The sequence below is a fragment of the Alligator mississippiensis genome, chromosome 13 (genome assembly GCF_030867095.1).
Source record: "Alligator mississippiensis isolate rAllMis1 chromosome 13, rAllMis1, whole genome shotgun sequence".
Lineage (NCBI taxonomy): Eukaryota > Metazoa > Chordata > Crocodylia > Alligatoridae > Alligator > Alligator mississippiensis.
In genome coordinates, this window is record NC_081836.1 from 36,333,801 (window position 1) to 36,622,158 (window position 288,358).

The 288,358-nt window shown below is 45.2% G+C and overlaps 3 protein-coding genes across 4 annotated transcripts; all 3 read left to right on the forward strand.

The window, feature by feature from the left end:
- Positions 1-4,673: 4,673 nt before the first annotated feature.
- Positions 4,674-30,549, forward strand: HAPSTR1 (HUWE1 associated protein modifying stress responses). Of its 2 annotated transcripts, XM_059716875.1 has the most exons (5): positions 4,674-4,755; positions 4,845-5,113; positions 5,717-5,797; positions 11,234-11,509; positions 27,322-30,549. In XM_059716875.1, exons 2-5 carry the CDS (start codon positions 4,894-4,896, stop codon positions 27,564-27,566), a joined length of 822 nt encoding a protein of 273 aa, XP_059572858.1. In that variant the 5' UTR covers positions 4,674-4,755; positions 4,845-4,893; the 3' UTR covers positions 27,567-30,549. The 2 variants fall into 2 exon arrangements, with proteins under 2 accessions (XP_059572858.1, XP_014466292.1); XM_014610806.3 differs by lacking the exon at positions 4,674-4,755 and having other exon boundaries at positions 4,767-5,113.
- Positions 30,550-39,631: 9,082 nt separating this feature from the next.
- Positions 39,632-64,080, forward strand: LOC109284898 (transmembrane protein 104). The gene is made up of 8 exons (XM_059716733.1): positions 39,632-39,754; positions 44,430-44,480; positions 51,289-51,410; positions 54,773-54,860; positions 56,045-56,125; positions 58,455-58,572; positions 63,155-63,254; positions 63,999-64,080. Exons 2-8 carry the CDS (start codon positions 44,448-44,450, stop codon positions 64,078-64,080), a joined length of 624 nt encoding a protein of 207 aa, XP_059572716.1. The 5' UTR covers positions 39,632-39,754; positions 44,430-44,447.
- A 15,541-nt stretch (positions 64,081-79,621) lies between these two features.
- LOC132244631 (transmembrane protein 104-like) lies at positions 79,622-135,859 on the forward strand. Its single transcript, XM_059716471.1, has 3 exons — positions 79,622-80,030; positions 80,153-80,246; positions 133,893-135,859. The coding sequence occupies exons 2-3, from the start codon at positions 80,234-80,236 to the stop codon at positions 134,645-134,647; spliced, it is 768 nt and encodes a 255-aa protein (XP_059572454.1). The 5' UTR covers positions 79,622-80,030; positions 80,153-80,233; the 3' UTR covers positions 134,648-135,859.
- Positions 135,860-288,358: the final 152,499 nt, after the last annotated feature.

Below are 288,358 nucleotides of genomic sequence, written 5' to 3' on the forward strand. Positions count from 1 at the left end.
AGAACTAGGACCAAAAGATCCTTTGTGCAGAGAGATGCCCAGTCTACTGCCATCATGGCCAGTTGCTTAGCTTATTTAGAAAAGAGCCCCGACATATATTATCTGTTTTTTCTTTGTGTTATGATGTGCAGAATTGGCCTTCAAGATCCCCTGTCATGGATTATTGTCTCTTGCATCCTGCTACCTTTCCTATCATAAAACACCTTCAATTTTCAGGTATCTCTCTGGGAAGTACAGTTGCTAGAATACCCTGAATATGGGATATGATTGGCAGGAATCCAGCCTGCCCTTAAAAAGAAAGAACCAATGTACAAATCCGTATGTACAGTATAGAGGACATATAAAAAGTAGAATATGGAAAGATAGGACAATGTACAAATCTATATGTACAGTAGAACCCAGATTATCCAGATCTGTGTGGTTCTAGATCTACTTAATTTACAGTGGGTTGCTGAGTTAAAGACAAGCCACTCAGCTGATGCCTCAGGCCTTTCCTTCAAAGGGTACCACTTCTCTGATCAGATGAAGCTCACTAGTGGTCCCATACAGCTGATCAGAGAAATGTACCCTTTGAAATAAGAGTTGCAGCAAACAGCTAAAGCACCTTTGGGGTTCTCACAGAGGTTTTTGCTGCAACTTTGTATACCATCCCAATTACTTTGTAGGGAGGGTAAAAACCTAACCCCACAAAATATCCAGGTTCTATATGAGAGAGAGAAAGCGAGCAAGCGAGCGAGAGAGAGATCATGTAGAAATCTCTATACCTGCTGCTATAAAGTGATGGTATTTTGGTGTCTCCCGGGTGACCTGCACATTTCTAATGCTTTCTAAAGCACATGGAAGATAATCATTGGTTTATGGATGTTAAGACTAGAGAAACAATATTATGACTGCTAAGCCTGACCCATTGCTTGAGGGGCCAGAACGTTTTACCTGATACTTCCTGCATATAAATACAATAAAATAATCATGAAGTACTTAGTTCTTGTATACTGTTTTCATTTATAGTTTCAAAGCTCTTTACTGAAGAAAACTGTTATCCTGTTTTGCAAATGGGGAAACTGAAGCAAAACAAACAGAGTCAAAATAACTAATAACCAGTATAATACCAGTAATACCAATACTACAACAACATTTCCCGCCCTCAAATTATTGCCCTCTTGGTATGTCAGCTCAAGAAAGCAGGGGACTTAATCAGGGGGAGCAGTAATGTCAAAATAGTAAGAAAAGATCATTTTCACAGCAGCATTTTGGACAAGTTATAGTCAAAGCAATAAAGGACTATAGTCAAGGCACAGGCCAGGGATGTAGTCAAAAGGATGGATAGGATGAATTTTAGAAGATTTATATACATGTGGAAAGTCAGGCCCATGCTGAACTACTGTAGCAAACGGGGGATCAATTTATCACTAACATAATAATATAATTAGTAATAATTAGATAGCATAAATGTGATGTTGTAGCTGTGATGGTCCAAAAATTATGGGAGGAGCAAGGATTTTTGGGAATGGCATCTCTTGTTGGACCAACTATGTAGCTTGGATATTAGCAAATAATAAATATTATTAGATAATAATAGTGTATTATTATCTAATAATAGATAAATACAAAGTTAAAAAAAAACAAAGAGGAGACACAAACTCAGTAATAACTGAGTTAACAGAACTGAGCACAGGTGAATGTAGTAATCAGTGATAATTTACAGAAGAATAGAAACAAACAAATCAAAACCAGAAAACTGATGGTTTTTGGGGGATAGCAGAAGGGAGGGGAATCCATTAAGGAATATGCTAAAATAATGGTTAGAATAGTGTGGAATAGAGGAAAAGCTCTTATTTTATCTATTGAGGATCTGATTTTGAGAAGCGCTGGGCTTGCAAATTCCAGTTAAAATCAACAGAAACTGCAGCTTTGTGTCTGCCTGGAGAAGCAGATAGCACCCACTTTTAATTGCATTACAAAAACACATCTGTTGTTTAATTTGAGAGACAAGATGTCTCATGTACTGGGCACTGTACTGGGAATTAAGAGGCTTAGATTCTATTCCCATGTTGCCAGTTACCTGTTGGATAATCTTGGGAAAATTACTTCTCTACTGTTTTCCTTCTGACCATTGATCTCATCTCATCTGTTACGTGGTAAATGTTTATGGGGAATGAATGATCTCTTACTGCATGTATATGGCTAGCTCAATCCACTGCTGATCTCATTCATGACCTTAGGCTGCTATCATATTTCATACACAGGCATATGCAATTACATGTAAACACATATTGAATGTAAGAAAGATTGCCTTTATTTTTTTAATTTAGGAATAAAAATTTATGAGCCGATAGCGTGCCCTTATTGTTAAGGTGGCTAACGGCATAGCGGGCTGCATTAGGAGGAGCATTGCCAGCAGATCAAGGGAAGTGATTATTTCCCTGTATTTGGCACTGGTGAAGCCACATCCGGAGTACTGTGTACAGTTTTGAGCCCCCACTACAGAAAGGATTTGGACATATTGGAGAGTGTCCAGAGGAGGGTAATAAGGGGCACGTGACTTCTGAGGAGACACTGAGGGACTAAGCTTATTTAGGTTGGAGAAGAGAAGACAGTGGAGGGATTTAATAGCAGCCTTCAACTACCTGAAGGGTGGTTCCAAAGAAAATGGATGCTGTCAGTGGTGGCAGATGAAAGAACAAGGAAAAAATAGTCTCAAGTTGCAGCAAGGGAAGTTAAGAGTAGGAAAATTTTCTCACTAAGAGGGTAGTAAAACACTGGAACAGGTTACCCAGAGAGGTGGTGGAAGCTCCATCCTTGGAGCTGTGTAAGATCAGGCTAGACAAAGCTTTGGCTGGGATGATCTAGTTGGGGATGGTCCTGCTTTGAGCAGGGGGTTGGACTAGATGACCTCCTGAGGTCCCTTCCAACCCTAATTTTCTATGATTCTATGAACATTGCTCTATGTATCAAATACACTATTTTTTATCCTAACAAAGGTAAGATTCCAGCATCTCCATGTTTCCATTCCAGTGCAGAAATCAGTCCCCACTTTTGGAGACACCTCCCAATTTTTAGTAGTCATTTATCATCCGTTATTTATGATGTAATATTTATACTGCACTAACTTAGACTGAACTTTTTAGTTTTGAACATCAACTAGATGGAGTCCTTCCTGGACTAGATGACTTTTAGTCTTTTCCTACAAACCGTAGGAAAAGACTATCAAACAAAGACTGAGAAGTTATAACTGGAAACAATGATTTTGGGTTCATGATTGTTCTTTGTAGTGAGACTGAATCTTGTAGCAAGGTAAGCTAGTGGGAACACAATCATAATTTTTATAATGTACTAGGTGCAGCCTGAATCAGGATGGAAACCCCAGGTTGTTAGGTGCTGTACCAGCATGCTGAAGGTATAGGACTCCTGCCTTTAGTAGCTTAGCAACCGCCTGTTTTAAGGAAGTCCTACAAAATTTGTGGGCAGGGACTATTTCCACAGAAAGAGGTGTGGACTTTAGTATCTTCTGTAGCTAAATTATAAGACAGACAGACTTTGTTTGGGTGTTAAATGGACTAGCAACATTTACATGGGCTCCCTTCATTTCTGAAAACTGCAGGCACAGAAACACACATCTGTTTAGAGACCTCTTTTGCATCCAAAATCATGAATTTGCACCTTAATCATTCTGAGCGTATCGCACACGTATCAGCACAACCTCCACAGCGTGACCCATTTCATCTGCAGGTACACACACACACACTTGGGCAACGCTCATTGCCAGAGCAACTTTTAGCAGCCATATTCATTTGAGTATGGCCACGAGGCAGTTTGCAATCTCGAGTTCGAAAATCAGGAGCCAGCCTCCAAAACAGGATGGATTGGGCTTAAAACTCATGAGATGAGTTGTTCTGAACTAATTCAAAGAGAGGGATTTTCTCTTCTAGCTTCCTAAGGGGAGTGAGGAGGAGCACTGGCCTCCGAGACACGAGAGCTTTTGAGTCAAAATCCAGCCCGGGGTATCCAGCACGGCAGGTGTTTTGCAGCATGCCTCGGGGCCAGAGATAAGACAGGCCTTGCTGTGGGAAGGCAGACTAAGGCGGGGGGCTGAGACTTTTCCAGGATCCTGACTGAGCGCTGCATGGAGCAAGGCCCGAGCCCACTTCAACGCCACTTGCTCTCCCCTGGCTCTGGAGACAGCCCCGCAGCAGCTGCCAGGGAGATCGCAGGCCGAGGCCGAGTCTCGGGGCCCACGCGGGGAGGCGGCGCCGCGGCCGCGAAACCGGGACTGCCCGTGACGGGAGTTCCTGGAAAGCAGCGGGCGGGCGGGCGGGCGGGCAGGCGGGTCACCCCCATCCCCCTGCTCCAGCCCCCGCCCGCACGGGGAGGAGCCGGTGGTGGCCCCACGGGGTGTGTGGGGGCGGGGGGGGGCCGAGGGTGGCGCCAGTTCACTGCGCTGCTCAGGGCGGTGCAAGGGAAGCAGCGCGCCTGCGCAGAAGCTAGTGGTGGTGTAACCAATCTTGTCCTTCTTCCCGCCCCCTTTGTGACATTGTCTGGGTGACGGACAGCCGCCTCGCCCAGTGCGGGCGCGCTCTGGCTCTCAAACCGGCGGGGGTGGGGGCAGAGCCGCCAGTAAGAGAGGGAAGGGGCGGGGCCTCTTTGACAGCACGTTCGACGCCAGGCTTCCCCCCTCCCCCGAGGCTTTACAGGCGCTGGGGCGGCGTCCGGCGCTCAGTGCGCTGGGAGCCGGCGAGGGGAGCGCAGCGGGGCGAGGTAGGGCATGGGGGTGAGGTAGGAGCGGCGCGGGCCCGCTGCCAGGCCGGGAGGGAGCGCGGCCGCGTAACGGGCTCTGTTCCGGCCAGGCCTGCCCTGCGCGAGGCGGCGGAGCGGGGGGAGCGGCGCGGCCGCAGCATGGAGGATAAGAAGGAGGAGGGCGAGGCCGAGATCCAGGAGCACGGGCCCGAGCACTGGTTCAGCAAGTGGGAGCGGCAGTGCCTGGCCGAGGCCGAGCAGGAGGAGGCGCTGGCGCCGGAGCTGCAGGACGAGGCGGCGGCGCAGCCCGAGCACAAGCAGCAGAAGCTGTGGCACCTCTTCCAGAACTCGGCCACCGCCGTGGCGCAGCTCTACAAGGGTGAGCGGGGCGGGCGGCGGGGCCGGGGCCGGGGCCGGGGGGGGGCCCGGCCGGGAGAGACCGACGCGAAAACAAGATGGCGCAAGGCGGCGCCGCCGCTGCCGGCCGCTCCCCTGCCCCCGGCCCGAGCGGGGCCGCGGCCGGGCAGCCCGTGGGGGTGGGGGGAGGCGGCGGCGCCGGCGGGCCGCAGCCGCCGGGGAGGGGAGGGGCGGCCGGGGTCTGGGGGGCTGCGGGGCGTGGGCCTGGGCGGGGGGGAGCGGGACGCCGGGGCGGGAGCGGGGCGCGGCGGCGGCGGGCGGGGGAGCGGGGCCGCCCGGCCCAGGGAAGAGGCACCGACAAAATGGCGAAGCGAGGGCCGGTCCCATTGTGCGTGGGGAGGGGGAGGGCGCGGGGCAGGGCCGGGCCGGGCCCGGTGCTTCCCCCGCCGGCGCGGGGGCCCGTCCGCGCTGCGGCCCCGGGGAGCAGGCGCGGGCGGCGCGGCCCCCGCTCGGCCCGACCCCGGGCTGCCTGCGGGAGGCGGAACAAAATGGCGAAAGCCAACATGGCCGTTCGGAGTTAGTGACTCCCAAATAAACAGCGGGTGTCCGGCGCTTCCCTCCGCAGACCGGGTGTGCCAGCAGCCGGGGCTGTCCCTGTGGGTCCCCTTCCAGAACGCCGCCACCGCTGTCACCAACCTCTACAAAGGTAAGGGGCCGCCCCGGCCTCCCCCAGCAGGGCTTCCCCTTGTGCCTGGTTGCTCGGATAAGGTTGCCCTGGCGCTTCCCCAGTCAGTCTCTCTAGCTCTCCCCCCTGCTGTAGCTCACAGTGCCTTTTCCTCCCTTAAGGGGGTCCATGGCAGTGATTGATCCTTCAAAAGTTTCTCCCTGTGCGTTTTGACACAGGAGATGGTGAGGTGTGGCTCTTCTGCATAAGTGCAGTGGGCATAGAGCAGGCCAAGGAGCAGTGCGTGAGGGTGGTGGCTTTGTATTGCTGAGTTCCTGGACAGTAGTAGTTACAAGGTGACAGACTTCACATCTGGCTTGTATTTCAATGAGGGTCCTCTGCATAATGGATACAGTAATGTAACTTACTGTGTTTGCATTGGCATCCATGGGATTTTATTAAGTCTTTTAGGGTTGTGTTAATGATCACTTAAGCTAAAGAGATTTTATCCATTGAAATCTTTTTGCTAAATTTCAACCATTGTTATACATCTTTGTCACCATGACAAATTTCAAGTATTACTTTGGACAACAGCAGATAAAAATCTATTGGGAAAGGTGTGTGATTTAACAGCTACTGAGTTGTCTTGTTCACATCGGAGTCGGATCATATTAAATTGCGTGATTTCAGTATTTTAAAATGTCCAGGATGTTTATAAGAAATTAACTTAAAAAACAACCCAACTCATAAAAACTTGCAAAAGAATAGATCTGCCAGTTGTTGATACACACAAATATAGTTACGTTTAGCTGTTAAATTGCATTTTTTTTTCATGTTTTCCAAAAATTCCATTTCTAAACTGCTGATAATTGGGTATTATGAGGCTTAATTTTTTTTCTTTTATAGAAAATAGTTGCTTGGAAAAATGTTGCTATTAGAAAACCCTTTTGTAAACTTACCCAAACTGGCTTTTGCACTGCTTAGTTCAGAAACGTCTTTCTTACTCCAGCTTGGTTATGAGTTCAGAAGAAGAGTTTAGAAAAAAGCCTTGGGTAAACAATTGTGTTCCTGATTCTTATTTTTGGAATGGTGCATTTGCTTCCTTCTCTGTCTAGAATTCTAAGGTGGTAGAGGATGTTATCATGCTTTTTGCCTCTGGCTTTGCATCTGGATGGCTTGTGAATTCATTAATTTATTTTAAATTATTTTAAATACTATGCTTATCAGCATAGTATTTCTGACTGCTGATCAGGCTTCTTATGAACAACAGATGGGTGGGGGAAACGATATCTAACCATTGTTGCACTGTACACTTGCTTCTACCACTGGTAAGTGCTTACAGTTTATCTTGATTTGCAAAATACAACATATCCTAGGTGAAGGGATGGAAAATTACAGGTGAGGCCACTCTGTAGTTCTTTGAATGGAATTCAGGCTTGAATGAATGGGTAAAGATGCTAGTCATTAGGCAAGGATATAGTAGCCAAAAAAGTTCTCATCCTGTTTCCTTGATGAGTCTAGCTACAACATCTTCCATTTTCTTGTATTACCACTTGACAAACAGGAACTGTTGTATAAATCACACCTGTACTTCAGCTAGAATAGCTATATGTTGAGGCAGTCAAGGTGTTTAACTTCTTATGACTTTTATCTATACTGTTTTTAAATAAGTTTCATATTACTCTTAAATGTAGCAAAAAATAATCATTAAATTTAATATGATCTTACTCAGATGTGAACAAGAGAAACTCAGTAGCTATTAAGTTGTGCATCTTCGGACAGCAGCAGGTAAAAACTAATACCTGAAATTTGTTACAGTGACAAAGATGTATAAAATGGTTGAAATTTGGCAAGAGGATTCCAGTGGACAAAATCACTTAACTTTTAAATTGTATACTAGAAGGGCTAAAGGGTAGACTCCTTTTTAAATACAAACAGTACTAAAGAAGGCACAAACCTTGTTTTCTTCTGTGCATAAGGAATGTGGCTGTTCAGTACTCTTTTGTTACTGTCAAGTGTGCGGGTGGTAAATGTGCTTTCTATGAAGCTGTCAAAATTATTAAAGAATCATTGGATGATTTAAAACTTTTTATCTTGAATTCTGTCAATTTTTATGTCCCTAATAGGTTTCCATTACTTATCCAGTCTGTTCAGTATTTTCCTAAATACTTCAAGTGGTCTGCATGCAGTTTTCAGTTGTAAACTTGATGTGAGCATTAAGTATTTGTCCTTTTATAGTTCTCTGGAAACACGTAGAGCTTGATGCATAGATACTTTTGTCTTTAGGTTCGCCAATAATCCAAACAGACTAAATCAGCAACAGGCTATTTTCTTTTTCTTCCACACCCTAGTTGATTGGCTCTGAAAATATTTTGGATGCTTCTATAGGTCAACTCCCCTCCCTCACCTTTTGTGTTCTTTAAATATCATTATAGAAAATGATAGAGACTTCTTGCTTTCTCAGAACCAAGTTCTTCCTCTTGTCCTTGCTTAGGAGAGACTGCTGACATGTTGTTAACACTTTAGCCAGCATCTATTGTTTTATTATTTAAAACAAGACAGTTGTGTAAATATATTAGTTGTTTGATTAAATACAGGAGCTGCAAATACAATAGATCATGGGAAGGGACAGAACTTGTGGTGAAATTGGGACAGTTGTAGTTGAAACCATGGGTGTGTCTTTTGTAGTGATGTTGAAGCCCTAAGCTTGGCATATCTAGTGACCTTGTATGACTGGAACTGTTGGTCAATTCCTCCAGTGTTAAATGTTCCTGGCAACAGCCTGTCTTTCCTAGTGTACATGACACCTTGAGTCTTAATGGCTTTTAAATGGACACTCTTGAACTCTTGTCTTGCAGTTTGTAGTAACTTTAATAGCTGAAAGTGCATAGGAGTTCTTGGAGCTTCTGTCATCTTAGTTGTTTTCTAGTCCTTAAAAACATTTTAGGCACATAGAAAAAACATAAATGTTTATGATGAGATGGAAGGCTGTGGTATGAACTTGGTAAAGCTAAGAGATTGTTTGTCAGTTTCTTAGGGTCCATATAGTTTGAGAATTAAACTGTTGTGTGCACTTTTAAATATTTTTAATTCTTAGGGTTTTAATAGTTACTAAACCGCCATAAAGGTTTACCTAGAAAAAGAATCTTTGTTAATGGCTAAATTATGCTAATTAGATTATCCATCCCCCATGGATAATGAAATGGTACCATTAAAAGTGGCTTGTCAGTAGGCTTTTGATTCTCTCTGTATTGTTGATCACTTTATCATTACTTATACTGTGTTTCTTTATGTTTTAAATACTTTGTAATTTCGTTTATAGGTAAACTTGGTAGAAAAGTGAGAGAGAGGGTCTCAAAACAGCTATTTTCAAGATTAGCCTTTCTGGAGAATGTGTTTAAATAGTTTAGGCATATTGCTTTTCTTTGAGGTTTTTTCCCCAATCAAAGGAAGAATATCAAACATGTAGAAAAGCTAGCAAATACTGCCAGATTTTTAAGTATGTTCTTTGAGATACCATTTCTCTGAAATTTAAAGGGAGTTTAAGTGGAATTTCCAACACTTATTTTCATGTGTTGCTTATGGAACAACAGCCAACCTGCTTGTCTTGTTCGTACACTGAAATCACTCTTGGCAAAGCTCTGAGAACAAATTACAGTGGTAGAAGCAGCAGAATGAGCACAGTTAATGAGTACAGAACACTTTATGTCCCACAAACTGTGACTGATTTCAGCAATATATTGATGTAATTATTCAATCCATTTTGAATCCCCAATAAGGTTTAGGTTGTCGATCAGTATCTATAAGGAACTTCTTGAGTGAGAACTTAGTATACTGAATAAAATGCACTTTCAGAGTATGTCCCACTAATACATTAGCTTCATCTTGAGTTAATTCTACTAAAACTTGCATTGGCTTTGCAAGAAAAACATGCTAACAGCTTTATATCCACCATGTCTTCATGGGCTATCAAATACCCAAGTTAGGGAATGACTCAAGACGCGTCGTATGAGATGTTCAAGAACAGGGAGCTCAAGCTTATAGTTACACACAGCGTATTTAGAATTAAGGAATACTATAAAAATTTGCATTTGTTTGATAATTATTTGCCATGGGGAAGTACAGAAGACGCACTAAAAATGTTTTTGAACAGTGTTCTTTCTTTTTAGGTAATTTCTTTTGAGTAGTCAGGCTTTAAATGATTTGGCAAGCTAAAACAGAGTGGTGGGGAAGGGTACTTAAGTGTATAATTCCTGAAGCTACTTCTTTTAAATTAGATTCCTTCCAGTTGATACTGTTTCATTCAAGTTCCATAGGTCATTGTTTACAGTGCTAGAATTAAAGCCCAAGCTTCATTTTAAAATACAAATTTCCAGCTAATCTTGTGTACCAAAATCACATTCTAGGTAATTCTCACTTTTTTGTGGTAAATGTTTTTATTATAGTACTGCAGTCAGGTTTGAGTTAGGATTACAAGTCTGTTGTGTTGGATACTGATTAAATAGAGAAAAGAGGTGTGATCCTTACCTTGAAATCTAGTAGTTCATCATACAACCAGGATATGAATTGTCCTGTGACTTGTCCATATGAGCTTACAAAGTGATTAAAGTTTGATCTTGGTTAAATGGTGTCTTGAAGATTTAAAAAAAAACAAACACTGCCCTGAATCTCAACATGAGCCTGCAATGCGATGCTGCGGCTAGTAAAGCGACCAAAACGCTGGCTTGCATCCATAGATGCTTCTCAAGCAAATCCCGGGACGTCATTCTCCCCCTGTACTCGGCCTTAGTGAGGCCGCAGCTGGAGTACTGCGTCCAGTTTTGGGCTCCACAATTCAAAAAGGATGTGGAGAAGCTTGAGAGAGTCCAGAGAAGAGCCACGCGCATGATCAGGGGTCAGGGAAGCAGACCCTACGATGACAGGCTGAGAGCCCTGGTGCTCTTTAGCCTGGAAAAGCGCAGGCTCAGGGGTGATCTGATGGCCACCTACAAGTTTATCAGGGGTGATCACCAGTATCTGGGGGAACGTTTGTTCACCAGAGCGCCCCAAGGGATGACGAGGACGAATGGTCACAAACTACTACAAGATCGTTTCAGGCTGGACATAAGGAAGAATTTCTTTACTGTCCGAGCCCCCAAGGTCTGGAACAGCCTGCCGCCGGAGGTTGTTCAAGCGCCTTCATTGAACACCTTCAAGATGAAACTGGATGCTTATCTTGCTGGGATCCTATGACCCCAGCTGACGTCCTGCCCTTTGGGCGGGGGGCTGGACTCGATGATCTTCCGAGGTCCCTTCCAGCCCTAATGTCTATGAAATCTATGAAATCATGACAGGTAATTTAGAATGGCAATGCAGTAAAAATCTTGTTTTCATCCATCCTTGTGGGAAGCTTTATTATGAATGAATGTCTCACTAATTTAAATTGCTTCAGCTGTTAAAGCTCTTACTAAAAACATTTTTGTCTTTTTTTTCCTGCAGAAAGTGTGGATGCCCATCAGCGAAGTTTTGATGTAGGAATTCAAATTGGCTATCAGCGTCGCAATAAGGATGTGTTAGCTTGGGTTAAAAAACGCAGAAGAACTATTCGTAGAGAAGACTTGATCAGCTTCCTATGTGGAAAAGTTCCTCCTCCAAGAAACTCTAGAGCTCCCCCAAGACTGACTGTAGTATCCCCTAACCGAGCTACTTCAACAGAAACTAGCTCATCTGTAGAGACTGATTTGCAGCCTTTCCGTGAAGCCATAGCTCTGCATGGTAACAGTCAAACTTTCTCAGTATTTCTTGAAATAAGAGTGGGTGGGCTCTTTATGTAAGCATGCCTTCTGTTAAGTTTGGGGGTTTATTTGGGCCTGTTTTCACTAATTATATAACCAGAGTGGCATTGCGTCTAACAGTCCAGAGGAAAGACATTTATTATATTTGCTCTGAAGGATCTGTGGCTTATTTGCCTGTGGGAGGGTTGTTAGTTACTTGTGTAAAAAGGTGCATTGGTTTTAAGTGAGAGCAGAAATTTTAAAGCGGTAAAGGAATTATTGAAGGTTATTTTGGAACTGGTATATCCTGTAGCATTAGTGTGCAATGCGAGTTTAGGATACAGTTTATGGCCTATTCTGCAGCATGAAAAGGGAACTTGTTGACTGGCACTCCTTAAAGCCCTATGTTTCCCAGTACAATGCTAGTAGAAATGATGTGGTTTCTAAAACATACTGTAGTAAAAGTTGTGTTAACTGGCATTTTACCAACTGGAATACTCTGTTAACTGGAACTTCCAATATCCCAATACAAATCCTCACGTTAGCAACTGGAATCTTTGAGTCTTATCTGGCATGTGCATCAAGTTTTTGCATTACAGGCATGGCACTGTCATCCATATAAATCTCAGATAACTGGAATTTTTAGATAATCGGCACCCCCTTTATCCCACTCATGCCAGATAAAGCTTTTACTGTATTAACCTTTCAACTGACTGTTGGAAGGGAAATCGGGCTTTTTGCAGGAGGAGAGCAGTTGGGGGAGAGGTGAAGGAATGACTCTTTCCCCCTTCCTCCCCCATTTCTGCTGCTTTGGAATTGCTGATTTTTTACTTTCTACTCGAATTATGGGGAGGATAGTGGTCTGGTCATTGCTTTGCTAGGTAATGTAGGAATGGATCATTGAGAGGGAGCAAAGTTATCACTTTCCCAGACTTACTGTTACTTTACCTAGCATCTTGACCAGTCTTGACATTGACTGTTCTTTAGTGAGACAGAATTGTCTGTATTCCTAAACAAATTGAAAATATGGTAATCTTCATTATTCTCTGTACTATGTTAAGGAAACACCGCTTAAAAGCAAGTATTGCTTTTTCTGAGAACCTTTTACGGGTGTTATACAACATTGTTTTTACTTCTGGATGATCTGGTTAAAATGTTGCAATGTGAAGAGTGATTACTGCTATGTTTTAGTCTCAGAGTTCTGGTACAGAACTTAGTTTTGTGCACTTCTGTTTGGTCAGCTAGCTCCTTGTGTGGTTTGAAAGCTAGTCTCTTGGGTTTTGGAAACATTTCCTAGTTCTCCGATAATCAGTTTTACATAGTTCTTAACAAGCTTTATATAACATAGATCTTAATCTGATTCATAAGTGAACTATTGCTAGCTTTCAAGAGTTTTCATGCCATTTTTAAGATGGAATGAATTGATCAGTTAGTGGGTAATTTATACATTCTTCATTTGTCATTTTTTTTTTTTTTCTTCAGAGTAAAATACTAGTTTACTTTAGGGTTGTGACTTCTGGTTTAGGCTTCTAAAATATGTAACTGCAACTGAGCAGAATCTCCAAAGTATAAAATGGTAGGCCATATAAAAATTATGTAGGGCCTAGTCCAGTTAACCTGTGTACTGGAAGAAATAGAAACTTGAGTTATGCTGGTGGCAGGAAGAAAGAGCAAGCAGAGTATTCAAGTGAAGAAGCTGAAAAAGTACAGTACTTTGGCATCCAGAAACACATTAAACAAAACATTTCAATAGTGAAATTGAAACTAGGAATGTAGGCAATATAAAGATCAACTGATGGGAGTGTATTTGCAACTAGTGCTTTTCTTTGGGTGCAAGCTCCCCCCCCCCCCTTTGCTCCCAATTTTAAAGGCAAAGATCTTTTATTACTTACACCAGAGTAGAATTTTGCACTTCTCTCAGAGCAGGCCCTAGCTTACAGTGCCATTCATGCTTACCCATCAGGTTTAACTGGGTGTTGCCATCTGTAGCACTTCTTTTAGAATCTAATCTGGTGTGTGAATGTGAGTGAGTGATCCAGGATGACTTTCTGCAGAAGAAACGAAGCATTTAGAGAAGATTTTGAAGCTGTCTCTGTGCTCATAGACTACTTTACTTTAGATAAAGGCTGACATCAGGGAGTAGTAATCTAGGCAGACATGACTTCAGGACCATGGCAGGTGCTTTCTCAATCTGGTTCCCTTTAAACAGTTTCCCCATCTTGAGTCCCTTCTAAACTTCTGTCATGATTTTAATCTGTGGTGTACTTTTTCCTGTCAAAATTTGCGTATAGAAAAGTGGTTTATCTTGAGGTGTTCTTCCTTCCTATCTTGTTTCTTCCCTCCCCCAACCTTACAGCCCCAACTGAAGTAATGTGTTCTGGAGACAACAACATGGTAAAAATACAATTTTCATGAATGGTTGTGTTGAATGTTGATTTGGAGGGTCATTTAATTTATGGAGATGCTTGAATTTTTAAGGCACTTAGAAGCAAGTAATTTTATTTTTATAAGAAACTGATGTATGAAGGGGTTCATTAGGTTTGAGTCTTCCCTTAATGCAGTTAAGCTATAGAATAATCTGGAAATGTCCTGCTTCCATTTTTCACCTGGCAGACAACCTCAGCTGTCTGTTCCCCTTGGATGAGTTCTTCCTGACACCAGTGTCAAATCTGTTCCTGAGATGCAGATGTATCCTGCAGTAGTCCTTTGATCAGGTTAATGTCTGGCTTGCTGTACTTTTTTTTTTTTTAAGGTTTCTCTAGGTGAAGTATGTATCTATAGGTGTAACTGTCATTAAAGTCTTCAGAAAAGTAAAGCTAATTCATGCTAGTATAGATCCGATTTAAATCAAATCGATTTATCCTATGATTTAAGTAATGATTTAAATTGGTGGTCAGGAAGCCTTGACTTGATCGTTGTTTTCTACAAGAAGTCCATTCTTGTTGTTAAGTGAAAAGCATATCAAACTTCCTGAAACTTTGCATTTCTAGAGAGGGGTAAGGACTTAACTCTGTACACAATCTTGTAGAACAACAACAGGGCTGATGGGTAGATAGTCAGGTCTGTTGTTTCTCATCTCCATATAATGCTGTTAACAAAAATATTGTCTCTGGAGAGAGACATCCAGTTTGAGAACTGAAACTAAGCACCACAGAGATGCTTAATGGGATCTTCTCTAGACTAGTGTTTCTCAACCTGTGGGTGGAAACCCAAAAGTGGGTCACAAGAATATTTCAAAGGGTCGTGAGCTGTGGCAGGGCAGAAGGGTGGCAGGAAGGCGCCTGCCCCTTCCAGCGGGGGAAGGGGATGGCAGAGAGCTGTGTGGCTTGGCTGGTGGCACCAGGGCTGGTGCCTGTGCTTGCAGGGCTGGGGTGGCTGGAAGATGCTGCTCTGGGGGCGGGAGGGCCCATGACTGGCTGCCTGGTGTGGTGCAGTAGCTCCCACCAAGGGCATGGAGGGTGCCACAGGCCTCTCCTCCTCCCTCCGTGCTGGGGCTGGACTTGCTCCACTGCTGCCCGCATGAGCTGGAGCCAATGTGCTATGGCCCGTGTGGGACAGGGGCAGCTGGGGGGTGGGGCAGGGGACTGTGGGTCAGGAGTGAGGGATACCAACCTGCATGGCCCAGTGCAGCAGGGATCTAGGGTTCAGGTTCAGTCTAGAACTGTTGTTTTTTTTCCTACTGGGACCCATTTGCAAAGATCCATGGCCTGTCCCGACCCACAACCCCTGACGCTGCCGGTGCCTGAACTTGAGTCTCTTGCCCCCCTGGGGCATGTTAGTTGGTGTCCCTCACTCGACCCACAGCCCCCTGTCCCCTCCCAGCCTAGCTGGAGGGGCCCCAGCTGCCTCTGCCCCACTCAGGCCATAGCATGTTGGCTCCAGCTTATGCAGGCAGCAGCAGCACAAGCCCAGCCCCTGGCACGGGCTGAAAGGGAGGAGAAGAGGCCTGTGGCACCCCCCTGCCTTTGGTGGAAGCTGTCACACCATGCCGGGCAGCGTGGTCATATAACCCATGGCCTGTTGTAACCTATTTATAAACCTTTTCTATAAAGGTTATATGAGTATATTGCCTCAAATAATATATAATTAGAAATTATAATCCCTATTCCATTATGATATTGGAACTTTAATGTATCTTAAATATAAACCTATATAAAGATAGTTATAATTTTTTTTAAAGTGTTTTAACAAAACAATTAAAAAAGACTAAATCAAAAATAATCTAAGTTTTGTTTTTTAAAAAATTTGATTTTTTTTCTTTTATCTTTTTAATGTTGATTTTTTTTTTTTAAATTCACTGATACAGACACCCTTCCTCCCCCACTCCTGCGCCTTCTGAATTGTTCCCTTTACTAGTTACTAAACTCTTTCCAAAACTTACATCTTTTCAATATTGACTGCTACACGTGATTATTTTTTTTTTAATTTTATTTAAAAAAAAAAAAGCCTCATTCTTATCAAGCTATATTTGCTCTCTGATGTATCTGCAAAGTTCATGTATGTCTAATTCTCTTGAATTGGACAAAGTAGTTAAGAGTGAAGTGTCTGGTTAATGCTTCCAAAACTTATCCTTACCTAGGCTAACCCACTAGTGTTATAGTTCTTTCTTGATAGGCTCAGTTGGGAGTTGCAGTTTCTTTTTAACCGTTCAGTATTCAGTTTTACAAAAATAAAGACCTATGAGAAACTACTGCTGTGCCTTAATTTCCCAGCTATTCTAATTTAACGTGGGTAAAGAATTACAGGGCTTCATCAGTCAAGTTAGCTGGCAGTCTTGTGAACTTAAAGGGTAGGGCTTTATTTTCTTTGACTTGTCCTCTTTATTTTTACTACGGTCTTCTAAATACTGGAACTGGAGCAGTCCTCAGCCTAATGTGTGTTCTTGCATAGAAAAATCTGGTTTGATATTAGAGGTAGTGCAGTAGCTACCCAGATAATGGCACATTCTTAAAAAGAAAAAAAAGTCTAGGACACAAAATATTTTTATGAAACTTCTTGCTTATCATGCCACATTATATTAAAACTTAAATATTATATGGGACCTTTTGGGCAGGCTTGCCACAAATTAGCCCTCACACTTTCGAGTACCAGTTCCCCTTCCGTTCCCATTGCTCAGTATGCTGCCCTGCTCAGTTTTCTGCTGCTTGCTTTGTGCTCCCTGTCCAATCTGCTGCTGTTTCTGCTGTATCTGCTATTGTCCTGATCTACCACGTGCCATGTGCAGAGGTTGCCTATGCCAGTTGTGGCATGTATGCCACAAGTTGGCTATCTCTGTCTGAATAGCAGCACATGTGTAAATGGAAAAGTAGAAACATACTGTGGTATCTCTGCTCCTTTATTTTGTGTTGTCCTGCTTCCTAATCCTTGTTTTATGCCCTAACCTTAGTTTCTCTTTTTCTTTGGCAGCTTTGGCATTAGTTTCTCTTGTGTAATAGTGGTGCTATTCTCTTTGTCGAACTGATTTTGTAGGCATCCATGTGTCTTGTAACAAACCGGGAAAGCTACAGAAGATGCAGGTTGCAAAGGAAGAAGGACCCTGCAAGTAATCCCTAGATTACATGGGTTCTTTTCTAGCCTTAATCACAGCACTGTGATTATATTCTAAGGAAGTAAAATGTATCCCCTACTGTAAGCAGGAATTACTTACTTTCTGTACTGTCTTTTATCTGCCACAGATCCTTTCCCATTTTGCTTTTCCTATCCATTTATTAGAATACTAGCCAATTGCCTGTTAAGGATTAAGGGGTGGGGGGATGGGGGAGTGGACCTGGGTCTGATGTGGGGGTGTGGGGGAGGGCCAGGCCCGAGGGTGGAAAGAAGCTGGCCTGCTGCGGCAGTGGGGTGAAGCAGCGGGCCTGGGCCGATGTGCACCCAGGAGGCAGGCGGAGAGGAGTGGGCCTGGACCTGAGCGGGGGGAGGAGTCCTGCTCCTCCTGTCCCCTCTGCCCATTGGGTCTCGACCCACTTCATCCCCTTGATGCCATGGTGCGCTGCTTCTCTTCCCCCCCCATTGGGCCCACTGCTACAGTGCGGGCTCAGCAGGCGGTGACAATGGAAAGGGTAGGGGCAGAAGAGGCCACTGGTGCTGGCCTCAGCTCACCCCGGCCCCGTTACCCCCCCTCCCCCCCCCCCACACACACACACATATGCCACCTCCAAGGAGCAAGGTGGGGGGGCAAGGCCAGCTCTGGTGGCCTTGCCCCTCCCCCCCTTCACTTTATCATTGCTGCCTGTTGGGGGGAGGGGTGAGGCCGGCTGTGCTAGTCTCATTTCATCCCCTGTGTCCCTACCATCATGGTGGCGCTCCGCCATGCTGCCACCTCCTGTCCCAATGCAGTATTCGCACTCTGATTGGCTGTTTAAGTTGGTCAGAGTGTAAATAAAGCGTTATGGACAAACAGACAGATTAAGACTTTTATAATATTAGAATTCAGAGGCTATAGGACAGGGAAGAATCTGCACATCATGCCATGCATGTTATTGGACAAACATAGCTGAAATGATTTGCTCCTGAGCCATGCTAGTAGCGTTGTTGCTCTGACTAACCGAATGCCTGATAGGTGGCTGTTGCATTCCTAAGAGCTTTGTTAGCAGTCTGTTCTACTCCATTCTGAGTGCCCTTGAGTATGAGAGTGGTGAGTGACTTTGGACACTTCAATGATCAGATTTCTTTCAGCTCTCCTGTTTTGTACTAAGTGCTGTAAGTGTCAGAAGAATGGGAATGAAGACTGGTTGGGGGGGGAGGAGGCTGAAAGATATCACAGGAAGATCAAAGTGGTTTTCCTTCATGAGTGAAATTTTCACCAAAACTTTCTGATAACTATTTTATAATAGTATGACCTTCTAATACTATAGGCAGCAAAATTAATCTTGTCATGTAGTGATGGTTTCTATTGCCATATCTTTTATTGGACCAGCTATATAGTTGAGAGAGGTGTTAGATGAGCTTAGGGACTCGAAATGCCCTTCCTCGGAACCGGGAGAGAAAAGACCTGAGGAAGGGTATTTTGTGCTCCAAAGCTTAACAATTGCTTAACCGATCAGTGCAGTGATAAATGGTTAGCTTACCAATTATCCTTTAGCCCTGGGCCCTTACAATTAGGTAGGGAAAGCGGGGGAAGGGAAGCCAACCTGTGCCCCAGGAACAGGAAGGCAGTGTGGCAGGAAGGAGGGGGACATAGCCTAAAAGGAAGACAGCAAGCAACCTAATGACTCATCAATTAAGCAATTAGCTGCACATTCTCTCCCTCACAGGGCCAGGGCTTCACGTGGACTGTTGTATGTATGGGCTTGCTTCCTCCTCCCAGTCGAAGGGCCCAGGGAGTGACCCTCAGCAGCAGCTGTGTCCAGCTGCTATGTTTATCGGTTAGTCATTTAACCGATATAATTAGAGAAGGTTGAGCCAATTTTTTTAAACTATATTTACATCCTGACTCCATCTATATAGTTGATATAATACGTAAGATTACAAAGGGGTCTCTTGCAATTCCTTGGACCATCCTGGATACAATAATACTGCTGCTTGGTTTTTATATGCTGTTGGTCCAATAAAAGATATCACCCATAAAAATCTTTACTACTTCATAATTCTTGGTCCACCACAGCTACATCAACACTCCCAAAGTATGGTTTATATTTATAAGCAAATACAAAAGTTTCCCTAACCTCTTTTATTATTTCACCATTTGAAAAGATCAAGTTACCCTAGGGGACAAGGTGCATGCTTCTTTTATCCTTAAAGATGTTAACTCCTCTCCTCTTTTTTACTTAAAGATCAGCTTTTAACTATATAGGATGTTTTTTGATAGAGGTATATATGGGGTTGATTGGAAGGCCATAGTTAAGGGTAGGTGCTGAATTGGCAAATGTGCAGTGTGCACTAGTGAAATGGTAGTTTGCATAGTAATATGGATTACAGGTGAATTGCCTGTCAAGAATGATGGGGGGGACAGAGTGCCACCATGCTGCTGCTGCCTCCAGTGCTGCTGGCTTCACCCCCCCCCCCCCCCCAGCCCTGCTCTATAGAGGTGGCAGAGCACTGCCATGATGGCAGGGATGGTGGGTGGGGGGTAGAAGGTTGCCAACCCTAGGCCCCTCCCCCACCCACTCCATCCCCTCTATCCCTGCCGTCAGTGTGGCGCTCTGCACTCTGGTTGTTTCACTAACCGGAGTGCTTCAAGAGTGTTACAGACAGACAGATGGACTAAGCCCTTGATTATATAAGAACTATCAAATTGCCTGTTAAGAATGGGGGGGGGGGGGTTGCTATCCCTAACTGCCTCTCCCGCGCCCGCCCCCCCATCGTGCTGCTGCCTCCAAGGAGCATGGCTGGGGGGAGGGGGGGGCAAGGCCAGCAGCGATGGCCTTATCCCTCCCCTATCCCTGCCCTTATGGCAGTGCTCCACCAAGCTGCTGCTGCCACCTCCTGTCTGTAATGCTCTTGAAACACTCGTTGTTTCAGTAACCAATTAGTGTTCCAAGAGCATTACAGACAGACAAACAGACAGACAGAACTAAGCCCTTTATTATACTAGAAAGGTACCTTAAATTGAAGGTGGCATTCAGCTGCATGTAATTGAGAGTGGAATACAGCTGCATGTAAACTTACTTATTTTCATAAACTTAAATCCAGTTCTAACTATATTAGAGGATTGCGATTTTTAACCTTTCTTTGTATGTTCCTCAAATTAAAAATGCTTAGTTCCAACAAGGCAAACATTGTCTGGAAAATGAGTAACCAGTTGGAATACTTTACTTGCTTCTTAAATTAAATTATCTTCGTGTCTTTTGCTTTTTCTCAATATTGGTGGTTCTCAAACTGTTTTAGACTTTGCCAGCTGTCTAAAATGAAAATAATTTGAGGAGAGAGTCCAAATCTCACTAGTTGGATGTTCTGTAGTGCAGTGGCTTTCAAACTTCCAAAAGTCATGGAACTCTTTCATAACACTTGTGCTGCAGATCTTTTACCAGACTACATGGGCTGTGCGAGCGGACAACCATGTGACCCAACCTGGCAGTGGCAGGCCACTGCCTCCTGACTCACTTTGCCATTGCCTGCAGTCTCTTTGCAGAATGCTTCAGGATCTGGCATTGAACCCTAGGGTTCAGTGGAACAGTTTGAAAACTGTTGCTCCAGTGGATAGCAGTATTAGCTTTTAGAAATTTTTTAAACTATTCCACCTATTGATGTCTAAATGATACTTGGGCATTTAAGTGCAATCTTGTTCCACCCTGCTCTAATTCCTGAAAACCAGTAACGTTCATTTCTACAACTACATCTTTAGGAGCATCATGGAATAGGCTTGCACTTAAATGCCATTATTATGTCTTTGATAGGGCATTACTTGTCCTTAGTACTTGGAGCTCTTCCTTAAAACTTATTTTCTGTTTAAGTATTTCAGTGTATCTAGTTTTAATGTTAAGATTTACAACTGGACCAAAATCAGGTTTTTATGTACTGCAGCTCTTTTTTTCTAACTTTTTTGTGCTTAAAACATGAAACTTTCTCATTTAATAAGATTAGGAAACTGCTGCTATGTTAGCAATTATGGATTGTTACTTCCTTGTCTCCACTGGAAGACAGTGGCAATAATTGAAGACTCTAAATAGTGATGTTGGGGTACAGTCTGTTCCCACAGTACTTTTCTTCCCAATAAATTGAGGGGGAAGAAAGGTACCTTGAGTGGGAATGCAGTTCGAGATTGTTACTTGAAGCCTTGAGATTGAAATTCAACATGTGATCATTCAAATGGAAGAAGCTTTCAGAAAGATTCCCTAGATGCAGTGTGCAGAGCCATTAAACAAATGCCTGCTTTGCAGTTACTAGTCTCTTCTTTGTACAGTTTAATTTCATTTAGTAGTACAGACTCTAGTTATTTTAAGTTTTAGATATAATGCTGAATTATACACCTAGAGAGTAGGGGTGCACCATTAGATTTTTGTGGCCGATACTGGTGGCCAATTTCTCAAGAGGCATGTTGGTCGATACCAGTCCGATTTCCAATACCTAGTCTGGCAGCATGGAGAGCTCCAGCTGGTAAGTCTGCTGTGGTGGAAGGGGGGGGGGGAGAGAAGGGGTTAGGGGGGCAGATCAAAGCCCCTGTGGTGAGACTGGGGCTGAGGCAAGTGCTGCCCAGCTGGGGTAGGGTGGGCACGACACACAGTTGTGGCTTGTTGGGGGGTGCACAGGGGCAGCTCATGCCACTGCACACCAGTCGGCCAGGAGCTGCTGGTCCAGTGACTCATCTGGTGGGTCCTGCTGCTGCTCCCACCACTCGTCTGGGAGGGCAGGGGTAGGGTGTGTGCCCCGGGATCTGCGTGGGGTGGGCTGGGACCAAGGCTGTGCCAAGCTCTTCCTGGCAGGGTGGGGCTGCACTGGGAAGGGGCTACAGGGGGACTGCAGCCACAGATTCTCTGTAGCCCATTCCCATTGTAGCCCTGCCCTGCCAGGAAGAGCTTGGCACAGCCCTGGCCCCAGCCTGCCCCGTGCAGATCCGGGGGCATACGCCACCCCCCTGCCCTCCTGAACGAGTGGTGGGAGCAGCAGCAGGAGCCGCCAGACAAGCCATTGAGCTAGCGGCTCCCAGCCAAGCAGCGCGCAGCGGTGGGAGCTATTCTCTGGATGAGCTGCAGCTCCATGCCGCACCCGCCCAGCCTTGGCTGGGCAGCGCTTGCCCCATACCCTCCCTCACTGCCAGGGCCTTGATCTTCCCCTTCCATCACACTAGACTCTCCATTCTGGGGGGCTGTGCTCCTCACTGCCTGCGTACTGCGGCTGCACGTGTGCCTGGGTCATTTTGTCGGCGAAATTATCAGCGTTATATGGTTGATTTCCAATATAGTAAATTTTCTTTATATTGGTGCTGTTCTAATATTGGACTGATGTATCCTCTACTAGAGACAGCTTAAACTCCAGTATTAGGTTATTTCTTGCTACCTGTTAGTATCTGTTTCTGTTCATCTTGTACTGCATGTCATTTCTTAAAGACATGGGGAGGGGGGAAACCCAGCACTTTACTTTCAGCTTAGTGCGCCCCTGCACCAAGTGCAGCACATGCCCGGTAGAGGCATTGTGTTAGATTGACCTGGCTTGCCCCACATCTGACAGTTCGAGTTTCAGTGGGGATTTTTGGCACTTCTTTATCTAATAGCTTTTTGATTTGGCGATTAGATAAAAGCACCAAAAAGCCCCACTGAGCGGTGAGAGCTGTACAGGCTGGGGAGCTGGGTCAACTGACATCATGCCTCTTTTGGTAAACCACTATTTTTGTTTTTGTTGTGTCCTGTAATGTGTCCCATCCTGTGTCCTGTTGTGTCCCCTTCCCCCCCCCCCCCCCCCCCCCCCCCCCCCAGTCAGCGCCCTTAGGCTTGGATAAAGTCTTTTGTAGGGGCATGCTGAAAGCTAGAACCTGAGACTGCACAGTAAGGAAGGTAAAATTAATCTCCTCAGATGGTATGAGGAAATATCAAGGGGGAGAAAAAAATCCTTATCTGCCTCTTGCTCTTGTATCGACTAGATGTTTCCTGTTACTATAAAGAGAATGCTTTCCTCGTGACATCCTCTTTCAAATCCAGTCTCTATAAAATGGCAATTTGTGTTCCAGTATCCTACATGAGAATGTACTTGTCTGTTATGTGACCATAACTTGGTTGATTATAAAATAGCTAAGTTGTAGCATAATGTTTTTTCTGGTGTCACTGTGTAAGAACAATGAACTCTGCTTACACTGGGTAAGAGGCTTGATGTCCAGTGCAGCCAGGTGCCTCTAGTAACCAACATAAAATTGTGAATTGTCAGCATGACCACTCCATCTAAATATGTCAATAAAAAGTAGTTAATTAAAAAAAATGCACAATAGTCTATGTAGCTGGTTATAAAGTGTGTTTTTAAACTACAGTTAAGGTATACCTTGTGAATCTTGTTCCTTGTGCCTTAATCTATAAGATGCATTTTACCCTGCCTTGTGCTCCTATGTATATTTTCTTATTGTGCAGTTTACTTCAGAATGAGTCTTTCAGTCCTGAATTTTCATGCTTGGAGTCTTAATACCTTTTCTGGTGTATCCTGGATATTACACATGCATCTAAAATACACATGCATGATTTGTTGGTTCTTGAAAGGAAAGTTATTGTGTGCATGCTTGAGGCAGCAAACCTTTATGATGGTGGTGGGGGGTGGAAGAGAGAGTGATTTTTAAATACTACAGCCGTTGTAATAAATGTACTCTTCAATTCTGAGCTCTGTCTGTTTTTAAAAAGTGCAGGTGTTGATTGTCACTTATGCAGAGCCTTTTTTTAAACAGTAGCTCTTTTTAAACATGACTTCATTTCATTTACCATTTCCATCCTCACAGAAATATGAAGTTAAAAAGCATTAGAACTTGTCAATATTTGGATCTAAAATGTTTTGTTTTTGTGTGAAGATGGGGAGAAGAGTCTTAACTTTTGTTCAAAATATTTAGCCTTTGTTTTTATCACTGCATATAATAGTAGAACTGTAAGCTTTATGTTATGTATAGGTTGAAATTCTCTCTAACATTTGTGTTCAGGGTGTGGCAGCTTAATATGGGCATTAAGCAGCTTTTGCAAACATTTGAATTTGTAATTTTTTTTCATCTTTAGAGTACATGTGGGTACTATGTTGAAAGAAACACTCCAAAAGTAACCATTTCTTGTAAAACTTAAGTTATGTGACCCGTTACTTAGAACTTTACAAGAAACTTATTCTGATCATTTTAAGAGCCATACAATCAATATTGCAACTTTAATAATCATTACAACCCATCCAGACTCTGCAAACTTCAAAAACAACAAATAAGTTGACATCAATTTGTGTTGTGAATTTTTGAGCAGTTACTTTTTTAGCATATGCAGTTTCAGCATATTGTTTAAGCCATCTTAAAGCGATGTCATCATCAGGGTGAAGCGCTTGAAGGCTACCAGGTAGCATTGTAAATGGACACGAGTCAGCAGTATGCCCATTTGAGAAGTTGGGCAGTGCCATCTATTTGGTTGCCCTGCTTTATTGATAGTTGAGTAAATGCTTGTTAACTTAGCTTTGTATTGTGGTAACCTTAGTATTAATAATGATTGAAAATAGAATACATACTTGTTCCCTATCGTCTTACTTAAATTTCAAAAAGAATATCTATTTTGCTTTATAATACAGTTATGCCAATGACTTTGTAAATGGAAGCATTATTTAATGTGATGTTGGTGCTTACTGAACCTCCATCAAGAGGGCCTCTTATTCTGTCTGTCTTCGGAAATATTGTTTTGGGAAAGCTATTAGTTATCAGGACCATGTCTACTAGCTGCTCTGCACAGTGCTCCTCTACCTTCAGTAGTGGCTGTGGGTGCACACATGCCTGGAGAGGAACTCGACTGGTGGTACAAGAGTCAAAACACTTAAATGTTCAACACAGACAAATAAATTGGCCTGTTCTGATGGGAGTTTTATCCATCATACAACAGCTTTTTTCACATCGCTGGTCTGGCCCCATCTTCCCAATGGGGTTCTAGCAGCCAGTCTAAAGTGTTGAACTTTTTCCTTTCTGTGCTGTTTTAATATTGCTGCTTTGACTGATTAAGTCCTCTGACCTAAAATAGGCCTTCTAGTGGAAACCTATGCTATCACTGTTAATGTTTGCTGTATGGGTAGCTTTGCTATTTTGCCTAAGTATGCACTCAATCCCATCATCCAGATCGTTAATGAATGTGTTGAACAATACTGGACCCAGGCCAGACCCCTGGGAAGCCCCAGTTGATTTCTTCTTTCAACTAGACATTGAGCCATTGAGGACTACTCCCTGAGTAAGATCATCAAGCCAGCTATGTATCTACCTTACAATACTTTTATGTAGTCCTGTATTTCCTTAGTTTAATGAGGATATCATGGGGAATGGTGTCAAAAGCCTTGCTAAAGTTGAGATATACCACATCCTCTCCTCTCTTCCCCTCATCCATAGTGCCTGTCACCTTTATCATAGAAGGATTGGCCAGGCTCTTGGTAAATCCATGGTAACTGTTTCTGAACACCTTGTTCTCCTCTATGTGCTTCACAGTGGATTTGCTGGAGTGGAAGTACCACCTGACTTCAAAGCGCACGCACGCACCTCTCCCTCCCCCCTTCTCTTGGTATGGTAATGTTGAGTCAAACTCCTATAAATGATGCAGTGTGCTCCTTTTGATCTTAGGGTAGAAACTTATGTTGCCTGATACCAAATTTCTGGCACTATAAAAACGTTTATGGTGGCACAAATGGAGAACATAGATATCCCTACCTGTGGTGTGACCAAGTAGCGTTAACTAGTGCCCATTTTATTGGAACAGATGTGTATTAGTTCTGTGGTGGGAGAGTGCAGGCAGCCCAGAAGTGCCAATGCCCTCCAGCTGCCCTGAGGTAGGTGCTCTGGGGACTTGAGGTGCCCTGATCCTGCACATTCTAGGAATTCCCTGGCAAGATCAGGCCCCTTAAGCCTCAGGAGCACCTGCCCAGCTTCCCCTGCTTACTGAGATGCACTCTAGGGAGTTTTGGGGTACCTCTGTATAAACGGTCCTGGAATGGAGGCCATAGGTAGGACTAGGAATTGGAACGTGGGACTTGTCCCACCACAGCTTGACCTGCTTCGTTTACTGACACCTATTTTTACCCTTACTTTTCTACTAGCTATTTTCTCTTTGTGCCTGTCTGACTTATTGTGTCCAGTGTGCCATAGGGCTGATCCAGGGATTTCTACATGGACTTTGATAGGAATATATTCTTTGGCATTCAAATGCAAGCTGTAAAAATGGTTGTAGTCATAAATCTTCTTGACTTGCATATGTTGAATGGGGTGGCTTTCTGAGCTCCCATATTCCTCATCACTTAAAATAGCCAGGGTATTGGTGGGTGGGTGTGGTGGGGATTTTCTTTTTTTTTGTTTGTTTTTTTGGGGGTTGTGGGAACAGAGCTGGTAGAGATACAAATTCACAAGTTAAGTTTAAATACTTTGCATTTCAACATTCTGCTTTTTTAAACTCTTACATCTTGCTATGATGTTTTAATATGCTTGTATAACAGGGCGAGTTTGTCCAACTCATCAGGAATATTAATGTTCCTGTAGTAACATGCCAAGTCGTAATACAAATATTAAGAATAGATTTTAGTCACAGAAAACATGCCCTTAGTAAAACGCTAGTGAGTTTTTAGTAGCTTTATTTGTCCTTGTCCAGGCTTTATCGGCTTTAAGTTGCTTAAGTGATATGTATGTCTTGAATAGATTTCAGCTAAACCTTTTGCTTTTACTTCTTTCAGAAACTTGTTTACTTCATCTTGCTGAAAACATGTTATAATTTATCACTTTTTTTTGTTAGGAGTTGTGTTGACTGACCAGGTAGTCTTGTTTCTTTTGGACTAATCTTGGCTCATTAATTCCGAGGGCTGGGACTGGGCATGTTGGATGTTCTTGCAACTTGCCAGTAGGAACCCTTTTAGAAGGCCCTACTTTTATTTTGAAAGCGTGCATGTATTTCAGGATAACTGTTTATAAACTGGCATCTGGAGTTGGAAAGGGGATCTGGCTCTCTACCTTCCTCCTCTTCCCTCCCGTTCCCCCCCCCCCTCCCCAAGCCTTGTGTCCATAGTTTTAGAGATTCTTTTATATCAATTAATGCTATAAGGGAAGTGCTTCCAGTAATTCTTTGGTGTTCCAAGTGCTGCGTGCTGCAGATAAACAGGCATATATGAAAGTACTTATAAAGGGCTGGAAATAAGCTAAGTTTTGCCTTTCATTACTGTCTCTTAATATTCTTTTATTTTTTTTTCCTCCCCCAGGTCTTAGTGGTGCAATGGCTAGTATCAGCGTTCGTTCGAGTACCCCAGGCTCTCCCACTCACGTAAGCAGTGGCTCCAACGCTAGTCGAAGGAGAAATGGACTCCATGATGTTGATTTGAACACTTTCATATCAGAAGAAATGGCACTCCACTTGGACAATGGTGGAACTAGAAAGCGTACCTCAGCCCAGTGTGGCGATGTCATTACAGACTCCCCAACTCATAAACGCAACAGAATGATCTAAACTGCAAAAATTTCAAACCCACCATGCTGCTTGAAAGCCACTTGATCCTCAGAGTACTATTGAAAAGGAAACATGAGGCCATCTTCCCATATTCACTGTTTAAGACAAGTGAATTCAATAATTGCCATAAAGGAAGTTTTAGGTATTACAGTAGATGCCTCTTGTAACTGCGGCTTTCTTAAACTATATTCTTAGCAGAGGACATCAGATATTGTGTAGTAGTTAGCAAGATCATCATAGGCGAACATGTATCCGTTCCAAGGCTAAAAGTGACCTTACTTGTATTCTTAAAGGGAAAGGAAATATCAGATGTTTATTTGGTTATAGAATGCTTTTTTGTCCTTTATTTCCTGCTGTGTTGAGTATTTTGCTTAAACAGTATTGCCAGTTTGACTGAAATTGTCTAAAACATGACTTGGCATCTTTGTCAAAACTGCAGGCTTCCATTTTCACAGCACTGTACCATGCACCTAGTTTCTATATAGTAACAGTGTGCAAGTTAAATATTGGACTGTACCCTTTTTAGTTTTAAAAGCAGTTTGATAATTCTGGTGATTGTGTGATGATGTAAAGAGGTGCTATGATGGTCATGCAATTAATACTTAACATTGAATCAATACAAGGATCTTTATTGGATTCACTTTGTGTGTTTTTAGTGCTCTGAAGTAGCAATATTAAACTTTTCCCCAATTAAATTCATAGGCTTTTAAATTTTCAGTTAAAAACATATATGTATTGGTATTATCCTTGTGGTAAACACAAACAGTGCAGACTACCAGGGCTGACCTACATTTAGAGAAAGATGTCCAGTAATTTGAGAGTAGGCTTTTTTTGTTCAGTATTAGTGAAGGGTAGATATTGTGTACAAACGTATCCCACTTTACATTTCTTGTGAAGTAAATGCCTGTATTCAGGGAAAGGTGGGAGGAGAGGGAATGGGGAACAGTTAGAAAAGGGTTGTGTTCGATCTGCTGACAAACCAGGCTTTTGGCCGCTCGTGGAAACTATCTGGACTCATTTTAAACCTTCTCTTGACACATCTTCGGAATGGGATGACACACCAAGCTCTCAGAAAACAATTTAACACTGGAAGTTTTAATTCTGAAAAAAAAATTCTGGATAAACATTATCATATGGATTAATTTGAAAGGGAAAAGGTGGCTTCCATATATGTTCAACTGAATCTACTGGTGAATACCTGCTGTAGTTCTAAGGAGACATGAACTTTAATCTCAACCAAGGCTGATTCTCTAAAAAATCTTACAGTTTAGTTCCGGGTGCAAATATTTATATTAAAGAACAGCTTCCGAGTCTATGCCTTTTCTACCATTAGAAACAGTTTGTCTTTTGAAGAACTGTTGTCTAGGTACTCAACTTCTGTTTGAGGCAGTGGGAGTGTTTTGAACTAGGTACCCCATGCACACTATTGTGAAACACAAACACTGTTCAAGTTTTTTGGGGTGTTTGGTTGCAACTAAATAGGTAAACTAGGTGGATGAAGCTGAAATATATGTTAGAACCATCATATTAAATTAATAGTAATAAAAAAAAACCCCTCAGTCTCCTGTCTAAGCTTTGGATAATCTTGAGATTCTTTCTTATATAGTTTGGCCATGGGTTATAACTGTACATCTTAGCCTTTTAAATAGTTTTTCAGGAAATCTGGCTTGTAGATTGTCTCCAGTTTCTCTTGTCCAATCAGCTGAGGCCTGAGTCAAGACTGTTTTCAACTTCCGATCACCATTTAGGTTCCATGGCATTAAAAGTTCTCCATCAAGGGCAAGGCAAGGTGAGGTTGTGCTATGCTAGATTCCTTCCCCCTCCCTCCGCAAAAAAACAAAACAAACTTCCCCCTTTCCCCAAAAAAATTTGAGGCTGTCCTCATATATGAAGGGACATGATTTCTTTGCTTTGTAGAGCTTCCATTTCATATTTCTAGTATCTAAAACTTCAGGAGTTTTCAAACCATTGCATCATAATATGGCTGGAAGTGTACAGTTAATGGGATAATTACAATTTTCAAAATGTTCATAAAACTTGTGTTGCATAGCCTAGAAAACATACCACCTAAAGACTGCCAATGTATGTACAATTAAGTTACTACTACTACTACTGTTGACCTAAAACTATAGGGCTTTGCGTGATATTTTGAAATTCTTAAGTAAGCATAGAAATAGCTTCCATTCTATGAGACTTTGCATTTTTCAAGCCAAACAGAGATGTAAGATAGGATCTATGAGATGTAAACATTTTTTAATTCTGTAAAATGATCTAATTTTAAAGATGCAAGCAGAGGGATTTCTGACTTGAGAAATGGAAATTGCAAGTGAGTGTCATGAAAAACCTTGAATGGACAATGTGCCACTTAGTGATGAAAACATTCTTCAGTCCCCTTCCACTTATTAGTTGAAATAGTTCATACTTGTACAAATAAACTAATTTAGGAGATCTTTTGTTTCTATAAATCTTTGATGCTGAACATTGGGATTTCTTGATGTGATACACTTACTACGTGTAGTAGTACTAATATCAGAGCTCCAAATCGCACTGTGGAAAGTACTGGGTTAAATGTGACTTACACTTAGACTCTATCACCATTATAACTACGTGCACAGAGCCTGATCTGTTTTCAATAAATGCCTCTGTTTTAAAATTAATGCTTTGAAGCTTTGCATTCAGTCTAGTACCATTTAAACTAAATTTGTCAAGCTCTTTGATTAATTTGTGCCATTATCTTTGGTAAGAGAAAGCAGACTTTAATATCTAACTGGTTGCATTAATGTTTTTGCTTGTGACTTAACACTTTTGGCAACTTAATTTTACCATTTTACATTTTGGTTTTTCATTTAGCCCCAAGTATTACTTGCTCTTTAAATGTTAATCCCTGCCAAAAATGACGTACAATGCATGTATTCATCTGATAAACGGAAGGAGAGCAAGATTGTCTCTTTAAAAAATAAATAAACAAACATGAAGTCCAGTACCCATGGCTTTGAAGACTCTCTTTCTTGTACCAGTGTAGGTAGATCAAATTGATTCATTACTTTCAGGCATTCTTCTGTTACCTTAAGCGATGGCTCTTGGAGCAAGAAGTAAGTATTTCTTACGCAGGAATTCAGAATGGTTTAGTTAGGACAAAATCATGTTTATTTTGCTTTTTTATCTGACTTCTTGTAGTTGACGTGTCTCATGTAAAATCAAACGTGGAAGTGGGGCAAAATTACATGCAGCACATCCTGCACACGAGCTACTGAGCTTAGCTTGCATATTACTAAAGGTGAAATTTTGTTTAATGTTAAATTGGAGTTATATTACAATAAAATAATGCAGAACTTTTTTCTTTAATTTTTATTTTTGGTGAAACTGAAGTCCTGCAGATAAACTCTTACACTCAAATGTGGCTTAGCCAACTGGAGTAATAGACACTTTAAGTCATAATAAACCTAATTTAAAAAAAATCTGGCTGCTTTTGAAGTTTTTTATTTTTTGTTAGCTTGCTGGAGTAGGTCACTCCATAAGTCTAGAATAGAGGAAGGTAATTTGAAGAAGCAAAATCTTTATAGCTTTCCCTTTAAGCTTATAGAGACTTCTTAAGCTAGAAAATGTGATTTATGGGGTACCTGCTCATGAGCTTGTACTTCCAGGTTGATTTCCTGTCTTTTCCTTTTATACTAAAGGTTTAACAAATGTTTACAGCTTTTGTGTAGACTTAAGTGCTGCATACAAGATGTTGGCTTACAGCATCATCAGGGTGAAATAATGTAAAGTCTTGATTCTTAGGATCATAGGAAAATAGGGTTGGAAAAGACATCAAGTCATCTCGTCCAGCCCTCTGTTCAAGACCAGGATCATTCCTGATTTAACCAAACCAATCAAATGTCTCTTCAACCTGATCGTCAAAAATTTCCAGGGACAGATTCCACGACTTCTCTACGTAGCCTGGTCCAATGCTTGACCACCCTCATAGTAAAAGTTCCTCCTAACTTCCAACCTACATTTCCGATGTTGCAGCTTTAGGTCCCTACAGCTACAGAGAGAAGCTCATCACCATCCTCTCCATAACTGACCGTCAGGTATTTGTTAACAGTCTTCAAGCTTTTCCTCATGAGTTGTGCTTTCCAAACCCGTAATCATTTTGTTGCTCTCTGCTGGACTCTTCCAAAACTGTCCACATCCTTGAAGCGTTGGGCCCAAAACTGGGCACAGTATTCCAGGTGAGGTCTTATCAGTGTTGAGTACAAGAATCACTTCCCTTGACTTGCAAGTGACTCTCCTGTTAATACAATCCAGGATGCTGTTGGATTAACCCCCCACCCCCTCCCCAAAAGCTTCATATTCATTTTATGGTCTACTGTAACCCTCAGGTCCTTCCCTGCAGTACTGCAGCTTAGTTTAGCCACTTGTTTCCTGGTCAGTGCTAGTAGCAGCTTGATCCTATAGAACTATGCATTTTCCTAAACATTTGGTTATTTAAGTAATCTTCAGAATGTTTTTAATTCTAAGCTCCCTAATCTTAACTTATTTACAAAAGTTTATCTTCAAGCCTAACAGAAATCATTTATCAGTCTTATTCAAGCATTGCATAGATATTATACTGTTTTTGAAAGAGTCTTGAGGCATGCATTTATCTGCAGTGCTATACCATGTACTTAGCAAGGGGTGTTCAGTTTTAAACTATTGGATTTGTGCTTAAGGAAACTTGCTTTGAATATGCACACATACATGATTATATCTTAGAAATTAAAATAAAAAGATGCTTATTCAATCTATTTCTTACAAAAGTTTTAATTGTGAAAGCTAAATTGGATTGCCTCAGCTGAGAAGTGCAAAAAAATTATTGAAATTTATTTCTATAACTTGAATTCCCTAACTCCCTTCATGAGCCCACTTCTGATTTGTCCAAAAACTGTTTGTAATAGAAATTTGAAAACGTTAGTGTTGAGCAGGTAATGATTAAAGAAACAGAGCATATCACTGCCTTACACAGTGAAGTTTGCTCCATTGGGGGGGTTGTATTGATTCCTTGACTAGTTAAGTTCTAGCTGTTTCTCACCCCCCTGCCATCTTCATTTAGTAAACTTCATGTCACTGATTCCACTATAAAGTTGTCTTTAAAAAAGCATGCATCTCTTTCCGGAATGAGCTGTGTTTAGATAAGAAATTGTTAAAATGAGAACTTGAGTACATTACAGTTATCAGTCCTGTGCTTGTTAACCCATTTTGTGGAAACTTGGTTTTGAGTATTTAGAGTAAAGCCTTCAGTTTAAAGTATCCAAGGCCACTTTTTAAATTTTGATCTGTATCTAAAATTCCCTTTGCAATTATTCCTCATCTTGTCTACTGTGGGCACAATAGTGTGTCACCATCCTCTTTTTATAACAACCTTTCAAATACTTGAAGACTTTGATATCCTTCTTCCTCTCCACCCCCACTTTCCAGACTAAGTAGTTCCGTCTTACTAGACTCTTTTTTTTTTTTTTCTTTGCACTCTTAAACTTTTTTGCATCTTTCTTGGAAGTGCAGTGCTCAAAATAGATGCAGTACTTCACATGAGACCTCACCAGTGTTGAAGAATCAGAAGTGGAAGAATTGCTCCCCGTGATTTACACAAAATACTGTTAATGCATCCTAGAATGCTATTGTCTTTTTTGCAGCATCCCACTGTGTGCTTTGATTTCATGGGATGGCAATTTTGGGTGCTCTAAAGAGGTAAGAAACATTTTTCACTATTTTGATTTCAATCTTGTTTTCACCTTTAGTATAATCACTTGGACTTTTGTTGTTGGCACTTTGACAGGGAGCTTATGGTGACCATGTCTCACTTGGGCTGGGAATATACTGTTTGAAATACCTGCCCCAGGTGTCCATGAGTTTCTTCAAATGAATGTTTGCAGACAGTCCTTGCAGGAGAGGTTTCTGTAACTTGGACAGAAGCAGTAATTTGAAAAAACTGATGGGATGGTCTGGACAGATGTCTTGCCAATCCCTACCCTTCCCCACAACACTCCAGCCATCAGCATATTCTGCTCTTTGATTCTTTTATGTATCTTAGCTCAATATCTCTCCCTTTTCCTCGACTTCCCTGTGCCAGCTACATCTGTTGCTCATGTGGAATGACATTATTAAAATATCAATGTATTGTAAGCTCTAGTGTGACTTTGTCACTTTGTTTACCCTGTCATCTGTTTTGGCCAGAATCAAGGACTGACCTATTGGCAGCTAACTCATGGCAGGCAGGCTGCTGCTGAATCATGGATACCAGTGTAGGAATCATGCTGGTCTACTGAAGCTAACGCTTCCTTTGTCAGCTGTGCACTCTGCCCCAGAAACTTGTGATTTGTCCTAGTGCTGCTACTCTGACTTTTTAAGAGCATTGCATCTCTTTGGCTTTAGAAACCAGTTTTTTTTTTCTTCCCTAGCACCCATCATTGATTTGGTTATTTTCCTAGGCTTTCAAAGAGATGTGAGAACCTCTTGCAAGCGCTTCCATTTTATTTTAATAGCTCCTTGCATAACACATTCACATGAATATTAAAGCTAGTATGTTAACAGCTCAAAACTTTGACGTTCCTAAATATTTTAATCATTATCCATGTCCTATGTGACTTTTTTTGTCCTCTTCAGCTTGATCTTGGTCATGCAAATTAGATAATTTAGCATCTTTCCTGTACATTTTTCATGTATTGCAGATGTAGATGCTAAGTTCATGATAACTGCATTCACTTTCACTAAACTAAGAAACTGCCACCATGTGGTGAACAATTGAAATGCCCCATTGACTAAAAGTTTAATAATTGGGGAATCTACTCAAGATAAACAGAGTATGTATTAAAAGCTCTAATAAGGCATGAATGATGGGCGTGGGGGCAAAGTGAATTTGTAACTTGAAGTAGATTTTGTGTCATGGGCATTTTACAGACTTTTACCTAGTTTTAATGCAGAACAACTACAGCTATCTGTAATTTGTTTTAATTCCACAAGCTTGTTAAAACCTAAAATTGTATTAACTTTCTTTTGTCTGAGCTCCTACTGATTAGTGCGAGGAGTAACTTTTCATGATTCTACTCTTCTAACTGATTCTGAAGTGGAATGTGTGGAGATCCTGCTCTAATTCTGCTGTCAGCATCAACATTGTGGAGATGTTCTGTGCTCATATGGCACTGTTAGTGTAAGGTCTGAAATTATTCATCTTTCTAAACCTGGATTTCAGAGTCCGTTAGATGGACTGCTATTGGATTGACCAGTGCATTCTTGCAAGTTTGTGCCAAGAGTGGTGGGACCGGCATTAAAGAGGAATGGGTTACTTGAGAGATCTGATCTTGAGTGTTATTACTTCTATTCTGAACTAATTAAACATTTCAGCCTTTTGAAGGTTGTAACTATCTCTGAATTTTTTGGCTGTTTGAAAATTGAAAAGCCAAGAGGCCAGTTGGGTTATTAATACTCCAATCTTTGATTTCTGCCATTAACTCTCCCTACTGTCTCATTGTCTATAATGTAGCTCTTGAGAGGTTTTCTTACTAGTCCAGAACAAGTATTTATTTGATATGATGGGGATTATGACAAAGCCTAATGCAGTAGAGAACTATAAAAGTTCAAACAAGTGTCAAAAACCCTCTAGCTAGTTCGACTTAACAGGCTGGACCAATGCAATGAGAGACAAACTTCTTTGTCAGTATAAATGGGCGGAGGTCCAATCAGTGACTCATTGATACCAGCAGACATGTGCTAGGGCTTTTCTTTGAGTGATTGTTCATACAGATTCTGCTTATGGTGTGCACATGCCCCATGTATGTGAGTTGACTCTCTCCTTCTTCCTCCCACTCTCTTCCCCACCACACTCCCAAAAGAGGTGTTTGTTGTGGCTGCACCTGTGCTCTGTACTGTCCAGGCTGGCATAACTGAGTTTTGCCATAACAGGGCAGCTGCAATCATTACTCGGTGCTGCCTTACTACCCATTATGCAAGATGGAACACTAGCAGAGATGATGCTTCTGTTCAGCTATGATGCCTCCAGATGAGGGTAGCCAGTTAAGAACTTCAAATAGAGTTTTATCTTATGAAACAGGCTTCTGGAGAAGAATAGAAGAAACTAGAGTCTCTTGTAATAGAACAGAAGCTTATGGCCATGACTCGATCTTATTAGCCACCCTCAGTAACACTAATACAGCTACAAGGACCATGTTTGCCAATACCATGGGATATTCACCCTGGCTTCATGCACTTGGCTTTCTTCAGAAAGTCAAACCTAGAGGACCTTTGGGAAGAACATCTGTTTCTCCCACTAACAATGTAGCCACTCCATTAAATATGTGTGACCCTTTGCTTCTTAAACCTTTGTTTCTTTATCTCAGAGGAAATGCTTGCAGACACACCATCAGAGGTGTGAATGCCACTTTCCCCATCTCACTAACAATAGCAGCTGATGCTGCCCACTTCTGAACCTGGTTATATGGAACCTTTTGTCTCTTGGGAATCCTCAACTCCTGTTTCTTTAGAGACCCCGCTGAACAAAGGCAAGAGTTTGATGCATTAATATAGCTAGAGAGACCCTCAGAATTCAAGGAAAAGGATTCGAACTCAATATTTCACAGTTCCAAGAAAGAAATGGAACTGGAAACTCAGCATCCATCACTGACATCTCAACATCCTTGTGTGTCATTTCAAATTCTGCATGGTCTCCCTAGGTATCATTTTTCTTTCACATTTCCATTTACACAGCCTCAGATTTCTAGTAGGCACTTGAAACTTCTAGAATAGATCTTTCAGCTTGCTGACAGCTTTATACATCCTTGCCAAACCCCTGGCAGTAAGAGCTACCCACTCACTCAGATTGGAGTATACATATATTCTATGTCGGGTAATCGATTCAGTGACTAGGGATTTTCTGCAACTCGAACCAGATGAGGTTTCATTTAATTTCCTTCCTAAGCCTAAAAATCAACAGACACAAGTCTTGCCTAACCCTAATGCAATTCATAAAATTCATTGGAATGTTTCTAGATTTCAGAGTGGCAAAAGAGTACCTGCCCTGTTGCTGCTTCTGGATGACAGTAGATACCTTTGTCTGAAGCTCAGCCTGCTCATAAGGACGTGCCTCAGACTCTATGCACATATATTCTGCCCATTCCAGACTTCACTAACAATCTTTAGGGATGGTTGAAATCTATTACCCAACAAGTACTCCACTGACACATGCATCAGAAATGCCTTTCTCTTCAGACCAATTGAATGGACCCAATTCAGGTTGGCATTCAGAATGGCCAATTCAGGCACTAGAGTCCTTCACATTCCTCATACCCACAACTCTGGTAATAGATACCTCACTTTTGGGATGGGGAGCTTAACCAATGCAAGATTCAGCGGTGGTGTTACACCTGTTAAGCTAAGCTGTGCAGAAACATCTTTGAGATCAGAACAATCTGCTTGGCAAGTAAGATTTGCTCATTGTTCTTTCTGAGGCCCTGGCTACATGTTGCACACATTACAGAATTAACTGGTTAGTTGTGCAATACATTTAGACCAGCCACATGTGCAAAGTAATTATCAAATGATAAGAAACAGCCAACCAGATATAAAGTTAGTGCTTGAAAATGTGTAACAACTCTAGAGTTGGTTTCTATCCAGCTTCAATTTGAACATGTACCAGAGCCCTGGGTCTTACTGATATAGGTCTCAAAAGTCTCTGTTGTTACAGGTAGAGGGCTGATATTTCTGATCTAGAAATGGCTTTGGTTGGCATGCATGTTGTAATGTCTAAATACATGCAGATCTGTAAACTGGTCAAGAAATCCAGAAATTAACTAGCTTTCATGTACAGCCCTACTGAACAGCAGCAGTTTCATGGCAATACCATGCTGATGCTGCCCTTCCTGATTTTTAATTTTAAGTTTTGTTTGTCAAGTAAGTGAGAGATTTAATGACTGGTGGCTTTGAATACATGCATCCTAATAGACGGTGTCATGTTGGGTATGGTGCATCTCCCTACAGAGAGACATACCATACTCAGCATGCTTCTGTTTGGTTGGGTTTTTTTAGTTCTGACTTCCATTGCATGTTCCAAATTGAATCAAATGAGTACCTGATATTGAACACTTGATATGTAGTGGCGATGTTAGCATACACAGAACTAGCAAACAAGTATCCACAGCAGGGATATGTTTTAGCCATTATATACTATATACTGTGCACTACATACTAATTCTCAGGGAGCTGGATTTCATATGACTGAGGTACAGTGGGGGAGGTACTCATGCAAATACTGCTTTCATTGAAGCTTTTCCCCTGTGTGAGGGAGTTTACTGAATGAAGTTGAATTACTGAAACCTGAAATAAGACTGCCTTTGTGTGCAGATTGCCTACCTTTGGATATTGTACGTCGCAATGTGCTCAGCATAGTCTATCACTTCAGGTCAGCAAGCTGCTTGCTTATATATAATGGTTATGTTATTTTGATGGGATGCTAGAGATCCTGGGTTCACATTCCATCCTGTGGCCTGTAAATTTGCCTGCTGTGCTGTTAGGCATGCATGCTCTGGACAGTTTTAAATCTGCATTATGCAGATGTAAGATTTGATGATTGTACCGGTCATTGAATCTAAAATCTGATTCTGAAGTCAATGAGTGCAATCGTAGTGCTGACTGCAGTGCGGGAGGGTTTCATGCTTTTGGAAGGCACTGGTGTTAAATTATGTCAAATGTGGTGGGATTAATATCTTGTCAAAAATGGTTTATAATCCATAAACAGTTTCAACTAGTCCAAAATGTTGATCTTTTGTTCAAAAATATGGAGGTCTGGCTCACTTTGAAAGTATAATTCCTGCTGTGAGTTAGAAGTGGAATGAAAGAATGTAAAGGCATTTCTTTCTAGGCATCATCCTGGCACTTAAGTGAGCAGAAACGGGCTTACATAGCATTCAAGAGTAATGTTTCATTCAGTGGTGCTGGTAATCTGAATGGAAGTGCTATTTCTCTGATGACTGTGTTCCTATCTGTTACGCCAGTCTTGTGCAATCAGTCAGAAATGTTTCAGTTTCTCTTAATAGCATGAGTTCCTCCTTTTTCCTTCCTTGTAGAACAGGCTCATTGTATTGAGTCATCGATTTCCATCTAGATTAATTTAATATAAAAAAAGACAGCAAATGAATAGATCAGATGGAATAGCAGTGTTCAAACTTCCATATATGTGTAAAAAAACCAAACAAACCAAAAACCCCCAAATCTGGATTTTTCCCTTATTTTGCATCTGGATCCCACTTTTCACATGGTTAAGGCGCATCATGAGCCTTTTGTAGTGATTTTGACTTCAACAGTACAGTCCAGCAATGCATCCCTCCGAACTATTGTGAGTGACCTACAACTGGGAAGTGGGATTTCAGGCTTGATGTTTATGTCCTTTTCTGTACACCTTTATATGTTGGGAACCTTTTCCACAAGAATAATAGGCAATTCCAACTGGTATCTGCATTCTTTACATGTCATCTTTAAGATGAGCCGAGCTTGGAGAGTAAGATTGTTGCTTACAATAAATTGAAGACATTAGCTGGCCCAATATATGTAAAAGTGTACAGCCTCAGCTGGTACAAATCAGTGTAGCAATTGGAGTCAGTGAAGTTATGCTGAATTTCATGAGTCTGAGGATCCATGAGAAGGGCCACCTCTGAAAGAGATGTCAAAGACCTTCCTTTTTCATGTCCTTGTAACAAAGTATGTATTTTGTCAGATTCTAGCAAATCTGCAAATTCTGCTAGGGCTGTGCCATGAGTGCTTCTGCTATGGCCTCAATTTTGTAACCTCTGGGCTGTCAACTGTGTGCCTTAGCACCCATGCCACCCCAGCCCCAAAAGACCCTCCTGTGTACACATGGAGCCTGACCATCCAACCTTCTGATATAATAGGAACCTAGATATTATCAATTGGTTCCTTGCCTTCTTCCAAGTGTCCATTTTAAAAGTTCATTGCGTGTTGCTGCCTAACGAAACACCTTAGAATTCAGAACCTAAGAAATCCCAGATTATGATGCTATTGTGATTGCATCATAATACATTTACTCAGCATCAGTTGGCAATAAGTATTTTAAGTATCCTTAACAGTGTTGTCAACTTTTTCTGAATCCTCAGCGGTGTAGTATACAGATGAGACAGAGTTGCTGCACGAGCATGTGAGGTTGGGGAACAGAATTTAGAGAGGTATGTTCATTCCCATTTTACACATATGGACTTGAATGCTTTAATCTTAACAGTCCTTGTGTTTTCCTACAGTATATTTTATAGGGTAAGTTTCTCTCTACTGTTAGGGGTCTTTCATCAAGCTGATTTCCAGTCCTTGGCTCCTTACCAAGAGGTATTTGAATCCATAATAGTGCTTTGTTTTTTGTTTTTCTGTTTGTGTTTTGTGGGGGGTGGGGCGGGGGTTGTATTAGGTATCTGTCCACTAAGGCCTGGACTGACATGACCAGCTGATCTTGATCAGTTAACAAAACAGTTACCAGATGTGATCAACTTCTGAAACCTCCATCTGTGCACAGGGTGTATTTGGAAACTTCCTTCAGCTACTTTGTATTTCATTGCAGCCTATATCTACAACTCTTCCTGAACAGGACACATCAGAATGCTAAAAGCAGATCCCAATCATTCTAGATGAATTGTGAGGTCCCTTCCAGCCCCACTTTTCTAAGGCCCCTGATGCATGTTACATCTATTGTGCAATTAACTGGTTAATTTCACAATAGACTTAGACATGCTACATGTGCAAAGTAATTGTGACAGTAAAAATGGCCAGCCATAAAAATGGCCAATGAGCTGTAAATCTTTTACTTGAAAAGGGAACTTTCATAGCTGGTTTCTATCAAGCTTTAATTTTTGAAGATGTGGCATGTCACACACAGGCTTATAGTGTTTGGCCAGGACCTTCAGTATCCCAAGATAGACTGATCTGTCTCTCCCCCTCTCTCTCTCTCTGTCTCTCTCACCTCCCCTTCCTGCAAGGGGTCTGATACCTAACTCTGCTTCCTCAAGTCTTAGTTGCAGGATATTTCATGGCTCGTTGCCACTCCTTTCTTCCTTCAACCAGCCTTCAATTTGCATGCTTGTCTTACATGAGGAGATGGGGGGGGGGGGGGGGTGGAATTTTTTACAGAAAACTGTGTGCAGGACAAGCACATGCACACAAGCATCTTGCAAGGAAGGTCCCTGGAGAGTTGAACCCTGCCACTCCTGCCCTCTCCTTCCCTCCTCCCCCCTGCCCTTCACAAGGACTCCCTGGATGTGTGCAAGGGCTTGGGGCGCAGGTCCTCCCCTGGGGAGTCCAGCTGGCATCTTGTTCCCATCACAGATGAAGAGGAATGACAGCCCCTGTCAGCAGCAGTCCAGCTCCCCTTTCTGTTGGAAACTTGCTGTGCTAGTGCTCAAGATGTTCCCCCCCCCCCACCGCCCTGTATAGCTTGCCCTTTGAATGTGAAGCATGTCACTTGGCATGACAGTTTCTATTGAGTGATATTGCCTGTTGCTTGATGGAAGTAACATCTGTCAGGGGCCCAAGAGTGCTACCACAGAAATGGTATTGACAGCATAGGATACTGGCTTCTGTGCAAGTGTAACCCAATGGTGAATGCAAGTGACAGGTCTCCCTTTGTGTAGACCCCTGGAAGTTAGTATTTGTGGTACCTACAGCTTCTTTAGGTAAAGTTTTAGTTTACGCTTTTAGTTCTGGGTATCTATGATTCAATCCTCAGTGTGTTGGCTATGAGGTGAGCCATAGCACATACTCTTTCCTACAATTCTGCCTACCTGTTCCAACAATGCTGCTGAGACAACACCGTTTCCCAGACAAAGACCATAACATGGGGGAGGGGGAAGGTACATGTTTGTAAAACTGCAGTGCTAATGTACTCTAACTATGCAATGTATTACTTGCTTGCTCTAGAATGTAATTCACAGATAATGAAGACTATGTCCCCACCCTGAAGAAATTATAATCTGTATTCCTGGTTGGAGTTTCTGATCAGAAAGGCTCTTGACTGCATTCTAATATCTCTTAATTATGGTACAGACCAGTTTGGCAGTGGGTTTTGGCAGAGGCTGCTATTCCTCATACAAAATTTTGGTAATCAAGATCATGTATATCTTATGTTTTGTCTTGATACTTCTACATTTTCAGTTTTAAAGAATCCCTGACTTACACTGAAGGAAAGAACTGGAAGTTATTTGCCATAAATTTCCTGCAGAAGTGACATGCAAGAATGTTAGACATCTGTTTCCAAATTGTTACGTGGGAAGTATATGCAGATGAAGTTTAAATTTATGTTTTCCAGAAGGTGAAGTTTGATACAGGGTATAACTAAATCCAGCTCTAGGAAGTGAACAAGGCATAGCTTACATAAGCAAGATTAAAAACCCTGTGCTTGCATCAGGTTCAATGAGAATTCTCCAGAACTCAAGCTTAGGGAGCTGAATAGTGTATGGCTGCACATGACAGTTGACAACAAGTGGAAAGATTGGAGTTAACACACCCTTGGGTGCTTTTACTTTTCATAATTGGTTCTTTTTCAAATAACTTTAAGGGCAGTGTAGTGGGAGAGAATGAATATCTCTCAAAAGAAGGTGGAAGGGCCAGCAGAGGTCATCTTGAATTTCTCCTTTCAAGTATTAACTCTAAATAAGGAATTATGTTGCCCCTCTCAAAGCAGCCTTGCTGGCACCCTCAGCTATACTCACTTGAACTACTTACTCCATTAATTACAGTAGTTGAAGATCTAGTTCAAAGAACTGGTGTAAGTGGAGCTGTTCCAATTTATATTGTGTGAAGGTCTGGCTTGGGCTAAAGGCTCTTCCACGTTGTGAAGTTTCACAGTTCACTGGAGATGAGGAACAGCCGGGGTGTGCAGAGTGATGTGATGGGTGTTTATGGGCACGGGGAGGGGGGAAGCTATAAAGGGAAGACTAATCTCATGTGTTACTGACCCTACATATGAGTGCAGAACGTACAATATTCCAGTGACCTTGTGCTAGTGCTCTCACCTAATGGTACTGTAGAGACCTAATTGTGAGCGTGCTATGCTCAGTGTTGGTGTAATGAGATCATACAGAAAATGCTTTAAAATACTGTTTGGCTATTGGTGACTTTTTTTTAGCTTCTTGTTTCTTTCTTATATGCTGCATAGAATGCATAAATAATACTGTGTTATTAAGATGCATTAGAGGATCCCATTTGACCACCTGGAGAAACAGGGATGATGCAGATAAGCTGGTTGGACCAGGGTGAAAGTCTGCTTGTAAGACCTGGAGGGAGGTGTTGGAGGTTATCAGTGATCTCAGGGGGACTGGATTTCATCTTGGGTATATTACTGTGCTCTGTGGCTTCTGGCAAGGTTTTGCTGCTACAGTAATGTATTGTACAGGCAGAACAGTTGGTATTTGTATAGTAAATTGTGCTAACATTCTAGTTAGCTTCCTAGAACCTTTACCTTTCAGTGCCTCAGTTTACCATTTAGTACAGAACATTCTCACTAGGGCATTGAGGCTTATGAGCTGATGAGTTCCAAAAGCACTGGATGAATGGTGCTATAGATGAGAGTATTATTGTGTTCAAGTTGCATGACTTGTGGAATGCTGAAATTCCTAAGCTAGAATGCAGCTGCACCTGCATGCATGCTAGTAGACAATTTCTAGTCTACACTCCTCTTTTAATTTGTAGGGGTAAAAATGTATGCTGTCTGTTTTAGCACGTGTCTTTCCTTTTCCATGATACAAGGACATCATTTCATTCCTTTTGGCACTGAAGTTGTTTGCTTTTCTTTCAGGCATGTTTTAATCTATATATTAAACTTTTGAAATTTGAGCTCATAGCTTACAGTTTGTCTCCCCCATAATGGTGGTTTTATTATACAAAATATCTGCTGGTGACTGGAGACTTGGTACATTTTATTTTTTGTTGAAATATGCTCCTATTGCCATTTTTGTCTGTAAAATTAATGACCAGCTTGTTGACTACCTGGTTCCAGGTGAGTTGGTGCCTCAAGGGAAAAAAACCTCTTGATTATTGCTTTAAGTTGATCCATATCTCTCAACCTCATTCTATTGACTTATACATTTCTCATGCATTTCAACTTCTACCTCCCCATGAATTTATTAATTGATTAGCTCTCTGGTACACACTATGAACCCCATTTTATCTATGGGGACCTGAAATACAGAAAGATTAAGTGACTAGGGCCCAGTTTACACACTATACTTGATTAACCAGCTAATTGCATATTGTTACCCGGCCACATGTTCAATCAATTAATGGTGTGATAAAAGAAGGAACAAGCCACCAAGTTATTCCACAAAAAATGTAGAGTAATTTGTGGCTCCTTACTATCATGCATTGTGATCCTGGGCTCCCCCTGCATTGTCAGTAAGGTGTGATGGGATCTAATTCACGATACCACAATCATGCTTGTGTGGTATGGCAGGAAGCTCAATTGTGTGAATCTCACATCAGGACCCTATTTCACCTTTACCTGCAAGTGTAGAGGGGTCCTAGTTGCACAAGATCTGTGGCAGACGAAAAAACCTGACTCGAATAAGTTCTTGGGTTCCAAGCTGGTGTCTGAGCAACATGAAGGTAATACAAGAGACACTGTATAAAGTGTAGTTTCCTTTTCTTAGTTCTCGTTCACTGTTCCCTCAGATTTCAAAGTGTTCCTGTAGCTACTATAGAAATTCCAGTAAGCCTCATCAGAGCACCGCTTAGCTTGGGGGTCTTGCTGGCGAACTTGATCTAGCTTTCCAGGGAGTAAGTAGGACTTCAATAGTCTTTGTATATTTAATGAGATGCTTGTCCCTGTTGCTTGATTTTTGTTTGTTTTGTTTTGTTTTACAGGACATGATCAAGCAGTGAATGATGGAAGAAGAAAGTCAATATTCACTCATGGTAAAATATTAATGTTCTTTCAAAATGCTTTATTTACACAACAAGGGGATGTTGTGTCTTGGTAATAGAGTTGCATAAGGAGGCATAAAGAGTTGGAATGGGAATGAGGATCTTGTCTATGTGTATGATGGTTAAGTTGCATCTAATTTGACCACGTGTTGTAGCACTGTTCTTTTAAAACTGCCCTGTCTTTACTTTGGTCATTTGTCAGTCCTGAGGTTAATATTAAGGTGAATAATTAGGACAGAACAGAGGGGTCAAGTGACAAATTTTGATGTACACTATTCAATTGAGAAAATTGCCAAGGCTTTAGGAAAAAGCTATGAAACTAAAGGAGTGGAAAGCAGATGACCTGAGGAACTTAGTTTAGTGAGGAAAAGGGTTTGGGGCAGGGACAGAACTTGATTGCAGTCTACTTTGGAATGAATTGTTGGGATTTTGTCTTCCTCTAGTGCAGGGGTGTCCAACCTTTTTGAATGTGGGGCCAGATCATGAACTTCTTTTCACCCAGTGGGCTGCCAGGAGCGGGCACTCGCGCGGCCTGTCCAGTCCGGCCGCAGCTTGGGGGCGCAGGGGTCAAGGGGTGCTGCCTGGCCCTGCCATGTCCTCCCTGCCACCTGGGCAGCCTCAAGGATGCTCCCACACCTGCGCACCTGGGGACATGTGGGGACTCTACAGGGGGGTGCGGAATATACAGGGACACCCCCCCCCCCCCGGGGCAGCCCGAGCCCATGCTGACACCCCTCTGCTCCCTCCCTTCCTGGGGCTTGCGACTCACCACCCCCAGCGCAATGTCTGCAGGCGCAGGGGGATGTGGGGAGGCGGGAGTGGTGCTGGCTTCCTGCCCTGACAGCCACAGCAGCAGCTTCTGCAGGCCCATCTGCAGCATCCCTTCGAGCCGGCATCCGTGCCCCCTGCGCCCGCCTGCCTGCTGCACTGTGACCTGCTCCAGCCTGCAGGGCCAGCACAGGGCGAGGCCGGCATGCAAATGAGGAAGGGAGGGGTGGGGCGAGGAAGGGATACCATGAAATGAGGGGAGGAGAGGAGCTGCACCTTGTCAGCAATGTCAAGCTGACGTGGTGTGTGGGGGAACCTTGTCCCTTCCCCAGCCCATCAGCAGCCATTAGGAAGGTGCTGAGGGGCTGGGGGAGGGACAAGGGGTGGGAACGAAAGTAAACAGCATTTACTTTCGTTTCCCGTTGCAGCACCATGGGCCACAGAAAATGGCTTGGCAGGCTGCATTGCGGCCCGCGGGCCGTATAGATTCATAGATGCTAGGGTCGGAAGGGACCTCAATAGATCATTGAGTCCGACCCCCTGCATAGGCAGGAAAGAGTGCTGGGTTCTGATGACCCCAGCTAGATGCTTATCCAACCTCCTCTTGAAGACCCCCAGGGTAGGGGAGAGCACCACCTCCCTTGGGAGCCCGTTCCAGACCTTGGCCACTCGAACTGTGAAGAAGTTCTTCCTAATGTCCAATCTAAATCTGCTCTCTGCTAGCTTGTGGCCATTATTTCTTGTAACCCCCGGGGTTGCCTTGGTGAATAAAACCTCCCTTCTGTGCCCCTGTGATGAACTTATAAGCAACCACAAGGTTGCCTCTCAATGTTCTCTTGCGGAGGCTGAAGAGGTCCAGGTGCCCCAGTCTCTCCTCATAGGGCTTGTCCTGCAAACCCTTAACCATATGAGTGGCCCTTCTCTGGACCCTCTCCAGGTGATCCGCATCCCTCTTGAAGCACGGCGCCCAAAACTGGACGCAGTATTCCAACTGCGGTCTGACCAGCGCCCGATAGAGGGGAAGTATCACCTCCGTGGATCTGTTCGTCACGCATCTGCTGATGCACGATAAAGTGCCATTGGCTTTTCTGATGGCTTCATCACACTGCTGACTCATGTTCATCTTGGAGTCCACTAGGACTCCAAGATCCCTTTCCGCTTCCATGCCACCCAGCAGGTCATTCCCTAGGCTGTAGGTGTGCTGGACATTTTTCCTCCCTAGGGGCAGCACTTTGCATTTCTCCTTGTTGAACTGCATTCTGTTCAATTTGTCCGGCAGGACAAATTATGCTGAGGGGGAACCAGAACGGGTTCGTAGCAGGTAGATCATGCCTGACTAATCTAGTCTCTTGTAACCTGGTCATAAAAAAAATGCCTGGACGCAGGGGTAGGGGTTGATGTCGTATACTTAGACTTCAGGAAGGCCTTCAGGAAGGTATCCCACGCTATACTGGTGAACAAGTTAAGAGGCTGTGACTTGGATGACTACACGGTCTGGTGGGTGGCAAATTGGCTAGAGGGTCGCACCCAGAGTGTCGTAGTGGATGGGTTGGTATCAACCTGGAAGGGTGTGGGCAGTGGGGTCCTGCAGGGCTCGGTCCTTGGACCGATACTCTTCAATATCTTCATCAGCGACTTGGACAAGGGAGTGAAGTATAGTCTGTCTAAGTTTGCGGATGACACAAAACTGTGGGGAGAAGTGGAGACACCGGAGGGCAGGAAACAACTACAAGCAGACCTGGACAGGTTGGACAAATGGGGGGAAAACGAGAGTTCAAATATTCCCACCAGTGGCTCTGCAATGATGTCGGCCAGTGCCTTCAGTACCCTCGGATGGAGCTCATCCGGGCCTGCCGACTTAAAGGCATCCAGTTCCTCCAAGTGACTCTGCACCATCTCAGGGTCTACGCATGGTAATCTGGTGCCTTGCTGCTGCCTCTGCAATCCCAGTGAGAGCCTTGTCTTGCCCCTCACTTAGGAACACTGAGGCAAAGAACTCGTTGAGGAGTTCAGCCTTGTCCCCCCTGTCTGTCACCAATTGCTTCTGCCCATTTAGTAGGGGTCCTATTCCTCCCTGGGCCTTCCTTTTGCTCCCTATATATCTAAAGAACAATTTTTTGTTATCCTTTACTTGGTATGCCATCCTCAGCTCCATGGTAGCTTTGGCCCGTCTAACTGCCTTCCTACAAGTGCGAGCAGAGGAGGTATACTCCTCTTTGGTAATCTCTCCCCGTTTCCACTTTTTATATGCTCCCCTTTTGGCCCTTAGGCTGCCCTGGATTTCTCTGGTCAGCCAAGGAAGCCTCCTGGCCCCTTTCCCTCTTTTTTCCTTGCATTGGGATCGTCTCCCTCTGTGCCCAAAGGATCATTTCCTTAAGTCACAGCCACCCTTCCTGGGCTCCCATCCCTTCAAAACTCCTACTCTGCAGTGCATCCTTGACTAATCGCCTGAGTTCATTGAAATCAGCTTTCCTAAAGTCTAGCACTTTCACCCTACTAGTTACCTTACCCACTCGACGTCTTATGGTGAATTCTATTATTTGATGATCACTGTCCCCCAGGTGACTACCAATCTGTAGGTCCCCTACCATATTATCCCATGTTGCCAATACCGGGTCAAGTAAGGCATTCCTCCAGTGGGACCGTGTACCTCCTGCATCAGGTGGAGGTCCTGTACGTAGGACAGGAACCTGCGTGAACGGTGGGACTTCGCTGTCTGTGTCTCCCAGCAGATGTCTGGGTAGTTTAGGTCCCCCATGACTACCGCCTCCTTAGTTTTTATTGTCTCCGAGAGCTGCCTCAGGAGCCCCAAATCTAGTTCTTCCCCTTGGTGTGGGGGTCTGTAGCAGACCCCTACCACCAAATCCCTTTCTCCTTGCCCCCCATGTAACTTAACCCACAATCCTTCTACTTTCTCCTTCGATTCCGTCTTGATGAGGGTCGAAGTATATCACTCATTGACATACATCGCAACCCCTCCCCCTTTCTTCCCCACCCTGTCCTTTCTGTACAGCCTATAACCCTCAATATGTACCGCCCAGTCGTGGGAAGAATCCCACCAGGTTTCAGATAGCCCTACTAAGTCATAGGTGTTTTCTAAAAGCAGGAGAGCTAGTTCATCCTGCTTGTTCCCCATGCTCCTTGCATTAGTATATAGGCACTTGAGCCCTGTGACTAGTGCCTCTTTTGCCCCCCAGCTCCGATTTCCCAAAGGGCCCCTTATTGCTTACCTGCTTACTGCTTACCTGTGCTGTATTGCTGGCCACCCCATGGATTGCAGGTTCCCAATGTTCTCCTTCTTCAGACTGGGCTGTCCTTGTGGGTGCCACATGGTTTGGTGGTCCATGGCTTCCCCCGCCCTCATCTTCCCCTCCCCCCGACGAGCCTAGTTTAAAGCCTGCCGGAGGAGATCTGCCAACCTAGAAGAGAACACGCTTACCTTTGGGGGACAGGTGAAGCCCATCCCAACTGAGCATGTCCCTCGTCGTGATGTGCGGGTCATTGTCCAGGAAGCTGAAGCCTGCCTCGAGACACCGTTGCTGAAGCCGCCAATTGGTCTCTCTAATGCAGTTCTCGTGTCGTCTTCCACGTCCGCTCACTGGTAGGACAGAAGAGAATACCACCTGTGCACCGATCTCCCTCAGCATGCTGCCCAGAGCATGGTAGTCCGTCATCAGATGATCGGGGCTTCTCCTGGCCGCATCATTAGTACCCAAATGGACTAGGACCATGGGGTAGTAATCGGTGGGCTTAATCCTGGCCTGAATTATTCCCATCACATCCTGAATCTTTGCTCCGGGCAGGCAGTAGACCTCTCGTGTTGAGGGGTCCTAGCGACAGATGGGTCCTTCCGTACCTCTCAGGATGGAATCGCCTATGACGATTACTCGATGCCTCCTCCTTTGGGTCTGCTTGGATCTCTTGACCTGTTCGGAGTGTGGAGAATTTGGCGTTGGTTCCTCCTCTCCTTCCATCTCCTGCAGGGTCACCAGGGCCTCCTACCTGTTCGCCGTTGGACAAGCCTGCTCTAGTGTGAAGCATGATTCTTCTAGGATCTCTGGAGCCTATAGTAACTAACTACTGACTGTTATCACAATGGCAGGACATAGGCAGTCCCCTTGCCTTCCCTGCTTTTTATCTGTGGCATGTTATTATGTGTTTCAGAGATTGTTTCCTGTAGTTGTGAGGGTTTGAAGTGGTGATTTGGGGAGTTTCTTGGGTTAAATATTTCTGGCAGATGCTGGAGACTGGACTTGATTGCCCAGGGAGGCCCCTTCCATTCCTATATTATAAGACTACAACCACAAGGTCTTGCAGGCAGCACTGTTAGTGCCAGGAAATCGCATACTTCACAGGAAAGGAGAGATGCCAGGTGGGAAGTGAAGCCTGTGTACAGGCAGCAGAGCAAAGGGGTGTCCTTGGTTTAAACTATGGCTCTGCTATGCATGAGATCAAATTAAATGGTCAAAATAGCACCTTCTGGCCTTGGTATCCAGAAAAGTACATAGAGGAAAGCTGAGAAGTCCAGCAGACTCCTCTGCAGTGGCATGTGTATAATTTAGCTGTTTAAAATCTTCTGATTTGAGTCTCTTGAGAGAACGTACATAGTAGATAGGGACATACAATCGCAAAGTTACTTTGGGTTTGGCTGTTCCTCAGTGCTTAATTTTGCAAACTGCATCTGCTTTTTATCCCCCTTTCTGGTGATGTAAGAAGCATAACATCCCAGCTGGAGTTTTGAAGACTGGTCTTCTGAATTAAGTCAGTGTGATACCTACAGCATCACTGAGATAAAGACCTGCAGTCATTTTTCGGGGCCATGCTTTTCAGAGGAATAATGGCTATGGAAATAGTGAGCTCACATATCAATTATGCTGAACTTTGCCTGGGCATGGGGGAATAGAGGAGCGAGATCTGGGAGTGAAACCGCACAATGTGACATGGCACATGACATTTCTGGAGCATGTTCTCAGATGAGGGAGAACAGTGGATGATCCAAGCAGTTTACTTTTCTGCTCAATCTGCCAAGGGGTCTACTTCAGCTGGAAATTAAAATCATGAAGCTACAAGTCATTCCTGTGTGACTAGACTTTTCAAGGTCTCTTTCTAACACTGAAATCAACACTTCTGTTAAGCCACTTCTGGTGGATCATTTGCTAACTAGAAAGGGGGTTGGTAGAGGTCAATAAGAGAACCATACTTTGGAGATAAAATACAGCTTGCATAGAGGCCTCTGACTAATGAAGTTCCACTTTCAGAGTTTACGCAGGAAACAAGTAGTGCAGGCCTTGTCACGGTTCCATGTGAAGGGTGAATTGTGCCATCTTTTCTTATTGGTATGGAATAGGAGGCACTTTAGCCATGTAGTAGTATTCTTTCCAGCCTGCCTCAGAAGCCATACCTCTCAGGAAATGAAGACTAGAACTATGGACTTGTGTGGAATGAGCAAGTAAATAATAATCCTGTTAGCATCATCTCAGTCATTTTTCCTTCCTGCTCCAAGATACCCTTTCAGCAGAAAGGACTGGGTTGAGGGTAGTGGAGAACCTCTAGCATGCTGTCATGGATGCAGTGGCAAAGGAGGATGGTACAGGCGAACTCTGAAGAGATACAGGTTCCCTGTGAAACCCCATGATTCATGGCTTTAGGTCTAGGGATAGACACTACACACAAACTGGCTTAAGTTTGTGTGCCTGCATGTGCCTGAATTTCCTCAGTCCAGGGGGAATATCTGTGCAGTTGCAAACAGGTTCAACTTTGCAGGTTAGACTAACCTGCAAAGATTGAATCAATTCAGGCTCAGGCTTTTTGAATGTCTGTCCCTGGCCCAGATGGTCAAGCTTCACAGAGGATGGGGGGATCCCTGAGCCAAACCACATGAGGGACTTTAGAGATTCCAGTCCCCAGTGTGGACTATTTCATGCTGGGGATAATTCACCCTAATATTTGGGTGCCTTACAATCACGTTCTTGCCTCCTGCTTTGGCCCACATGTGCTTTCTTTGTTTTCATTCATGTCTCTCTTGGTTTAGGTGGGCATGATGTACTTGTTTAATGCAATGTTTGGACTTGGAATCTTAGCCCTGCCAAAAGCCTTTGCTGATGCAGGCTGGCTGACCAGCAGTGTTATCTTGGCATTCGCCATGGTGATGAGGTACAGTATATGGAAACACTTTCTAAAGTCTGTCCTTATTTTAGAGTGCAGATACTTCCCATAATATTGAGCCCTGGGCTGATAAGATGTATACAAAGCATTCTGTAAGTGATCTGATACCTTTCTTAGATTATGAGTTTTTGAGGCTGGCATGATTGTCATTCTTCTGTACAGCATACAGTGTAATGTGGCAAAACCTTTACTGGGATTGCAGATTATTGCTTGTCAAAGAAGCATAAAATAATTTTTCTTTACCGATTTATTTTTTTTCATGGCCTCAGTACAGATGAGCAATGCGCACAACACAGTGAGTGCACCCGTTTGCACATGCATACAAGTGCTGGCACCTTCAAATCAGGTGCTGATGTGCCTGGGTTGTTGATTTTACATTCCCAAAAGCCTATTTAAGTGCCTTTGCAGAACATGTTGGCTCACTGTGGGGTTGTTTTGAAAGGATTCTGATCACATGGCACTAAAAGCATTCATATGTCCAATTTAAAAATTACTCCAGGGAAGGGAAGTAAAAACACTTTCAAGATGAAAATTCTTGCCTGTGCTGCACATGCTTGAGGAGGCAGAAGCTGGTCTGTTGTACAAGGAATAAGGCCCTAGTTTGGCACCCTGGACTAATATGGACTGATAACTGTCATTGGAAAAAGTATGGCTCTGTCTGGTCACCTGGTGAAGCAGTATGACTCTCCCTTCAGGATGGCCAAGGGCGTGACTACTCACTACTATCATCATCTGGCAGGGTCCTGTTGGGCTGCAGATATGACAGACATAGAACAGAGTTTGCAACTTTATTGCAATGAGCTCTCAATTATTCTGAGCATTTTGCAGTTTTTTTAATGCCTGTACTGTCACAATACCCCTGTGAGGCAGAGATGTTCTGTATAGCCTCATTTTGCAGTGAAAAACGGGTCCAGAGAGGATGAAGGCGCATATCTTTGAAGGTATGGTGTCAATGGGAATTTGATGTTTAAATGCCTCTGAGGATCTTGGCTCAAGTGACTTCACAAGGTCAGAAAAGATGTATGCGTGGCGGAGCTTAGAAATGAAACTTGAGTTGGGATGGGTCATCCCCTTTTGGCTGTGCAGCACATGTGCAATGAGCTTTATGAGTTCACTGGCTTGCTAGTGCAGCTGCTGCTGGAACCACTGCTTTGGCATGACTTCCGCCCTTCCCTTTGCCAAGTTTGGTGTGGGGTGATCTGTGGTGTTTACCCCTTGGATTGCAGAGCTACACCAAAGCAGCAGGTTTGGCAGGAGATAGAGAGGTTCATTTGTGTATGTGCTACAAAGTCAAAGCGGGGGTGTGACTGCACCCCTTCACCATGAATCTGCCCATGGACTGGGCCACTGGACCTTCATTCTTCTAGTGACCAAATCTTTGCAATGGGCCTGTTGTAATATGGCATTGTAATAGGATGGGGAGAAAAAGTTCTGTGGTACAGACCTTTTTTTTTTTAACGGGTGCAGGGAGCTCTGTTGAACCACATCAAAGCTAAAAGGAAGGCCATACTTTGGTCATTGTTCCAATGTTTTGTCCAGGCTTCCAGACTTTTAATTATTACATTAAGACCCTTGTTGGCTTTGAGTGGGGTTTTTTTTCCTTTTCCATGAGCATAATAAGCAACCCTAAGCACCTCCTTGTGTGCTGTATCTTGCAGGTAGAATTGCTCTCTTTCTTCCTTTAGATGAAAAGAGATGTAAATAGATATTTGACATCTGAGATCCAGAAATCTGGATTGGGAGCTTGTAAAAATGTCCTGTTCTCCTACACACCTGGTACCTACAGCATAAAAAAAATATTCCTTAAATCATACTGCCATCTAGAGGCATGTGTGTGAGAGAACCTTACAGACAGCAAACACTACACAACTTGAAATTTCCCTAGCTCAGTTATTCTCAACTGGGATGCCATGGCACCCTGGAGTGTTTTGATGTCCTGTGCATGGCACCTTCAGGCAGCCCTGAATGTTGGCACTATTAGGTGTGCAAACATGACTCACAAGATGAGATAAACCCAGAGATTTCAAATAGGAATCCATAGTGTTAAACACATTCTGGCCTGTTGTGGTCTGTCTTTGTTTTGTGCCACAGCCTTGCTATATAATTATCTGTAGTTAAAAATTGAGTGAAAATTAAGAGTTTAGTGAAGGGTGCCTGGAGACTAAGAAGGCTGAGGACCACTGCTGTAAAGTGTGTTTTACGTTGTGGATGGAATTTACAAAGTGCCCATTCCTTAGTGTCATTCCAGGTCTGCTGTCATACTCAGGGTACAAGAGCAGAATAGCACTTGACATTTAATCTTTTTCTGTCCTTGCTGCTGCTGCTTGAGGGAGACAGAGCTTCATACAGCCATAGTGTGTATTAATCTGGCTCTCCACAAGGGACTGTCCCATCTCTATTACAGTCCCCCTAGTACAGCCTGTGTAATGGGTATAGAGGACCAGGACTCTGTGATCAGTTTATAACTGCAAACTTTTAATGAGAGAAAGCTGAAAGATGTGAATGGGATGAGGTGTCCTGTGGATAAGGCACTGGAATGGGACTTGGGAGACCTGGAGTCAAGCCTGGGCTCTGATGACTTGTTTTGTAGATTTTTCTATTACTTGACTCAACCATTTCAACCGCAAACTCTTTAGGAAGCAGGGGTGCTCTGCCTTTGTTTGCAAAGCAGCTTGCACAGTGTGGCAAATCAGTCTCATATTTGTGTGTTTCTGCAAATAGGGACAAAACATGCTGCTCAACAGGGAAATATGCCTTGTGAACTCTATTGGACACAATTCTTTGTTCCACCGGCATGCTGAAGAGTTCTTTCCCCATGGATAAACAGTCTTGGTTTCAAATACCCACTTGGATTAAACACAAACTAAAACCAAAACCTCAAGTCTGATTCCCACCTGGGAAGATGGAGGCAGTTTCGGATTCAAGTCTGCCCTTGTGGATTTGCCTCTAGATCAGGGACATAACAACAAAAGGACAAGTCGGGTATTGCTGAAATCTCATTATCAAACAAAGCCAAACCCCTTGAAAGTTTTAAGTCTATCAGAAGTAACCCATGGTCATATTTCCCCATTCATTAACTTTTGGATTACATTCAGGATTCATTTAATTGAAGGCAATAGAATTAAAATGGTGTGAGTAAGGAAACATCGGGTCCTTAATCTTGCCAAGAATTAACCTGGATTTCTGGTTCAAAGTAAAATGAATTTAGAAAAAGATTTAAGCTTTAATTAACACATCTCTGTTAAAGATGAGTGAACATATAGATTGTTAGAGCTTTTTGCAGTCTGTTGTTGTAAGTGAACTAAATACTCAATATTCCAGAATCGATGCCTATCACATTTCTTCCCCAGCTACATTACTGTGACCTTCCTAATTGAAGTAATGGCCTCTGCCAATGCACGAGTAGTTTGGAACAGGAAAAGTGACAGCTACAAAGAGGTAGGACCCTTGGTTCCATACTGTCTTTCATGTATTATTTCTCAGGTTAAATTAGTGCCCCCCCGCCCTCTCTCTCAATGTGCACCAGAAGGCAGCAATAGTGTTCAAACCAGCAGCCTCCAACTCTCTGCAAGACATGTTTTTAGGCCTTGTTTTTTGACTCTTGATTTTGTTTCCTTGTTTTAGTATACATGGGCACCAAGGCCACTCCGATGAGCGTCTGAGCCGACTCAATTGACTCTTGGAGCGTGGCAATTGCCGCATTCCAGCAGCCTCCTGCGTCTTGCATATCAGCATCCCCACACTTAAAAATGGTGGCAGGGGTGCTTGAACTAAAGCTCGTCAAATGAGCTTTAGTTCAAGTGCCCCTGCTGCCAATTTTTAAGCCCTGGGATGTTGATATACGAGACGTGGCGGTGCCTTAGAGTGGCTCTCGTATCCGTTTGAAAGAACCCCCCAGTGTCCAAAATTGCTGAATTTCAGGTTCTATTGCAAATGTGATATTTTTTTTCCCCCCTTATTTTAATTTCAGTCCAAACTTATCTAAATTTTGCCCATTTTTTTGACCAGCTGTACCTAAGAGGGAGTCATAAAGGGGAGTGGTTAATAATTTAAGATTCAATTCAAGATTTTTTGGGCTCTTTCACAGACTGTGAGACTTCAGGTAAGTCACTTAATCACTTTGCCTCAGTTCCCCCACCTGTACAACAGCAATAAAATTTTTTCTCTTGGCCCATCTTCTCTATTTAAATCATACGCTCTTCTGGGCAGGAATTGTTACTGCATGTGTGCTGTCCTGTGGCTACCACAGTGGACACTACTCTCAGCGGGGGGTTGTAGGTTCCATTGTGATGCATGTAACCACAATCACAGTGAAATGTGATGGTCCCCACATTTTGACGGATAGGCCCTCCCACCAACACACATGAGACTTAAGTATAATATGTAAATTGCATACGGCCATGCCTCTCATAGCTAGCTACTTGCTTGTGTAGGTGACAAGAAGTAGGACTTGAGTAAGGGTTGAACTGAGCACTAGCTTTGGCAGAATGTGCCAGTAAAGTTGCAGTAAAGTGAACATTACAGAGCTACACAGATTTATACCAGCTGAGGATTTGGCTCTTACCTGATATATCTACTGCCTCTGCAAAATGCCACTGATCAGAATTTACCCTTCATTTTAGAATGAAATTAAATTGAAAGAAAATATCCTTGTGCCTGAGAAGAGAAGAGAAGAGCCTACACACCAGAAGACTTTTTACTCAGTAAGCTTCCTTCACTGAGAATTTCATTTTGGGTAGATTATGGCACTGCATGCATTATCCTTTATTACAGCTCTGAGGAATCTCTTTGTTATAACCATTTCAGAAGGCTCCCATCCTTTTAGCAGGAAGCACTCTGTAACATTCCCTTCAGAGCCTCTCGCTGCTGTTTCCTACCCGGTAAAGGAACAGTTCTGTTGCCTACCAAGACCAAAAACTGGTACTATGTTGCCCACTGATGAAGGACATGGTGAGCCCGCACCATTTTTGTGTATATTTCAGTCTTTGAATTCCAATTCAGCTGCAGGAGGGTCAGTTTAAGTTAGGTGAGCTCATATGCAAACATTGCAACAGATGTCATCCCAGATATAGATAATCTAAGGTCAGTGGTGTTTTGAAAAACATCTAACTGGTGATGCTGAATTATCTTGAATGTATGTACATTCTCAGCTTGATCTAAAGTCCATTCAGTTCTATGCAAAGAATCCCATTAATGTCAGTGTGCTTTGAACAGGGTTCTTTGCTTTTACCTGTTGATTGGATCTTTGAGAGTGAATTATTTAATTTAATTGCATGAAATCCATAGTTATCCAGGATTTAATTAAATACTTTTCATCTTAGATATTTTTTCTTATAGGGAATTAGTGATTCTACCTTGAATGACTTTTTGTGATCCATAGTATTTACAATGCGGGTATGGTATTTTATCATAACCAGGGATCCTGGCTTTCTCCATTTTAAAAATTTCAAATTCTCTCATAAAATCCAAAATTCTCTGATTTCCCATCCATGTTTTTCCATGATTAACATGAAATGCCACTATACATATCAGTATCAATTGAATACAATGTTTTATTGATATAGTAACAATTTTAAAGCAGTTTTGAAGCCTACCAGTGCCTCAATCATTATAATAAAATTATTTCTAAATACCTATATATTTTGGCATTTGATTTTGGTTTTTTATCATAGAAAATCAGAGCTCCCTGGACAAGCTGCCTGTGGCACTCTCTTGCTCTCCACCTGGGCCCTACAGCCATGCATTTGTGCATCATCCAAGCCCCACTCCCACCTTCAATGTGGGGGCCTCAATCTGCCCTCCCCTGCCCACCCCATAGAATTACCTGCAGGGAGCTGTGGGAGCTGCTCTCCACACTGTCTGGCCGCCATGTCCTTGTGTGCATGCGCACATGCATGCAGCATCCCTGATCACACTCCTTCCCCTCCCCTGAGCCCCAAGCAGCCCCTTGCAGGCTGGAACTCTGCCAGCCTGCAAGGGGGAACCTTCTGTTTCCCACAATTTCCCCCTTTAAAGGAGAAAATCTGCTTTTTTCCATGGTGAACTGAAAACCCAGATCCCTGATCATCATGTGCATATGAAAAATTGTGTATATTAATATTGCCACTTAAGATGAAACTCTTTGGCTAGTAATAAGGCAAAGTGAGGGTTTCACTGCAGAGGTCCCTGAATGGGAAATATGAAGTACAGAGTGGTCCCTTAAGTAATGATGTAGGATTGCCATCAAGCCACCTTCTCTGCTGCAATGTGAATCCCATTTAATTGTAGTAGTCTGTTGTCTCCAGCCACAGTGAAGATGCCCCAGCTGCACATCATCTGGAAGCAGACTCTCTGCAGATTGATCAAACAGCTGCTGCAGCTGGGTGGGAGAGTGCCAAGTCAGCAATCTTTTCAGGGTAAAAGCACTCCATTGTCCTACATAGCTTAGCTGTGCATAGAAATTTCACAGAAGGCCTTTTTGCTGGGACATGTTGGAGCCAGAACATGGGCTCTGTGAAGCCCATAACATCTCAGATCCCACAAAATAGAAACCTGCAGAGATGTCCCTTCACACAAATTTCAACAAGTCAGCTAACTTTGTCTGTATCCCTAAACAATCATCTTAGGAACTCCCTTGAAATCTTTCTAGCTTAGTGCAGAGTAGTGTGGTAACAGGAAACAGTTGTGTCTGGGGAACCACGGCAGCAAAAATCATTCTGCAGGCAGTCAAAAATGCTGTGAATTCAGTTTATACCTACAAGAATGACCATTACCAGTGATGACACGCACATTATGGGCTATTATTTAGTGAACATTCAATAGTTCCCTTCCTGATCTGTGGGAGCCTCCAGCCAGATTAGGACTTAGAGCCTCAACACTACAGAAGGTCCTACCACTTGAGCTGTCCAAGCTTCTACAATTCAAGATGAAAAAGCATCTCTTAAAATAGTAAGCTGTAGTGGATTGAAGATGAATACGACACCAACTCTGCCAGTGTGCTACATACAGTACATATGATCAGAAAACAGTTATATTCTCATGTTTCTCTTGAAGGAATTGTTATCAAAGTGCCTCTGCTGCTGTTACCTGCCAGACGATCCTAAACCAAGTGTGTTTGATATAAATGAGCTGCTCTCCCTGACTGATTTGACAAAGATGTACTTCAATACAGGTAGGGTTCTTGAATTTCTTTTTCATCCCATTTTACTTTGGAACTGGTCCTCTGAGAAACTTAATGTTGTTTTGCTCCTTGTTCATCTTAGAATGGATCAGGATAAGAATGTGGCAGCCTAGTTTGTTAATGGTTTCTTCAGTAGAGCACTCTTTCCGTTCTAATTACATTTGTAGTTAGGAAATAACTGTCTATAAAAGCTGCTTGTCAGTGAAGCACTACACAAACCAAACCACTTTCTGTAAGTGAAGTGCCTGCAGAATCCTATAATCTGTCTGGTGCAATGCCCCCCTTGTGAATTTTGTTGTTAGATATATGGCCATTGCTTCCCTCTCCTCATGAGGCTCTCAGCAAAATCCAGTTACATTTTATTGAAATGCTGGGGGGAAAGTACCTTTCATCCATCAGAATACTCTGATGTTTTGACACTTTGGATTGTTCAAAAATATTAAAACTTTTAATGGAGAGATGAGTTCTAGGAAACGTTGGAAATATTAAAACAGTCTGTTTTGGACCAACTGCCTGAGCTGTCTCTGCCTTGTAGAACTGTAGCTCTGAGTATCTTTGTGCTACGTTCTCTCCTATGGGTTTGCTCTTTGGCTGGACTGTGCATCACCTCCTGTGATGCACTGTAGTCTTTGTGTCTAAGTCGCCATGGGATTCGCATGGTGCACTGCCTTTCATAGCACTTTGAGCCTCTTCCGTAAAATGTCCTCAGCGTTCAGAGTAATGGGAAATCTACTCTGATACTTGCCATTGTAAATATTGTTAGTTCAGTGATTAGTAACATTTTTGGATGTAGCTTTGATACTCCATGAATGTTACTTTGAGCAGTTTTAAGCTCCATTAGAGATGATTCCCATGGCTATTGTAAGAAGACCTGCAGAAAGAAATGGACAGAAAACATGGCTGCTGATAGAGCATCTGTATTTATGATTTCCAAATGACAAAACAAAGCATTGTTGAATTGATGTAGAGGATAATATGACGTTAAAAGCAGGGAGGCAGCATCCAGAAATATTGCTTGCTACACAATGCTGAAAGACAGGGGTAATATTTCTGTCTAAGCTTAGGCTGACTTGATTAATCTTGCTTCAAACATCAGGAAATCTGAGCCATAGTATATTACATACAAGACATCTTGCATTGCTTCAGTGAGCTGTCTGCTTCCCAACTTCAGATGAAGGACTTTGCTGGTAGCAGTCAGAAAAAACACCCAAAATGCAAGGATGGCTGAGTAACATAGTATCACAGGCCTGTTATACCTACACTGGGAGAAGAAAAGCAAGTTTGGATTGAACAGTTTTGTTCTTCCTTTAGGTGTAGTGATCCTGGACCAGATCCTCAGCAGTTCAAACTGATGTAGGTCGAGTAATTGCAGTGCATGTAAATTGTTTCCTACTCATTGGGGCACTGATCCATGCATAAAATAGACACTTCTGCAAGGCACAGTATCTATAGGCCCCCAATGGGGGCAAGTTTTCAGTGTAGCTGAAGTGAACTCAAACTGCTATTTTTTACGCACAAGACATTAAAAGCAAGCAAAACTGAAAAATCTGCATTTAACATTTTATTACGTAGTTGATTTACCCATTGTGCTAATATCATCCCCATTGCTGTAATATCTGAGTGCTTCAACATTTTATGCAGATAAAAAATGCTCTTCAATCTCTGAGGTCAGGAAGTAGGATTGGGAGTCAAACCATGGAGAGACTAGGAGTTTGTCTACACTGTCGTGGGACAGCTCTGCAGCAGGGGCTGCCTGAGTATGCTCCCCTGTAGCCTTGCTGCTATGCTTGTGGGTCTGGAGCATGCTAGCAGGAGTAGGGGTAGAGGATGCTCAGGAATGCCCTGGGTGAGCTGCACTCCCACTGACACATCAACATGTGTACCCTAAGGGTGAAGGGCCAAGGTGAAGTTGTAGCAGAGCTGAAAACTGAACACGGGTCTCCTAAGCAAGTCCCTCAAAGGCCCATCTTTCCATCTTAATACACTTCAATACACCTTAGATTCATTCTGTTTTTTTGCCATCCTCAGAAATTAGCCAGAGCCTGGACTGCTCCCTGGGTTTAGCTTTAGGATTACAGACCCATTGGCTACAGTAGCCACCCCCCTGAGTGTCTGTGAAATGTCTGAAAAGCATCAGTATAAATAATGTGGCTAAATGGGACTGGGGACAGGATGGCTTTCAGTACAAGTTGCAGGTTTGCGCTTGGTGCCAGGCCGTGTTGATGAGACCAAGTGTTGCCTTCGGTCAGTCTGAGCGCTCCTCTGTTGGCATTTCACTTCATAGCCACTGCTTGCTTGGCCTCCTGGTCTTTGAGAGGGGCATGTTGAGGAATTGCCTTGCCCATGAAACTTCTCTCCAACTCTGCTTGTCTCCAATAGAGGGGTAGTAGGGATAGGAATTGGGGTGCAGGAGGGCAGAAAGTCAGGGGTAGGGCATTATGGGATTGTTGTTGGAGGACTGCTTGTAGTCGGGGTTGAAAGAGTTCTGGAAATGCTACAACACACAGGGCAGGCTGGGGCATGGCTTTCCCTTGGGTCTAGACTGCAGTGGAGAGGTGGGGGCTCAAAGCTCAAGGTTTATAGTGTACGTGGTTGGTGGGTTTGGGCTTGAGGGCATCAATGTAGCCACAGTCATAGTGGTGAGGAGGCTGCAGAACTGACTTAAGTCTTCACCTTGACTCTGTGGCCTTAGAGCAATATTCTGAGTCCGGGAGGGTGAAGGGCCAGGTGCTCAGCTGGCAGAAGGTAGAGCAGTGTATTCACCATGGTGAGATTCAGTCACATATGGTTTTACTCAGGCTGCTACCTTAGTTCCCTGGTGTATGAACTTCTGATTTATAGTTCTATACCCATATTTGCCTATAGCAGTTTGCTATAACAGTTTGAATATAAATGTGGCCCAACTCAATGCCCTCTCTAGAAATGTGGGAAAAAGTCCCTTTCATGTCCCAAATAGGCAATGCTTGCAAAAGAGAAGAAACACAGTGCTACTTTGGGAAAAGAAAACATAATGCATCAATAATATGCAAATACTAAGCATAACACTATCTTGGATGGCAGTCCTTTGCCTCAGTTTTCCCCACTTTCTGGTGTGACTAACCATTAGATAAATTTACCTTTGCCATTTTGCTTTTCCATCTGCCGTGCCCCGCTCATTGTGTTATCAGGAATTATTGAAGCCACGTGATCTGGGCATGTACAGAGGCAGGTTCACCGCTACCTGAGGGGACTGGGAGTGGAGTGTACTTTGGCTTCTATGAAGAGATGCACTGCTGCTGCTTCCATGCTGGCTCTCCACACAGCCTGATCTAGGCCCAAGGCACCACCACCATCTCACCTACCCATTAGTGATTACAGCTCTATTCTTAGGGTCGGCTGTGCCATGCTCCTGTATGGCTATATCTTATAACCCACTGTCTGCAGCTGTAATGTTGTGTCAAAGCTCAACTACCTGCCCTGGTACTTAGTGCAGTGGTTCTCTACCTTTTTAGGTTCAGGGCACCCTCAAGACCTTTATCTAATTTGGCATCATGTTGGTTGAGAATCACTGTTATATTGTTTCAGCTCTCCACAGTGGTTCTCAACTGGGGTGCAGCCGCAGCCAGGTGGAACTACCCTGTGCACTTTGTGCACAGCCAGGTGAGCCTGAAGCAGGTAGCTGTGCTCACTATTACTTCAGCCCTTCCTGGTCTGACCCCACACACTCCTGGAAGTGGGCATGTGGGATTAGGTGGAACCATTCTCCATGCCTCTGCTTCTGGAGGACTGGGAAGAGCTGCAGCAAGAGCAGGTGAGCCTTCCTGCTTACGTGGCTGTGCACTGAAGTGCACAGGGCAGTTCCACCTGGCTGGAGCAGGGGCAGTGCCTGTCCTGCTGCACCCCTGAAAGGGTCCTATGGCTCAGCTGAGAACCACTGACTTAGTGATTCCAGTTATCCATGAGTCCAGTGATAGAGAAAATCTGAGAACTGTTACCCTCCCCGCATTGTTTTTCATCACCACATACTCTGTCTCCTCAGCCAGCTCTTAGTGATTTCAGCTTTGGTGATAGCAGGGTGAGACAGGAGACAGACTCATCAGGTCTACTGTTGTTAAGTTCTGCTTCCCCAGCAAGAGGAAAAGTGACATGCGGGGCCCTTCAACAGAGTCGAAGTTACCAGGTGGATGCACCTGTTTTACCTCCCCACCCTGTGCTTTTTGCTCACTACCTTACGCTTTGAGACTGCCCTTGCCTTAGACTTATTCAGTACAGGTCTGCTGCCTTTTAGTTGCATTGGGTGGGTGGTCATTTATTGTAAGCCACTCTGAGCCTTTTGGATAGGACAGGATATAAATCTAAATAAGAATGATTTACCTCAGTACACACAACTAAAGTGAATTTTCATTCAAATAATCGAAATGTTTGCACTGGCATAAGGGTCGTTGCCCATACAGATGAGGGTCTGCTGATTTGATGTTTTTCCAGTTCCAGCAGATCAACAACAGATGACAGGAGAGAGTTCTTTCACTTCTGTTCCCCAGACCATAGGGCTACATCAAGAGAAACTTTCACGCTTTCTTATTTTATTTTGCAGTTGGAGACCTTTTGAGTCGGATTACATTGATGCTGGGTATTTATGGATCACTGGCCATGTTCCTGACCATGGCTCCCTTCAGTCTTGCAGAACTCTTCTGGTCAGTAAAAAAATCTTTTAACATTAGGAAAATGTTCTCCTTAGCAGCAGCTTCAGATGGCATCCATGTTAATAAGGCCCTGACTATCCTGCCTCTGTGCTGAGCTTGGGACTACCCCTGAGAAACAAGCCCTGTTCACTTTCTGCTAGGCCAGAAGTTAGGCAGCGTAGAGGGCAGAGAGGGCCTGAGCATGTGCTCTACACCGCGCACACGACTGACTTTCAACCTGTTGATAAAAGGTGTCTAATCCTACCTACAACATCAGCCATTCCAAAATCATGTTTCAGGCTCCCAAAGTCCTGAGCTTTTAAAGAAACAATAACTAATTCTTTTATTTATCTTCTGAACAGGAGTTGATGAGTTTAGCGATTTACAAGCAATCCGCAGCAATGAATACTGCAAATGTTTATTTTAATTACGTGGAAACTAAGGCTCATAAATCATGACATGGGTGCCATGAGATTGAAAAGGATCTTAAAGGTCATGTAGTCCAATCCCCAAAGCTATTTCCTGAAAGGAATTTGAACCCTGGACCCTCAGATAAAAAGTCGGATGTCCTACCAACTGAACTATTCAGGCTTACCTGAGTCTAAAATGAGGAGATCTGAGAAAAATTACTAAATGTTGTGGCTTGTGTAATAAATTGCAGGTTTTTTTCAGTCTAATCTATTTAATTTTGTTGCTCATGACACAACATCTGAATGCCTCAAAAAATGATACTGATTTCTCTCCTGTCCTTTTTAGCCAACAAGAGACAGGCCGTCACCAACAGGAATATTCCTTGGAAATTTTGGACAGTCTAGTTGAAAATGGACTTGTTTTGTAGCTTCATTATGACTTTTGCTCCCAAGATAAATGGGAATAAGTCTCTGCTTCTTTGCAACCTTAATTGATAGTGAATGTTAGAAAATGGGTCAGATATAATGCAAGCATAAACTTCTGCATTGATTTCAGACTTGTCAGTGATGGGTCTGGCTTCCAGCCCTTACTTAGTGATCTTATTCCAAGGGATTCAGGCAATGGCTTGTAACAGCCACAGTAAGAAAAAATTGTTAATGTTGTTGAAGGAATTCTAACAACAACAAAAAAAATCTAAGCTTGTGATACTTGGAGAGACGGTGGGCATGTCTACACATTATATTAATGCAAAACAATAAATTCTGGTGAAATTTTGTGCCGGAGTTAATTGCTCCTAGGTACAGTGTTTATACATGTGCCCAGGACCACAGCACATTGAGTTGGAGTGGCACAGCCCCATCTGGGTGGTGGTTTCTTGGCCCTAGATCAGGCTGCTCCCTTCCAGCTCAACGTGCTATGGAGGAGCTGGCTGGGGCATGAGGGTGTTAGTTTGGGGATAACTAGTGCCAGGGTGGGAATACATGTCTGTGGGGCCAGATATGGGGTGGGACAGAGCCACAGGCAACTTGTCTAGGGGTTGGTTGGTGGGCTGGCTCCCTGCTGCTGCTCGCAGTCCCGGGGAGGGGATCATTGGGGGTTGCAAATGCCCCTCTCCTCCAGATTTGTGTATGGGCTGGGGGCAGATGTGGGCTGTCCATTGAGGGCTTGGGGTTCCTTGACTTGCTGCCATCTCCATGGGATCCCTGTGCAGGCTTTGCTGCCATGGCAAGGCACCACTTGCCTGCCTGGCAGCAGCAGGGGTGGTAAGAGTGATGGTGCCACCCACTGCGGCTGGACAGGCAGCGGTTGCCGTGTCATGGCAGTGTGGCTGGTATGGGGCTCCCATAGGGAGGGCAGAAAGGCAAGAAGCCCTAAGCCTGCAGTGGTAGCCCACATCTGCCCTCACCCCCATGGGCTTCTCCTGGCTCTGCTCTGGCCATGCTGCTGTGGGGTAGGAGAGATGGACATGTGTTCTGCCTTTCCATTTTGAGAAGGTGGTTACTCTAGTTAGCCAGCAGGGAGCCCCCACATTGTAGCACGTGTTTTGCTGCACGTAACAATTTTGCTGTAGGATAGTACTTGTCAGCCAGTACTACCCTGCAGCAGAGTTAATTAGTTTATTGTGGCCTAATAGCACCACAGGTGTAGACAGGGGTGATTTACACTGGAGCTAATTAGTCAGCTCCTGCAGTAAAGCATCTTGTGTAGATGTACCCAATATCCATGTGTTTAATGCCTTCTCTCCTCTCCCAGTGCAAAGAATATTTTTCCTGAACTGCAATGCAGACAATTCAGTACATATTTGATCTCTATGCAGCATTTTCAGACATCCTTTCTTAATACAATCTTTCCAATCTGCAGCTGGGTGGGGGAGCTGTATGCTCCAAGCCAGCTCATTTCTGTAGTGCGGGCAGGTCATTAAATGAGCACGTTTATTCTTTGGGGAGTGAAATTAATAGGAAAAAGCTCTTAGACTGCAGACAATGTAGTTCAGGAGTGAATTCCAGGCCCTTTGGTGTAGTGTTTTGTGTGGCTCCTTATTTGCATTGTGAACAGCAGAGGGCAGTGGTGCTTTAGCAATAGTGTGTTTCTGCTCTTGGCTTCAGCTACAATTTTCAGAGACTATAAAACCTATCCCGCAAGGTGCTGAAGTGAGCAGATTAGAGCCTCAGAACCCTGCGTAAGGCACTCAGTGCTTTGCAGGATGAGACACTGACTCTGAACTAGCGTGGGTTTGCAGAAGGAGGGAGCGAGAGAGAGGGGAGTTCTCAAATCCTTCCTTGCACAGGCTCAGATGTAAGCTCTGCTACATTAATAGCACAGTATCCTACTACCCTTTGGGATAGCAATAGGCTGCTCAATTGGAATCAGACTTTTTCTCTGCAAGCCGACTCGTGCCAGGGAGTTCTGTAAAGGTCGGGCACACTGAATCCCTGGTGCACTAGTTTTCTGAACCACAGACTTTACAACAGAGGGAAGTACTTCAGTCTGATTCATCATACCCCAGTACCCAGCTTCTCACCTTATACTTTCATTATAAGACAGCATGGTAGTCTGAAAGAAGAGGGTGCAGAGACTTTGCAGGTATTGTGACTTTCTCTCTGAAACCTGCAGATCGAGGTTTTGTGTGAGGTTCTCAGTAAATATAGAGTTGGAAGAAAGAATTATATTAGTAGTCTTTTATGCGTTACAGAAGCTGAGGTTCTGCCCTTACTTCCAAGAGGACAGGAATGATATGGTCTGAGAGGCAGGTCAGCAGCTGGTCCATACTGGTATAGTTCCCATGATCACAATGCCTCACACCAGTGAAAGTTCTGGCTTTCTGTGTTACATTAAAGATATTGTAACCTCTTTGTATTAGTCACTCAGTACAGTAATTAAAGTACACTAACATCATCCACCAGCCCACCTTTCTGCGTAATTGCTATTCTGTCTCTGTCCAAATTATGTGGTGCCCATCACCATGGTATCTGAACACCCTTTCTTTATTTCTCTTTTTTTCCATTCTGCACAAACAACTGGGAAATAGCAGATGCTGCAAATTTCTTTGAAAGTATGCAGGCCACTAGATCATTGGCAATCCCTTGCAGTCAAGGGTGACTGTCTTCCATGATTGCCTTATCTGTGGGTCCAAAGATGACTGATGAGGGCAATCCAGGATCAACAGCTTCTACTGCATCTTGGCCATGTGTTTTTGTGTAGGTGGATGGCTCTGGATTCCTGGTTCAGTTCATGACACATTTTTTTCTGCTGCTCCCACTTTTCTGTTCCTGTTGTCATTGTGAGGTTTCTAATCTAACCTTTACTAATTGCTTCTAATTGTTCAAAGATGGAGCTGTTAGCTAGGTCCTGATCACTTTGTTGTAGATACCAGTACTGTTATCAGTGTCTGTTTTATGGAGGCCTCTTGTTAAAATATGTATAACAGCTATATGCTGTTTCATAGACCTGTTCGGCCAGTATAATTAATTATTTAGGGATAGTGATATTTGGAGCTGCTCCCTCAACTAGTTGGACATGCAAAAAAATACAAACCCAGTAAAGTTACTGTCCAAGAGTCATTAGGATGTAAATATCCTGGCATGTTCAGTTTTGTGTACCATGACTGATGGTCAAGTCATCACTCAGGTTTTGATGTAGAATTGCCTATTCCTCAGGGTTTTTTCCCACCAAACTGTAAGATCTAGTACAACTTCAGGAGGGGATCATTGCAGCCATAAATTTCTGAGCTGCTAAAACAGTGTAAAAATGTGAGATGCAGTTTGGATACTGTGGAGGAAATAGATTAAAAAGAGCAAAGAAGAAATAAAATAAGCCAGATTTCCTCAAAGAGCCAAGGTGTGTTAAACATGCATCCTACAGAAAATCAGTGGGAGAAGCATGCCCATTTGCACATCCACTCTAGATTTCAAGAGAAGTCCCATTAGGAATCCATGGTGAAACCTGCACAAGGATGAAGTGTGAATGACTATGACAAGGTACAAGTGTGAGAAATTTCTGGATATTCTCTAATTACTCTTGTCCACGGTTCCAAGGTGAGTTCTTTTGGGGAGTTGAGACCATTGCTAATTTTCTGCTCACATCTTGCTGGGGCTACTGGAGTCTGAAAAATGTTCATGCATAAATACTATCAGAGGCCCCTCTTCCATTCCTCTGGTCCCTCTTCCATTCCTCTGTAGGGATGTATTAATGAAGGCATTGGTAGCATTTTGTTCATCTTTTATACACAAGAAATCTAGGTCCTGTCTGCCTCCTTATTCATGGAATAGTTTTGGGACAACCTGAGAACTAGTATGCTTGTGCTAGTTAGAGAAATAATGCTACTTCAACTTCCTGAAGTGAAAAAAGGGGATTTTTCCTTCGGCGGCTTGGACATGATTCATATTCTCACTTCCTGCCTGTTGTGACAGTATAAAGGGGTCTTTGTGTGAATTAGAAGTAGGTCCTTTGGTTTTATTGGTCTTCTAACACTCACTCTAATTCCCACTGAGCAGTTGGGAGTAAAGATTCCCCAGCACACCTGCCATTGCATTTATGGGTTGATGCGGTTTAGATCCACAGCAAGGCCTCCTGTGAGCATTTCAGCAAAGTTGATCAGATATAACAATCCTTAGATGTTTCATAGATGAAAAACAAACAGAACAACAAATGTTTTGAAACCAAATCAAACCTTGCAGGCTTTCTTGGTCCATTGGAAAGCTGAAGAAAAACGCCAGAAGTCTAATTTGCTTTCTGATTTAAGTCACCTTTTAAAATCTGCTCCCGTCATGGCGTGAATGTTTGTGGAAGGCAAATGCACAGAAGGCATGAATGCAGCTGGAGGGAATTTGTTTAAAATGTGAAGAAATATTAATAGGAAATGTTTTTTGCTTTGTTCAGCTGGCTTTATTATTTATTACTTTTTCTTGCATGTTGTGCATCACTTTAAAACCCAAAGAAATTATTGTACTTATGAAAGGCAGCATTGTGCTGTGCAGTCTGTTTTTTAAATAAGTTCCCTTTATAGGATATATTGTGTGGCTATTTCATCGTTGCTTAGTTTGAAATGACTAATGTGTCAGGTTGGATTTTGACATTGGCCTAGGAGAAAAGAAATTCATATTCATGCTGCTTGCTCTCGCTGGAGCCCTGGCTTCACTTGAATTTCTTCTTAAACCTGAGGTTATCCTGCAATGAGGGGAATGTGTGGGAGCCAGGAGGGTGAGGTGAATGAGTAATGTGTTGCGAGTGTGGGCAGTGGGTTCTCACTGCTGGCTTTAATAAAAAAGATGAAGGAGACAGGATTCTATTAATCCCAAAGCTGGAGTTAATTTCACATCCCAAGCAAACGAGAGCCTTTGGAGGGCTATTTCTCCCTTCATTGCCTGAGTGTAATGCTTGCTAACACCACTGATGTAGAATTGGGTACAAGACCCTGGTTCTTGTACCCATACAGACCCTATTGTGTCGCACTTCAGCATCTCTAAGCCCCTGTTGATGGTGGTAGGGGTGGGAATTTTCATGCTGAATGAAAGAGTTGGAAGGAAGGAATATAGCTAGAAAAGCCTGCCTGGTGCCTGTTCTCTAACTTTTTTCCTGAAGGGGTCTAGGAGCTTGGGATATGTGTAGCAGAAGGGTTGTTAACTGATGGGGTAGATGAAAGAACCATGAGGCTATAGCAGACCTATTGATCCTGCAGTGCTGCTCTGCAGGGGTAAGCTACTGTGGTGGTGGGGGCAACCTTTTGTGCAGGTGTGCCACATTAGCTGTGCACTCGGCCTGAATGCCACTCGGATCCCCTTCCCTTGCCTGATGTGTTATAGTTTCATAGTTGGTAGCTCGGAAGGGACCTGAGCAGATCATCAAGTCCGACCCCCTGCCATGGCAGGAAAGAGCACTGGGGTCAAACGACCCCAGCAAGGTGTTCGTCTAACCTCCTCTTAAAGACCCCCAGGGTAGGAGCCAATGTCGCATTGCTTTCTACTCCCTGCTCTGTGCTCTCCACCCTACCTGTTGCTCTGCTTTCTGCCCTGTCTGCTGCTGTGCTGTCTCCCCTCTGTGATCTGCTGTGGGGCGCGCACACAGGCTGCCTGTGCCACTTGTGGCACATGTAGTAGCTTGGCTGCCCCTGTGCTAGTGGATTAGCAATGAAAAATCTATCCTCCCTGCGTTATTGTTCCTATAACCTCTCAGGTGTGCAGAGTGTGCAGTGTCATCTGTGGACTGCTCCCATCCTATTCCAGTGGATCTGGAGCCCTGCATGACCATGGAGGAGAAGAAATAGGTAGTTAGCCATGTTAGTCTGAAGTCAGGCAGAAGGCAGGGTAGATTTGCACCTTGTAGACTAGCAAAATTAGATATGCAGCAATTAGCTTTCATGAGTCCAGGCTCACTTCATTGGTTGGTGTGAAAGGAAGGCAGTGTTTACTCTTCAAGAAGAATGCCCATCAATAATGATATCACTTTCAACTGGTAATACAGCCTGATTAATCTAAGTGGCTTATAAATGCAGTCCTGTGAAATGTCAACACAGCCTAGCAGAGTCCAACCACGCACAACTACAATGCGGGTCTAGTCCTGAGAAATACGTGTACATCAAACAGTCTATCACAGCAGTTTATCCAGTATTTTGCTTTCATATCTAGCTTTTCTGTGGACTGGTAAGCAACTCCTGTAGCCCCCTTTGTGCTGAGACTCACTTGCTTGAAAGCAATCTTGCCACCTTGGCAAGGGATGTTCCTTATTTATTACACAGAATTTCAAAGCCTTCCATTTATTTTCAATGTTGTTTTTTAATGGATGCTTTGCCCTTGACATCTCTGCCAGCAGAAAGTGTAATCTTATCACCCCTGGGGTGCTGCTGATGCTTTGGTATAGGCCAGTGTAATCAACTGCTGGGGATACTTAAGCAGTTCCAATTTAGATGAAAGCAATGAATGTAAATTTAATATTTGATTTATTGCCACAATTCCTGCCAAAGGGATCTCCTTTTACACTGCCATACCACTCAAGGATTATGACACACTGAGTTCCTGAGGATGTGTGACTTGCTGTCTGGCATTTTACACAAGTGTTAAGTGATAGATGAAGGTTGAAGTCTGTGGAGCTGTCTCTAGGCACATGGGAGTTCCTATTGCAAGTAGGGGGGACTCTTAGATTAGGGACAGACTTTACATACAAACCACTTTAAGTAATCAGAAACCAGTTTAAGCCTGTAACAGAACAGAAGTTAAGTGCATATAAACTGGTTTCAAAATTGCTGAAACTGGTTTAAGATAGGCCTGGATGAATGTAGTATCAAACTAAACTGATTTAGGTTAAACCAGTCGATCACACTTCTGTCCCAGATCCCCTCCTGACTCAAGTTTAACTTGCAGTCCCCCAGCGTCCCAGGATGCTTTGCACCTCCCCTGCAACACCTCCTTCTTAGCATGGGCAGGCTTGCCTTGGCCCAAGCTATCTGCTCCAGCAGAGCAGGGCTGGCCCTGCTCCTGGGCTCAGAGCTGAGGCAGTAAAGCATCTGTTCTGCAGCCTTGGTCCTGCCTGTGCATGTCAGCCTGGCAGGGCAGGGGGGCAGGGTTGCAGGGAAAGGGGAATATTGGCTCCAGCCCCAATCCCTGCTATGTGAGGGTCTGACCCCCCCACAAGCCTGTGCCAGCAGGTGGGAGGGGAGGAGCAGTTCCTCCAGCCTGGGGTTAGCCTGGGTCCCTGCAGGGCGGGAGGGACTGAACGGTGGGAAGAGAGGGATTCCCCCTCTGCACTGGTGGCAGGGCTTAGGGAATCCTGCCCAGGGTGGGGGAGGCCCCTGCTGAGGCACGGGGATTCTCCCTATGTGAGCTGATGTGGGGTGCTGGCTTGGCCCTGGGCTAGAGGGGCTGTTTCCCCTGCCCCCCACCCCGCACCTATGGGGGTTGGGCTAAGCTGGTGCTGGACCATGCTGAAGGGTGGGTGGGGGGAATTCCCTTTCTGTGCTGGCAGCAGAACTTGGGGGACCCTGCCCAGGGTGGCTGAGGCATGGAGGTCCCCCCACATGGGCTGATTCTGGGTGTTGGCTGGGCCCCATGTTGGAGGGGCTGTTCTTCCCCCCCCCCCCTCCCCCCATTCCCCTTCTTCACAGGGACAGTAGGGAGTTTGGGGCACGTGCTGGGCAGATGATAAAAAACAAGCCCTGTTTGGCTGCATTTGGGTGCCCTTGGCAGTGGTAGGCAGGTTGGGTGGCATGCTCTAGCACCCCCTGGCATCTGGACTAGGCCACTGTAGGCATCTGGCTGCCTTTCTGGATTCAAAAGTGCATGTCAGTTCACTGCATTATTGGTTCAATCTGTGCAGCTGAAAGAAACCTGCAAAGATTGAATTGATTCAGCCTTAGGCTTTTTGACTGTCTGTACTGTCTTAAAATAAGCAGAGATTATGCATCATTATTTCACACATTGCTGTTCCCTTACTGGCCAGGTTAGTGGGAGGGAAGTAGCTATTGTGATTGCATTGTTCTGCTTTACAACTCTGTGCAGTGCCGTAGCAAGTGGGGGTGACATGGACTGAATGAGTGGGGTGACTGCTCTGGGTGCTGAAGCAAAGGGGCGCCAACAGGCACTGCCCAGCTGAGGCAGGACATGGGATGGAGCCATGAGTGGCTCATTTGCAGGGAGGGGGTGTGGAGATGGGGAAAGGGTGGCTCCCGCCTCTGCATGTACTCCTGGGCAGGCATGGGGGGGCACGTGCCCCGTGGATCTGTGCGCGGGGCAAGGGCAGGCTGCTGCTGCTGCTGTGGGCTTTGGCTCAGGTGCCAAACTTCGTTGCTACGGCACTGACTGCGTTTCTAAGGAGGCTTCCTGTCTGCAGGAATAGTTTTCATTTTGGGTGATGTGTAATGAACAACATGTCAGAGGTGACGTTTTCTGTCGTTCACCTTTCTTCCAGAAAGAATAGCTGTTCAGACTGGTGAGTGTACAGGTGGATTTCTTTTCTTTTGCCACAAAACATCTGCAGCCTGCGTAGGTTTTCTATTTTTGGTCTGGAAAAACAGAATGAGGAACAGGCCTATTGTCTTTTTAATAGATTTACATTTCTCTCATTGGTACATCTGAAGGGTTGGGGAATTTGGAGCAACACGTGACAGCAAATTATTCCCTTTGCTAAGTTTTTGGTGAATTGGTGAAATCTGTGGTTTGGAAAACATAATGTGGTTGTCCCCACCATGCTTCTAGGTCTACCTGTAACCGTGAAGCTAAACTAGACAGATTTTGTAACTCATGGGTATAGCCAGATGTGCTGTAAGGGCCAGTCCTATGATAGTTTACTATGGGCGGGCCCCTACACCTGCACAAAACTCCAACTTGTAGAATCCAGGCCTGAGTCAATGCCTGCAGATATCTCATCTAAAGAGAGCTTGTAAAACACATTCAAGAGAGTGGATTACACTATTTCAACAGATCATGTAACTACTTCAGCCAGTTTTTCAGAGTGGCTGCTGATCCTGGGACTACCTCTGTCCTTGGGCTCCAGTTTGTGTCTGACCCTGGGCACCTATCTATGGCTGTGTGCTATAATCTGTGAAAACCTGAATATAGGTGGACGCTTAGCAGGAATCTGAAACATTTATGCAAGCATGTCACTTTAAGTGTGTATAAATATTCAAAAACCAACCTAAAAGGGCTTTCATGTCATGCTGCAAGCCATTTGAGAATGCTGCTCATTCATTCACAGGAATATTTTAGTACTTTAAAAAATTGCCACAAAACATCTGCAGTATGCAGAGCTGATTGGAAAAGCATCTTGTAGGCATTCAGTGATGCATCCCTGACAAATTTATTACCTTTAGTTGGCTGACTCTCAGAAAATCCCTCTTCTTTCATGTAGATGGCACTCTGCTGTCTGGGAAAGACTTTTATAGATTGCTGTGGAGAGCAGAGGGCTCAGCAGCTACTGCTGCTTAAATTTACTTGAGCTTATATTGCATGAGTGGGGAGGAAAGAAAAGATGCATAAAAGAGAATCTTGATATTGGTACTGTTCCCAAAATGTTATGAGCTAAACGAGCATGGAGGAATTGCTGGAAAAAATTGCAGGTACCTTAAAGTAAGTTGTATATTCAGAACTGATTAACAATAATTTATTCAAAGGCCTCTTACTATTAGATCTTTTCCTTGAGTAACAGGACTCTCTACTTGGGAGCTGTTCTTTAAGGGTGCCTGTAGAATGTGCCAGGCGGCTGCTCTGATATGCTGTAATTACGTGCTGGGAGGCTGCTCTGACGTGTGATAATTAGCCTGCTCCAGCCAGCCTTCATGTCTTGTGTATCAGCATCCCTGTGCTTCAAAATGGTGGCAGGGATGCTTTATCTAAAGCTTTAGTTAAAGTTCCCCTTCTTTCATTTTGAAGCACAGGGATACTGATACACGAGACACTGTGGCTTTCAGAGCTGCTTTAATTAAAGTGCCCCCCGACTTCTGGAGCACCTGTAAAAATGCTGCGTGTTCTTGATCCTAGGTTTGTCCTGTGTATTGAATGCTCAGTCTCTTTTGACTCCTGCACCATATGTAGTTCCCTGGGCCATTATTTGTAGTTTACCATATTTCTTCACTTAAAATACTCACCTTTTCCCTCAGAAATCATTTGCTTGGAATTGTGGTGTGCATGATAAATGAAGAAATATGGTAATAGCAGTTTGTCTCTTAAGCCTCTGTTGGGGCAAGGAGGGGGAAAGGAGCAAAAGTAACATTGCATCTGCTCCTTAGGCCAAGTATACTGGGCTCCCTAGCTACTTCTACTCAGTTATTTACTGCTACTTACCAAAATTTTCAAGGAAAATTATATTTTTTTTTCATTCTACCTTTCAAAAATAAAGTGTGCATCTTATTCTGGGGTGTGTTGTATGTAGAAAAATATGGTAGGTCTCCAACACAAGATGTCACCTCGTGTTTTTGCCGCAGATGCCTGTCAAGCACCCAAAGAAACATCAGTTTTGGCAGCAAAAAAAATGGGGTGACATTTCTTTCAGCTGCCCCAAACCTGCATTGCCACTCTAGAACTGTTTCCCAGAGTGCCTTTCACTCACTTGCAGATGCCCCTGTGCCATCCATCACTCTCCTGCTGGAGCTGAAGCTGGGAGGTTGCTAGGGGAGTGAGGATGGGGGACAGGAGAGCAAGGTGCCTGCGTGCGCTCCATTTTGGTACCTCCTCCCTTAGGCTCCCGGGGCTTGTGCTCCTCTTGCCCACCCATTGTGATGCTACTGCCCCTAGGTGTAGAGGACCAGGACTCTATGATCACTCCACAGCCTCAGACAAAGGATACTGAGCTGCAGGATGGGAAGAGCTCATAGATATTACATGTCGTAAAATTAGGGAGTGCTGTTTGCTCTCTGCTTGACATGCCTGGGCTCTGGCCTGGTTGACGTGCCTGGGCTCTACCAGAATCAAAGTGGTTAAAAATGGGGCCCCTCCCACTCCCCCCAGAAATTTGAAGGCTTTTGATTTAAAAAAAGAAAAAAAAAAAGAAAAAAGAAATGTGATCGACTGAAATGCTGCCACAGAGCCTCAGGGGGGAGTTGCAATTTGAGTGCCTCGAGCTCCCATTGTTTATATGCCATGCTCCCTAGTTTGTCTCTTCTCTCATAATGTAGCTTCTTAGCATAGAGGTCAGTACGTTATGGTGGTTACATAGCTGTGGCTTATTCTAAGATACAAAATCTAGTTGTGGAGCTGTTTCACATGAAGGTTTTTCAACAGTTACTAATAATATTGAATGCACTTTCCAAGGGTATCTGGAATCGGCAAGCAGGGGTGGGGGGAGAGGGGACTGAGACGCTTCTGGCTTCTTTCCCAGACTAAAGGATAGGAGCCAAGTGGCTGATCTTGCTGGAGGGGTGTGAGCAGAGTGAGGAGTACCAAAGGGAAGCATGAGAGATCAAGGAAATTATCTTGAAAAGAGAGTGGAGACGGAAGTGAGGAGGGGGAGGCAACATGTGCAGAGAGAGACAAGGGGGACAAGAAGGTGAATAATGGGAGAACAAGGGAATAAAAAAAGGCAAAAAGGAGCAGCTGCTGAACACAGCAAAGGGAAAAACATGCCTAAGGAAGAAAGAAGTGTTTGTAGCCAAGAAGGGAAGCATTGGAAGAAAAAAGCACATTAATTACCTAGTTTTAAAATACCTTAGAAATGAGATTGCTGGGTCTTATCACTGCCACAACTTTTCTGAGCATTTAAGTTACAAGGCCTAGTAGTCACATAAACTACTGGCTAGTGAGTTTCCTGTTAAGCCTGAGCATGTACTTAGTGCACAGAGTCAGAGTTTGTATGGCATGTGGAATCTGTTGATCCAGGTGGCACAAAATTTGGCACATTAAATACAGAATTCTTTGAAAGCCCCTTTTTCTGCTGCCTGTCCTACTGTCTCATGTAGCGAGAAAACCTTCTTAAAGGCTTGTCAATGGAGGAAGCTGCTGGTCTGATAGTGTGCCCTTGTCTGCTGAGAGTACTGCCTGGCTGAAATGTGGCTGGGAAGTGCGATTAATGTGACTAAATCTTGTGCAAAACTCCTAGCAGCCTTTCCTGCTGAGAAAAGTAGAGGATGTCAGTGTTCCTTTTAATAGATGTCAGTGCTGGAAATAATGTCTGGGGATGTTTAGCTAAGATATTTCCATCTGTGTGTCCTCAGGAGCATGCGGGACATGCACCTGCTCCAAATGAGCTCCCTCAGAGCCTGGGATACTCAACTAGAGTTTGCAAGTTGCTCTGAGAGAATAAAATAAACCATTCTTATTCCTTAGGAGTTTCCTTTGTTTGCTCCTTTGGAGTTAGCTTTGCCTCTGAAACACTTATGTGAAGAGAGACCACTGAATACGTTGGACCATGAGACAAGCAGGAATGTATGTATGAATGAAGTAGGAATGCATATCCACTGTCTTCACTGAACTGAGTGGTATCTCTCCATGACAATGGAAATTATTAGTGCATGACTTACTGGGGATTATACCAGAGAAGAAATTGCTTAGATTTAGATTTTTTTTTTTTTAATGCAGTCTCTAACATAGTAGAGCACCGCATTAAGCAGCAGTTACTTCAGTGTACCCAAACAGGCAAAAGCTTGTGACTAAGAGAATATGCTTATCAGAAAGCAAAATCTAGATCTGTTTCATTTCTCCTTAAAATTAGGTCAAGCACAGCAGTTTAGTAGCCATGGACATGTACATGCAATTCTATAGTTACAGTAGGGTTAAGACCTCAGTATGAAATAATAAAAGCTTGAAGTATATTCTGGTTGTTAGTACATGCACATGCCAAATCCACAATGAGAGAGGCCTTTGTTTCCTTTTAGTGGCCAGACCAGCAAAGAAGTCAGTGAGTTAGCTATAGCTGCCAGTTAAGGGAGTTAATCCTCTGGTTTAGGCAACCGAGATTTATTTTTAAATACTGCATATCCTGGGACCAAACCCTTTCAATGGCTTAAATGGGAGAGATGAGATCAGCATTTCACACTGCTTCAGAATTTCAGCATTACGTATAACACACGGGGCACATCCCTGTGAGTGGGAATGTGCATTTCCTGTGAACAAATAGCAGCGGCACATTTATGTCTCTAGGGAACATCCCTGCACATATGCTCTGGCACGTGACAAGTTGCCCTGGTTGGGGTAGGGGAGGCTGGGGCCAGCACCTGGGCTGGCCCCAGCAGCCTTACCTGGGGTCCTGGGGGCTTCCTGGGGCTCCAGCAATGTCAATCCAGGTGTGTGGAGCCTGCCTGGCAGCTGGAACGTGGCTCTGGCTAGCCAGGCTCTAGTTTTGGGCGGTACACACTCCAGTCATGTATGCTGCCCTGCTTTTTTCTGGTACGGATTTTTTTGACATCATGATGTCCCTGTGTCAACCCCCGGCCCCCTCGCTGCACTGCAGATTAGCAGCGTGGCGAACTCCTGCTTGTATGGCACTGCAAACTGCACATTGCGCACCCATCTGGATGCACCCATAGAGAGCAAATTTCATGGATTTCATAGACGTTAGGGCTGGAAGGGACCTCGGAAGATCATCGAGTCCAGCCCCCTGCCCCAGGGGCAGGAAGTCACCTGGGGTCATAGGATCCCAGCACGATAAGCATCCAAATTTCTCTTGAAGGCATTCAGAGTAGGTGCTTGAACCACCTCTGATGGCAGGCTGTTCCAGACCTTGGGGGCTTGGACAGTAAAGAAATTTTTCCTTATGTCCAGCCTGAAACGGTTTTGCAGGAGTTTGTAACTGTTCAACCTGGTCATCCCTTGGGGGGCTCTGGCAAACAATTGTTCCCCCAGATCCTGGTGAACACCCCGATAAACTTATAGGTGGCCATCAGATCGCCTCTGAGCCTGCGCTTTTCCAGGCTGAAGAGTCCCATGGCTCTCAGCCTGTTGTCATAAGGTCTGTTTTCCTGACCTCTGATCATGCATGTGGCTCTTCTTTGGACTCTCTCAAGCTTCTCCACATCCTTTTTGAATTGTGGAGCCCAAAACTGGACACAGTACTCCAGTACAAATTGGAAAATAAATTAAAGCTCTGTGCTTTTATAACTGCGTATGCTCAGGCCACCACCTGGGCTTTCTTTGCTGGGTGGATTCAGAAGGAGTGCAGGGAAGGTGAATGGGGAGAAGGGAGAAATGAGCACTTTGCATGCAGCAGCCACTGTGCTATTTACGTATTTTTCCTCCTATTGCACATTGGTGCTAAATGACACTTCTCTCTGCAACATTGACTGTTGCCATCCAATAAAAGCCAGAAGTGCAGAGAATGAAGTTGTGTAATAGTTGTTGGGGTAATAGGAGAGGATCATAGCTGTGAATTCTAGTTTTTGTCCGAACCCTGAACTCAGTGGAAGGCAGTAGTGAAGAGCCAGGGAGATCTGGCTCAGCTCAGGTGTCAGTTAGTATGGCAGATGTAGTGTTGCTTTTTCCAGTAAACAATATCATAGATGTTTTCAGGTGGGTTCTGTATTAGAGCCTCACTGGCTCTCATAGAGATATGGCAGTTGACACCTGCTGTGATTCTGGCCCTGCATACCTGTGTATACTGTATGTTGATAAAGAAGTATGTGTTGCATTCATTAAGCATTGCAGATCTCTTCCTGCTTTATGCGCTGCTTCTTCCTTTGCACATGTATATTTCTGACAGACTTCTTTGGGTGTCTGAGTATATTTCTTAGCTAGTTTTCCTGCCAAATCCAATGAATATAGAGTAGTAGTTTCAGTTAAATTCTGTGAACAAATTTCCAATGGCTATAACCTTGCAAAACTGAAGGCCTGTAGTTTGGCCTCTCTCTTTTCAAATAAAGGCAGTCAGTGTTTCTTGCTTGTATTGCTCTGCAGTTGTGAAGCAGCTCCATAAGGCCATACTGATTTCCTCCTTTGAGACTCAGGGTTTTTTTTTTAAACTCAAATCAGCCATTTAATCTGAGTTGAGTGAGGGGCTATAATGTCAATTGGCAGGAGTTTATTTAAAACCAAAAAGGTTTTATTATATACTAATTATTATATTATATATTATAGCTATTTTACTTGTCCCTTTTGGTTTCTTTTCATGTGTGTTGATTATATTAGGGTGAAGCAAAAATGATCTAAAAATCCATATGCTTCCCAGCCTGTGACTGGTTTGCTTCTCTGATTTATCCCAGTTCTTTTCCTTTCAATCCCTGTGTGACTTCTTCAGTTCACGAGCTGTTCTTGTACAGCTCCTCTCACATTAGGGCTTAATGTTTGGTGGTGCTAGTCAGCACTCCTAAAGAACAGGAGGGCCAGGAGATGAACAATCCACTCCTTGTCACAGCTGTCTTGCCTTTTGCAGGGTTAATATGTAATGGTGTGCAGTCCTTGGTTTCATGGTGCATTTCCTTTCAAGGACCCTTCTGAGATTCTTTGACCCTTTAAGGAGTGTTTCTGCCACAATGAGCTTGGCGAAATGATTAAACTCACAAGTGGGTTATTATATCCAGGTACAGGATGGAACTGGAGAGTCTGTAAAGCTGCCTCCAGAGACAAAGGATACATACAGCTGTAGGAGCTCTTGGACCACTTGTTGATTTAATAGAAGAGAAGGTGGGGGGAGTAGGAGGAAAGCACTGCATATTGTTGGTACAGAACAAATAAGAAATAATTATTTGCTCTAGAAAGGAGTCACTGATGGTGGTGAGAAGTGACGTTCAGGATCATGTCGGTGTGAACAGTGCCAGCTGGTAGAGCTCCAGATCTGGTTTCATACAACATAGACCAGAAAGCCTTTAACACTTCCCTGCTACTGCAAAGACAGGACTTTGTATCTTTTGCCCTTTTCAGCAATATCCCAAGGTGCACAGGAGAGAGCAATTACACGGTTATCTACTTGGATGAAAACCGCTGCTGGGGGCCCATCAGCAAGAGTAATGCTTACAGGATTTTTCTGGTGAGGCTTTTGGTGACATTTTCTGGAACTTCTTAAAGTGTAGAAACATTTGTATGAAAAGATCCAGCTATCAGCTGTCATATTTTGTTTTCCTTCCCTCCCTTTTTCCCCCCCCTTACCAGGCTGGCTTTGTTTTCCTGATAGGACCTTTTGTGTTTTTCTCCATTCAGAAGAATAAGTTTATTCAAATTCTTGCCACCACCATGTCCTTCTCAGGTAAGAAGCAGCATGCATCAACCTTGGGATTATTGCAGGCAGTTAAGTGTGTAGAAGTGATTATCTCCTTAAAGAATAGAAACGATTTTTTCCCAAGAAATATAAGGTTCCTTTTTAAATGATTTATATTGCATTTTGCCACTGACTTGTGCAAAACACTTAAGTGGTTTAGGTTTAGGTCGTAGAGATTTATGAATGAAATAAATTGGAATTTTCAGCACATCCAATGGGGTTTGAAACTCAAGATGAGTATGGCAGTTGACTGAGGTTTCTTTGAAAAATCTAGCTCAGTTGTGCTCAAACTTTTGGCCTAGTGGGCTGGATGAGTGGCATGGAGCCAGTTTGCAGGCCGGATCCCACAGGCTAGATCCAGCTTGGGGTCAGCCTGTGGGTGTGATGCAATGTGCCAGCCCAACCCCTGCATGTTGGATCTGGCCATGAAGTGGCCCCGTGTGCCATTCTGGTGCAATCTGGCACAGGGCTGTTTCATTCAGTTCTGGGAGCTGTGGCAATTAATGCTGTCACCACTCCCCTGCTGTCAGATTTCTAGACCCGTGGGGGGCCCTGCAGACCTGATGTGGCTCCCAGACTGGAAGCTAAGCCCTACTGCTCTAGCTCAAAGCTAATTTCATGCAGGGGCCTTTGTAGAAAGGGCCCTTATTTCTGTTGGGGCATGTTACCTGGAGATCATTTTTCAAAAGTGCTTTGGACCTAAACATTTACTAAGGTTCAGGAATGAGGGTTGAGCATTTACATGGCTAGAAACATAATAGCAAACACTCAAGACAAGCTTTGGAAGGGATATAACTTTGCTTATGCCCATCTGTGAGATTAGTATGGGACACTATGCCCTGAAGAGGCAGATTATTTCAGAACAGTTCTGTTAGGGGGCTTCATGTATCTTTCCCTGAAGCATGTAGTCATCATCAGTCTTGGAGGAAAGAAAACGGAGCACAGGATCTGGTATCTAAACTGGATCCAGTATGGCAGTTCTTGCTTATATTCTGCTCTCAAACCTGGATGCTGAAAAATCTGGCAATTGAAATTGCCCCAGGATTGGTTTAAATTAGAGCTGAACTGTTTTGAAAAATCTGGCTGTAGTTTTGCAAGTGGTCACCTTCTGAAAAGTACGCTCCAAGAGCCTGATCTGTAGTCTACCAAATGTACCTGAAAACACAGAAGAGGAAGAAAAGAATCTTTTATCAAAGATTCCTACATGGTTGATTTCTACCCCCGTCAGGAGTTGTCAAGGGTATTTGTGACATGGGCCTGTCAATATGACAAATGGTCATGAGTATTTGGGGGGAAAAAACACAATAATTTGTTGATCCAGTACTATATATAACTTGGTCAGATTGCTTACTGGTCAGACTGTACTGTGTTTTTTCTGTTTCTTATACCTCTGTAATGAAAATATATCTTACCTCTTCATTCATTACAATGTACAAGGTCTTACCATTTGATTTAGTAGCTATAGATAGTATGCCTGTGTTATTCACACTATTTTTATTTGGAACTTACACTTAAATTAGCTTAACTTTTAAATGAGAAAATTACTATTTAAAAACAGATATCTGATCTTTGGATCTTTTAAGTTTTTGGTGTTTCTAGTAAGGAATCATTAACCATCCACAACTGTTTTTGCATTTTGTAGTGTGATGCTAATTACCTGCATACGCTAAAGGGACTATTAACAAGAGATCCGCTGGTGACCAAAACTTTCCACTGAGAAAGTGGTAGTATCTTTAGAATTGTTTGCTGAATATCCTGCTAGGATCCAACTCTGTGCTGAGCATTTCTAGGAGTTAGGATTTCTCTCCGACTTGGGGCCATATATGGCAGGCCTTTTAGATGGCTGTGTGTAAACGATATTTATGATAGTAGCATTTAAAGGATGTACCTAAGACAATGCTGTGCCTGGTGCTGTACAAATACTTAGGATTAGTCATTGTCCCAGCAAATTTACAATCTAAATAGACAGGGTATATACAAGAAATGTTATTTTCAATTTACAGATGAAGAACTTGAAGCTCAGAGAGACTATTGCTTTTTCAGGGTCACATGGAAAGCTTGTGTTTGAATCAGGGACTGACTGTAGAACTCCCGAGTCCAATCCAGCACCATAATCATGAGATCATATTTCATTTCGGTGGAGCAAGCATCACTGGAAAGTGCAATTTCCTGTGCTATGGATGCTAGCCACTCTAGGGGATCTGTTCAAACCTGGGGAGAACAGGTGTTGTTTCTTTTGCCTCCTTTTATTAGAAAAGAGGCTGTTTGTTACTTGGTTGGCCACCAGCCTAACCTAACAGATGTGTAAGGTTTACATGTTGTAGGTATGTATATGACATGTGATGTGTAGGAGGCGTATGGGGGGGCACATGCCCCTCCCCCCCCCGAGATTGGCCGCTGCCAACTTCTGCTGGTGGTTGCCGCTTGCCACCTGCCCTTCTCTTTCCCCGCCCCCCCCCCCACTGCTGACGTGGCCAGTGGCATCTGCGGCTGGTCCCTGCTCATCACCACCAGTGCTGGTGGCTATAGGCGGTCCCTGCTCACTGCCATGGTGCGCCCTCCCCCCGCCCCCCCCAAGTCTTGGGAGGCACCAGTCGTTCATATCACAGTAAACTGATTAAACTTGGTCCCACTGAAGTCGATAGAAAATCTTATCATCATCACTGGCATGAGAATATAGCCTGGTATCAGGGTAGCTGGCAAGCACAGTAAAAATCACATGCTTATTTCTCAACAGGGATCCTACTGGGCACTGCCATGTGATAGAAGAAGAGGGGATGATCCCTGGTGCCCTGAGCTTTGAATAATTCTTTGTTGTATTTTGTTTGATTGGACACGCACATTCAAGGGAAGGTTTTTGTAGAACTTCCTTAAAGGACTCATGTGGTTGTACAACTCAGTCAGCTGACTCTGGTCTCAGCTCTAAGTGTTGGGGAGAATATAATACATTTTAAAATTGTCTAGCCACTTGGTAAACAGAGTTGCGTGGTAGGTACTTTCAACTTTTATCAACAATGCAAAATGTAAGTCAGAAACCTATGCCTGCTTCATAGCTTTTGACTTCATTAGTTATCTCAGAACTTGGACATTTCTCTGAGGATTTTGGCTGTCTTTGCAAAAGGAAGTTTGCAAAGTTCTTTCGCATGCTTCTCTTCAAATTACTTACAGCTGCTCTAGTTTCATTTTTGTGTCTTTAATTCTGTCTATACAACCTTTCCTATTTGCATTGGCTGCACAAGGAAAAATGTGGTCCTGCCATACAATACTATTTCCACTCAGACTTGGTCTGCTAGTCAAAGAAGTTGGTTAAATGTTAGGTGCCAGATGCTGTCACAGTATAAATCATTGCCTCCAAAAGAAAGCTCTGATGATCCTTATAATTTACTTTATAATGGTAAAAAGTGTGGTCCAGTAGTTGGAGAGCTGAGTCAGGTTAGTAGGAGTGTGCAAAATGGGCCATATTTGATTCAGATTTGGCTGAAATCGGGGAACAGTGATTTAATTAATTGATTGGATCACTGTCTCGATTTGATTCGGCCGAATCCAAATCTGAAGATTTGATGCTGATTTGCCATAGAGGCAGATTTAAATGTTTTTTGTACATACCTCGAGGTACCAGGTGCAGCTCATGAACATTGCAGTGGTGGAGTGGCTGGAGTGTCCCACTGGAGCGTGGGGGGGGCCCACATGCTTAGTGGCCACAGAAGGGGACTGCAAGTAACTCTGCTCCACTTCTGTGTCCACTGCCGAGCACACAGGGGATACCCCCCCACCCCCACTCCCCTGGCTTGGCAGTTGGCTACAGGGGAACTCCACGTGTGCCCCCAGACCCAGGAGGCATCAGTCACTGAGCTGGGGGACAGTGGGAGGGTCCCCTGTGTGCTCTGTGGCCGATCCGGAAGTGAACTGGAAGCACTTCTGGTCTACTCCTGGATCTGCTGCCAAGCAGGTTGTGAACCACCCCGTGCTCCTGTGGGACGCTCCATCTGCCTCACCATTTCAGCATTCATGAGCCACCTGGTACCTTGAGGTATGTAGAAAAAACATTTGAAGCTGTGTCTGTGTCCAAATCATCGAACCTCTCTGAATCGATTTGAAGGGTTCCGATTCAATTCGCAGAGATTAAAGGGTCTCCTGATTCTATTCAGATTCAGAGATGCGGCTGCCAAATTGGGCCAAATCTCCACTAAATCGACTTGGTGACTGAAGCTTTGCACACCCCTACAGGTTAGCATTTGTTTTGGGTGTTCTTGGAACTAGAAGGAGAAGAGTGGAACTCATTTATGAGTATATTGTCCAGGATGTCAGAAAGATGTATCTTTGGGGATTTTTTATTTTAGAAAGTTTTAATAGAATTCTTATTATTTCTATGTTTGTTTAAGTAAGGAGGTGAGAATGCTTTCAGCTGGGGTTTCACTTTTCTGGAATGAAAAGAGGTGAGTTGGATGCAGAAGTCCCGTGGGAATGCTTGAAATATTACATAACTGTTCAGTACATTCTTCCTGAAAGAGACTCAGCTGCTTGACCTACCTATACTGTTGACTCATTTTAGGGTGGGTGAGGGTATAAGATTATTCTTTTCATAGCTTAACGAGTTAGCATCCTGTATCAGAGGGCAATGCATCACTGCCATGTGAAAGCCTTGCTTATGATAACCTGATGTCATTGACCAGACCTGTGTAGATCAACTTTCCATATAGCTGTCATGTTGCCAGCTGTACATTTCATTGACATTTTATCATGGCAAGGGGTAGAGATTACAATATTGGGTTTAGTGCAAGAGTAACTCAAAGTGTGATAGGCTGCCTGCTGTGTGGCTGATTCACAGAGGATACAGCTTTTCTGTAGCTGCCAGCTAGGAGACAACCTTTTAATTCAAGATATAGGCTTCTGCTTTTGCTTTGGAGTTCCTGGCTTACAGCCACAATACTAGTTATTACCAAAACAAAATGGGGAGACATTAGTGAAGTTGAATTGTTTGCCAGCTATAAAAGGGATAGCTCCCGATCAGTAATATACCAGGGCAATTTGCTTTCCCTTTGCCCAAGGGAGCTTACATCTAGCCAACATTTGTACATGATCGAGTCTTGCCAAAATAATTGTTAGTAGATCAAAGAGAAATCTTTGTATTGTCTTTAATTTGGGGGGAAAAAAAACCTGTGGTAGTTTTTACCTTTGTTTTTGGCTGGCTGCTACAGAATATGCAAGGATCTTCATGATCTAACTGAGTGAGTTTGTCTGATGCAGAGATAATTGGCCTTTACAGACAGTTCTTATGTTTTTCACTTAAGTGAGGTGTCTGACCAGCCAACATAACCCATGCTAGATGGAAGCTCAGGGTTAAACACTGTCAATTCCCTTTAACAATCAGTGAAATTGGGAAATGTAAATGGAGTGTGATATCCTTGATTTCTTTCTTTGGCCCCATCTCTCCATGATCTAAACTTATGCCTTTCTGAACAAGTTAGTCTGTAATGTGCCACCCTGCCCTGCCTTCTGCCTAATTGAATTCTGTAAGTGTGAGTGGGTGGGTGAATGAATGAGACCGATTTGTTTATGCTGCCTGTGGCTCTGCCTTTAAAGACTGGGTAAATAGTACCTGAATCCCTTTTTGCCAAAACAGCCCTCCTTCTGCATTTATGGGCACGTCTACACATGCATTAATGCACTTTAGTTAATGCACATTAAATCTAGCACCTCCATTGTGAGGTATTAGGAAAATGCGCATTAGCCTGTTTTAATGTGCGTTAACACAATAGCATGGTTTTCTAGTAACACTTTAATGTGCATTTAAATAGGCTAAATGTGCATTAAAGTGCATGTGTAGATGCGCCCTATGTGACAAACTTTATTTAGATCATCCCTGGTGACATCATTCAATCATTTTGGTGCATTTACATGATGGCCTTTCTTCCTGAAGAGTCATGCAACTTACATTCTCCAAGGATCTCCTAAAGAATTGACTGTTCCAAGAGCTCCTTTGTTTTTCAAAGGAAAGAAAATAAAAACCTTTTTTGGGTAACATGGGCCTAATATTTCTGATCATGTCTTAACAATATGTGTTTATAAGGTTGTCATATTGAGGGTTTCTAGAAGTCTCATATACTCCATCTAGATCATGTTTACGTGGGTAAAAGCTTAAAAGGTCACTGTGGGCATTTTTACACATGCTCTAGGCATGGGGCGAGCTGTGCTAATTTAAAGTGCCCAAGTGTCATGTGTATCAGTGTCCTTTGTGCTGAAAAATGGCATTGGGGCATTTTGAACTAAAGCTCATCAAACGAGCTTTAGTTCAGTGTGCACCACTGCCATTTTTCAGCGCGACAATACTGATATGGGAGGCTGCTGGAGTGTTTATTTCCATGCTCCTGCAGACTCAATTAATTGAGTCTCCTCCAGCATGCTGCATTTCCAGTGTCAGAGCTGGCTCTCTGAGCATCTATAGGAGCCCTGTGTGTCCACAGATTGTGTTTGCATCTTGCACACAGATGGTCAGTCATTTCAGCACAATATTTGTACTTCTGTTATTTTGTTTCAATCCAAAAATCTCAGACTTTGCTAATTTCATTCTTCCAATGCAGTTCTCTGCAGAAAGGATTATTGTGTTTAAAATTTACTCGGCAGTCTAAAGGTTAAATACACACACATTTGTGGTTGTTCTATTTGGGGATTTGCTGAATCTCCATGCTAATTCCTGACTAAAATAAATTTATCGGTAATTGGTAAAAATCTGGGGGAAAAATGGAGACATTGTTTTTAAATTTATAATCAACCCGGCAAATCATAGTGAATGTAGCAAGCTGGTTAAAACTTGTCACTGAACTTAATCAAATCAATGCAGTAAAAGCCTGGTTTCTGAATGAATGACTCTCCATCTGGGAGACTGTCAGCAAGTCGAAAAGGTTTTTAAAATTTTTGGTTTTGCTAACTTTATATACTGCATGTATGGCTTATGGTTTCATTCTTTATGCATAGGCTGTGGTACACTTGTTTAATAGAAAATCCACATCACTTAAAATTAACTTTTCAGGTACCTTGAACTGACTATGAGACCTAATTTCTGAGAAGTATGGATTGCTTTAAATGAGGCATTTGGGGTTGCAGCTTAATCTAGAACAGTGTCAGGAGGCCGAGGATCCTTTTTCTGGTTCTACCTGGACTTACTGTAATGCTGAGTAAGTCTTGTAACCTGCTTGGGTGTCAGTTTCCTCATCCATAAAAAGAGGAAAATATTTACTGTTTTTAGCTTGCTGGATGACCAGTTTAACTGTTATTGTACAAAGTGAATGCAATTTAGAGCTAAGGCATTTTTCAGAATGTTTGCTCAGGGCAACCAAATTGTTGCTTCTTTTGATGCAAGAGTTGTTTCTATCCCTGGTATAAATCTCTTATCTGTGTCATTTGTGTTTTCTGTGTGTGCTTCAATGCTGTAATGGATTTCAGCATGACAGTTGCCACTCAAATACATCCCCACCCCAAATTCCTGTTCTCGGCAGTTTAAGAAGTGCAATAGTGGATCCTAATGACTGGAAATACATTTCTGGAACAGATTAGATATCTGGTGAGCTTCCTTTGCATGCTGAAGGGTCTTCTGAAATTGCATAATCTGGGGAATTGCAGAAGCCCATGGGGGAGGTGGAGGCGGGGGCAGGGGACACGCACACAACAAGCAGACCCTTTTTCTTCTGTGCTTTTTAATTTAAAATACAGAAGTTTTGATTCTGATGGAAGGGGCGGTTGACTGTTTTCTGACTCTGGAGCTTCTTAAACCACATTGTACTTTTTTCCTTGTTTGCTTGCGAACAGGACATAGGCAGCAGTTACATCTCTGGTCTTGTCTACATAGGGAGGTTAATTTCCAAGCTTAGGTAGGGAGGGAATTTTTAAGTGTAGTGTGTATCACTGATTAACTCTGAGTGACTACTCTTCTTAGGGATTACCTTAATCCACTGAAGTAGAGTAAGCAAATTCCAAATAAAGTACTCGTTCCAGTTTAAGAGAGTCCACACAGGTAGTTAATCAGGAATAGTTATTTTAGAACAGACAAGACCTAAACTGTTTTTTAGAGAGAGAGATTCAGGCAAAACAAAGTTTACTAGTGAAATGATCTGCTTCTGAAAATAAACTGACAGGAAACATTTCAAGAACTAGAGCAATTATAGCGCTCTTTTTAATTGAGTCGTCTCATGACTTGCCACCTAGTGCACTGGTGTTAGCCACAATTAACAAGAACAATAACTTGTTTATCCTGTACTTATCTTAATGTAATACTGTTCAAAAGATTATATTCCTTGCTAAGAAAGACTTCCCCATGTTGGTAAACATGGGGAAATAACAGTGATGAAATGGATTTACGAGATTGTAAAGATGTTCTTTGCTGTTCTTTGAGAGCAGAGGATTGGGGAACTTTATTTATTGAACATGAGTCCTATTTTCCCCCACAATTGTTTTAAACTGAATCTTCTTGAGGTTTCTTGCTTATTTTTATGGACACATAGGGACGTTTATATGAATACTGAATTTTTTAGCTCATTTATCTTAGCAAGTAGGTTTGCCTGAAGAAAAGCTCATACTGCAAATCCCAATTGATATTGATAATATATTCTTTTGAATTGCCAGCCCTTATTTCTTCAGGTTCAAATCCTTTTGTCAAATTCCAAACTTGAATTACAGCTAGTATTTTGGCAATTCTCTTTGCAACCTTGTCTCATCGCCCTGGAGGCTTGTCTCCATCCTTTCTTTCTTTTTAATCAGACCACTTGAAGAGTTTCTACAGATAATGAATACATAGATTTTTATTTAAGTGATAGTGATAGAGTTTGGAAAGCATAATAAACATGTTCCTGGAGACTGGAGTTCATGTATATATAATTAGGCATGAAGGCTTAGCAAGTTTTCTTGTATGCAGCTAATGTGCAATGACTTGACCTCATTGGACTTATTAATGAAACAAAAAGAGTACTTTTGCTTTCGCTTTTGTTCTTCACTTGACCATGAAGGGCACTATTACATGTGTTCTGATTAGGATGCACTGGAGCAGACTCGATTAATTGAGCCAGAACACTCCAGCCTGCTGCAGCATCTCGTATTCAGCGCCCTGCGTTTTGGAACGGTGGCAGGGGAACTTTAACTAAAGCTTGTCAAATGAGCTTTACTTAAAGTGCCCCGCCACCATTTTTTGAAACAGGATGGTGAATACATGGGATGCTGTAGGCATTTTAATTAGAGTGGCTCCCAAGAACCACTCTAATTAAAATGCACCCCCCACCCCAGGGCATGTGTAAAAGTACCCAAAGACTCTGCCAGTTGTATAATGAAGTGGATTAATTCTGTGTCAAGCAAATGTAAGTCCTAAGCTGTTGTACTTGTCCCCTCCCTTTGCACCTCTGCCAACATGTGTTTTACTTATGCTGCTTGAACAAACTTCACTATCAAAATTATTTTATTGCTACTTGGTAGGGATTAGGTAAATAAATGAATGAAGGCCTCATCTTGTGAGGCACCGACCAACCTCATCTCCCAGGAGCAGAAAGGAAGGAATAAGATGGGGATTGGACAGAGCCCTGTCCTTCTCTTCTCCTTCTGACACATCTGTACATGAGCTTAAAAATGTTGTGCTAGGTATAGACCTCTCTCAATTTCCATCCTGCCCAGAGCGGCAGGAGACTGAGAGAGTTGCAGTCTTTGAGTTACAAGCTCTCTCCTTGGTTGCTTCAGGACCAGTTTAACACTATTTTCCTTTTCTCGGGGCATAATGGCTAGTCACAGTCCTCCACACCCTCCATGTATAATTTATATCACAATTAATACGTTAATTTTAGGGTAAATGGTTCTTCATGGACATCCAATTTAAGGCACAATAGAGGCAAACCCTCTATAAAAATGTTCTATGTATAATGTAGAACATTTGTTATCCCTTATTTGTATGGCACCTTAAATTGAATGTGTAGCAGGTTGGGGCTGGGGCTGACAATTAGCTGATTGTCAGCTGCAACCCAGGACCACGCTGGGGTCTCAAACTGGCCCTGTTGCATTCTGGGGCAAGGGCTGACTATCAGCTGATTGGCTGCCCTGGGCCCAGACTTGTCAGTATCTGGCTTTCAGTTTGCCAGTGCATGAGGAGCCCAGGATCATGATCCTGGGCTTCGCCTGCAATGTCAGCTAGAAAGGGCACAATTGAGATCTGATCCCTGATCCCAAAATCTCACCTCCTGCCATGTATGTGTGACCTTGCAGAAGGTGTAACTGTTGGGTTTGGGGATCAAATCCCATTGTGTCTTTAAATGAACGTGTCAGGGGCCAGAGTGTAGCATTAACTAAGTACTTGGAAGTCTTTGAGCGAAGTAGAGCAGCATTTTTATCAGCCACATCTGTCATCCCTATGGGAAATGTCTAGCAATTATGAAATTGCTGCTGCATTTCTTAGTAGCCTGAGATAAAGTTAAGTTTACACACTCTAAAGTGCATTACTATTTGATTAATGTAATTTATGATTATATACTAGTGTATACCGATAACTTAAGTGAGATGAGGGTTTCAGTGCATCAACTTGGTATTTGCATTTTCTATGCATATAACACATTCTCTATCAAATGGATTTAATTTAGATTTTGGTTCTTGTTTTCTATTCTAAAACAGTGTGTTACAATAGTGATTTCCTTACTGCTGCAGGAAGGTTTGTGATTTTGAAACAGTTGGTCACATGGGTGCTGATTCCATGGGTTCTCTGGGGCTCAAGCATCCACTGAAAAAAATTAGCGGGTGCTCAGCACCCCCAAGCCACAGCTGTTTTTTGCTTGCAAATGAGATGTTAAAAAAACAAACAAACACAAAACCAAAAACTGTCCTGTCCTTTACTGGAAGAAGCAGTGCGTTACTTCAACCCAGCTGTGCAGCGTCTGTAAAGATCGGGTGCTTCAGCAGGGCTTTCTGGCGCTTTTAGCTAAAGCTGATTCAATCAGCTATTAGATTAAAGCACCAAAAAGCCCTGCTGAAGCGCACCACTGATCTTTACAGATGCTTTGGACTTGGGTTGAAGTAACACACTGCCTCTTCCAGGCATGTGTGGGGCTTGGTGTAGGAATGTGCCAAGTTTAAAATAAAGCTCTGGGTTTTGGTGGGGGGGGGGGAGGTTTAGGGGGAGGAGAGGGTTACATCTGCAAGCACCTACTGGCAAAAAATGAAGTTTGCACCAATGGTTGGTCATGCACCTAATTTTTATTAGATGATGTTGCAAAGTGGTCCTTTTAGATGACGGCACAGGCTACTACATACAGTTCATTGGAATTTTGCTCTGCAGAATCCCACTGCAATCTCTCCATGAAAATAAAATATGATGCAGCCCAAAGCAGAGGTATCACAGAAAAAGCAAAAATCTCTCTCACTGCTCATGGTTAGTTGTTAAACTCACAAGCTGACCAACTTTATGAAAAAATGCCCTCAAACTGTTGAAAGGTGGTCAGATCCTCGGGGGGGGGGAATCAATAAAACTTCACTGAGGTGGGGTTAGCTACCTTACAGCCACTGAGATCTGGTCTGCAAGTTTTGGCCTGGTGTGGTTTGTTGGTTGGTTAATAGAATTTGGAATTATAGTAATGAGTTCACAAGGACTCCCCACACCAAGTATACTTTAGTTTCATTACATGTATTTGATAAATACATAATTGCCAGAAGCTATGTATTGTATTGTGCACCCTATTGTATCTTACACCCTATTTTTTGGTATTTGGTATAAGAACAAACCAGTTGTCTTTGGCTCGATTTTAAATTGGGTTAGAATATGGGGAGAATGTGGTGAAAGGGATATAACTGTAGTAGTCTATTACAGACCTCTGAACCAGGAGGAAGAGCTTGACCATGAATTCTGCAAGACAGAGATTCTCAATCCCCAGGCCACGGCTTGGTGCCAGGCTGTGGTGGGTTGGCTGCCGGTCTGCAGCATGGTTGGCTGCCAGATCAGAAGTGGCTGTGGACTGGCAAACCACGGCTCCCCAGAGCCGGGTGGAGAGGCCACAGCTCCTTTTGCAGGGTTTGGCTCACTGTCCCACCCAGGGGGTGGGGGTATCCTTACCTGTCTTCTGGCTAGAAATTCTGGCTGCAGTTGGCTGTGACTGCTGGGCCATGGTTTGCTGGGCTGCGGCATAAAAACTTTGGGAACCCCTGCTCTAGGGAATTAGCAGAGGCTGCACGCGCTCAGTGCATGGTCATCATGGATGACTTGAATCACTCTGACATCTCTTGGGAAGAACATTCAGCCATATCTGATTGGTCGTGAAGTTTCCTCACTTGCACTGATGAGCTGTACTTGACTCAAGAAGTCTATGGACTGACAAGGGATAAGGCACTGCTGCATCTGGTTCTGGCCAAAGGGGATGATCTAGTCAGTGACCTGAGGATCAAAAGGAAGCTTGGTGATAGTGATCACGAGTTGATCACTTTTTCTCTATCCATTGCATAGCTGGCAAATCAGTCAGCAATGCAGAAATTCTCAACTTTAGGAAAGCTGACTTTCTCAGGCTCAGGAGGTTGGTTGTAGAGGTCCTGAGAGATCATGTTCAATAGGGAGTGGAGTCCATGATCAGTGGTCGCTCCGTAAGGATGCAATCCTAAAAGCATAAGGGAAGTCCATTCCAGCCTATAGGAAATATAGTAAAAGGGCTGGGAGACCCCCTTAGCTCAGTTGGGAACTCTTGGACATCTTTAATCTTAAAGGAGAAGCTTATAAGGGTTAGAAGATGTGAAATACCCCTAAGGAGGATTATATGCATCACTGGCTCATACCTGTAGGAAGTGGCCCAGAAAAGCCAAGGCTGAAACCGAGCTCAAACCGGCTACGGGAATCAAGGGCAATAAAAAGTCCTTCAGATATGTAGGAAGTCAAAAAATAAATAAATAAATAAATAAAAAATAAGGGTAACATTGAATCCCTGCTGAACCAAACAGGATAGCTAACAACAGACACCCAGGAAAAAGCTAATCTCCTCAATGATTACTTTGCGTCAGTTGTCCACCAGCCCAAGGGGATCACTCTGCCTGACAGGACACAGGATTACCAGGATAAGGAAGACCCCACTACAATTTGCAAAGACCTTGTGAGGGAACACCTTGAGAGGCTGGACATCTGCAAGTCAGCGGGCCCGGATGGAATGCACCCACGAGTGCTAAAAGAGTTGGCTGACATCAGAGCATGGCCATTGGCAAAGATATATTTGAGAACTTGTGACACTTGGGAGAGGGTCATGAAGATTGGAAGAGGGCCAACGTGGTGCCTATCTTCAAGAAGGGAAGGAAGGGAAGACCCAGGGTATTACAGGCCAGTCAGTTTGACCTCAATCCCTGGGAAGATCTTGGAAAAAATTATTAAAGAATCCAGAAACAACAGGCTAATGGAAAGCGGCATTCTGAGACAGAGCCAACACGGCTTCATTACGGGTAGGTCATGCTTGATTAACCTAATTTCCTTCTATAACCAGGTGATGCATCACCTGGACAGAGGAGGAGAGGCAGTCATTTACTTGGATTTCAAACAAGCCTTTGACTTGGTCTCCCATGATGTCCTCAAGGTAAAATTGGGGAGCTGTGGCCTTGACAACCTTATGGGCCGATGGCTGGGGAACTGGCTCCGTGGTCAGAGCCAGAGCATGACAGTCAATAGAACAGAGTCAACATGGCTCATAGTGACCAGTGGCGTCCCCCTGGGTTCAGTTCTTGGACCAGTACTCTTTAATATATTCATAAACGATCTGGATTTGGGTGTCTGAAGCGGACTGGCTAAGTTTGCAGATGACACCATATTATGGGGAAGTGCAGTTACTCTAGGAACCTCTGGGCTGCCAGTTGGCCAGGGACTCCATTTCCCAGCTGCCGCTGCATGCATGGCTTGTGTCTCCATGGAGACCTCAGTTACACAGGAAGTGTATGCGGCAGACAAGCACAGGGGGCTGATCCAGAGCTGCTGGCAATGTGGGACAGGAGCAGCTTGCTCCAGAGCTGTGATTTGTAGCCTGCACACTCCAGGCAGAGGCATGCATGCAGGGGGTTGTGACTCTGCCTTGGCTCCAGACAGGCTTGCACAGCTGCAAGAAGATGGGGCAGAGCCACAATCCCCTGCATTCATGCCCCTGCCCAGAGCATCCAGGCTATAGATCATGGTTCTGCCCTGGCTTCAGAACAAGCCACCCCTGTCCCACATTCCCAGCAGCTCTGGAGCAGCCCCCTGTGCTGCTCTGCTGCATATGTTGCCAGTGTGGCTGAGGCTGGGGTCTCCATGGAGACTGGCACAAGCCATGTGGGCAGAGGCAGATGGGAAATGGAGTCCCTGGCTGACTGGATCCAGCCCACGGGCCAGATGTTCCCCATCCCTGCTCTAGAGGATAGGCTGGGGGTTTAGGCTGACCTGGACAGGTTCACAAGGTGGGCAGATCAAAACCTGATGACATTCAACAGAGAAATGCAAGGTGCTTCATCTCAGGAGAAAGAACCCACATCATACCTATTGGCTTGGCAGTGCTACACTCACTAGCACCATGAGTGCATCCAATTCTGGGCTCCACACTTTAAAAAGGATGTGGATAAGCTTGAGAGAGTCCAGAGGAGAGCCACACATGATCAAAGGTCAAGAGAGCAAGACTTATGAAGAGAGGCTGAGAGGCATGGGAGTCTTCAGTCTGGAGAAGCGTAGGCTCAGTGGGGATTTGGTGGCAGCCTATAAGTACATGGGTGTGCATCAGGATCTGGGAGAACATCTTTTCACCAGTGCGCCCCAGGGGAAGATAAGGTCAAATGATCACAAACTGCTGGAAGACTGTTTTAGACTGGACATGAGAAAAAACTTCTTTACTGTCTATGTCTCCAGAGTCTGGAATAGACTCCCTCCAGAAGTGGTGCAAACACCTACTCTGGACACGTTCAAGAAGCATTTGGCTGATTATCTTGCTGGGGTCATCTGACCCCAGCTAACTTCCTGGACTTCCAGCCCTAACATCTATGAAATAATGCTGTATCGGTATTCATAGATTTCATAGACATTAGGGCTAGAAGGGACCTTGAAGATCATCAAGTCCAGACCCCCGCCCAGGGGAAGGAAGTCGGCTAGGGTCAAAGGATCCCAGCAAGATAAGCATCCAATCATTTCTTGAATGAGTCCAGAGTATGTGCCTGCACCAGGAGGCAGTGTATTCCAGGCCTTCAGGGCTGGGACAGTAAAGAAGTTTTTTCTTATGTCCAGCCTAAAACAGTCATGGAGGAGTTTATGACGGTTGGTCCTTGTTATCCCCTGGGGCACTCTGGTGAATAGATGTTCCCCCAGATCCTGATGCGCACCCTTTACATACTTATAGGCAGCCATCAGGTCACCCCTGAGCTTACGCTTTTCCAGGCTGAAGAGTCCCATGGCTCTCAGCCTCTCATCATAAGGCCTATTCTCTTGACCTGTGGTCATAAGCATGGCTCTCCTCTGGACACTGAGGAGATCAGACACTGAATATGAAGTAACTGGGAAAAACTCATGAGTGACTGGTGTCTCCTGAGTCAGGGGGGGCATGTTCCCCCACAGCAGCCGGTCAGTGACTGGGGGAGGGGTCTTCCCTGCAGATGATTGTGCCAACTGGGGGATGGTCCCCTGTGGCTGATCTCGCTGACTGGAAGGGCCCCACCCGATTGCGCCAATCCGGAAGCACAAGCAGCGCTCCCAGTAGTGCCAGTGGCTCTTCTCCTGGCGCCCCCACTCCTTGGCTCGCACTCGCAGGGGGGCACAACAGCGCTTCTGCCAGCCATCCCTGCCTGTCGCCTAACTGGGGAGCGCTGGCTATCAGGGGTGCACCAGCATTCTCAGGGGGTGCATGTGCACCCCTTACACATCCCCACTGGAAAAACCAATGACAAAAGATCCCTTTATGGACAGGTAAAGCTTTGTTTATTCAGAGATTGGTGCATTTTAAGGCCAGACAAGACCATTATGATCATCCAGTTTGGGTTCTTCTATAACAGGCCAAATAATTTTACCAGGAATACTTGCATTAAACTGTAGCTTCATTTGACATGCATAATTTTCTAGTCCTCTAGTCAGCCTAGCCTTACATCCAAGATTTCAAATGAAGGGTAATCAACCTCACCTCTAGATAAGTTGTTCCAGTGTTTAAATTACTTTCTGCATTATAAATTTTGCACCTATCCTAGAGTTGTCCAGGTTTGGCTTCCGCCCTGTGGACTGTATTATGGTGCCGCCTTCTTGCTCCCTATTTGAAAAAAGACTTTTTGTTATCCTTAATTCTGGTCACCAGCCCTAGTTGCACCTCTGCCTTGGCCTTGCTAACTGCCTCCCTGCAATCACGAGCAATGGAGGTGTAATCCTTCTTGGTAATTGCCCCTTGCTTCCACTGATTGTATGCCACCTTTTTTGCCCTCAGGCCCTCCTGGATGCCTTTCCTGAGCCAAGGGGGCTTCTTATCACTCTTGCCCCCTTTGGTTTGTGTTGGGACTGACTCCCTTTGAGCTTGGAGGATCGTTTCTTTAAGGAACAACCACCTGTCCTGGACTCCCATCTCATTGAGGCTCCGAGTCCCCAATGTCTCCCCTACTGATCGCCTTAGCTCATTGAAGTCAGCCCTCCTGAAGTCAAGGACTTTCGCCTTACTGCTTGTGGACTCCAGATCTGCATGCGGGAGGACAGGAGGCTGCTACTGCCAGCAAGTGATACGAGTTTTTCCTTTCAACTGTTTGAGGTGCAATTTTCCAAGAACCTCTGCACCTATCTCCTTGAAACTTGGCAGTCTTCATGCCCTCAGAAGGGGCTGCCATCCCTGCAATTTTCATCTGAATCATGCCATAAATTACATTTTAGGCATTTTCGAGATTCCCCATCCATTATAGCCTATGGGCAAAACGTCGAAATATCAAAACGGTTTCAATGAAACGAAATGGAACAGTACTTCAAAATGAAATGACAAAATGAAACACTGTCCCTTTGAAATGGTGAAACGGAAGTTGAAACGAAATGGTGCCGTTTCACACAGCCCTATTGGGAACCTCTGTTATAGTCCATGCTTAAGCCATGTCCTAACCTTCCCTTCAATTAAACAAACAAACAAACCTAGACTGATCTTCTTAGCCCCTCACCTTAAGGCATTGTTTCTGGACCCTGGACCATTTTTGTAGTATTTAGAGTTTGTATTGGTAATAGCTTCTCCTTGATACTTTCCTAAATATCCAAGGATTGCATTTACTTTCTTAGCTACAGCATCACAGTAAGAGCTCATATTCAGTTGGTTAATCTATCTTAAGTCCTTTTTTAGTGTGAAAGTGACCTACATTCTATATTCCTAGATTTGCGTCATTGCATTTGGCTCTGTTCATGTGCGTGTTGCTCAAATGAGGTTATTTTGCCAAACTACTTCACCACACTCATAATTTATAAAAGTTGCAAATAATTATTTTATTTTTCTTTGAGATTATCAGTAAACATATTGAATAACATTGGGCTAAGAACAGGCGCCAACAGAATCCCACTAGAAACCCCCATTCTCTGTTCTCTTTATTTTTCAAAATCAATCAGTAAATTAGTTTTTAATCATTTGAATATGAGCTACATTGACATTGAATAATTCTATTTTTTTTAAAAATCCTGTGCGAGTAAGACAAGCACCTTACAAAGGTCTAATATTTTTTCAATGCACACTTATGTTTATCACCCAGACTTTTCATTCAATCAAAGAATAACCTCAAATCATTTTGACGCTATTTATTTTCCGTAAACTATATTTGACTGGTTGCTATTTGCTACTGCTATTGTGCAAGGAGTTAGACCTGTGTACATCTTAAAAATCAAATTACACTAAAACACCTTAGCCAGTGAAGCCCAAAATCTGCCTCAGACTGGCAAAGGTGAAGAAGGTAATCCTTTCCCTCAGGCTAATTTAATGCTGTGGGGCATAAAATGACAAGTGGAAGGGTTGAAGGCAGTTTTTGCTGCTGTTTGCTACTGTTGTGGTGCTCTTAATGTTTGCTTTAGTGTTGCTGAAAAGTCCTAAACTTTGTTAATGGCAGACAAGGTTCTTTGGGTAAATCTGATATCTTTTATGTGACCAATTCAAATAGTTGGAAAAACTCTTCTTTGCAAGCTTTTGGGCATAAGTACCCTTAGTCAGGCTGAGGAAACATCAGCAGTTGGTGTGTGCTCTTCCTGGAAGGAACAAATAGTAAACTTTGTTAATTGTATGTGGCATTTAACAATCTGAGAGGGCTTCTTCAAAGATGTATATTTTGAGTGGCAGTCTGGGCCTGCTGGACTCTTGAGGAGAAAAGAGCCAGCGTATAACAAACATGATATGCCTGGCATCTGAGCTGGGGCAAATTGTTTACTTCCTGCTGAAATAGATCCAAATCTGAAATGCAGTGATTTCACAAGTGATCTATTTTGTATTCATTTGGGTACCTAAAGGGAATGATTTCTTCCCACCTTCCATAAATAGAAAAGGCAGAGATGGCCTGATTTTTAGTTTGTATTACAATACTAACTAGCTTCTCTCTGCTGCTTCATCAGCTATAGCACAAATAATACTGGCTTTTATTCTTCTCTAGGGAATGCATTTCTTGGTTGCAGTGGTGGAGTTAACCTGAGTAGGAGGAATGGGAGCAGTTTATCAACTACCGAGGAAATTGATTCAAGCAGCCTGTGCCTAAAAATAAAAGCCACCTTGTCTGTGGATGACAAACTGCTGCTCTCAGACTCTGCTGAATTCTGCCCAGAATCCAAGTTTGTATAACTGTGCCTGGGGTGAGGAGAGGCGATTGAAGGCACTGTTCAGTAGTTGGTACTGTAATTCAGAATTGCAGTGTAATATCTGCTCCGTTAAATGGCCTTACTATCCCCAATATTCCAGAGGAGTGATTGTTCCTGCCAGATGCTTTTATAAACTATTATGCTTCAGGGCATAAGCCAACCTCTTACTAATGGGGGTTAGAAGAAAATTGTCCCTGTGAATATGTTACTCTCTCAACTTGCAGCTGAGTGGTTTCTTGTATCTTCCTGTGAAGTATCTGGCGCTCACCCTGGTCAGAGAGACAGTGCTGGACTAGATGGGCAGATGGTCTGATCCAGTAGGGCAGTTCTGAGGTGAGATTCTAGCTAGGTGTAAAGCAAATGATTTGAGAAGAGAAACAGGACAGCAAAAGTGAATGTGCAGAAGTGTGTCTTGTTATTAGTGTTTGCACATACCCGGTGTAGTCAGTGAAAGCAAAGGCAAAGTTCTGTTCTCCATTCTCTTCTTGTCTATACTAGAAAGTTGTACTGCTTTAATTTTACCCAGCAACTTGGACAAAAACTTAAAGGAGGTAAAAACCAAAACAAAACCCACACCTGACCCACACCTATTTAGATCTATCCAACTTTGTAAACCAAGCCATAGCATAAAGAAGAACCTTGTGCACATAAAAGCCATTTGGTCTGTTCCCAGAGCTGTAACAGCTGCAAAACTGTCATCTGGAAAAGCTTTCCTAAGGGGTGGTCTGAATAGAGAGAATGAACAGTTTCTTTTTCTGCAGGTTTGCTGCTGCATGTTCTAGCGTGTTCAAAGGAATGAGGCTTGGTGTTTCCTGTTCTTCATGCTTCAGCTTCCCAGCTTGTGGAAAGCTGGGTCAGCCTGACTGCACACCCTCCCCTATCCCAGCACATCCCTCTGGTGTTTGTATATTATTTTTCTTGTGCACAATCAGTCAGACATTATTCAGGGCTTGGTCCAGCAAAGGTCTGACTGCTTCCAATCTAAGAGGGTGCTAGGCACTTTTCAGAAGGAGCGCAGCACCTTGAGGCTGAATCAGGTCCTTACTTGGAGTATGTAGTTAGATCCTGCAGTAGAAGGGAGCACTTCCTTTTCAATTTAACCATGTCAAAACAGTAAGGAAACACAAAGCAGGAGGAATTAAAACAAAACAACCAACCAACCAATGCCCCCCCCTGCTGAACATAAACAAATAAAATTTATAAATTTACTGATTCTAAAGGGCTCTGAAGCCATTCACAAATTTCTTGGTTGCACTCCAAGTTTTTGTATCCCACATCATATATTGTGCTAGTTTAAATATAAAAAATGCTTTTAAGGCAGTGTCATTTGTGTTCCTATTTTACCATTGTGTTACAGATTTTTTTCCAGTTCTTCTTTTTCTCCTGGGAAATAATTTATTACAGGGAAGTTGTAGAGCTTTATTTTCTTATAACAAGATATGTATAAATAAGGATGATTCTTTGCGTTCTTATAGTGCTTTCCCTCTGAATATCTCAAGCCGTTTACAAATGGCCTTTATTATGTATAATACAGTAATGCCTACAAGTCTCTGTGGAGAGAAAAGCACCTGTATGCTGCATGTATTGTTCAAACATGCTTCAGAGAAGAATTATAAACCCTGAGTTTTCAAAAATAATAATCCATGACTCTGTCATGACAGTGGCTTAAAATCACGTGATATATTTTTATAAAAAAAAAGGGGGGGGGGTCTTTATCATTTTTGAGCTTGGAAACTTTGCTTAAATCTTTTAAAATTTATTTTGAGGAAAGCAGAAATTCTCACAATTTCAGGCCCCTGAGATTTAAAAACCAAACAAAGTATCAAATACAGACATCCTTACTATAACCTTGTGAGTTAACACAGCTGAAAGTGTTTTTGACCCAAACAGACAAAACAGATGAAGGGGTAGCAGAACAGAAATATTATCCTCATTTCATAGATTGGAAATGGATGCGCAGGGGTTCAGTGATCTACTAAGATCACACAAAGAGTCCATAGCAGAGTAGGAAATAAAACCCATCTTGCTGTGTAAAAACACTATAGCAAGAACAGTAATAGGATTATCAAAGGCTTACTGGACTTTCTGGAATGGTGCATATTAAGCATTTTTTTTAATTGTTTCAGTGATTTGTATTGTATCAACCTAAGCCTGGCCAGGTCCTTGCAGCAGGGGCAGCTCCATCCTGCTTGCACTGTACCCAGTGTGCAGGGAGGCCAAGCCCAGAGCTGGGAGCCCTCTGAGCCTAGTGTCCTGCCCTGGGCATGTGGCATCCCCTTGTAGGCAGGGAAGCTGCAGCCCATCCCTGCAGAGTTGTGCGGGCCCCACTTCAAATGCTGCTGGACACCCCTGCTCACCTGCCATGGCCTTAGTTTGCAGGCAGGTGGCCCCAGGGCATCCCCCACTTCCTGCCCAGCCCCTGCTCTTCTGGTTGTCACTTTCCCAAGGGCCCAGCTGGGCCAGCCTGCCTGTGGCGCCTCCTCCTGTGCCTGCTTCTCCTCGGCCTGTCCAGACCCTGCCCTGAGGCCCCAGCCCTAGCACTCAGCACCCTGGTGCTGCCTCTGCCTCGGTGGGACAGGGCATCTGTCTGCCTGAGCCCTAGTTGGGCCCTCCCTCCCAGCCTTGGGCCCAGGCTCCCCCTGGTCTGGGACCGTCGGGGAGGCCTGAGCATCACAGCCCTGGCGGCTGCTGCTGTGGTGCTGCTACCTCCCTTCACTGGACACTGCCCTGGACCAGCAGGCCCGAGCCACATCCAGTAGCAGTCAGACACATGGGTGGCAAGGGGCATACCTTCTTTCTGTTTCTCCTTCTTTTCTTTCTTTCCTCTTTTTCTATCTTTCTGTTTTTTTCTTTTCTTCTTTTCATCTTTTTTCTCTCCTTTTTTTCTTTCTCTCTCCATTTTTTTTCTCTTATCACAGCATGCTTAACAAAACAAGCATACACAACAACAAAGGTAGTATATGAAGTTTTTTATTTATTGTCACCAGGTTTAGAATTTTTAGAAAACCTGGTGTTTACTGTAAAAAAGCAAAAAAAAAAAAAAAAAAAAAAAAAGCAAAAAAAAAAGCAGCATTTATCATTATTAGCTATATGCAGTATGTCCTGTCATGGACCACCCCCCCAGTACGTCCTGCCATATACCCCCCCCCCCCGGTTTTTATTTTTCTGGCATGGCAGCATTCTGGCACCTTACAAGGTAGACATTGTGGGTTTTTTGGGCATTCTGGCCAAAAATGTTGCCTACCCCTGGCCTAGGTCATATTGACATAATCAACTCAGACTGCTCTATGACTTCTAAAACACACTGTTTTGGGTTTTTTACTGTTGCATTTACATCTTACCATCCATCTAATACATCATTCTGTTGCCTAGAGGCTCCTAAGTCCTGTATTCAGAGAACAGTTATTAAATACACACTCTGGTTTATTACTCTTGTGACAAATTGTTATCATAAGCATTCAACGTTGTGTCTTCTTAAAGGAGAGTCAGGTTATCTCTGAGGCACCAAATCCAAACAAAATTGTGTGCGATATACTTTAGCACAGGTTTCCACTTTGAGGAATTCAAAGGCTTTTTTCCTCTGTAGGCCAATCCTTGTGTTATTGCCTAAAACCATAACGAACATTCATAATTTCTCTTTCTAAAGACTTCTAAGAGAGAAGCATCTTTTGTTCCCAGTGGGTTACAGAGATGTTATGATAAAAACAAATTATTGTATGGTTTTCCACCGTGACATCTTAGTAGTGGGAAGCTGTGTTGGGAAAGAGCAGCTGTGTTTGGATGTCCCCAGATTTGTGCCCACCTCAAGGTTTCCTTATTTTAATTCATTATTGCACTTTTTGTAGTACAGTAGCAATAAGGCTGGACTCCTAGGGTGCATCCAGATGAGCACACATGTGCAAGAGGCATGTGTAGGAATGAGAAAACGTTCCCCACGCTGCAAACTTGCAGTGTGGGTGCAAAATTAGATCCCTGGATATCCAGGGGTCAAAAAAAACTACAGTGGAAAAAAGCAGGGCAGGGTATGGTCCTGCACCATGCCCTGAGGCAACTGGAGGCTGAGTCCTCCACAAGGATGCTTTGGTAGCAGGCATCCTCATCCCCTGCCTGGCCCCACTGGCCCCCTGAGCCCTTCCCTGCCTGGCTCCATCCATCACCTGCCCCTGAGCCCCCTGCTCCCTGCCCTGCCTGGCCCAATTCCCCCCATCCCCCATACTCCCTTCTCGATCACTGCCTCTCTGGGCCCCAGCATCCTGGCAAGTAAAAAAAAAAACCACGCCCCCCACTGCACTCACTGGCAGGAGCAGCTGCTGTCAGGGTCACTGAGGCCCCCCCACACAGCACAAGGCAAGGTGACAGCTGCAGAAGCCCCAACCCTGGCCCTGCTGCCCCATGCTGCATGGGGGGGTGGGCTCTGCCAGGAGGCCCCACAGCCCCTGCTACTGTGGTGAGTACAGGCTTTTCAATTTTTTGTTTGTTTTTAAAGTGCTGGAGGCTGGGGTAGGGGTGCAAGCAGGGCATGGGGCCAGGTGGGGCAGCAATCCGGGGGACTGGGGGAGCAAGCGGGGGTGGGCCAGGTGGGCCCTGCAAGGGGGGGTGGTAGCCTCGGCAGGGGCCATTTGGCCCCTGTGGGGGAGCTGTGGCCCCTGCGGGGGGCAGCAAAACATGGGTATTTAGAATTCATGTACTTTGTTTATGGCTAAAATACAAACTTACTGGATTTTAAATGATTTGAAAGGCAATTATTAGAACAACAATAGATACTTTCTCTAATTGTTGAGGGTTTGACATCTGCATGCCTCATTTCCCCAGCTGTGATTATTTCTGCTGACTTTCCTTTGCTTCAGAGGCACTCCCTGCCTGCCTTGTTGTTTGCCACTTGCACCTTTCTCTGCATGTCCCGAAGTGGAAGAGCTTGCTAGCAAAGCCACAAAAAGGGACTTTCTGGTCTCCTGTTCTTCTGGCTAAGTAGCAAGACATGGTTTTTTAAAGATGCCCACACATTTTTCAGAGGGGCAAGCATCCCTAATGCTTCTTGAAGTTGATGAGAACAGCGTATGCTCAGGATCTCTACGAAGGCCAGGCCTATGGAATCTCAGGCTTGGTGACTAAACTTCCAGGTGCTTCTTAAAAGTTCAGACTTTTGCCCTGAAATCTGCACTTGGTGCATCTATTTCCTCTGGGTATGGACTGATCCTCCCGGAGTTGGAACCTTCTAGGAGAGGCCAGGATGTTCTCTAAAGTCTTTTGTATGCCATCCTCTTGAATTTTTCATTTTCTTTACTACTACCACTTCTCTGTGGCACACTCCATTAGTGTTCTCTTCCTTCTCCTCTCACTGACACTTGTTGCTGCCACCTCCAGAGCAGCCTTTGGAAGGAATGATAGAGTGCTCTCACAGGCTTGGAGAATGATGTTAAACTTGCCAGCCAAGATCTATAATTCAGCAGTTGAAATGGGGGGTGGGCACTACATCAAGCCAAGAGAAGGAGTTGTGTGAAGTGCTACTCTTCTTTCTACCCTCCTCCCTGCCCCTCTCCACCAAGTAAGGAGAGGAGGGGAGGAAGCAGGGGAGGTAAATCTCTCTTGCTCTTAGCAGAGTAGGCAGATCTGTGCTTATCTCTTCACCTACCCTTCAACTTCAACCCCATCTGTCCACCCACTTCAACTCCAACTTGTAGGCCAGGAGCTTGAAATGTAGGCAGACATCAGTATTCACAAGGAGAAGTTCTAAAAATTAACAATTGACATAAAAGCACTCCCAATGATGCATATTTCTCAGTAGCAATTGTAGTTTGTGGAAGTCTCTCAGGATTTCATGCTGCTATAAGGCCTTTTTTTTTGCTGCAGAATTCGCTACCACCCTACAGCAGAATTTAAGAGTCCTTATTGCAGTAATCATTTCCTCTGAGCCACAGATTACATTACGTCATGTATCCAATGTAGAGTAGCCCCACATGCCCTATGATGTAGCTGTTTGGAATTAGTCCACCTAGTTCTACACTCTGTTTTATATTTGACTATGGATGATGATTCCTCTGCTGAACATGACAGGAAAACTCCACTCCTCCTGCTCCCAAACAATAACTGCTCAGTCTGGTTCTTAAATAAATTAATCTTCTTTACTGTTCAGATAATCATTTCCACAAGACCAGTGAGCAGTGGAGTCCTTTGCCCTATTGACTGATTTACAATGTTGTATTACTTGGTACTGAGTTACTAACCTTCTGCACTTAGGTATTGGCTGTGTGTTTCTGCTTCAGGAAGCTGTGTGAAGATTCTGTGCCTTGGTCTGTGAGTTAAACAGATAGCAAAACAAGTATTAGAGGGGAAAGAAGAATTTTTTTTTTGTGGAATTAAATTTCAAATAGAGGGAAAAGAAAATTTCTTTCTTCCTTTTTTTTTTTTTTTTAAATAAGATATTTTGGTCAAAGTGATACACTGCAGTTTGTCAGACTGCAAAAACCAACAGCTGAACTAGTAGAAAAAATGTAGGAAAAATGACTGAGAGGCACAATTATTAACTTTCAGTGAATGCTTTTGATATCAGTACTGGATCATTGAATAGGCCCCTGTTTTTCATTTAAAAGAGGAAGCTTGAGGGATGGAAGAAGGTTTTTCTGATGCAGTTAGGTTGATTAAAAAAATCAGCTGAAATAAAGAAAAATCTCTTCTTCTTATCACATATTTTTCTTACTTGAGATTGTCTCCATTATTAAAAGAGCCAGTTCCTTACAAGACTCATACAGTAATTTACTGGCTGAGATTTATAGATTTTGAGGCAAAAACAGACTCTTATATTAATCTAGTCTGAATTTAGCAAAATGTAAGCTGTGGATGTTGCCCAGTCACTGTTCTACATCCAGTCCCATAGAATTTGATGAGATGATTGAGAACGTGAAAGAACATGAATGAGACCTGATCTGGTTGACCTGAGCTGCTCAGCTGGACCCTCATAATTGTGCAGATCCCAAATGACATCAGTGGGGTTTTGCTTTGCATCTTGTTGAAGCTGGAGGGTCAGAATGCAAAACCGCAGCTTCAGCATGCTTACCATGGGCATTGTCTTCTTGTCACAGAGCTTTTGTTTTATACTCAAGTGCTTGCATAGCCAGTCCCGTGGTCTGTGCCCCTACCCAGCTGCAGTTCCTCTCCTCTACTCCCACCACTTTCCTACCAGCTGCCCAGAGCAAGTGCTGCAGCAGAGAGAGAAGGAGGAACTGCTGGACACTGGGGAAGCTGAGCAGGTCCCCTGGTGGCTGCAGCAGTGGCAGCAGCAGCCCCACTTGGAAGCTGCGTGCTGGCTGGGCCAGGCCTTTCCAACCATGAAAGTGGGATTGAGGCACACTGGCTGGGCAGGGTATAATTATTTGGTGGGTGCCTGTGGGTTTGGCCCATAGGCCATATTTTGCCTGCCCCTGCTTCGGGGCCTTTTACACAGTAATTTGGGTGGCTCCTAGAACTCTTAACCCATGGATTGTCCACACATTAACACTTTAATGTGGTTTTAAACACTTGTTATGCAGCTCAAAGTTATGCCACTCCAGGGCAGAATCATCTCTGATCTGCATTACCCAGCTCCTGTTCCATTACGGTCTGGCTTCCAGTCCTGCAGTATCCCAGGATCTCTCACACCCTTGTCCTGGCTCACCAGCCCTGTAGTGGCTAGTCACAGCTACAGTTCTTGGTCTTGCCCCTGATCACCAGGCCTCTAGTGGCAAGTCACAGCTGTGCTAGTGAGGGATAACCAGACAAGGTTTGTAGACTAAGCATGTGACTGCTCCAAACTCCATGTTAGCACTAGCGCTCATCAAAATGTGTGTGGCTCACAGCCTAAGGCAGGGGTGGGCAAAATGCAGCCTGTGGGCCAGATGCTGCCCACCAGGCCATTCTATCTGGCCTGCAGGGCCCCTAAAAATTTAGAAAATTAATATTTATCTGCCCCTGGCTGCCTGTCATGCAGCCCTCGATGGCTTGCCAAAACTCAGTAAGCGGGCCTCCCCCTGAAATAATTGCCTGCCTCTGGCCTAAGGTGTGAAAAAGCCCTTAGTATTAGCCCTGACTGATTACATTCCTTTCAGGGTTTAGGTTAGATGGGGTGTGCAAGGCACTGAGAATCTGAAGCGATTTGCCCAAGACTCTATAGTGAGTGCGTGGTAGAGCAAAGAACTGAACCCAGGAATCCCTGGCTCTGTCCCTAAGAAAACAGCCTCTCCAGGCTTATGGACCAGTGTGGAAAAGATCTAGCCTATGTATCAGGGACGGGCAATTTATTTCAAGTGGAGGGCTGCTTATTGAGTTTTGGCAAGCTGTCAAGGGCTGCATAGGTAGCCCTGCTCCTTGACAAGTGCCCTGCCACTTGGTTGCCATCTTATGACCAGAAGTCCCACCCCCTAACCCCTGACCTTTGCGACCAGAAGTCCCTCCCCTTGCCCCCCCCGGAAGTACTCCTTTCAGCAAGGGGTTTTGCCATCTCAGAACCAGAAAAATACCAAGTTATATTCTAAGAAGTAATCATCTACAACATTCATTAATTTGATTTCAAAAAATATTTTTGTCCTGATTTACATGCGTTTGTGTAGTGTATGCAGAGGTGACTGCACAATAGCTTAAAATGAAGTCTTATTCTTGTATATCGTGAGGAAGTGGGGAGGTTTGTGGGGGCTGTGGGTATGGGGGGAGGGTGGCTGGGGTTTGTGTATGGCATTGCAAGGGGAGGCGTAGGTGCATGTGTTTGGAGGGGTTTGTGTGTGTGGAACACACTTGCACTCGCACTCTGCCCCTGTGCCTGCCCACATGTGTGCACACACATACACACCCCTACCAGTGCAGTCCCATGCTCTGTGGTCCGGGGATGGAGCCAGGAGCCACAGCCATATGGTGTTGGAGCAGGGTGGGGGCAGGAAAGCAGGGAACTGCCTGGGAGTGGGCAGGGCTGGGCTGCTCAAGCCTGCAAGCCTGCTGAGGGCTCCCTCTGGGTCCTACTTCCCCTGGCTCCAGTCAGCATTCACAGGGAGCTGTGGCAAATAAATATTAATATACTCAATTTTTTAGGGGCTCCGCAGGCTAGATAGAATGGCTTGCTGGGCCAGATGTGGCCCACGGGCTGTATTTTGCCTGCCCCTGCTATATATGTATATGTAAAGAGCAATATGAAATGGCTAGGGCCTGCTTCTCTCATTTACTGCCTCAGTTTTATACTAGTATAACACTGTTGACTTTAGTGGCTTTATGCCCAGTTCACATCAGTTTAAATGTGAGGAGAATCATCCCTGTAATGTTTACAGTTCAGCAATTGTTCCCATCTAGCCAAGCAGAATTAGATTCCTTTTTCTTGTTTGTAGTTAAACCACTTTTCTTTCTTACTTCTCTGACTGTCTTTTGGATGACAGATGCACTACAGTGCACTAATCTAAAGTTCCTAAACTTTCATGCTGATGCCTGAATGTTAAATCTTTAGTACAGACTGAAAGTCTACTCTATTCATCACTGCAAATGCACCACTTTGGAGAATGTCTAATGGAACTTTGCTGCTGTTTGGGTAAACAGTGTAGTCTATAGTCCTGGACTCAGCTGGAAGCTATTTTAAAGTTGTCTAACTAGGTCTGTACAACTGGTGATATGCCATCTTAGCTCTCCATGTGGTTACCAGGGATTAGTATAGCCTTTATGCAGATTCAGAGCAGCTTGAAAGCTGCACTTATTTCATGGTTTTCAGTAGCTCTCATGGGATGCATCCAGATATGAGCATGGTCCCTGGAAAAAAACCCACATGAAAAACAAAACAAAACTCGGCAGCACACACTCGGGCAGCATGCAATGCTGAAAGGGGGAGCCGGGCTGCCTGGAGCTGTGCTGTGACTGCCGGCCAGGCTCTGCCCGACAGGATGCACCACTGCTACTTGTCCCTTGGGAACCAAATGTCTACGCTTATCTGGATGTGCCCATGGGCTGTTATTCTGGCTGGAAAATGCTAGAACATAGGCATTTATGAGATTTTGGTCTCTCAAGATGACTCCTGTCCCATGGATAGAGATAGAAGGGTATAGGTAAATATTGCTGCAGCATTTTCTGTACTGTAGTACCCACCAAAAACAGTGCAGGTATATTTGCTAGCAGGGCTTAAACCATCTGTATGGTGCAGGAGAAATTGAACACAAAATCCTCTGCTTCCTTCCACCATTATGTTTTGTGCATTATGCTCTCAGACGTGGGTAGTGTCGGTCTCAGATACTGATTTCAGTTTGGATATTTAAGCTCCAGAGACATGATGTGTAGAATGAACCTGGCAAGTAGAAATGGAAATGCTGTGTATTTATCTAGGGCTTCTCTGCCAAAGCGAAATGCAGGCTTTATTTTTTTGTCAGTTTGCATGTTCATGTCAATCAGTCCATCCTTAAGTGTGATCTCCTGGCCCCTGTAGCTTTTGCTGTAAGATGCTGTTTGTCTAAACAATAGTTTACTCTCTGAAAACTGAGCAGTAGACACCACAGGATATGTAACAGAAGACAGCTTGAAACTGGCAGCAGGCTGGAAGTGACACTTCTCTGTGCTTTCCCCAACACTCCTTGCCCTTCCTTTACTGTCCCCACGATGGGAATGAGGACGACAGGGGGAACTGGATCAAGACCAACAAATCATTTCCCCCTACTGCACATAAGCACACAGCCTTTCGCTAGTCATGATTCCTACTTATAACTTAACTGTGTTCTGTTTTATCAAAATTTGAAGGTTTGCCAATTAGGACTAGCCTGTTGTCTCAGAGAGAGCTAGTGTTACCGTGTCCATTAGATGGTCTGCAGTGATCACACTGTTTGTCACTGAGCCCAGAGAAGGGAAGAAGTTCAGCTTTTTTAATTAGGAATGCTGCCTCTTTCTTTTCTCACTAGGTTTTAGATGTTTTCAAAGAGGAAAATATTCCTCTTCTGGGTTTGGTTCAGATCTGGGCCTTTCAAGGTGGATTTGGCTTCAAATCCAAGATCCCCTCCAAAAAACGGAAGCAATTTGCTCTGAGATGTATGGTTTGGGATCATCCTGGTTCGAATCTTTATTTAGTGCTGTATGAAATATTTTGTATTTCACAATTAACTGTGAAAACAACTGCTTTCAAATCTACCTGTGAACTAGAGCAGGGAAAATGCTTAGTAATCCCTTATCGTATGCTTCATCCTTTTCAGGTGTTAATCCACAAATCCTCTTGACTTCTGCCATTTAGAAATGTGAATGTTGAAGGATATGGGAGAGAACATGACAAGCTCACCCCTTTAAAAGTAAAATGCAGCAATTTAAGAGTTTGGGGGCATTTGGCATTTTGTGTCCCAGGGCACACGGAAGGAGTTATAAACCTGTGCTGATGCCAACCTCTGACTGATTTGAGAACCTTATTTGATTTACCCACAAAAAATTAGGAAAACATCATCTCCCTTGGCCAGTTGTTCTCCCCATTATAATTACACTGATCTCCAGCAGCGTTATTGAGGCTTGGATATGGTGTTTTCAGCTAACTGACTGCCTGAGGAGCAACTATTCCAAGTAACAAAGACATTTGATTCACAGTGTCAGCTGTCTTTATCATTATGTTGAAAACTTGAGCTTGTTTTCCTCCTCATTCACACATGAGTACAAATCTATATAACACTGAAAGTTTAGAAAGGGGCTGCTTTACATAGTGCGCATACCTCATTGATATTTCAAGTGCAGCCTAATAAAAATATGACTTTTTTCAAAATCATACAGGAAATATGATTGAATATATTTCTTGCTTAGAAGGAGAAACTGATGCTAAATCTGTTTTGCTTTACCCAGGGGTATACTGGGCATAAGCTAAAAGTGTTACTGTCTGGAGGGAAGTTTACAATAGGGATGCAACAACTCGGATAGATAAACCTGGTAACAGGAACTAGAGAAGGAGAACTTGTGGTTAAGGCATTGGATTAATAATTAGTAAATATTTGTCCAATTTCTGGATCTGCCATAGATTTCTTAACTGACCTTAAGGGCACCCTTAATGTTAAGCTTGTTCTTAAGACTTTTTGTAGTACAAAGTATGGGACTGAAGTACTTTGCTGAATCCTGGTTCTTACCTCTCTCTCTCTTTCTCTGTCTGTTTTAGTACCCTGGTGGTAAAGTAGACATAATAAGAACATATTCCCTACTACCTGGGTTTGTCATATCTCTTTAGATTGCAAGCCTTTGGGGGCAGAGAGTGACCGTTGTTTTGTATTTATACAACACCTAGCGCAATGGGGGTCTATAAGTTAGCTTTGTGTGTCTGCACAATGCTCAGGTGCAATTTAATAACAACTGTTTCCTGGCTTTTCTTTTTTCATATCTCTCCTAAATTACTGCATTAGTATTTTTCTTTCATTCGTTATGATCACAGACAAACTATGCTTGGGTAGAGTAAGAGAGTCATTGATATCATTGGACTGAAACTGCTATCTAATACAGTACATTAGGAATACTAGAAATAGCAGAAAAGGAAAACAGATAAAAGTAGAAAGGATGTCAGGTCCTAAAAGTGCTAGTTAGATTGTGTAAATTATGTGACTGAGAGAATGCTTACTGGTCAAAATATTGTTTGGAAAGAAATACTTGATTGATACTGATTAATAATGAGAATTTCTTGCTTTTAGTTAGAAGATACATTATTTCTTTCTCCTGGACCAGTGACAGTCAGTTAGCCCTCACAAGCATGCCCCTTGCTTGGGGGAGAAATCTTCTCCCAACTGTAAATGGTGCTTTATAAATGGTGAACCACCTCTCTTCTAAAAGAAAATCAAGACTGACAGTTTGATTTTGGTTTGTTTTTACCCTGCATTATACTTGCTATCTGAAATTACTGTAAACTGGAGATATGAACTACTCTACTGAATTATTCATGGCATTTAGAGTACCAATCCTTCAAGTTAGCATTAGTTAGTGTACACCCAGTCTATTAAAGACTGGACATATGTTTGAAGGTATGTAAATATATATGGTAATGTAGGAGAGATGCTGTAGTCATGATGGTCCAGAAATTATGCAAGAGAAGGATTTCTTAGAGTGATATCTTACTGGACCAACTGTATAGTTGAGATAGAATTAAACAAGCTTTTGAATGCAAGATGTTCTTCATCAGGTCTGATCAGAACTATAGATATTTGGATTTTTTTATAGCCCATTGGCAGTAAGAGAGTGGGTCAAAGGTATTTGCTCCATTTTCTAACTAGCAAAAATATGCAGGTTCATTTGTAAACTTACTGGAAATCAAGCTTTTGCTTTGTAACTGTTTGTGTGTGAAAACTAATATCCTTATAAATTTCCAGAAACAGTGTTTTGCAGCTGAGTTCACTGGGTGGAATTTTTTTCAATAAAGGTGTTTTTTTTAAATTAGCAAAATTTAGAAATGTTCAAGACAGCAAAAGTTTTGCTGTTTGCATATTGAGAATAACAGTTTCCACACCTATCTCCTAAGAGAAATGGTAGCTTTTACTATTAAAATGCCTGCCATTGATTTAACGGCTCAGAAAAGATGGGGGCCGGGGGTCAGATAGCCCATTTAAAAATACCAAACTGAGAACATCTTTCCTGTTTTGGACCAAGATACAGCTTTGTTATGGCTCTTTGCTCTTGGGGTCCTGAATTGGTTGAGTCCTCCAAATTCCTGTGCTTTGTGGCAGAAGAAGTCCTCATGCAAACTGGTGAAACATTTATATGGTGTATACCAAAAGCAGTTTAAGAACTTCACAATAAGGCAGGGGCTTAAATCTACACAGTTAAAACAATGATTCAAACCATAAATGAGTTGTAGAACCTACCAAAGACTACCTGATAGATGGATGGATGGATATACAAGAAAAAAAAGAGAAAGAAAAAAAGGTTTTAAAATCCAAATTGAGGACTGGCAGGATTATTACCAGGCACAGGAAAAGATCATCCCAATCCCAAGGAATCATCTGCAGTCCTTTACAGTTGAGGATGATTGTCTTCCATGATTGCATTACCTGCTTTTGCAGGTCCAAAGATGACTGACAAGCTCGATTCAGGATCAACAGCCTTTGTTGCAATGCAGGCATGTGTTTCTGTGTAGGGTGGGTGACTCTGGAACCTGGATCTGGTCTGTGACATGCTGTTTCTGCCATTCCTGCTGTTCCATCTCTTGCTGTCATCGTAAGGGTTCAAAGTATTGAGATCCTTGCAGCAGACTTGTCCTTCATTTGGGGCAGTCCTGGGTCATAGTTTCCCATGAGTTGATGTTGATGTTACATTTTTTTTTCAAGTTGGCCTTGAGGATGTCTTTGAAGCACTTTCTCTGGCCTCTTCTTGAGCATATGCCTTCACTGATCTGGGAGAATAAGACTTGCTTTGGGAATCTAGAGTCGGATATCTGGATGATGTGGCTGGCCTAGCAAAATTAATGTCAGATGATCATCGCCTCCATGCTTGTGGTGTTTGCCTGTGACAGGATGCTGATCTTCCACAGGCAGCATTGATGGCACTTTTCCAATGACCTGAGGTGTCTCCTGTGTGTTCTTCATGTCTCAGCTCCGTAGATGGAGATTATGGTGGAGATTATGACTGCTTGATAAATCATGAGCTTGGTTTCAGATCTGATGTTGCGATCTTTGAACACTCATTTCTTCAGGCATCTGAAGGCTGCACTTGCACTTTTAAGGCAATGTTGGATTTCTTTGTTGATGTCAGCCTTCTGCGAGAGAGGGCTTCTGAGGGATGGGAAATACTCGGCATTCTCCAGGGTCTCACTGTAACTCTGAATTACGGGAGCTAGGGGCTGCTTGTTAAGAGCTTGTTGATGGAAAACTTTTTCAGTAATGGATTTACTGCAGATCTCTTTGAAGTTAGGACAGGAGTTAACCAAGGCTGCATCATCGCTCCAACACTTGATAGTCTTAATATTTCTGGCTGTGATGCTGCATCTGACTACCAGAAAGCTTCCCGTTGGTGTGTGGAGCTAAACTACCAAATAGATGGTAAACTGTTTAATCTCAGCCAATTCTGAGCCAAAACCAAGACCACCCCAAATCATCAAGCTCCAGTACACTGATGTTGCTGTAGTGCGTGCTCACTTGGACGTAGACCTTCCAGCAATTGTCAACATCTTCACTAAGGTGTATAAGAAAATGGGACTGACGCTTACTGTTCAGAAGGCTATTGATACAAGATAGGAAAACACTTCCTACCCTCACAAGGCTCAGGGCTTAGTAGCACAAGACTCTTAGACTTAACCACTGAGAGAGCTAGATGCTCAGAATAAGAAAGGAGCTAGCTTGAAGCACTAGATCTACCACTGTATTTCGCAGACACAGTATTTCTCAGTTTTGAAACATGTTTTAGGGTATTTTGGTCTAGACATACTTCTTCTCTGAGTGACCTGTGATATTGTTCTAAGGTAGGGGTTCTTCAGCTTTCTCCCTTGTCTGAAGATCTTCATCTCGGGATTCTTGCATGGTCCACCCTTCCCACCTGTTCTTAGTCACATGACCCCCCCTGTGGCCACCAGAGCAATAACGTACAAGGAAAAATGATATTGGAAAAAGTTTTATGTATTTTTACATTCTTTCAGTGTGTCTCAGTAGCTGGAACCTAGGAACTAGTCAGTGCCTTGAGGACAGCCTTCAGGTGCTTTCCAGGCCAAATGTGGTCCATAGACCTTAGTTTTAGGATTTCTGAGGAAATGAGAGTCAGGTTGACATTTTGCAGCTACAAATTCCCTTACTGGACTCACTGTTTTCTTAATTGTACGTTCTGATGGGAACTCAGAAATACTGAATAATACATGTTACATGAAGGTGGGATGTGACATTAGGGTAGCAAAACATTGAGAGAATATCCATCAAACAAGTTCCCTGTTAGGTTTCAAGATACTGTACAAATCAACTCTAGGTCTAGCCACTCATGTTCATAATAGGCATGTAACAAGGACAGGGGTTTTGAGCAGTATGCAGCAGTGTAAGGCAGAAAGATTTAGAGCATGCAGAGGTCAGATAACCATTGTTTGTTAATACACACTTCCTTTCCACTGCTCTTTTCAGAGCTGCGTAATCTTCCCCTTTGGATTTACATGGAAAATTTTCTATTATTCCTGAGGTTATGATCTTTATCTATTTTTAGAATGAAATTTTCATCTCACTTCAGCCAGAGTGAAAGCTTTGAACATTCATTATTCAGAAAAATCTTTGTCTTCAAATTATACAAGACCAATGAAAGGAAACAGACTAGCGTGTCAGAAATGCAATGCTAAAAGAAGCTGGGAAGCATGCATTTTCTTGGTGTAGATCTTGTATCTCTGATAAGAAAAGCTCAGGGGAGTTAAACTACATATGTCAGGGAGACCTATTGCTCCCTTTTGCAGAATGCAAGACATATGAGAACTAAGTCTTCAAAAAAGGGTGGCAGTTAGAATTCTAAAAGGCTGAAGATAAATATCTTTTCTTATTTCTAAAACATTAGGCCTGGTCTAGTCAGCTGCTGTCAAATGGATGAATTTCAGCAGGGCCAGGAATCACCTCCACAGCAATAACTTCCCCTTTGTAGTAAAAAACTGTGCCTAAAGAGCTCACATTTCCAGAAGAGAGTTAGAACTATAAGCTGCATATGTTATCACACCACTGATTCAGAGAATTAAATGTTTACAGTAATTGGCATTAGGGATGACTGAAAGTGCCCACTGAAAAGTGCCCAAGACTATTGGAGAGCTTGTGTGGGAAGGTTCTAGGAACAGCACTTCTGCTTATATGGCAGCAGTAGGGGGTTAAGTTGTCTGTAATAATTAGCTTAGTCAAGCCTCTTTCAGATTTGATAACCACTCCCAAACTCCTAAACATATGGTGTTCAGTATGCTAAGAAATCCACTGAAGAACTGAGGTGTGGATGAGAGGCAGTCTTAAATCTGTGCTTCCCAGGGAGCCAGTCTGCTGGTGGTTTAACTGAACCCTGGTTCATCCCATAATTCCAGAAGCCTTGACCCTGCTTGTGCTCTGAGGATCTCCCATATGAAAAGCTGCATGTCTTGCAATTTCCTACAGCACCACACAGTAGGACTTTTGTCTTCGTGCTCCAGTTTTCAAGGGAGTTTCTATAATAGGTTGCTGTGTTTTCAGTACACTTGCTGGAGGGAACAGATGGCTCAGAATATTCCAGGAAGTTCAAAAAAAGTTTTGATGATACCAAATTGAATGCGTTTCATCTTTGTTTCAGGATAGAAATGTAGCTGTTATTTTGGAATATTAGAATAACATTTGTTTGGCAATTACTATAGGGGGGTTAGTGGGCATATGCTTGTTGCAGCATTCTTGAAATCCTCTAAGATCTGGTATGAAGGTAATCCTGGTCTAGTGCAGGGGTGAGCAACATATGTCCCTTAGTCTGGATTTAGACCGCCAAGGTGTATTCTGTCTGGCTCATGGATGGATTCTGTCCAGCCCACAGTGTGGGGGCAAGCCTGCGTTGTGGCATGTATGGCTAGTCCCACCAGCCTCAGGGGTATGGCAGGGCAGGGACAGTGCAGCAGCTGGCCGTTGTTTCCTGGCAGCCCCCATAACAACAGCTCTTTCCGACTGCCCCCACTAGTGTCTCTGCCACCACTGGACCCAGCCCCGCTGCCCTGGCACCCCAGCCCATCCACTCCACACCCATTTCCAGAGGTGCCAGATGGAGCAGGCAGGCATGGTCTCCATGGAAACTGTCCTGGGACTCCCCTGGGCAGGGTGTACTCATTTGGGCAGATGGATAGGGCTGCAGATGGGCAGGAAGCAGCATCTGGCAACGGGCTGAGGCCAGGGCCAGGATCTGGATCATAGGGCAGTGACAGTGTAGGGCCAGGGCCCAGAGCAGAGCCACAATCCACTTCCTGTACATCCCTGCCTGTGGAACCAGTGCCTGTCACAGAGATATGTGGGGAGCAGATTGTGGCTTTGTCCCAGGCCCCTTTGGGAAGATCTACTTTAGTCAGGCGCAAGTTATTGGGCTCAGTGCCTGATATTCAATGGTCTGTCTTATGTAGGATTAAGAATAGAAGATCAAATGGTTCCTTTGGGCTTTATACGCTACTAATTTCTGATTTCCTATGTGTGGTGGAGGGCAGTATCAGTAAGTGACTGCTCACTTCATCCCACCAGTGTGCCTCAGTCCTGTGTTGAAGAGGGAGGAAAAGAGGTTTAATCAGTTCTTGCCTTCTCCATTGAAACTGCCAGTAAGTGTGGTAGTTCTGATGTGGACCTCTGCCTACCAGGAACTGGACTGACTGACATACATTGCTGAATGGAAATGAAGTTGATTGAATTGATTGAATGGCAAAAGGCCTCACGTCTCACTGCCAACCTCCTCAGCCATTCAGTCCCCACTCCTGGCCAGGGTAGTTTGTCACCATAACAGACTAACTAAATAAGGTATTTAAGATCCCTGCCTGCTCTCTCCAGAGAGCTAGAGTGCAAGCTTTTGTGACCCCAAGTTCACATCAGAACTTTTAAAATCAGCTTCACTCTCTTAAAAGGACCCATGTATTATTACACGAGTGCCTAAAGCTGAAACTATGATTTAAAATCTGTAGCTTGTGAGCATTTATTCCAAAGAGTAGGTTCTTACTGGGTCTGAAAACAGTTTAACTGGGCATAATTTTGGTAATAAGCCTCACTCTGGCATCAGGAAAGCACTTGTACGTAGCCTTTGTATGGATGAGGTACCTGCAGATGCCTGTATGAAACTGCATGTGCCTGCTGGGCTTTGTAAGTCATCACTTGTAATGAGCATGAGTATCGTCTAGGATGATGCAAGATTTGCAGCTTCTTACTCTAACTCATGGTGCTTCACAGAAAGTGCCATGAGTTAGAGTGACCCCCCCCCACCAAACCCAACAGATGCTTGCTGTTGGGTTGGTGAGGGGGTGGGGGGGGGGGGGAAACAGTAGGATCAAGCTCCACTTTGGAGCCAAACCAGTGGAGGAGATGCTTGCCTACAAGCCTCTCTGCCATAGCTCTGCCCCCTCTCCCACAGCTCTGGTGCTGTCTGCAGGAAGAGAGGTGGGATGGTGGAGGGGGAGAGGGAACCATGGGCTGCAGTTTGCCCAGCTTAAGCTGGAGGGGGAGGGGGCTGAAGGGGGCCCATGAGGCAGGGGGGTTCCAATCCACTCACCACCTCACCAGCTCAGGCTGGGCAACCCCCCAGCCCATACCTCCCTCCCCCTTCCTTCTCATCCCTCCCTTCCTATAGATAGCCCTGATTGTGCACCGGGATTGACAGAAGTTATCTAAGGTGCTCTGCTTTGGAGCACCTTCATCTGATCCCTCATTAGATGAGGGTTAATTTATCATGTGATTGACCACTTTTAAAGTGCTCTGCAGCTGTGCATGTGTGTCACGGCACAGCTGTAGCGTGCTTTCAGGGGGCCGAGTACATGACATGTTACTTTTTTTAGTGCCATGTTACTGGAGTCATGGATTTTTCAGTGCTACTTGGATTCCTTGGGCCCCTTTATTTTAAAACCTTATTTCTGTAGCAGTTCTGAGAGTTAGTTTTGCCTTAGCTCTCCTGTGACCCTTACTGAATCTTTTCACTGATTAGCAAACTGAGCTCCTTTTCTATTTGACACCACCTTGTTCACAATTTGAATGCAGATGTCAAACTGAGGTCTTGATACTGGAATGTATCAAAGATAATTTCCCTAACACCATCTAAAGCCTGAATCTAATTTCAGATTAGATTCAGAAGTCTCTCTATCAATTTGCTCTCGATGCTGTAACTGATTTCCTGATACAGTAGGTGATGGTGCACACCGTTTGGCTAAGATTAAAGCACTCCATTCATTTCTGAGGCATAGTTTATATTTGCTTAGCAGTTCACTTACAGTATTTAAATAACCTGTAGTTAGCACTGTAGTTAGAGGGTTTTTTTGCCTTTTCAAAGCTGGATACAGCCAACGTGAATTCTTCTCAGTGCTTTCAATTATCCCCCAAGTGTTGGGAAGTCCAAATGAATCTGAGGCATTCCTTATTAAAAATTTCCTAATTTTATTAAGGAATGCCTCGGATTCATTTTGACTTCCCAACACTTGTGCCCAATCCCGTCCCTCTCCCCAACCGAGCACTCCAAATATTAAAAAAGTGATGTTGTAGGGATTTTTATCCCTACCATTAATTCTACTGTTACTTTGATAGCTACAGGAAATTTGCAGGTTATTGCAGGCAAACTGTTAATATGTAATTACTTATTCAAGCCTCATGGTACTGCTTTAGAGATCCATGTGGCTCAAGCTGACTTGGACTTCCAGTTAGCCTACATTTTTATTCCTCACCCTAGTGCAGCTGATGGCATTACGTTATGCACTTAATCAAACTAGAAAAGATTGCTTCTCCATATCCAGAGACCTGATGATTTTATCAGACTGGGAGGGTATCAAATAAAGCGAGACAAGGAGAGGAAGCTGAAATTAGAGAGAATCGTACAGATATAAAAACACTTTCAAAGATTCTGGCATAGAAATTGCAATATATTAAACTGTCTCTTGATTACAGCAACCTACTGGCTAACTTTCTTACAGAAATTTGCTGTATGGAAACGACTGTTATTAAGAGCTTATTTTGTTTAAATTAGAAGTTGAGGGGGTGTCCAACTGGGGTATGTGTCACAGAAGTATCACAATTGGGTTCTGCATCCTGGGCAGTGGTGGTGGTAGCAAGGATCAGGCTTGATGTAGTGGCTGTAGCAACTGAGCTGGCAGCTGCAGAAGCTACTGTTTTTGTGCTCCCCTAGGTAGATGCCCAGTGCCCCATTTGCCCATGTCTTGTTATACTGTTGATGTATTAATACAAACACGTAGCACAGTAATTCTCTTAAAGAAGGAAGATACAATCAGTTGGCAAAAGAACAGAGGTTCGTTTTCTGCAGGTAGGGGTTGACTTAAATGCATCATTTTCATTAGCAGTAATGTAGATTTCAGCATGTAAATTGGTAATGCACTATGAGGAAGTTAGGTCCTGTAGTGTCAGTTATAGCAGAATGGTGGCTATTGTGACAAAGTTAATTTTAGGAGGTTCATGTTCTGAAATGCACATACTTCCTTATCTGTCCACTCCAACATGACACTGAGCAATAGTATATTGAAATTAGTAGGAGGTCTTTCTGTTGACTTCAGTGAGTTTTGTATCAGGCCCTTGGAGAAACAGTTATATTATTTCTACTGAAATTAAACTGCATGCTTTTTATATGAACTTGCAGTATTGCTGCAACCAGTGACTGGTACGTTACATAGTTTCAGGTCTTGCTTATTTATTTATTTATCACCCCACCCTCTATTGTTTTTCTCTCAATTCTTCCAGATTAGTTGCTTTCAAATGCAATATTTCTCCTTTGCTGATTCATAGATAATGGATCAGATTCTGGCCTCAGATATGTTCTCATACATTGCTAAGGATCTGATTTCAGCAGGATCATTCAGAATTTACAATGGCTTTAATGAAGTCTGGTCCATGGGTAGAAACCATTGTATGCAATGGTTCTGGGTTCCTGAATCTGGGTTATATTATATGACACAGCATAATTTTAAATGTATCACAGATTTGGTTCTCTCTACTAAATACAAACAAATGAAAAAAGTAAGAAATAAGCAGGCATTTCCAACAGATGGTGTGGTTGTTCTTAGCAATAAATCTTGGAGGCAATCTAAGTAACAGAACATACTATTCCTGCATGTGAGGAAAGTATGATGCATCTGACTGGAAATTACAGATGATCATTGAACTACATAGCTGGACCTAGAAAGGGGCTGGAAAATGTTATGACCAGTTACAGAGCCATAATGAAAGGAATATGCAGGGGTTCTGGTTCATATTATTATTAAAGCTCAAGGACTGTTATTGTAGTTGCTGGGCATCAACTGCTACAACTGCTTTGTAGTCACCCTCGCAAAACCTCTTCAGTCAAAAAGCCAGGGTGAACCTCTCCTTTTGTGCATACTTTGAAAAGCAGTATTTTGTATATGCAAATACATGATTTTTGAGCCATGTAGATTTTGAATGTATGAAAAATTTAGCACTAGAAGTTAATGACCAATGATTGGAATAGAAGGCTCCGGGTCTCTTTATGGACTAAAATATTTATACATGAGTAAAATAGGGAAAAATGTAGGAGTTTTCATAAATGCCTCACATTTTAGGGCAAGATATTCTTAACTTGAAATCTGTTAATAAACCATTGCCCATCAGTATCTTGTTAGTACAATAATGTCTCGTCTTGTAGATGCTAATTTGGGATTAAACACATTTCAAGATTAAACAAGTGCTTTAGAGTTTTCTTTGTGATATAACCTTTATTAAAGGAGAGGAAAGTGAGGTTTTCTTAACTTGTTGTTATGATAGTGTACAGGGAGACAAGGGAGATGGAAAAAAAAATATAATAACCAGGCAATCAGAATGCTTGCAATTAAACACACATTCATTAAATCACATTTCATTCATTCTTTGAAATACACTTTGAGTCATGAAGTACAGAAAACGTACGCAGACTGATCAGGTAGAGGGGAGGAAATAATAATAAAAAACCCTAGCCCTAAATACTTCAGAGGTGATTAAGAAATAATTTATACCAGAGAGATCAGAAATAGGATACCAACTTTCTGTTACATATGTAAAAGACTCGAGATGTTGTGACACCCTCAGTTGGTGTTGTGAGTATCTCTCTGTTTCCTAGGTCAGGCACCGTGACTTTCCTGCCACGATTTGATGGAAATGTAATTAAAGGAGGGGTTCAGTGGTGTTCCCTGCTCTGTTCCGCAGATGGTAATACTCACTGACTTGGTGTGGCTGGTCCTGGGGTTCTGCCTCCCCTACACCCCAGTCCACTTGACAACCATGAAGGCCATCATGTCCAATTACTGGCTTCAGCCCCTTATGGCCTCCCATCAGCCTCAGTGTGAAGTGCAGGCTTGTAGTTGCAGCCTGGCACTCGTCCCTGGTCCTGGGTCCTGCTCTGTCCCTTCACTGGGCCTGGAACTGTTGTACCCTCCGTGGGTTCGAGGATGGTTGTAATGATTAAGAGCTCCCAAGGCAGTGACAGAGCCCCAAAACCTTTCTCTGGGAACTCTGCATGGGGGAGTCCCTTCTGGCTCCCTTACACTCCTCCCACTCACCTCTGGTGGATCAGCATCGTGGCAGAACCTGCGCTGTCTGGGTTGCACCCCGGCAAGCTTGGCACATCGCCTCCTTTGTTCCCTCAACACCTGGCTTCTTCCAGAGTTTTTAAACGTCCCATGGTGGCAGCCACAGCTGATGTCATCAGCCGGCCACTGCCCAGTCTGATTGACAGATGTTAGAGAAGCTGGCACAGTGCCAGCTTGCATGGCTCACTCCTGGGTAAGTTCTCTGTGGCGCTGGGGTCCCTGGGCCTGTCTTTGGGAGTGTCAGGGTCTGTTCCTGGTGCCTCAGACACCTGTGAACAACCCCAGCCACCACAGACCTCCCCCTTTAAGTTGCCTTGTGGTGTCTTGACATTATGTCGGTCTTCTGTTGTCAACTGGTGCTGCCCCAGTGTGCTTGCAGCATTTCCTTTGTTGGGTCTTCTTGGCTAATATACCTAGAAAGAAAATCGGCAACAAAGTTGTCCTTGCCGGGACAGTGTACTATCATAAACTTAAACGGCTGTAGGGCCAGCATCCAGTGGGTTATACAAGCATTTTCTATGTGAGACCTTGATAACCACTGCAATAGGGCATGGTCCATGACTATTATAAACTCCAACCTAGCAGATAATAACTAAAATACTCTATTTCCCAGTGTATCGCCAAGCATTCCTTCTTGATAGTCGCATACCTGACCTTCACCAAGTTAAGCTTACGACTAGTGAATGCTACTGGGTGCTCTTCTTCTTCTCATTGTTGCAGCAGAATGGCTCCCAGTGCACTGTTTGATGCATCAGTTTGCAAGATAAAAGGTGCTGCAAAATCAGGGGTATGTACCACTATATCTTTACACAGTGCCTCCTTTAATTTTTCAAAACTCTCACACATCTCTGGAGACCATTGTGGGGTCCTTGAGGATTTTCCTTGTAAAGCATCTGTTAGGGGTTTGACTAGCTCCACTAAGTGTGATATGAATTTATGATAATAGATGATGAGCCCCAGGAATGATTGTAGTTGCTGTTGATTACGTGGTTCCTGGAAGCATCGTATCACCTCAACTTTGTCCTTTAGGGGCTTGATTATCCCTTGTCCTATGCAGAACCCCAAATATTTGATCTGTTGCCTGGCAAGTTTGCACTTCTTAGGGTTAGCTGTCATCCTGACCGCTCTTAATTCCCCTAGGATGGCCTTCAGAGTGTGGAGGTGCTGTGCCCAATCCATTTTGAAGATCACTATATTGTCGATATAGGCGGCTGCATGTGGGGCCAGTAGTGAGTCCATCAGTCTTTGAAAAGTGGCCACAGCCCCATTAAGCCCAAATGGCATATGTGAGAATTCAAATAAGCCCCACAGCTTCCAAATGCTGTCTTGGCACAATCTGAGGGCTTTGTGGGGATTTGCCAGTATCTCTTGGATAGGTCTGCAGTTGATATAAATTTCGCTTCCCCTATTTTCTCCAGGAGATGGGCCGCATCTCCTGGAGAAGTTGCTAATGCATTTAATTTTCAGTAATCGATGGTGACCCATTATGGGGCTGTGCCATGGGCTCCAGGATGGGAAGATGGTACCCTCCTTCTGCATTTTATCTATCTCCTGGTGCACCTCTTCTTGCAGCAGTTACGGGATGGGTCGCCATCTTTCTCTGACTAGTGTCCCTGGCAGTGTTCTAATGTCATGTTCCACTCCTCTAGCCCATCCAGGAGTCTGCTGGAATACATCTTGAAATGCCTTCACAAACTTGGCCACTTCCCATTGTTGCCCTGTGGTCAGTTGTTTCCTGAATTGGACTTGTGCCTTTGGTGTCTCACCGGTTTTCAGCTCCAGATAAGAGGTTCTGAACTCCCTGTCCTCTTCATTATGCAATGCCATCCAGTGTCTCCCACTCTGAGTAGGTTGTGGTAAATTTGGTGCTCTCTTTGGTGTCCAGGCTTAAAGACTTCATAGTCTACAGGCCCCACCTGTCTGACCACCTTGAATGGTCCTTGCCATGTTGTGAGTTGTTTGCTCATGGATGTGGGGAGTAGAACCAGTACCATATCCCCTGGCTGGAATGCTCTCGCCCTTGTTCCATGATCGTATCGGGCCTTCTGCTGCAATTATGATTCTTTTATATTCTGATTAGCAATCTGCTGTGCTCAGTACAGCCATTTCTGTAGCTCCCGGTGATAATTCCTCTGCTGTGACCCTATGTCCTGCTGGCCTCTCCCAGTCTTTCCTGATCATATGCAGCAGTCCCCTTGGGTTGTGCCCATATACTAGCTGGAAGGGTGAGAATTGAGTTGATTCTTATGGTGCATTACACAGTGCAAACAACAATGGTGTTAACACCGTGTCCCAGTTGTGTGGGTCCTCCTGGGCGCACCTCCGAAGCGTTCTCTTGATCATCCCATTTAGCCTCTCCACTAACACACTGGACTGGGGGTGGTGCATGGATGTCTTCAGTGGGTAATGTGTAAGGTGCTGCAACAGTGCCTTCATTACTCCCGACATAAAATTGGTCCCCTGGTTGGTGAGGATCTCGTGAGGTATCCCAGCTTGGGCAATCCATTTTAGTAACTCTTCCACCACCAGGTTGCTGTGATTCACCTGAGCAGTGCCGCCTCTGGGAATCATGTGGCATAGTCTGCCAGGAACAGTATGTATTGATACCTAGCATGGGACTTCATCAGTGGTTTCATGATGTCCAATGCCACCCATGAGAGTGGTGTTTCAATTGTAGGCATTGACTGTAAAGGGGCTTTAGGAGTCCTCTGCTCTTGAGCTTTTTGGCACTCTGGACATGCCACACCCCATCACTCTACATCATCTTGTAAATGTGGCCAGAAGAATTCACAGGCAATACATGCCTTTTTCTTGCTGTACTCCAGGTGCCCTCCCAATGCGGTGTCATGTACCAAAGGCCAGGTTTGACAGTGGAACATGCTTGGTACACTAGTTGGTGTCTCTCCGCCCTGGTCTCTTGCCCCATCTGGACCCGATATAGAAGACCCCACTTTACCTCATAATGGACCTCTCTTGTTGATGTCCCATCCTGTGTATCCTCATCTGCCAGCCATTGTAGTTCTGGATCCTCCTGCTGGGCACTGCCCTTCAGAGTGCTGGAATTTCATGATGAGCTGAGAGTCAGGCTGGCCCCATTGTTGACCTGCGAGATGATTATAGGCCACAGGTTGTTCACCGAGCCCTAGATGTACACTTCTGATGTAGCGGTAAGCTGCTACCAAGTCCCCTCTCAGCCTTCTCTTTTTCAGGCTGGAGAGTCCCAGGTCCCTCAGCCTTTCCTCATATGGCTTGCCATGCAAGTCTCTGATCATACGAGTGGCCCTTCTCTGGACTCTCTCAAGCTTTACCATGTCCTTGTTAAGGTGCAGAGCCCAGAACTGGAAGCAATACTCCAGCTGCGATCTCCCCAGTGCTGAGTAGAGCAGGAGAATCACTTCTTTGCAATGGTTTTGCTGGAGATGCACCAATTCATGCATGCCAGCGTATTCTTGGCCCTGCTGGCTACAGCACTGCACTGCTGCTCATGTTCATACTGTGGTCAATTATAACCCTCAGGTCTTGGTGTACAAATGATGGGGGATTTTCAGTCCTGCTGCTTGATAAGAGGCAGCAGTTGCACAAGCACACGTCACAAGTTTTGCCTGTCAGCAGCTAGGGGTGCAGGGCCCCAGAACTCCCTGAACTTATCTTCTTGACAGCCAGCAGGCTTTGTGGCTGCAGCAGGGCCTAGCAGCCAGGCCTGCAGTGGTTCCCCCCGCCCCAAGATAGACACAGTTGCACAAGCACCCATGACATGAGTTTTTCCTGCCTGTGGCCAGAGGTGCAGGGCCCCAGAACCCCTGCACCTATCTCCTCAACAGCTGGCAGGCTTTGTGGCCACAGCAGGGGCTAGCAGGCCTGCAGCTTTCACCTGGTTGCGCCTTAACACAGTGTCATCCATGTCACGAATTTTGCTTGTCCACAGCTTGAGGTGCAGTTTCCCCAAACCCCTGCACCTATCTCCTTGAAACTTGGCAGGCTTTGTGGCCTCCACATGGGCTAGCATGCCTGCAGTTTTAACCCCCTGTGTCTTAACACATACATGTGACATGAGTTTTGCTTTCAGGATTTTGGGGTGCACTTGGGGTGCAGTTCTATGAACCCCCCTGCACCTATCTCCTTGAAACTTGGCATGCTTTGTTGCTTCATCAGGGGCTAGCATGCCTGCAGTTTTAACCCCAATGTGGCTTAACACATACATGTGATGTGAGTTTTTCTCTCAAGACTTTGGGGTACAGTTTCTCTGAAACCTCTGCACCTATCTTCTTGAGACTTGGTGTGCATCATGCCCTCAGAAGGTGCTACCATTTCTGTAAGTTTCATCCAGATCTGTCAAGAACTGACAAAGTTATAGCCTGTTTTGACCTTCCTCATTATATCCTATGGGCGAAATGTCAAAACAGTGTCGAAACGGCAAAACGTTTCGACGGAACGAAACGGAACAGCTGTTTCGACTCAAAACAAAAGTCAAAATGAAACACTGTTCTGTAGAAATGCTGGTCAGAACGGAATGCTCCCATTTCGCACAGCCCTAGCGCTGAGCCTTTAACAGGTGCTGGTGTGCATTCAGTCTGTTATAGTGCCACACATTCTGTGAGTGCTTGGCATGAGGAGCTGCTGCTAACTTCAGTGCCAGTGGGCATGCTGCTTGTGGACTGTTTGTGGGGTAGGCCTATGGTTTATATGCTCACCTGCAACTTGGTGCATTGTAATACCTGAAGCAGTGGAATCATTTCTAAATGAATGTTCAGCCTTTGGTTAATAGTCTGGAAGGATCAAAGTTTATATTCTGAAAGAGAAGGTTTACTGAGACACTAGAGATGTAGACAAGAATTATTGTATTTGCTTGACCATTTCTCAATATTTTTTCTTTTTGTTTTAAACTTTGTAAACCCACCCCATAACCGCTGCGCCCCACCATCACAAAACAACAACAAAAAACTCAAGCCTCCTCTACCCCGACTCCCACAAAATTATTGGAAAAATATCCAAAAAACCCCCAACCAAACAAAAAACCCCTCCTCAGTTTCCAGCCCTCCTTCCCAAAATAGAAGAAGTTCCCTTTTGGGGGGCAAATAAAATCCGAATAGTTTTGGGTTTTAAATTGAAAAAATTGGTTGTTGAAAAGATTTTTTTTTTTTTTTTGAAGGAGAATAAAAATTAAATTTGGAGTAAAAAGAAAAAAGAACATTTTTGTCAGCTTGTCGTAAGGAAAAACCCATCTAGCATTGCTGTTCACAGTAGCATAAGAGATGGGGGCAAATGGAGCACCAGCCCTGGGTGCCAATCCTGAGGGGGATTAAAAAATAGGAACAGCTGTGCTGCCAACTCAACTGCTGCCACACGACTGGCAGCACAGACATCAATGTTGCTGCACATGTGGCTGCCACACAGGGTGTTCAAGCACCCAATTACACTTCTGTCTGTGAGATGTGAGTGTAAGTTGCCAGGTCTTTGTTTGAACCATGTCTTTATTTATCTTTTTCTATTAGCATCTCACCTTTTCAGAGAGAACTTTGGTTGTGGCACTTAGAAGGCCTTTTCTGTCTATCAGCTTCCCTCTTTAATTCCATCTGTCACTGACCATCTGTAGTTGCTGAAATGGATATGCCATATGGATATGCCGTATCTCTGTTGTGGGCCTGCATGAGCCTAGAAAGAAAAACTATGCTTCATATTTTCAACTGAAATCCCCCAAACATGGCTATAAATGATATAAGTGAAGACCATGTTTTTTCCCCCCTAAGCACGTTAGTACTGCACATTTTACTGCCTGCTAGAGTTTCAACAAAAGTTTGTAACAGATTTAATGTATCAGAACAAAAAGACATGCAATGGACTATAGCGCATGTTGTTTTTAATTGTATTAGTTTATAGGGAAATTTGCAGTTGTATGAAATATGTCTCAAACTTGAATCTCTTGCTTCCCACCAGCTGTATTTATAGATGCTGTGTAGCTTTATGTACTTTCACTGTACTGTACAGGTGGACAGAAAAATCATAAACCTAATTTAGGGCTTGATTGTGGAGTTACTGCAAACTGTGGACAACCCAGACTCCTAACTGTGACTTGGAGACTTCCAGTGTGATCCTTGGTCTCTCCCATTTACTCCAAGGAGAGCCTTTTAACTGACTCTGGTTAATTTTCCTCTCCTACACTGGCTCAGGGGGGAAGGGGTGGAGTTAACGCTCCAGTCACCTATGTAGGACTGGAGTAGCTTTTTGTGCAAACTGTTCCATAACTATGATACAAGTAGCCCATGGAGGGGAGGAAAGCAGGGTGCCTTACATCTCCTTGGTGCCCTGTCTGAATGGCTGTTTCCCCTGATGCCTTTACTCCTGAGGTTGATTTCAATTAAGGTAAATAATCTTGCATATTATTATCTTAGACAAATACATGCACATGAAGCAAACACTTTGCTCTGATACAGCCTGAACATAGTTCTAAGCAGAGTTCAGATCCAGATCAGAATTTCTTGACATAACCATTGCTGGCATCATTGGGATAAAGAGGTTCCCAAAGCAATTTGGAAGCCGAGGTTTGTGTGGTTATTGACAGATAAGAGTTTGGAAGAGAATGAAACGATTAGGAATTTGCAAAGGAATTTGAGACTTTCTGCTGGTAGCTGAAATCTGTTTCCAAGTGGGAATATTTTTTATATGTCACTTGGCAAAAATTAACTCAAGATAACTTGGCATTTGGCACCATACACAGTGTGTTTGCCAGGTTATCCATTAATCATACATGAATGGAAGCAAGGTTCTTGGCACTGACATAATGTCAGTGGTACACATTGAATAGCAATAACTTATACTGTATGTTAGTACTTGTATGGTAGCATAGAATTCTTTAACAAGCAGAAAAAAATCTTGATATTTGGATTAAAACTGTTTGGAGAAAAGGGAGTTTCTTTAAAACCTACACAGCATATTTATATTTTACTTTTTGAGGCAGCATTTCTTAACAGGCAGACTTTCTATTAACAGATCATTCTTCAGAAAACAATTAGCTGCGATTTTTGAAGCTGTGCAGTCAGTTCAAAGGAAACATAGTATTCAAATGAATAGCAATGCATGGCTAAATCACCTATGTTTTGTTCTTTCAATTGCCCACTCATGAGATGGGGATGGTCTCTTAGTAGGTATTGGGATTGCGCAAGTGCCAGTCACAAAGAGGCTGCAATCTTAGTTGGTGCTCCTGGGCAGTGGTGCAGTTCAGATATCAGTCTTTCTTTTAAAACCATAATAACCTTTTCTTCATTTAACTTGCTATCTTCTGCCTATATGTTCCTGGATTCCAGGCCTGCAATGGGGAAAGAACCTCTGCAGGAGGATGGTAGTGTAAGGGCATGTATATAACTGTCTTAGTCATTTACAAGTTTCTGATGAGGTCTTTTTTAATTGGTAAAGACAGATATTGGACATCTGCACTTTGAGCAGTCATCTTTTAGAAATATAGTCATTTAGGATCAGGCACTTCATTTGGTGTAAATTGTCATAGTTTCATTAAAGTCAGTAGAGATAAACCAGAAGGCACTATGTGAGAACCTGACATCGGCGTCAGTAGAGACAACCCTTATGCTGAATACCTCTTTACACAAAAGTAGCTCAGGAGTACTTCAAGTAGAGCTGTGTAGAGCTTTTGTAACAAATTCCTGCCGTGTCTTGAAGATGAATCAATGGCTCCATCAGTCTATTCAATCTTTACCTTCTGTGATCTCATATCTCAATAGTACAAGGCAACCATTTGTTAGCAGAATGACTTATGTCTAAATTTATCTTTTTTTTTCCCCTGGACAGAGACCGCATAGAGCAGGGGACATGCTGAAAGGTGTTGCTGAAACTGACAAGTTTCCTGGTCAAGAGTTCTGTTACAAAACTGATGGAAATGATTAGGATCCTAAAATGAACTGTCAAAGTCCAGTGATTTATTGATCTGTTACAGTGAGATTCACCAGATCAGATGAAACTCACTGGTTTGTCTGATATTTTTTTTTTTTTTTGTGAATCTCTGGATTTATATGAACATAATACAAGAGAGTCACTAATACTGAACTTATCAAACTTCCTCTAAATATTTATGTAAATCAGAAATAATTTTTTTATTCACAAAGGGATTTCTTGATTTTCCACCGGAAAAATTTGTGCGTGTGCACGTGTGTGTTGGAGAGGGAGGGAGGGGTGGGGGGGAGTAGGCAGGTATAGGAAGCAGATTTGGAGTGATGTCTACACGTTTGCTCCATGTGTTTGCATATATACATATATGTCTTCCTATAAAAACATATATACATATAATAATAAAAGCTCTGTGGGACTGAAGTAGAAACTATTTCTTGGGTCTTCTTTTGCTTTTATGTAATACAGAGTTAATCGTCCAGTAACCTGCAAAGTCGAACTTGTTAACTTAATTTAAACTTAATTTATTTCTTGCTCAGCTCCATCCTTCGTCAGGTCATGACTCATAAGTACCCATTTGCAGGCAAGAGTCAGATCCTTAGCTGGTGTAAATCAGTATTATTTCCATTGAAATCAATGGAGCTGTGCTAATTTGTACCGGCTGAGGACATGGCTTAGCATATGCTTACTGTATTCAACCATTTCTTACATTTGTATTTATAGTAGTGTTGTCCTGTAGGGCCAAGTCGGCTTGCAGGATCTGAAACTTGTGCTGTTACATGGGAGGGTGTGACACAATTGTGCATACACACACACGCACATACACACACTCTAGGCGCGTGCACACACACTCTGCCAACTCAGGTGCATACACATCCAAGATTACCAGTCTAAGCACATGCACACCTACATGCACCTAGGGAGGAAAAATGTCCAGCACACCTACAGCCTAGGGAATGACCTGCTGGGTGGCACAGAGGTGGAAAGGGATCTTGGAGTCCTAGTGGACTCCAAGATGAACATGAGCCGGCAGTGTGACGAAGCCATCAGAAAAGCCAACGGCACTTTATCGTGCATCAGCAGATGCATGACGAATAGGTCCAGGGAGGTGATACTTCCCCTCTATAGGGCGCTGGTCAGACCGCAGTTGGAGTACTGCGTGCAATTCTGGGCGCCGCAATTCAAGAAGGATGCGGATAACCTGGAGAGGGTCCAGAGAAGGGCAGCTCGTATGGTCAAGGGCCTGCAGACCAAGCCCTATGAGGAGAGACTAGAGAAACTGGACCTTTTCAGCCTCCGCAAGAGAAGGTTGAGAGGCGACCTTGTGGCTGCCTTTAAGTTCATCACGGGGGCACAGAAGGGAATTGGTGAGTATTTATTCACCAAGGCGCCCCCGGGGGTTACAAGAAACAATGGCCACAAGCTAGCAGAGAGCAGATTTAGATTGGACATTAGGAAGAACTTTTTCACAGTTCGAGTGGCCAAGGTCTGGAACGGGCTCCCAAGGGAGGTGGTGCTCTCCCCTACCCTGGGGGTCTTCAAGAGGAGGTTAGACGAGTATCTAGCTGGGGTCATCTAGACCCAGCACTCTTTCCTGCTTATGCAGGGGGGTCGGACTCGATGATCTATTGAGGTCCCTTCTGACCCTAACATCTATGAATCTATGAATCACCAATTCAAGCACCTATACACTATACACACCAAAAGTTAGACAAAAATCAATTGTCAATACCCGCAACCCAATATGGATATATGGATTACTAATTCATATACCATGCACATACATACCACGCATATGTATATATGTATTTACCAGTTCTCACACACACACCACACACCTACACATACACGCAGGTGAGTTCCTGACTTGGGTGGTGTGGTGCATCTGTGTGCTTGGGGTACTTGGGTTAGCTAGGGTGCTTGGTGACTATAGGAGTGGGGAAATCAAGGGTCAAAGATTTCCAGAAGGAGGGGAAGGAGGGAGATGAATGGGGGTTAAGATGAGAGAGGGAAAACTAAGACGGTGAAAGTACCAGGAGTGAAAGTAGCTGGGGCCGGGTTTAGAACCAGCAGACTGGAGGGGAGCTGGGGTTACTTAAGGTCAAGTGGCCCTAGGTTCACTGGTGCTGGGGTGGAAGCAAGGGAAAAAGCCCATTGGCAAGGAGGAGACAGCCAGGAAAGAGAAAGGTAGAAAGTTGGGAGATGAGAGCCTGAAACTGAGGCAGAAAGCTGGCAATTTGGGGCTGGAAACTGAGAGGCAGAAAGCTAGGAGATTAGGAGGCAGATAAGTGGTGGTAAGGAGGAAACAGCCAGGAAACAGACAAAAACTGAACTCGGGGTTTCAAAATAACAGGTTTATTAAACAGACAACACTACACAGCCCCATGAAGTTATTGGTGTGCACGCGTGCACGCACACACGCATGCGCGCGCGCGCACACACGCGCATGCACACACACAGACAGACAGACAGAGCGCAGGAGAGAACAGAGTCCAGGTCCTTTGCTTGAGGAAAGAAGGTGGGTGATAGCTACCTATCCTGGGCTGTGAGTTGATCTGTGATGGCCAGTCAGGGTCTTCTTCAGCAAGGCGTTGTCCAGAGGGGGTCGCCGGCAGGGCCTCTGGGTGAATAAGTGGTGTGGCATGGTGCTGGTCCAGATGGAGAGGGCGTCCCACTGGGTCTGTCTTCACTGCCCTCTTTTATAGGGGCAGACCTTCTATGACCGTAGTGGCAGGGGCATACCCAGGCAAAGGTCAGCCCCTGGTGTACTGAGCATGTGCATTCCAGGGAAGGACATGCAGTTTCAGGTGTATGTATCATAGAATCATAGAAGCAGGATCAGAAGGGACCTTGTAGATCTTCAAGTCCGACCCCCTGCCTGGGCAGGAGGAAGACTGGGCTGTAATGGTGGGTTGACTGGTTTCTGCAGCAGTCTTTGTCTTCCAAATCTTGAATGAGGGAGGGTCAATGCAGGGTGATGGTTGGGTCATCGACTTGATGGTTTGGTCATTCAGAGTGAGCTATTTTTAGACCTACTGCCATTGTCTGTCAATCACCCACTCACACATGGAACCAGTTTGCATGGGAGGAGGGTCATGAGTCACACAGTTACAACACAGTTACGATGGGGTATGCCCAGGCAGGGGACACAAGACGGAGACTTGACATTACAAGATGAGGGCTTGACATGACTTATGCTAACTTACACATGTAGGCCTAAAAAAAAGTAAAAATCAGTAAAACAGTAATATAAAACACTAAAAATCAATATCGGCATAATAACTATATAATATAAAATAGTGGTTATCCATAAAGGAGAGAGAGAAAAACAAACAAACAAATAAAAATTTGCTATTAAAATAAAATGCTAAAGCTTATTCTATGTCTTAGTTTACTTGTACTTATCTATAGGGAATAGAGGGGGAGAGAAAAAGTAAAAAAATAATTGGGGAAGGGAGGGAATGTATTTTAAAATAATAATAAAAAAGAAAAACTCAGGGTTTTGCTACAGTAGCTCATTGTTTTGTATGAATCTGTTCCCTGCTACAAAGTCCAGATCTGGGTCAGAACCCTTCCACGTTTAGGGCTGTTTGCACTCCCAGTATAGTTTCATGCTTGTCTCCATTGTTTATTATAGTAATTGCTAGCGATTTAAAAAAGGAAGTAGTAATGGCTTATACATGGATTTAGGGGGGGAAAAAAAAGGATAATGGAGGTACACCAGTCTTCAGCAATATATTTAGCATCTAGTCCTTATCAACCATTTCTCAACTTGGTCTTTAATTCTAACTCTCTTCTTCTTTTGTAGTTTTTTGCATCATATTCGTTGTGGCATTTCACCTCCTAGCTACTGGCCGTGGCAAAGGACATCCCAGCTTGGCTAACTTTGGAGCTCTCCCAAACCTCTTTGGAGCTTGTTCACTGGCTGCTGTATCTCATGCCACCCTTCCTCAGATCATCCCTCCTATACAAAACAAGGCCTATCTTGGTTTTGGTATTGCTATTGTCTTCATAGTTGTGGGGACTCTCTATGCCCTGCTTTCATTAACAATCATGTTCACCTTTGAAAATGAGAAGATTCAGACAATTGTCCTGTTAAATTTTTTGGACTGCTCTGTTGCTCCTGGGGTGTTCTTCATTTATTTCTTAGGACTCTATACCACTTTTAAGGTGAGTGCCATCTTTCCCTTGAATGCAGTGACTTTAAGGGATAATCTATGGGTTATGTTTAGCCCATTTCAGTGTTCTCACATCTGGATTGTTGAAAGACTCATCTTTCCGATATTGACCATTCTCCCACCAATTGTGATTGCAATGGTTACAGAGAATATAGAAGTGATTGTAGGAGTAACTGGCTCTTATGCTGCAACCATTATCCAGTTTGTTATTCCACCTCTATTGGTGTTCTTCAGCCGGAGAGATACCCATGAGAAGTTTGGCCCCAGTGTTCATATCAAATTTGCTTCTCCATTTCAACACAACCTTTGGATAATTATAGTCATCATCTTTGCTGTATTTGCTCTAATCACAGTGACAGTATTGTATATAACACATCAAAGTTAATAAAAATATCTGTGTTACATAATAAAACATATAGCAAGTGAATTGGTTATCCACAATATGTCATACATACATATTTTTGTGCTAAAAACAGAAACATAACACCATATTATTGATCCTTACTCAGGCAGGTTATACACAGAATTGATCTGTATTACACCTTCATTTTATGTTCTAACCTGCTCATATAATTTTTATGTCCTAACTCTCCTAAGAAGTCTTTGCAAATGATGTCTTACATAGTTGTTACACTTTTATTTAGTAATTACATAAAACATGTTGTATTGAACTGGTTAAGATGGAGGGTGGAATTAGCCACTGTCACTAATGCAGTGATTCTCAAATGGTTCTGTGGTACCCTGAGATACCTTGAGATCTTTCTGTTGCAGGGTGCCATATAATATTAGCTGTTAGATTCTCAAAACATCATTCACAAGATAAACCCAGAGACTTTAAAAAGGAATCCATAGTGTTAAAAGCATTCTGACCTGTTGTGACCTTTCTGAGTTCTTTGCAACAGAATTACTCTATTATTTGTCTGTAGTAACAAATCTAGTGAAAACTAAGAGTTGGCATTTTCTGAAGAGTGCTTTGAGTCTATTGAGTGCCTTGATCTAAAATGGTTGAAAACCACCGCACTAATGAAATGCAGCAATTCCTAGGGCAGGGGCTGGCAACCCCCAGCACAAATGTCAGTATGTGGCAAGTGCAAGTATTTTGCTTGGCACACCTGCCTTGGGGTGGATGGCAGGGAAAGGTTGGGGCTGTACTGAGACAACAGAGTTTGGGCTCCTTGCAGCTCCTCTGCCATGCACCCCCGGCATGCTAGCATCTTACAAGTTGAAGTTGCAACTGTTTTTGGCACTCTGCCTAAAAGTGTTGCCAACTCCTGTCCTAGGCTATATATCTACACATAGAAAACAGCTGTTTAACATAAAGTAAAACTGAACAATAGTTTGCAGCAGAAAGTGAGGAGGAGGAATATATCTGCAGGGTGAATCTGAATAGTTGATCTTACAGTAGTGACTGCTAAGATATTTACATTGCATGGCAGCATTACTAGGTGTCTAGTTTTCACTTAGATAAAGCAAGGCACATTCAGATAGCAATCCTGTGTCCATCTGTGATGATGTGTGTTGTGTGTGTTTGTGTAGATTCATTCCCTTGTCAGTATGAGAGAATTGTTGTCAGAATAAATAAACGAATTATTATAAAGTGCTTGAAGTACTTGGATTTATTATTATTGCTATGTATAATTCCCATTGGTAAACATTCCTTATCATAACTGGATGAAAGCATTTTAACAAACTGAGGAAGTGCCAGACGAGGCATAGGCTACCCATGATTATAACAGTTTGGGAGTACGATGCAGTCTGAGTCCACTATGGTTTCCCATGCTCTATGATGTTTTTTACTAATGAGTTTATTTATAATAATTAACAAATCTTGTGAAATAAAAACTTTTTTAAAGCTCTTGAGAAAGTCAGTCCAACAGCATGAAACTGCTGTCATTAAGACAAATTAGTAGAGCTCTGTGCAGCAACAGAACTAGAATAGGTCTTTTAAGATGCATATTCATAGAGCCATGATACAAATCTGCTCTTTGGGAAATGTCAGAAACCTAAGCTACTGAAGAACATGACTTCTTGGTTAAAAGGTGCTTCATGCAAAGTGCACATTATGCTGTTGTCTGCATTGGTTGTTGATCAATTTCTGGATATAGTTCTGGTTATTCATGTTAGCTTAAATTGTTGGGTTCCTAACAGCTAGAGAACTAGGTTTTTTCTCCATCTGTAATCACCAACAGATGAGCCTTTTGGGGTGAGATAGATACCAGGATATTGTTAGTGAAGGATTCTGAACTTCAGACTGTTCCGTCAGAGTCCAGAATTCATGCTCTTCATGGTATGCAACATTCATCGGTTTTCATGGAGTTGGGAGGGAAGTTGGATTGAAGTATGGGACTAGTCAAAGGATGAATGGCTTTATAGTGCCTTTGTTGATGTTTAGATGTCACTGGGACTGATTTACAAGGCAAGTCAATTGTATGTTTAAAAAAAAAAAAAGAAAAAATAGTGCAAGGAAGAGGACATAGTGGGACACATGCTTTCAAGAGAGACAAATAACTTTTTTGGATAAGTGTGGAGTCATTGGGGTTGTTTTGGTTTTTTGCTGCCTGACTTGAGACACCAGAAAAATTAATAAATTAAACATGAAGTGCTGAGCACCCATTTCAGAACATTAGGTCTTTTTAATATGTCAGCGGTGGTCAACCTTTTGTCCAGTGGGCTGGATGAGCAGTGCCTGGTCACTCTGCTGGCTGGATGTGGCTGGTAGATTCAGTCTGGTGACTACGGCTGGCACAGCAGGGGCCCATCTTGCCATGTGGAGGGGGGCTGGAAGCAGCCTGGCCCCAATCTAGCTGAGCTGGGGAAGGGGGCTTGACCTAGCCCCATGAGAGGGTGAGAAGGGGTTGTGATCAGCCCCAAGAAGGGGGGAGGGGAGGGGACATGACCCAGCCCCAAGCCAGCAGTGTGGAGGAAAGGGAGTGTGGCCCAGCCCCAATCTGGCCATGTGTGGGGAAGGTTGTGGTTCAGGTCTGACCCATTGCATGGATCTTAGGATTGTGGCAGTGGGGATGGCTGGCAGCATTAACTGTTGGTGGTATTAACTGGTATCTGCTGGTATTAACTGCCACTGTTTCCCCTGCTGCCAAATTTTCTGACCCATGGGGAGCTCTGGGGCCAGATTCCAAGGCACTGTAGGCTGCATTTGGCCTGAAGGCCAGATGTTGAGCAGTCCTGGTATATGCAACTAACAAGTGACCTCTTATTTTTAGGGGTCTTTCCTGGTTTGAGTAACTAAAATGCCTGTCTAATTTTTTTTCCAAAACTAATACCAACAACCTTTGGTATTACTCCAGATGACAGCAGTGATTTGGACTGTCAAGACCAAAAGGGGTATTTTCAGGTTAACAGATTCTCCTTCTCTTGCTCATGTTGTGTTATTCTTTATTGTGTGAAGCATCTCATTAAAATTAATGGAACTACTGTCAAATAAGGTACTATTCACTAGGGTGAGCCAAATAGCAATTTACAAGTGAAAAATCTTCCTGAGGAAGTAGTTTTAAATAGGTTTATTATTTTAAAACTTACAACTCCTGTGTAAGTTGCTGCTTTTTTCAGCTCCCTGGATATATCGCATTATCTCCAGGGATCTGACTTCCTTGGCAGGTCATGTACCTGCAACACATTTCTACTACTTGGCTCAGATTTTACAGCAACATAAACAAGGATCACACAGCTGAAGTAAACCCCTACACCTTTGTAACTACCTCGAAACAGTGGTAAGTGATGTAAGTTATATCAGTATAAGTTTTGTCTGTCCATTTCCATCCAACAGCAGCTCTTTGCTGTAGACAACCATGCCATTACATGCCTCCTGTCATCTAGTAGTGATCACCTGTAATAGTGCCTATTGCAAGTAACTACTCATGGATAACCATTTTAACTTGGTGTTAGTAGTGCTCCTGTGACATGCCCATTCACTTTTATACAATATAGGACAATTAACTGTTGGATGTATCCATTTCATTCCCTTTGAAATGGTAAAAGCCTTAGAAGCACCTCCAAAGGCTGAATTTGGTCCATAAGTGTTTACCTTAATTGCTCTGGTAAGTAGAAGATGCTGTTCAGAAGGTTTACACTTTGCAACGTTTGTGGTATTATGGCCAGAACACTGGTACTTAAAAGATGGCTACATGGAAATTAAAGAAAGGCTAGTGTTAAAATGCAAGTTCACGTGTTAGATATTTTAAGACACTATTTCTCAAACTCTCCTAAGTGAATCTCTGAATATAGTTTGAATTTAATTAGAGATCTCCAGCTGAGCTACTGCTGACACTACTCAAAGTTCGCTTGTACATTATTAAAGAGAGGAACACGCTAGTCCCAATAATTCAAGGAGTAATAATTTCTTTCTAAGTAGAGTTTAGGGAATGAATAAATGTTGCTTGACTGTTGGTACCTGGTAACCAGTTGCAATTTCTTCCTGTTAATAACAAATTATACCAGTTGGCCCCTGATGTGTATGCTGATGGCATGAAATTATAAAACATTTTTGTCTGGGGGTGCTTTTACTGTACCTATCCTCTCCTACTCTTTCTCATTAATGCTTTAAATGTTAGACTGCATTTGGGAAAGGCCTCATTTATTTTTATTGAGTGTTTGAAGTATCTGAAACCTTTCCCAAGGTAGGTGGTACTGACCTCATAACAGGGAGATATGTATTTCATTCTAGGTATTACCTCATTGCCATCCAAGGCAACATATATAAAAAAAATCAGCCTGATCCTCCTGTTCCATGCACAAACTTATGTGATGGGCTAGCTGGCAGTGACCTAGTCCAGGGGTTTTGAAAGGGCAAAAGATGATTGGAGGACTTGGGATTCCCTTTCCTTACCAATCTGGTAATGATTTGGCCCAGGGGTTTTGAAGGGGTAAAAGATGATTAGAGGACTTGGGATTCCCTTTCCTCACCAATCAGGCCCCAGAGATTCACCCCTCGTGTCCCCTGATTGGCCCCTTGGGTCATCTGGAGGGGGATAAAAGGGGCAGCGTGGCTGACTCAGGGGAGACCAGCAAGGGACCACAAGGAAGGAGCTTCAAAGAGCTGGCAAGAGCGGAGCCAGTGGGGCGGGAGCAGTTGCCCCAGAAGAGCCTGAAGGAGCAGGACCGGCCGGCAGCAGTTGGACCCTCAGCAGCACAGTGTGTGGCCGGCAGGAGAGGCTTGCTGCTGGGCTCCAGGATTCCCTACGAGAGGCTGTGGCCAGCAGGAGAGGCTTCCTACTTCAGCAAGGATCTGAGCAGCGACCTGAGGGGTTCCCAGCTCGGCTTCCAGCTCTTCCAATCAGAGACCAGGCAGCTTGACGTGAGGCTGGGGATCTAGGAAGGTCAAGACCCCTAGCAGCTTGGAGCAGTACCAGCATTGGTAGCTGTATGGCAGTGTTTCTGCCTGCCACATGGGAAATCCAAGTTCAGGTCCCAGCTTTGGTGACTCGGGGTGAGTGAACTAACAAAGAGAAATTCCTCTTGCAGTGGAAAGGGGCTGTTGTATTTTCCCCCTTTCTCCCCTTCCAGGTGCCTAGGCCCTATATTTCTTTGTCCTTTGACATTGTGTATTTTGTGCCTTTTTATATTTCCCCAACCAGTATTGTTTGCTCTGCTGCTTGTGTTTTATATTTTGTTAACCCTGTCTTTTGTCAATGATTGTAAGTGTCTAACCTTTGTTGAATCCTGCCCCCTTGGGGCATTGTAGTGTCCACTGTACCCACTGATTATGCCTGTTATGTTCCCAGTATTGTTTCCTCATTAAAAGGTATATGGTTAAGTTCCCAGTGGTGGTCTGGCTCTGCTCTATAGGGGGAGGAGAGTCCCTACACCTCCCACAGCGCTTGTGCACCTGCTTTGATCCCTTCAATTGGAGAGGGGGTACCTTTTGTGTACCGCCCGGGTTACATGTACAAGTAATGATTATTTTGCTTGAAAAGTTCATTTTCTTTGCACTTGTATCTGGTTGCCCTCAGAATTCATATAGCACTCCAGAGTCATCAGTCTTTTGTTCCCAAACTGAACAATTTAAATTGCAAATTGCTGCTAACTGGTACTCATATGATTATCCACCCTTCATGTCCTATCGGTTCTCACCTTCTCTAATATCCTGTCAGTGCAGCATATTCATTCTTCACTGCCTTTTGTACCCAGCACAAAAGATGGATAGGATCCTTGTAATTAAAGTTGGAGAAGAACTGCTACAGGAGGAATGTCAGCATTTGTATCATGGAATGGGCTACATTTCATTATAAATGACTTAGGCTAGAGGATAACTCCCTTCAACCTGCAATAGAACGTCCTTTCTTGGGCATGTCTGCAGATGACTTAGATACAGAGTTCATGGCAAACAGGGGTGTTTGATCCCAAATTAATTGGTACAGTGACCTTGTTTACTTTATATGTTTCTCTAAAGAGCCAAAGCACTTTGGGGTGCTGTGAAAATACCATTAAATATTTTTAAACTAACTTGTGTGATATTAAGGAGAAAGAGAAGGCACATATAGAAAATGCAGCACTATGGCACCTGCTCTCCTCTTGAGGGGAGACTGGTATCAGACTGGGCAGTGATTCTATGGTCACAAGAAAAATCCTAGACAAAACCATGATCAGAAAAGAAACTTTTGAAACAATCTTATTCTTGCCTTAACATCTTCTAGAAATTTAGAACTGGGGCTAAATTAATGGCTCCCTGTCAGTCTTTGTATTTGGTGTGGGAGAACTGAGCATGGAAAATGAGATGACATTCGCTGATTTATTCTTAATCATTAAGTTTTTCTTCTGTGTAATTAAAAAATTAAAAAGAATTTTCCCTGCTGGGGGGCCATGTCAGAGGTGCCAGTGGTTTGGTTTTTTTTAACTTGGCTTTGAACGATGGTGGTGTTTTGGCATTCTATAGAACTTGGGCAGTCCTAGAAAATATGTTGGAAATGAATTATTCAGGAGCAACATGAGACCTTAATGTTTTTCTTTTCAGTGACTTTCTCAAATCTGCTCATTGTATGTAATCCTCCAGGGAAAAAACTTCTCATACCTTACTTTGCTGTCTGGCTCTTTCCTCCAACTTGTTTGCTTTCCCCTTCAGGGTTGGCATCCTGAGCACATTTGATCCCGGTTGAATATTCAGCAAAGATTCATGAAATAAAGATGGGGACTGATTAACAACAGACTTAAACCCCTGAAAAGTGACTTAGAGGCATACACAGCAACAAGGGTGTCCAAATACTTCATTTTGCCTGTGCCCTGTGTTATGAAGGACATTGGCTGAACCACAGTTAAGGTTGTGACTTACTTGCTGTTTATCAGGTAACTTTAAGCGCTCTACAGTCTACATACATATTCAGATTTTTCCTGAAAATTGGCATGACTTGTTTAAATCTGTGCTAGGTTTAATAGTGCAGATATGCAGTAATTTGCTCAAGGGGTTCCTGAGATTTAATGGTGCCTATGAAGAAAAGGACCTGTCAGTTTTCCGGTTCTTGGGTAGCCATGTGGCCCAAAGGGAGCCACTGGCTTATCCCAACTGATTGTAGCTAGCTGGCACCCATTTTTACTTTGGGAAAGCAATATTTAAAGAGTTTTTGAAGGGTTAAAGTTGGTTCTGAAACATGGCTTTGGTTTGAAAGATGTGCTAGGGATGGTGTTGTGGGTATGCACTGCAGAGCTGCCACTATGTGGCAAGCAAAGAGTCGAAGAACACCTGATGTCAGCCTGAACTCTATTGTAAGGGAGCAAATAGTTAGCAACTAGGAAGCAATGTTCTTCTCTCTTGTTCTTAAACTGAATGAGCAGGTCTCATAGGTTGAAGTAGAAAATAACAGAGGCTCATCCCACTGAGAATAATGGCATTGAGCTAAATTTATTATAGCTACTTCACTTGAGTTGCTTTTTGTATTATTTTTAGTATCAGTTCTGGTTGGGAAACCATAAATGTATTCTCACTTTTACACAACTTAGTTAATTTTAGGCAATGTCTCATTTATTCACTTTTTATAACTCTCTTTGTTTTGTAGGCCTCTGGGGAGTGATTTAGATACTGGAGAATAAATAAGTCAAGTCTGGAAATAACAGGCTGATGTAATGGACTGCTGTGAAAAATAGGCCTTTTTGCCATTTCATATTCTTGTCAGTGTTACAAATGTCACAAGGTTACATTTGTTTTTCCTACCATCTTCTCTTCTTATTATTGTCTTCATCACAGGAATAAATTAATTTTGTTGGCATGGGTTTTTTGTCCTTGCTGTGACAGCAGGAAAAAAGAATGAAGCTACTTGACTTTTTCACAGTATCTATGGCTCCCCTAAGACAAGAGATTTGCATTTGTACCACAGATTTTACAATGTGAATTATGGGGCCAAAGCTTTGTTCTGTAGAATGCAGTTGTAAGTTTCAGTTATGCTCTTGTATAAGACAGTTGACCTTTCTAAGGATAGAAACATAAGTAGCCCATGGCAGGGTTGGAAGGGGGAAAAGTGCTTTTCATCATTCCCATTATAGAAACACAGGCATCTTGCGTTAAAGTTGGCTGAATTTCCCACAGCTGATCAGCTGTATTCTTGTCAATAGATATCAGTGTAATAATGAAGGAAACTACATATTCATCAGCTTGTAAAGATTATTTTGACAAAAAACCTACAAAAAACACAGCCACATTGTGAAGTGGCTTAAATATAAAATGGGAAGAAAAGTGAGGATGGATTTTTGCCCAGTCAGGTCAGTTGATCAAATTGTTGGCAACAAATGATCAACTCCCAGGACCCTTAAAATTCTGGCTTATTAGACAGAATGTACAAAATTTATAGAGTCAAAAACCATAAATCAAACCTTCAAATTATGAGGGGTACTCTCTCTCATATACCCTCCCCCCAACACACATGCACACATGTAGCAGCTGCAATAGAACACCAGTGTAAGGTATACCTATCCTATGCATTGGAGTCTGCTGGCAATGGCCAGTCGAGGTTTCCTCCAAGTTGTGGTGTTTCCAGAAGGGGGTCGCCGGCTGGTCCTTCTGGCTGGACAGGTAGAGTGCTGGTCAGGTCAAGAGGAGATCACCGAGGGTCACTCATCATTGCCTCTTATCCTCCTCTGACAGACTTCCGTGCTTTCCCCAGTTTTCAGATTTGCCCAATCCAGGGGTTCCTGACCCTCATGGGATGTCTATGGGTGGCTGCCAGGGGACAGCTGTCAGCCCCTGGGGTTATGTCCATTGGTACATGCAGTTCTGAGTGTCCATTGGTGATTTTGATTAATTTAGTTTTTGGCATTGTCTGGACTCTGAAAGCGGCCGATCAGGAGGTATTATTCAGTTCCAATAGCCAGTCTCCTGTGTTGATCAACTCAAACGGGGGTTCTGTTCCTTTAACAATGAAGTTTCAGGGAGTTCCCAGCTCTGTATTGATTCTTTCCTCTTGTTAGTCTGCAGTTTGGTAGGTGTTAGTCCTTGCTCGTTAACTCCTTATTGTAGCTAGCTACTGTCATTATGCAGTCACTTACTCACATTCATACAGAGGTCAGCCCAATAAATAGACATGGTAGTTCCATTCCTGCCCTTACTACTATTGTTACAGGGTACAACTTACTTCTAAAAAAACAAAACCCCCCCCATTTGTTACAAGGTTGAAAGCATAAAATATAAAAGGTGAAATGCCATGGCACACTATTGTACAGAATACCAAATACAGTGAAGGGAAAAATACAAATGCACAATACAATACTATATTTATATAAACTGTGATATAAAGCATCAATTTAATAGAATACCTAAATAATTCCATATCCTTATCCTTCTAGTGAAAAGGAAGAAGGGAAAGGAGGCAGGAAGAAAAGGCAGAAGAAAGAGAAATACCCCATGGAGGGACTGGCAGTGTAGGCAAGAAGCCTTTGTTCTGTGGAGGTGGGGATTTATGGTATTGGGGTAAGCAAAAAGGGGGTGGCTTATTACAAAATTATTTAAGCTCCTTGTTCCCATCTGGTCTCAAAAAGGCATACCCTTGCTGCCTTGGAGTGTGTGCCTGGGATTGGCCACAGCGTTTGTTCCTGTGGTCTTGGCGAGGACTTGCATTCTTCCTGAGGGAAACCTTGAAACTCTCCTGCCATGACTTAGGTCTTTCTTTCAGTGGTGGGGCTTCCTCCTGGAGCCTCTCATGGGTCAGTCGCACTTCCTAGTAGGTATTCTTGGGGCTCCACCTCCTCTACTCCCCAGCCATGTACCAGCCTTTACGATGGCCATTTGATGGTCAATTGGCTTGTCCTCTGGTGTTGCCCCCTGGACCCTCCTCATCTGGTGGTCTCCCGATGATCTTGCCCTGCCCCAGGTATCTTTGGGAAGCTAGATTTTCCCTGCTGTTATGCCAAGTTTTCTTTTGCTGCACTGCTGCTTGCAGTGCTGCACCGGCTACTCCTATTCCCTAAGGACCACCCATGGCCCCAACCCTTGTCTTGGGGCCCTTCTGGGTAATCCACAAAAGAACAAATTAACAAAGAAAGGAAAAGGGGAGCAGGGCCTTAGCCCATCCCCATTCACAACTCTGGCGTCTGTGGCTCCACAATCCCTTGATGCTGTTCTAGTCTCTTTTACTTGCTTGTAGGCTCATGGGAAATAAAAGCAGCTGACAAACCACATAGGTGCTCCGTCCCAGTGTGGCTCCTCCATTCCTTCTCCTGAAAAAAGTTCGCCCCGTCTTCAGGGCTTTCCTTTTCCTTGTGGGGACGGACTGTCTCTGCTCCAGGTTCCACTGCAGGAGGGGTCTCCCTTTTCCTTGTTTCCACCCTCCTGGGGGACAACCCTCCTCAGGATGCCTTGGGACACTTCATCTCTCTGTCCAGGTTTCCTACCTTGTATCATTCGGGTCCTTGTCACTTGGTTTCCTATTTTTGTTGGTCCAGCCCCACTCTTGCACCTGGTTAAGAAATCTGCCACAGCGTTATCTTTCCCCAGCCAGTGTAGAATGTGGAATTTAAATGACTGCAGGGCCAGAGCCCACCTAGTTATTTAGGCATTATTGGTTTTGGCCCTGCTTAACCACTGTAGAGGTGCGTGCTCTGTTATGAGTTTGAACTCCCTCCCCGCCAGGTAGTATCAGAAATGCTCCATGGCCCACTGGATTGTGAAAGCATTCCTCCTCTATCGTGGGCCACTTTCACGGAGAGCGAAATGGAAGATCTCAGGCCTCAGGGATTAATGAATGAGGAGCCAAAAAACAGGACAGAAGACCAGGTCTGGATAGGGGAAGAACTATTACCATTCCAGAAGCATGAGATGTGGGTGATGGTGCAGGACTTTGGGGACGTCTTCTAGACCCATCCCAGCTCCTCATAGAGCAGTTGCCACACAATAGGCACTCCCCCAGGAGCAATAGTGTGGGAGAGGTGGTGACCAGTACCTCACCACTTCCTCAGCACAGTCCGCAGGAAGGTCCAAAAAATCCTAAAACAAGGGCTGATATGGCCATCCAGGAGCCCCTGGAAGAATCCATTAGTTCTAGACCCCTCAGGCTTGCACCATTCTTGCAGGAGATTTATATGGTAAATCTGTTTTTCTCGCTGGTACCTTGGTCTGTGGACTTCATAATCTACTGGGCTGACTCAGTGGATTATTTTGAATGAGCCTTGCCGTTGAGTCAACAGCTTGTTCGAGGATGTGGCTAGGAGTACTAGGACCCTCTGGCCAGGCCTAAACTCCCTGTCTCTGGCATGCGTGTCATACCTTTCTTTCTGGTGCCACTGTGCTTCCTGCAGGTTGTCTGTAGCTAAGCTCTGGTCTACCTGGATCCGCTGTCAGAATTCTTGCAGATAGACATCTGGGATTTTCACATTACCCTCATCTTGTTCCCATTCTTCCTGTAGTGCCTGCAGCAGGCCCCGAGGGCAGTGACCAAGTATGAGCTCAAATGGTGAATAAGGGAAGAGGGAGGACTCAGGCAACTATAGGCCCATTAGTTTTACTTAAATACTGGGGAAACTCTTTGAGAAGATCATCAAGGAGCACATCTGTGGTGGGCCAGCAGCAGGGATGATGCTCAAGGGCAACCAGCACAGTTTCATTAGGGGCAGGTCCTGTCAAACCAATCTGATTGCCTTCTATGATCAGGTCACAAAAGCATTGGATGCAGGTGTCACGGTGGATATAGTCTTTCTGGACTTCAGCAAGGCCTTTGATGCTGTCTCCCACCTCATTCTCATCAAAAAACTAGGTGACTGTGCCATTGATGCCTATGCAGTCAGATGGATTGCAAATTGGCTGAAGGGTCGTACTCAGAGGGTAGTGGTAGACAGGTCTTTTTCGACCTGGAGGGAAATGGGCAGTGGAGTCCCCCAGGGCTCGGTCCTTGGGTCTGCACTGTTCAATTTCTTTATTAGTGACTTGGATGATGGGGTAAAATGCAGCCTGTTTACATTTGTTGATGATACCAAGATTTGGGGTGAGGTGGGCACACTAGTAGGGAAGGACAGATTACAGCAGGACCTGGACAGGTTACATTGGTGGGCTAATGAAAATAGGATGGGTTTCAATATTGACAAGTGCAGGGTGCTGCACTTGGGCAGTAGGAACCAGCAGCACACTTATAAGCTGGGAAACTCCCTTGTCGAGAGCACGGTGGCAGAAAGAGATCTTGGAGTCATTATTGACTCCAAGATGAACATGGGCTGACAATGCAAGGTCACGGTCAGTAGGGCTAACCGTACCTTGTCCTGCATCCACAGATGCATCTCAAGCAGGGCCAAGGAGGTGATCCTCCCCCTCTACGCGGCACTGGTCAGGCTGCAGCTGGAGTACCGTGTTCAGTTCTGGGCGCCGCACTTCAGGAGGGATGTGGACAGCATTGAGAGGGTCCAGAGGAGGGCCACCCACATGATCCGGGGACAGCAGGGCAGACCCTATGAAGAGAGGCTAAGGGACCTGAACCTGTTCAGCCTTAGCAAGAGAAGGCTGAGGGGGGACCTGGTGGCCATCTATAAACTTACTAGAGGGAGCCAGCAGGGTTTGGGAGAGAACCTGTTCCCCCTAGCACCCCCCGGGGTAACGAGGAATAACAGCCACAAATTATTAGAGAATAGGTTTAGACATCTGAAGGCACTACTTCACAGTCAGGGCATCTAGGATCTGGAACCAACTTCCAAGGGAAGTGGTGATGGCTCCTACCCTGGGGGTCTTTAAGAGGAGGCTTGCCATCTACCTGGCTGGGGTCATTTGAGCCTGGTTTTCTTTCCTGCCCAGGGCAGGGGGTTGGACTTGATGATCTACAAGGTCCCTTCCAACCTTATTTCTATGAATAATTTGCTGACTCCTGTGGGATATTTTGTATAGCAAACAATACCAAAGGGAGGAGCAAGTCCCGTTTTCAGGGGTCGCTTTGTATACATCGTGGTAACATCCACTTTATGCTGCCATTGAGGCGCTCCATGAGACGGTTGGTCTGCAGATGGTATACAGAGATCCTTAAATGTCTTATCCATAGTGTACGGCATATGACCTATAACACTCTGGACATAATATTCCTTCCTTGGTCAGTTAGGATCTCTTTAGGTATCCCCACCCTTGTGATCCAGTTGATTAGCTCTTCAGCAATTCACGGTGCTGTCACTGCCCGGAGGGAGATCGCCTTGGGATAACGGGTGGTGTAAACAATGAAAACCAGTAAGTACTGGTCTCTTGCACTACTCCAGGGTGGGGGCCCGACTACATCCATCGTGATCCTCAAGGATGGGGTGTCAATAACAGGTAGAGGCTGGAGCATGACCTGGGCCGTGCAATCCTCCCTTGTCTTCTAATGCTATGGACTTGCTGCATATCGGCAGGAAATCTCTGCCCCTAGCCCTGGCCAGAAGAACCACCTAGTCACCCTGGCTAGGGTTTTATCCCAGCCCAGGTGCTCCCCTGTAGGGTTTGTGTGGGCTAGCCTTCATATCAGCTGACGGAACTGGGTAGGAACCACTAACTGTGTCTCCTCCTGTCCCGTTGGCCTCCCCCCTGTACCTAATATAGTAGCTGGTTTCTTACCTCATATTGTGAGGTTCTGGCCGGTGCTCCCATCTGGTCACTCCCTGCATTGAGGGCCTGTGCTCGGATTACCTGGAGCACCTTGTCTTCCTCCTGGGCTTCCCTGAATTGTGGGCTACTAAGTATATCGTGCAGGTCAACTTCATTGGTGTCCTCTGACCCCTCATTGTTACCAAGCTTCCTGAGCCACCCATCGTGGTTCCTGAGCTGTCGGCATCTCAGACCTGGCCCAAGACATCATAAATCAGTGTCCAGTCTCACCCGAACAACATATCACAGGCCAACTATGGTACCTTTCCAACCATCGGCTCCCCTTGATGCTCCATCACCCAGATTCACTGGCGGTCAACCCACTCCACCTCTCCATGGAGACAGTCATCTTTACAGGGGATGCCTTGCGATTTCTCTGGGACGTGACAAGGTCTGCCTTCATTAATGACTGGGCACACCCTGAGTCTAGCATGGCCATAATGGGGTGGTTCTCACCCATGCCTCCATGACCGGGTGACTCCAGATGGTGTTGTCCCCTCTGGACACGTAGCTGCAATCCATCAGTTCATCTGTGTCTGGCTCCTTCCATCCCTCGGTCTGCCCCCTTGGGGGATTATCAGGCCTCCACTGCTCAGTAGGGCCGCTCAGGCATTCCCGTGAGAAGTGTCCTGCTCTTCCACATTGAAAACAGACTGTATCTCTTGATCCACCCTTACTGGGGGGGTCACCTCCTGTCCACTTCCCGTGGGTATGCAGTCACTGGACTTAGGACCCACTTCTCCTGGCTGTACCCTGCTTCCAACACTGTGAAGGCCTTGGCCAGTTTCAAGGCCTCTTTGCAAGCGTGTGGCAAGTGCTGACAAACCCAGCACTGCGTCTGTTCTTCCAGGTCATTCTGGAATTGTTCCAGCAATATCTGGTCCGTCAGGGTGTCCCGATCATAAACTGCAGGGCTTACCCACTTGTTCAAGAGGTTTTGAAGTAGCTGCAGTAAGATCCAAGGCTGCCTCTCATCTAGCTCCTTCTTGGCTCCGGAACTGTTTATGGTAGTGTTCCAGGTTAATCTCGAGCCTATATAAGATGGCTGCCTTGACCCGCTCATAATCTCAGGCCTCGTCATGGGGTAAGGCCTGATACACCACTTTTGCCTTGCCCAAGACAAGCACACCTAGCTGGCTGGCCCAATACCCCTTATCCAGCCTGGTCGTGATCTCATGTCACTTAAAGGCTTCTATGGATGCATCTGGGTCATCCTCCCAGGTCATCTTGGGCCTCTTGAAGGCAACTAGGCTGTGGCATAGCCAGTCGTGTTGCCGGTCCATCATTTGCTGCTGGGTGTTTATAATCTGCATGAGGGCCTGCAGGTTTTGGCTCAACACATCAGGAGGGACTACTGCTGCCAATTGCATTGTGGTGTTGTCAGCTTCCACCGGGTTCCTTTGAGGGTTCCTGGCCAATGCACCACTTTGTACTTGCCTGGTCTCAAAAAGTCATTCCCTTGCTGTCTTGCAGCATGCGCCTGGGATTGGCCACAGCATTTATTCTTGTGGTCTTGGAGAGAGCTCGTGTTCTCCCCGAGGGAAACCCTGAAACTCACCTGCCATAACTTTGGTCTTTCTTTTAGTGGTGGGGCTCCCTCCTGTAGCCTCTCATGGGTCAGTTGCACCTCCTAGTGGGTATTCTTGGGGCTCCACCTCCCCTACACCCCAGCCATGTGCTAACCTTTATAACGGCCACTTGATGGTCAGTTGGCTTGCCCTCTGGTGTTGCCTCCTGGACCCTCCTTGTCTGGTGGGCTCTTGATAATCTCGCTTTGCTCCAGGTGTCTTTGGGAAGCTAGACTTTCCCTGCTGTTATGCAGGGTTGTCTTCTGCTGCACTGCCGCTTGCAGTGCTGCCCTGGCAGCTCCTACTCCCTGAGTGCTGCCCATGGCCCCAACCCTTGTCTTGGGGCCCCTCTGGGTAGTCCACAAAACAACAAATTAACAAAGAAAGGAAAAGGGGAGCAGGGCCTTAGCCCATCCCCACTCACAACTCCAGCATCTGCAGCTCCACAACCCCTTGACGCTGTCCTCATCTCTTACTTGCTTACAGGCCCCTGTAATGTGTCCACCCTCGGGTCCCTTGGTGGCAGGTGGTGCAGTCCTTGCCCAGCATGGGAAGCATCCTTGAAGCTTGCTCCCTGCAGTGCCTCCTCAGCTGTCTTCTTGCTGCTGGCTTTTATTTCTGCTGAGTGGCATTCTTGTATGATGTCATCCACCTGCACAGCTTTTAGCCAGAAATAAAAGCAGCTGACAAACCACGCAGGCGCTCCATCCTGGTGTGGCTTGTCTGTCCCTTCTTCTCCTGAAAAAGGTAAGTTCACCCTGTCGTCAGGGCTTTCCTTTTCCTTGTGGGGATGGGCTGTCTCCGCCCCAGGTTCCACCATGGGAGGGGATCTCCCATTTCCTTGTTTCCATCCCCTGGTACACTCCTCCTTTCAGTCTACTCAACTGTACTGACATCTGATCTCTTAAGTTTGTCACATACAATCTCAGTGAAGTCTGGGTCAAAGTGTTCTGGCAGTCTCCCTGGCATGACTTAATGACATACAGCTTGCCCCAGAAGTTTCTGTAAGTGCAGAGACTATTATAGGCAGTAGGAATTATTTGTGTTTCCCAGTTTGGTATGGCTAGTATGTATAACTAGCAAATTGCCTGTCATGAATGACTGGCAGGGGGGCAATGAAGTGCTGCCACCCACAATCCCGCGCTACCACTGCTTGCCAGGAGTGGGAGGGAGGGAAGCTTGCCTCACCACCCCCGCCTCCAGCACCCCATACTGCTGCCTAATCCAAGGGGTGGCCTGGCTCCCCTCCTCCCCCGGCCCTGCTCATTAGAGATGGCTGTAGCGCTGGCCTCGCCTCGCCTCGCCTCCCATTCCATCCCATCTCATCTGTCATGATGGTGATCCTCCGTGCCAATCTATTCCCACTGTCCCCTGCATCCCGCTCTGTCAGGGAGAGAATGCTGCCCATAGCTGCCACTGCCATCACCTCCAAGGACCAGGGCCGGGGCAGCGGTGTGGGAGGGGTTGAGGCCACCCTTTGGATGTGGTGGTGAGGCCAGCACTGGGCTGCCAGTACCTCATGCCGTTGCTGCCTCCAAGGAGCAGGGCCGCTCCAGCCTCTGAGTCCCTGCTGTCATGGCAGTGCTCCACCATGTGTGTCTGTCTGTGCAGAGCACTCTGATTGGTTGTTTCAGTCAGCATTGTGATTGGCTGCCAAGACAACCAATCAGGATGCTCATAAAAGGTTTGAAATGGACCTTTTCTGGTTTTATCAAATGTAATCTCTTTCATATTTAAACAACCCATTTCCAAAACTGAGGTTTTCTTAAATAAAAAATGGATGAGGATTTCAATGTCTTTTGTTAAAAATTGAAAACATATTTTAAAAGTATGAATGTTTCAGAAATACATTTTTAAAATGCCAACAGTTTTACAACACCCCCCAAGCTGTTTTTTTAAATTTAATCAAACTTTTGTTTGAAATCTTTTGACCAGCTCTATTTTCTAGCATCGGGATGAGAAGCATCATCGCCACCTTAAGCTAGGTAAATATTTTACCAGACCTATATTCCTGTTAAGCCTGTATTGACCTAGATTTGTGTTAAATGACAAAGTAAAAAGTTTGGTCAAGGTTCTGCATAAGGTATTAACTAAATTACTTATAATCGAAAGACAAGCATCCTCTGTGGCAGACAGCTATCAGACCATGCTAAATAAGTACTGGAGATTATCTACCATGCCTGATCAAAAGAAGGCACAGGTACATTATATATTAGATGCTGTGGAAGTTTTGATCAAGAGTAGAATTATTACAGTTGACTTGGAACCCTATAGAACTGGACTGAACTTTTTTTTTAGGTAGATCCATTAAAAGTCAATGCAAACATTTTGTTTGACTTTCCTGGGATTTGGATCACTATAGTGAAAACCATCTGTAGAGATGAGAATTTAATTGGAGGAGAATTTAATTGGAGGCAAATCAGAAATAATTGCTCTATCTGGTTGGCACTAGGCAAGCACATTCACGGGTAGTTAGACTGGTATTATACATGGCTGGGTGATATGTAAATATGATATAAAATGTAAATGTAAAAGTGTATGACATGCAATTCTGTTATTTTGTGCAGGTGGTGTGTGCCTATATGTCAGTTGTGGTTGTACATGTCCATCACAGGAATTCAGGGTCTTGTTATTGACATTTTCATTAATATTTTGGGAATACTGATTTAGTTTTCTTTTTGTGAGCTCATCATGCGTGCGCGCGCGTGCGCGCACACACACACACACACACACACACACACACACACACACTTCAAAGTCTAAGATTTCAGGTGTTGCATGTATAGTGACTTTTCATTATTAACTTGTATGGACCACATACAAGGAATGTACAAGGTAAAGGTTAGACTTGCATGTTTACATTTAGTCTCCCAGCTCAAGATGAGGAGTGAAATTATTCTTCATTTGTTTTGCAAAATAGGCAGTGACACTGGGAATGGATGATTAAGGAGATTGGCAATAGGATAGAGACTCATTCACCTTTAATTTGCCTAGCTGAATTCAATTCAGGTCAGGAGGGATAAAAGTAATTCCCATCTGTGTGCTGTTCTGTGACTTACCTGGAATATGTCATGATAGCTTTGGTGCAGTCCTTATTATACAAAAATTATCATCTCCCTCCTGCTGCTACCCTTGTTGTCAGTTATAGTGTGTTACTCTTGTTGGCAATGGCAGCAGATGCAAAGGACTTAGAGTATAAACACCTGTGTAACCTGAAGCGCTCCTGCAGTTTCATTGTGTGTAGTGGGAATACTTACACACTTGAAACCTGCAGCTATTTACAGGCCATTCATCTGTTAGGATTTGGGGACTCTGGCAGAGAAACCCAAGAGGTGGTTTAAATACATAAGCTACATTTGTGAACTGCAGCTTAAATTGTCACTTTCCTTGCAGAGGAGGTCAGGGTGGATCAGCATGAGGAAGGGTGCACTGCCCACTACAATACTGCTCTGTGGGTGGACAGTGTGCTCTGGACAGCAGGGCTGCTAATCAGGCATCTTCCACATGGACAACATTCATAGTAGAGTCAGGAGGAGGAAGAGCACTGACTTCAATAGAAATTGAGGTCTTAAAGTATAACACCATAATGATGGTGATAAGCACTTTCAACAGTTATCAAAGAGCAAGTAATTGATCCTTGAGGATCCTGACCTCCTATGCCAAGCAGCTAAGGGGCACATAACAAGTCTGTGGTAGAGCAGGAATAAAACCCTGTTCCCTGACTTGTGAGACTAGTGCCCATCCCCTGAGCCATGTAACAAAGATGGAAAGCAAGGGAGATATTTAAAAGTCAGGGAAAAAAATCTTCATTTTTCATTATACTTGTCCCTTCATTACTTCAAGAAATCCAGCTGAGCACTGTTTCTGAGATCTAGGTGAGCAGTGTTTCCCTTAAACAGTGTTAGAGATCTGATTATCCAAACCCAGTAGCATATTTTTTTTTATTTTGCTCCCATGGTTTAATAGTAAAACTATGCATCTTGAAAGGTTTTGAGCAGCATAATAAGTGTCTATTTTATTGCTGTACCGAGTTGTCCAATGCAAGGGAAAGGTTTATGAACTCATTTGCTTCAGAACCGCTGTAGATAATCCTTTAATTAAAATGCCAACTCTCTTCAGTGTCTTTGGAACTGGAGGACATTTCACTGATCCTTGGCCAGGTTTTAGATACAAAACAAATCCCAACCCCATAACTCATTAAACATTTGTTTTTTAAAGCATAGTGTTAGCAAAAAATCTCTCTCTTTGTTCTGCAATAAATAAATAAATAAATAAATAAAATTACACAATGCATAATGTTATTTTATTAAGCCCAAGAGTGGTAATTAATAAGGATTGCTCTGCTAACCTATACTAATGGCAAACAAATTCTGCTTCAGTTTAAAGAAAGTTGGCACTGAAGGGCACTGCCAGATGAAAAAAGTGCACTTGGGCTAAAAAGAGGAACCCAATTATGGTAAACATTGTGCTGATGTATAAGGGATGTATCCTTGCTGCCTCAGAATGATCATCCTGCGGGAGTGGGACACCTAAAGAAGCAATTTCCCTCCTCTCTCCTCTCACTATATCTGTGCAGGATCCTACCACAGAGTGAATCTCATGATTTCTGGGACTTTAGGCTGGAGGACTAGCTAGCATTCTCAAGGATTCAATGGGGTTGTCCGGCTACTTGGTGGCATGGTTTCCTGTTGATGCCTGTGTATGGGACAGAACTTGCAGAGCAGATTCTCCCAGACTCCTCCTGAGTTGTTGAAATTACAACAGCATATAGTAGGTGGAGTTTCATTTTTATTGTGATGTTTCTTGTAATCCAGATTTTCTTCAGCTTTGCTAGTTGTCCAATGGCAATGGCTATTCTTGTTTTTACTACTTTTTCTGATGTAGCATCTTCTGTGATAGTTGCTTCAAGGTATTTAAAGTGTGTTACTTTTTCTAGCTGCTTATTACCAGTTTTTACTGATGCATCATCATTGCTCCTGGCTGATATTATCATTACTTTGATCTTCTTCATAGTAATTTCCATTCCATATCTCTTTGTAGCCTTATGCAGCCTTTTTGTTATTTTCTTAAGCTCTTCTGCAATTCCAGCTATCAGATCAATGTCATCAGCAAAATGAAGGTTGTTAATTTCTCGTCCTCCAAGTGACGCTATTCCAATGAAGTTCTCCAAGGCATCTGACATGATTTGTTCCAGGTATAAATTAAATAAGCATGATGAGAGAAGACAGACTTGGCATACTCCTAGTGATGGTGCAAAACACTCCACAGTGTTGTCAAGCAGGACTCCACTACTTGTATAGTTATGGAGTACTTCTACAAGACTTATCCATGTGGGACTGATGTGTTATGCTTCTTCATTGTCAGCCAAAGTGCTTTTTGGCACACCCTATGAAAAGCTTTTTTAAAGTCTATGAAATTATGATGGAGTTCTGGGCATTGAGCACAGATATATTTCATAATTGGTTATTTAAGAAATTCTTAATCATCCCATCAGGGATTTGTTAGCTGGTTCTCTGTCCTTTGTTGAAGTTCAAGAAGAGTCGGAACCAGCCTTTTAGGCAGGTGTGCCACAAATAAAGCCAGGCTAATTGTACAGTTAATTTAGACCAGCTACACATGCAAATTAACTGTCACACTTTAAACTGGTCCAACCAACTATAAAGTTATTGCTGGAAAATTTGTAATAATTTTATAGTTGGTTTCTATTCAGCTTTATTTTGCACATGTAGCAGGGTCTGCCCCTGTGGCTGGGAGCCACATCAGCTGACTGGACTCTCAGACCTGGCAGCCCTGGGGTGCTGTCATGGCTGTGAGCCCTGTCAGCTACAGCACTTGCACTGTGGAACCTTGTTACTCAATGGTACTTGGGGAGCCCAGGATGGCAATCCTGGGCTTCCCCTGTACTGGCAGTAAGGCATGATAGAATCTGATACTGGATCCCACAATCACGCCTCCTGCCATACATGTGTGGCATGGCAGGAGGTGCGATTGTGTGGATCATGCATCAGATTCTATCATGGCTTTACTTGACTGTTTAGAGGGATTGCTAGGACATAAGTAAAATAATATCAGGAAGCTCATGTCTTCTATGGAGCTATCCCATAAGGACTAAGGTAAATTATCAGGGGAAAGAAGAACACTCTTATGCTAGTACTTTATAGAGTTTCACCTAAGCAAGCTAAATATGTTTGAGAGACCCTCCCCTGCAGACAGAACTGTGTTGCTGGTGATCACCCTTCTCTGCCATTGCAGTTTGTGGGAGTGTGTCCCTCATGCTCCTGAAAATCATGGGATGGGGACTGGCAAGTGTGACAGTGCCAGACCCTGAGATGAGGGCAGAGGGCTTGGGAAGGGCCACTGGAGCTACTTACCTGGGGTCAAGTGTCCCAGCAGCATTGGGGGATTGGCGGATGGATCCCGGACTGCCTCAGACATGCTTTAAAAGTGTGTGCTGGGTGCGCATGGGGAGGCATCTAGCTGCTTCTGGTTTGGCTGGAAGTACTGAGTCAGCTTCAAAAGAAAGCTGGCAGCTAGCAGATTGAGCCAACAACAGGCAAAGAGCCAGCAAACTGGAAGTAGCTGGCAGGGAGGACAAGGTTGGCTGGACACAGGTAGCCTGCCCCAGAGAGGGGCAGAAGAAAAGCAGTGCAAGTCCAGCCAGTTGGAGGAGTGGTTGTGGCAAGAGGTGACCAGAGCAAGACCCCAGACCAAGGACTACAAGGAAAGACTTTCTGGATAAAGAACAAGCATGCTGTGCATGTAAACACTGAACTTTGAGTTTACTAGTGACAGTTTGTTTTAAATTGTGATAAAACCATTATGGAATTAGACTTATCAATTATAATTATTGATGCTCAACCTTATAAAGTGACTTTGAGTTTATTCTGAAGTAACAGGTGGTTGGTGAAAGGACAGGGTATAAGGGGAGGTAGGAGCCCCAAGAAGACATCCACCGGTCTTGTCTGGACATCCTAACCTATGGGAAGCCTTCTGATCTAAATAAGTAAAATCAAAGTCGTGGTGGGTGAGAATAGAGGGACAACACACGGGCGCAGACACTAACATAAGCATTGGTTGTCAAATTAGGCCCCAGCAGATGGGAGTAACATTCTGGTACAATTAGGCACTGTGTACATAGTTACTGATGCTAATGGCCAGCATTTATGAAGGGCTTCCACATCTTGAGTGAGTGCTCTAGCTCTTGAAATACTGGGTCAGATTGGAATACCACTTTAGCCTCTTTTCTGCTCCCCACCTCCACCTCCCATCTTTTTGGAAGTTTTTATCAATTTAGTGCTTCCTTATCTTACAGTTATCCAAAGTTAAATATTGAATTTTTTATGAGGAAAAATGAAACAATTTGAAACATATTTTGATCTAAAGAATCTGTTATCATAGCCCAACTCCTAGCCCCTAATGTTAAAAAATGAGTTACAACTTTAAAAAGTCATGACGAAGCCATCAGAAAAGTGTGATGAAGCCATCAGAAAAGCCAATGGCACTTTATCGTGCATCAGCAGATGCATGACAAATAGGTCCAGGGAGGTGATACTTCCCCTCTATAGGGCGTTAGTCAGACCGCAGTTGGAGTACTGCGTGCAATTCTGGGCGCCACACTTCAAGAAGGATGCAGATAACCTGGAGAGGGTACAGAGAAGGGCAACTCATATGGTCAAGGGCCTGCAGACCAAGCCCTACGAGGAGAGACTAGAGAAGCTGGACCTTTTCAGCCTCCGCAAGAGAAGGTTGAGAGGCGACCTTGTGGCTGCCTATAAGTTCATCACGGGGGCACAGAAGGGAATTGGTGAGGATTTATTCACCAAGGCGCCCCCGGGGGTTACAAGAAACAATGGCCACAAGCTAGTAGAGAGCAGATTTAGACTGGACATAAGGAAGAACTTCACAGTTTGAGTGGCCAAGGTCTGGAACGGGCTCCCAAGGGAGGTGGTGCTCTCCCCTACCCTGGGGGTCTTCAAAAGGAGGTTAGACGAGTATCTAGCTGGGGTCATCTAGACCCAGCACTCTTTCCTGCTTATGCAGGGGGTCGGACTCAATGACCTATTGAGGTCCCTTCCGACCCTAACATCTATGAATCTATGAAAGTCATGAAACGGGCTTAAAAAAAAAAAGAAATTTTAAATTAATGTTTGGCATACTTTTTTATATTTAACATATTTTTTGAGCCTTTGTGGGTCATGTGTTCAAGCATACTTTCCCAGTCTTCAAGGCTTGAGACTTTATTTTATTTTTAAAATTAAAATGGCCATTGTAATCCTTGTCATCATATAATTTTGAATATTGGGAGTACCAAAAAAAATTATAAGAGTCTTAATAGAACCCTGAAAGTTGGCAATGCTGTCTTCTTACATATCATTTCATATTGGCAATACATATAATTTCATACTGAAGTATATCTAACCACTTCTCTGGATGCATCCAAAATTCTTGGATAAACAGCATTTTAGCCAGAAACTGAATTATTGTTTAGATTTTACATATGGGAAAACAGAGGGTTCAGATAATTGAAATACATCTTGGATGTTACTTTTAGATTAAAGACCCTCTATTTTTGCTCTCCTCTTAAAAGCTCCAGTATCCTGAAATAATTTCAATTTGCATTAGGCAAGTACTGAAAATTTGTAAAGCTACAAGTTTCTCTATTTTAACTTGAATTTATAAATTAAATGGTTATCAATGTGTTCTGCAGCCCTTAGTCCATGATCAATTAAATTTTGCTGACCAAAATATTGTCCATGGAATTTCCCAGTAATGGAATCACATTATTCTTGGAAAATATGCGTGCCTATAGATGCGTTCGTTCACATTCTAATTAGAATGCAATGGATCAGACTTGAGTAATCAAGTCTGCTCTGCATTCTAATTGGAATGCTTCAGCATCACCTCACTGTCATGTGTATTAAGCCCCTGTGCATTTTAAAATGGCTGCAGGAGTGCTTTATCTATACCTCATCATACAAGCTTTCGATAAAGCATTCTGCAGTCATTTTAAAACGTGGGGGCTTAATATATGTGATGGTGAGCCATTTTAATAAGAGCAGCTCTCTGAGAACTGTTCTAATTAAAATGCCTCCCAAATACATGTACAGGCAGCCTACAAGACCTGATAATAGACCACTGTGGCATCTCTAGTGGATGTGGTGAGTACCACACTCCCCTTTTACTGGACCGTCCCCTCAATTTTCCTGCCACGACTTGTTGTTAATGGGTAAAAGGAGGGGTTCAGTGTGGTGTTCCTCTTCTCAGGTGACCCAGTGATGAGGGTACTCATGTTCATGCTGTGATGTTCCTCGGGGCTCCGCCTCCCCTACACCCTGTCCATTCACCAACCGCTTAGGTGTTGGTTTTGTTCTTCCACCATTCCCTGTAAGCCCCTTTTCTAAGGGGTCAGGCATCAGCTTCAGCACCGGTCAATTGCCTGGATGTTAAGGCAGCTGGAGTCCCGGTCTTTGGTGCCAGAGGGCTGGCCTCCCGTTGTCTGGCATCTGTCTCTCTTCAAGTGAGAGAGACACCTCTCTAATCTTTTAATTTCAGGTGGCTGGGGATTGATCTTCCCCATCCCAGTGCAGGGTGCTACTCCCTTGCTGCTCTGGGCGTGGGTGCAGCACCAGCTGCAATGCTTCTGCCAGCCTCTGGAGTCACTGCCTGCTTGGTGGGCTCCCTGCTGGCTCGCTCCATCCCTCCTCTCCCCTGCTGGCTTCTGGTGGGGTTTTTAAACTTCCCGCGGTGGCATCCCCAGCTGCCACAATTAGCCCATTGCTCCCCCACCTTGGGAGCACCTGTTTAAAGAGCTGGCATAATGCCAGCTTGTGCAACCGCAGCTCCTGCTCCAGCTGTGGTCCAGGAGGTAAGTTTCCTGGGGTGTGGGGGACCTGTTTATTCCCTGTGGGGGCTCTTGGGGTTTCCCCAGCCTCCTTTGTGCCTGTGGGGGATTCTCACCACCCCAGACCTCCCCCCTTAAGCTGCCTTGTGGTGTCTGACATCTTCTATGGCCTCCTGGGCAAATAGCCTGATGTTCCCTCTCATGTGTTAGGTGTGCCTGCTTGGTTGGCTCCTCTGCCCTGATATATCTAGAGAGAAAATCTGCCACAAGGTTATCCTTGCCGGGGCAGCGCATTATCGTGAACTCGAACAGTTGAAGAGCAAGTGCCCAGCAGGTAATGCAGGTATTTGCACTTCGTTTTTTGGTTAACAACTGCAGTAAAGTGTGGTCCATCACCACCAGGAACTCCCGGCCCATCAAATAATATTTAAAATACTCTATCACCCAGCGTATGGCTAGGCACTCCATCTCTATCGTGGCGTACCTGGTCTCAGCTTGGCTGAGTTTGTGACTTGCAAAGGCGACCGGGAGCTCATCTACCTCTCATCTTTGCAGTAGGATGGCCCCCAGGGCACTGCCGGATGCATCAGTCTGTAAAATGAAAGGAAAGGAGAAGTCAGGAGTATGTACCACCATGTCATGACACATGGCTTCCTTCAGATCCTTGAAGCTTTTTTTAATCTCGGATGTCCATTTTAGTGTTCCTGATGCCTGTACTTTGAGAGCATCTGTGAGGGGTGCGGCGAGCTCTGCAAAGTGTGGTATGAACCTCCGATAATAGTTGATGAGTCCCAAAAAGGAACGGAGTTGCCTACGGTTGCGTGGTTCTTGAAACCAAAGTATTGCTTCCACCTTGTCTGCCAGGGGTTGGATGGTTCCCCGTCCTACACAAAACCCAGGTACTTGGTTTCTGTGCTCACTAGTTTGCATTTTTGGGATTGGTGGTCATCCCAGCTGCTTGAAGCTCTCCCAAGACTGCTCTCAGGGCATCAAGATGCTGGGGCTAATCTGAGGTAAAGATGATTATGCCATCAATGTAAGCTGCTGCGCATGCCACGTGTGGTGCCAGCAGGGCATCCATAAACCTTTGAAAGGTGGCCGCCGCTCCATTCAGCCCAAAGGGCATATGTACAAATTTGAACAGGCCCCAAGGGATTCCGAAAGCAGTTTTGGCACAATCCACAGCTCTTATCGGGATTTGCCTGTACCCTTTTGCTAGGTTGATAGCGGATATATACTTTGCTTCTCTAATTCTTTCAATGAGATGGGCAATATGAGGCATGGGGAATGCGTCGAAGGTCACTAGTATGGCCACCGGTATGATTGAACTGCACCATGGGCTTTGGGACAGGCGGATAATTCCCTGCTTCCGCATCTTTTCTATCTCCTGTCATACCTCCTGCTGCAATTGATGTGGTATAGGCCTCCATCTTTCCCTGACTAGCGCACCAGGTGGCATCCTGATCTCGTGCTCGATTCCCTACACTAGTCCTGGGGTTGCTTGGAACACATCCTGGAAGGTCTGTATCATCTCCTCCAGTTCCCAAAGTTGATTGGTGTCCAAATCCTCCCCTAGTTGTACTTGCCCCTCCAGTGTGGATCCTCCTAACTCTGGGCAGGGGGGTCCCAGCTCCTCTGCTGCCTTCTTTTTGTGCCAGCCAACCTTGTGGGGCCTTCCATTCCTTAAGGAGGTTTACATGGTATATTTGGTGCTTGCGGTGGTGTCTGGTCTTGAGCACTTCATAATCTACTGGACCTACCTGAGGGATTACCTTAAATGGGCCTTGCCACATCATGAGGTGTTTACTTGTTGAAGTAAGGAGTGAGACTAATACCATGTCCCCTGGCTGGAATGCTCTGGGTTTCATTCATCAATTATACTGGGTCTCCTGTTGTCCTTGTGTACCTTGTAGATTCTGGTAAGTGATCTGCAGGGCCTGTTGATCCGGTCTTATAGCTCCTGTCAGTACCTGTTGGCTACTATTCCTGGCCCCATGGGCCTTTCCCATTCTTCCCGGATGATCTGTAACAGACCTCTGGGACTGTGACTGTATATTAGCTGGAAAGGAGAGAACTGCATCGACTCTTGGGGTGCATCTCGCAGGGCAAACAATAGCAGGGTCAATATGGTGTCCCATCTACGGGGGTCCTCCTGGGTGCACTGCCTGAGCATTCTTTTGATGGTTTCATGTAGCCTCTTGACTAAGCCATTAGTTTGGGGGTGATAAACTGATGTTTTCAGGTGAGTAATGCTGAGGGTGTTACAAAGAGCCTTAATTACACCCGACATAAAATTTGTCCCCTGGTCTGGTTTCTCATGGGATTCCTACCTGGGCAATCCATTTTAGGAATTCTTCTGCCACACAAGTAGCCGTAATAAACTTAAGTGGAACTGCATCTGGGAACTGCATGGCATAATCCACTAGGACTAACACATATTGGTATCCTCTGTGATATTTTGGAAAAGGACCCACAATGTCGAGCGCTACACGGGAGAATGGTGTCTCAATTATGGGCGCGGGTTGCAGTGGTGCCTGCCGAGTCCTCCATTCCTGGGCTCTCTGGCATTCTGGGCAGGCCGCACCCTATCTCTCTACATCTTCTTGTAGACGGGGCCAAAAGAAGTCTCAGACTAGTCTCGTCTGGGTTTTGGTGCACCTTAAATGACCACCTAATGGGGAGTCATGTGCCAATTTCCAAATTGGTTGGCTAAGCGAGGATGGAACCACTAGCTGCTGCCTTTCTGCCATCCCCTCCTGACCCCTCTGGGCCTGATATAGTAGCCCCCCTATTAACTCAAAGTTAGGGTAGCTTCTGGATGTCCCCTCTCCTGGGTCTTCTGTTCCTAGCCGTTGTAGCTCCGAGTCTTCCCGTTGGGCCTGCTGGAACTGTGCAGTGCTGGCCACCTGCTCCATGTCAATGCTGTCTCAGACAGCTTCATTCTGTGGGGAGGTGGTCTCTCCGGGCAGCCTTCCCCTCTTCTTAATTTTTTTCTCTCTTCATCAGTTGCTCACACATGTTCAAGTACCATGTAAAACGGCCCCCATTCTCAACCCAAGATCATCTCACAGGCCGATGCTGTGGCCAAGCTGATCCATAGCTCACCTTGGAACTCCATCACCTTGACACTAAGATGTGGGGGGAAGTGGGTACGCTAGTAGATGACACTAAGATGTGGGGGGAAGTGGGTATGCTAGTAGGAAGGAACAGGCTGCAAGCAGATCTAGATACCCAAGGTTACAGGGGTGGGCTGAAGAGAATAGGATGGGGTTTAACATTGACAAGTGCAGGGTAATGCACCGGGGGAAGAAGAACCAGCAGCACACCTACAGGCTGGGGAACTCTCTTCTCGCCAGTGTTGAGACAGAAAAGGATCTTGGAGTCATCATTGATGCCACAATGAGCATGGGCCAACAGTGTGGGGACGTGGTCAGGAAGGCCAACCATACCTTGTCATGCATCCACAGATGCATCGCAAGCAGGTTCAAGGAGGTGATCCTCCCCCTCTACGCGACACTGGTCAGGCCGCAGCTGGAGTACTGCGTCAAGTTCTGGGCACTGCACTTCAGGAGGAATGTGGCCAATATGGAGAGGGTCCAAAGGAGGGCCACCCGCATGATCAGGGATCATCAGGGCAGGCCCTACAAGGAGAGGCTGAGGGACCTGAACCTGTTCAGCCTCCAAAAGAGAAGGCTGAGAGGGGATCTAGTAGCAGTCTACAAACTAGTCAAGAGGGACCAGCAGGCATTGGGAGAGAATCCCTGTTCCCCAGAGCAATCCTGGGAGTTACAAGAAACAACGGATACAAGCTAGTGGAGGGTAGTTTCAGGCTAGACATTAGGAAGCGCTATTTCACTGTCAGAGTGGCTAGGACCTGGAACCAACTTCCAAAAGAAGTGGTGCTGGCTCCTACCCTGGGGGTCTTTGAAAGGAGTCTGGATGAACATCTGGCTGGGGTCGTTTGACCCCAGTACTCTTTCATGCCACGGCAGGGGGTCGGACTAGATGATCTCCTCAGGTCCCTTCCGACCCTACCAACTATGAAACAATGAAACCTTCAAGAGGAGGTAGCAGCTCTGAAAGTGCATCTCTCCACCCAAGATGCAGGTCATTACCAATGGTCCATCTTCCTTTATTCCTGTTCTAGGGGCCAGGTCCATGTGGAGGAGGGACTGGGAGCATCCCGTGTCCAGGATTGCTTGCACCACTCGATCTCTGATCCACGCCGGCATGAGCAGGTGGTCCCAGCCTCGCTCATGTATGGTAGAACCAAAACTGCAGTTCATAGGCTCACCTCGATCAGCCTCCTTTTCCCTTTCTCAGGGTGGGGTGGGTGTTGCCAAACCGTGACCCAGTTTGCTAAAGCCCAGTCTGCATTCCCTTGTAATATGACCAGCTTAACCACAGCTGTAGCAGACGACACCCCTTGACATCTCCTTCTGCAGCCCAGTTCACCTCTCTTCTTCTTTAGCTATGCTCCCTGTTGGGGAATGGAGGCCTCGTCCCTGACCATGCTCATTCTCCAAGCTGGCAAAAGCCTCTGTGAGACGGAGGACTTTTTTGCTAGTTCGGGGTTGGTGCCTTCTCATCCACACCTGGGTGTCCTCCTCCAGGTCCCAGAGGAATTGTTCCAACAGGACACAGTCAATGACACCATCCTGGCTGAATTGGCCCATGGTAAGCCATTTATTGAGTGGGTCTTGCAGGTGCTGTAGCAGACTCCGAGGCCTCCCGACATCTTTGGATTTTCGGACTCAGAATGCCTGCCTATGGCTCTCTGGGGAAATCTCAAGCTAGTACAAGATTGCAGCCTTCACGGTATAGCTTTGGGTGTCCTCCCTCAACAGGGCCCGGTAGGCTGCTTGGGCTTGGTCTATTACCAGGGCACCCAACTGGTGATCCCACTGAGTGTGATCTAACTCAATCTGAAGGGCTGTTCTCTCAAATGCCTCGATGTAGGCTTTGGGATCATCGTCCCACATCATTCATGGCATCTTAAACGGGGCAGCATTACGTTGCATCCACTCCTGCTGGTGGGCCCCCTGTGGTTGCTGTATCTCCAGCACCTTCCCTATGGCTTGGATGGCTTGCATCAGAAACTCCGCATGAGCCACCACTGGTGCCTGCATGTCTGCAACCTGGGTCGGGATCACTGATCCGTTAACGGAGAAATTTTGAATCCCGGCCGATGCACCACTGTGGCGTCTCTAGTGGATGTGGTGAGTACCACACTGTCCACCTTTACCAGAGCACCCCCTCAACTCTCCTGCCATGACTTGTTGTTAATGGGTAAAAGGAGAGGTTCAGTGGTGTTCCTCTTCTCGGGTGACCTGGTGACGGGGGTACTCATGTTTGTGCTGCAATGTTCCTTGGGGCTCTGCCTCCCCTACACCCTGTCCACTTGCCAACTGCTTGGGTATTAGTTTTATTCCTCTGCCATTCCCTGTAAGCCCCTTTTCTAAGGGGTCAGGCATCAGCTTCAGCACCGGTCAATTGCCTGGATGTTAAGGCAGTTGGAGCCCCAGTCCCTGGTGACAGAGGGCTGGGCTCACATTGTCTGGGGTCCTTCTCTCCAAGTGAGAGAGATGCCTCTCTAATCTTTTAATTTCAGGCGGTTGGGGATTGATCTTCCCCAGCCCAGTGCAGGGCGTTACTTCCCCGCTGCTCCAGGAGTGGGTGCAGCACCAGTCGCAATGCTTCTGCCAGCCTCCGGAGTCACTGCCTGCCTGGCTGGCTCCCTGCTGGCTTGCTCCATCCCTCCTCTCCCTCTCTGGCTTCTGGTGGGGTTTTTAAAATTTCTGTGGCAGTGTCCCCAGCTACCGCAATTAGCCCATCACTCCCCCACCTTGGGAGCAGCCGTTTAAAGAGCTGGTGTGATACTGGCTCACGCGGCTGTGGCTCCAGCTCCTGCTCCAGCTGGGCTCCAGGAGGTAAGTTTCCTGGGATGTGGGGGGCCTGTTTGTTCCCCGCGGGGGCTCTCAGGGTTTCCCCCAGCCCCCTTGGTGCCTGTAGGGGCTTCTTACCACCACAACCACAAATAAAACATCAGTAGTGAAGTCATTGGTCTCATAGGAGTAGAATCAGAGTGTGAGACTTCTGAGCATCTTTCAGGGCCCCTAACAGGCAGCATAGTGAGAACTAATTGCCTAGTTGGCCAAATGTGCCAGAAGCTCTAACTGGGAAGCCCTAATTTGGCTAATGAACCAACTGCCCACTTTTAGGCCTGATTGACTGCTGGAGAGAGCAGCCTCCCCATTTATGACTGCCTGTGGCACCAGACTGTAGGCAAGTCAACAGTTATGCCTGATAGTCTGTGGTGGTAATCCTCCCTGGATCTTATGCTCTTTGGTTTTTTGGTTTCTGACCCTGCTTGTCTCTGCTTCTGGACTCTGGCTTTTGGGAACTTTATTTGGCTTTGGTAATTTGGACACTTGGATACAAATACACTTTGGTAATTTGGACACTGTGAATGCTGGGACTGGTAGATATAGAATTGGGGAGGGGGGTATTTTGTTTGCCTTACCTGCATTATTTTTATCTACTATTGCTGTGTATCAATAAAATTTGCCTATTATCAAATAGAAGAAGTCATGGTTGGTCTGAGGGTTTGAGTCCACATGGAACAATGTATGTGGGTCATAAATCCAGTGCCAATAGTGTGGGGGAGGGGAGGACTTTATTTACAGTAGCTCTTGGAGCCACTCTAATTTAAAGCACCTGGAGTCTCCTGTATCAGCATCCCTGCACTTAAAAATGGCAGCAGGGGTGCTTTATCTAAAGCTTGTTGCATGAGCTTTAGTTAAAGTGCCCCACCTCCATTTTGAAGTGCAGGGATGCTGATACATGAGATACGGAGGCTGGCTGGAGCATGTTAATTACTACTGTCCAGCAGACTTGAGTAATCAAGTCTGCTCTGAGACACTGTAATTACAGAACATTGGAGCAGCCCCTGCTTGTGTATAGGCACCCTTATTTCTCAATCAAGACATACATTTTAAACGGGGTCATGAAGACTTTTAGTCCTGATTTAAGCATCATCTCTAAACCTCTACCTAACCTCAAGGCCAGGAGTAGCCACATTAAAGTCAATGGAAATGTTTATAGACTTAAATTTAGACACATATTTACATTTCTTGCTGAATTTTTTATTCTCTTTTTCATTAAAAAATGTGAGGCCCTGATTCAGCAAATCACTTCAGCATGTATATTATATGCCTAGGTTCCAATGAAGTCAATCGAACCTCAGTGTACGTTAAAGAGAAGTGCATCCTTAACTGCTTTGCTCCAGGGCTTTATGGTCTTATGCTTACTTGGACAGCAATTCTGCTGAGATGTTACTCCTCCATGGTGTCAAATTCCCAGAGCTAAGGTTACAGTAAACCACTGGTATAAGGAAGGTACAGGACAATTCTCATAATAGGGTTATCCTGTATTATTAGCAGTAATGTTTTGGGTCAGAAAAATGAACATATATCACTAATAACTGAACCTAGTTATACCAAGCTGCAGGCCTTAAACAAAAATCGCACACTGCCCTCCTGCTTTTCGGATTTTTTAAGTCTTGCGTAAAATTCATAGGCCCCTTGGGGCCTTATCAGAAATAACTTCACTGAAAGAGCATTATCACCCACATCCTGTGCTCTGACTAATGTCTTCTCTTGATTTAATAACCTTTAAGCAGAAGGAAATTGTCCCATTTGGTTGAGCCTAGGATCTGGGAGTTAACAAAATTAGGATCTTTCACTTTGAATTACTGCCCAGTACATTTGATTTTTTAAAAAAAATAACAGTTATTTCTGAACCCTCTGCTGGTGCCAGCCATCTACTTCGAAAGCACCGGTGGCAAACAGTAGCTTAAGAGACCAATAGCAAAGTCTTATGCAACACTTTTATTTTTTTAAATATTATTTAGCTATTGTGAGATATATTAGGTTTTTGTTTTGTTTTCATTTTTTTTACATTGTTCACCAAGTCATGGAATAAAATACAAACATCCATTTCAAGGTACAAATATGCCAGTGGCTAACTTTTCATATGTAAAAGTAGCTCTGTTGTGTTGAATGGGACTATTGATGAATGTCAAGTAAGAGACATGCCTAAGCATTAACAGAAACAAAGACAAAAATTGGGAATTGGATCCTGATTCTGAAAAGGCTTATGTGCTCTGGCTTCAGTAGGACTAGACTCATAGATAGTTGACCATGTGCCCTTAATGTGTGCCCATAATGTTGAAGTAAGACCCATCAATTTAGTGGGACTTGAATATGTGCTTAAAGTTAATGTAGACAACTCTTTTTAAAGAATATTTTTGTTACTCTGAAAAGTAGGTTCAATTGGCTGCCATTGCTGCATATTCACAATTTTCAAATTAGGATAGCAGGTCATGGGGCTGGCATGATTTTAACCCCAATGGAATCTTGCTGATTGCACAGTAGAATGCAATTTATTAATTAAGAGTAGATGGTAAGCTTCCCTCATATTTTGATTAACCTAATAGCCTTCACAGCACGATTTGAATTCAACTGAAGACATCATTACAACTTTTTATGAAATTATTTGAAATGCATCACTGGAAACACTTTTACTTGTTACATGGCTAACGTGCATGAACAACCACTTGGCAGTTGAACTTAAGCAACTGTGGAAAACGTTGTCACTGATTAGTTTTTTTGTTTGTTTGTTTGTTTTTTTAAATGAAATCACTTTTAATTCTTTAGTTATGCATGAGATACTCAATGATCTTTCTGGTTTTAACTAGATGTATTTTCAGCAAAAATAGTTGTGGAGGACAAGGTTCTTTTCACTTCTTTTTTATAAGCCCGTAAGTCATTATTAGCAAGACAGATGCAGTAAAAAACCCAGTGCTTATACCAAGATGCACTGTTATTTGAGATGTGCCAAAACTTGAAAAGGTAAAACTGGGGTTGTTGTTTTGTTGAGTCAGAAGCCACTTTTACAAACAGTTTTCCTTAGGCACAGATGGAAAAGTAGCTCCCCATTGTAACTCATGGCACTCCGCAGGAAGCATGTGCTGAAAATGTCTCTGTGAAAGCTAGACTGTAACTGATAATGCACACCCACAAATTTTTGAAACATCTACCTTGTAATATGTTAGTTGCAACTAACATTACCTATTCCTTGGGAACAGCTACACGTGTACCAGACTATGCAGTTGTTATTGCACAGCCATTTAGTTCTTGCTTAAGCAAGAACTAAACTACCATTACTGCACAGTGCTGGTGCTGTATAGATTCATAGATGTTAGGGTCGGAAGGGACCTCAATAGATCATCGAGTCCGACCCCCTGCATAAGCAGGAAAGAGTGCTGGGTTTAGATGACCCCAGCTAGATGCCTATCTAAACCTCCTCTTGAAGACCCCCAGGGTAGGGGAGAGCACCACCTCCCTTGGGAGCCCGTTCCAGACCTTGGCCACTCGAACTGTGAAGAAGTTCTTCCTAATGTCCAATCTAAATCTGCTCTCTGCTAGCTTGTGGCCATTGTTTCTTGTAACCCCCGGGGGCACCTTGGTGAATAAATCCTCACCAATTCCCTTCTGTGCCCCCGTGATGAACTTATAGGCAGCCACAAGGTTGCCTCTCAACCTTCTCTTGCGGAGGCTGAAAAGGTCCAGTTTCTCTAGTCTCTCCTTGTAGGGCTTGGTCTGCAGGCCCTTAACCATACGAGTGGCCCTTCTCTGGACCCTCTCCAGGTTATCCGCATCCTTCTTGAAGTGTGGAGCCCAGAATTGCATGCAGTACTCCAACTGCGGTCTGACCAGAGCCCGATAGAGGGGAAGTATCACCTCCTTGGACCTATTCATCATGCATCTGCTGATGCACGATAAAGTGCCATTGACTTTTCTGATGGCTTCGTCACACTGCCGGCTCATGTTCATCTTGGAGTCCACTAGGACTCCAAGATCCCTTTCCACCTCTGTGCCACCCAGCAGGTCATTCCCTAGGCTGTAGGTGTGCTGGACATTTTTCCTCCCTAGGTGCAGCACCTTGCATTTCTCCTTGTTGAACTGCATCCTGTTGTTTTCTGCCCACTTGTGCAACCTATCCAGGTCTGCTTGCAGCTGTTCCCTGCCCTCCGGCGTGTCCACTTCTCCCCATAGCTTTGTGTCATCCGCAAACTTGGACAGAGTACATTTCACTCCCTCGTCCAAGTCACTGAAGAAGACATTAAAGAGTATCAGTCCAAGGACCGAGCCCTGCGGGACCCCACTGCCCACACCCTTGCAGGCCAAAACCAACCCATCCACCACGACTCTCTGGGTGTGACCCTCCAGCCAATTCGCCACCCACTGGACTATGTAGTCATCCAAGTCACAGCCTCTTAACTTGTTCACCAGTATGGGGTGGGATACCATATCGAAGGCCTTCCTGAAGTCTAAGTATACGACATCCACCCCTCCTCCTGTGTCCAGGCATTTCGTAACCTGGTCATAAAAAGAGACTAGATTGGTCAGGCATGATCTGCCTGCCACAAACCCATGCTGGTTTCCCCTCAGCATAATTTGTCTTGCTGGGCTCTCGCAAATGTGAGCCTTGATAATTTTTTCAAAGACTTTGCCAAGAATGGAAGTGAGACTGACTGGCCTATAGTTGCCCAGGTCCTCCTTCCTCCCCTTTTTGAAAATGGGGACCACGTTAGCCCTTTTCCAGTCCTCCGGGACTTGGCCCGTGCGCCACGAGCGTTCGAATATTCCCACCAGTGGCTCTGCAATGATGTCGGCCAGTGCCTTCAGCACCCTCGGATTGAGCTCATCCGGGCCTGCCGACTTAAAGGCATCCAGTTCTTCCAAGTGACTCTGCACCATCTCAGGGTCTACGCATGGAAGTCTGGCGCCTTGCTGCTGCCTCTCTACAACCCCAGTGAGAGACTTGCTGTGTCTCTCGCTTAGGAACACTGAGGCAAAGAACTCATTGAGGAGTTCAGCCTTGTCCCCCCTGTCCGTCACCAATTGTTTCTGCCCATTTAGCAGGGGTCCTATTCCTCCCTGGGCCTTCCTTTTACTCCCTATATATCTAAAAAACAATTTCTTGTTGTCTTTTACTTGGGTTGCCATCCTCAGCTCCATGGTAGCTTTGGCCCGTCTAACTGCCTCCCTACAAGCACAAGTAGAGGAGGTATATTCATCTTTGGTGATCTCTCCCTGTTTCCACTTTTTTTGTGCTCCCCTTTTGGCCCTTAGGCTGCCCTGGATTTCTCTGGTCAGCCAGGGAAGCCTCCTGGCCCCTTTCCCTCTTTTACCTCGCTCGGGGATCGTCTTGCTTTGTTCCCAAAGGATTGTTTCCTTAAGGCACAGCCACCCTTCTTGGGCTCCCATCCCTTCAAAACTCCTACTCTGCAGTGCGTCCTTGACTAATCGCCTGAGTTCATTGAGATCAGCTTTCCTAAAGTCTAGCACTTTCACCCTACTAGTTACCTTACCCACTCGACGTCTTATGGTGAATTCTGTTATTAGGTGATCACTGTCCCCCAGATGGCTACTGATCTGGAGGTCCCCTACCATGTCATCCCCCGTTGCCAATACCAGATCCAGTATGGCATTCCCCCTAGTGGGACCGTGTACCTCCTGAGTCAGGTGGAGGTCCTGTACACAGGTTAGAAACCTTCGTGAGCAGTGGGACTTTGCTGTCTGTGACTCCCAGCAGATGTCCGGGTAGCTTAGGTCCCCCATGACTACTGCCTCCTTAGCTTTTATGGTCTCCGAGAGTTGTCTCAGGAGCCCCGAATCTCTTTCTTCCCCTTGATGTGGGGGTCTGTAGCAGGCCTCTACCACCAAATCCCTTTCTCCTTGCCCCTCATGTAACCTAACCCACAATCCTTGTACTTCCTCATCCTTGGATTCTGTCTTGATGAGGGTTGATGTATATTGCTCACTGACATAGAGCGCAACCCCTCCCCCTTTCTTCCCCACCCTGTCCTTTCTGTACAATCTATAGCCCTCAATATGTACTACCCAGTCATGGGATGAATCCCACCAGGTTTCTGTTAGCCCCACTAAGTCATAGGTGTTTAGTGCAAGCAGGAATGTTAGTTCATCCTGCTTGTTTCCCATGCTCCTAGCATTAGTATATAGGCACTTGAGCCCTGTGACTGGTGCCTTTGCTGCCCCCCCACTCCGAGTTCCAAGGGGCCCATTGTTTCTTACCTTCTCGTTTCTTACCTGTGCTGTAGTGCTGGTCTCCCCATGGTTTTCAGGTTCCCAATGCTCTCTTTCTTCAGGCTGGGCTGTCCTTGTGGGTGCCACATGGTTTGGTGGTCCACAGCTTCCCCCGCCCTCATATTCCCCTCCCCCTGACGAGCCTAGTTTAAAGCCCACCGGAGGAGATCCGCCAACCTAGAAGAAAACACACGCTTACCTTTGGGGCACAGGTGAAGCCTATCCCAGCTGAGCATGTCCCTCATTGTAATGTGCGGGTCGTTGTCCAGGAAGCCGAAGCCTGCCTTGAGACACCACTGCCAAAACTGCCAGTTGGTTTCTCGGATGCAGTTCTCATGCCGTCTTCCGCGTCCGTTCACTGGTAGGATGGAAGAGAAAACCACCTGTGCACCAAACTCCTTCAGCACGCCACCCAGAGCACAGTATTCCGCCATCAGGTGATCGGGGGTTCTCCTGGCCGCATCATTAGTACCCACATGGACTAGGACCATGGGGTACTAATCGGTGGGCTTGATCCTGGCCTGGATTACCTCCGTCACATTCCGAATCTTTGCTCCAGGGAGGCAGTATACCTCTCGTGCTGTGGGGTCCTGGCGACAGATGGACCCTTCCACACCTCTCAGGATGGAGTCGCCTATGACGAGCACTCGTCGCCTCCTCCTCTGGGTCCTCTTGGATCTCTTGACCTGTTCAGAGTGTGAAGAATGTGGTGTTTCTTCCTGCGCAAGGGTTTCCTCCTCCCCTTCCATCTCCTGCAGGGTCGCCAGGGCCTCGTACCTGTTCACCAGTCGGACTGGAGAAGCTGGTACCGGTTCGCTGCGAGCTGCTCCGGTCCTGGCTGTGACCGTCTGCCACTCTGGTGTGGAGGGCATTTCCCGGGCTGCTTCTTCCTTCGGTGCCTGGTCCTGCAGGGGAAGGAAATAACTGTCAATTTCATCCTCCACCTCCCTGATCCCTCTCAGCCTGGTAACCTCTTCCCGGAGCTCCCTCACCTGTGCCTCCAGAGCCCTAAGATGGGCACCTGCCGGACAGGTGTGGGGGCCCCCAATCTCTGCCCCCCCCAGCCCTGTTGGGGATCCCCCACAGGCCAGGAGGTAGGGGGACATCAGCTCCCCCGTGGGCTCGTTCTGGGTGGAGGCCTCAGACCAGCCCCGGTTAGCCTTGTCCCCCTGGGCAGAGGCCCTAGCAGCACTCCTCGTAGACACCATTCCGAGCTGCTGCTTGTAGATCTGTGTGGTGTCTATGCCCTACCCCTACAGGAGTCTCACTCCTCGCCCTTCCTGCCCGCCCGCTGGCGTGAACGCCTGCGCAAACGCTGGTGCGCTCTGTTCGCGCTGTGTGGCTCGGGAGCGCGGCTCCCTACCGGCTCAGCTATATGGGACCCGGGGGGCTTCCCCTCCATATCCGGCTCAGCTGCGCCGGGTCCCTCCGCCCCACTTACCTTCGGGGGATCAGCTGCTGCTGCCCCCGCTGCTGATTCCTCTGCTGCTGCTGCCGCCGCCGCCTCCGGTCAGTCATTTGGTTAAGGGGGCACACATGCGTGCGGGACACGTGTGTGCCTGACTCCTCTCCTTCCCGCTGGTGGTTCCCGAGTGCTGGGAACTACGTCACCCCGTGGCTTTAAAGCCCGCGGTTTGAATTACCCGCCCCTGCTCCAACGGCCAATCAGGTGCCCCGGTCTACCCAGAAGTGCCTGCCGGCAGTTCCACCCCCTACGCTCCCCCGCTGGGTTATTTCCGATGCTACTGCACAGTAGCATCGATGTCACAGTTCATTCCTGCCAATGCTATGTCACATAGCAATGAGTTATGGTGATGTAACTCATTACTACGGCGAAGTAGTATCTTGTGTAGATGCCCTATTAAGAGTCACATCAGCAGGTTATCTTAGCTAAGTGTACTTAAAAATGCCAGGGGCCATTTTTTTATTTACTTAAAAAGATCCTCAAATTTACAGAAATACCTGTTTTGCTGAAGTCTGTGCTTTGTTATGCTATTGTGTTTACCATTTAATTCATCTTATGAATAATAGTTTGATACCAGCCAACTGTTAATTTTAACTAGGCTTTATTTATCCTAAGGCCTATTCCTGCCAAGGCCTTGTTTCACAGGTCCTTGGCTCTTTTCATTCTTTACTTGTGTTATATTATGGTTTTGAATAGATAATATAATAGCCAGTTACAATGATTACAAGGATCTGGGTAACGTGGTTTAAAAGAGTTGAGGACAGCCTGCTGTCTGCTTGCTGAGCCTGAGTTAGGGCACATGGACTGTGCTGTAGCTCATGGAGACATACATTAGCCAGCTATATGCTACTGAGCTTAGATATAGAGAGAGATAGTTAGCTGTGTTAGTTTGAAGTCAGGCTGAGGGCAGGGTAGTCTGTAAAGGCTAGGCACAGACATTCAAAAAGCCTGAGGCAGAATTGATCTGTTATGCAGTTTTTTGTAAGGGGTGAAGTTTTACATCGGTAGTGAACAGAATACACATTTGCCATTTAGTGGTGTTGGGGGGCAAATCTTAGACCAAGTTCTGCCATTTTTAAACCAGTCTGTGTGCTGAACTTTTATTCTGTTATGGGGATAGACAGGTTTCCAATCACTTATACTGGTAAAAATGTAATGCCTGTACCTGGCCCAGATGCAGATCTACCCTGTCTTCTGCTTAGCTGGAATACAGGTATCAGTCTGGTTATGGCAGCATTCAGCTTAGAGCAGGATCCAACACCATTCTGGGCAACTGGGTAAATACTTTTGCAGCTAGACTGTGCTGAACAGTTAAAAAAAAATGTTGTTCTGACTGGGATAAATGCCAGATAGTAGGCAGTGAGAGTTTATAGTCTTTCGTCAAAAGCATTGGCACCAGCCTTGAATGTCAGTAAGACATGTCAAGATCATTTTTTTTCCCCAAATGGAGACACTTTTGTGCAGTGCTTAAGTAGATTATACAAACTGCATATTGTATAAAGAGGTGGGTTGGTTTTTTTTGTTCTTTTATATTTTTAGTAGCAGGATCCCTGGAAATATAAGTGTGGGCTTCCATTATCAGACTCAAAATCAGGCACAAAACCAATGTTCTTTCATGTACCAAAAGATTATAAAAGAACCAAGGTTCAAGGCCCTGCATTCGTAACTCCAAGAAGGGCCACTATTTTCCTCAGTGCTCAAGTGTTGCTTGTGTTAAACACCGTTTATTTTGGTTTCAAAATAACATTACTTGCCTTGGCTAGCAGTAAAGAAGTTTGAAAGATTAGATGGGACCTTCTTTCTCTAAGTCAGGGGTGGGCAAAATATGGCCTGTGGGCCAGATCTGGCCCATGAGGCCATTCTATCTGGCCCACGGGGCTCCTAAAAAATTTAGAAAATTAATAGTCATCTGCCCTTGGTTCCTGTAAAAAATGACAGGAACCAAGTTCAGTAGGACCCAGGGGAAGCCCGGTGGGCTCCCACAACAGCAAGGCCTACCTGGCCCCACCCTCTCAGCCAGAAGCCCCAGGAGGGTCCACATGGGACCATGTGGCTGCTCCATGCTGGAACCTCAGGTAAAGGGGGGGGGGGAGGCCAGGGGGGGACCCTGAGCAGGGAAGGAGCTGGGGGAAAAGCTGAGCATGGGGGCGGGGGAAAGCGGCCCCTTGCCCACTCAGCGCCCTGTGCTGCAACTCCTTGCAGCCCATGTGGGGTCTGCCTGTGCCTGCTCCAGACAGCCCTGTGCAGGGTGTGGGTTGCAAGTGGCTGCAGCAGGGAGCACCAGCTTCTTCCTTGCCAGCGGGCAGGGGGTCAGGGCTGCGCACTGCCCCCCACCTATACCACGTGGCTGGGGGGCACTGGGAGTGAGTGGGTGGGGAGCCAGTGGGAGCACAGGAGCTGCACTGGTGTTCCGGGGACAGTGCCAGTGGGGCCCAGATTAGGGTGGCAGGAGTGCGGGGTCCCAGGTGGCAGGGGCTCTATGGAGCTGGGCCGTCTCCCCCCTGTCCCTGCTGGTGCAGCCCAGCCCAGCTCCACAGACCCCTGCTAGCCTGTGCCCCGCTTTGGGCCCCACTGGTGCTGGCCCCGGGACATTGGTCCCAAGATGGTGAACAGGGGGCGTGGCACCTGTCATGGGGTGGGGCTACCCATGTGACCCTTGACAGCCTGCCAAAACTGGGTAAGTGGCCCTCTGCCCAAAATAATTGCCCACCCCTGCTCTAAGTGGTAGACTAGGACAATGAATCCCCACAGTCAGATTTTGTAAAGCGTGGCTGCATGTAAGGTATATCCAGTAGTATTTGAAAGTCCTAATAATATGCCAGGATTTCATTGAAAAGTTCCTGATTCATAGATTCATAGATGTTAGGGTCAGAAGGGACCTCAATAGATCATCGAGTCCGACCCCCGATGATGGTCGCTAAGAATGGCTTTGTTGACTATGGATGAAGAGCAGAGTTACTGGTCCATCGAGTCCGACCCCCGATGATGGTCTCTAAGAATGGCTTTGTTGACTATGGATGAAGGCAGCAGAGTTACTGAAGATGCAGTCTCAATGCTGGACCTCTCAGAAGAAAAAATGCACACTGTTTTGTTAGAAATAAGACCATCTCCAGTGTAACTGGCAAAGGCCAGGGTCTGCAATTCAGCATCTTGGAAAGCTGGTAGCTTTTTTTTTTTTTTCTTTTATGTATCTAGTAAAGCACTCCTTAGAGCACACGAGCACCTTGTACTTCTGCACTTTGCTGTAACTGTGAAATTCATTAGCTTATTTAAGATGCAGTCTGGTTCCTACACATTGATCTGCTAATTAGAATGCTCTGCTTGTTTCTGTTTCTTTTCAGTCTGTAATTCGTCTCCCTGAATGGAAAGCAGTAAAACAGGGGCTCACTGTTTCTGTGCCTGTTGTGGGGGATTGGCTGATGGAAATGGCCTCTTAGGTCATCCAGGCTCCCTGAAATTTTCTCAAAGGGTCTTTCTCCCTCAAAAGTGTTGGAAATTAACTGGAATGAACTGGAGTGAATGACCTAATATGGAACAATCTGTGTCCATGAGTAAGCACTGTCTTTTTACAACACAGGGTTCCTGCTATGAGAAAGCTATTGTACCTTTAGGAAGGCAGAAAATACTTTCTATTACTTAGCTTAGTGATTGTGCCCTTGTCTGTTAGAGCTCCCCAGATTAGAATGAAATACTGCTAGTTTTATGGGCAATACATTTCTTCACTGGTGAAGCCTTTGCAGCAAAGAGGGGTTGGTGAAAACATTTTACAGACAACCTGTATAATATTATACCCATATTGATCTCATCCAAAATTCCCTGCTAAGGGAAAGTGATGCGTAAAGTGTCAGTGAGGATCATTGCATTAGTCAGACACGCAAATGAGGACATTATCTTAAAAGGATGCTAGAAAACAACAGGTCAAGGCTGCCTATACACCTGCTGGTTTGCTTTCTAGTGAGATTAATTAAGTATACTCCACATTCTAATCAGGACATTCTGGCTTGGCCTCACCATCACATATCTAATGTGTGAACCCCCGCACATTTAAAAATGACCACAGGGGTGCTTTATCTAAACCTTAGATCGCACATTTGAAAGAGCCACCCAGATACCACATGAAGAACTGCTGCAGTACAGAAGAAAACCCCCCACAAATTGCATACCTCTGGTTATGACATATCACCCCTCCCTTGAACCTGTATGGAAAATCCTCAAACAATTGCAACCCATACTAGAAAGAGACCCTATTCTTAAAAAGATCTTCCCAGAGCCACCCATCCTAGCCTTCAAACAAGCACCGAACCTTGCTAACCTCATCACCAGAAGCAAACTTCCTCAAGCCCAGAACACACCCAATGGATCCAGACCGTGCCATGACAAGAAGTGCAAAACCTGCCAACACATCTCCACCACCCCCACTATTACTACACCCCACAACAGAGCCATCAGCATTCCTGGATCTTACAGATGCACCTCCAGAAATATAATATATCTCATCCAATGCACCAAATGCCCTGATGGAAAATACGTAGGAGAGACCAAACAACAACTGCTCACCAGAATGAATGCACACCGGAAATCTATCAAAGACAGGAATACCCAATTACCTGTGGGGGCACATTTCTCACAAGAAAACCACCCTCTCTCCAATCTCTCAGTCCTGATCCTCAAAGGAAACTTACAAAACACTACCCAGAGACGAGCCTATGAACTCCACTTCATCAACCTCCTGGATACTAGAGATCATGGACTAAATATAAACATTGGATTTATGACACATTATAACCTGCCTGACATCTGACTCCCCAGGTATCTCTCCACTTTCATCCCTCTTCTCTCTCTCTCTCTCTCTCCCCCCCCGGCCTGTGTCTCACCCATTGACTCCTCAGTCTACATATTCACTGACTACCTGTCTTGTATGGTACCAGCCCAGCCTCTGGCTTCTTTACTTTTCATTCCATTCAGGAAGAGCACACACCAACTTCAGAAACTTCCTTAGCCTGACGAAGGGTTTTGGAACCTGAAAGCTTGCTTAATAATTGTTTTCCAACTATTTAAGTTGGTCTAATAAAAGATATCAGATTCACCCAAAGAACCTTGTCTGCTTATTTAAACCTTGCTGAATGAGGTTTAGATAAAGCATCCCACAGCCATTTCTAAATGCATGGGGGCTTAATATATGTCATGGTTTAGCATCTTAATTAGAGCAGCTCTCCAGGAACCACTCTAATTAGACCTCCCATCCACGAGCATGTGTATAGGTAGCCAAAGTGTTCTAAAGCATTAATGGCAACTGCCACAGCTACATCAGAGTGTGTAGCATAGCAGTGAGAGGCCCAAGAGACCCTATCCTATCTCTTGTAAATGTGCAACAGTCAAGGAAATAATGAGAAGCAAAGGAACCATACCTTGCAGTGTGTCCTGGTGTTTGTTAACAACAAACTGGCACAAGCCTTTTGAGCAGAAATTAGACGAGAAAAATTATTTACTGAGACCAAATGCTTAGTTCTAAAAGAGTAGGTATGCCACAATTTTTAAATTGCAAAGTGCTCATGGAAAAAAAAATTAGCTCATAGTATTATTTATCATCCATAACACCTAAAGCCACTAGTCAAGACCAAGCTTCTCCTTGGGGACTTTATACAGATCTTACGTTCCCAAGGAAGTAAGCTGTGCTTACCTGCCTCTGCTCAGTGCACATCAACCCCAGAAATGAGATGTTAGGACAATCTGAAGGGCAAATCTAGAGTTGCACCTAGATTGAGGTGTGTTCAAGATCAGCTCCTGGGATCCCACAGTGTCCTTACTATATCCTTCAGGGTTGGTGCATGCACAGTGGCAGGCACGGGTGGGGTTTATTTCTTCAGTGGTGAGACTGAGCGCTCTTTCAAGGTTATGTAGACACATCCAACATGTTTTGAGCAGGTCTCATGATAGTTCCTTAGCTGAAATGTTTCCTGGATCCCAGATTATTGTACTCATCTCAATAAATCAAGCTGCTGTAAACATCTGGGCATGTGGGCAGGGAAACATGAGTTCCTGTTGTCTAGAGTGTAATACTGCACAATAGTGCAGAATTCCAAAGCATTTTTTGAAGCCTGTTGGAAGGACTATTGAATGAAATGTTAAAGTAGACTTGGAGTAGGATTTCAAATGAACCTAAGGGAATTGGGTACTCAAATCTCAATGTATGTCAATAGGACGGTATCTTGGGCTTCATTGAAAATCTCAGCCCCTATTAACAAGATGGTTTGAGTAGGATCCTTAGGACCTTTAGCAATTGATATGATCTCCAATTACTGTCACTCACTATAAGCTTTAGCACTGTTTGTCCAGCCCTACTGCTACAGAAGAGTATATACTCCAGGTCACTGTGAAAAGGGATTACTTGTTCCATTTCACTGCCATTTAAACCACATCCAGTCCATGCAACAGTTAAAAACTGGTTTAACTTTGTGCTAGTTTGTTTGAGCTGTATCTTTCTCTGCCCTGGTTATGTGGAAGTCTGTTTACTGGAGTAGTTAAATTATTTTTGCAATGCATAACTGTTTAGGCTCAGCAGGTTCTTAGAAACATGTAAATGAGTGCTATAGCACGATAACATAATGCAGCTGGAGCTTTAGAATGAGAGTCAAAGAAGGTTATGCAACCATACTACTTTGTTTTCAGACCTCACTGAGAACACTGTTGATGTCTTGAGCTCTGCAGGGGAGAAAATATGTTGCTGTGTTTAAAGATATACTGGGAATAGAGATAATACCTTTTATTCATGAGGAAGATATGATGAGAGCACTCTCTAAGCAGGGAAATAAACAAACAGAATAAAATCACTGATTAATACAGAAAGAATTGTGGCAAAGATTTAAGGGAAGCATGTATTATTTTAACAAGAAACGAAGCAGTGAATTCTGAGGGGGAAGATGTTTAAATGAAAGAGAAATCAAACTGAAAACCAATATCAGGAAGCATTCTGGTGGCTGCTGCAGTGATACCTTGCCAAATAAGGATACTAAGAACAAACTAATATGGATGTTCAACCAGCAGACACAGCAAGACAAGCGTGTTAAAGTGATGCGAAGCAACAAGTCCATTTTCATTCCCACAAATTCCCCAGTGAAGCTGGAAAAACACCCCTTGGTAAATTACATTTTTGATCTGGGTGATTCTGAGTGGAAAAATAGGTCCTGGTTTTAATAAGGACCAAGTTTATTTGCATTACAGTTGTGCCTGAAGGCCCTAAATCAGATAGAGGACCATTGAGCTAAGCATTGTATAAACAAAGTGAGAGGCAGTCCAGAACAGCTAATAATCAAATTCCTAACACAGACAAAGAATTGGAAAGGAGGCAGAACCACAGGGATGTTAACTGACTTTAAATAAAATGATGTAGCAGATCACTGCCAACCAGAACCTGAACCCCCTCTAAGTCCAAAACTTTTGGGATGTTACACCCAGTTCCACACAGGTGTTGGAAAAAAATATTAATATAAGTTCTTCCTGAAGTACATATGTTCTAGCAAAATCCTTTATGATAATGAAGATCAGCTTGAGTTAAATTTGATCTCTGAACTCTAGATGTGAGGTCATGAGCAAAGCTGCAGGTCCTTAAAGCAGAAGTCACAATGCAAATCTTAATTTTCTTAGAGTACTGAGATTGGTGTTCCTGTCTGGCCTATTACAGAGGTAGGTCCATGCATAAACTTGAATATGAAACCAGGTTCAACTCTTGAGTTTTTCCTTCTGGTGAATTGCTACCTTTTTCATGAGATATCCAGTTCAGGCTCAAAAAGTCAGTCTGTTGGATGCCTATACAAAACAAGCCACAAAAGTTATAGATGATTTGAAATTCACCCAGATTTAATTAATAACAGGAAGAGTAATTTGTATCGTAGCTAAATCTCACCTTTCCTCTTGAGTTGCAAAACTTAAAGATACTATTCCAAATCCAAATCTTGATTAAAAAATTCAATTGCAATTATACAGCCTTTGATATACTTTCCCAGTGAGTCCCACTGATCATTATTTGAAAATTGCTTCCACTACAACAAGTTGGTACAAAATTAAATCCATGTTTCCAATAAAAGAGATGGTCAGGAAAGAGATGCAATGTATTATGAAACTGCCTTGTACTGGAAAACTGAGTGCCATAAATACTTTTTTTGGAAAGCTTTTATTGAATAATTGAAATTAGAGAAAAATCCACAGCAGAGCATGCAGCTCACAAAGCTGGGCTGGGTTTGGGGAAGGGGAACATCTTTACCCATGAAATAACTCTGTGGCAGTCTTGAACAAATTTAACTCGATTCCAACATAGATGAGTGTGAAAGACCTACATAATCTTGGATCCTTTCACCCTGCTTCCACAACTGCCTGTGCCACCTCCTTTCCACATGCACCCCTCTACCTTTGCAAGCTGTAATGAAGAGAATTCTAATTTTTTATGTTTTTCAGCAGTATTAATGGTATATTCCCATTGCATGGATCAGTGAATCCATGTCTGCAGCTCATGAAGAGAAACCACACCCTGATTTGGTGCCATAAAGACTTCTGTAGCTGAGGAAGTAGGATTTTATGGGGCTAGATATCCCAAAAAGCTTGCCATCCTTTTAGGCACCACATTATAAGTGGCCACATTATCATAATTGCTCAAGGACGTAAGAGCATGCCAAGCTGTTTGAAAAATCTGGTAAAATAATGGAAAAAATTGTTGCAGCCAGAAGTTGAGCATTTTGGAAATCTGACTATATAGCCAAGATTCCCAAATACTTTTATGTGTGCCTGCAAATGAAATTGTGTACCACCTGAATACCTTTGTCTCTCTGGGCCTAAGTGACTATTGGACCAATAAATGCTAATAGCAGGTTTTCTAAGGGATTTTTTTATATTGGATGGAGGCCTGTGTGTCTTTATTTTGTAACATGAGCTAACATCATGCTGTTAATGTTTAATCTACAGGGGCAAGTTGGTTGGTGTAGTGTGCCTGGTGAGACCCTTTTTCAGAGTAATTATTGGGCTTTTCTTTATTTTAAATTACTGTTGGGTACAGAAACATGCATTTCAGGCTCTCCTCATACCTCACAGCATTACATATGTGGAGAAAGCTCTTCAGCAGCCTTTCCAGTGATGTTTAGGTGCTATGATGTGCCAGGGAATCAAGTCACCATGAAACTCCACCTGCTCCCATTGACTTAAATGAAAACAAGGGAGGAAGAGCACTTGGTTTTGGGAGGAAAGAGCAAGGAGGGAAAGAACCAGGTCTGTGCCCTAGAAGCATGCGGACAGCTTAGGAGATGGCTATTTTTTGGGAGAGCATGGCCATAGGAGGACAGCAGCATTTGGAGGAGCCTTATGTAAGCATGGAATATACTACAGGCAGTCCTTGACTTACAACTTTTTGAGTTACAACTAACAGCATTTATGACATTTGTAAATTGACACCCTGTTTCAAGGTACCCATGCCAGTTTCGCCCTTACAACAGTTGACACAGCTGCATCCAGCTGGTAAGTGTGGTAGGGAGAAGCATGGGGGGGCAGATCAATGCCCCTGCAGCGAGGGAGCGATTGGGGTTGGGGCAAGTGCTACCCAGGGAGGCAGTGGGGTGGCTTGTGCCACTGCATGTTGCTGGTCTGGGAGCTGCTTGTGTGGTGGCTTGTCCAGTGGCTCTTGCTGCTGCTCCTGCCAGTGGTCCTGGAGGGCATGGGGTTGGGGCATGTGCCCCAGGATCTGCATGGGGAAGGCGGGGCCAGGACTGCACTGGGCTGTGCTCTAGGGCAGAAGGCACTGGGAACAGGGGCTATACCTCTCACTGCTTGCTCACCTGGCACGGGGCCGGCACAAGCCTGAGCCACTGTGCTGCCTCCAGACAAGTGGCATGCAGTGGCGGGAGCTGGCCCAGCCTCCCTGCACCTCCCGGACAAGCAGCGGCTTCACTCTAGCTAGGTGAATGGTGGCAGGGCATGGGGGAAGCCACCATTGCCTGCTTTGTGCATGGCGGCCCTGCCCCACCTGCCTGCCCACTACTCCTGGGCCACGTGCATGACTGTGCATGTGTGTGGGCCCTTTGCAACCCTACTGAGGACCCCCCGTGACCCTGATATGGGCCATGCTCCAGGATTGGGAACCAGTGCACTAGGGGATGGCAGCTAGGAGGTATCCTCTGTTTGGGAATTTTAAGATGGAACCCTGTAAGGGGAAGCAGAGATTAGAGCCTCACAATTTGTATGCATGGAGGCACAATACTCACAGACACTAAGGTGGGATTGCATGTGCTAACTTTGGTCTTGCATTTTAAATGTCCAGATAAGTTTAATATTGATACAATGAAACTACAGGGGCCAAACAGGTAGACTTTGATGAGGTAGAAAGGATGCAGGAGGCACAGTGTCTGCCAGAAGAATACCCCAGTATGGCAATGCCACTTTTTACACTGCTGTACTTGAACTAGGAAACAAATGAGCTTTGACAGTTCAGGCACAGCAACTCGCAACAAAACAATGTGTCATTTAGAACAAGACAGATCTGATCTGTAAGCTGATTGTGTTTACGGTTTCAAGGAATTATTAGTAATGAAGATGGTTTTCAAATGTGTTTAAAAACTTGAAGGCAGTCTCAGTCTGGATGTGATGAAATGCATTTACATTAATCAATGCTGCTTTATTGTAGCATTGAGGTAACAATGTTGGTTAACACTTTCACTGGTGCACAGAGATGTACCAGTTATGGCTAGCACTGAGGATACATTTTGCCCCAGTCAAAGTAATATGGTACATGGCACCAAGGCAATTACAGTCAGAGAATCAAGGTATTTGGCTGCATACAGGAGTGTTCTGGGTAGAGTGGGAAAACATGGAATTCTCCCTTCACCTCCTACTCCGCAGGTGTGGAGTAGCAGCAAAGCCATATGGGGTTGTTCCTTCAGCCACAGTAGCTGCTGTCTGCTCACACGGGGCAATAAGGTTTGCATGGTCACACTTCCCAGGTACTTCGATTCTTAAAGCTCCTATGAACAAATAAGAAAAACAATTCCAGCATGTACAAGGATTGCAGAAGTTGAACTTCCTGCTTTTGGGTTTCATTACAAACTTTTAAGTTAGGCCAAGTTCACCCCCCTAGCTTCTTTTACTAGTAATAGTGTATTAATCCATAATGAGACTTAAATGCATTACAGAAGGTACACATTGCGTCATTTGTTGTGGTACATTAGGACAGTGAAAAAAACTTAGGAATATCTTAAGCTAGAAAAAGCTGATACTGTGGACAAGTACCCTCACTGTCCACTGCTTGGCATGAGTGTTAGATTTATAGTTCTGCAGTGGAACCAGGCCAGTTTTATACGCTTTGTCCATTAAGCATATGGAACCTGGTGTTTCTGGATATGTTGGAACTTTGACTCAAATAAGGCTCCTGGATATGAGTCTATAAAGCCCAAATCCAAAGCAACTGCAGGCTTGTCTACACACAAGGTGCTACAACAGGGGCGGGCAATTATTTCGAGTGGAGGGCTGCTTACCCAGTTTTGGCAGGCTGTTGAGGCCTGCCCCACCCTCTGGTCATCATCTTGGGACTAATGTCCCAATGTCTTGGGACCAATGTCTCAGGGCCAGCACTGGTGGGGCCCAGAGCGGGGCGCAGGCTGGCAGGGGTCTGTGGAGCTTGGCTGGGTTGCAGCAGCAGGGAGAGGGGGGAACTGGCCTGGTTCTACAGAGCCCCTGCTAGCCGGGACCCTGTACTCCTGCTGCCCTGCTCTGGGCCCCACTGGTGCTGGCCCTGGGATGCCAGTGAGGGCCCCGTGCTCCCACTGGCTCCCCACCTGCTCACACCCAGTGCCCCCCAGCCCCGCAGCACAGGCAGGGGGCAGCGTACATCCCTGACCCCCTGCTTGCCAGCAGGGAAGAAGCTGGTGCTGAGCGTGGGGAAAAGTGGCCCCTCACCTGCCCCATGGCTGGTGCTTGCAGCCTGTGTGGGACTGTCTGGAGCAGGCACAGGCAGCCCCAGGCAGGCTGCAAGTGGCTGTAATGTGGGGCATGGGCCATGGAGCGGGCGAGTGGCCACTTTTCCCCATGCTCAGCACCAGCTTGTAACTCGGTCAGGTTACAAGCTGGTGCTGAGCATGGGGAAGGGGTGGAGAAAGCAGCCCCTCCCCTCCCCGTGCCCAGCACCCCATGCTGCAGCCACTCGCAGCCAGCCTGAGGTTGCCTGTGCCTGCTCCAGAGAGCCCTGTGCGGGCTGTGAGCACCTGCAGCATGGGGTGTCAGCCATGGGGTGTGTGAGTGGCCACTTTTCTCCATGTAGGGAAGGAGCCCAGGGAAAAGCTGAGCGCGGGGGGAAAGCGGCTCCTCTTCCACCCCATGCTTGGTGCCCCATGCTGCAGGCGCTCGCAGCTTACACGGGGCTGTCTGGAGTGGGCACAGGCAGCCCCACGTGGGCTGCAAGCAGCTGGAGTGTGGGGCACTGGGCGTGGGTGGGGAGGGGCTTCTTCTACCACCCCCCGCATGCTCCTTCCTTGCCTCCCCACTTACCTGAGCTTCCTGTGCTGGGGCAGCCATGTGCTCTCAGCTCAGAAACCCTTCCTGGGGCTTCTGGCTGGGGGACAGGGCTGGGTGGGCCCTGCTGTTGTGGTAGCCCACTGGGCTTCCCCTGGGTCCTACTACCCTTGGTTCCTGTCATTTTTGACTGGAGCCAAGGGCAGAAAAATATTAATTTTCCAAATTTTTTTAGGGGCCCCGTGGGCCGGGTAGAATGGCCTCACAGGGGACATCCAACCGGCGGGCCATATTTTGCCCACCCCATGCTACAAGCACATTATAGGTTTCCCTCAATTTTATGTGGGTTCTTTATATGCAAATTTGCTCTTATGTGATGAGCATATTTAGACCCATAATTTGTTATTTTCGAGGTAAATTTGCTCTCATGCAATCAGCATAGACACTCCCCCCACCCAAGCAGGTAAGTCTGCGGAGGCAGGAGAAAGGGCTGTGGCCCCAGTCACCCCCAGCCCCAGATGCAGTGACCCTGGGAATGTCTGGCGCCAGCTGCCTGCAGCCGCTGGGCTGCATCGTGCTCCACCTGTTCTCCCCAGCGTGTGGGCTCCACTTGTTCACACTCACCTCTGCTCCTGGGCTGCACCATGCCCTGGTGCAGGCAGCAGGTGTTGGCTGGTGGTGGCCTGGGGCCACTCCAGCGCGGGCTGGGGTGAGTGCAGACAAGCGGGCATGGGGTACGGCATTCACCCCAGCCCCAGCTGCAGCAGCCCCAGGAGCAGGCCATGCCGGCTGTGGAGGGAACTGTCAGTGGGTTGCGGGGTGCATCTCTTGCTGCTCTGCAACTCTGGAGCAAAAAGGAAATGAACACATCAGGGGATGAGGGACAGGCTAGGGTGGGGCAGTGAAGGGGGATGTAGCAGTGCAGGTAAAAGTGCATAGGTACCTGGGGAGTCAGGATGTCTGGCAGGTTGTAGTGTGCCAGAATTCCACTGTCTATATTGAGTCCATGAGTTTCTGTACTTACTACCTGGAGGTTGATGAAGTGCAGTTTATAGGCCCAGCTCTGAAAAGTGGTTTTTAATTTCAAACAAACACCAAACCTTGCTAACCTAATCACATCACCAGAAAACAACTTCCTACAGCTCAAAGCACAAAATCTGACAACAGTCTGCAGTACCCCCACAAACTGCACACCAGAACCTATCAAAGACAAGAATACCGAACTACCTGTGGAGATACATTTCTCACAAAAAAAACCTCTGTCTCCAGTCTCTCAGGCCAAATCCCGAGGGGGAATTTACAAGTCACTTTTCACAGCCGAGCCTATGAACTTCACTTTATCAGCTTCCTAGGTACAGAAACTCATGGACTCAATATAGACATTGGAATTCTGACATGCTACAACCTGCCAGACATCTAACTCCCCAGGTACCTCTGCACTTTTACCTGTGCTGCTACATGGCCCTCCCTTCCCCTCTCCTCTCCTCCCTTCCCCCCGCCCCCCAGCCTGTCCCTCATCTCCTGACACTTCTCTTTCCATTTTCACTGACTGGCTTTCTTGCCTGCATTGCATGCCAGCTTCTGGCTTCTTTACTATTCCTTCCATCCAGGAACAGCATGTGCACACGCGCACACACCTACTGCAGGTGCTTCCTCAGCCTGACGAAGGGTTTTTCAACCCGAAAGCTGGCATCCCAGGCAGCTAAGCTGAGCTCACCTGGAGCCTCACAACTCCACTGCAGCTAGCAAGCCTCAGGCCTGTCAGACATAAGAGGTCAGGGTTTTCCCCAGCCAAGACTGTGTGCATGCATGTGGTAGCTGGAGGTTATGGCACATCCTACCCACCTTTCACCAGGGGGATTCTTGGTCCTGGCATTTCCTGGGGCTGTGCACCACCAGCAGTACCACCAGGCCTTCCTGACCCTGGCAGAGTACAGTGTTAGTGGTCATGCTCAGGACCTGGGACCTCTTCCTTCCCCATAGCCCCAGCTCATACCTTCAAATTCATCTTGGCATGGAAGCTCAGCAGGGAATGTTCTTCCCCTGCTGGCTGGTGATGCAGTGAGTGCCTCCTCCAGCTCTGAGAGCAGGGCATTAAATATTTTTTTAAAAAGGAAATAGGTGCAGATGGAGTGAGAAGGGTGGCATTCACTCTGTCTGCACCTGGAGCTTGAGGAACCATAGCAGCAGGAGGTTCACCTTGAGAAACACCAGCTGCTCCACTAAACCAGGATCCAAGCAGTTGTGGTGGGCTGTCACTACATTCCCAGCAATGCTGAACACCCTCTTGCTTGGAACACTGGTCAGTGGACAGGACAGGTGCTCCTGGGCAACTTGGTGAGCCAGCCACATCTGGCTGTGGTTTGCCCAATAGGCCAAGGGGTCGCATAGCAGTGGCTCCACATCCTTAGTGAGCTAGGGAGCCACCAAGGCCTGAGCACTACCTGCCTGATGGTGGTGTTTAGTGTCTCTGGACCCCACCATGGAAGCCATGCCCTTGGCCCACATTGACAATGCATGTGATGGAGGAGGAGATTGGTTGGTGGATGGCATGCTAGCATGGGACAGTGGATCCCCCACTCTTCCACATCTTCCCACCTCTGCTCTTCTGCCTCCCTGATTCTCTTCACCAGCACCTCCATCCACTGATCCAGGGTTTTGCTGCTGCGCCTGCTGCCCTTCCCCCCGGGTCACACATGGCAGCCAGCACATGGACCATACTGGACCGCAAGGGATCAAGCCATTTCCTGATGTGCTCCTTCAGCCGCCTCACCAGTGCTTACACATCTGGTGACAGTGGCTTGACCCAGGTAGGAACATTGATCCCCTGAAAGCTCTCCATTTGGCTCTGAAGTTCCCTCACTATGGGGATCACCTGGCCAAGGGAAGGCATCACCAGTGTTGAGGGTCTCGGTGGCCTCGAGGAAGGGCTTGATCTGGGAGATGGTGTCTCGCTCAGTTCTGCAAAGGGGGCCAATGATCCCAATCTCCCCGAGCAAGACCATCTCATGGATGGCCTTCTGTTGCTGAACCTGCCTCATGAGCATCAGGTATGTGGAGTTCCACCGAGTCTCTACATCCTGCATGATTTTGTGCTGTGGGATGTTCAGCTCTGCTTGTATGTCCCACAGCATCTTGCCTCCCTTGATGCTCTGGTGGAAGTAGCTTACCACCTTCCTGCATTTGGAAATGAGCTTGCTGGTGGTGCTGGCACCATCACCGCCAGCCCTATACTCCTCCAAGGCATCCCTGACAAGGAGGTGCAACTTATGTGTGACACAGCAGTTGCCAATGAAGTTGGCATCATGGACAACCTTGACCATATTGGCCCGATTGTTGGTAACCATGAATCTGCAGGTGAGCTCACCCTGGCCAATGAGCCGACCCTGCGCTAAGTGGTTCATGGCCCCCATGATCTCTGTTGCTGTGTAGGACTCATCCATCACCTCAGCCTGAAGGAGAGCCCGCTCCTGCAAGGAGGGCACCACTGTCTTGCTGAAGGTGGTGCATGTGGGCACTTGGTAGGATGGGGCCATGAGTCACCTGAACCCTGGTCACTCAACTAAGGAAAAGGGCTGGCCATCAACAACAAGCATCTCCCCAGTGGTCTGGGTGATCTTGCTCACCTTTGCAACGTGCTTCATTTTCTGTCACCTTTCCCCTACTGTTCCAGGGTGGCCTGCTTCTGCTTTGAGGGGGCAGGGGCTTTGGAGCGAGAGGGAGACTTCCCTTTGGGCATACTTCCACTGGTGCTAGGCCAAGGAGGAGCAAGGGCAAAGGGGTGCTGCCTGCAGACATGCATCAGCATCCCTGTGGTGTTCATGTGTTTTGTTCCCTTGCCCCAGCCGATTTTGACTTGGCAGTGCTGGCAGATGGCATATGTGGGATCATCTGCCAGCTCAAAATGATCCCAGACCACACGACCTGCTCACTTCTGGGGTGTGGGTGCATGTGTGGACAATGCTGCACTTTCTCCCTCCTCAGCAGGCAGAGGCACAGCAACAGGAGGAACAGACTCAGTTGAGCCGCTTGCCTCCATAACCTCTACCTCAGCCTCCACTGAAGTGCCTTCTGGGGAAGGAGAGCTGGCTCTAGGGGAAACTTGAGGGGTGTAGAGCACAAATTCAGCTAATTCCCCCTCCTTCCCCAGAATTTCCCTTGCCAGGGCACTCAGATCCAGCTCCAGCTCTTCCTCTGGCACTGGAAGGCTCAGCATAAGAAGTGAAATGGGGGTGGAGGAGACTGTCAAGCTGGTATTGGTGCTACTGCTGCTGCTTGTCGTGGTGGTGGTGGTGGGGGTGGTTATGGCTTGTGCTCATGGAGGGGATGCAGTCTCAGGCACAGGCAATAGCACTGGCACTGCTCCCCTCTCCTTTCTGCTTGTGGAAGCCTCATCCCTTCTAGCTGGAGGAAAGAGGCTCTCTCTCAGTTTGGGGGCGGGGTGAGAGGGAACTTACATCTCCCCCTCTACCTCATCTTCTGCCCCTCCCTGAAGGCTTGCCACCACCTGCCTTTCCATCACACTTCATGGTGCGTTTCATAATGTCTTGCTTTAATACAAATATATAAATTTATTCACATTCCTATATAAATTCAATAATGTGAGTGAATGTGTTGAAAAGTAGAAATGTATAAAAACAAATATGAATGAATGAATATGTCTTGCCTCCTATATAAATTCAATAATGTGTGTGGTGAAAAGTATAAAAGTATATTAAAATATAAATATATCTTCCTATATAAATTCTATACTGTATGTATGTTGCAAGCCTTAAATGTATAGAAATAAAATATAAATGTATTTCCCTTCCTATATAAATTAAATTATATAGTAATATCCTATCGAATATAATTATAAAATTTGAAAAGAATAAATCAGTTAATATAATAATAAAATAAAAGCACGTGGAAGAAATAAAAAGATATTCTGAACTTCCTCTTGCTAGCCTAGCAAGTAGGAAATGAATGGTAGCCTTTGCCGTCCTTCCCCCCGCCCTCCTCTCCTCTTTTTCCCCTCCCTCTCCTTATCTTCTGTTTCCCTGCAGGCAAGTGCAGCTTCAGCTTTGAAACTTGAAACATTTTGACTGGCGTTGTTTCATTTTGAGGCTGTTTCAAAACCCTTCATTTCATTTTGGTTTTGCTGTTTCGAGCTCAAAGCAAGTCGAAACAAAACATCGGGCAAAATTTCACAGAGTCCTATTAATTGGTTTACCAACCAATTAAGGACTCAAATAAGAGGCAAATGAAGGTAATGTATAGTGTGTGTATATATATTACAAAGGTGTATTTGCCTATAAAATTGCATTATTCTATTGTATCTTTCTCCCCCCACTCCTCTGTGAGTTGTCTTTTTAGATTGACAGCTCCTCTGCCTTCATATAGGTTTGTACATGGCAAGTACTGAGTCATGATACAAGCCTCTGGGAGTTAGTGGTATGTAACAGATCTTAGAGCCAGAAGGCATCACTCTAATCATCTTCTCCAACCTCCTAAGTAACATAGGTCACAGATTTCAGCCAGTTTCCTGCTTCATGCTATAGAGCTTTTGGTTGAACTATAAAGTTTCTTTTCAAAAGAAATGCAGTCTTGATTTACAGATGCCAGCTTGTGAACCTACCACATCCCTGTTCCAATAGTTTAATAAATTCACTCTTTAAAAAAACTAATCTTATTTCTAGTTTGAACTTGGCTGACTTCAATTATCAGCCACTGCTTCTTGTCATGCCTCCCTGCCTGATTAAGGAGCCCTCTAGGCTCAGATACCTTGTTTTTGTAGATAATTATAGACCATGATCAAGTTGCTTCTAAACTTCTCTTTTGGTCAGCTCAGTCAATTGAGCTCCTTTATTCTCTCATATGAATAATGAATAATGAATCATCTCAAAATAAATAGCAACTGCATTAATGTATGTGGGGATGATTAATGATGAGAATCAAAGTCTCAAAACCATGGGGGCTTGAGCCTAGGAGTTCAAGGGTGGAGGGAGGAATGAAAAATGGCCTAGCTCTTTCTTTTGAAATGTATCCCCTTTGCTCTGTCTGAAATGGTAAAACTCCCTGCTATTTAGCTCCCTTAAGTCACACAATTTATGTGGTTTTCTGGGGGTGATGCCCTTGTATTGCTGAGATAAGCACTGAAATTTTATGAGGAACTCTGCCTTGTTAAATTCATTTGTAAGAGTTAATCATATTGACAAATATAAGTATAAAGCATATCATGTTGTTTGTGGTTTCTTTGTCATATTTATTTAGCGTGATATTGTATTGGGGTTACAATGTCATCAGTTATAATTCATTACTTGTAACTGTCAGAGAGAGAAACAGGACTGACTGACCACCTCATGCAATTAGTTTTTTAGCTCTTAGGTCTTTTTTAAATTTATCCTTTTTGTGTGTCTCTCTCCTGAAAATTAGTATATATTTTTTGTTCTCTGAACTGTTAAAAAATTTATGGTGGTAACGAGTGTCCTTTATAATTTACAACACCTGCACTTTTTATGCCCTTCTACATTTATAGTCGCCATTGGTCTACACTGATTTTTATGCAGAGCAACATTCAGACAACAGCTTCCATGGTATGCGCTCAGTCATTTGCAGAAATTACACTCTCTTTCTCTAATTCCTTGGATGAGAGAAGGTGTTCATATAATTGAGTCATCCAGTAATGATTTCTTTACTCCTTATCATGAATACTTTTTCTATTTTCTCTCTCTCCTCTTACAAACAGGCAAATCATTTCCATCTGTTTAGCTCAACTCATCTAGTAACATAACCACAAGTGAGCAACAGGGTCCTGGTTGCTAACTTAGAGTGGATGCAAGAATGGCAGCCACCATCGCTGCTGGCCCACCTGCTGCCCCCTCCTGCACTGGGTTCAGAAGTTGCCTGCTACGCCTCTGCTCTCTGCAGCATTCCTTTCCTCACTTTTTGCCCCACTTTTCTTTTCTCCCTAATACCTTACCTAGCCCCCAAACCACAGAACCAAGAATGAATGGATCCTGCCTTTGGGCTTCTCCTTTAGCCCCACTCGCATTTTGCCAGTCTTTAGATCTAACCTACTGGCCAAGTACCTCAGGGCAATCTATATCTAGACGTGGGAAGTAGGGCTCATGTTGCTCCTGTGAAACAGGAAATGCAACTGGAAGATGGGAAATGTTCAGTCTTGTTGGGAAATACTTTTGCACACAGTTTACAGCAGGGCCTATATTTTGGAGAAAATTGGGGTATTATTTCATAATTGTCTTCTGCAGTGTTTCTTGAGGCATGTGGTGCTGCTTACTGTCAGTGACAGGATATTGAACTAGAAAGAGCAAGGGTGTCATCTAGATGGCAATTCTTATGTCTCTATCAGCCCCATTTTACAGATGGGAAAACTTTGCTCACATTGCTTTCCCACAAGGAAATCTAATATGCTGATGTCAGAACTAGAAACATAACTTCCTGTCTCCCTCCTGTTGCTGTTATACGTTCAAGACTACACTTAATTAGAGAGTGCTAGTAACCTACTGTAATTTTACACACATCTGTTTTAAATGACACACAATTACAAATACAGGCTCCAATCCTGCAATCATCCAGAAAAAAAACCCAAAACTGTCTAAGGTGAATTGTGAACTCTTTGTGACAGACTTTACAGTCCTTATATCACAAATTCCTCCTAGGCAAGATGTGTGATCAATAAAAATGGTGTATGATAGAACCTGAATCATTCGCACAACTGGGTGGCTCCTGACTTGCTGAATTTGCAGTATGTTGCCAAACTAAGGGCAGTTTTTTGATGAAGTTATTTCTCCAAAGAGGAGCCCCTTCTCATCTCAGCTGGAACATCTTAGTAGTCCTGCATAGCTGATTAGAGAGACATTGCCCTTTGAAAGGAAAGTGTTTGCTGCAGTTCTGTATACCTCTGGTTACTTTGAAAAGCCTCATTTTGGCAGATGGTTCAGTACCTGTCTGGATTTCAGAGTGCCACTTCTAAATGGAATAAAGTAGCCATAGTGGTTTTGACTGGGTAATGCAGAGTATTATGGGATGGAGGCATGCTTCACTTCTCCATTACTTCTGTTCTGAAATAAATTCTCTTCTTACCCACCTCTGTTTATGATGCAGTTAAATAAAGCACTAAGTAGAAAGCTTCCCTGAGTAGCCCGTTTACAAAACAAGTGATGAGGCAACAGTAAGAATGGCAATTTATAGGGAAATTAGGGTGTTTAATGCAGAAAGTGGCCATATATTGAAAACCTGCATTAACATTTACTTGCTAATGATATTTTAAATATGAACAAATATAAATCAGTTGTTTCCTGCACCATCTATGGCAGTAAGTTAGTAAGCCAGATGAGTTGGAGAAGAAGCAGCTGGAGGGTTGTAAGAAATGTCCTGGTATAAACACAGACGTGGAAGCCTATATCAGTACAAAAAAAGATTGGCATATATAGACTATTGCCAGCATATGAACATCTCCAGAGAACCATGGGGAGTTTGTTGAAATATCTGCCATGTGTTGTACTGAGGGTTGATGACATCCTTATCAGGGCCAGAAGTGATACTGAATATCTGTTAACACTTGAACTTATGATGGGCCGCAAGATAAGAACTCATAGGGTGCTTTAACTAAAGCTCATTCAAGGAGGTTTAGTTATAGTGCCCTCATGGCCATTTTGTAACACAGGGCAGGGGAGGGGGCCTTAATACATGTTTTGAGAGGCTGTTGGAGCAGTCTAATTAGAATGTGGCGCAGACTCAATTAATTGATTTGACTCAATCGAATCTGCTCTGACACCTTCTATTTAGAATGCATCAGAGCACATCTATAGGCACCCATAGATCCAGTCTATACCAAAAGACTCATGTTGGACCTGGACTTAATTAGTGCCCAATTACACACTTAATTAGTGGCTGTCTTCTATGTCCAGTCTCCAATGGGGATGGTTTTGAACCCCGGGCTGACTAACGTATTAACCAGGGCATATCTAGTCACCACCCAGTTAATCCAGCAATTAATTAAACTATGATTAATAAGGACACTTATACAAATGTATAAGGTCTAATGAATTAAACAGTAAATAGGAAAATAGATAACAGGTAAGTAATAAGTCACAAGCACAATCCCTTATTTAACTCACAGCTTCTAACCACCACTAATAATCCTAACAATCCTATTTAAACCTATTGAAACCTACACTTATCATAATGATACCCTTATCTATCTAATTACCCTTATATAATAGTACATTTGTCTCTTCCCACAATCCTAAAAGACCCATATGGGCTTAAGCTAGACCCGGATGAGGGTGGACTGTAAAACTTTATTAAAGGAGAGGGGAGACTTTATTAAGCTCATAGTTTTGTCTTCTCTGGTTATAAGCATAATCTGCACCTCAGATAGCCATTCATTGGTGAAGCTGGGAGAACACAGAACCAAGAAGGGAGAAGGAGAAGATAGGCAATACTCACCAAGGATAGTAGAGGGCCACTAACTTAAGTGACAAGCATAACCGGAGGGAAAAGAAAACCTGGGGAGCCAAGACTACCTACTCTCATCAGGAGACAAAAGATCCTCAATGGTGGGCACCAATGGCTCTGCACAGGCAAATGGGATTGGCATGGTAAATCTCCATGATCCACTCACCCACTCAGTTACCACTGTACTGGCTCTTGCTCAGTCTATCACCTCCACAATACACCATACAGCCTCCTTCAACCACTCCCTCACACCACACACCATCAATTGTAAGCACAGACGTACCCCCCTCAGTCCCACTCTCTCTCACACAGACACGTGTGTGTGCACACACTGTCATTCAGAAGGGTTTTTAAATGGGTTGTGCACCCCACCCACAGGGCTCTACACATGGCACGTGGGTATTCGCATGGCACTTTAGTCCAGCCTCTGTACAGGTAGCTGTAACTCTTTTTTTAGAGGGTGGGTCAGATAGAGGTCATCTGTTGACCTACTTGGAACCAGACATAGGACCAGATAGTCTCAGCCTGATCTCAGGCCTGATTTTCCCTCAACCCTCCAAACTCACTAGCTGTAATGGATTTCTGATTCTGCCCAAGAGCCAAGTGGACACTTGTGTTTAAAAGTCCATTTAACTGGTCCTAAGGCATCCAGGTTGCATGTCCTCTTCTAGAGTGAACTGAAACTTCAAAACACTGCACTGCTTTGAGTGATGATCATCTGGAGGAGCTCAGGCCAGGAGGGACTGCAGTTTGGTTGGGAGTGCCTGACTTTGAGGCATCTATAGAACTTCTGAACCAAGAGCCTGCCTGCCATGGGGGAACATTACCATGAGTAATTTAAAATCTATATGCTCTAATTTATGAGGGAGGGGTATAGTAAAATGACCATGATGGGGTTAACTGGGTATTATGTAATGGAATCTTTTATTTTTTGTCCTGGAGTAATGTTAAGATCATTCATTTTACCACTCTCTATTTGGAATGCACTCAGACACAGCAATTAGCTCCTAGTCTGCAGAATTAGCTCCTAGTCTGTGAATAGAGAGTTTGTTAGTGTTGAAGTGATTGGTTACTTTACAAATTTAATTCTAAGCACATTGCATGCAACTGTATGCCAACCTCCATCTCAAACAACAGCTGGGATTCAACTGGTAATATCCAGAGATTATATATAAATCTTTAAAGATGACTAAAGACTCTGTAGCTAGGGGCTGTTAGACAGAAAATGAGGCCCTTTAATGTTCAGTGACCACTAGTTTCTACAAGATTCTCCAGTGTCTGGGGTAAATAGATTTTGCATGGGCAATGTCTGCTGCTCCTTTTGTTCCTCCCTGAATTATGTGTTAGTGGTGAGTAGATGAACTATGATACACCAATACACGACCAGTGGATAAATAGACAAATGAGGGTTTAATGAGAGAGAAGATGGGAGTAGTTCCATACAACAAGAGTCTCGGCCTAAATCGAACTAGGACATCTCTCCTCAGAGTTCCAAACTGTGCCTAAGAATAACCAAGACTAAATTTTATGACTGCTTATGTCTTTTATAATAACTTTGGATGTCACCTCAAAGTATAATTTAGTTAAGTTCTTGGCCATGATGCTAATGCTATAGTAGGGAGGGAGTGTAAAATTGGTTAATAAAAAATTAACATCACTTTCATTCCAAGTTGGTTATTATGTGCTATTAGTTATTTAAAAAAAAAAAATTCCCTCAGCAATGCATTTTGCTATCACCTGTATGCGTTTGTCTTCAACTTCCTTGCAAAAGCAGTAATGCTTTGTATAGTAAAAGCAGACTGTTCCTATTTTATACAGTCAGGTGACTTAAAAGTTAGCTTGTGAGAATCCCTTCCTTTCTCAATAAATTTCAGGGCTTTGAGAATGAAAGTTTGCATTTCTGAGCCTACTAAGATAGATCAGTGCTAAAGGCACTATGGAACAATGTCTGGCTGGCGATAACCAGTGATCCAGATTTTCTGTGTGCGCCACAGAAAAACACAGATTTTCTACTTTAAAGGAGAAAAGTGAAGATTTTCTCCTTTAAAGGAAGAAAACCTGGGAAACTGCGGGTTTCCCCTTGCAGACTGGAAGAATTTCAGCCTGCAAGGGGCAGCTTGGGGTTCAGGGGAGCAGGACATGGGGCACCATGTGCATGTGTGTGTGCACAGATGCATATGGCAACCAGGCAGTGCTGGAGATTAGTTCCTGCAGCTTCCTCTAGGTACTTTGGGGGTGGGGAGGGGAGGCACAGATGATGCATCAGACAGTGGGAGGAGGCACAGGCCATGCATTGGGGGTGGGTAGAACATAGGCAATATGTGAGAAGGGGGTATGTGCCCCCCCCCCCCAATTTCTGCATCCACAGTGGGGCCTAGTTGGACCAGCTCCAGGCAGAAGCTGCCAAAGTGGGAGGACTACACCACCACTGCTGCCAAGTTGAGGTGCCCATCTGGCAGCAGTGGGCAGCATGATTCTGTACCATTCTCTCTCACCTCAGTATGGGCACATGCCCCTCCCTGATCCCCAATCATCTTCTGTGCCCTCCTGGCCCCCCTGCCATGTCACCTGTGTGCACACACCCCTTCCGCACAGACTCACCCTCATCCTTGTACACTGGAGGTGTTGGGGGCTGTGGACAGGGAGTGAGGGACAACAGGATGGGCAGGAGCAGGACACCAGTATATGAGGGCAGCCCAGTGCCACAAAGCAGCAAGGAGATCAGCTGCAGCTGGACCTGCATTCTGGTAAGCAAAGGGAGCAGGGGGAGCTCTGACTTTCCATAATAAACCAAAATCAAACACCAAAATATATAGGTGTTTAGAATTTATTTTATTATAATGCCATCCTATATAGAAGAGACAGGACAGAGAGGAAAGGTGGTGGTGGGGGGGGTTGCGCTCTATGTCAAAGAGCACCTCGCATCATCAAGGATTAGCTTTGGGGTAGAGGAGGGTTGGGCAGAGACACTATGCATCAAACTACAAGGGGGGCATGGCGAAAAGGACCTTATGGTGGGTGTCTACTACAGACCACCCAACCAGGGGGAAGAGCTGGACCAGGACTTCTCCAGTCAGCTTATAAAGGCAGTTAGGTCAAGGGATGTTATTGTCATGGGTGACCTAAACTACCCAGATATTTGCTGAGAGGAGCAGATAGCCAGGTCTGACTGCTCGCTTAGTTTCTTGGCTGTATTACAGGACTTTCACCTTAAAAAAGAGGGAAAGGGGCCAGGAGGCTTCCTTGGCTGACCAAAGAAATCCAGGGCAGCCTATGGGCCAAAAGGGGGGCACATAAAAAGTGGAAATGGGGATAGGTTACCAAAGAGGAGTATACCTCCTCTGCTCGCGCTTGTAGGGAGGCAGTTAGACGGGCCAAAGCTACCATGGAGCTGAGGATGGCATCCCAAGTAAAGGACAAGAAATTGTTTTTTAGATATATAGGGAGTAAAAGGAAGGCCCAGGGTGGAATAGGACCTCTACTAAATGTACAGAAGCAATTGGTGATGGACAGGGGGGACAAGGCTGAGCTCCTCAACGAGTTCTTTGCCTCAGTGTTCCTAAGTGAGGGGCAGGACAAGGCTCTCACTGGGATTGTAGAGAGGCAGCAGCAGGGTGCCAGACTACCATGCGTAGACCCTGAGATGGTGCAGAGTCACTTGGAAGAACTGGATGCCTTTAAGTCATTAGGCCCGGATGAGCTCCATCCGAGGGTACTGAAGGCACTGGCCGACGTCATTGCACAGCCACTGGCGGGAATATTTGAATGCTTGTGGCGCACGGGCCAAGTCCCGGAGGACTGGAAAAGGGCCAATGTGGTCCCCATTTTCAAGAAGGGGAGGAAGGAGGACCCGGGCAACTATAGGCCAGTCAGTCTCACCTCCATCCTAGGCAAAGTCTTTGAAAAAATTATCAAGGCTCACATTTGCGAGACCCTGGCAGGACAAATTATGCTGAGGGGAAACCAGCATGGGTTCGTAGCAGGCAGATCATGCCTGACTAATCTAGTCTCTTTTTATGACCAGGTTATGAAATGCCTGGACACAGGAGTAGGGGTGGATGTCATATACTTAGATTCAGGAAGGCCTTCGATACGGTATCCCACCCCATACTGGTGAACAAGTTAAGAGGCTGTGACTTGGATGACTACACAGTCTGGTGGGTGGTGAATTGGCTAGAGGGTCACACCCAGAGAGTTGTGGTGGATGGGTCGGTTTTGACCTGGAAGGGTGTGGGCAGTGGGGTCCCGCAGGGCTCGGTCCTTGGACCGATACTCTTTAATGTCTTCATCAGCGACTTGGACGAGGGAGTGAAATGTACTCTGTCCAAGTTTGCAGATGACACAAAACTGTGGGGAGAAGTGGACACACCGGAGGGCAGGGAACAGCTACAAGCAGACCTGGACAGGTTGGACACATGGGCAGAAAAGAACAGAATGCAATTCAACAAGGAGAAATGCAAAGTGCTGCACCTAGGGAGGAAAAATGTCCAGCATACCTACTGCCTAGGAAATGACCTGCTGGGTGGCACGGAAGTTGAAAGGGATCTTGGAGTCCTAGTGGACTCCAAGATGAACATGAGTCGGCAGTGTGACGAAGCCATCAGAAAAGCCAATGGCACTTTATCATGCATCAGCAGATGCAAGACGAATAGGTCCAAAGAGGTGATACTTCCCCTCTATCGGGCGCTGGTCAGACCGCAGTTGGAGTACTGCGTGCAATTCTGGGCACTGCACTTCAAGAGGGATACGGATAACCTGGAGAGGGTCCAGAGAAGGGCCACTTGTATGGTTAAGGGCTTGCAGACCAAGCCCTATGAGGAGAGACTAGAGAACCTGGACCTTTTCAGCCTCCGCAAGAGAAGGTTGAGAGGCGACCTTGTGGCTGCCTATAAATTCATCACGGGGGCACAGAAGGGAATTGGTGAGGTTTTATTCACAAGGCACCCCCGGGGGTTACAAGAAATAATGGCCACAAGCTAGCAGACAGCAGATTTAGATTGGACATTAGGAAGAACTTCTTCACAGTTTGAGTGGCCAAGGTCTGGAACGGGCTCCCAAGGGAGGTGGTGCTCTCCCCTACCCTGGGGGTCTTCAAGAGGAGGTTGGATATGCATCTAGCTGGGGTCATCTAGACCCAGCACTCTTTCCTGCCTATGCAGGGGGTCGGACTCGATGATCTATTGAGGTCCCTTCTGACCCTAACATCTATGAATCTATGAATCTTATCCAGGAAGTGCACAGCCCCACTAGGGGTAATGCCTTGCTGGACCTGGTCCTGCCCATGGGAGATGACCTGGTGAGGGGACTGCAGGTCCTTGACCACCTGGGCAATAGTGATCATCACCTGCTGGATTTCACTATCCAATGCAGGGTGTCAAGCGCTTACACCAAGGCTAATGCCCTTGACTTCAGAAGGGCCAACTTCAACGAGCTTAGGAGACTAGTGGGGGAGGCACTGAGGGCCCAGAAGGTAGAGGAGATGGGAGTTCACAAGGGATGGTCGTACCTTAAGAGGGCGATCCTCCAGGCCCAAAGAATAACAGCCCCTGAGAGAAGCAAGGTGGGTAAGAGTGCTCAGAAACCCCCTTGGCTCAGCAAGGGCATTCAACAATGCCTGAGGACTAAAAGGGAGGCATACAACCAGTGGAAGGGAGGAGCTATCACCAAGGAGGTGTACTCCTCCTTGGCCCGTGAGTGTAGGAGGGCTATTAGGAAGTCCAAGGCAGAGATGGAACTCATGCTAGCGTCCAGGATTAAGGACAACAAAAACTCCCTTTTCAAGTACATTGGGAGCAAGAAGAGGGCACCAGGCAATGTAGGGCCCCTGCAAGATGCAAATGGTAATCTTGTGGCCACGCCAGACAAGAAAGCTGATATTTTTAACAGTTTCTTTGCCTCTGTTTTCTTGAACAGGGACTGGGACATCCCACCTACCAGAGGTAGGGTCAATCTTGGGGATAGCTCTGTCAGGCCTTCAGTCAGCACAGATGTAGTTAGGGATCTTCTGGAAGGGCTAAACATTTTTAAATCTGCAGGTCCAGATGCCCTCCACCCAAGGGTGTTGAGGGAGCTGGCAGGGGTCATCGCGGAACCCTTGGCCCAGCTGTATGAGCATTCGTGGTCATCTGGCCAGGTGCCGGGGGATTGAAAACTGGCTAATGTGGTCCCAATTTTCAAGAAAGGGAGGAGGGAGGACCCAGGTAACTATAGACCTGTGCTCGGGAAGATCCTGGAGAGAATCATGAAGGAGCACATCTGTGGGGGGCCTGCAGGGGAGCTCATGCTCAGGGGCAATCAGCATGAGTTCACCAAAGGCAGGTCTTGCCTGACCAACCTGGTTGCCTTTTATGACCAGGTGACTAAATCCTTGGATGATGGTGTCGCTGTGGACATAGTCTTTCTAGACTTTAAGGAGGCCTTTGACACTGTCTCTCACCCCATCCTCATCAATAAATTAAGTGACTGCGGCATTGATGCCTACACAGTTGGATGGGTAAAAAACTGGCAGATGGGGCGCACCCATAGAGTAGTGGTGGATGGGTTGTACTCAGCCTGGTGAGATGTGAGCAGTGGGGTACCCCAGGGCTCGGTCCTCGGGCCCGCACTGTTTAACATCTTCATCAGCGACTTGGACGAGGGGGTGGAAAGCACGCCATCCAAGTTTGCTGATGACACTAAGATGTGGGGCGAGGTGGACACACTTGAAGGGAGAGAGAGGCTGCAACTAGATTTAGACAGACTACAAAAGTGGGCAGATGAGAATAGGATGGGGTTCAGTGTAGACAAATGCAGGGTGCTGCACCTTGGGAGAAGGAATCCACAGCATACTTTCATTATTGACTTCAAGATGAACATGAGCCACCAATGCCAGACCACAGCCAGCAAGGCCAGCCATACCTTCTCATGCATCCAAAGGTGCATCTCAAGCTGGTCCAGAGAAGTGATACTCCCCCTCTATGTGACTTTGGTCAGGCCGCAGTTGGAGTACTGCATCCAGTACTAGGCGCCGCACTTCAAGAGGGATGTGGCCAGCCTAGAGAGGGTTCAGAGGAGGGCCACCCGCTTGGTGAGAGGGCAGCAGGACAGGCCCTACGAGGAGAGACTGAAGGACCTGAACCTGTTCAGCCTCAGCAAGAGGAGGTTGAGGGGGGACCTGGTGGCTGCCTACAAGCTCATCAAGGGAAGATCAACAGCAAATAGGCTGAGCCCTTTTCTCCCCAGCACCACCTGGGGTGACGAGGAACAATGGTCATAAGCTGATGGAGAATAGGTTTAGGTTAGAGATTAGAAGGCAATATTTTACAGTTAGGGTGGCCAAAATCTGGAACCAACTTCCCAGGGAAGTGGTCCTCGCCCCTACCTTGGGCAAATTCAAGAGGAGGTTGGATGATCACCTGTCTGTGGTCTTGTGAACCCAGCATTCATTCCTGCCTGTGGCAGGGGGTCAGGCTAGATGATCTGTTCAGGTCCCTTCTGACCCTAGCTACTATGAAACTATGATTGAGGCATTATAAAATAAAAAATATAAAAATATAACATATAAAATTCATTATAATAATTTTATTATAATGATTGATTTCCAAATGGCTTTAAAATTGTAAATGTATCAATAAAACATTGTGTTCAACTATGTTTATATACATAGTGACATTTCATTTTAATCGCATAAAGACACCGGGTTTTTGATCAGAGTTTGTGATTTTTTTTTTATCAGAGAATTCAAAGTTTTTGAACAGAGAAAACTAGGATCCCTACTGATTAATATAAAACCTTTTCTCACTATTACAAACCTATACCTCTTTTTAAAACCTGCTAATTCTTGTCTGGCAGGAGGGCAATGGGAGGAAAACTTATGTGAAAATAGCTGTAGGAATCCAATGTGAAGAAGCCCTGAAAGCACTGTTGGTCAGAGTCCTTGACTTGAGAGAATGGTTATATCCTGTCTGTTGGAGATCAGCCCTAGGTAGTGTAGCCCTCGGAGCATCTCAGATGTGTAATTTATAATAAAAATATATAGAAAGGTTTTGAGCAACCTCCAAATTGATATAAATTTGGAAAAGCTAGGATCCAAATCCAGATGTGGTCTTTGTAGCTTGGATTCCTTTCTAAGGTCTGTGCAATGAATCTATTGATGAGTTTGTTTTCAATAGATTTTTAAAGTTCCTTCACAGAAAGGAATTTTGTGTTCATGCCTGAATGGCCCAATGTTATCAATCATGTTGGATAGCATCGTACTCAACAAATGGTCCTGTGGGCTTCACTAGGACTCCCAAGGGATAAGATACTATTCTTCATAGGTAAAGGCACCACAATTTACTCCTAAGGCAAGATGAATTTCATTTGTGTTTTGGTATTGAAGTATGTGTTGCCAACAGTTGCCTAAAAATGTGTTAATCCTAACAACATTTTCAACACATAATGGCATCACAGCCTGCTTTCTTTATGAAAAAGTTTTTTTTTAAATTATTAGTATTTTCTTTCAGGTATGCTCACAACACAGTCATGAAAGCCATTACTTTCTGTTCCTATGCGTAGGTGTCTTTGTACTGCAGGTGGTTTTGAAAGATGTTTTCTTTCTGTCTAGGCATCCAGTATGCTTCTGAATTAAAGGCAATGCTTTCTGTATGCAAATGAGACAAAATCTCTACATGCAGTGAACTTTTTCAAACATGAATAAGCTTTTAGGTTTTGTTGTGTCATTTCCAACCTGTTCCTAATTCATAGCTCATTCAATAAGTTCCCTGAAAAAATGATTAAGTGTAGCCCCTATAGGAACCATTTTTAAGTATCCCCATGTGGTTATTATAATAATTTGCCTAATGTAAAACACCAGGCCTTATTAGGCAATGCTTCTCTGTTGGTCCCATGGGGAGAGCTCAAGAGGAGTGTTGAAATGGTGTCTATTAAAATATTTGTGTCCCAATGGCAGAATGATATTTAATATTTATGTAATGCACCACATGTTTCAAGCACTGTATGTACACTAACTACTTAATCCATGTAATCCCTGTGAGGCAGATAGGCATTAGTATTGTTATAGGGTAGATTAAGCTTGCCATCCATCATTTAACATATCTGAATAAGACAGTTAAGGGCCTTTTTTTTTGTTTTGTTTTTAGCTAAGACAAAGGCAAATGCAAGGCTTTTAAGGAATTAAAAAATTCTGGGTGGCTGGGTTGGGTTGGGTGTTGTTTGGGAAAGGGAGGAAGGTAGCACAGGAAAGGAGACAATATGCTGAATCAGAGGGAAGGAAACTACAGCACAGTCCAAAAGCTGGGAGAAAGCTGGACAGTGGCTGTTAACATGTTGGATGAAAACTGTGAGCTGAGATACCTGACCAAAACCAGTTTCTCCTCCTAACCAAAATAACTTACAGAATCCCAAAATCTGGCTGGCTGCTTGGGTCAGCATTGGTAACTGTGGAAATGGGGAGAAGGAAAAGCAAAGACTGCATTGTAACAAAATTCAAGAGCCCAGCTTAAATCTAGGGTCCTTTTGCATCCTAACACTGCATTTATGCTATCCTGCCCAGTCTGCCTCTCAGCAACAGCAGCAGAGAACCCACAAACATTTGATCTGTATTTTCCATCCTCCCATAGAAACTTCTGCACCCCTTGTTATTTTTATTGGCTCAGATATTTATTAGCCTTAGATTTGTCAGATCATCAAACCTGAGGTTATAAGCAATGTGGTATGCCACAGTTTAAGTTTGGTTAATGAAACTAATAAAAATGTGTGTGCGCTAAATGGCAATTAGTAGAGTATTTTATCCAGAGAGCTCCTTGCTTTACAAAGATGGTGAAGCATGCATCTATTTCCTAAAAAAGTCAGGGAGAAAATAAAGGGCTTGCCTAAAGTGAAACACAGGTTTGATGGTGATGTAGATGTTCATTACAGGTTCATACAGGTTTGAAAAACAGGTTTGATTATCTGAGTTAGTGGCACAGCAGAGCTTAGAAGATAGGTCTCCTGGCTCCTCTCCCTAGCCCAACTTGCCTCCAGACAGGATGGCAGTCTTTGGCTTTCTTATTCAGTTTGTTGCTGTGGCATCCCTCATGTTAATCCAAACATTTTGGCAAATCCTTCTATGTGCATTACACTAAACTGAGTTTAATGCAGTTTAACAGGGATACGTCTCTCAGGTACAGAAGTTACACTTATTGCGTGGTAGGCATGCCAAAAGCACTCTACATCTGCAACTGAACAGACGGTCAGGGCACATATGCTGACAGAAGTGCAGCTTCCAGTTGTAACTGAGGACATTTCCTGCAAAGCGTTCTGAGTTACAACATTACCCTAGACCAAACAGAAGTTCACTGTTGGTTTCAAGGGGGAAAGGGGAATCTAGCTGTGGGCTGGGAGTGTGCAGCCAGATTCCCGTAGCAATGGCTAGGGCTCTCTGCCAGTGCTCACTGTTTTCACAATGGGAAGGGGGAAAAGCATCAGAGGGAGCTCATTCTTGGCATACCCCAGCTAGTGTTGAAGGGTGGGGTGGGTAAAACGGAGCTGCCCCCAACCCTGGGGAGGGGGCTCCAATACATCTGTCCTACCTTCCAGTCGGGGCTGAAACCGCCCCAGACTGAACTCCCACCACTCCCTTCCCCCCCCCCCCCCATTATGAAAACAGCAAGAGGCTGGGAGATCCTCAGACACAAGTTACAGAAGATGCTACATTTTGAAACATCTTTTATCTGCTACCTCATGTAATGAGGAGTTAGATATTCACCCGATTGGCCCTTTTTTAAGCTGTCTGCAGCAGTGCACTTGTGTTTAGTCATGGCTATAGACTGATTTCTGTTGCTAGATTGGGCAAAAGATGTCACTTCTGTCTGGACCAAAAGTGGCAGATCCCATTCTAAGACAACTCTGGATGGATGTAATATCAGACTTCAGCACTGTAGGTTAGAACATTGTAATGAACATCTGTACAGTAGATAAAATTCTGCCGATATCCATTGGAGCATTGTAGCATCCTGGTCACCCCCACTAGCAGGGCAGCAGTATAGCCTCAGCTAGAGCTCACGTATGATGCCTAGAAAATGACTTTTAGAGGTTTTCTTTTGGGAATTGGCTTCTAGGTAATATATCTATGCTTTAGAACAGTAGTCCAGGATGGCAGCAAGGATTAAGTGATTTCTAAATGCCTGGTCACACAGTTGCACAGTTCTCACAGCCTTTAAATCAGACAGGTTGTCTAATACAAGGCCAATAGATATACACATAGCCTGGGGAATTGTGGGCATGTACCACACTGTTCCATAACATGAGATTAGGTGGCAGCAGCTCACAAGGCCCAAGAGAATGGGGGCCTGAAGTTCTGGTTTTGGGGGAAGAGACCAAATTAGGAGAAGGCCCGGAAAGCCTGAATTAGGATATGTGCATGTGATGGGCTTGTGTAACAAAGGAATATGCTGACAGGGCAGAGCATGGGCAGTGTGACAATCACAGAAAGACAAGTCAGCAATGCCCACAGATGAAGAGTCATCAGGAGGGGGAAAGAATACAAAAGAAAGGACTCTAGAACAGCAAAGGGCCCATGTCCCTGTCCCTGAAAGGGGAACCCAAGGCACCATGGACAGAGGGCACACCACCAGCCCATCTCATCCACTCTGCTGGGGCGGGGAAGAGGGGGAAGAAGGGCCCCAGCCTCCAGGCAGCTGACATCTGGCATTCAAGAGAGAACTTCAGAGTGAAGCTTGCATCCTGGCCAGATGCATCTTGACTCTTATGATAGCCCTAGGATTGGTAGCTATAGAATTGCTTGCATTATTTTTTTCTGTTATCACTGTGTATCAATAAATTTGCCTATTATCGAATGGAAAGGTCTGAGGGTTTGGGCCCCCCCCAGAACAAAGCATCTGGGTCATAAATCCAGTGCCAACAATATAGTCTGCCAGAGCACCAGGCCAGTCTCACTGACCCAGGGTGGTAGAGCCCTGATTTCCAATCCCACTACCCCATTGTTTTCTTTGGCCAGCTATGAGCCACTGTCTGGTATTATTGTTCAAGGTGTGGATTCCATCTACCCTGTCTGGGCATTTGTAAAGATTGCAGCTTTTTCTTAGGTGCTGTGCTGATTGTGGGCACCACAGTCACACACAGGGGCTGTCAGAGATGTTCATCTTGTGAAGTGTTGTTTTGAAGTGTCCTTATCCAGATGTCAGTCTGTTCATCTTGACTACAAGTACTATCCTGGTGCAGAGAAAATTAATTTACTCCAGCCTAATAGGGGTGCATTTGTAGATGTGTGGTGTTTATTACACAGCTAATTAATCTGCTGCTCAGTAAACGTGTCATGTAGACATGCCCAGTGACACTTTTCTGTAAACACAAGATTTTATGCCTGTTTCTTTTCCCAGAACATTGTCTCTACCTTCTGTTGTGTAGTATGCTGCTTGCCTGCTGGCTGGTGCTTTCTATACTAGGGCTGGCTGCTTTTCTACAGATTGCTTGTATCCACTGGTTTGTGAAGTACTGTGGAATACTTTCTGATGGCCAGTAGTATATAAATGTACAATATGATTACTTTAGTATTATTTTAAAGGTCGGTATTCCAAATTTGCACAGGAAGGTTAAGAGCTTCCTGAGATGATTTATGTGCACTAGGAGTGGTTCCAAATATTAATAGCACTGATTAAATAAGGATAGAGAAAGTATAACTCCTTTTCAAATATTGAATCTTATATCATAGGAGTGTAAATATAAAGAAAAGAAAGGTTTAACATGAAAAATGGGCACATCCTAAATGTCACATATATGACTTTTTAATAATCTGAGAGAACCCACACTCTGAGGTTTGCTAACATCTCCTGAGATGCAGCTAACCTATCCATTCTAAAAGCAATAGTGCAAACACAAATGACTTTAAGATTTAAAATTCAGGCAGCTAACATGCAACCCAAAGCAAATTAGCCTCAAAGCCTCTATAGGATCTAGCTCTCTCAAAGGCCACAAGTATTCATCATTTTTGGAGGATCCTGATAAACAGTATTTTTTCTTTTATTTTGAAGATTGAAAAGCACCATGTGGGATTGGCAGAGGCAATGAGGACAGTTATCTGTTTCAGAAATATGCACTTGAACAATGAGTATCAGGTTTGGATGATTTACACTGGTCTAAAATCCTATTAATGCAGGCATCACAGGTTACAAAATTCCCACTGCAGATATATATCAGCAAACTGCTAGAACACCAGTATATAATCAAAAGACCTTAGAAAAAAGGCAAGGATTAAAGTCATCCATCACTAACCAGCACAGTGAATACTAAATCTACAGAAACAAAAATAAAAAATAAAGGAAGATAAAAACAGTTTTATCTTTTTAATTTTTTTGCCCATTTGTCACTGAATGCACAAAGGACAAAAAGAAATAGAACTAGTAGGGTAAATGGATGACAAAGAAAGGGGCAACTTTCTTTAAAATAGCTTCCTGGCCTGTGAATGAACTCAGCTGGGAGAAAACACACACCTACTAGGAAGTTCACAGTTAATTGTGAATTGTGTTAGAGCTCTAGGAAAAAAAACATATGAGCAAATTCTATTTGAAAATAAATGCACACATAATTTCCATTGATTTCAAGGGGGCATTGGTTGTTAGCATTCTAGCTCACAGTCCCCCCAGTTTTGAGAAGATATCTCCCTCTTCTCAAAAACTGTCTTGTTCAAATTACACCTCAGCAATGTACATACTGCTGAGTGGAGCCACTTTGTATATGTATGCTGTTGGGGTGTCTGGGCTACAGATGAGGTATAGGATCATGGTTTGTTTTATGAAAAGACTGGAGAAGCAGTTCATGAATGTATCGGAACTGGACCCCCATTACTTTCTTACCAAATGAAGGTCTCAGTCATGCATCTGATTCTACATAGGTGCAGGTGTCCACATGCACATAATCAGTGCAACATAGGGGCCTTACCCAAAGCCCAGTGGAATCACCACCATTAGTTCCCAATGGGCTTGATTCATGTGTCATAAAATCAAGGGTGGTAAAGCACATTTACCCCTGATGCTTGTCATTGAACCTCCGCCAACATTTATTCTGTGTCTCTTGACTCCAGTTAATGGACACCTTACTTGCTTTCCTCAGCAAATTGAGACTGTGCCTCCTCCCTCTTCCCAAGTCCTGGAGTGGGGGGGGGGGGGGGGGGGGGGGGACACAACATCCCTACACCTCTAAGTGATATTGTACTTTCCTATACCTCTCTATTCATAATATCTCCCCCTCATTCCCAGTTTACGCTCTGCCTCCAGTTCACAATATCCCCTCTCACCCGTGTATCTTGTGAATGTATCTCTTCACCAGCAAATTTATACACTTCTCTGCATAACCCACACACATTCCTAAAGCACTTCATCCAACTTACCTACCAGCTGCTTTTCAAGCCAAGAGTGGGAGGGGACGGTGCTCTGCTATAATATACTGGGTGTCTGGCTAATGAAGGGAGTCATCTGGTATTAAAGGCTCACCTAAGGACTAAAGCAAGATCACTAGAGCATATATCCATGAATTTCCTCAGGCCAGATGAGAAGTAGGCAGAGATATTTTTTTCACCTTCATCCAAGTGGCATGTTGGTGATGGGGATGCTTTTGATCAGCTGGAGAAGGGCAGAGATAGGCTATTTCTATAGACAGCTTCCAGTTTATGTTGGTAGCTGCTGCAGAGGCAGCTTTGGTCTTTAGGAGACTTGTTATTCTTTACTATATCCCCAGGGAGAATGGGCCTGTGTGAGAGAGGGTACTGAGTTTACTTCTGAGCAACCTTTATGGATTAGTGACCCACACTTCAATAATCCATTCACTTTGTAAGTCAAATAAATACCGGGGCCTAGAAAATAAGCCAAGATATAATAACATGCTATAATAATGGTACCAGTTTTGTATAAGGAAGACACCCTTCACTAAGACTTCATTGTCTGTTTGTTTTTTCTAACCAAATATTATCTAGCAAATCTGTTAGCTCATTGTAAAGTGTTCTCTTAAATAATTAGATATACAGTTATCCCAATAAATGAACAAAAAGAACATTTTATGATACAAATCCTAGCTTTTCATTTTGTTTTTCCAATTAGTAATTCACACGGTTCAGTAGTTCACAATAGGTCTTCCAGTCATTACTGCATATTTGCGTTGTTCTGATGTAGGTTAAATTCCATGAAGAGAAAATTCAAGCCAAATCATTAGCTACTTAACTTCCTCAGATGCCCTCCTCCCCCATGATCACACTCTTTGGCATGCTGTTTGTTGTGCTGAAGCAATGAAAAACAGTTTTCGTGGGCACTGCTGTCAAACTCGGTGGAGAATTGAATGAAAAATCAAAGGGTGACAGGACTTGCTCTAGGTTTTAAATGTCTCTTTCCTGATCACTGAGAATCCTCCTTCTTTATTAGGAAGAATGGCCCTGAGGCTCCAAATTAGATTCTGGGAAATGTCTGCAGGTGCTGTTCCTTTTAGTCAGAGGAGGGCTTGGTGTTCGCACATCAGTAGAGAGATGTATTTATCCATGTCAGGCTGTGATAACACATTTCAAAACCTTTCCCGGGAGATTTTGAACATCTAGGAGAAACATGAAAATTGCGCTTTCTTTTTTTTCATACTTCTCTTGTGTTGTTTGGTCCGAGAACAAGCTGTCTGAATACACTCCCTGCTGCTCCTCCAGTGATTGTTACAAGAGCAAGTAGCAGCCCTGCAGTGATATGATCAGAAATGTTACTTGCCAGCGGTACATTATGAGGCTATAGTGAGGATATAGACGTTTCCATTAAATGACACAAAATAACTTTCATAGATCCACCATGCAAGGTGGGACGTGGTAATGAAACAGAAAGGGGTGCCCACTCAAAACTCCCTGACCAAACATACTTGAATGTCTGAATAGTTTAAATGTGTGATCCAGGTCCATTTTAGTCTACAGGGAACTTTCCAATTGTGAAACAGAATTGAGAGTAAGCAGGGAAGGACCTGAAAGGTAATAGTTTCAGAATGGCACCCAGGATCAGCCCATGGTCAGGAGAACACAGGTAAATTGGTTAGGAACTTGGGATTGTGGCTACAAACCAGGTAGAAAAAGGAAACTTTAATTGTGGTGGGTAGACATTTAAGAAACAAACATGCTCATTTTGGGGGGGTTGTTCTATGTCAATATAACAATGAGATAAATCAGCTCCTTGGGAAAGTAATAGACAGGACAGGTGGAAAAAAAATAAAGATAACAGACATCAAGTTTAATAGATTCATAGGTTGTAAGGCTGGAAGGGACCGTAGAAGATCATCGGATCTGGCCTTCTACACTAGGCAGGAAAGACATCTAGGGTCAGGTGACCCCAGCAAGGTGTCTGTCCAGTCCCCTTTTGAAGATTTCCAGTTTGCAGAAAAGAATTTGGAAAGAAATGAGGGCAGCAGCAAGAGAAACATTAGTGTATGGCAATGATACAGAACCTAAAACAAAGGAAAGGAATACGAAAGATACTGAAGGAAACCATACTGCAGCATCAAGCTACAAGGCAATGAAAATTGTTAAATAATAAGAGTTCTCAGATGTACCGCTGCCTATTCACCAACATAGTGCCAACCAGTATCAACAGCATGACTAAGGGCACAACCATCAAGTTAGGCCAGATTTCATTCCCAACATGCTTTGGAGAGCATTTCAGTCCAGGGGCAGGGGAAAAGAACTTCTATCTGCCAGGGGAATTTTGATGTTTTAACATTTGTTTCTGATTCAAATTGGAAAGAAAAGTTATAATATCAATTTTTTTCCAGGAATTTGAAGCTTCTTGAAAATTTTTATTTAGAAACATTAAAATTACGTTTCAGTGTCTCCCGAATAAATTCACAAACTCAGAAAACAGGAAAACAACTTGGGTTTTCTCCTTTTTATTCCAATCTTTTACCTTGACCATATATTTGTTTTAGTGAAAAGAAGGTGAAAAAGATGGAAAACTGAAAATTCCTAAACCAAGTTGCAAAACCAGATTTTTTCCCTCCCAAATCAGCCCTCCCCCCACAAAATGTAAACCAAGAAGCCTATATTTATCTATTGGGGAACTTCTTGTACTGAGTCAGCAGTCTGATGTGATTGGTTTTTACTCATGTAACAGGTTCCCAATAACTGAGCTATCCATGAGAGTAATGGTTTGTAGGACTGGGCTCACACCTGATCCTGAACTGTTGAAGAGCCAGAAGGAAAAATGTGACTGGGAGAAGCTGAACAATTAAAGTTCACTACAGTGTAGTACACATCTGGATTTGGCCTGACTTTCTGGAGACAGAAGAGTATATTTTAGAAAGTTTTGTAACTGCAGGCAATAAAGGAGATTTAATTAACTTCAGCTGTATTTTACAGGCAGCCTTGATCATAAGAAACAGAAAAGGAAGGTTACTTGAACTGCCAAAGTCTTCAAGAAATAATGAACTAAATATTTTTGGGCCAATTTAGAAACAAATCCTTCCTATTATAATACTAAGCAGTATTTCCAACTTAGTTTAAAAGTTATAGGCTCTCAGGAAAGCTCACTCATGGTTGTTAGACAGCAAAGAATTAATGTAGGGTGCTTGTACATACCACAGGGGTTTAATTTGGTTTACTTTTCCCCAAATTGAAACAGTGCGTTTTTAAAACCCCACCATTTCCACCATTTCAATTTAGGGAGAATTAAGCTGAACTAAACCCCCAGGGCATGTACACAAGGGTGGGGGCCCGATCCTTACCTGCCTCTTTGGTGGCGGAGGGAGGAGGGTTAAGATGCCAGCACACCCAGTGGTCCCTGAGTTGTGCGGAAGCCTGGTGATTTTGTCCGTGGCTGCGCACCGGGGGGGCAGTGATTTCCCCCATAGTAGCAGTGGCACCCACCCACTGGCACCTGGCCTGGGTGGTCCCAGGGGGTGCCAAAGGTGTGGAGGGAAGCACTGGCCACCCCACAGTCATGGAGGGAAGCATCGAGCCCCCAGGCAGGCAGGTAGGCTCCTGGAGGAAAAAAAAATCAGGCTCTTCTCCACTTTTTTTTCCCTTCAGTTGAGCCTGCCTGCATGGGTTGCCACTGAATCATCCAGCCCCTGAGCTGTGTGGGGCCCGGTGCTTCCCTCTGTGGCTGCGGCATGTCCCTGGGACTGCCCAGGCCAGGTGCCACCTGGGGGGCCCCATAGCTCAGGGGCTGTGAAACCCAGTGGCAACCTCCCCCACCCCCACTGCAGGAGAGGCAGGTAAGCTCCAGCACCTCTGCACCATCCTCCCCGTCTTCCCAGCACCTGGGATCACCCAGGAATGGCTGGCTTGCCCCTGCAGTAGAGTGGCAAGGTGGCAGGAGGGTCGCTGGGTGTGCTGGTGGCAGGATAAGGCTGCAGAGATGGTGCATGGAGAGCTGGAAGCCCACCAAGCCACAAGCATGTCAGCTTCCAGCACCCCATGCACTGCTGCGCTTTGTTAGGTAGAAAACTAAAACACCTTGAAGGTGTTTCATCTTGCTATGTTACAAAGTCATTTAAAGTGGAATATGCAGCTGAGTGTGCAAACAGCAATGCCATTAAAGTGGAACATGCCACCAAATGTGTAAACAGCAATGCCATTAAAGTGGTGCAAAAGGGCATTTAAGTTGCTTTAAAGGCCAATTTTTTGGCGTGGACAAAGGGCCCTAGATATTTCCAGATGTAGACAATGGGTTCTGAGCTTTGTACTCTTGGTATGATGTACCTTCCTACCCATGCTATTCTAGTCAAAGATAGAGTTCTATAGCTTGCTAACACACTTCCTCTCCTTCCTCCCCTTATCTTCCTTAGATGTGTAGTTCATTATTACTCTTTCTGAAAGTGAGGGGGAACCCCTTGGTTAACTGTGAGTGACAATTCTCTTTCAGTGCAACTCGATCAGTGGTAGCAAATGTGGAATTGCCAGAGTTTTTATCCCAGTGGCACCCTGCATCCAGTCTATAGCTTGCTATAGCTTGCACCAGTGCAGCATTAGATGTCAGTTTTTCCATTCAAGTAATTTGCATCTATTATTAATAGCTACCAAAGAATTTCAAGATAATTAGTGTGAAGGCTCACTAGATTGTCCCTCTGACATTGACAGTCTCTGAGGCACAGTGATCATACAGCACCGTTTATCCTTGCAACCAAAGCTTGCATGTTATAGTAGATGGAAAAAAACCCCATAAACACGTAATTGTTCACAGTAAATGTAACGTTCCCATTTATCCAATGCTGGGCTTTTTCTGGGTTCCTACCAAGTTAGGCCTTCCCTCAACTCTCCTGCCACAACTTTGATGGTAATAAATTAGATAGGTGGGGTTCAGCAGTTGTCGATACAGAGGTCCCACTTGGGGGTGCTCATGGATCTGAGAGCGGTTGACGAAGGGGGCTCCACCTCCCTTACACCCCCAGCTACATGCCAACCGCCGGTGTCAAGATGAGAAATTATGCTGCTGGAGTCTGGTCTGATCCAGGTCCTGTTGGAGGCAAACCCTGATGTTACTGCCTGGCCTTATCAGGTTTGCTAAATAGCCTCTAGTCTACTAGGGGTTAACCTTTGAGTTAAGCCCCAGTATAAGTATTCCGGGTGTCTGGATCCCAATACCTCATTCCCACAAAATAAAGATAAAAAAAGGAAAGAAATGAAGAGGAGCCCATTCCCAAGTGTGCTGTTTCTATTCTGGCTAATGCCTTTGTTAGCCAGTATGCCAGTCTCCCAGCTCCTTAGGAATGCTGGGTCAGTAGCTGGATTGAGGCTTGGTTTCCTTGCCTCAGATTCCCTGAGCCTATGCAGCTTCGTATGAATTGAGCCCCTGTGGCTCTGACCTTTCTCTGCCAGCGTGTCTCAAGTCGGCTTCTGCCTCAGGCACAGCTAGCCCAGAAGCAGGCTCTCCTCTCCCCCTCCCAGCACTCTGGGTGCCTTTTAAATTCCCCATGGTGGTGTCAGTGGGTGATGTCATCAGCCCAGCACCACCTAAATTGATTGACAGATGGTTTTTAAATCGCAGCACTGGTGCTGTGCATTGTCACAGCTCTGCCACTTTCTGGTTTAGGAGGTAAGTGTTTTTGTTGGGGGCTTGCTCAGCTTGTCCTGGGTTCCTGGGGTCACTCATAGGGTTTCTTGGGCCACTTTTGTTAAAGTAAGTATACCTGCCATTCACAATGTTTCAAGTGCTCTGTTGTCTTATACCATCTAAGAACACTGTGCAGTTTTTCACTGTGAACAGGTGATCTCTATTGTTCATATAGCCAGTGCAACATGTCACTCTGGAATACTGAGAGGTCAGTTTATTCTATGCCTTATTATTTTTTCCAGGAGGACCCAAGTGGACACAAAATGATGTTGAATTGTTCATCCCTGTACTCATTGTTGACATGACCCTTTTGAAATGTTTTGAACATATATTCTATTGTGTGCTTTCAAATTCTGGATTCTGAAAAAAATTTGGGTGTTTCTAGATCTAGTCATGATCAGAGGGAAACCTGGTGCCACTTTCTAGCAAGGCACTCATCTCTAGCCAGAACTAGTCCTTTACAGCTGAGATTATCAGGGCCATTTAATGCATTTGCGTGGTCTCTTTCTATTAGCTTTAATTTGAACATTTTGGCCTGTAGGTTCAAAGTGCTATATAACTATTGACTATGTATCTCCACAACATCCTCTACACACACACACATCTCAGTGGATGCATCTACATGTGAAATTAATTTAACATAAAAACTCTACCGCATTTACATGTGTGCCTGGGACTACAGTATGTTGACCTGGGGTGGAACAGCCCCAGCTGGTAGGGAGTCTTGGGTCAGCCTGCCAGCCCAGGACTGCTGGAACCCAGCTCAACATGCTGCAGAGGGGCTGGGTGGGGCATGAGGGTGCTATAGTGTGGGTTTAGCTGGCAGGCAGCCCCCACACTTTACAACCTTGTGCCCCAGCCAGCCCTGGTCAGCCTCTACGCATGTTGCTGTGGAGTAAATAACTGCTGTAGGATAGTACCTGTGCCAGGTAATACTATTCTATGGTGGAGTTAATTATTTTACTCTGGCCTAATAGCACCATATGTGTAGATGCTGAAGCTTTACTGAGAAGCTAATTAGTTGGCTCCTCAGTAAACATCTCATGAAGATGCACCCTGTGTGTAGTAACTAAGTGCTAAGATCCAGGCTTCTTTCACTCACAGTGTATTCCAGATACAGTAAAACCTGTATAGAGAAAGTCATTTTAGAACTGCTGGGTATGCTGGGCCATTTGGGGTCTGCAACTACTGCTGCAGCTGAATAAGCTGCTAAACAAGAGCTGACAAGTGTTTCTTTCCTCTGAGTATCTCCTCTTTGGTTTGGTTGTTAATGAAAACGTGGCTCAGCCCTAGTCTTACATTACTGAATTTCCAGTGACCAAAATACTATATATCTTGAAAATAGTATTATACCTATTTTTATTACACCTATTCTATGAATAAATTGAGGCCATCACATTTTATGTTCTCTCTCTTTTCTTAACATGAAAGCCTTGTGATAAAAAATGATATCCTTTATGTACAAAATATACTGCTAGTGTGATTTTTATGCTCTGCTTTCTTAATGTGATAGTGTTTTTGCTCCAGGCAGCTTCAGAGCAAGCGGGGAGCTTCAGCTTCTTCCTACTCTGAGACCCCAGCCTTGCTGTCCATCATCCTCCCTGATCTCTGTGGTCCTGACTTAAGCAGTGAGCATCTAGTTCTGTTCTTGACAGAGGGATTCACCTCCTTTTGGGATGACCCATTGCAACCCACAGTTCCAAGTAGCACAGCAGACAGTCTCTTTAGTAAAACATTTATTGGGGCAAAGGCCAGCCAGCCAGATTTTCTCCATCCCATCCAAAGAGATTAAGTAGTCCCTCTATTCCCAATCCAACCCATACAGTTCTGAGCATCCCCAAAGATACTCAGCTGCTCTCTTCCAGTCTTTTCCAGCTCCCCAGAACACTTCCACTTCTCTCAGGTCTCCAGACTCTTCTGGCCCCAGACCTGCCAGACTGCATGTTCCAGCCTGCTCTCCCTTTTGGCATATTTATCTCCCATCACACTTCCTGGTTGTTGTTCCTCTCACCTCTGTTGTTACACTAACAGCCACTCAAGACTGCTGATACTATAGTTTCTCCTGTAGCCAGCCCTGGCACTTAACCCCTCCTTCCATAGGTGTCAAGTATGTGGGGGCCTGAGGGCCCTGGCCCCCCTTGGGAAGACCCTGAAATGCATAAATCTTTCCACATGTCCATCATCTTAGGACACCTCAGCAATAAAAGTTGGTGCCTATGCCTCTTTCTCTGTGTCCTGGCTAAGGAGGTAATCTGAGTCATACAATATCATACCAGTGATGTGAACACAGTTAAGAAATATCACAACAAAGCAAGTACTTGGTCACAACTAGTCAAACCATGTTTTACTCTCTCAGAACAAGATAATTTATGGAATAAACCATATCCTTGCTGCCTCATATATTACTGCTAGCAGTCACATAATAGAACTATTCTGTAATAGTTATAGTGCTGTGGAGATGATGTAAAAGGAAGCAAGTATGCAATTTGACCCTTGTAAGATAGATCTACTTTTCTGCTTCTACAGGACCAAGGAGTGGAAACAAACTTTCTGTCAGGTAAAAGGTATAGATTTGAAAGGATCTCTCTCAAACTATAAGCCAAACCAACAACAAAAATTCTTCATGTCAAGTTGAAAGGCATGGGAGCCAATATTTCAGCTAACTGCTCAGCATAATTCATTTTAACTTTTCAAACCTAGTTGTGGTGATATGAACACACACGATTCAGGTTTTTTTTTCTGTGAGTGCTGCCACCCATTCAGAGCAACTGGAGGTATATATATTAGGGATTTATAATTTCTTATTTTCTACTGTTTGCTTTTTTTGGAGGGCATAATTTCTGATTGAAAATGGTATTCCAGCTCTCATTCCATTATGAACAGGCTACAAATTCTACTTCTAATTGGCATTAAGTATCAAATGAATGAGTTAATGAGACAGGGGTGTAGGTTGTAGCCGTGTTGGTTTAAGGACATAGGCAGACAAGGTTCCTTGGGTGAATTTGATATCTTTTATTAGACCAATCCAAATAGTTGGAGAATAGTTATTAAGCAAGTTTTCGGGTTCAAAAACCCTTTGTCAGGCTAAGGAAGTTTCAGCAGTTGGTGTGTGCTCTTCCTGAAAAGTACAGAAGCCAGGGGCTGGGCTGGGCTGGAGAGTCAGTTGCCAGGCAGATTATAATGTATCAAAAATCCAATGTCTATGTTTAGTCCATGATCTCTAGTATCCAGGAAGTTGATGAAATGGAGCTCATAGGCTCGTCTCTGGGAAGTGCTGTGTAAGTTTCCCTTGAGGATCAGGACTGAGAGATTGGAGAGAGGGCACCTCCAGAAATGTAATGTATCTCATCCAATGCACCAAATGCCCTGGTGGAAAATACGTAGGAGAGACCAAACAACAACTGCACACCAGAATGAATGCACACCGGAAATCTATCAAAGACAGAAATACCCAATTACCAGTGGGGGCACATTTCTCACAAGAAAACCGCCCTCTCTCCAATCTCAGTCCTGATCCTCAAGGAAAACTTACACAACACTTCCCAGAGACGAGTCTATGAGCTCCATTTCATCAACCTCCTGGATACTAGAGATCATGGACTAAACATAGACACTGGATTTTTGATACATTATAATCTGCCTGGCAACTGACTCCCCAGCCCAGCCCAGCCCCTGGCTTCTTTACTTTTCATTCCATCCAGGAAGAGCATACACCAAGAGCTGAAACTTCCTTAGCCTGACGAAGTGTTTTTGAACCCGAAAGCTTGCTTAATAACTATTCTCCAACTATTTGGGTTGGTCTAATAAAAGATATCAAATTCACACAAGGAACCTTGTCTGCCTGAGTTAATGAGAGTCTTTTGTATGTACATTATTTGCCACTTTAAAGTGTTGTTGAGCCTGTGCATGCCACTTCTGTATAGTGATGGAGGGGGCAGAGATGGAACTTCTTCCCCTGTGATAGAATGCTGCCATAATGCTGTGCTTAAGGCACTAAAGATGGAAGCTGTTGCATGTCCCATTCCTACCGTAAGTCTACAAGTACCTCTTAGTATGTAAAGTCACTCCTGTCTGCTTCTTGCACTCAGTAGGGCAAATCAATTTCTAGTTGTCCTAAAACTTTAATAAATTTGCTTTTAAATGCCAATTACATATTGTTTCTATCATACCTACAACCTAAGTTATTAACGTTTAAAAGTGCACAAGGACTTAATGAAGACCCTGTATATACAAGGACATCAAAAAGATGTCCCTAAAGAGTTTTGCAATTGACCCGGGGTTGGAGAAGCAAATCACTCATGACCGTCCATCCTGGAGGTCATCAATCCAGAACAAAGCACTGGACTTTGACCTGCAATGCATAGCAGAAGCAATGAAGAAACGCACGGCCAAGAAAATGAAAACCTCCCATACCCAGTCCTCATCGCTCTCCTGTCCCTGCTGCAGCAGACTGTTCAAGGCAAAAATTGGGTTTATAAGCCACCTATGTGCCTACACAACTTAGTCTCCACACACCTCTCTTTCTTTTCTCTTTTTGTCTCCTTTTTCTTTTTTTCTCTCCCTTTCTCTTTTCCATTTCTTTTCTCTCTTCTCCCCCCCTTCCTCCCCATTGGATGCAGTCGTCTTTGCTTGTGAAGGACAAAAATACATATACATAAATGGACATATTAAATAACAAGGATCATTTATATTTATTTTATTGTTTTCAATGCCCCATTGCACCATGTTGGCAATTGAAACCCTTACAATTTTTTTAATTTATTTTTTTAAATGTGAACTTGTGGGATGCCAATACCCTTATTACAATTTTAACCACATTCTCATTTAAAAAATAAGTTTTTTCCTTTCAAGGGACAACTTCCTCAGAATTTTCACTTAAAAAGCTTTGTCCACATTCTTATTGGTGAGGCATTATAAAATCTTTAAGATATTTGGATTCATAGATTCATAGATGTTAGGGTCAGAAGGGACCTCAATAGATCATCGAGTCCGACCCCCTGCATAAGCAGGAAAGAGTGCTGGGTCTAGATGACCCCAGCTAGATGCTCATCTAACCTCCTCTTGAAGACCCCCAGGGTAGGGGAGAGCACCACCTCCCTTGGGAGCCCGTTCCAGACCTTGGCCACTCAAACTGTGAAGAAGTTCTTCCTAATGTCCAATCTAAATCTGCTCTCTGCTAGCTTGTGGCCATTATTTCTTGTAATATAACAATAATTTCTTGGATGTAACAATACTATTGGTCCCATGAATATCAATTCAAAATTGTATCAGTACTTTTGTACCAAGGAAATACCAAAAACTGCTTTAGCCAAATTCAGTACTAAAACCCATTTTACCCCTCCTGCTATAGCTGCTGAAATGTCAGGGTATTTTGCTACACCAGGCTGAAGTTTATTGTCAGTTTCCAGGTTTTCCTGTTTGCCTTCAAAACAGACCAAATTGGGGAGTTACACACACTGAACATCTATGCTATTATTCCCTAACTTAACAAATGCTCTAGTATAAATTATAATTCTATTTCAGCTTCTAGTGAATATTTACACTGCCTTTGTGGGGGAAAGTTTGAATCCTCATTCAAGACACATGCCTGTATCTTGCCACATTTAACTTTTTCTGCCTGCACCTTAAGAAATGCCTTTATTTACTTGTCTTGATTAACCCTGTCAATTACAGCAAAAACCTTAATAGCTGCATACTGAGTTTTCAGAAACAACTTTTTTTTTTTTTGCTTCAACAAGCTGTTAACACTTTCCCCTTCTAGGATTTCCACACTATTCTTGGAGAGTGAGGAGAGGTAGCAAAAACATTTCTCACCCCCCATTACCAGCAAGAGTGCACACACACTTCCAACAGCCTTTCTACCTTGCAACACATGCATGTTATCGCTCACATGCATGTTAGCATAATCTTTGCAAAGCAACAAAAAGAATATGTACGTATCCAGTAACATTGATCATCTCACGTGTCCCCTCCTCTCTTGCTAGGCACAGGGGTACACAGGATCACAAGGTATCTATATCACATCCACTGACCCAATCTCAAGGTGGGGCTGGACCCTTTTTGCTTTTTTCTTTAACTGTGTCTGAGCTCCCTGAAGCTGTGTTGCCTGTGTTGTCATATCCGGTATCTGTAACTTCCAATTTACAGTTTTCAGAGCAAACACCCATCACTGCTTACACTCTTTGTGTTGCACAAACACCCAGTGGCAATGTGTAGAGGGTGCACAGGGGTGCATGTGCACTCCCTGAGAGTGCCGGTGCACCCCCTGTGAGGCCACGCTCCCTGTTTAGCTGGAGGGCAGGGGGGCAAGCACCCCCTGTGAGCACCAGCTGGGGAGTGGGGCTGCCAGCAAAAGTGGCCACGCTGCTTCCAGAAGTGGCTGCTGGACTTCTGGAAGTGATGCGGCTGCTTCTTGGTGAGTGAGATTGGCCAGAGGGCCCCCACCCCTCCCGGTCAGTGGGACTTGCCATCAGGGGACCCCTCCCCCCCACGGCCAGTGGCAACAGCTGCCAGGGGACACTCCCCCTCCCCCCCGGTTGCTGACTGGTGTCGGGGGGGGCATGTGCCCCCCAACTTAATAGGCAACAGTCACCCATGCAAACACTGTAACTATCTTGCAAAGCTGCTCACTCATTAGGCGCCTTAGGCTCTATTTCTGTTACAAACATTCACACAGTTTCTAGCACAGAGGTTAATTTTCTTTGCTACTGATTTCCTATCGGACCAGTAATAGAACTGGAAGTTACAGATACAGGATATGACAAGCCAACTCAGACTTAACCAACTCAGGCACTCTCCAAGATGAAGTTACAACTCTCTCTCAGGATTGTTGTATCTCTCCCTGCTGTACAGCACTCATTCCTAAAATTCTATTCTCACTCTCTGCTCCACTTATTTTTCTGTACAGCATGATTTTTTCTGCAACTTTCACTCCTTATAATATTAACCAGTGAGTTCTCTAACTCTCTTGTATAAGGTTGTTGTTACAAATGATTTAGGGTCCATCATAACCCTGTCTGGAACTCATTGCTGTTACAAAAAATGCTAATCAAGGCTCCAGTATCAATCAGCATTAGAGGGTTTTCCATATTTCTGTTATCTCCCTCTAAAGCTTGAATGGTTGGGCACCCCTAGTAGTCAAAATAAACTTGTACTACTAGCCCCTTGGGTGCTTAGGGAATAGGGCATTCCTTCGCTATGGTGGATTGGGAGGTACTGAAGGCTGAACTGACTGATGTAGGTTTGGCTCTGCCCCTCCTGCCAGCTCTTGCATCCAAATGAACTATACCAATCTCTGCACTGCTTTGTTCTCTAACTTTCCACATGTATTTGTTAACTCATTCCTTTCCTCTGCTGTTGTCTTTTCTATAATAGCTGCCTGCAAAGCCTCAGCAAACATCTGACAGTGAAGATTTTTCAACTGCTTAACCTGTTTCTCTGTATCAACGTTCAGCTGTTCCACAAACTGCTGCAGTGCTGCAGATGCCAGTTGTGGGGGGAATGGCAACATAATGTTTAATTTCACAATTTGTCCAGAACTAATCCAATCAATAATTAGTTCCTTCTAGCTCCCTAGCGTGGGTAGCAAAGAAGGAAATCAGGGCATACTGGGGAGTTACTCCAATTCCCCAACCCTTTGCTGGGTGTGTGAGATGTTAGTTTCTGGATTCCCACTGTTCAGGCAAGCATTCCAAGTTGCTCCCGTCTCCCCAGGGTGGCAACACAACACACACAGCTGTTCCTTTGTTTGTCCACCGCTTTTGTAACTTTCTCGCCTCAAATAGTCCAATCCTCAAGTTTCTTACTTCATCTTTTTAGATAAGGTACTCCAATCCTATTCTGTTTTTGGTTTCCTTTTCTTTTACCAATCACAGCACTCACTTTTCCCAATTTAACTGATTAGTTTAGTTACAATTTAACTGATTAGTTCTGGGAAGGCCTAAAGTTATGCTAAGAGCCTATAACTCAATTTGCCCGTTACATATGTTACCACAGTGTTGATGTTTCTTTACCTTTTACCTGAACCCTCCCTTTGGCCCACTGGCTTGTGACCCTAATCCCTATGATTTTCTATAAAAAAATTGGAACTCTCCCTTGTTTGTTGTGCCAGTTTCTCAAGCTGCAAGGTTGTCAGAATATAATTATTGCAAAAACTTATAAATACTGAATAGTGAAACCACTATTAAATACAATTCTAGGTTTCACTCTTGGCCATAATTTGCTATTTTACACACTGTTAAGCACCTCTTATTTAATGGTAAAAGGATTAAACAAAATGTGTAGAGATTATGCAAAAGAAACTCCAAGCAGCAGATTAGATAGTGCTGAAAGAAAAGTGATCTGTTCAGGAAGTGTAATCTAAACAAATTGAAAGTTAGCATGCTTAGGAACAGTTTCTGAGAACCTGAAGGCCAGGGTGAAAATTCATAATTCTAGTAATGTGGAGTTTTTAGGAAAGATAAAATAGTGTCTCTAGAATGATAAAATTGTCAACCAAGTGGGATCATACTCAGTATGCCTATGCATCATCTCTCTCTCTTCAAACAACATGTATTGTTCAAAAGATTCTCTTGAGCCAGGAATAGTGCAACACTAAGGCATATATTCAGATAGTATATCTCTGATATAAGAATGGTCCTGATCCTGATCTCAGCTGTACTGTTATAGAGCAGGTGTAACCTCACTGAAGTCACTCAGTTATTCAGGAATAAGATCTATTTAAGTGAAATCAGAATCAGGCTTCTTAATTTTCCGACTTGTCTTTGATCTCTACTTAGTTGCATATTCTTTCCTGAACTTAGATACAGTTTTCCGTATATTTATTAAATCTGTCCCTAACCTCAGTCTGGCTGCTGCATAGAAAAAACATGCTACACCTCTTCCTGCATTTTGGTAATCCATACCTCTATCACAAACCACGGTACATGAATTGCAAAGTAAGCTACTGAGGGAAATGGCTCTTCTTGAGATAAAATGGGATTTTAGAGCATGCAATAAATATCACAAACAGTTAAGAAGCAGGGCTTCTCGTTAAGGATTTGAAGAATCATTCCTGAGTAGTAAATAAATCTTCCTTTCTTTGCAATAAAGTCATGCTGAAGTGCCTCCTGTAGAGTGCTAACACTGTCATTCTGGTTCCTGCTATTGCACTTATTAAGCTGGACTACCAGAATATCTTCCAGTTCATTGCAGTTGGTGAAAAGACTCCTGTTGACTTCGGTTGGATTTGAAACTGGCCCTTGCTGGGTTTTTTGACAGGCCAAGCTGTCTAATAATGAGATAGTAAAGAAAGCAGAGTCAGGCTTTTAAAGAATGTGAAGTCTTTGAGTTCAGGGCATATGGGAAAAATTCTTATGAGACTCCTTTTTGTCACATTAAACCTGTGGTGAGCAGACTGAAATTGTTACCAGTGACATTTTGGGTCTATTTAAAAATGTTTCTAGTGTACTTTATGATTTTAATCTGAAAAATTGGTCTGTCAAAATGGCACGTCTCTTAACAGATCAGTTCTAGGAGTATATTTGCATATCTGCTGATGTCAATTAGGAAGATAAATTCTTACTCCCATTCAGTCTCTAGAATTAACAACCTAAAGTGAATAAAATGGTTGCCTTTCTTTTACATCATCATGTTGGTGCAGTATAGAATAGGGCTGTGGGGCCCAATGGCCCTGCGCCTGGTAAAATTTGACCATGGGGACACGAGCTCACTCAATTCTAACACCCAGTGGAGATTGCCCAATTCTTGCCTGCCACATCCTGATGTTGAAATTTGTCTTAGTTGGCAGATGGTCTACTTCTGCTGCATGTAGTCCTGGACGAACTGGGTCCAGTTCTTCTATAGGGCTGTAACCTCCCCTACATGTCCAAGCGTCACCCTATTGTTACAGCATCTGTTGTGCCCTTGGCTCTCAATAAACACTTTTCTTCTGTTCTTTTCTCCTGTAGATGCCCATTCATCTTGGGCCTGGCTTGTGGAGGCTATGACTGAGCCAGCCCTCCTCTCAGTCAGTCACGGCATGATCCACAGAGGAAAAATGGAGGACAACACAAATGGTGAAATGGAACTCAAGTAAGTCTTGGCCATTAGGACTGTGGCTACCACAGACGACATCCACTGGCCATGAGATAATCTAGTCCTTAGGGCTGCGGGTCTTTCCTAAATGCCTGGCCCTCCAACAAAAAAGGAATAAAAGGAACCAAAAGAAAAGATACAAGCCTTCTTGGCCCCTTTGCCCCAACTTTGGCATTTCCCAGCCTTGGATGCTCTGGCATCCATCATCAAAGTTTCAGTGGCACCTCCTGCCTTCCCCAGGTATGGTGGGTCCATCCGCTTGCCCTTAGCAACTCAGCTCCTTGGCAAGCCTGAAGTCAGTTCCCCTGCTAGTGTGACCAAGCCAGTATTGGTTTGATCCTTCCCCCTTTTTCCAGGGCTGCAGCCCAGCCTTCCAGGCTCTATGACCAAGTAAAGGAAAAGAAAAAGCAACCCAAAAGCAAAAAAACCCTGTTCAGAGAACTGCTGGTTCCCCAGATGGCCCCTTCCTTTGGAACATCTTCCTACCAGTGCTCCCCACCATCCTCACTGCTGCGGTTTTCATGGCAGCATTTGAAATCAATGGAGCCTATCTGGGCTCCTGAGAGGTAGCTCTGCTGGCTCTTCCTGGCTTGGGGTTCCTTTGCTGGTGTCTCAGCATTCCCAGCTCCCTGTGCTCGTCTGACATCCATCTTTCTCCTCTCAGCTCTGGCAGTGGGCCAGAAATACCCCTGCTGCTGAGGGCAGGGCTGATCTTGATCGAGCAGCTGCTGATGAACCATGGCTGCTGTTGGTTGCTCGTTGTAGTTGGATCTGGCTGGATCGGTAAGTTTTCCCGTGCTGTTAGCTCAGGAGAGTTTTTCCTCACTTCTTCACACATCAACAGAACTGCTTATTGCTCTCCAACATGCTGCATTTTTGCAACCCCTGTGATGGCAGGGACTGGGCTACGGAAGCCTGGGCTGTCCCAGTTTGCCTGGGGTGTCTGGTCACCCTATCGATAAGTGTATGGGAAGGATGCTTTCATTTTGACTCTCAAAGTTGGGTTTATAGTGCAGGGAGAAGAGTGAGAAAAATATTTTCCTTTGTAAACTGAGGTTCTTTTTCAAGTGATTATCCACATGCACATTCTGCTAGGGATGTGTATGGCCCTCATATGCTCAGGCTTGGAGACTTTTTAACTAGGGGTACATGTATGGCATGCATGCTCCTTGCTGCTCCTCATGCTTTTTCTTCTTATGCCTCAGTTCCTCTTAACTACCTCTCAAGTCCAAGCTGAGCTTCGTGTGGTCTGCATTCAGATCACAGGAAAAATCCCAAGATACTTCAGATAGTTTTTTGTGTAGTCAGTCAGTGTAGTTAGTTTTAAAACTGTTTCTCTCCTAGGTAGAATAAATCTAATAAAAATATTTGTTTTATCATTAAGTTTATAGTCAAAGGTGAGAGCTGTGAATTAAAGGCTGCTGTTTCTTTAATATTGAAACTGGAGACATGGAATCAATTCAGCTGTTCTTAGCTTCATTATTTGCTGAAGACAATTGAGCTCTCTCTCTGGGAATTCTATGGATTTATGGATATTTTTATCTTGTTTATCATAGATATTAGCAGGACTCAACAAAGATATAGTGCATAAATGTTCTCAACTTTAGATGATTAGATTCTTTAACTTTTCCCATTTTAGCAGTAAATCCAGCCTATTTATAATCCAAAAGAACCAATAAATAGTGCAAAAATGTAAGAAGTTTCCCAGCAATCAATTAAAAAATGAAAAGATGATGAAATTTAGATTTCTCCCTGCTCTTGCAGCAAAATATACCAATGAACTAGTTTGTGTAGGTTAGAATAAGTATTTTAACTTTCTTCTTCATATCTAAACAAGTGAGAGTAGACCAAATAAACTCTTTTCAAGTTAACCTGCAGTATTAACCATCTCTATATCATAAGATTTGTTTAAATATGTGTCCTACAATAACTGATTTGTTGACCCCAAAGAAGATATAGGGCCGTATTATGGTCTCAGTGGGTGCATCTACATGAGGTGGTTTACTGCACTAATTGACTGTGTGGCAAAGCATCATTATCTACATGTGTAGATGCTTACTGCACAGTAAGGTTCTCTACTGCATGATTAATTTACTACCTGCAAATGCAGGTTGCAAATTAACTGCACCATAGTTACTGTGCAGTAGAGCACATGTAGATACCAACTGGGAGTAAATTTGCTCTTGGAAAGCCCCCCCCATGAGGAGGCCACCCTCAGGTTAGCCCCAGGGCCACAGGGTTCAGAGCTTCTCCAGCCCTGGGGCTGGAGTGGTCCTTTACCTGCCTCAGCCTGGTCTTTAAAATGCTGTGGTGACCCTGGGGGCCTATGCAACCTGTTGCCAGCCTCTGGCCACTGGGTCTTGCAGCAGTGGCCCCATGCCAGCCACAGCAGCCTGCCTGGATCCCAGCATTGGCCCCCCGCCCAGCCCCACTGCCTGCCTCCCTCTCCTCTTGGAACAAGGTATCTGTGTCAAAAATCCAGTGCCAACATCCCTGGGGATCCCAGCCCCCCACTTGCCAGCCTCACTGCAGTGTATATCTCCTCGCAGTGGTGTGCCCCGCTAGGTGCCTGTCCCTGGGCTCAGCCCCCTAGACACTCCCACCCCAGGAGGACACACAGAGCACACTGCACATAGTCTTCATGGGAAAGAGGGTGCTTTATTGGTGGTGGTTGGTGGATGGACTCTGTGGGTCAGAGGGGAGGGGCTATGTGGTTTGGGAGTGAGGGGGTAGGGTCTGTTGTGAAGGGGAGAGAGGGGGATGGGGTCTGTGTTTATGGAGGGGAATAAAGTGCTTTTCTGAAAGCTATCTGCACTGAGCATGGTGCTGGGGATGCGCAGTAGGGCTGGGGAGTGGGGCTGGCCATCCAGGTGGCCTACAGTGTGAGAGTGCAGGAGAAGGTGGTCTGCCAGTGCTTCTCACATCCAGTGCCCTGGCCCCTGTTCCAAGGTGAGTGGTTCACCTGGAGCCTCGACATGGGGCTGGGCAGTTGCTGTCACTGCCACTGCAGCTGGCATTACCAGTGCCAAGTGTTCTCTGCCTGCTGCACCTCCTCTGCCCAGGCCTCATGGAAGAGCTCCTCCCAGGCCTCGCAGATGTTATGCAGCACACAGGATATGATGATGACCCAGGTGATATTGGCCTCTGTGATCTCAAGGTGGGTGGTGAGGGTATGCCAGCGTCCCTTCAGGTGGCCAAAGGTGCACTCCACCAGTGTGCGGGTCTAGCCCAGGCACTTGTTGAAATGTACCTAGTGGGGGTTCAGCTAGCTGGTGTAGGGCCGCATGAGCCAGGGGAGGAGTGGGGTCCCCAATGAGGGGGGTGAGACTGCCACCTTTCCCAGCTGGAGGTCCAGCACCCCTGGCACAATATGCCCGCTCTACACCAGGGCTGGCAGGGCAGAATTCTGGAAGATGTGGGAATTGTGGGTACTGCCTGCCTGACCAGCACTCATATTCATGATGGTACCATGGTGGCCAGTGATGGCCTGCAGCACAATGGAGTGAAAGCTCCACTGGCTGTAGTAGGGGTGGTCACTGTGGGGTGGGCACATGATGGGAATGTGGGTCCCATTCAGAGCTCTGATGCACTGGGGAAGCCCAGGGTGTGGAACCCCACCACCACTGCCAGGGGTTGTGCACCCACAGCATGGTGTGCCCCATTATGTCCTGGAGGGCATGCAGACTTCCAGGACAGCCTCCCTGGCAGTTGCCTTGCCCACATTGAAAAGGTGGCTGATGTAGCACAGGCTGGTGGTGATGGCCAGCTTGAGCAGGGCAATGACCAGCTGGGTCTCTGCAGAGAGAGGCAGCCTCATGGTTGTGGCCTGCCCTCCAGGTGTAGGCAAAGCTGATCAAAGAGCTTGTGGAAGCTGGCCAAGGTCATCTGAAAGGACTCCAACCACTGCTTATCATCCCAGGTGTGCTGAATTTTTTGCAGCCACCAATCCTGGCTGGCTCAGCAGGCCCACAGGTGGTGGAACTGGAGCCCAGATGTGCGTGCACGTCATTAGTATCCCTGATGGAGCTCGGGAGGCAGCCCAGGGACTGGGCTGTAGTAGTGCAGTGGCAGGGGGCCTCAGATATTATGGTGAGTCTGGGTGCATGGCTACACAGCACAGGGAGGCAGGCAGGGCCAAGACTCATCTGGGCCAGGTGGTGGTTGCCACACAAGCAGGGGGTGAGCAGAATCATGGGCGATGGATCATCACCACTGGGGCCTGGAAGAAGAACAGCCATTGCGTGGTGGGGACAGACTCTGGAGATAGACTCAGAGAGGGCTGTACCAGCACACTGGAGACTGTTATGGGCCAGGAAGGCAGGTGGCTAGGGAGCACTGTGTGGGGCTGGCTTTTAAAGAGGGCACTGTGGCTGGAGCCTCCAGCTCCCCCTGCTGCTTTTAGGGGTGGTCCAGGGCTGGAGGAGGCTGGGAACAGGTTAGTACCATGAGGAGCAAATCTGCTCTCAAATGCCCACACGTAAATTACTGCACAGTAAACCAATAGAGTACTAATTGCACATGTAGACACACCTGGTAACAGTGTGTAGCTATAGATGATCTTCTTTGAATTTAATGAATCCATTGAAGTTAGTATGTGTTTATACTAGCATAACTGACATTAGAATATGATTCTTGGCATTATTAATCCTTTTCTTTATTCCCCTATGATTTTCAATGTCCTGAATATTGTTTATTATACTTAAAGGGCATGAGCTTTCCCACCAGAGATCAGTGGAAGATCCCATAGTTTGTTAGAGTAAGGGAACGACTGTTAGAAGTGGAAAGCAGTGGATGCTACCAGGAATCTGGGTTTTCTGTTTGCCATGGAAAAACATGGATTTGCTCTTTTAAAGGCTGCCAGAAGCTACTCTGCCCTCCTGCACTGGATCCCATCCACTAGGCCATGGAGGCCCCATGGAGAGGGCAGCAGGGCAGGGAGCTCCAAGCCCTGCAGTGGGCATTTTGTATCCTTTGTGCCACCTGTGGGTATGTGGGGGAGGCTTGCTCTGTGCTCTGCTCTGGCTGCAGTAGCCACCACCACCTTCATTTAGCAGCTGGGGCTTGGGTGCTGCATCTGGCACCTGTGGAACAGGAAGTGGGTAGAATACAGCCACTAGGTCCTGTAGCCCTAGCAGTTGGGTGTCCTCTCTACATGGATGGGGGGGCATTGGCAGGGATGGGGAGTGAGAGGCACTGGCAGAGTTGGGGGGTAGGGGCTGTGGGTTGCAAATGAGGGGCATTGGCAGGGATGCAGGGGCTACAGGTCAGGAGCGAAGGGCACCAGCATGGCTGGGGGCGGGGTGGGCTGTGGGTTGGGAGTGAGTGGCACTGTCAGGGCTGGGGGGAGGGGCTGTGGTAGGGGGTGAGGGGCAACAGCAGGAGCAGGGCACTGCCATATCAGGGCTGCTCAGCACCACAAAGCATCAGGGGTGACAGCTGCAGCTGGACCCTCATCCTGGTGAATGGAGGAGGCAGGGGGATTTCTGATTTTCCATAATACAAAAACCAAAATCAAATACCAAAATATATATAGGTATTTAGAATTTATTTTATTATAGTGATTGAGGCACTAGTAGGCTTCCAAATTGCTTTAAAATAGTAAATATATCAATAAAACATTGTGTTCAACTGATACCTATATATATATATATATAGGTATATATATATAATGCTATTTCATTTTAATCACAGAAAAATGTGAATTTCGGGTTTTTTAATCAGAGAATTTGGGATTTTTTATTATAGAATGTATGATTTTTAAACAGAGAAAACAGGGATCCATGGTGATAACTATACAAGTTTTGAACATCCTCTGCCCCTTTACATGGAATTAATGTTGCACCCTAGCTAAGTTTGAGCACATTTGACACAGGACCTATAAGTAAAGATGTTTTTTGAAGCATACTTAGAAATTTCAGGACGCATTTTTAAGAAATCTAGCTTCCATTTGAACTAAACTGCTGAAAGCAAGCAAGCAAGCAAGTTAAATGATATATGTTAAGTGGGTCAAAAAAAGCATCTACAGTTTCATGCATCTCAAGTATTAGAACTAATATCTTTGGCGGTGTGTAGACAAAATGAGGGGTGTGTGTGCATGACATTTTAAAGCAGGCTAAATGCTTTTGCACTGCTTTAATGGTGTTGGTGTTTTCATGCCTTGGCGGCGTATTGCACATTAATTCCAGCTGCTGTAGGAAATTCGGCAGCATAATACACCTTAAATGACTTGGGGTGCAGCAAACTAAAACTTCTCTAAGGAGTTTTAGTTTGCTGCCTCTACAGCCATGGAGTGAAGCACCAGGGTCTGTGCAGCTCCGTGGCTCTGCAGGAAGCCCTGCAGGCAGCCTAGCAGCAGCCCAAGAAGGCAGGCTCCATCCAAAAAAAGTAGGGAGCCTGATCTTTCCCCCCCTGGAGCCTGCCTGCCTGCCTAAGCTGCATGGGGGCCGGGTGCTTCCCACCATGGCTGCAGTGCCCCCCAGGACCATCCAAGCTGGGTGCCTATGGGTGGGTGCCGCCCTGGGGGGCAGGGGGGGCGCTGCCACAGAGGGAAGCACCAGCCCCCACTGCAGGCCAGGGACTACTCTGCCCATCGGCAGCTTACCCTCCCCTCCCCACCGCTGGAGAGGCAGGTAAATTGGGTGTGTGACTGACAAAGGGGTTTAAATCAGCACTAAATTGAAGCTGTGTTTTTAAAAACCCACCACTTCAATTTAGGGCCTCTGTTTTGTCTACCCACACCCTTTAACAATTATTTGACATAATATAAAAATATTTAGCTTAAATTGATCATATTTAATGTATCAGTTAAATTATTTCCAGAACATTTGTTAACATAATCACAGCAAATGTTAAAACTCCTTTGATATAAATTACATTTCAACCTCCCCCAGGTAATATTTGTCCTAAAAACTCATCATTCAAAGACAGATGCAATTACATTAGAGAGAGCTTTTTTTCTCTTTGACCATGTTCTTCTGCTATGGAGGAACTGGCAGATCTCCTAACAGGGGATCTTAGCATGACTTTGTGTATATTGGCTCTGAATTTTAACCAGGCCTTTTAATATTATTACCACAGTACTTAGAAGTCTCCACCAAGACAAGGCCTATTGCACAAGACACACAGAAAGAGATGATCCCTGCTTCAGCTAGATTACAGACAAAATAGATTAGGCTGACAAAGAATGATTAAAAACAAGTGTTGTTAACTCCACTTTTATAGAGCAGTGATTTTCAAACTGTGAGACTCACCCCCCTGGAGGTCCTGAAGGAAAGCTGGGGGTTAGGGGGGGAGCAGCACAGGGGCGCCATGGGCAAGACATTTGCAAGGGGCTGGATCCATTGCAGCTTTGTGGGGGGATGTGGGTGTGAGAAGCCTCGGGCAGGTTCTGTCTATGGGCTGCTGCACCTCTGGGAGCCCGGTGCAGTGGGCACATAGCCTAGAGCCACAGTGGGGCCAAGGCTGGAGGCATTGGAGCTGTGGTGGGTGGAGCCCACCCTGTTGAGCTGAGCCGAGCCAAGCCACGCTGAACCTTAATTGAGCCAAGCCACAGCGGCTGCTGGATGAGGGGTGCCCTCTGCCGGGCTGTGTTGCTCCTCTGTGGTGAGGGGGATGGGAGGTGGGGAGGGGGCATGGACAAAATTGTAACTCAAGGGGGGGGCTCAGCTCATAAAGTTTGAAAGCTGCTGCCCTAAACTGCATTCTGACACTGAGATTAAATTCTCATACTAGTCCTTGAGACAGCTGTTTCAAACTATCTGTTTCTCAAAGTATCCAAAAAACAACCTTTTCCCTCTTAAAAACCAATCCCTAAAGTGTATAATTTCATAAGTAAGCAAGCAGAGAGCAAGGTAAGTCAGCAGGGTGTGTAATCAGCCCATAATTTAAAATCCACCATTTCAATTTAGGGCCCCTGTTTCATCTACACATGCCCAATGTGTTTCTGTTTAAGGAGATTAAATATCTAGCTAGGTAGCACTGACAAAAGTACTTTAAAATGAATCTTTCAAATTGAATATTCTCTATCTAAACTGATAGAGGCTGCACCTTCCTTTTGGACTGGACCACACCGCAGGAACTCCTGGAGACTTTTTCAAGCTCCCTAAAGCAGGTGAGAACTTTTCTCTTCCCCTCTGTGCTCAGTCACTTCCCTTCCCCTCCCCGTCTATTACTGCTGCTTTCCCTGGCATCTGGGGGTGGGGGAAGCTTCAGAGCTGCTCCTCCCCTCAACCCTACTGGAGATGGAAAAACAGTAGCAATGATGGGCAGCAGCAGTGGTGATGGGCTGGTGGGGAGTCCCTCTCTATGCTTCTACTCCCAGGGGCATCGGGCAGGGTGGTCAAACCCACTCCTTCACATCACCATTCCTGCTGTCGCTGTTGCTGTCCCAGCTCAGCCCAGCCCAGCCCCCATGCAGCCCTGCAGAGTGGGCAGGAGAGGCTCTAAAGCTTGCCCTTGCCTCAGGGATGGTGGAGAAAGCCGCACTGGTGAGCAGGGAAACAGGTAAAGGGGAGAGGAGAAGACATGACTCTGAGAGGGGATGGGGGGATTCTTACCTGATCTGTGCACTTTAAAAAGTCTGCAGAGGCTCCCGCAGCACTGTCTCCCTGCACTGGTGTGTGAGGGAGAAGGAGCAGCCTTGGAGCAGAACTGCACCCACCCTGCAGTGCAGGTTGCTGCTCCCACACCCTCTTTTGCCAAATCTTGGATCTGTCTCTGGCTATGACTTTCTGGGTAAGATGAAATGACTGACATTCTACATGGTAATAGATGCAGTAGTTGAAGATTACAATTTTTACCCATTTTTTAAAAATTTACCATTTGTAAACTTACTTATTTTTTGTAATTGTTTCTCTTTTAATGGGGTGTTTTGTAGAATTAATAGAAAAGGCATTTGTATATATTATAATTCCTTCCTAGCTCTAGAGATGAACTGAGATGGAAGATCAAGTTACATGTCTTGAAGCCATCTTCAAAAGATTGAATCTGTTGCGTAAGTAAAATTTGAAAATGGAAGATAAAATTCTCAGTGCCTGCATGATTTATCCCCATTTTAAAGTAATATAGGAACATACAAACTTATATCCACTGAACGTATCTGGGACTTACGCTCCTAAGTCATTCAGGTTAGTTTGAAACCCTGATTTCTGTGACTGTGTTCTCAAGTAGAACTATTTTCAGTTGAACTAGTGGACCATGGTTGTTGGTCAAAAGCACAAGTTAACTATTTTATATTTCTGGCATGTAACTGATTTCCTAAGCTGCAGGGATATCATTTCTGTTCGCTAGCTGAAGCTTAAACAGGCTAAAAATAAGGGGTCTGGGAGGCAAGACTTATGAGGATAGGCTGAAATAACTAGGGTTATTTAGTCCAGGGAAGAGAACACTGAGGGGGGATTTGATAACAGTCTTCAAATACTTGAAGGGCAATTACAGAATGGATGGAGATGGGTTTTTCTCTACGGCTGTAGGGGACAGGACTAGAAGCAAAAGCTTTAAGCATCAGCAGGGGAAATTTAGGTTGGATATTAGGAGGAACCTTCAGGGTGGGCAAGCTTTGGAAGAGACTGTCTACCGAAATTGTGGAATCCCCATCCTTGGAAGTTTTCAAAAGCACACTAGACAGACACTTGGCTGGGATGGGTTAGTCAGAGACTGTCCTGCCTTGAGCAAGAGGCTGACTTTGTGAGGTCCCTTCCAGGCTTACTTTCCTATGATCACACAACTCCTGCTTTGAAGCTATTCTGATCTGTGGTGGTGCAATGCCAGCTGTCAGCGAACTCTAGTATGTCTCCTGAGTGCTGGAATTGACCAAAACTGCAGCCCTCCTACCAGGGGAGTCTGCCACAGTGTCACCTTGGGAGTCTGGCCTTTCCTTCCATCCCTGTATTCTAGTATAGGACAAGTCGGCATGGGTAGCCTCCCATCACCACATCTCATCACAGGAATGTTCAGAACAGGCCAGAGACTTATGCAGAACCTTATCCTACCAGTCCCCATCTATAGTGTCTCCTATAATTACCCTCTCCTACCTTACACATTTCATTTGGACATTTCTTCAGGACTTTATGCCCATAGTAAAAATTCTTTTCACTTGGGAATGAACAGTGACCAAACTTAATAAAAGTTATTCCTTATTCCTTTGAAGGCCATTACTGTGATGGGAATCACCCATCTGCATAGATTCTAGGATGAATAAGGAACCTCTTATGCACTATCTCCTTAAGCCTTATTTAAATCGCAAAAGAATCAATCAAATGTTTGTATTTATTGAAGAAAAGCAAATACAATTCCTTTTGCACAGCGTAATAAGGACAAAAAAATGTATAAAAATCTGTTGGTGGCATGGAAATGAGAGTTTGCTTCTGCCTGCAAAACTGCAAACTGGGAAGAGATAAATTACCTGAAAATGTTTTTAAAATGTTTTTTCTTTTCATTTTTTTCTGTGCCAATCTGCTGCTCCAATAAATACTGAACAAAGCTTTTCAAGTAACAGCTATACAATGAGATGGAACTACCTATGCAATAGAATATTATAACCTAGAGTTGGAGAAAATGATGCGGTGCATATCTGCACATGATATTAATGCATGGTAAGCTTACTGCACAGTAAAATGCTATGCAGTAAGCTTTCTGTGGAAAAGCATCTAGACATGTGGCCATTGGGAGCAAATTTGCTCCCAGAGGACACTTCCACACATGCAGGCGTGTGCACTTGCAGCAGCTCAAATAGGAGTGGCCAGAGATTTTTGATTCAGCACACGTGCCTGAACATGCACTTTGGTGTGGGGCAAATTGTGCCACTTGGGGCAAACTGATCCTGCCCAACTCTTCCTAGATCTTCAGCCAGGGGGAGCTAGAGCCTGAGGCCAGCACCTGTGGCTTACTTGCTCTCAGGAGCTTCTGTGGGAGGAGCTTCTTGGAGGAAGCTGGCCACACCCCTTCCTGTCCCAGACTGCTGCTCCTGTGGCTGGTTGCTGCAAGCTTGGTCTCAGGAGCTTCTGGGGAGAAGATGGCCAGGCCCTTTCCTGCCTCTGGCTACTACTAGTTGCTTTCTTGGTCTTACAGCTTTTGGAGTAAGTTGGCTGCACCCCTTCCTGCCTTGGACTGCTGCTACATGCTGCTGCCCCGCCTCAGGGAGGGGTCCACTGGACCTTACCGTACCCCAGCTTCTGCATCCCTGTTCTGGCCTAGTGCCCAGCCCGCCACCAAGCTGTGGTTGGGGGACAGCCTGGGGAGGGAGCCTGTGCTGCCTGTGGGCCCGTCCCCCACCATCGCTGCCAGAGCCTAAAGGAACCTTGCCTGCCCCAGCTGTCTTGGCATCCCCACCTTCACCTCCACTTTCATCAGCAGCACCCCCTGAGTGGCTGAACTGAATGGCTCCTACCATCACTGCTGCTGGTGCTGCTGTCTGTTCTGCTGCTGCCCCATCTTGGGAGAGAGGGAGATTCCCTGCTGCACCACCTTGCACCACTCAACACCACACCTGCACTGGACTACTCCCTAATTGACTGATTGCTCCTGCCCTCCATCACAGCTGCCTTACTGCATTTGACCCTGCTTTGCTTCCCTGCCTGCTGCTGAGTGACTAGCTGGAGGCCGGAGGGGCTCCTGAAGTGTTCTCCAACAAACAAAGCCCCTCCACCACTCCAGCCATCTTTTACATCTGCCTCAGCAACTTTCCCTGTGTGTTTTGCCCTTGTGTGCTAAGTCCTGTTGTCCACTCCCCCTGCCCTGGTGTTTGTTGTGTGGCTAAATAAGCCAGCTCCAGTCTCCCCAGCCCTTGTGTGTTTTCCCCCCTCCCCCACTTTCCCCAAGCATAGCCCTCCCAGCTTTTTTCCTGGGGGGATATAGCTCAGTGAGCTTTAGATCCTGCCCCTATTAGATTCACCAGCCCCACTGTACTTTTCTGGGGTTTTTTTTGGTTTCCCCTCCCTGATGTGAAGCAATGGCAGGGCAGGAACCTTCGGGGGGGGGGGGGCGGGAAGATTCCTCCACAGAACTTCCTGCAGCCCCCACTATTGGGGCAGATCCCAGCCAAACCCTCAAGGGGATGCATGTCCCTGCAGCCCTCACACTGGAGGCAGAGTCCAAACTACCTCCTCCAGGGGTAGAGAAGCCTGAGACCTCTGCTGTGGGGGTAGGTGAGACTCCAGTGGGGAGCCAGCAGGGCCAGGGGGTCTCCCCTGACCAGGCCTCTCCAGGAGGAGTTCCCAAGCCCCCTTCCCTAGCATCGGAGGCCAGGGGCAAGGGCAATGAGAAGGGCTCCACAGCTGGGGGTGGGAAGGGTAAGGGCCCTGCCCCCAAGCCTAGACCACCAGCATCTGAGGGGACCAGGTATGCTACACCAACTGGTGCACCCACTTCGCCTGTCCCTGACCCTAGCCCCACCAATGCAGCTCCTCAGCAGGGGAACCACAGCTATACAGAAGCAGCTGCCAGGCAACCCACAGATGTGAGGCCTGGACCCTCCACCGCTGGCCCTTCCAGCTCAGGCACCGGGGCCCCCTTTCTGGCACTTGCCCATAGGCATGGGGTGAAGTGCCACCTGCCTAGATGGGAGACCCTGCATTTTGAGACCAGGGTGCAGGCCCTGACTCGGGTAGTGGGAGCCCCCAAGATTGTGGAGGCCTCCCATTTTCATGGCAAGGGGATCTTTTTCCTTGCCTTGGAGGCCACTGCACAAAAGGTGGTGGAGAGGAGGATTGTGGTGGAAGGTGAATATGTCCCCCATGAGGCCCTAGAAGAGCTGGGGATCAGAGTGATCCTCAGCTCTGTCTCACCTTATATCTTCAATTGGTCCCTGCTTCCCCATCTCCAAACCCTGGGGAGAGTTATCTCCCTGGTGGTGGCCCTCTTGCTGGGGTGCTAAGACCCCAGCCTCCCCCACGTGAGCTCATTCTGTCATCAGGTCATGATCCAGCTGGTAGCGGAAGTGTGACTGGAGGCTGAGGCCAGCCTTATAATTACTTTTCAGGGGGCCCCTAGTGAGGATTTTCTATATGCTGGGGGACCTGTGATGCTTCCGGTGCCATGCCCTGGGGCACTTGTATCATGAGTTCCCCATGGGTCAGGTGGGGAGGGCATCTGCAGGTCCCACTGGCAAAAAGGGTGCTCCTACCACCAGCACCCCTCCCCACTTGGGCCCCCCTGGCACACCAACCACAGCTACCAGCCCCCATGAGCTTGGGGGACCCTGTCCCCCAACCAAGTATGGCAGAGTTCTGGGGAGGGGGCAGTGGCCAGGGAAGGAGAGGGAGAAGGGCCCCCCACACCCCTAGCCATCCCCCTGCTTTAACTGCCCCACTGCCTCAACCCTCACCTTCTACTGGAGACTGTCCACCTGAGGACTGCCTGGGTGCAGGTTCCCTCCAGGCACAAAGCCAAAAGAAAGGCCCGGGTGCAGCTGGAGCCCTCTGACATGGGTGACTTCCCTCCCCCCTCCCAAGACCATTGCATGGGGAGAAGGAGCAGTTCAGCTTCTGGGGGCCTCCCCAGCTGCACCTGCCACCCCCCACCAGGAAGATTTAAATGGATTATCCGAGTAGAGGAGGCTTTGGGGCTGCTGGACACTCTTGAACAGGAGCCCATGCAGGAAGCTCCTTGCTCCACTGGCCAGAGCCTACCCGCTAAGACCATGGGTGCTGAGGCTGACCCAGAAGGAGGTCTGGCAGCAGAGCCTCCCCCTCTGATCTGGGGGAGACAGGGGCCCTGAGGAGGGAGGTCCCTTTTCCCAGGACCCTGAGGCAGACACTGAAGCCACCCCAGTGCCTGACAGGTCTCTTCCTTCCCCCTCCCAGAAAAACTTCACCTCCAGCCTGCCCCATGGTCCCGCACCAGAGGAGGTTGGGGTTGGGTCCCCTGATCAACAAGCTGATCTTGTCAGGAACCCTGCACAGACCCCCTGGGGCTCCGACTTTACCCCACCATCTTGTCAAGGAGCCACACCCCAACCCTTGCCCCCACCCCTGTCCCAAGGAGGTGCAGAGCTCTCCTAATCCCAACCAGAGTCTGGGGTCATAGTGGACCGTGGGGTTCAGATGGTCTAGATGGTGCCTTATGAGCCCGCTAAGCCCCAGGACCAGCAGGAGGATGCCTGAGAACCAGCAGGCTCCATGGAGCCTGCAAACTTCTCATTCCCAGCAGTCCCCAGGGGTGAGCTAATTGCATTTCTTGACCATAACTACACCCACCAGTCTGCCAGCAAGGTACAGCTTGCCTTGGACCACTGGAGAGATTTTGACAGCGTCCTTGCCACTGTGAGGGTGCTGGTGGGGGAAGGCAAGGGGCCCAAAAGCTGCAATGCCTGGATCTATAGGCAGGTCTGTAGTTTCGTAGATGTTCTCTATACATATGGGAGGTAGCTATGTGAACCAGCGGGCCCCTCACCAGGTGTTGAGATGCGCGAGACCACTGCTGAACCATCTACTCCATCCCCCTAGCCATGAGGTCATTTAAGATTGCAACCCTCAATGTCCATGGCTGCAGGAAGGGTCTCTGGAGGTGCCGGGTGCTCTCCTTCCTTCAGGAGGGAGGGTACCCCATGGTATTCTTGTAGGAGACCCTGATGACTCCAGCTGACTAGCCTTATTGGCAGCTGAGTGGGGAGGCAGGGTCTTTTTTTAGTCACCTCTTGGCCACCTCTTGTGGGGTGGACACCCTGTTCTCCCCAGGCTTGCAGTTGGAGGTTCTCCAGAACATTGAGGTGGTGCAAGCCCACCTGCTGCACCTCTGGGTCCAGAAGCAGGGGTTGGTCCTGAATGTTCTGAACATGTATGCCCCTGCGAGGGACCTGGAGTTGGCAGATTTTTTCCACCAGGTGGCCACATACATCGGCACCCTCAACCCTCACGAGTGCCTGGTCCTTGGTGGGGACTTTAACGTCACCCTAGATGTGCGAGATTGGTCGGGAAGGGAGCAGAACCTGGCTTCCAAGGGCATCCTCAGGGAGATTCTGACTAACTACTCGCTGGTAGATGTCTGTCTTGCGTGTCACCCTGCCAATCCCTTGTGTCTTCACCTATGTGAGGGTGGGGGAGGAGCAGGTATGCCACTCCTGGTTGGACTAGATTTATCTCTTTGCCACACTTTCCCCAGGCCCACTCCTCTGGCATCTGGCTGACCCCTTTTTCAGTGATCACCAACTTGTCTGGGCCCAGGCCACACTGGGGCCTCGGCATCCGGGGTCGGCCTACTGGCATTTCAATGCCAGTCTGCTGAAGGATGTGGGCTTCTGGGAGTTCTGGCTGGCCTAGTGGGAGCAATGGGCAGTTTTTCCCTCAGCTCAGAGATGGTGGGATCTGGGGAAGGTGCGTATCTGGCTGTTTTGCTGCAGCTACACTTGGGGAGGGGGGCGGGGTGCACCCAGCAGAGGGATGTGGTTTGGGAGCAACTCAAGCAGTAAGTGTTAGAGCTGGAGAGGTGCCTGGCCACTGACCCAACCAACCCATCCTTCTGCGGAGTGTCAGGAGAGACGGGAAGAACTTCTCACTCTGGATGACCACCGCATCCATGGTGAGTTTGTCTGCTCATGCGTCCAGATCCTTCAGGAGATGGACTGTGGCTCTTGCTTCTTGTATGCTCTGGAGAGGAGGTGGGGGGCCAAGAAGTACATCGCCTGCCTTCTGGCAGGTGACAGCACCCTTCTCACAGATCCAGGTGAGATGCACCAGCATGTGCGGGCCTTCTATGAAGTTCTTCTCTCTGGATCCGACCAACACTGCCGCCTGTCAGACCCTGTGGGAAGGACTCCTGCAGGTCAGCTTGGGTGACTGGGACCAGCTGGAAGCTCCTCTCACTATGGCTATGTTTTTGGCCTCCCTCCACCTGATGCCTGGCAACAGGGCGATGGGCATCAATGAGCTGACTGCGTAGTTCTACTGGGCCTTCTGGGATGTCCTTGGCCTGGATCTTGCTGCAGTCTGGGCTGAATTGGGGAGAAGTGTGGAACTCCCCGTCATGCCAGAGGGCCATGCTGACTCCTGCCGAGGAAGGAGGATCCCTGTGACCTGAGGAACTGGCATCCCATGTCATAGATTCATAGATGTTAGGGTCGGAAGGGACCTCAATAGATCATTGAGTCCGACCCCCTGCATAGGCAGGAAAGAGTGCTGGGTTTAGATGACCCCAGCTAGATGCCTATCTAACCTCCTCTTGAAGACCCCCAGGGTAGGGGAGAGCACCACCTCCCTTGGGAGCCCGTTCCAGACCTTGGCCACTCGAACTGTGAAGAAGTTCTTCCTAATGTCCAGTCTAAATCTGCTCTCTGCTAGCTTATGGCCATTATTTCTTGTAACCCCCAGGGGTGCCTTGGTGAGTAAAACCTCACCAATTCCCTTCTGTGCCCCCGTGATGAACTTATAGGCAGCCACAAGGTCGCCTCTCAACCTTCTCTTGTGGAGGCTGAAGAGGTCCAAGTGCCCTAGTCTCTCCTTATAGGGCTTGGCCTGCAAGCCCTTAACCATATGAGTGGCTCTTCTCTGGACCCTCTCCAGGTTATCCACATCCCTCTTGAAGTGTGGTGTCCAAAATTGCACGCAGTATTCAAACTGTGGTCTGACCAGCACCCGATAGAGGGGAAGTATCACCTCCTTGGATCTGTTCGTCCTGCATCTGCTGATGCACAATAAAGTGCCATTAGCTTTGATGACTTCGTCACACTGCTGACTCATGTTCATCTTGGAGTCCATTAGGACTCCAAGGTCCCTTTCTGCTTCCGTGCCACCAAACAGGTCATTTCCTAGGCAGTAGGTATGCTGGACATTTTTCCTCCCTAGGTGCAGCACTTTGCATTTCTCCTTGTTGAATTGCATTCTGTTGTTTTCTGCCCACTTGTCCAACCTGTCCAGGTCTGCTTGCAGCTGTTTCCTGCCCTCCAGTGTGTCCACTTCTTCTGCTTCTCTGGTGTGTCCATGCGTAGATCCTGAGATGGTGCAGAGTCACTTGGAGGAACTGTTTGTGTTTAAGTTGGCAGGCCCAGATGAGCTCCATCCGAGGGTACTGAAGGCACTGGCCTACATCATTGCACAGCCACTAGCGGGAATATTTGAATGCTCGTGGCGCATGGGCCAAGTCCTGGAGGACTGGAAAAGGGCCAATGTAGTCCCCATTTTCAAGAAAGGGAGGAAGGAGGACCCGGGCAACTACAGGCCAGTCAGTCTCACCTCCATCCTTGGCAAAGTCTTTGAAAAAATTATCAAGGCTCACATTTGCGAGAGCCCGGCAGGACAAATTATGCTGAGGAGAAACCAGCATGGGTTCATAGCAGGCAGATCACGCCCGACTAATCTAGTCTCTTTTTATGACCAGGTTACGAAACGCCTGGACACAGGAGTAGGGGTGGATGTCGTATACTTAGACTTCAGGAAGGCCTTCGATACGGTATCCCACCCCATACTGGTGAACAAGTTAAGAGGCTGTGACTTGGATGACTACACGGTCCGGTGGGTGGCGAATTGGCTAGAGGGTCGCACCCAGAGAATCATGGTGGATGGGTCGGTTTCGACCTGGAAGGGTGTGGGCAGTGGGGTCCCGCAGGGCTCGGTCCTTGGACCGATACTCTTTAATGTCTTCATCAGCGACTTGGACGAGGGAGTGAAGTGTACTCTGTCCAAGTTTGCGGATGACACAAAACTGTGGGGAGAAGTGGACACACTGGAGGGCAGGAAACAGCTGCAAGCAGACCTGGACAGGTTGGACAAGTGGGCAGAAAACAACAGAATGCAATTCAACAAGGAGAAATGCAAAGTGCTGCACCTAGGGAGGAAAAATGTCCAGCACACCTACTGCCTAGGGAATGACCTGCTGGGTGGCACGGAAGCAGAAAGGGATCTTGGAGTCCTAATGGACTCCAAGATGAACATGAGTCGGCAGTGTGACGAAGCCATCAGAAAACTAATGGCACTTTATCGTGCATCAGCAGATGCATGATGAATAGATCCAAGGAGGTGATACTTCCCCTCTATTGGGCGCTGGTCAGACCGCAGTTGGAGTACTGTGTGCAATTCTGGGTGCCACACTTCAAGAGGGATGTGGATAACCTGGAGAGGGTCCAGAGAAGGGCCACTTGTATGGTTAACACAGTGCAGTGTGGCCCCAGCCATCTCAGACTCAGAGCCGCCTGTGCTGCATATTGTGGGCCCGGCCCAGCCCAGCCTGGGCCTGTGCACCTTCTGGTAGGACCAGGCCACTCTTGTTGTCGTCCAGGGTCCTGGCACCACTTACAGGGGCCGTGCGTCAGGCTGGACCAGGTCCTGCCTCCAAGTGCCCCGTGCGCCATCAGGCCAGACTGGTTCCATGGAGGCAGGATCTGGCCTGGCCCAATGCATAGCCCCTGTGAGTGGTGCCAGGAACCCAGGTGACAGCCAGAGAGGCCTGGTGCTGCCCACTTGTGCGTGGCCCTGGGCTGGGCCCATGCGATGTGGTACAGGTGGTGCCAGATATTTGCAGGTACTAGCTAACTGTGCAGTAGATTAATTTACTGCACAGTAGCCACTGTGCACAGTTACATGATGATGCTTTATTGTGCAGTAGGTTAGCTTACTGTGCAGTAAAGGATCTTGTAAAGCATTGCACCCCCACTGTGAAACAGTGGCCCGTACAAGCCAGTGATTTTTCAAGCAGGGTGCTGTGGATTTTGGAATAGTGCATTCTGGGGCAAGGTAATATTACATTTAAACATTTTGTCTTAAAAATCAAATATTAACTAAGCAATATCTTGATGTCATTGGCTTTGACTAAATGGACAGAAAATACTGAGGAACATTTTTTAAATGAAAAAAATACCTCAGTTTCTATATTAAATGCTTCTTCAAAAGTGCCTGTCAATGAAAATCAGTGTTTAAGGACCTGTATTCAACCCCAAGTTTAATTAATGCCCCCCCCCCCCCCCCGTAAACTTTTTCTGTCATGATACTTTGATCTGGATCTGTCACAAGGAAAGATCTCTTTGGATTTTTCATTTAAAATTTTATCAGCTTTATTTTGCCATTAAAGCCAAGAGCTGGGTGCTCAGGGGACCAAAATAGTTCCCCATCTCCCCAAGCCCTCTGAGGACCCTGCAAGCCTTCTCATATCCTGCCAAACCCTCTCAGAACAAACAAGCCTCTCATGGACCCTGTCTGCTCACCCAATACCTCCCACAGATCCCCTCTAGCCTCGATCCTCCCAACTCTCCCCACAGACCCTGCCTGACCTCCTGATCTCCCCTGCAGACCCCACCTGCCCATTCAATCCCTCAACCCCCTCAGAGCCTGCTTGCCCCCGCAGTTCCCCCAACCGCACCCCCCACTAGCCACCTCCATGCTGACTTACTTTAGATTGGGATGCTATTTTAAACTTGATCTAACCTCCCCCTTACCTTCCTGAGTGTCTACACACCCTAAACACCCTAGAGTTTAAGGCATCATTCTGTTACTGATACTAACAGGCTGTCGCCTTCCATTGCACCACTAGAGGAGGACAAACACTCGTTGCTAGTATGTTTCATTAGCAGTGCCTACAGTTCTCAGTAAGTTATTGTGGAAAGACCACTTACATTTTTCTTTTTTAAGAAAGAAGTGAGTTACTGCTTGCCTTCCAAACCTAACACTCTTCTATTTCTGTGCTGGCCAGTGGCAAAGTTATTGCTAAGTTGGATATACTTTGTAAAATTATTCGTACTCCTTTTAAATGAAAGTGCTGATCATAATCAAGCTAATAATTTGTCAAGGTATATCACAGAAGACAACTGCCTTCTGATTATTCTGGATGGAGGGAAAAATAAATGTGCACAGTTGCAAGTCACAAACTTCAACCATAATTGTTATTTTGCTAAGAAAACCTTTTGGAACCACGTACTATTAGGCTACAGAGATTCAAACCATTTAAAATTACTAACCTGCCTATTGACTTAGACAAGCACCATCAGCAAAATAGGAAACCACTAGTGCTGCCACTTGCTTTCCTACATTATGGGTGCATCTACACATTCATTAATGTACCGTATTTACTGCACATTAAATTTAGTACTTGCATAATTATGTACTAAATCAACGTGCAGTAACTGGTGTTACTGTGCAGTTACACTGGCACATGCCTTTTTAGTGACCCTACTGTGCAGTAGCCTAATAAAGCTGTGCAGTAGTGTATTAGCACTGTTGCTGCTGTGACGTACTACTGCACAGTATTATTAGGCTATTGAGCATTTAGCGTCTTGTGTAGACATGCCCACTGCATCCTTTCCTCAGCTTTTGCACATGCCTTTGCCCAAGGAGGAGTGCTAGATAAATACCTCTTAAACCAGCTCCAAATTCATTACCTACAAAATAAAAAAGGATGATCCACCATTTCAATTATTAAAGGGTCAATTGTCTCCTTCCTTCCCTCTATCTCAGTATCCTATGCAAGGAAGATTTAGACTTAGCTCACAAGATGCTGTGACACTTGTCTCTATATCTCCAAATCCACTTGAATTACAGAATTGATGGTTTCCATGTCAAATAGAACCTGAGGGCCTGTTCCTACTGAAGCTAATGATAAAACTCTCATAGCCTGTAGTGCTTCATGGTTGACATTTATGCTTTAGTTAGGAGGTGTTGTCTATCACAGCTTTTCAGGAGTAAATCATGGCCATGTCTAGGCTTTTGTCTCTCTACCAGGATAAAATACCTGATCTTCTGCCTCATTAATAAATTTGCCCATTGAGCTATATTATTAGCCCATAAAACTTTCAATGTCTTTAAAATAAAGGGGAATGAGCATCTGTGGCTGGGTGCCATCTTTGGCTGCATTTTCTTTTTTTTTTTTTTTTTTGGTAGGTCAGTGAGTGGGCACCCATCAAGTCTTGCTGAATTCCTGCCCTGGGGATCAGCTTTCCCCACTTTTTACTCATCTGCCACAACTTAATGTTACTCGGTTCTTAAAAAGAAGGAGGTTGACCCAAAGGTTTAAAGACAGGCTCTAGGCTCACCACCTGTAGGACAATAAGCTGTTGCCTTAAAGGCAAAATGCATGCTCCTACCTCCCCCTGACGTATCCTGTGCCTTGCAGATGTTTTTATAATTTTCTCTTTATGTTGGGATCTCAGCCGCTGAGGGCTTATCCCCTCTTTCTCTAGCTAGGTCTTTCAGTCAAAACCTACTAAGAAGGGCTTGACTCCAAGACTCTAGCTCTCTAACTCAATTGGGCTCAAGGCCCTCTGTTTCATACTCTCCATGACACCAGGCCTACTGGTCTTTCTACACTGCGCCCCTGTGGCGCCAGGCTGTTGGGGGCTCAGTCCCCTCCAGCTTTGCCCCTCTTTCTGTGGTTAGGGCCATTCACCTAAGTCCACCTACTACGACATGGCTTCAAGGCTCCTATCTTCCCTTCAAGTGACTCTAGGCTCATGGCCCCAGTGCTGTGCCCCTAGTGCAGCAGGACTTCTTGAGCCCTCTATCATGGTGCCCCTTGGCACTAATGAGGCCTCCTTCCCTACAGTCTCAGCTCTGGCTTTAACATTAATGTAAACCATAGGCCCCTATGGCCATATAACAAAAATAAAAATGAGAGAGGCAAACTGCCCACTTTCATGTGATTGTGCTTCTGTCTCTCCGCATAGCACATTCTTGCCAAGGAAGCTGCCACAGCAGCTCCATAGTCGTCGGGAGTCTTCTTCTCCACTACCTCCCTGGCCTCTTCTGCTTGAGGTTTATATGGTTTTGATCTTTCCCTTGCTGTCACCTGAGCAGCTGGCAGGGCTTGATTCTTAACCCCTGCTTGGCTAGATGGATTCTGGATTTAAAGGGGCCACTCTGCTTCCTGGTAACAGGGCTAGGGTTCCCCATTACAGCATCCCAAATAGAAAATAAGTGGGATAGTGCATTTAGATATTGCAATCTGTTCTGATGAGGACTGCTCAGCCAATTTCATTTTCAGAACTGTCACCATAACAAATGTGTATGAAAAGGTTGCATTTTCCTATTGGGTCTGAGGCTGAAGAATAGGCATCTGGTAAATCTTCAACCATCAGCTGTTGCTAAGTAGCTGTCCCAAATGAGTTGAATAGAAGAGTCTTCTCAAAATGGAATGTCCTTTACTTGAGATGTAAAAAGCTCACTCATTTGTATTATCTGGTTTATTGTTTACAGTTTGATTGTGTGTTTGTCATGAAGACAAGGTGAATTAAAATGCAAAACAGCAGAGAAATCCATTTAGAGAAATATAAAAGAATCCTAGGCCATTAGAGACAAATGGAATAATGGATCATATGAATCTGAAGAGCTGGGGTGGGAAGACTTAATGAAGTCTTTTCTAATTTTTGGCTACTCAATTATAGTCATGAAGAGCATATTCTAGCTGGGAGATAATGCAGTGTCTGTTTATCAGAAATACCAACTTCATGGAAGCTAAATCATGGACTCTCTGAAATGCTTCAAAGCAGAGCAGATAACATGGTCCTTGGTGCACTGATTTTAATGCATGTATTTATTTGTGTCAAAGGATTTTGGTCATTCTTATTCCATAGCAGCATTCATTTCCTGGTACTTTCTCAGTGCATCTGAAAACTTGCATTGATAAATGAAATGTTTTGTCCTTTCATGGCAACAAGAAAAATAAAATGAATTATACAAGTTTATACTTTTGTTCTTATAATGATTAGCTAATGGCAAGTAATTTAAGACCTAAGTGATTCATAGCTCCTTTTCCTTTGGCACATGAAGCATCATATATATTAAAATGGAGATTCATGTAAACCCTGTAAGTTCAAGCCCACCAGCAGTCTATGCACTGAATACCAAGCAGTGGTAGTTTTCACATAAAGAAAGGGTTGTTATTGGTCAGAGGATTAGATTCATGGGAGCAACTGGGAAATTTAAGGGCCAGGGTCTGGATATGCAGTTGTCATAAATCAGTATATCGCTAGTAACATCAGTGAGGCTGCACCACTTTACTCTCAGTGGGAGCATCTATATGTGCAATTAACTCGAATTTTCTCCACAGAAAATTCAGGCTCACTAAAGCACTTCTGGGTGCATATCTACACGTGCATTCATAGATTCATAGATGTTAGGGTCGGAGGGGACCTCAATAGATCATCGAGTCCGACCCCCTGCATAGGCAGGAAAGAGTGCTGGGTTTAGATGACCCCAGCTAGATGCCTATCTAACCTCCGCTTGAAGACCCCCAGGGTAGGGGAGAGCACCACCTCCCTTGGGAGCCCATTCCAGACCTTGGCCACTCGAACTGTGAAGAAGTTCTTCCTAATATCCAGTCTAAATCTGCTCTCTGCTAGGTTGTGGCCATTATTTCTTGTAACCCGTGGGGGTGCCTTGGTGAATAAATCCTCACCAATTCCCTTCTGTGCCCCCGTGATGAACTTATAGGCAGCCACAAGGTCGCCTCTCAACCTTCTCTTGTGGAGGCTGAAAAGGTCCAGTTTCTCTAGTCTCTCCTCGTAGGGCTTGGTCTGCAGGCCCTTGACCATACGAGTGGCCCTTCTCTGGACTCTCTCCAGGTTATCCGCATCCCTCTTGAAGTGCGGCGCCCAGAATTGCACGCAGTACTCCAACTGCGGTCTGACCAGTGCCCGATAGAGGGGAAGTATCACCTCCTTGGATCTATTCGTCATGCATCTGCTGATGCATGATAAAGTGCCATTGGCTTTTCTGATGGCTTCATCACACTGCCGACTCATGTTCATCTTGGAGTCCACTAGGACTCCAAGGTCCCTTTCCAATTCCATGCCACCCAGCAGGTCATTCCCTAGGCAGTAGGTGTGCTGGACATTTTTCCTCCCTAGGTGCAGCACGTTGCATTTCTCCTCGTTGAACTGCATTCTGTTGTTTTCTGCCCATATGTCCAACCTGTCCAGGTCTGCTTGCAGCTGTTCCCTGCCCTCCGGCGTGTCCACTTCTCCCCATAGCTTTGTGTCATCTGCAAACTTGGACAGAGTACATTTCACTCCCTTGTCCAAGTCACTGATGAAGACATTAAAGAGTATCGGTCCAAGGACCGAGCCCTGCGGGACCCCACTGCCCACACCCTTCCAGGTCAAAACCGACCCATCCACCACGACTCTCTGGGTGCGACCCTCTAGCCAATTTGCCACCCACCAGACTGTGTAGTCATCCAAGTCACAGCCTCTTAACTTGTTCACCAGTATGGGGTGGGATACCATATCGAAGGCCTTCCTGAAGTCTAAGTACACGACATCCACCCCTCCTCCTGTGTCCAGGCGTTTCGTAACCTGGTCATAAAAAGAGACCAGATTAGTCAGGCACGATCTGCCTGCTACGAACCCGTGCTGGTTTCCCCTCAGCATAATTTGTCCTGCCGGGCTCTCGCAAATGTGAGCCTTGATAACTTTTTCAAAGATTTTGCCTAGGATGGAGGTGAGACTGACTGGCCTATAGTTGCCCGGGTCCTCCTTCCTCCCCTTCTTGAAAATGGGGACCACATTGGCCCTTTTCCAGTCCTCCAGGACTTTGCCCGTGCGCCACGAGCGTTCAAATATTCCTGCCAGTGGCTCTGCAATGATGTCGGCCAGTGCCTTCAGCACCCTCTGATGGAGCTCATCCGGGCCTGCCGACTTAAAGGCATCCAGTTCTTCCAAGTGACTCTGCACCATCTCAGGGTCTACGCATGGAAGTCTGGCGCCTTGCTGCTTCCTCTCTACAACCCCAGTGAGAGACTTATCGTGTCCCTCACTTAGGAACACTGAGACAAAGAACTCATTGAGGAGTTCAGCCTTGTCCCCCTGTCCATCACCAATTGTTTCTGCCCATTAGGAGGGGTCCTATTCCTCCCTGGGCCTTCCTTTTACTCCCTATATATCTAAAAAACAATTTCTTGTTGTCCTTTACTTGGGATGCCATCCTCAGCTCCATGGTAGCTTTGACCTGTCTAACTGCCTCCCTACAAGCGCGAGCAGAGGAGGTATATTCGTCTTAGGTGATTTCTCCCTGTTTCCACTTTTTATGTGCTCCCCTTTTGGCCCTTAGGTTGCCCTGGATTTCTCTGGTTGGCCAAGGAAGCCTCCTGGCCCCTTTCCCTCTTTTCCCTTGCATTGGGATCGTCTTGCTTTGTGCCCGAAGGATCATTTCCTTAAGGCACAGCCACCCTTCTTGGGTTCCCATCACTTCAAAACTCCTACTCTGCAGTGCGTCTTTGACTAATCGCCTGAGTTCATTGAAATCAGCTTTCCTAAAGTCTGGCACTTTCACCCTACTAGTTACCTTACTCACTCGACGTTTTATAAAGAATTCTATTATCAGGTGATCACTGTCCCCCAGGTGGCTATCGATCTGTAGGTCCCCTACCATGTCATCCCCCATTGCCAATACCAGATCCAGTATGGCATTCCCCCTAGTGGGACCGTGTACCTCCTGTGTCAGGTGGAGGTCCTGTACACAGGTTAGAAACCTGCGTGAGCGGTGGGACTTTGCCGTCTGCGTCTCCCAGCAGATGTCTGGGTAGTTTAGGTCCCCCATGACTAATGCCTCTTTAACTTTTATGGTCTCTGAGAGCTGCCTCAGGAGCCCCGAATCTATTTCTTCCCCTTGGTGTGGGGGTCTGTAGCAGACCCCTACCACCAAATCCCTTTCTCCTTGCCCCCCATGTAGCCTAACCCACAATCCATCTAGTTCCTCGTCCTTTGATTCCTTCTTGATGAGGGTTGATGTATATTGCTCATTGACATAGAGTGCAACCCCTCCTCCTTTTTTCCCCGCCCTGTCCTTTCTGTACAATCTGTAACCCTCAATATGTACTGCCCAGTCGTGGGATGAATCCCACCAGGTTTCCGTTAGCCCTACTAAGTCATAGGTGTTTTGTGCAAGCAGGAGCGCTAGTTCATCCTGCTTGTTCCCCATGCTCCTAGCATTAGTATATAGGCACTTGAGCCCTGCGACTGGTGCCTTTGCTGCCTCCCTGCTCCGAATCCCAAGGGGCCCCTTATTTCTTACCTTCTCGTTGCTTACCTGTGCTGTAGTGCTGGCCGCCCTATGGCTTGCAGGTTCCCGATGTTCTCCTTCTTCAGGCTGGGCTGGCCTTGTTGGTGCCACATGGTTTGGTGGTCCACAGCTTCCCCCACCCTCATCATCCCCTCCCCCTGACAAGCCTAGCTTAAAGCCCACCAGAGGAGATCCGCCAACCTAGAAGAAAACACACGCTTACCTTTGGGGAACAGGTGAAGCCCATCCCAACTGAGCATGTCCCTCATCATAATGTGTGGGTCGTTGTCCAGGAAGTCGAAGCCTGCCTCGAGACACCACTGCCGAAGCCATCAGTTGGTCTCTTTGATGCAGTTCTCATGCCGTCTTCCGCGTCCGTTCACTGGTAGGATCGAAGAGAATACCACCTGTGCACCGAACTCCTTCAGCACGCTGCCCAGAGCACTGTAGTCCGCCATCAGGTGATCGGGGGTTCTCCTGGCCGCATCATTAGTACCCGCATGGACTAGGACCATGGGGTAGTAATCGGTGGTCTTGATCCTGGCCTGGATTACTTCCTTCACATCCCGAATCTTTGCTCCGGGCAGGCAGTATACCTCTCGTGCTGAGGGGTCCTGGCGACAGATGGGCCCTTCTGTACCTCTCAGGATGGAGTCGCCTATGACGAGCACTCGTCGCCTCCTCCTCTGGGTCCGCTTGGGTCTCTTGTCCTGTTCAGAGCGTGGAGAATGTGGTGTTGCTTCCTGCCCAAGGGTTTCCTCCTCCCCTTCCATCTCCTGCAGGGTCTCCAGGGCCTCGTACCTGTTCTCCAGTCCGAATGAAGGAACCGGTACCTGTTCGCTGCGAGCAGCTCCGGTCCTGGAGGTGACCGTCCGCCACTCTGCTGTGGAGGGCACTCCCCGGGCTGCTTCTTCCTTCGGTGCCTGGTCCTGCAGGGAAAGGAAATAACTGTCAATTTCATCCTCCGCCTCCCTGATCCCCCTCAGCCTGCTAACCTCCTCCTGGAGCTCCCTCACCTGCGCCTCCAGAGCCCTAAGACGGGCTCCTGCCGGACAGGTGTGGGGGCCCCCAATCTCTGCCCCCCCTGACCCTGCTGGGGATCCCCCGCAGGCCAGGAGGTAGGGGGACATCAGCTCCCCCATGGGCTCGTTCTGGGTGGAGGCCTCAGACCAGCCCCGGGTAGGCTTAGCCCCCTGGGCAGAGGCCCTAGCAGCACTCCTCGTCGACACCATTCTATAAGCTGCTGCTTGTAGATCTGTCTGGTGTCTACTCCCTACCCGTACAGGAGTCTCTCTCCTGGCCCTTTCTGCCCGTCCGCCGGTGCGAATGCCTGTGCAAATGCCAGCGTGCTCTTACAGAGCCCACCCTGTTTGTGCACTCTGTTCACGCTGCGTGGCTCGGGAGCGCGGCTCCCTACCGGCTCAGCTATATGGGACCCAGGGGGCTTCCCCTCTGGATCAGGCTCAGCTATGCCAGGTCCCTCTGCCCCACTTACCTTCGGGGGATCAGTTGTTGCTGTCCCTGCTGCCGATTCCTCTGCTGCTGCTGCTGCTGCTGCCACCACCTCCAGTCAGTCAGTTGGTAAAGTTGGTAAAGGGGCACACGTACGTGCGGGGCACACGTGTGCCTGGCTCCTCTCCTTCCCGCTGCTGGTTCCCATGTCAGGAGCTTTTGTTCCCAATAGGCGTAGCCCACTCCAGAGCTGCCTGGCCTGCTCTGTCCCCCTGCAGCAGCCAGGGGGAGCTCCAGGCTCCTCTGGGTGTCAGCCTCTAGCTGTCCCAGCTCTGGGGGCAGCCCTGATCTGCAGGGTGAGGAGAGTTGTCCTGGCTCAGCAGGCAGCTCCCTGTCAGCTGCGGGATATCAGAGCAGGCCCTGAGCCCCGGGGGAACAGGAGGAGCTGTCTCGGCTCAGCGGCAGCTACATGCCAGCCCTGTGCAGATAGGGACCCATCCTGATCTCCACGGGCAGGTAGGGCTCTCCTGGCTGCTGGGCAGTTGCCTCCCAACCACATGGAGATAGGGACCCAATCTACTAAAACCCTAGGCCCTCTTTTGTAGCAATGCAGCTTAGCCAAACATGTCTTAATTTTATCTGTGCATTTTGTTTTTCTCTCCTAGGTACAGTATTTACATTTGTCCTTATTCAGGACTATTGTTCCATTTTTCAAGGTCTTTTTGAATCCTAAACTTATCTTCCGATGTGTCGGCTACCACACCTATCTTCTTGTCATCTGCAAATTTACTAAGTGTACTTAATTTCTTAGTGTACTTAAACATAGTGAACAATATTAGACACAGGACAGAATCCTGGGTAACCCCATTTGACAATTCCTCCTGATTAGACATTGAGCCATTGATGACTATTCTTTGAGCATAATTATTTACCCACCTATGCACCCAACTCGCAGTAGTTTCATATAGATTCCATTTCTTTAGTTTGTCTCCTGTGACGTTCTTATAAACAATGTCAAAAGCCTTGCTAAAGCTGAGGTTTATTATATCAATTGCTCATCACTTTATCATAGATGGAAATCTGTTTGTTTAAGCATGACTTACTCTTCAAAAAGTTGTGCTGGACATTCCTTATAATCTTGCTATCTGCCAGGTGCTAAGGAATAGATTCTTTAATGATAAATCCCTTGGTAATAAATAAAATTTGTGATGACAAATGGATGGTGTTCACTTTAAAATTTTAAAACCTAGCAAAAAAAATATTTCACAATGAAATATGCACTTTTTCCTGCCTGTACTTGACTAATAAGAACTAATTTTGCTACCCCCTTAATATTGAATAATATTTTATTCTTTAGCCTATGCCATCAACTTCTGGTGGAGTGTAATACAAATCAGCGAGATACTTGAAACAGAATCAAGTTCTTAATATGATCTAAAAGGTGAAGCAAAAGAGGCAAGTTGACCCATGCAGTTTTTGATTTTCTGCTCTCTACATCTGTCTTTTCCATTTGCCAGAGCAATTGTATATTTTTTTTTCCTCCTACGAAGAGCAAAACAAATTTCTGTCTTAATAACATTTATTTTGGATTGTTGAAAACCATAAAGAAAGGGCAAAAGTACAGCTTTGCAGGGGAGAGAGCGCCGTCCCTCACTCTGTTACACTCTGCGTCTGAAGAGAAGCACAGAATGATGGCAGCTTCTTCAACAGAGAACGGGGTCACCTCTACATTTAATGGTGCAGCATGCAGCAAACCGAATGTCATTTCCTTTCAGTGGCTTAGCTAAATAAACCACAGCACTGTCTTTCATATTTCCATTGCCTGCCTCTCAAAATATTTCTCTTATGGTTAAATAAAACTCAAAGCTACTTTTGTTGTACCATTCCCATCTGCTTTCATCACTTTTTTTTTTTTTAATAGTAATATAATATGCTGATCTGCAGATGCTGTTAGTCATTTCATTCTTCCACATCCCTGGAGTTACATGTTCATTTTAGCTTTCAAAAATAACCTGTTTACTCTGCTCACAAGCCCTGAATAGGTCAGTTCTTATTTTATTGGAGTCAATTCCCTCTATTTTTAATACACTTGGCTGGCCCAAAACGTACTTTTTTTTAGCAAGGAAGTAGTTATATTTAGCATCACTCTCAACAACAGACTGGTTGGCTGAACTGATAGTAAAAAGCAATGGTCAGACCAAAAGTGCAAAGATAATGAGACCATTGCCACCAAATTCAGTGAGAGCGGGACCGAGTTCTAACTTATCCCCCTTTTTTTCAGGAAAATTTCTTTGTCTGGTTGTCTGTAGTTGTTTGAAAGGGATGATCAAATGAACTGCTGTTACAAGGTCAGCTGAGTCTCTCTTTAACCTAGCTTAGGCTAGTCACTACATCACTCTGTCTCTCCTCCACTGTCTGGCTTTCCTGGTCTCTTTAGACGGGTAGGAGGACTGCCTCTCACTATGTGTTTGTACAGTACCTTCACAAAGGAGAGCTGATCTCGGTTGGGGGGGTAAGCACCACTGTAATGAAAACACTGTAATGACTGTTATACTTATTATTTATTGATCCTCATCTTTCAAACACTCCAAAAGGAATCTCCAGTCTCTTCCTTACTTCACCCTTCACATGCACTCATGGAATTACTTTAGTCTGTAGAAAAAAATACTCATTCATTACTATCTGCTGTAGGAAGTATGTACTGCAGTTGGATCAATAAAGCATTGTGAGAATGGACCTATTTCAGAGTTAATATCTATTTCTTGGAAAGTTATATAAAGAGTAGCAGTATAAGCACTATCCATATCCCTTGTTTATATTTAGCACAAGAGTAGGAAACACCACTGACACATCAGAAACCTATCCAGACCAAAGCTTTTTTCCCCCACTGTTACTAATTACTTGTTACTGAGAAACCAGATGCCATACTACTGGAAGCAAATGCCTATAGAGATAGTTTGCTCCAGGAACTGGACTGAGCTTTCTGTATACCATCATTTCCCATCAAAGAACAAGTGAGAGTGACTTACTGCAAAGACAGCTGATCCAGGAGGTTCTCCTGTTCATCCTGCATGCTGCAGGGTAGATCCCCATCTTTTTAATTTATCTAAACTGCTCAGAGTTGATCGAAATATTTATTGCTTATAAAATATTTAGTGAATTTATGTCAGGAGTGGGCAAAATACAGCCTGCAGGCTGGATCCTGCTTGCCAGGCATTTTCATCCAGCCCATGGTGCCCACCAGTGAATTGTACCCCACCAGGCCCTTCCACTCATAAGGGTGAGAGTGCAGCACCCACGTATACATCCCCTCTGCTAACATACCCTATTGTGCCTCACTCCCACCCTTATGGGTGGAAGGGCCTGACCCAGCCAGCACGCAGCTTCCAGGCAAGGCTGCTGCTGCCACTTCTGCAGCTGCTGGGGGACCAGCTTGACTTTCCTGGTGTCCCGCTTGCTTTGGGCAGGAGGTAGGGAAGTGGCAGGGGCCAGGGTGAGAGCTGCAGCTGGGTGGGGGCAGAGAGTGTGGGGCTGGGGCTGGTGGCAGCACAGAGCCTGCACCCAAGGGGTTCCTAAGATCCTTAGGCAAGGAGAAGAAATGCAACTGCAAAAGCCAGATTGCAAAGTACTGAGCTATTATTAAGGCATAAAACAGAAGACAGTCCTAAGTCCCAGTGCTAAAACTGGGCATTTTGGTGTTAATGGGAATCACAAAGTTACATTCTATGTTTTTATGGTAAATATACCCTTTAATATGCCTATGTAAGCAGCACAGGTGGCTCTGTCAGATAGAGACAAAAATTAATATACTGTATTTACTCAAATATAAAATGAACCTGCATATAAGTTGACCCCCCAATAATTAGATTCTATATTTGAAAAAATTATAAATTTGTTATAGTTTTAGTAATTAAGCAGTTGTATTTAGTATCACTCTTAATAGTATAGAATCCAATAGTATAGCATCATTCTCAGGTATAGAATCCAATTACTGGAGGTTTGCCTTGAATTGGTCTGCCTCCCACTTCTACAGCAGGCAAAATAAATCTCGGGGGGGTCAAGTGACCCCCTTGCCCTTTGCTCCTCCAATTTCTCTCCCCTGCAGCTTGTCCCCCCAGAACATACTATCAGACCCTGCTCTCCCTGGCTGTGTTCAGATGAACGCACACATGTGGTTTGTGGTGCCTCAAAGCTGCTGGAGATACAGCAAACTGCAGGTGAAACACATGCAAGTGTTCACTGTGCTTCTGATTTGCAGTGTGGCACCAACATTGGACACTGGGAGATCCTGGTGTAAAAAAAACTGCCACAAAAAGTGATGCATTCCAGGAGCATGTGCTGGCAGGCATGAAGGCTCAGTCCTCCAAAGAGATGCTCTGGCTGCTGGTCAAAGCATCTCCCCTCCTCTAGTTGTCCTTCCTCATTCCCAGCATGCCAGGAGCTGGTAGGAGTGGGGAAATGGCTGTTTCCCTGAAAAGGGGCATTTTGACCCACACCAAACCCCATGTTCAGGGGCATGTGCAGTGGCAAAAAGAACGGCACAAATCTGTACCATGGCAAATGCATGCCCCTGCAAGTGTACACTTGTTTGGATGTGCCCCCTTACCACTAGAAAGGTGAGGGGCAAATTTGAAAACACCAGGATCCAGGTGCTAATTTGCACCTCCTACTCATGGCTGGAGTTGGGTTTCTTGGCACAAGTCCTGGAATCCTCCAACAATTTACATGCAGATGAAGTGCAGAGCAACCTGGTCCAGCTCCATCTCATGGAGGGTGGGGCCACACTAATCATATGAGACAGGCTGAGAGAGAGAATGACAGAGAGATTCTGGGTGAACTGTTTGGGGCCCCATTTGATGATGTTTGCCAGACATTTAAGACTGGCGAAGAAACAGGAATCATTGCACATGGGAAAGAAATGCACAGCTCAGCTGTGGGAGTGAAGAGGAAGTCAAAATGTATTCAACGTAGTGGCTCATCATGAAATGAAAAAGAGTTGGCACTGAGAGGACTGATTGCAATGGGTACTACGATAGGCTGCACTAACTTGTCCTTGTGGTAGATTCCTATTGAAGGCAAAGATCCAGATGGTGGTGAGCTATGCAAAGCTGCCCAGAGGCCTGCGGCTTCTGGAAAAGCTGAAGCAACGTGAGCAACAGCAAGACTGAGCAGGAGAGCATATTCTGTCAGATTCTGAGTAACAGGCAGTCAAACGCACCCCATGAGCCTCCCCAGTGACATGTCCAGAGAGGAAAGTGCTGCAAGATCTACTACAGGTAAACAAAGTTAATTTGTTTTACGTGATTTACCTAGGCTCTGACTTAGAGTGGGTGATTGGCTTCAGGACCCTGCCTCCAGGGCGGATTTCTGGCACCACTTCTGGGAGCAGGACAAAGATCCCAGACTGGCTAATCTGTTTTTTTTTTTTCATGGGAAGTGCCCTGGGGAAGGCATGGAAGGAAAGGACTCTAAAGCTGCAGTTTTTTACCACTGAAATAAAGGAAAATGACATTTGTTTCTGGCTGAGCAGGCACTATGAATCAGTGGGGTCTGTTGAGGAGGAAAAAGATGGAGAGGGAATCTGGACAGGAGCTTGGATAGCAAGGTCCAGCTGAAATGTGCCCCAGATAAACCAGAAGCACTGCAGCATTTGCCAGCAGCCCTGCCTCGGACACCACAAGGGTCTGATTTACTATCGGGAGCAACCCAAGTTATGTCACAGGTGCAGAGAGGAGGGCCACATGAGGAAAGATTATAAAGTGGAGATCTGTGCAATGTGCCAGGAGAAAGGACACAAAACAGGAGCCTGTGGGAAGGCATGGAACTGCAACCTTTGTGGGGAGGAGGGACACCAGTTTAGCAAATGTCTCAGCCAATGAAGGCTTTCAAGAAGAGAAAGAGGATGATGTTCCCTTGATGCTCTCTGACATTACATATCAGGGAGATATCGAAGAAGCTAGCTCTGGGAAAGCAGAGCAAGAGAGAGAGGAGAAGGAAGAAAGGGAAGAGGGCTTATCAGAGACAGAGACTCCCAAGATATCTCTAGAAGTGGGGGAAACCATCAGGCAGCTAAAGAAGCTAGCTAAAAAGGCAGGCTCCCAGCCAAAACTGGTAGAGGAGCAAAGTGTAGAGGGTGGGGAGACAGAAGAAGGAGAAATGGAGGTGACTAAAAAGACCCCTGAGGCTGAGATCCAGCCCCAGGAGAGAGAGGGTGGACATGGAAGAGGAAAGTGAAAACTCTAAGCCTTGGACCCCCCCCCCCCAACCAAGTCCAAGAAGGAAATCTGAATATAAGCAACTGGGAAATAATCTACAGTCAGAGGAAAGCACAAAGGAAAGCCAGGCAGGGAAAAATCCACCACTGTCCTGAAAAAGAGCACATCAGGGCTTGGAAAAGCAGTCACCAAAGATATGAAAACAAAAGGTACAAGCTAGAGGCTCTGGTTGCAAAGGAGAAAGTGAAAGCAGAAAGCCGCCCCTTCCCTCCCTCTGAACAGCCAGCAAAATGAAGAGGCTCCACATCGTATCAGTTAATGTTAGAAGCCTTGCGGGGCAAAGGAAGTGGGACCAGATCTGCCAGACCTTGGAACAAATAGAGGCAGACATAATCTGTCTGCAGGAATGTGGCTTGCCTAGTCAAACAGCCAACTCTTTTTTCTCCAAATGCTGGCTGCATGGAGCAGCCATGTGGTCGAGGTTGGGTGACAATAGGGCTACTGGTGTTGTAATCCTGCTGAAAAGAGACACTTTGCACCCTCTGCAGCACAGAGAAATAGTTGCAGGCAGACTGCTACAAGCCACCATAGAAGCAAATGGGATAACTTTCAAAGTGTTGTGCCTGGATGTGCCAACCCACCCCAAGGCAAGGTGTGAGTTTTTAGAAAACATGGCCAAAACAATGCCGAGTGGCTGGCCAGTAATAATAGCAGGGGACTTCAGCTGCATCATCAGTGAGAACGACAGAGTCAGCAGCACCCAGAAGTTAGGCATGGACAGATCCTCTAGGCAACTGAAACAAGTGATCCAGGACCATAGCCTAGTAGATGCTGGTAAAGAAGCCCAAGGCCCCGGGGGGAACTTCACCCAGGTAGACCCCACAGGGAAAAACAAGACCTGGATAGACTTTGTCTACCTCCCCAAGGAGTGGAGGGCAGAGGAAGCCCACTCCACACCTGTCTGTTCCTCAGATCACTGCCTCTTCATGATCCAGGCTGAAATGGGAGGACAGCTGGAAAGGGGAAGAGGGGTGTGGAAGCTAAACACCAGTCTGCAGGAAGATGAGAAGACCCAGCACAGGTTCAGAGAGCAATATGCAGGCTGGAGGACCCTAAAGGCTTTGTATCTGAACCAGAGTGGTGGCCCAGTGTCAAAGACAGGACCAGAGCCTTTTTCTAGCAGGCCGGCAAGTGTCGAGCTTTCTTCCACAGAAGGCAGCAGAAGCGCCTAACCCATAAGTTGCAGGCCTTGCATAGGCGGGCAGCAGCGGGCTGGGATGTGAGGGAGGACATGCGAGAGGCAAAGGCCCAGATTGGTGCCTGGTACTGAGGGGACTAGGAAAAAGATCTTCCAGGCCAGGGCCCAATGGGTGGAGGAGGGGGAGGAGTGGTCTGCTTACTTCACCAGGCTAAAGAAGAGCAAAGAGAAGCTCATGGCATGCCTGAGAGACGGAGCAGGAGCAGAGCATGAGTCAAAGGAGGGCACACTAAATGCAGCAGCTGCCTTCTACCAGGAGCTCTACACCAAATGACCAGAGGACCCAGGGGCCAGGCAGCAGTGCCTGCAGCAGCTCACCCAGGCCCTCAGAGAGGAGTAGCAGCAACAGCTAGAGCAAGAGTGGACACTGGAGGAGGTCGAGAAGACCCTCTGGGGATTTAAGAACAATAAGGCTTCTGGGTCAGATGGCCCGTCTAAGGAATTTTACGTGACCTTCTGGGACCTGGTGGGCCCTGACCTGCTGGAGCTCTTTTGGGAGCAACTGCAGGAAGGGTGCCTGGGGGCTGTGATGGAGAGGGACCATGTGACCCTTCTGTACCAGAAGGACACAAGGGAGGATTTGAAGAACTGGAGGCCCATTACCCTCCTGAACTTCAACTATAAATTGCTGGTCAAGGTCTTGGCCAAGCGATTTAAATCTGTTCTAGGTGCCATCATCCACAAGGACCAGTTGTGTGTAATACCAGAACACCAGATCCACGGAGCCCTGCTGCAACTGAGAGACGTGCTTCAGCTGGAATGAGACAGTGGACAGAAGATGGTAGTGCTGAACCTGGACCTGGAAAGAGCCCACGACAGTTTTACACAGGTTGCTCTGAGACCGTGTAGAGGATGGGCATCCCTCTGACATTCAGCAGCTGGATAAGGATGCTGTACATTGATATAAGCTGTGAGGTGCTGGTAAATGGTTTCCTAAGCGAGTGGGTCACGATAGAGTTGGGGGTCCATCAGGGTTGCCTACTTTCCCTGATCCTCTTCATCTGCACCATTGAACCCCTGGCTCAGCACATCAGGCAGGACCCTGGGATCTATGGAGTCCAGATCCCCAGAGGAAGTAAGGAAAAAGTCAAAGTCCTGGCCTACATGGACGATTTGAACATCCTGTGGAAGAATAAGTATACAGTAGAACGAGTCCTGTGGCACACATGGATTTATGAAGCAGCAGTGGGGGTCAAGCTCAATGTGAGCAAAAGCACCTGCCTAGCTGTAGGTGAGCTCGGGGACTTGGAGTCCCTGGGAGTCTCGGTCCCCTGCGAGGGGTCAAGATCCTTGGGGTGCAATTTGACCCAGAGCTGAGTGGAAGGAGGGCCTGGGAGAAGAAGGTCAAGGTGAAGCAGAGGTTGAGTATGTGGCATGGGCATCCTCTTTCCATTGGTGGGTGTGTGGCATTCATAAACATGGTATTGCTACCAGTGCTTCTGTACACAACACTGGTCTTCCCTGCCACCAAATGTATCATCCACAGAATCCAGAGAGCTGTGAGCATCTTCTTCTGGGGATCCCAAATGGAGAAGGTGGTAAGGAAGACCCTGTACAAAAAGAAATGGGCTGGGGGCAGGGGGATGCCAGACATCCACCTGTTTCTGTGGGTATGGTACACAAGCCAGGTTTGCAAGCTGGTGACTGGGCCAGATACCAAAACAGCCTGTCTAGTAAATTTTTTGCAGGTCACCTTCTGAGATGGTGGGGGCTATACACACCAACCAATGGGAGACCAGGGACCATGGAGCAGCTCTGGTTTTACAGGGTCCTGAATGAGTTCTAGAGTGAGTGTGGGTTATAGAAGGAAAGCCCGGCGACTATGTCCAACCACAAAAAGATACAGAGGGCAGTCAGAGACAGGTTAGCAACTGTGGAGATGCTCACTGATGAGGACTGCCAAGCCATCTGGAACTGGATCTTCCACAAGGACCTCTGCAAGGACCACAGGGACTTGAGTTGGTTGATAGCACACCAAGTATTCCCAGTGAGGGCATGGAGGTACAGGGAGGGACAAGGGATTCAACTCAATTGCCCCAGGGAAACTTTCCAAGAAGAAGCAGAGACCATTGACCACCTCCTGTGGCACTGCCTGTATGCCAACGGTATGTGGGAAAAGGTAAGATGTCTCCTTGAAAGAGTGACAGAGGTCAGGCTGATGACAAGGGAGGCAGCGATGTATGGACACCTGACTGAGCAGCAGGGGTTCCAGACAATGCATTTCGACCAGTTTCTGTCCTGTGCCAGGAGTGCCCTGTGGCAATGCAGGAACCTCTTGTTATACAGGCACACCGAGCTCAAGGAAACAGACTGTGTTAAAATTTTTCTGAGCGAACTTCAGTCCTGCCACCAGAAATCAGTGAGTGAGGATGGAGAAGATGTAGCCAACTTCATCTGGAAAAGCGACAGCTGGCACAAGTTGTTCAAAGACCTCCTGAGAGGGGAAGTGGACAAAGAGAACAAAGAGGACAGAGATGCAACTGGATCTGGAGACAGAAGGACTGCAAAGGATCATCAGCAGTGGAAGTGACAGTGACATCAACAGCAACAAGGACAGTGAATTAACTGCAAATGTAAACCCCAAATCAGGGTTTGGACTAAAGGACTTGGGCCCACAAGTAGGATGCCCGCCAAAGGTTTTGGAAATATCTGAAGCCCCACATCGGGTGGAGTATGTTTGCCAGTAGCAGGGCCACTTATGGTTCTGGACTAACTCTTGGATTTGGAATTTGTTTTGGCTAATTTGCCTTGGAAGACGGAAAAGAAAAAAGATTCCTATAAGCTTGGCCTTTTGTGGGCTAAGATCAAGTGTAGTCACTGCAGTGGTCTGGTACCTGCACCAAAAATGGATTTTAATAGCATTGGGTAGTGGAGGGTGCACCCCTGTCCAAATGAACTGTGGACAGGACACTCTATGAGAGTCTTGTAACTAGTTTCCCACTGGTCAGCTTCCAGTGGGAGGATCTGGCTACACACCTACTTTATGGGAATGGGGGACTCCTCCCTAGCTTCTTTCTGTGGCCATTGGTTGAGGGCAAGCCAGGCTTGGAAGCATCTGAACCCCAAGGCTCCAAGTTTGCGCTTGCCTGTAGGATGCCTGCTAATGGATTTGGAAGTATCTGAAGCCCCAGGCTGAAAAGTCTGGGGTAGAGGATATTTTTTGGTTGCAGCGCCACATATGGTGTTTGAACAATTGAGTTTTGCTCAGTCAAAAGGATTTGGAACTGATCTGGCTAATCTGACCTGGAACATAAACAATTTCCAAAATAAAAAAAAAAGTTTCCTATCAGCATGTCAAATGTAGACTTTTTGGTACCAAAGGGAGGGTGTCAGGGCCGGTTGTGGCCCTCCCAGTGCTAGCCTGGTATTGCAGTACCTCCAGGCTTGGTGCCAGTTCCCTGTGGAGCGAACATTGACCTGTATTTTTTTAAGGGCCAAAATAAAAATAAAAGGCTCCTATCAGTATGTTTCCTCAATATGGGCCATGTGTCTTATAGACATGCTCAGTATTGGCTACATTTAACCAATTTCATAGTTGGTTTCTATTACTGAGCACATGCTGCAGTAGTTTAATGCTAAACAATTAATTTAGTGAGGTCTCCTTGTATGCAAATGAGCTTTTTCCTCCATGCTGATTGGGGAAAAACCTGAAAAAACCTTGTCTTATATTTGAGTAAATATGGTAAGCCTAACTTCATAAGGCTCAGAAATTCGGTTTAGCTGTTTATCTGAAAAATCCCATTTGGTCCAGAAAGTGGCTCTGTGTGAAAAATATCATAAATATAGCATACATTGCAATGCAGATGCATTTTTAAAATTTTTTTGGTATCTTTGAATGAAAAGATGTCCTAGATTTCCTTCAAGGGCAGGAAATGTTGTATAATGTGAGTCAAAGGGCACATCTACATGAGTTGCTTAATGTCCATTGGACTAATTCTACTGCATATTAGCGTGGCTGGCAAAAACTGTGCTAATTCACTAATACTCAGTAAATTTAATCCAATGCACATTGTCAAAGAAAAAAAATTTTGTCACGCACCTAAGGTAAAATATTTGCTATATGGTTCATCAAACTTTGCTCTTTATTTATTGTTCATTTTTCTCATGATAAAAGAAGCCACCCAGATGGAAAGAACATATTTTGGTCTTTGTAAGTAGAAATCCTCTCTTGAAAAGTTTCAGAATGTGGTTTCTGAGCCTGGCAAAAATTACAAAAATACAGAATTGCTTAATTTTTTTTTTTAATTTTTTTTTTCTCTAAATGTGGAGGTTTGTGTTTGGGTTGAGTTCTAGGAAGATATGTAGGCCTTGCTGTGTCCAGCTTGGTTCACTTCTCTTTAACTGGATTTAAAAAAAAACAAAAAACAAAAGAAAAGAAACCCCTTAAAGGCAGTAGTTATATAAACAGAATTCAACTCAAATTGCTTGAGGACTAGTTCACTGCCTCAGCTCCAACCCACCCTGGACTCTCACAGAGGCTGAGTATATGTGAAAGCACTGTAAGTTTCTTCTGAACAACAAGGAATTATGTAAGTGTTATCTCGTCATTATTACTCTAATAATTCAAACCATGCACTGCACAGCATGTGTGGAAGACTTAAAACATTTTAGAAGTGCACATATTAATGAAGAACATGTGTCAGGGGAGGGAAATGCACTAGAACACAGATACTTCACAGGGTTAGGTACGTTACCCCTTGCAAGGATGAAGGTTTATGAAATATCTGGGGAGCCACAGCAAAACAATTGTACAGGGCCACAAAGTTGCTCCAGTTGTTTGGTGCATGTTTTATTTTAAAGGGTGCCTCTACTTCTGTAATCAGCTGCACTGGCCTGCATTTGTCATACTGCTGCCAGATGAAGGTACATACAAGTGTTACATTGATCATCCTAGTGTTACATCGATCTTATAGTGATCTAAACACCCAGGTATGTAAGTGTTTGCAGGGCCTAGGTTTCTCTAAAAATGCCACATCCGATCCAAAGTTAGTTCTTGTCAGACTAGAACTAACTTTAGATTAGCATGGTGCTAACCTGACCTAAAATGAGCTAAGCCAACCTAACAAACACTTGCACGTTCCCAGTAGAGCCACAAGGCTGGGAAAGCTGAATGCACCACAGGCTCAGGGCTATGCTGTTTTCACCTTCTGTCCCCACCCCCTGACTGAGCTATTTTTACCACTCTATCCCAATTAACCCCCTTACTACACCAGGCCTCTCTCTGTGGACTTGCCAGCCTAACTTAACTTGTAGTCCTGCCAGCCCCCGCAGATCTGCTAGCATTTCCCCCACCATCTCCTCTCTAGCTTACTTACCTTTTGTTGCTCGCATCTCCTTTCAGCAAGCAGTGAACACTGGCACATAGCAATCCCAACTCAGGTTTAGGTGGCTTAAACTAAGCCACTTAAACCTGAGTCATGTCCCATAAACACTTGTTTGCACCTTAAATATATTGCAAACTACATGCATATGAATGGACCAGGTTCGACTGTACACAGGAATCATCTGATCTCTACTTAGAAGTTATTCTAACACTTATTTTATATGGTCCATAAAGTCATTGATCCCTTAAAACATTCCAAGTGAAACCAAACTAAAAGTGATGCCTCAAAATGTGCCTGATCCCACCCTCCCTGATGTTATGGCATAACTCCTCATATAAGCACTAAGCCACTCTACAGTAAATTCTAAGCAAGAGAAATTAACTCTCTTTCATATTGTATAACAAAAATTGTGGTAAGGTTGATTACAGTAAGTTTTCCAAAGTGGTAGCATTGGGTTCCTCCCTATTTTTTTTCACTCCTAAGCCATTTCAGACAGATATAAAAAGAAATAGCATTTCAGTAAAGAGCGTGGTGTTCAGAAGCTGAATAGAATGTACATTAATTTTTCACAGATAGAAAGCTTACCAGTTGGATCCCTAGGGGCTAGCCTGTGAAGCTGTCTCTCACAGAGTGTTATGCCATGTGACTCTAAATGGAAAGACTTATTTTTTTAGGAAATCTTATATTGTTGTCAGAGTGGCTGGGTTCAAGTGGAACTATCTAATCTCAGTAGGCAGCAACTTCATTAATGTTGTATTGGCTCAATAAAGGATTTACAGCATATTACAGTTCCTCCCCCCCCCCCCCCCCATCATGCCTGATTTAAAGCTAGAACGATGAAAAACCTTTTGTAACAAAATTCCAGACTTGTTTGTTGAGGTTCTCGATCTCTCAGAGATCCTAGACCCTCGTCAGGTCTGGAACTATGTTTGACTAAACCTGACAAATGTATTTGCAATATGGGCAGCTGTGAATGTGTATGCTCATTGGGTTTTCATGGATTCAGCTTCAGGTAAACTTGTATTATAACTTCAGCTTGATGCACCTGGAATGCCAGGAAATTTTGGATAAAAAATTATTTTGACAGAAAAGTCCTGACCAGTTCAACTAAAAATGATTAGGACATTGTAATACCCCCACACAAAGAAAGGCTGGTGTAATTGGGACTTTTACGTTGGAAAGGATGGATCATGATAGAAAAGTCAGTCCATAATTTTTGTTCTCCTTTGTCTTATAACACAAGGAACCATTTAATGCAACTGAAAGATGGCAAATTCAAAAGTGATAAAAGGAAATAATTTGTTAAATAATTCCTAGCCTGTAATATTAATCACCAGAGCATGTTACAGTGAGCAAGAACTTAGTAAGATTTAAGGAAGGATTGGATATTTGTATTAGAAAATGTAATTGCTAAAAAAGAATGTGATACTTTTATTAGAGACTGATTATTCCACATTTTCCTGTAGTAGTATTCTTACAGGTTTTTCTGACTTGCACTTGGGAGTAACAGGATTCTCAACTAGATAAACCATGGGTCTTATTCAGTATGCATGGGTCTTATCTAGTATGGCAATTCTCATGTTCTACCACCCACTTCAGATTTGACAATGAAAACAGCTGCTCACAGGGCACATCTACATGTTGCCCTATGGCGATGTTGTTAATGCGCTGTGTTTAGTACTTCCTTCTGGAAGTACTAAAGCACGGTGCAGTAACTGTCTGTACTGCGCCATATGAGTGGCACACAGGTATTTTAGCAGTTACTCTGCCACTATGGTGAAGTAGCTGCTGGTCATGTGTAGGCACCCAGGGATGCTATGTCACCGTAGTGTCAGGTGTAGACGCACCCACCACCAACTATTTCAAAGGATTATTTGAGTTTGTCTCTCTCATCACATGTCTCTACAGTGCTTTGCACAAGATGTTAATCTAAGGCAATAGTAAATTCAGCCCGTGTCCTGGGAGCAAGACCCCGTCCCCCTCCTGAGGGCTGTTTAATCAGATGCCATCAGCACAAGCAGCTTGTGAGGCCAGAAGCATGATGGACAAACTTAGTCAGGGGTTTGGGGAAGGGAGCAGGGAGCTGGCACAGCCATTGAAGGAGCTGTACCAGAGGGATTGGTTTCTTTAGCAGAAAATGCTCCATGTTGTCATTTGCCTTTAGAGTCTCAGCTGGACAAGAACACCTGGTCCAGACAGGAGAGCAAGAGAACATGAGGCTCCACCTTCAGAGGGGTAGGGGTCGCTCTGCCCTACTCAGCGCCAAGACCTCCCATGTTCTGGAAGGCAAAGAACAACCATGGTTTAAGCCACTGGAGACCTGTTCTGCTCAGCAAGAGATTTCCTTTGGGTGAGTAGTGGGGACATCTCCCTTGGGTGAGTACTGGGAACATTTCCTTTGGCAATGTGGGAAGAAGCTGAGGGTGGGGACAGGAATCCTTGGTGAGTGGGTGTCCAGTGAGGTGCAGACACCCCTGGAATTTCCCGCTGATGCTAGAGATTAGTGATGGACAGGTCTGGAGCATTTGCTTGGTTATTTTGTTGGGCAGATGCACCTGCATTCTTGTACCTCCAGCAAGAAGCAATGGCCTGGGGCCTGGGTGCAAAATCAGGGGTTGCACTCACTTCCTGCTCCATTCTGCATCAAGGTTTTATTGCATTTTGGCATCTGAAAGCTGCTTTTATCTGTGGGTGCTGATGTGGGTACGATATGTTCATGCATTTTGTTCCTTTCCCTTTTCTCTTTTTTCCTATACTCTGATATTTGTTCATTTCTTCATTTTAAACGTGGTTGATCATTGATAGCTTTTAACTTGTTATGGCATTAAAGCTCTGCAGAGGCAAGTTTAATCTATTCATCCACTGAGATGAAGGAACCATGCCTCTGGGAGCCTAGTCTAGCTCCAGTGGCCAGTAGATTAAGGGCTAGTGCCTGCTGTCAGCTCAAGGAGTACAAATGACTTAAGGTTATTTGTTCTAATGCATGATTTGGAGACATGGGTGAGAAGGTCAAGGGGATCTAAGGTGCTGCAATATTTGGGGATCCAAGGTGCTGCACATGGGGGTACATATTAATTATAACATTTTGCAAGTTAACGTGATATTGAGTCCTGGGCCCTGAAGTCAATGGAAAGTCTACCAGTTTGCTCACTGGCATCGGGTTAGGCTTTTTTTTTTTCAGTGGAACTGGCTGCATCTACACAATATGCTACTGCACAGTGGTTACTGTGCATTTATTTAGTACTTGTGTAAATGAACATGGCTAATTCCAAAATGCACACCTTGTAAAAACGGCATTCCTTAGTGCTAGTGTGCAGTAATTTGAGTTACTGCACATTTATTTAGTACTTGTACAGGTACTAAATAAATGCACAATAACACAAATTACTGTACACTAGTGCCAGCGAACTTCTTTTTTGTGATGCTATTGTGCAGTAGCCTAATACTACTATGCAGTAGTGTCCTGTAACAGTTTTTGCCATGCAACACTACTACACAGTAGTATCAGGCTACTGTGCAGTCAGCGTCTCATGTAGACATACCCACTAAGTGCTCACAGGGTGCATCTACACATGCAATTAGCATAGAGCATTAAACTCCAGCACAATTTGAACCAGAGTTTATTGCCCCTGGGTGCAGCATTTACACATGCGCCCAGGACTGCAGCATGTTGAACCAAGGCAGAGTAGCCCCAGCTGGCAAGGGGTGTGTGTTGTGGGGCTGTGGGGCGGGGGGTGGGTGGGGGGGGGTGGTGGGGATGGTCAGCCTGCTAGCCTGGAGCTGCCTGACTCTGGCTCAACATGTTGCAGAAGGTCTGGCTGGGGCACGAGGATGTTCCAGTGTGAGGCTAGCTGGCAGGCAGCCCCCACACTGTAGCACCCTCATGCCCCAGCCAGCCTCAGTCACTGTCTACATACACATTTCAGTGCACTTAATAACTCCATTGGAGGATAGTATTTGTCCTGGACAGCACTATCCTATAGTGAAGTTAGTTAATTTACTGTGCCCTAATAGGGGCACATGTGTAGTTGGTGACACTTTACTACCAAGCTAATTAATCAACTCCACAGTAAAGCACGCATGCAGATGCACCCAAAGTGTCTCATGATTTGGCTCTAAATACGATATGTGTGTTTAGAAAGACCTCTGATCATCCCTCTTGAAATTTCCTGCCTAATAAAGTACCAAATACCTGATGTGCATTTTAATTTCTAGTGCCATAAGCATCAGGCTGCAGCATTATGTAAGACAGAGGGTGAATCTTTATTTGGGCTCAAAGATGTGCTGAGAGACTAGGTCTGGGTGAAAACTGAACATAGCTCCAAGACCAAGTTGCTTAATACGGTATGATGTAACTTTTCATTATATCTTCCCAGCTCACTGCCACAGGCTTCTGACACAGTGATTTAAGTAATTCAATAAAGCACCTCCCATTTCATGAGGAATGGAAAATTTAGCCCTAAACTTCCTGCAGTACGTTATCATCTTTGTCACCCAAGGGCTTCAGGTAGGCGGATGCACTTATTTTTGTGACCTGGACTATGCCTGCTGTTACATTTGAAAGGCGTCTTCCAAAGGGGTTTAGCTTGTAAAGCTTTTATTTCGTTAAGCAGAAACCAGAACAAAATTGTAGTGCCAGCTGGAAGAAGTGGACTACCACATCTAAAATACCCTTTGGACCTGCTCGTGGCCCTATGTAACGTAAGTATACTTTAAACTTATTTTCTATTTTTAGTTCTTATTTATATTCCATCAACCAGAATTTCTGTGCCACAGCGATTCCTTTCATGTTGGACTGATGGCCTGATCCTTAGCCCACTGAAGTCAGGCTAAAGACTATTCTTGGTTTCAAAGGAGTTTGAATGAAATCCTCTCCCTACTCATTCTGCTTTTACTAGCATCTCTTCCTACCTGGGGGAAATATGAAATGTGGGGTGGGAACATATGTGGTTGGAACTGCTGAAGGTGAAATCCTAACCATGTTTTAAGCAGGTTAGTCACTTAAGCCCATGCATTTGACTTGAATCTGAACAATTTAGCTACAGTAATGAACTCAAAGTACTGGCCAAAGGGCAGCAGTTTAGGCAGTATTCTTTAAGCTCAAACAGGTTTTCTTTAAAGAAGGAAATAAAATGAAAGTGTGGTTGGTTGCAATGTGCTTTAATATAAACAATATAAAGGGTTTTTCTTGCTGAAATGAATTATACCAGCCACCACAAAGAGCTCAGAAATTGACCTTATTGCTCCTATATGTTATTTTCTTATTAAATCATATATCATCCCCTTATCGTTAACTTTTCTCTGCATTTGAGCAGAGCTGGAGATTTATACATGGGCTTGAATGTTTTTAAATATATGCTACTTCCCCATATTCCTAGAGCAGAGATCTGTCTGTACTGTTAGCAAAAGGTTATATTTTTTATTTCCTTAATAAACACCAATTCCCTGCTTCAGTGGTGGCTGAAAAATGATCTTCAATGGAAGATTTTATCACCTATTGTACTGCAACGGAATCCAGATAGATACTTGGGCAGTCACCTGGCAAGCATGCACTCTGTTTCCTGAGGGAACACTGGCCAGAATTCCTTCTTGAGCTTCCAGTTGAGCAAATAACATCTGTAATCCCCTTTCAGTTCAATACAGCATATTAGCACCATATTTTCTGAAGGTGTTGCTTCCTGGTGCAAATAGCAAAAGGTTCTTTATGGAGATAATGTGTGCATGATGCAGGATCCCTGCTGAGCTTCCAAGGTTCCCTCTCCCCATCCCTCACCCAGCCTTCTCCCTCTCCAAAAAATGAATTTGGTTTCAAATATTTAAAACCCATAGTATGGAAAAGGGTGTAAGAGCTTAGGCCATTTTTATCACTAGGGGTTTTGCCATGAGATGGGAATGGGAGCAGACACTAGTGGGCATGTGGAAAGACATTTGGTAGCCACACATAGCGTACCTCAAGCATTTGTCCCTTGCTTATGCAGACCGTAGACTGGATCTCTGCCCTGCCTTCTGGATCAGTGGCCATATACTACTCCTTTGAGCAAGGTCCTCTGAGCTCTTATTGCAGTGAGCAGAGGCTGAAGGGTCTCGACACTTTTCAGATTAGGACTTTTCAAGTACTTTATCCACAACCTTTCTCGAGTCTGCTTCTTTTAAGATCTTGCTAGCATTTATTTTGGGTTTTTAAAACAGTATTTAATCACCAATCAGTCCATGAATCTCTGTTAATAAACTAATCAATCTAGTTTTCTGATGTGATACCTGAAATCCCTATGGGGGAGAAATTGCTTGGCTATCCCTGTGCAGCTCAGAAGATACACTCTTCATTCAGTTGCACTGTGGCTTCTGTCAGGTCCAGGTTGTATATTATAGAATCAAAGAAAATTGGTGCTGGAAGGGACCTCAGGAGGTCATCTAGTCCAGCCCCTGCTCAAAGTTGGACCATCCCCAAATATACCACCCCAACCAAGGCTTTGTGTAGCCAGGGCTTAAAAGCCTTCAAGGACGGAGATTCCACTACCTCTTTGGGTCATCTGTTCCAGTGTTTTACTACCCTCCTAGTGAGATAATTTTTCCTAATATCTAACTTAAACTTCCATTGCTGTAACTTGAGATCACTGCTCCTTGTTCTGTTATCTGCCACCACTAAGAACAGTCTAGCTCCATCCTCTTTGAAACCACACTTCAGGTAGTTGAAGGCTGCTATTAAATCCCCTCTCAGTCTTCTTTTCTTCAGACTAAATAAGCCCAGTTCCCCCTAACCATTTTTGTTGCCCTCTGCTAGACTATCTCCAATTTGTCTGCATCCTTTCTGTAGTGGGGAGCCCAAAACTGGACACAGTACTCCAGATGTCGCCTCATGAGTGCTGAATAGAGGGGAAGAATCACTTCCCACAATCTGCTAGCAACACTGCTGCTGATGCAGACTTGTATGCCATTAGCCTTCCTGGCAACAAGGGCACACCGTTGGTTTATATTCATCTTATTGTCCACTGTAACCCCTAGCTCCTTTTCTGCAGAGCTGCTGCCCAGCCAGTCAGCCTCCAGCCTGTACTGGTACATGGGACTGTTCCGTCCTAAGTGCAGGACTTTAAGGCACTTGTCCTTGTTGAGCCTCATGAGATTTCTTTTGGTCCAATCCTCCAATTTGTCTAGGTCACTTGGGATCCTAGCTCTACACTCCAGCTTATCTACTGTTCCCTCCAGCTTGATGTCATCTGCAGACTTGCTGACAGTGCACTCCATCCTATCTTCCAGATCATTGAAGAAGATATTGAACAAAACTGGCCTCAGGATAGACCCCTGAGGCACTCCATTTGAGACAGGTGCCAAGTAGACATTGAGCTATTGTCTACCTTTTGAGCCCAATGATCCAGCCAGTTTCCTATCCACCTTACAGTCCATTCATCCAACCTGTCATTATATCTGTCCATGGACTTATACACATCCAGTTTTTCTAAATAGTACATAACCTGTTCTTTTACCACTCATTCCCAAACTGTGCTGCCAGATGCAGTACTCTGGAAGCTGACCATGCCTGTGAAGACCAAGGTAAAAAAAATGCATTGAGTTACTTCAGCTCCTTCCTCATTATCTGTCACTTGGTTGCTTCCGCCATTCAGTAAGGGACCCACAATTTCCCTGATCTTCCTTTCATTGCTGACATACTTTCAGAAACCCTTCTTGTTACCCTTCACATCCCTCGCTAGCTGCAACTACAACTGCACTTTGGCTTTCCTGCATCCCTGAGCAATCCATTTATACTCCTCCCTAGTCATTTGTCCAAGCTACCAATTCTTGTAAGCTTCTTTTTTATGTTTTAGCTCACTAATGGGTTTCCTGCTAAGCCAAGCTAGTCTTCTGTCATACTTGCTAGTGTTCCTGCACCTTCAGTGAGGTATTTTTAAAATACAGTCAGCTCTCCTGGACTGCCTTCCCCCTCAGACTGGCTTTCCAGGAGATCCTGCCCATCAGTTTCCTGAGTGAGCCACAGCCAGCTTTTCTGAAATCCAGGGTCCTTAGTCTGCTGCTCTCCTTCCTTCCTTCCCTTAGGATCCTGAACTCAATCATCTTGTGGTTGCTGCTGCCCAAGTTACCATCCACTTCTACATTCACTGCCAAGTCTTCCCCATTTGTGAGCAGCAGGTCAAGAAGAGCATGGCCCCTAGTTGGCCTCCCCAACACTTGCACCAGCAAGTTGTCCACAACACTCTCCAAGAACTTTCTGGATTGCCTGTGCACTGCTGTATTACTCTCCCAGAAGATGCCAGGGTGATTGAAGTCCCACATGAGAACCAGGCCCTGTGATCCACCATATCCTCCTGGTCTGGCAGTCTATAGTAGTGGTTTTCAACCTGAGGGTCCACAGACTATGTATAAGGGTTCCACAAAAGATGACTATGATCAAAAGTATGTAAATGTACACACTTACAATTCAAAGGCATCCACATCTGCATTCAACATTTTTTAGGGGTCCACAAATGAAAATATATTGAAAGCCACTGGTCTGTAGCATACACCCACCACAACAGCACCCTTGTTGCTCTCCCCCCTGACCCTAACCCAGAGACTTTCAACAGGCTTGTTTTCACTTTCATACTGGAGCTCTGAGCAATCGTAGAGATCTTTTTACATAAACCGCAACTCCTCCTGTGTTCTCCTGCCTGTTCTTCCTGAAAAGTTTATACCCATTCATGACAGTACTCCAGTCATGCAAGCTGTTTCACCAAGTCTCTGGTAGTCCAATTACATCATAGATCTGTTACTGTGCAAGGACTTACAATTTTTCTGTGCATTCATGTGCAGACACCTGAGATAACTAGCCAATTAGCACAGGTAGCTGAGTGGGTGGAAGGCAGCCGGGAACTGAAGCTGGAGCCCCACACTGGGGCAGGAGCTACTTGGTTGAAGTTTTCTTCCCACCTAGAGCAGTGCAGAAGGGGCAGGAATCATAGAATCATACAAAATTAGGGGCAGAAGAGACCTCAGAAGAGACCCCAGGAGGTCATCTAGTACAAGCCCCTGCTTAAAGCAGAGCTATCCCCAACTATATCATTCCAGCCAGGGCTTTGTTGAGCCAGGACTTAAAAACCTCCAAAGATGGAAATTCCACTACCTCAATAGGTAATCTGTTGCAGTGCTTCATCACCCTCCTAGTGAGAGCGTTTTTCCTAATATCCAACCTAAACTTTCCTTGCTGCAACTTGAGCCCATTGCTCCTTGTTCTGTCATCTGCCACCACTGGGAACGGTTTAGCTTCGTTCTCTTTGGAACCGCTCTGCAGGTACTTGAAGGCTGCTATCAGATCCATGATTCTTCTGTGGACTGAGGTGGGACTGACTGGCCTGTAGTTCCCTGGATCCTTCTTCTTTCCTTTCTTAAATACAGGTACAATATTTGCCCTTTTCAAATTGTCTGGACCTCCCCTAATAGCCATGAATTTTCAAAGATAATGGCCAGTGGCTCTGCATCGCATCAGCCAACTCCCTCAGCACCCTCGGATGCATTGCATTTTGGCCCCATGGACTTGTATATGTCCAGCTTTTCTAAATAGTCCCTAACCTGTTCTTTCACCACTGAGGGCTGCTCACCTGCTTCCCAAACTGTGCTGCCTTGTACAGTAGTGGGAGCTGACCTTGCCTGTGAAGACTGAGGTAAAAAAAAAAAAGCATTGAGTACTTCAGCCTTTTCCTCATCTATCACTAGATTGCCTCCCCCATTCAGCAAGTGACCCACACTTTCCCTGACCTTACTCTTGTTGCCAACATACTTGTAGAAACCCTTCATGTCCCTTGCTAGCTGAAACTCTAATGTGCTTTGAGAAGAAAAGCAGGAGGAGGAACCACTGCTGGAAGCACCAGGAGCAATCCCACCATAAGCTGTGTGCGCTGGTGGGGGCCGGTCTGTCAGGCACAACCGTGGGCTGCTCCCAGCAGGAATAGGCGAGGCTCAGCCCCAGCAGAGTGCTGTGGGGGCAGCCGCAGACTACACCACCCTAGTGCGATCTGCTTCACGCACCCCCTGCTCCCTCCTTCCTCCCCTCACCCGCAGCTGGCTTCTGGGACCTAGTTCCCATGCAGCCCCCACACACATGCCCTCCCATGCATACACCCCCCCACACAAACCCCCACAGGGAAGGGGTGTGCAGGGAGTGGATCATGGCTTTTCTTCAGGCCCCAGCCTCGAGCTGTCACTACCTGGTGACCTGCCCCATGATCCTAGCCTAGCCTTCCCATCCCACTTCCAAACACTGCTTCCTGCCTGCCCATGGCCCCATCCCACATAGGGAGTTTTGGCAAGTTGTTGCAGTGGGGGGGAGGTGGGGGTGCTGACCCAGCCTGAGACAACTCATCAAAACTCCCTGTGTGGTCCCCAGCCCCAAATAATCGCCCACCCCTGATTTAACTGTTGGGTGTTAACTACTTACACTAAATATATATAGGTTAGTACTTTTAATTAAAGAAAGAACTTACCTTAAAGACTCTTCTTCCAAGAGGCAGGTGGTAAGCTCACTTACGAACTGCTTGCAAACGGCTCTGCTTGTTGTCCCTTTTCTCTTGCTCCCTGGTGCTGGGGGTCAGGGTGGGGTGTTCCACCTCCTTGTTAGGGATTTTGTCCAACACAGGCAGCAATCATGCAACAATCACCCAGCTAGCAGTTCTCCCAGCTGTTCAGAGCACACATGCAAACACATGCTTTACCAAACAACCACTCAGCAAGCCAAACACAGGCAGCCCTGGCTCACTTCCTTTCCCAGAGCAGGATATGCTGTCTGACTCCTCTTCTTCTTCTTCCTCTTGTTTCCAGCAAATTTCTTGCGAATTGCCCTGTTTGCCATTCCTGTTCACTCTCTTGAAAGACCTGTCAAAAGACCTGTGCCTCTGTCCCGGAAAGTGACTTCTCTGTGTGCTTTTACCTCTTTTTTCTTCACGTTCTCACTCTGCTCCCTTTCCCTTTTGTCTATTTCCCTTTTTGGCTCTTCTGATTCTTGATGGACACAGAGGCCTCTTTGCTGAAGATATAAAGTGGGATTTTTATGGTAAGGATGGTACTTGGATGGTAATGGGATCCTGTTGCTGAGCAACTGTCTTGTCCTTCTTCCTCCTCTTCCTCTGCACTGCCTGCTTACAAAGATGACATCCAGCAATTCCTCCTGAAGTTTCTGGAAACTATGCAGAGTGGGATTGCAGAATTGTGCCTATAATATTTCTGGGGATGAGTAAGAGAAATAAACTACTGCAGTTCTGCCCAGCATTGTGCAACATGTGGTGACCTTCCAAAATTATGCGAATAGAAGGTTTTTTGGTTCTGCTTTGCGAATGTGTCTTCTTTGAATCTGTACTTGCCATTATTCTTTTAAGATTCAGTAGTGCTCGTGCTACCTTGGAGACCTGCAAGAAGTTGAGGTTCCTGCACCAGAGTTTTGTCTTTTACTTGCATGTGTATATATTTTAGAAGCAGACATGAAAACAGGGTATAAAAAAGTGGGCCCTGTAGTCAAGATTTCCAAAATATGACTAGAGACTTCAGACACCACAAAAGGACCTGTTTTTTCAAGGATGGAAGCCTAAAGTTTTATGAAAATCAATCTCCTCTCTGCAAATCCACTCACCTCTGATGGCTGCAACCTTTATGTTGTCTTTGTTTTTGGGTGATAAATATGTAGGACCTTAATGAATATGCTGTCTATTGGAAAGTAAATCTTGGCCTAGACCTGAGCTTTCACTTATAGCAATTATTTTTTGAAGTTCAGAAAATTGGATTAACTATTTTTTTTTTTTTCAACTTACACTTTAATTGTCTTCAGGTTCTGGGGGAGACTAGATGTCAGACTCAAATACCACCAAAGAAGTTGTTGTTGTTATATTTCTGGTCTAACCAATATATTTGACACCTCGCACAAGAACTGTTCTTTGAATATTTTCTGTCCAAATTTGCAAGTCTAGTAGATTCAAAAGAGATTTAGATATTTATCTGGTTTTCTTACCTCTCCCATCACAAACTGCTTTTGACAGCATCTCCTGCTACCCAAATCACCCTGTGAATCAGCATTTACTTTCTCTTCTATTTTCCAATGAAATTTATTTTCTTTAGTGAGCAAGGTAGCTGTAGCAGTGATGGTTATGATGGATGAAGGCATAAATGTGACAGTCCATACGTGCTGACACTTATTCAATGACAGACTAGTCAAGCAAAACCACCAAATAGATGGTAGTTTGCTTCAGTACAATCCAATCATACTGTCAAATATGTTGTCCTCTAGATCTCCCATATAGCTGTCATTCCAAAAGTTCAGTTTACTGATAGACCAAATTGCTTACTCTCACTCTTTCAGAACTTGGCTTGATTCATTTTTATCATACTTTCCTGTGATTCATGTTCTTAAATATGCCTTGTAGATCCTTTTATTTCTCACCTGTAGTGAGTCACGTTGCCATCTTCTGCCTGATGAAATTTTGCAAATGAATAGCTATTATAATGAACTTGCAGATCTCTGAATATGTAGCTTCCAAATTTGAATGTATATTAATGAGCATTTAAGTGGAATAAGATTTGTCCATTGAAATGTAGATAGAAGGAAATTTGGAAAATATAAATCAAGGCATCCATCTGTCTTGAGAGATACGATGGGATAGTGGATAAGGAATTGAATTAGACCCTGGCTTATACTGATAGAGCAACCTTTGTTTATGGCTGTGAATCACCAAGCCATTTGGCAGTTGCCATAATAATCACCTGCCTGCTGTGTTGATAGAGTCTCGAGGCTTCACGGTTTTAGGCACTGTATGCAGGCATTAAGACTAGAGACATTTCCTGTTCTAAAGAGCTTTCAGTGGGACTGCTATTGTGCCTTTGATAATCTTCCCATCAGCATTCAAAGAAGACCAACGATGGGAGGAAAACAAAGGCACAGAGATATGTGACTTGCCAGGGCAGTTAGCATAGTTTCATAGTTTCATAGTTGGTAGGGTCAGAAGAGACCTGAGCAGATCATCAAGTCTGACCCCCTGCCATGGCAGGAAAGAGTGCTGGGGTCAAATGACTCCAGCCACGTGTTCATCCAGCCTCCTTTTAAAGACCCCCAGGGTAGGAGCCAGCACCACTTCCCTTGGAAATTGGTTCCAGATCCTAGCCACCCTGACAGTGAAGTAGCGCCTCCTGATATCTAGCCTGAAACTACTCTCTGCTAACTTGTGACCATTATTTCTTGTCACTCCTGGGAGTGATCGGGGACAAGGACTCTCCCAATGACTGCTGGTCCCCCCGACTAGTTTGTAAATGGCCACTAGATCCCTTCTCAGCCTTCTCTTGTGGAGGCTAAACAGGTTCAGGTCCCTTAGCCTCTTCTTGTAGGGCCTGCCCTGCTGACCCCTGATCATGCGGGTGGCCCTCCTCTGGACCCTCTCCATGCTGTCCACATCCCTCCTGAAGTGCGGTGCCCAGAACTGGACGCAGTACTCCAACTGCGGCCTGATCAGTGCTGCATAGAGGGGAAGGATCACCTCCTTGGACCTGCTTGAGATGCATCTGTGGATGCATGACAAGATGTGGTTGGCCTTCCTGACCACATCCCCACATTGTCGGCCCATGTTCATATTGGCCTCAATAATGACTCCAAGATCCTCCTCTGCCTCTGCGCTGATGAGAAGGGAGTTCCCCAGCCTGTAGGTATGCTGCTGGTTCTTCCTCCCCAGGTGCAGCACCTTGCACTAGTCAGTGTTGAAACCCATCCTGTTCTCTTCCGCCCACCCCTGTAGCCTGTCCAGATCTGATTGCAGCCTATTCCTTCCTTCTAGCATGCCCACTTCTCCCCACATCTTAGTGTTGTGTGGGCCGGGAGCAGTCTGAGGCCCTCGGGGGTGCGCGGCGGGCTGTGGCCAGCAGCCCTGGCATGCGGGTTGGGGAATGCAGGCCGGCGGACTAGAATTAGGCACGGACGCGTAGCGGTTGATTAAAGATTATTTTACTTACACCGTAGATGGTCGCGGTGCAGGCAGGAAAACTTGCTTGAGTTGCAGTTACAGACAGGAAAGAAGAAAAGTGGACAAGAGTTCCTTCCTCATGAACTCTAGCCCAATTCGGCTGAAGGCTCTAAAAACGCAAGCCCGTTGTGTCAACCGAAGAAAACAACTCGGAGAAGAGCTCTGGATACACTCACACGAAGTTTGCTAGGCTTCGTGGAACTTGCGCGCAGGGAAGGGGTTCGTCGAGGGATCGCGCTCGGCGATGGGGAGAGGCCAGAGGTTGATCAGACCCCTATAGCCTTCTTAAGGTACATGCTGGGCCCGTTAGCTCTGCAGCGCTTAGAGTTCTTCACGAGATGTGAAGTCCTCCTCCTCCAGATGGTTGTGGAGTCCTCCCTTGCGGGGTTCTCCTTGGAGTTCTCCAACTTGGGCGGAAACTGCTCAAGCCTCTTATACGGCTAGCAAGCCAATCGCTAGCCGCCACGTGGGAATAATTTAGAAACAGCCAATAGTGGGGAACAAATTTGCATGCGGGTGGCAGGAACTCCTTTGCACCGGGGTTTTCTCTTTGCAACTGAGAAATGCACCCCGCAAAGAAAGCTCCTTGTGGCAGGAAATAATTTAGCAGTGCCGAAGCGCGCGCACACAAAATCACACCCTTGGGTTGTGACATTCCCCCTTGCTGAAGGCACAGCTGAATTATACCACACGCTCGTCACTCGGGTGATCAAGAGCTCTTACCACAGGTCGTTGAACTAAACGGGTAAACACAAAATTCGCTAACATAAGAAGTTCGTCCTCTAGGGATCGAATCAAATAATAACCAGCACAAATACATATACACATAATCAGATTCATAACAAAAAACTGCACGATCAGGGCTTCAGTGGGTGTCATGGCGAAGTCGCGCGTCAAGCCCTCACTTTTTCCGATGATGTTATCCTTCTCGGGGCTTTTTTTCACCACGCACTCTGAATTCCGGATCTGTAAACAAAACTCTCAGAAAATAAGTTAACGTATAACAAAATATTTACAAAGTTTCCATGGAACTACACTATCATTTCTAAAACATATAATACAAGTGTTTGCTACTCCGGACAACCCTCTCTTGCACACTCAACTAGATGAAATCGTCGAGGAGCCGTCATCTAGTTCTTCTAGATAATGGAAACCTAACTCATAGGCCAGTTGCCATTGACCTGCGTCCCCTAAAATCCGAAGTTGCCGCTTATTGAGTCCAGAACGCTGTAGGAGAAATCCAAACATGTATCACTCCTCTGGTGTTCTCTGTGGCAATGATGGAACATCGGATTGACGATGTCTTGCGCCTTGAGCCTCGGTCGGGTGTCGATGTTCCCGATCACTAGATAATCTTGGCTCCATCAGGATACGCAGCCATGACAACTGATGAAGGAGGTTACTCACGGGTTGGTTCACCATTGGGTTAAGCAGAATCTGGAGGACGACGATGTTCTTTCGCCCATAAACCTCAAGACAACTATCTATGCTGTGAATGGTTACTGGAACGGTTCCAGGATCTCGTAGATGACGGTGAGGCCATGGTCTTTTTCGCTGGAGTGATGTTAGTCCCAGCGCACATGCTCTGGGGTTCCAGGCACAGTATGAGACTCCAATGATCGCTAGCATGAGTTGCTCTGCACCGGTATGTTCTGGCCGTCCATCGTGCCATGCGTGGGCTTTCTGACCGATCAGTCCTGCAACAAGCGCTGGCAGTGGAATAGGCCAGTGAACGTTAAACGCCACCATGTCGATGTCAGTGACATGTCCTCTACTCCACGAAGCTTGTCTGACCAAGAAGCTTGCTTCTTCCTGGTTCAGCAGGTCAGATCCAAGTTCCACGACCAAACACCCCAACCATACAGCTAGAGTTTCTTCAGGTTGGATTCTTGATTCTCTGCACAACTCCTGTAGTTCAGTTCTGATGTGAGCATAGTAGGCAGTAGCAACTCGGCTGGTTGTTGTTACAGGCTGAACTACTGCTGCGGGAGTCATTGCTGTTATTACTTCAGGCAGGAGGGGCAGATGCACTCCTCCGCTCGATTCTCCCTTCCGTCGTCTTGAAGGCGTGGTCGCTGGAAGCGACGCTGCATCGGTGGGCGGAGTCGCTGGCTGAACTCTCGCGGGTTCCTCCGAAGCTCCACCCTTCTTTTCCGGTTCTTCCATGCGGTCTCCCTCTTGCTCGGCACCATCTTGGCGTGGCGTTTCAGGATTTTTTTTCGCAGCCGCTTCTTTGACCGCTTGAACGGCCATACGCAGCTGGGCTTTTAAACTTAAATTCTTTTGCATTAGATCGGTTACAGTGCGAAAAGTTGCAGTTAACACTCCCTCCTTGTCGTATTGTGGGGCCATCCTCTCATCTGCGGCGCGTTCCTCCATCTCCAGATCTTCACGGAGCTCGGCTGGAAGCTCATGACCCCTTAATCTAGACGCCAGCATAAAGGGGGCGAACCGGTCGATCGGCACCGGTTCTTCACTCTCCCGAGCACATCTTAAGCAACGGGCACACTCCCGGGTGAGGGTCGGGTTTACTGCACCCGCCGGGTTGGCTCTGGCGAGGGACACAGTGTCGAGGGGCCTGAACAGGACCCGCTCATCACCCATTATACACCTGAATTCCGCGGGGTGCAGATACACTTCCCTCTCTCTCGGGGCTCCGTCTTTGGAAGCTCCCTCTTCTCCCTTCAGCGAAAGGTGTCTGCTGATAAACCTTTCACCCGTTCCGCCCTCCTGGTGGTAAGCGATATGCGCCTCCAGTTCCATAAAGGTTTAATTTCTACTTGGCGTTTTCTACTGCGCCAAGGGCAGTTCTTAACTAATTCTAGCTCCAGCGTGCTTTCCCCTGATCCCATCCTCGTCGACATGTGCGGGCCGGGAGCGGTCCAAGGCCCTCGGGGGTGCACAGCGGGCTATGGCCAGCAGCCCTGGCACGCGGGTCGGGGAATGCAGGCCGGCGGACTAGAATTAGGCACGGACGCATAGTGGTTGATTAAAGATTATTTTACTTACACCGTAGATGGTCGCGGTGCAGGCAGGAAAACTTGCTTGAGTTGCAGTTACAGACAGGAAAGAAGAAAAGTGGACAAGAGTTCCTTCCTCATGAACTCTAGCCCAATCCAGCTGAAGGCTCTAAAAACGCGAGCCCGTTGTGTCAACCGAAGAAAACAACTCGGAGAAGAGCTCTGGATACACTCACACGAAGTTTGCTAGGCTTCGTGGAACTTGCGCGCAGGGAAGGGGTTCATCGAGGGATCGCGCTCAGCGACGAGGAGAGGCCAGAGGTTGATCAGACCCCTATAGCCTTCTCAAGGTACACGCTGGGCCCGTTAGGCTCTGCAGCGCTTAGAGTTCTTCATGAGACGTGAAGTCCTCCTCCTCCAGATGGTTGTGGAGTCCTCCAACTTGGGTGGAAACCACTCAAGCCTCTTATACGGCTAGCAAGCCAATTGCTAGCCGCCACGTGGGAATAATTTAGAAACAGCCAATAGTGGGGAACAAATTTGCATGCGGGTGGTGGGATCTCCTTTGTACCGGGGTTTTCTCTTTGCAACTGAGAAATGCACCCTGCAAAGAAAGCTCCTCGTGGCTGGAAATAATTTAGCAGTGCCGAAGCACACACACACAAAATCACACCCTTGGGTTGTGACAAGTGTCATCTGCAAATTTGAACAGGGTGCATTTTATCCCTTTGTCCAAGTCGCTGATGAAGATGTTGAACGGTGCGGGCCGGAGGACCGAGCCCTGGGGGACGCCACTACCCACATCCCTCCAGGTCGAATAAGACCTGTCCACCACCACTCTCTGGGTGCGGCCTTCCAGCCAGTTAGTGACGCATCTGACTGTGTAGGCATTGACACCACAGTCTCCTAGTTTTTTAATGAGAATGGGGTGAGAGACTGCGTTGAAGGCCTTCCTAAAGTCCAGAAAAACTATATCCACCACGACACCTGCATCCAGGGATTTGGTGACCTGGTCATAGAAGGCCACCAGGTTGGTCTGACAGGATCTGCCTCTACTGAACCCGTGTTTATTGCAGGCAGAGCCATAGCTGAATCTAGGTCTTGTGAGGTTTTGGACTGTCTGTTGGTCAGGAAAATGATAAAGAGGTGGAGATTTTTCAAAAGCACCTCTGTGTCTAAAGGGAATACTGAGAGTCAGGATACTTGCACTTGCACTCCTAACATGTGGAGTGTTCCAAATTTTATCCAAGCCCAATTTGCATAAAATGAAATGAACTTATACCACCTTCCAGCTCTCCTGTGCAATATGGATTTTCATTTCTACTTGGTAGAAATTTTACAGTTTTTGCATTCTCTTTTGCCTGAGGAAGGGTGCATGAGCCTGAAAGCTTGCAAATGAAGAAATTTTTTTACAACTGTCTATTTTATCTAATAAAAGATATTGCTTCTACCACACTGACTGACCAACACAGCTACAATCTTTATCCCTGTAACAAGTGCAGGTACTTTTGAAAATACCACCTTATTTTTTTAATGGCTGTAATCTCCAGATTGACCTTGAAATTTTTACTAATGTGAGGAGTTTGGTCAGAACTCAGTAGGACTGCTCACTAGCACTGATTAGAAAACAGTTTTCCCATCCAGTAAAACTTTGAGACTTAAAAAACATATTCCTGATTTGCATCAGAATAAAATCAAAACCTTTTAGAAGGTTTTCAGAAAAAAGCAAGAGAAAGACCCATTCCAGCATAAGCAAATGTGTTGTGGCCAGGAAGTTTCAATATGGGAAACCCTGGGCATGTCAATACATTCATTAAAGTGCCTTAGATACTATACATTTAGGTTAGGACTTCCTTAATAAAGTACTGACTAAATGTGCAGTACCTAAAGTTACTACGCAGTACTGCTGGAGCATGGTTATTTAGTGATGCTTACTGTGCATTAGCCTAATAACATTGTGCAGCAGGCTATTGGCATGGTTTTTGCCATGATACACTACTGCGGTGTTATTAGGCCAATGTGCAGTAAGCATCTTGTGTAGATGCGCCCCCTAGCGCCTACTTTCTGCTCTGCATGGTTCAAGATAGGAACTTGAATGTGGGTCTCATATGCAAGGCTACTGGCTCTCATATACGAGGCTACTGGCCAACCACACCTTTTTTACTTCTATCCTGGTGCTGAGTGCTCCCCTCATGACATTTTTATCACAGCTGCTATATTCCCATGAATTCTGAGGAATTGGTGTATTCTTGGGAAAGACCATTTTTTAATTTTTTGTAAAATTCCCAACTGTCTCTTCTATTCATGTGTGATATTCATCATATCAAGGACCCTAGCAGTCAGCTTAGTCTGGGATAATTACCTAGGCATCCACACCTGCCTTGCATCTATGGCTGGCAAGCTCTTCCCCAGCTAATTAGACAACTGATTTCCTGATTGGCTTTTGGGAGCTCATTCTCTCTATGTGTCCCCTCTGTGGCAGCAGCCTCCAGGCCAGCAAGCAGTTCTGAACCTGGTCTCCTTTGGCAAGTTTCCTTGTCTCTGTGCCCTCTGGCTTTCCTGGTGCAGACCCTCATTTCAGCTGTTCCTGGACTGCAGCTTCGGATTTCCCCATGGATCTGTTTCCTGACCCTGCTTGGCTCTGTTCTCAGACTTTGACCTGTGGATTATCCTTTGGGCTTGGTAACTCAGCCTCTGATTTCCAGATCCTTACCCTGGACTATGTATTGTGCACTGTGGCCTTGCAATTCCCTCTGGATTTGGTAATTGGAGCTCCCAACTCCTGCTTCCCCTGAATTGCCTAACCATTAGGCAGATCACCAACAACCCAGTCTCTTCCACACAGGATCAGACTCTTAAAAAGTTAAGAAAAATGGCCTTTTTGTTTGTTTTTCTCTCCTTATTTTTAGTTTTTAGGACACTTGAATGAAAACAAGATATTTCATAGATAGATTTCATAGACATTAGGGCTGGAAGGGACCTTGGAAAATCATCGAGTCCAGCCCCCTGCCCAAAGGGCAGGAAGTCAGCTGGGGTCATAGGATCCCAGCAAGATAAGCATCCAGTTTGCTCTTGAAGGTGTTCAATGTAGGCACTTGAACCACCTCCGGTGGCAGGCTGTTCCAGACCTTGGGGGCTCGGACAGTAAAGAAATTCTTCCTTATGTCCAGCCTGAAACGGTCTTGTAGTAGTTTATGACTATTTGACCTAGTTGTCATCCCTTGGGGCGCTCTGGTGAACAAACGTTCTCCCAGATACTGGTGGTCATCCCTGATAAACTTATAGATGGCCATCAGATCACCCCTGAGCCTGTGCTTTTCCAGGCTAAAGAGCCCCATGGCTCTCAGCCTGTTATCATAGGGTCTGCTTCCCTGACCTCTGATCATGCGTGTGGCTCTTCTCTGGACTCTTTCAAGCTTCTCCACATCCTTTTTGAATTGTGGAGCCCAAAACTGGACGCACTACTCCAGCTGCGGCCTCACCAAGGCTGAGTACAAGGGGAGAACGACGTCCCGGGATTTGCTTGAGAAGCATCTATGGATGCAAGCCAGCGTTTTGGTCGCTTTACTAGCCGCAGCATCGCAGTGCAGGCTCATGTTCATCTTGTGGTCAATGATGACCCCCAAGTTTCTTTCTTGCATAGTGCTAGCCAACATAGCACTGCCGAGCCTATAAGGATGCTGCGGGTTTTTCTTCCCAAGGTGGAGAACCTTGCATTTATCAGTGTTGAACACCATCAGATTCTCGTCCGCCCACTTGCTGAGCCTGTCCAGGTCAGCCTGGATCACCCACCTGTCTTCTGGTGTGGATGCTTTGCTCCAAAGTTTGGTGTCATCGGCGAACTTGGCCAGTCCGCTTCTGACTCCAGTGTCCACATCATTAATGAAGATGTTGAACAGTATGGGTCCAAGGACAGAGCCTTGGGGGACCCCACTGGTCACAGGACAACATGGTGAGTGACTTCCATCAATTACTACCCTCTGGGTCCGACCATGGAGCCAATTTTCCAGCCAGTGGATCGTGGTGGACCCAAGGTGACAATTGGCCAGTTTCTCCAAGAGGAGATCATGGGACACCAGATCGAAGGCTTTTTTGAAGTCAAGATATATGATATCAATCTCTTCTCCCTTGTCCAGGTGATAGGTCACCTGGTCATAGAAGGAAATGAGATTGGTCAAGCAAGACCTACCCGCAACAAACCCGTGCTGGCTATCCCTTAAGATGTTGGCGTCGGCCAGTCCATTAAGGATGGCCTCTTTAATAAATTTTTCTAAGATCTTCCCCGGGATAGAAGTCAGGCTAATGGGCCTATAGTTAGCCAGATCCACTTTCCTCCCTTTCTTGAAGATAGGCACCACATTGGCCTTCTTCCAGTCTTCGGGCACTACACCAGAGTGCCAAGAGTTTTCAAAGATCCATGCTAGAGGCTGGGCTATGATGCTCGCCAGCTCCTTGAGTACCCTGGGGTGAAGATTGTCAGGGCCAGCTGACTTGAAGGTATCTAGCTTCTCAAGATGTTCCTTCACGAAGTCAGCATTAATGGAGGGTAGGTGATCACCCTCGCCCGGACTTCCCTGTCCTGTAGCAGGCATGGGCGTCCCATGGGACTGGTGAAAGACTGACGAAAAGTACCTATTTAATAGGTTGGCTTTTTCCTGGGCGTCAGCTGTCAGTTGCCCCATCTGGTTCAGCAGGGGTCCAATGTTGCCCCTGCTTTTCCTCCAGCTCCTCACATATCTGAAAAAGGACTTTTTATTGTCCTTGATGCTCAAAGCTAGTTGGAGTTCAGTTGCAGCCTTGGCTTTCCTGGTATCCTCCCTACAGGACCGGACCAGTGCAGAATAATCCTCCTTGGAGGTGACTCCCATCCTCCATCCTTTGTAGTCCTTTTTTTTTAGCCTCAGGAGGTCTGCTAGGGGGGCTGCTGTGCCCTCTTGCTGCCTTTCCTCCGAGATGGAGTAGACTTAGTTTGTGCATTGAGGATCGCTCCCTTGAGGAGCAACCACTCTTCTTGAACTCCCCTCTCCCTGTGGTCATGGTCCCTTAGGGCCTCACTGACAAGCCTCCTGAGCTTGTCAAAGTCGGCTTTCCTGAAGTCAAGGACTTCTGTGTTGCTGACTGACTTGCCAGCTTTTCGGCGGATGGTGAAGGTGATCAGCTTGTGGTCACTGTCACCCAGCTTCCCATCGATCACTAGGTCGCCGACTAGGTCATCCCCAGTAGCCAGTACTAGGTCGAGCAGCGCTTTGCCTCTCGTTGGCCCATAGACTTCTTGAGTCAGGTAGAGGTCATCCATGCACGAGAGGAAGTTTTGCGACTGCTCAGATTTTGCTGAGCGATCCTCCCATGAGATGTCCAGGTAATTGAAGTCACCCATGACAACCATGGTCCTGGAGCATGCGGCCTCAGCCAGTTCCCGGGCAAAATCCTGGTCAAGCTCAGGACTTTGGGTGGGAGGTCTGTAGTAGACTCCCACCATTGTGTCCCCTGTGCCATGTTTCCCACAGATTTTAACCCAGAGGGTCTCCAGTCGTCCACCCTGGTCGCCAATATCGGCTTGCAGGGACGTGTAGCTTTCCTTAACATAGAGAGCTACACCCCTGCCCCTTTTATCTACAGGATCCCTCCTGTACAGGGTATAGCCTTCTATACCTGTGGTCCAGTCATGGGTGGAGTCTCCGTTATCCCTTTGACATCATAATTATTTGCATTGAGCAATTAATTTTAAAATTTAATTAGCTTTATCTCGTATTTGTCCTAACTTGAAGGATTTCTCGTCTTTGGGTAGTTATTTAACTTACTTTTTAAATATATTAAGAGTTTATAAAATTTCATAACCTACAATGTAATAATGTTTTATTAGACCTTGT

Excerpts from the sequence above, each read along its gene's own strand:
- HAPSTR1 (XM_059716875.1), top strand. The coding sequence starts at position 4,894 with ATGGAGGATAAGAAGGAGGAGGGCGAGGCCGAGATCCAGGAGCACGGG. Across the intron at positions 5,798-11,233 it reads TGTCACCAACCTCTACAAAG|AAAGTGTGGATGCCCATCAG; the intron begins GTAAGGGGCCGC and ends TTTTTCCTGCAG. Across the intron at positions 11,510-27,321 it reads TGAAGCCATAGCTCTGCATG|GTCTTAGTGGTGCAATGGCT; the intron begins GTAACAGTCAAA and ends TTCCTCCCCCAG.
- LOC109284898 (XM_059716733.1), top strand. The coding sequence starts at position 44,448 with ATGATGGAAGAAGAAAGTCAATATTCACTCATG. Across the intron at positions 44,481-51,288 it reads AAAGTCAATATTCACTCATG|GTGGGCATGATGTACTTGTT; the intron begins GTAAAATATTAA and ends CTCTTGGTTTAG. Across the intron at positions 51,411-54,772 it reads GCATTCGCCATGGTGATGAG|CTACATTACTGTGACCTTCC; the intron begins GTACAGTATATG and ends TTTCTTCCCCAG.